Genomic DNA, 275,569 nt, shown 5'->3' with positions numbered 1-275,569 from the left:
ATACATTATTATTATTATTATTATTATTATTAATAATAATAATAATAATAATAATAATAATAATAATAATATGTTACAATAAAATAGCAATAAAATAAAACATTACAACATCTTACAAGGTTTTAAAATAAAAAACACATTATTATTATTATTATTATTATTATTATTAATAATAATAAGTTACAGTAAAATAGTAATAAATAAAACATTACAACATCATACAAGGTTTTAAAATAAAAAATACATTATTATTATTATTAATAATAATAATAATAATAAGTTACAATAAAATAGTAATAAATAAAACATTACAACATCATACAGTGTTTTAAAATGAAAAATACATTATTATTATTATTAATAATAATAAGTTACAATAAAATAGTAATAAATAAAACATTACAACATCATACAAGGTTTTAAAATAAAAAATACATTATTATTATTATTATTATTATTAATAATAATAATAATAAGTTACAATAAAATAGTAATAAATAAAACATTACAACATCATACAATGTTTTAAAATTAAAAATACATTATTATTATTAATAATAATAATAATGTTACAATAAAATAGCGATAAAATAAAACGTTACAATATCGTAATAATACATTTTAATTAATAACACATAATAAATAATAACAATATACTGTAATAAATAATAATAAAAATGTTACATTATCATAACAATACATTTATATAAAAAAAACACACAAGGCCTAAGGAAAATGTATCTGAACTGTTGCTATCAGCGCATAACAGTCAACTGTCAATGCATATGCTATTTTAATGGAAAGCTAATATAAAGACACCGTTCACCTACCGTACTTATACTAGTAATATTTAAAAATGCATTCAATGTTTTTTGCACAAAACATAACAAAATGTTTTCTTCCTTCATACTGTTTTAGGCTCAAAGTGTTTGTTCACCTTTTCAGAAAAAAAATTCAAAGGTGTACCAACACCGTACACCCTCGTCACCCCCTGGTCCCCGCTGGACTTGCCTCCAGGGACGCTGAGTTGGCAGATCCCATGCAGCCTGTCATGGGCCTATTTATCAAAGGCAAACAAGGCATTTGCCTGGGGCGGCATTTTTTAGGGGGGCAGCACTGCTCCTTGGAAGAAGGGACATATACAGCATGGAGAACAGGTGGGATCTGAGAGAGGGTGAGAGCTGCTTGATGATGTATGCAGAACTTGACTGTTGTTCCTGGGGATGTCCAGAGCTGTAATGGTGTCACGGGAGGGGCTGGTGTTGGTCGGTGTCAGGCTCTCTATGCCAGGGAGGAGGATGTCCGGTTTTTGTGTTGCCTAGGGCAGCACAAAATCTAAATACACCACTGCAGCCCATGCAGCGGACAGGGGATCTGAAATCTCTGCTCTTCTCCCACTTCTCTGTGCAGCACTTCCAGGACCTGCATAGTGAATTGCTCTGGCCCATCCCAGAAGCTCTGCACAGAGAAGAGTGGGGATTTAAAATCCCTGGACCGCTGGACTGGCTGCATGGGACCTGGGGGGTGGGGATGGTGTACGGTGGTCGTTTATCTTTTAATTTTTTCAGTGGTGTGAACCAGGGTGGACTGACAACTCATGGGGCCCCCGGACAATAGGGGATCATGGGGCCCCTGTGTCCTCACCCACACTCAAACCACTCCAAAAAAGCCTATGAAAGGTACCAGAGGCATCTCATGGTGCCCCCTACTGACTCCGGGCCCTCGGGCAGTGCCCGAGTGTCTGAATGGTCAGTCCGCCCCTGGAGTGAACTATTACTTTAATGACCACAGATTACAGTTTTTGAGCACAATAATCCCCACTAACCCCCACTAACCCCCTTGTCTACCTACCCTCCTGGGTGCTCTTTGAACAGACACAGCCCGGTTGTCATGTTTCACATGACTGTCATATGCCTTTAAGTGTTCTCTATATTTTGTCTTTGCTCCTCCTTTTCCTTTGGTTTAGTTCATGCTGTATAGATAGCCCCACCCCTTTTCCCAGTAATGCATTTCAGCTCTAGCCTCATGTCATGAAGCAGATCACATTATGATCTTCTGACTTATCCGATGTTCATTGTTGTAAGATTCTCTCAGTTTATGGAATAAACTTCACAAGATCTACAAGGTGTCATCTGGATTGAGTCACTGCCTGTGATATTCAACTAAGATTGGAGTTATCGCTAACTCATCACAACTGTAAGTTACAGAGATCACACTTTCAATGCTTAGATTGGAGAGACAGAACAGTGGTGTTACATGAATAACCAAAGGGGGGGAAGCAGCTAAAAACTGTGTGACGCTATGCATGTCCGTGTTACAGAGCGCCGGGCAGAAGGTGTCAATCAGATGGTCCTAATAGGATGCTTTGACCTGCTGTTAAACATCCAATATACTCCAAAAAGGTACATACATGAAACTCCAACATTCTACACTAAAATACACATCACCTGCCTGAGCTTCTCCCTCTGACATGTTTCACCTATTGGGCTTAGAGACCAATAGGTGAAACATGTCAGGTGACTCTTTAGAGACCAATAAAGAGTGAAACATGTCAGAGGGAGAAGCTCAGGCAGGTCATGTGTCTTTGAAATGGTGATGAATGTATGGTATCTTTTTACAGTATATTGGCTGTTGAGGACAGACCTGTAAGAAGCTGGAATCCTTGAGGTGGAGGGATGCTACTGTAGAGACCCGAATATCATACAATGTCAGTTAGAGGAAGTAAGAGCTATTGTACCCCATCGTTGGTGTCAGTGGGAGACATGGTGTCCCATCATTGGTGTCAGTTGGAGGAATCATGTCCCATCATTGGGGTCAGTGGGAGGAATCAAGTCCCATCATTGATGTCATTTGGAGAAATATTGTCCAATCATTGGTGTCAGTGGGAGGAAGTGTACCCCGTCGTTGGTGTCAGTGAGAGCTATTGTGCCCCATCGTTGGTGTCAGTGGGAGGCATGGTGTCCCATTGTTGGCGTCATTGGGAGGATAGTGCCTGATCTTTGGGTTCAGTGGGAGGAATTGTGTTTCATTGTTGGTGTCATTGGGAGAAATATTGTTCAATCATTTGTGTAAGTGGGAGGAAGTGTGCCCTGTTGTTGGTGTCAGTGAGAGATATTTTGCCCCACCATTGGTGTCAGCGGGAGGCATGGTGTTCCATTGTTGGTGTCAATGGGAGGAATAGTGTCCCATCATTGGGTTCAGTGGGAGGAATCGTGTCTCATCATTGGTGTCATTGGTAGAAATATTGACCAATCATTCATGTCAGTGGGAGGATATGTGCACCATCGTTGGGTTCAGTGGGAGAAATAGTGTCCAATCATTGGTGTCAGTGGAAGTGTTCCCTGTCTTTGGTGTCAGTGAGAGCTATTGTGCCCCATCATTGGTGTCAGTGGGAAGAATAGTGCCCCATCATTGGTGTCATTGGGAAATATAGTATCTGATCTTTGTTGTCAGTGGGAGGAAATATGCCTCGTCGTTGGTTTCAGTGAGTGCTATTGTGCCCCATCATTGGTTTCAGAGGGAGCTATTTTGCCCCATTGTTGGTGTCAATGAGAACTATTCTGCCTCATCGTTGGTGTCAGTGGGAGGAATAGTGCCCCATCAAAGGTTTCATTGGGAGAAATAGTGTTTGATCCTTGGTGTCAGTGGGAGGAAGTGTGCCCCGTTGGTGTCAGTGAGAGCTATTGTGCCCCATCATTGGTGTCAGTGGGAGCTATTTTGACCCATCGTTGGTGTCAGTGGGAGCTATTTTGCCCTATCGTTGGTGTCAGTGGGAGGCATGGTGTCCCATTAATGGTGTCAGTGGGAGGAATAGTGCCCCATCATTGGGTTCAGTGAAAGGAATTGTGCTCCAGTATTGGTGTCAGTGAGAGGAATTGTGTCTCATCATTGGTGTCAGTGAGAGGAATTGTGCCCTGTCGTTGGTGTCAGTGGGAGGAATAGTGCCCTGTCTTTGGTGTCAGTGGGAGAAATAGTGCCCCATCATTGGGTTCAGTGAAAGGAATTGTGCCCCATTATTGGTGTCAGTGAGAGGAATTGTGCCCCATCATTGGTGTCAGTGGGAGGAATAGTGCCCCATCATTGGTGTCAGTGGGAGGAATAGTGCCCCAAAGGCCAGATAAAAGCAAACAAAGGGCATCTAGCTCCTGGCTCCAGTTTGGAGACCACTGCAATATTTAAGTCATTTTTAGGGTCCATTCACACTTATTAATGTACATTGTGCACCTTCTCTATGTGTGGTGCTTTATAAACCGCACTCCAGCACATTGTACTGATCCCAACGCACCACAACTCATATACAGTGGTGAAAATAATTTTTTGATCCCATGCAGATTTTGTAAGTTTACCCACTTACAAAGAAAAGAAGGGTCTATAATTTTTATCATAGGTGTATTTAAATAATAGAGACAGAATATCGACCAAAAATCCAGAAAAACACATGATACAAATGTTATAAATTGAGTTGCAGTTCAATTAGTAAAATAAGTATTTGATCCCCTACCAACCAACAATGATTCTGGCTCCCAATGGCTGACCTGTCAATTTAGAAAGGTGCTCCTAACGACAACTCATTATGTGTATAAAAGACACCTGTTCGTAGAATCTCTTTCTTCCATTCAAACCTCACCATCATGGGCAAAGATCTGTCAAAGGACATCAGGGACAAGATTGTAGACCTGCACAAGGCTGGAATGGGCTACAAGACCATTAGAAAGAAGCTTGGTGGGAAGGAGACAATTGTTGGAGTGATTACTCGCAAATGGAAGAAATACAAAATAACCATCAATCGCCCTTGGTCTGGAGCTCCGTGCAAGATTTTGCCTCATGGGGTAAGGATGATCATGAGAAAAGTGAGAGATCAGCTCATAACTACATGGAAGGAGCTTGTGAATGATCTCAAGGCAGCTATGATCAGAGTCACCATACAAACCATTTGTAACACAATATGCTGCCATGGATTGAAATCTTGCAACGCCCGCAGGGTCCCCCTCCTCAAGAAGGAACATGTACGGGCTCGTCAGAAGTTTGCTAATGAACGTCTAAGTGATTCAGAGAAGGATTGGGAGAAAGTGCTGTGCTCAGATGAAACCAAAATTGAGCTCTTTGACATTAACTCGACTTGCCATGTTTGGAGGAAGAAAAATGCTGACCATGACCCCAAGAACACCATCCCTACAGTCAAACATGGTGGTGGAAACATTATGCTTTGGGGCTGTTTCTCTGCTAAAGGTACAGGCCGACTTTGCCACGTTGGAGGGCCAATGGATGGGGCCATGTAATGTAAAATCTTGGATGAGAACCTTCTTCCAAGAACATTGAAGATGGGTAACGGATGGGTCTTCCAGCATGACAATAACTCAAAACATACCACCAAGGCAACAAAGGAGCGGCTCAAGAAGAAGCACATTAAGGTCCTGGAGTGGCCTAACCAGTCTCCAGACCTTAATCCTATAGAAAATTTATGGAGGTAGCTGAAACATCGAGTTGCCAAACGACAGTCAAGAAACCTCAAGGATTTAGAGATCTGCAAAGAAGAGTGGACCAAAAACCCTCCTGAGATGTGTGCAAAGCTTGAAACCAGCTACAAGAAACGCCTGACCTCTGTGCTTGCCAACAAGGGTTTCTCCACCAAGTACTAAGTCATGTTTTGCTTGGGGATCAAATACTTATTTTACTCACTGACCTGCAACTTAATTTATAACATTTGTATCATGGGGTTTTTTTTGGATTTTTGTTTGTTATTCTGTCTCTATCATTTAAAATAAATCTATGATAAAAATTATAGACCCTTCATTTCTTTGTAATTTACAAAATCTGCAGGGGATCAAATAGTTATTTTCCCCACTGTACCATGCATTGTGGTGTGCTGCTTTTTGAGAAGAGGGTCACATTTCTTCCTCCATTGTGGTACATCGGCAGTACATGTGCCTCCACACACCACACTGCAACGCTTTTGTGTAAACGGGCTCTTAACGATTAAAAAAAAAAAAAATCTGCTACTTTATTATTGAAAAGCTGACAATCGTCTCTACTCAAGCTGTGTCTGTTTTTAGACTGAGGGCAATCAATGGTTATTTTGTATTTCTTCCATTTGCGAATAATCGCTCCAACAGTTGTCTCCTTCTCACCAAGCTTCTTGCTGATGGTCTTGCAGCCCATTCCAGCCTTGTGTAGGTCTACAATCTTGTCCCTGATGTCCTTTGACAGATCTTTGCCCATGATGGTGAGGTTTGAAAGGAAGAAAGAGATTCTGTGGACAGGTGTCTGTTATACACATAATGAGTTGTCCTTAGGAGAACCTTCTTAAATTGACAGGTCAGCCATTGGGAGCCAGAATCATTGTTGGTTGGTAGGGGATCAAATTCTTATTTTACTCACTGAACTGCAACTCAATTTATAAAATTTGTATCGTGTGTTTTTCTGAATTTTTTGGTGGATATTCTGTCTCTATCTTTTAAAATACACCTATGAGAAAAATTATAGACCATTGAAGATGGGTCGCAGATGGGTCTTCCAACATGACAATGACTCAAAACATTACCACCAAGGCAACAAAGGAGTGGCTCAAGAAGAAGCACATTAAGGTCATGGAGTGGCCTAGCCAGTCTCCAGACCTTAATCCTATAGAAAATTTATGGAGGGAGCTGAAACTTCGAGTTGCCAAACGACAGTCAAGAAACCTTAAGGACTTAGATAAGATCTGTACAGAAGAGTGGACCAAATTCCTTCCTGAGATGTGTGCAAACCTTGAAACCAGCTACAAGAAACATCTTACCTCTGTGCTTGCCAACAAAAGTTTCTCCACCAAGTACTAAGTCATGTTTTGCTTGGGGATCAAATACTTATTTTACTTTATAACATTTGTATCATGGGTTTTTTTTGGATTTTTGGTTGTTATTTTGTCTCTATCATTTAAAATACACCTATGATAAAAATTATAGACCATTGAAGATGGGTCGCAGATGGGTCTTTCAACATGACAATGACTCAAAACATTACCACCAAGGCAACAAAGGAGTGGCTCAAGAAGAAGCACATTAAGGTCATGGAGTGGCCTAGCCAGTCTCCAGACCTTAATCCTATAGAAAATATATGGAGGGAGCTGAAACTTCGAGTTGCTCCCTACATAAATTCAAGAAACCTTAAGGATTTAGATAAGATCTGTACAGAAGAGTGGACCAAAATCCTTCCTCAGATGTGTGCAAACCTTGAAACCAGCTACGAGAAACGTCTTACCTCTGTGATTGCCAACAAGGATTTCTCCACCATACAAACCATTTGTAACACAATATGCTGCCATGGATTGAAATCTTGCAACGCCCGCAGGGTCCCCCTCCTCAAGAAGGAACATCTACGGGCCCGTCAGAAGTTTGCTAATGAACGTCTAAGTGATTCAGAGAGGGACTGGGAGAAAGTGCTGTGCTCAGATGAAACCAAAATTGAGCTCTTTGACATTAACTCGACTCGCCATGTTTGGAGGAAGAAAAATGCTGACCATGACCCTAAGAACACCATCCCTACAGTCAAACATGGAGTTGGAAACATTATGCTTTGGGGCTGTTTCTCTGCTAAAGGTACAGGCCGACTTTGCCACGTTGGAGGGCCAATGGACGGGGCCATGTAATGTAAAATCTTGGATGAGAACCTTCTTCCAAGAACATTGAAGATGGGTTACAGATTGGTCTTCCAGCATGACAATAACTCAAAATATACCACCAAGGCAACAAAGGAGTGGCTCAAGAAGAAGCACATTAAGGTCCTGGAGTGGCCTAACCAGTCTCCAGACCTTAATCCTATAGAAAATGTATGGAGGTAGCTGAAACATTGAGTTGCCAAACGACAGTCAAGAAACCTCAAGGATTTAGAGATCTGCAAAGAAGAGTGGACCAAAAACCCTCCTGAGATGTGTGCAAAGCTTGAAACCAGCTACAAGAAACGCCTGACCTCTGTGCTTGCCAACAAGGGTTTCTCCACCAAGTACTAAGTCATGGTTTGCTTGGGGATCAAATACTTATTTTACTTTATAACATTTGTATCATGGGGTTTTTTTTTTTTTTTTTTGGTTGATATTCTGTCTCTATCATTTAAAATACACCTATGATAAAAATTATAGACCCTTCATTTTTTTGTAACTTACAAAATCTCCCTGTACCATGCATTGTGGTGTGCTGCTTTTTGAGAAGAGGGTCACATTTCTTCCTCCGTTGTGGTACATCGGCAGCACATGTGCCTCCACACACCACACTGCAACGCTTTTGTGTAAACGGGTTCTTAAGGATTAAAAAAAAACAATCTGCTACTTTATTATTGAAAAGCTGACAATCGTCTCTACTCAGGCTGTGTCTGTTTTTAGACTTATATAACCGTTGTCGAACTCCACCGTGTTATGTAATGATCACATTCCCTCAGAGAATCGGTACAAATTGCATCACCACTTACATAAAGTCACTGACAATAACCCAATTACTTCCAGCGAAGAGAGTAACCTACTAAGAATGGAAAAGTGACCCACGCCGTTATATAAATACTCCGTGACACAGATACATTGTATAACCGGAGAAAAGTATGTCAGCTCCAATGTTTTCATTTTTTCATACCGCACCGGGAGGAGGAAATTATTATACAGGATTTGCAGCCTCTGATTACTTGTAATGAGAACTGTCCATAATTCAAACATTTTGTTACATTAAAGTGGACCTGTCATTAAAAATCACATTTTTCTTTAACCTCCCTGGAGGTATTCCCGAGTGTAGCTTGGGGTATACATAACTGACCTGATACTCAGATACTACCCTACCCGTGCCCTCCGCTCCTCACAGGACCTCCTGCTCTCTAGCTCCCTGGTCTCCTCCTCCCACGCCCGATTGCAGGACTTCTCCAGGACTTCCCCCATCCTCTGGAACTCCCTACCCCAATCCATCAGACTGTCACCTACCCTCCTCACCTTCAGGCGCACCCTGAAAACCCTCCTCTTCAGGGAAGCCTACCCCAACCTCACCTAACACCCGCCCTCACCTAACAACTAACCTCCTCCACTCCACCCACCACTCCATCCCCCACAGCCATCTCCTCCTGTGCCACCTTCCCCTCCCTCCTAGACTGTAAGCTCGAAAGAGCAGGGCCCTCGAACCCCTCGTGTATTGTATTGTTACTGTCTTGTCTCATGTTCTGTCCTCCTGCTACTGTACAGCGCTGAGCACACCCTTTGGCGCTATATAAATACTGTATAATAATAATAATAATAATAATAATAATAATAAATAATAATAAAGTTTCAGTACCACAAGCGGTAACCCTGAGATACACTCAGGAATACCCTGCAGCGTTGCTCCGGGATCCCTGTTTCACTTACTTTGTCCTGCACTCCCGCGATGTCCCCCCTGCAGTGTCCCCTGTAATGTCCTCCAGCTGATGCCGGCATCCGTCTTCTGGGTTCCGTTCTCTGCGACGTCGGGACGTACGGGGGACGGAACGGCGGGAAATTCAAAAATGTAAAAAAGTGACATTCACTAAATACACTAAAATCACATAGTATAACATTGCTGTTTCAACCCATTTCACATACATTTTGTCCCGAGTGCTTTGTCCGGCGCCCTGCCTGCATTTTTACTGTTCTTTCTGCCTGGAAACTGAGAAACGTCCATGGCGTCCAAAAAGTGTCCCTTTAGGTCAAAAGCGGTTTTATAGCGGCTAGAGAACAGCGATAGTAAATCAGAACCACTTGCAGAATTGAGTGATAATGATTCGTGAGGAAATTCCTCATCAGACACTGAAAACTATTTTGCGACTTTGCTCAGCGATGTGCGAACTTGGCGCTATATTTCACATTTCAGTGTTTTTGGTTTGATTATATTATTGAATTAAATTTATTATTATATTATTATTTTTTATGATTATTTATTATATTCTAATTTATGATTTCGTGTTTCAAATTTTATCATACCCGGAATGTTTACTAGACTCTTGTTTGGACAGATTTCAGTGAGTTATTGCTAAGAATTACAGGCCTACAATAAAAAAAATACATATTTCCATGCAAAAAAATGTACCGCTTTGAGCACAGAAATATGGACATAATCAGATTGCTAGGGAGGCTAAAAATCACGTTCCCAAAAACATGGTATTAATTAACCCCTTGTCACCTGCCCTTTAAAATCTGAATGCCGGAGGGGGGGAGGAAGGAATGGTGATCATGTGATCATTGTCACAGTGGTCACATGATTGGAAGTCAGTTCCACTGGCTACCGATCTTTAGTCCAGACTGAGAATTGTCTTTGACAGCTCGGATTTTGTGCTGGGATCTCACTCACAGCACATAAACCTCAGCTGCCCAGCTGGTTATTAAAGCCCACTCATTTGCAACTGCACATACGTGTTTGGCAGTCGTAAAGAGTGTGACGGGAGTCACTATGGGTCGGGGGGCCCATGGAACACAGCTCACTTTGGAGAGGTGAGGAGACCCCTGTCTCAGCTCCCCATATCCCTCTTATGTGTAAGTCACCCTGTGCCTGTTAGGGGTACAGAGTGATCTGTCCTAATATTGGGGTGGGGGTTGTTGATTGTTTAATGCCATGTGGTTGCATCCCATTGTTCTATTGTGTGTCTTGCTTGGGAGCAAACTATTATGGGATGTATGTGTGTGTGTATTGGCTTGGTGGGGGGGGGGGGGTGTCTCCAGCAGCCCTCCCTCCTGATGGGACTGTCTCTTGTTACTAAATGTAGATTGCCCCGCCCTGTGTTATTATGCAGTGTGGGGGGGTTGTTCCCTTGAATGTATATATCTTGTATCTGTGTTAAAATAAATTAGTCTACCTCCTGGTTTACTTCAAGAGTGGTGGTGTCTAGTCTTGTATGGTCGGCTATGGTGTCTGTGGTCGGTGTTCGGACGGGGAGGCGGTATTCTAACGGAAGTAGCCAAGTGCAGTCGGGGTCCGGTTCTATTACAAAGAGGTTAAAAAATTAATTCATGCTGTAAATAAAAACTGCTTCATATTTGTGATCACATGGGCTCTGGCTACAGAGCATTTTACATCATAAGAGAATGCAGGGCGCTTTCGCTCAGACAGACCCGGTCTGGTAGATGTGCAGAGAATTAAAGTGTATGTACACCCTAACAATGACCTTCTCTTATTTGCTCCCTTTTGGTCTGTTGAAGGTCCCATTGTTTTGTTATATCTGTTCTTTAACTGCTTTCCCTCCACCCTATAGTAGAACTGCTCCTACAGGGCCGCAGGGCTGCGTAAAATCACATATATATATATATATATATATATATATATATATATATATATACATGCACACAATTTGCATCTCCGGGTAGGGGGCGCGTGGGCGCACCGCCCCACCTGTGCTGCCATTGGTGGCTAGGGATCTCAATCACCAGGTCCTGGCTGGAGATTCCCTGCCGGCAGCCAGTGATCGCTGTGTAGGACTGACAGGGGAGACACGTGTGTAAACAACACTGGTCTCTCTCCTGTCAGTAAGGACATGCTGCTGTGTATTTCTCTGCACAGCATGTCTCCCTAGTAAAACACACACAGCACACAGTTAACCCTTTGATCGCCCCAGATGTTAACCCCTTCCTGCCCAGTGCCATTAGTACAGTGTCGGTGCTTTTTATTAGCACTGGTAACTGTATTGGTGTCACTGGGGATGTTAGTGACAGTCAGTCAGATCTCCCCAGTGTCAGAATACCCGTTGCAGTCCCGCAGTCCCGCTATAAGTCGCTGATTGCCACCATTACTAGTATATATAAAAAAAAAAATCCCAGTATCTATACCGCCATTTGTAAACGCTATAACTTTCACTTAAACCAATTAATTTACACATATTGGGGTTTTGTTTTAGCAAAGACATGTCGAAGAATACATTTTAGCCTAAATTTATGAAGAAATTTGATTTTTTTAAATTTTTTTACTGGATGTTTTATAGCTAAATGTCAAAAATATTGTTTTGTGTTTTTAAATTTTCTGTCTTTTTTTGTTTATAGCGCAAAAAATAAATAATGCACAGGCGATCAAATGAAAGTAAGCTCTGTATGTGGGAAAAAAGGACATAAACTTTATTTATGTACAGCGTTGCATGACTGCGCAATTGTCAGTTAAAGTAACGCAGTGCCGTATCGCAAAAAATGACCTGGTCAGGAAGTAAATCCTCTGGAGGGCAAGGGCTTAAAGCGATACTAAAGGTTCAGTGTAAATAAAAAAAAATAACAAACATGTTATACTTTCTTTTTATGTGCAATGGATTTGCAAAGAGCAGTCTAGATCCTCCTCTTCTTGGGTCCCACGCCAGCGCTCTTGGCTCCTCCTACCTGTCAGGTCCCCCCCCATGGGGGCACCCGAGCAGGTGCACTCCTGAGCCACTGCTCCCGGTGTCCATTTACACACGGAGCCACGGCTCGGCCTCGCCCCCTTCTGTCTCTTCATTGTTTCACGGGCTGTGATCAACAGCACACGAGACATTACGGCTCCTGCTGCTGTCTCAGCCAGTGAGGAGGCAGAGACTCAGGACAGCCAAGGTTCTCATGCACATCGCTGGATCGCAATGGGGCACAAGTATTAGGCAGGCTGGGGGGGGGGGGGTGCTGCACAAAAAACCTTGAGCCTTTACAACCACTTTAAGGGCTCTTGCACATGGACGCCTAAAAACGCCACGGTTTTTGGCATTCAGGCGTTTTGTTTTTTTTTACTGAACTAAATGCAGCCCATTGTTCTTAATGAGCTTGTACACACAGTCACATAAATGTGCGCTCAGTAAATCAAATCATTAAACAAAAAAAAAGAAAAAAAAATATATATGCACATATGTCACAACCCCTTGATTAAGAATAGCTAGAATCATTTTTACATGCGTGTACGCCTTTTTTGTGCATAAACGCATGTAGTATACAGCCCATCCTCAAATGTTTTTTATGGGAACATTCTGCCAAGAATGTCTGATGTTCATACATCAGTACTGTGTGCAAGAACCCTAAAGTGGAATTTCACCACCGTATTCAGGATTTCCCACCTTCCTAACTTGAAAGTTCTAACAGCCTACCTTGTATGTTCCTGGCAGAACCTGACAGCACACGTGCGCACATGCTCGGGGTTTTCTGCGCATGCTCACAGCGCCATCAGTTCTGGTACGTGGCCACTTTATTTGCCAGCGACGTTCTATGTGCACACACAGAAAATGCCATGCGTACCCAGGATGTGCATTACACTTCTTCCTTGGACAGATGTGACTTAGCAATCCCAGGAGGTATTGCGGCCTTACAAAAAAAAAACAACACATAAAGGAACACATTTTATTACATTTTTTGCCAGGGAGGGAGGAAGGAGCAAACAAAAAAATGTTGTAAGACGTTACATTCCACTTTATGTCTCTGTTCACATCTATGCAGGTGTGACAGTGTGCATGCGTTTAGGGCAGCCCATTTATTTCAAGGGTTCATGGCCCTTTTTTTTTAATCACGCCACACTAAAATCCATGGTGGTACATCAGTAGCATGCGTTTTGGGCACATGTCAGCACGGTGCATGTGCATACATTTTGGGCAGCCCATTTATTTCAAGGGTGCATGGCCATTTTTTTTTTTTTTTTAAATTACGCCACCCTCGGGGGCGGACTGACAACTCATGGGGCCCCCGGGGCAATAGGGGATCATGGGGCCCCTGTGTCCTTGCCAAACTCAAAAAAGCCTATGATAAAGGTACCAGGGGCATCTCATGGGGCCCCCTACTGACCCCAGGCCCTCGGGCAGTGCCCGAGTTTCCAAATGGTCAGTCCACCCCTGCACCACACTGAACTCCATGGTACATCAGTAGCATGCGTTTTGGGTCATGATTTTTGGGCACATGGCAGCATGGGTGCGATTAAGAATAAGGCTAGGTTCACACCTATGCAGTTTGCGTTTGATCCGTTTCTGCAGTGCGTTTTTGCACATACTTTTTTTTACGTGTTTTTGATCTGATTTGTGGGTTTTTTCCAACTTGTTGCTGGGCTGATTAAAATGCAAAATGCATCAAAAAACGCACTACATGCATTTCTGCAGCATCTCCATTGAAGTTTATTGAACCAAAAACGCAACGTTTTGCATTTAAGGAAATCCCTGACCCCAGGGGCGGACTGACCATTTGGAAACTCGGGCACTGCCCGAGGGCCCGGGGTCAGTAGGAGGCCCGATGAGATGCCCCTGGTACCTTTTTCATACGCTTTTTTGAGTTTGGGCAAAGACACAGGGGCCCCATGATCCCCTATTGCCCAGGGGCCCCATGAGTTGTCAGTCCACCCCTGCCTGACCCTTTGCAAAAAACGCGGAGATGTGAACCTGTCCCATGGGAAATCATGTTAAATAGACTGCTGTACGTTTCTGCAAAACGCAGCGGAAAACGCTTAGGTGTGAACCTAGATGTAATGACTTCAACACGCACCTGCAAAAGGGATGCACTTTTTTTTTGCAATTTTTTTGCATGCAAAATTGCAGGTATTCCCACAACACACAAATTTTCTTCTTTTTTTTTTTCAAGCTATTAACATTTTCAGCAAATACAGAAAATAGCTATTGATCCGTCCGGAAATGCAGAATCCTTGTCACTTCCTTTGAGTGCATTTGATTTCTTTTGTTTTTTTCCCCCCTTTATTACCACCCAGTTATCCTGCAAATAACACGCTTCCTACAGTGGCGACACTCACCCCTCCACTGTATCTATGGAGAGAGCCAAGATGGATGAATCTACAACCATGAGATTAGTAGTTACCAGAATTGGGGCTCATGTACACGCAGGGGCGGACTGACAACTCATGGGGCCCCCGGGCAATAGGGTATCATGGGCCCCTGGGCAATAGGGTACCATGGGGCCCCTGTGTCCTCGCCCACATTCAAACTACACCTAAAAAAGCCTATGAAAGGTACCAGGGGCATCTCATGGGGCCCCCTACTGACCACGGGCCCTTGGCCAGTGCCCAAAAGCCCGAATTGTCAGTCCGCCCCTGTGTATACGGGGTGTTTGTAAAACTCTTCTAAATGCTGGAAAACGTAGGTTAAAAAACTTCAGTTTAGCCGCGATTGTATACCACGTTTATGCACGTTAAGAAGCGCTTTTAAAAGATAACCTCAGGAGACCTTCCCAAATGCCCAGAATGCACTGAAAATTAGTAAAAAATTAACTATTTCAGACATTTTGAGAGAAATAGAGAGAGCAGAAGCAGAGAGAGCAGTATGTGTTGAGATTTCCTGTCTTTTCTGGTTGTATTCACTATGGATCCCATCATAATGCGGCGCGTTCTACCATTTTTTTTTTCATGCGAAACCTGGAACTGACTGCGCTGGTATACTAGGTACATGGAAAACACTTTGAATGCATTTTTGATGAAGAAAAAAAATGCTCTGGACCAGGGGCGGACTGACAACTCATGGGGGCCCCAGGCAATAGGGGATCATGGGGCCCCTGTGTCCTTGCCCAAACTCAAAAAAGCCTATGAAAAAGGTACCAGGGGCATCTCATGGGGCCCCCTACTGACCCTGGGCCCTCGGGCAGTGCTTGAGTTTCCAAATGGTCAGTCCGCCCCTGCTCTGGACATCATCTGGATATGGACCTCTCAAAAAACGCATCCAAACGCTTATAAACGCGGTTAACAGCGTTTACAAGCGTTTGAAACGCCGGTAAAATCTACTCCTGAATGCAATTTTGGTGCGTTCAAGAAAACGATTGTAAACTCCACTGCCTGTAAACAATTGTGTACATGGACACATAGGGAAACATTAGGGAGAGTTCAGGGGCTGCTGAAAAAAAATGCTGAACAGCTCCTGAATATCAGTTTAGCAGTTGCAGTGTACATGAGCCCTTATGATAACACTCTTTTTGCTTCCAGTTCAGCTGATAGAAAGTGATAAGGACACTGTGTTTCTGGCAGGATCAACAGGTATTTTCTGGTCTTGCTGAAAATGTTCTTAACCTAAAAAGGGAAAACTAATGCAGCCACCACCACCACGTCTAAGGGCTGGTATGCTGCAATATATATCCCTTTCAGTGGCAGATTGACAACTCATGGGGCCCCGGGCAATAGGGGATCATGGGGCCCCTGTGTCCTTGCCTAAATTAGAAAAAGCCTATGAAAAGGTACCAGGGGCATCTCATGGGGCCCCCTACTGACCCCGGGCCCTCGGGCAGTGCCCGAGTTTCCAAATGGTCAGTCCGCCCCTGGTCCCTTCTGTTCTGGGGTTTGATTATTATCCTTTCAGCCGCCCATGCAGATCAGTTTGGCGTTCATGCCCCGATGTCTGCCGGCACCACGGCTCCCCTGATCACATAAGCCTCTCTGTTCAGGAGCTGGGGGAGGTGAGGCTTTATAGGGAGCAGACAGTCCTGGCACCGATATACTTTGGAAGAAACAATAGCGATTGAACTAAGTTTTCCAACCTGTCTGACTGCCTAATCCCCCATGAATGGTCATGTGTGGCTGTCTGGTGTCCTCATAGACCTGAGATTGGCTCCCCACCCACCCAAAACTGGCCAAACAGAGAGATTGTCATCTGAGGTCTCTGAGCTCTCTAAAGCCGATATCTAAAAAAACTAAAAAAAAGAAAAAAAAAAAACCTAGTTAAGTATCCATTACAAATAAAGCGCTCGGTTGGAATTAAAAGACCTAATTAGACCGTTCTAGCATTTCTCTTGAAAACAAAAGGCTTTTGTTGCATACATTTGGAAATACACGTGAAGGCACAGTGCCGTGTAAAGATACTTTCATTACAAATCATGAAATGTACTTTTAAATACAACTTGGGAAATGACAGGAATTTGATTCGATTTCAGCCTCTTATAATTCTCAGACAACAGAACTCCGACTGGCAGTGGGAGGGGCGGGACTCTAAGCCAATCAGAAGCAGGGGCGGACTGACCATTTGGAAACTCGGGCACTGCCCGAGGGCCCGGGGTCAGTAGGGGGCCCCATGAGATGCCCCTGGTACCTTTTTCATAGGCTTTTTTGAGTGTGGGCAAGGACACAGGGGCCCCATGATCCCCTATTGCCCGGGGGCCCCATGAGTTGTCAGTCCGCCCCTGATCCTGCCTTGTATCAACGGTTCAGGCTGGTGGAGGTGTAATGTCATGGGGGAGATTTTCTTGGCACTAGCAAGGTGTACCTAACAAAGTGGCTGGTGAGTGTAAATAGTCTCCATACCCCAAAGAGGAAGTTGAAACACGTTGGAAATATCCCACGTCTATGATACACCTCGGACACAGGGGTGTATTTACCACAAGGCACTTGCCTAGGGCGACATTTTTCAGGGGGGCAGCACCTCCTCCCAGAAAAAGAGATGGAAGAAGGGACACGCGCACCATGGGAACCAGGTGGGATCCGACAGAGGCTGCTTGATGGTGTATTTAGAGCCTGACTCTCATTCCCGGGGATGTCTGGAGCTGTGAAGATGAATGTCTTTCTCTGTATCGCTGGGGGGGGGGTAGTGGAAGGTTCTCACCGCTGGGGGGCAGGGGTGTTTTTGGTCAATGTCAGTTTCTCTCCGCGGGAGGGGGAAGGGGGGGGGTGTTAGTCTGTGCCCGTGGAGAAAGGGCAGACTGGTTACTTTGACATTCATATGGTAGGACCATAATTTGGTATAAACAACATGAAAGCATGGATCCATCCTGCCCAGGGGCGGACTGACCATTTGGAAACTCGGGCACTGCCCGAGGGCCCGGGGTCAGTAGGGGGCCCCATGAGATGCCCCTGGTACCTTTTTCATAGGCTTTTTTGAGTTTGGGCAAGGACACAGGGGCCCCATGATCCCCTATTGCCCGGGGGCCCCGTGCGTTGTCAGTCCGCCCCTGATCAGGAGTGCTGCATTTTCATGTGCTGACAAGAAAGGTGCCCTCATCAGTCTGCTGCTGCTCCTTTACTGTCCAATCTTGGGGAGGTGACCAAGCTATACTGCTTTATCCCTTTCGCTGCCACCGACATATGCCATATGTCAGCAGCAAAAGGGGGTTTTACACACCCCAGAATTTGCCTGGAGGGGGGGATAGGTGAAGGTTTGTTAAGATGCATTGTAAAGATAATAATAATAATATTAAATTATGATTGGTTCTGTTTTGGGTTTTTTTCCGGCAAAAAAGCCGTTTGTTTTCTATGCTGAAGTAAGCTGTTTTTGTTTAATTATATATATATATTTTATTCTGTATATATGTAAATATGTTTTTTATTATGTTTGTAAGATTTTTAATAAAAAAAAAAATTTACACAAGTCAGAATTTTACAGAAGATGAGCAGACTGTGTGTAAATCTGATATAGACCAACTGTCATCTGTCGGGCGAAAGTGATTGAGCAGCTGTACAGTTGCCGGATCCTTTCCAACAGTTGCCCTTCCCCTCCGCCATTTTTTCCAGGTTCTCATCGGCAGACCCATCACCGGCATGACGGGTGCCGCTGGGTAGAGGAGAGGGAGATCAGCAAACAAACATTTAGTAGGAAGGGATATCTTCTTGCTAAAGCTGGCCATAGACAGGTAGTTTATTGTTTTTTTTTCAGGCCAGCAGTAGCCAAGGAGCCAAGATGTTGTGTTGCAGTGCTCATATGCTAATGTCAGGTTGAGAACAGAGGTTGCCCATTCCCTCATTGGCCACTAGATGTCCCCATAGTCAGGAGTCAGGGAAGACACAGGAGTCAGTAGGGTTAAGTGCTAAGAGCAGCGCAACTTAGACAAGGGTTAGGGATGCAATAAGTGTTCGATCCAAATGTAAGCTTCAACCTTTATGGGGGAAGCCTGGAGTGCTGGACGGACCACTCATGCACTTTGTGCACTCACATGTTTTTTGGGGGGGGGATGCTGGACCTTTTGTCTCTCCTCTCAAGCCACAACAATGCTGGACTGTTTATAACCTAAACTGAGTGCCACCACCTCATAACCTCTGTATGGGGACATCCCCTGAAATGAAACTTGTGCCCGAGGGGGCAGAGCGGGGTCCATTGGTCTAAGGTCTGAAGCAGTTGTGCAGAGGGTTGTCAACAGGTACCGAAGCCAGGACAGGTTGGTCCACAGGCATACATGAAAAGGAGCGTAGGATACCTCCTGGTTACATTTATTTTCTAATTCCCTCAAGTGTTCTCTAGAACCCATACCTTGTATGTCTTGTTACAAAGACATGTATTTCCTATGCTCCCCAGCTCCATTTAGTAGACATAATCCAGTATTTTATCACTGCTCATGTAGTGCTGCCTCTGTAAGGGCCACTGGATTTTTGGGTCTTCCCTTTCATGCGCAGCCAGGCAACAGGAAATTTTCAGCACTCACTCAGACTTCAAGGACCAGTCCAGGGTGTTTTGTTTTATTTTTTTGTTTATTAGGGGATGAACCTGGATAGGTGAGGCATGGGATGCCCGGAACTCTACTTGAATCCAAACTGAGGACTTGCTAACTTGCTGGCTACTAAAAGTCACCATGCTGTCCTCCCATAGAATTATGGATTAGCAAAAACAGCTCTTAACACTGAATGCAGAGGTAGAAAATGCTGAAGTACCTGGATGTTTCTTAGATCCCCAGGCAAGAGGTATAGGGAGATTTTACTGACTTTTAGTGGCACTAAGCTATCCCTTGGTAGGAAGCTGGCAGGGTATTGCACCATGCTGCTTCTTCTCTTTCAGGCTGTGGTTGTGTAGTGGTTGAAGCTACTCACTCAGTCCCTTTGGTGAACCCTGAAGCTCAAATGACTGCTGCACAGACCTCCTGCTGAACAGGTCCTAACCTTGGCTCCAAGGATGGCTTCAGCTAAGCCTAGCTGAGGCTGAAAGGGGTGTGAGGCTCTGGCTGCTTCTTGCATCTCACTCTCTCATCTGACTCCTTCCTTCTACCCGTGGGCAGAGACCCCGACACAGGGGTCCCCTCCAGGCGACTGCACTTGGTCTTCTGGGCCTTACTTTCCCAAGGATTGGAGGAGAATCCATAATATTCAGTCCCTTCATCCTCTAAGTTCTAGAACCATCTAGCCAGTTCCAGAAGCCAGGGGGAGGTAACAGAGACCCAGCCGTTGGAGCTCTGCCAGCTAACACTAAACCAAATTAACCCGGGCTTCTCTGCCTACAGAGGAGCCCAACTAAGTTTTCCTACACTGTACCCAGAGGGTGCAACATACAACCCCCCCCCCCAAAAAAAAAGGCCCTGTGCCCATGGGCCTAAAAATGGCTCCTGAGTCCAGGAACGAAGGCATCCCATGAAAAAATGGAAGGGAAAAGTGAAAGAGGCAGGACAAAGGGATAACGTGTACAGAAAATATACAAAGATAGTAAATATAAGTACAAAAATATATGAAAATATAGTTGGCTCCAAATAAATATATGTAAAATTAATTTATATCCTAGCTGACAGATCCCTGTCACTAGCTTACTCAATACACAACACTTTAGCAACCGTCCTGTAGAAGGAAAATGTCATTCACATTTGACAGGCAGAAGCACCGCCTCCGAAGACAGGGTCCTCCTTCTGCGTTAATACAGCCTACCGAAGGAGATTTTTGAAAAGCCTATCAATCCCTAACTAAACGGTGGACCACCTATTGGTCAAACATTGACAGGTCACTTCCGTAGAGCCCTAAGGGGACTAGAAAGACACATCCTAATTAGCTAAACTAATATTTTACCCACAATACTCAACAAAATAAGTTTTCTGTTAGCCTCCGGTAACCGTGTTGGGAGTGTGCAGGATGCACGGTGTTCACATTTTGGTACGCATATATACAGCCTCTTGGCAGTAAGGTCTACCCGCCGAGAGGTTGCATATATGCGTACTGACTGTGCCAAGGAGTTAAAGTCCATGTTAAAGACATTTGAGCATTGGAAGGTGGAGCCCCACACTTGCAGCAAGATAATCCAAGCCAACCAACTCCTACCCTCTCCACATAATAACCAGTGACTGAGAGGAGAGGTAGGGTAATCACAACCTCGGTCAAATCCAGAAAGGAAAAGGTGCAGATCAGGATGCAAATAAAGATCTTTAGGGCTGGAATTTACAGCATCAGCCCCCTTTAACAAATTGAGCAGACCCCTTGCTGCTTCTCCTCTTTCAGGCTCTGGGGTGTAGTGGTTGAAGCTACTCAGTCACTTTGGGGAATCCTGAAGCTCAAACGACTTCTGCATAGAAGTCCTGCTGAACAGGTCCCAACCTTGGCTCCAAGAATGGCTTCTGCTAAGCCTAGCTGAGGCTGAAAGGGGTGTGAGGCTCTGGCTGCTTCTAGCCTCTCACTCTCTCATCTGGCTCCTTTCTTCTGCCCTGGGGCAGAGCCCTCTGACAGGTGTCTGGACCCTGGACTATGCTCTCACAAGGTCAGGCTCCAGAACATTTATGGCCAGTATCTTTGCCTTCTGGGCCTTACTCACTCAGGGATTGGAGGAAACTCCATAAATATTCACGCTCAGTCCCCGTCCCTCCTCCCTCTAAGTTCTAGAACCATCTAGCCAGTTTCAGAAGCCAGGGGGAAGTAACAGAGACTCAGACCTAGGAGCTCTGCCAGCTAACTCTAAAACAAATGAATCCCTGCTCCTCTGCCTACAGAGGAGCCCAACCAAATTTCCCTACACTGTAAACAAAGGCTGCTACACTCATAACTAAACATTTTTTAGGAATAGAAAAAATCCTAAAGAAAATTAGTTTTTGCCCAATTTGCACAGAACAAATGTACAATCTGATTTGCTGGACAAATGGCTTTGCATTTTTTTTAAAATTAGACCCCCAAAGTGATGAAAAATTAGAAGAACACTTTTTAGCCAGAGTATAGCATCAAGTCAATTAAACTCCTGGGATATAGATCTGGTCAGTTAAGTAGCAGAGGGGGTTTTAATCAGTTTCAGCTGCTTTGGTGTTAATGAAGTTAAAAACAGGTGTACTAGATGGGCAACAGTGTGCTCGGCCTCATGTGGTGAGAGTATGCAGGCAGTTCCTGGAGGATGAAGGAACTGATACCATTGAATGGCCCCCACGCTCGCCTGACCTAAATCCAATAGAGCACCTCTGGGATATCATGTTTTGGTCCATCCGACGCTGCCAGGTTGCACCTCAGACTGCCCAGGAACCCAGTGATGCCCTGGTCCAGATCTGGGAGGAAATCCCCCAGGATACCATCCGTCGTCTCATTAGGAGCCTCCCCCGACATTGTCAGGCATGTATACAAGCACGTGGGGGCCATACAAACTACCATTTTGAGTTGCTGCATTGAAATTTAAGCAATATGGACTAGCCTGCTGCATCATTTCTTCACTTTGATTTTTGGGGAGTCTTTGAATTCAGTCCTCTATAGGTTGATAATTTTCATTTCCATCAAATGATGGGGCATCCTTACATTCCTAACACATTACCCATTCCATATCAGTATAGATATCCAGCAGGAGATTTTACCCCATTGAGATCTGATGTGTTTTCAAAGTGTTCCTTTAATTGTTTTGAGCAGTGTATGTATCCATGTAGCTATGTCAGGTTTCCAGTGAGCTCCAATAAATTTCTGTTGACAGCTGTCAGTAAGAATTTCCCTTCAGTTTGGAGAGATTTACTAACACCTTCTGTTGTGTCTCTGGGGCAGGAAATTTAAAGGAAACCTACCAGGGGGTCATAGACAGCAAGCAATAAAACCTGACACGGTTGTATCCATTCCCTACTCCATCCAAAGATAATTAAAAAAAGGTTTTTGCTTTGGATATACTCAAGGATAGCAAGGTACACATTTTGGACAGAAAAAACATGACTTCAAGGAGACCATCTATATGAGTTAATCTTCTCTAAAACTGTAGTCAAGGACAGCTTGGTCATGGAATGTCCCAACTTGTGATGGGATATGAAGAGCAGTAATCCACAGATGAGGGCAGCCCTGTGTTTTCTCCTCTCAGCCCTAGAACCATGACATAGCAAAAATGGGCAATTCACAAGCCAGTTGACCTTGGGTAAAAATTAATTGAATTTTGGAATTTGGAGAGAAATCGCTTTAGAGTTATAGGCCATAACAGCAGAAGGAGCTGATCTTTTTAAAGGAATCATTATTTTAGCTGCTGCCCTGACCCTGCAGTAAAGAGGTGAAGTGTATTCAATTGAACCATCCTGAGGTAGTGGTTCAGAAAGCAGGACAGCAACAGGATGTGATGGCAGAATGGCCAAAAAATAAACTCATAATTCAGGGTTCAATCTGTTTTGGCTCACAAGACAGTATAATGCACGTTAGAGTGTCTTCTGGATCAGTGGTCTCCAAAATGTGACCATTGTGACCCCCGGGTTGTCTTTATTGTGGCTTTTTATAGAGCATTATTCCTCCCATTGTATCAAGGCACCTCACCAACCGCTCCACATCTGCCTCCCCCCTCTGCCAATCCCTTCATTGGCTCCCGATTTCCCAACGCATCAAATTCAAACTGCTAACTCTGACCTACAAAGCCATTCACAATGCCGCCCTAAACTACATAACTGACATGATATCCAAATACTACCCTACCCGTGCCCTCCGCTCCTCACAGGACCTCCTACTCTCTAGCTCCCTGGTCTCCTCCTCCCACGCCCGATTGCAGGACTTCTCCAGGACTTCCCCCATCCTCTGGAACTCCCTACCCCAATCCATCAGACTGTCACCTACCCTCCTCACCTTCAGGCGCACCCTGAAAACGCTCCTCTTCAGGGAAGCCTACCCCAACCTCACCTAACATCTGACCTCACCTAACAACTAACCTCCTCCACTCCTCCCACCACTCCATCCCCCACAGCCATTTCCTCCTGTACCACCTTCCCCTCCCTCCTAGATTGTAAGCTCGAAAGAGCAGGGCCCTCGAACCCTTCGTGTATTGTATTGTTACTGTCTTGTCTCATGTTCTGTCCCCCCTGCTACTGTACAGCGCTGAGCATACCCTTTGGCGCTATATAAATACTGTATAATAATAATAATAATATTGCACTCACTGACACCAACAATGGGGCATAATTCCTGCCATTGACACCAACAGTGGGACAATATTCCTCCCACTGACACCAATGAGCGGGCACTATTATTTTCCCTGATACTAACAACTACAGTTATTCCTTCCACTAGTACCAATGATAGGACATTGTTTACTCCCATTGACACCAGGGCACTTTCTAGTCACAATGGCCAGTTCTAGATAATGGCGAGTTCTGACCACTGTCAACAGGTGGAAAAGACTTAGGTCAACTTAGGGGTCCCAAATAGTCTTCGTATCCTATAAACAAAATAATATGGATGGACTGTGGGAAACAGAGCCAAAAAGGAAAGTTGTCCTTTATTGTACAATTGACCCATTTGGCATATTTACATTCTCAAATAATGAAAACCTGAAGTTGTGGAGGCTGTCTAGAAATCCTAAACAGGCTTCTGATTTAAAGTTCCAGGCAAACAGGGAAAGACACAGATAAAATCATTATAAGGAAGTAGTTTTTACCTGCCAGAGGATTTAGATGCCTGTCCATCTAGTCCTGAGATTTACATGGGCCTGGGTTAAAAACTAAATGCTTCCTTCCCCGTTGATTCTAATGTAATTTGCCCAAATAGGTGAAATCCCCTAATTCTCCAAAAACCACTGAGAAGCCTTAACAGCTGTGATCTGTCATCACTGATATTAAGCTGGCTATACACTAGCAGACTTTTGTTCGAAAGTTTTCATTTTAAAAATATTAATTTGATTTTCTAGTGGTAAGTGGGGTCAAATCGACAGTCATTCTCAACCACAGTGATGAGAAATTTTTAAGGAACAGGATGGAAAATTTTCCTCAAAGTCATGAAATGTGATAAGAATCTTCATCAAATGTTTGTACGACTATTCAAATATATGAACGTTTATTTTGAAAATCTACTAGTGTATGGATAGCTTTACCCCCAATATTTCTCCTTAAAGAGACTCTGCTGCCTCTCCTATTCAGGTGACCAAGTCCCTCGAGAGCCTAGTCCCCGATTCACTTATACCTGCCTTTGCTGTGCTCTCCTGCTACTCCTTTGCTTTGTGTGAGCCCTCACCAAATACTCAATTCTTCTGGGTCCGAAGGACCTCCTTCCAGGATGCCATACTCAGGCCTGAGAAGCTACTCTGCCAGTTCCAAATGCCGTCATCTGAGGAGGAGAAGGAGGATAATATGATCAACCCTGCGTAAGCTCCAATTCTATTTGAAATGGAACATTTACAGAGTTTGACACCCGGATCCAACAGAGGATCCGCACAACGGGGAAGTTCAGTTAAGTTGAGTATACATGTATTGTAAGTGAGCTTTTAAAACACAATATTACTTCGCATTGAATGGGGTGAAGTAACAGAATGTGGTCTCCAAACTGTGGCCACTGGGCTGGATACATCCCCTCACTTGTCTTTATTTGGCCCTTGGGGCACTATTCCTCTCACTGGACAATAACAGTGGGGCATATTTCCTGCCACTAACACCAATGATGGAGCACTATTCCTCCAATTAATACCAATTATGGGTACTATTCCTCCAACTAATACCAATGATGGTGCATAATACCAATTATGGGTACTATTCCTCCAACTAATACCAATGATGGTGCATAATACCAATTATGGGTACTATTCCTCCAACTAATACCAATGATGGAGCATAATTCCTCCAACTAATACTAATGATGGGGCACTATTCATCCAACCACTATCAATGATGGGACACTATTCCTCCAACCAATACCAATGATGGGGCACTTTTTCTCCAGTTAATACCAACAATTGAGCACTGTTCATCCAATTAATACCAAGGATGGAGCACTAATCCTCCTACTATTACCAATAATAGGGAACTATTCCTCCAAATAATACCAATGATGGGGTACTATTCTTCCAACTAATACCATTGATGGGCTACTATTCCTTCAACTAATACCAATGATAGAGCATTATTACTCCAACTATTACCAATGATGGGGCACTATTCCTCCACTTATTAACAATGATGGAGCATTACTCCTCTAACTATAACTATTACCAATGATTGAGCACTATTCTTACACCTAAATACCAATGATGGGGCACTATTCTTTCAAGCAATACCAATGATAGGGCACTATTCCTCTAACTATTACCAATGATGGAGCACCGTTCCTCCAATTATTACCAATGATGGAGCACTGTTCCTCCAACTATTACCAATGATGGAGCACTGTTCCTCCATTTATTACCAATGATGGAGCACTGTTCCTCCAACTATTACAAATGATGGGACACTATTCCTCCAACTAATACCAACGATGGGCACTATTCCTCCAACTATTAACAATGATGGGGCACTATTCCTCTAACTAATACCAATGATGGGTCACTATTTCTCCAACTAATACCAATGATGGAGCACTATTCCTCCAACTAATACCATTGATGGGTCACTATTTCTCCAACTATTACCAATGATGGAGCACCATTCCTCCAAATAATACCATTGATGGGTCACTATTTCTCCAACTATTACCATTGATGGAGCACTATTCCTCCAAATAATACCAATTATGGGAACTATTCCTCCAACTAATACCAATGATGGGGCACTATTTCTCCAACGATTACCAATGATGGGGCACTATTCCTCCAACTAATACCAATGAAGGAGCACTATTCCTCTAACTAATACCAATGATGGGGCACTATTACCCCCACTAATACCAATGATGGGGCACTATTACCCCCACTAATACCAATGATGGGGCACTATTACCCCCACTAATACCAATGATGGGGCACTATTCCTCCAACTAATACCAATGAAGGAGCACTATTCCTCCAACTAATACCATTGATGGGTCACTATTTCTCCAACTATTACCAATGATGGGAACTATTCCTCCAAATAATACCAATGATGGGAACTATTTCTCCAAATAATACCAATGATGGGAACTATTCCTCCAACTAATACCAATGATGGGGCACTATTTCTCCAACTAATACCAAGCATGGGGCACTATTCCTCCTTCTATTAACAACAGCCACTCTGTAACTGTTTTACTCCCACTGACTACAAAGTTTGAGGCATTGTTAACCTCCACTGATGCCAGGACATTTTCTACTCCGACTGACCACAATTTGTAAATGTATTTCATGCACCTTTTAAAGGGAAAAATCACGTAAAGAACTATTGTCCAAGCAGCAAACTACAGGCACAGTAATATCTTAATACTTGCAACATGTCCAAGCCGAATTAAAACACTGTGTCAGCCTGCATGCTGTCCAGTAGAGGTCGCTGCATTCTCACGTAACCCCATGAACCAGACACCTCTGCTTCACCAACATTCTCACCATAAAAATGTTCAGTATGCTGATGAAAATATTTGACAAGTTCACATCCCAGATATTTAAGTGACATGTTTGTTGCTGTGTGTGCCTGAAAATGTGGGTGTTGTCAAACCACTACAGTTTTCAGCAGCTGACGCTTCCATAAAATGATTTGACCTAAAAAAAAAAAGAAAAGTAAAAAAAGGATGTAATAAAAGCAGATGCAGTGCTATTTAAAGAGTTACTCAAGACTGCTGATAAAAATATACCAATTATCTTTTAAAGCAGGTCCTAACCCAAGCTAGATGGCATTTAGTTTGCTGAATTAAAAAGTGTGTCATACACAATTGCCAAGTTATACACACACACATATATATATATATATACACACACCATTTGTTACACCTATTTTCATTCTTTATATTTATATATATATATATATATATATATACACATACACCATTTGTTACCTATTTTCATTCTCTTTTCCATCTCAGTGCTGCTGCTCTACATAGTTAGTCTGGCTGATAAAAGACTAAAGTCCATCCAGTTCAACCATAAAAAAAGAAAAGAAAAGTTATAATCCTACACCCACAGTTGATCCAGAAGAAGGCTAAAAACCCAGCAAAGCATGATCCAATTTGCTCCTGCAGGGAAAAAAATTCCTTCCTGATCCCCCGAGAGATATTCCCTGGATCAAATTTACCTATAAATGTTATATCCAGTTATATTCTGTGTATCTAAGAAAGAATCCAGGACTTTACTACAGCAACCCACTGAGCTGGCCAGAACCAATTCTTGAGGAAGTCTATTCCACATTTTCACAGCTCTTACTGTAAAGAAACCTTTCTGTGTTTGGAGATTACATTTCTTTTCCTCCAGACATAAAGGGTGCCCCCTTGTCCTCTGTGATGACCTCAGGGTGAATAGCTCTACACCGAGTTCACTGTATGGACCACTGATGTATTTATACATGGAGATCATATCCCCCCTTATGTATTATACATGGAGATCATATCCCCCCTTATGTATTATACATGGTGATCATATCCCCCCTTATGTATTATACATGGTGATCATATCCCCCCTTATGTATTATACATGGTCATCATATCCCCCCTTATGTATTATACATGGAGATCATATCCCCCCTTATGTATTATACATGGAGATCATATCCCCCCTTATGTATTATACATGGAGATCATATCCCCCCTTATGTATTATACATGGAGATCATATCCCCCCTTATGTATTATACATGGAGATCATATCCCCCCTTATGTATTATACATGGAGATCATATCCCCCCTTATGTATTATACATGGTGATCATATCCCCCCCTTATGTATTATACATGGTCATCATATCCCCCCTTATGTATTATACATGGTGATCATATCCCCCCTTATGTATTATACATGGTGATCATATCCCCCCTTAATCTCCTCTTCTCAAGAGAGAATAAATTCAGTTCCTCTAATCTTTCCTCATAGCTGAGCTCCTCTATGCCTCTTATCAGTTTGGTTGCCCTTCTCTGTACTTTCTCCAGTTCCCCAATGTTCTTTTTGTGAATTGATGCCCAAAACTGAACTGCATATTCCAGATGAGGTCTTACTAATGATTTGTACCGGGGTAATATGATATCTCTCTCTCTGGAGTCTATACCTCTTTTAATACAAGAGAGGATTTTGCTCGCTTTAGAACCCGCAGCTTGGCATTACATGCCATTATTAAGCTTGTGATCTACCAGAACTCCCAGATCCGTCTCCACCATTGATTCCCCCAGTTGTACCCCCCCCAGTATGTATGATGCATGCATATTCTTAGCCCCCAAGTGCAGAACCTTACATTTATCAACATTATACCTCATTTGCACATAGTTGCCCAATTACACAGTACATTGAGGTCGGCTTGTAAGTTGAAGACATCCTGTAAGGACGTTATTCCACGGCACAGCTTGGTGTCATCTGCAAAGACTGAAATGGGATTTATAATCTCAGACCCGATATTGTTTATAAATATATTAAAAAGTAAGGGTCCCAACACTGAACCTTGGGGTACACCACTGACACCCCAGACCATTCAGAGTATGAATCATTAACCACTACTCTCTGAATACCATCTTTTAGTCAGTTTTCTATCCATTTACATACAGATATTTCCAATCCTGTAGACTTTACCTTACACATTAGCCGTGTGTGGGGAACTGTGTCAAACGCTTTTGCAAAATCCAAGTATACCACGTCCACCACCACCCCGTTATCCAAGTATACCACGTCCACCGCCAACCACGTCCACCACCACCACCACTCTGTCCAAGTATACCACGTCCACCGCCACCCCTCTGTCCAAGTATATCACGTCCACCTCCACCCCTCTGTCCAAGTATACCACGTCCACCACCACCCCTCTGTCCAAGTATACCACTTCCACTGCCACCCCTCTGTCCATGTATACCACGTCCACCACCACCCCTCTGTCCAAGTATACCATGTCCACCACTACCCCTCTGTCCAAGTATACCACATCCACCGCCACCCCTCTGTCCATGTATACCACATCCACCACCAACCTCGTCCACCACCACCACTCTGTCCAAGTGTACCACGTGCACCGCCACCCCTACAGCCTGCATCCTTACATTGTCGTGAGAAACCAGATTTTTTTTTTACCAGCAGGACACCTTGAGCATTACACGTGGTTACAGGGTAGTGTAAATGGGACTGCTGTTAGAAACCACGGAGCCCCTTACAGCCAACCTGACAGGGCCCCCTAAAAAAAAAAATGTTTACCATGCTTCAGTTATGAGTGAACACAGTGAGTGATAGGTACCAATCACTCGCTGTGTTCATTCAAGAAAGGAGGCTGGTAAAAGTGACATATATACAGGACCCTTCCCCCACTCTCTATCCTGAGGGATCCTATTGTGTGCTTGCAGCTGGCGGTGGGAAGAAGAGGGGGGCCAGTAGCACTGTGGGGGGGGGGGGCTTGGCAGCAGTGGGAAATGTATGGTACACGGGGAGGGTCATGGGTGTGGCGGGGAGGAAATTACTGGAACCACTCCCCTGTATGGTTCTCTCTGCAGCAGTTAAAGCCAGAGAAAAAGCCAGCTTTCAGCTACTGCAGAGAGAACCATACAGGAGATCATATCCAGTAATTGCCCCCCCTGCCGTGCCGATCACCCTCCCTGCCCACATCTAATTCACCTAGCTGCCTGGGCCCCCCTGCTGTCCTGGGCCCCCTACAGGAGGACTGGTGGTACCCCCTTATCCACAGCCCTGATTGTAAAGTAAAGTTGCTTTGGATTTAACTTCTTTGCCTTATTGAAGAGTTAAAGTGCTTGTAAAGGCTCAAGGTCTTTCTCTTCATGCATTCTATGCATGAAGGTAAAAAAAACCTTCTGTGTGCAGCTCCCCCCCAGCCCCCTTAATACTCACCTAAGCCCCCTCTTGATCCAGCAATGCGCACTGGAGTCTTGGTTATCCCAGGCTCTCCTTGGCTGAGACAGAAGCGGGAGCCATTGGTTCCCATTGCTGTCAACCACAGCCAGTGACCCAATCAGAAGAGAGAGGGGGCGGGGCCGAACCTCGGCTTTGTGTGTGAATGGATACATGGAGCAGCGGGTGCCCCATAGCAAGCTGCTTACTGTGGGGGCACGCAACAGGAGGGAGGGGCCAGGAGGCTGCTCTGTGCAAAACCACTACACAGAGCACGTAAGTATAGACATGTTTGTTACTTTACAAAAAAAAAACGAACTTTTAGTACCACTTTAAACTGCCTGTGGATGGTGCCAAGTTAGCAGGTGACCATACTGTCTGGACAGACTGGGTCTAAGGAGGCATGTCAATGCATAAAGTGCAGCGGATTCACTGAGCGCTGCAGGGGAATACAAGTGTTTGACCCTCCTGGAAATGTCAAATGCCGAAGAAACTGATGGAAGTTGCAGCATTGGAATGGAGGCCAGGTAGGAAACACATACCATAGAGGAGTTTGGTAGCCTGTGTCTCCTTGCAGGGAGCTGCCATTATAAATATTTTAAAGACATGACAGAGCCTCTTTAAATGAGTAAAGGGATTTTATATAGATAGTAAAAGCTGAAAGATTTCTTGTTGGAAAAAAAATCTATAAACACAAAAAAATTAAATGTCATTGACCCAAACTCAAGTAATTTTCAATGAAATGGGTCTGTCTTCCATGGGCTCAGCAAATAATGGGGTTAGAAGCCTATAGATGAATGCTTTTTGCAGAAACGCACTGCAGTCCATTTAACATGGTTTTCTATGGAACACGTTCACATCTATGCTTTTTTTGAGCTGCTGTGTTTTTGGAAAAGGTTGGGGACTTTTTTAGAAGCAAAAAGCAGTGTTTTTGCTACAATAGAGTTCAATGGAGAAGCTGCTGAAATGCATGGTAGTGCATTTTTGCTGTGTTTTGCATTTTTATTCTGTCCAGCAACAAAAAAAATCCACTTTAACAAAAAAAAAAAAAAGAGCTGAACAAAATGCAAAACGTGTTAAAAATGCATCAAAAAAGCGTGTAGAAAACACAAAACGAACAGCAAAAAACACTAGAGAGAGCATTAAACACCAAATGCACATATGTGAAGGGAGCCTTACAAAAAGCCTTGGCACTGCAGTCATTGAAAGACACAAGTAGCCAATGGGTGACTAGGTGCACCTGTACCCATTATAACACCTGGAATGGGCCCTTAGCATTCAGTCCACAGAAGTCTGATAACATCATTTAGAAGACAAATTTCCAAGAGCCTGGATATTGTGCCTAATTTGACAACCACATCAATAAAAGGGATAGGATATTTCATTTATAATGAAGGGTTAGAAGAACTGGGCTTGGTTTATTTGGAAGAACATAAGTTGATTTATGACAATGCATATTAAGGTCCAAGAAAGAAATATGTGCAAAGTAAGCTTGTTGTAGATGGGTGGCGGGGGTCAAAGAAAAAAATGTAAAAATACAATAAAAAACACAATTGAACTTTGGTGGAGGGGGGTTTTAAATGGAACCGACCCCCTTAAAATGACTTACGATTGTATAGCCAGTGGGGCCAAAAGCGTTTTTCTATTCCTCTGATACACAGGAGTGAGTGTGATTTGATTTCTTTCTTCTGAACATCTGTACCTTGTGGGAAGTTCAACATTTTTTTTCATCATAAATCACTAAATAACTATGAAGACCCAACTACTACCTAAGCTGGATCTAGGATCAAATCTACTTTTCGATGTGAGAAACATGCATGCTAATGCCTTCATCATGATAAAGAGAGAGAGGGGGGGGGGGGAGAGAGAGGGAGGGAAGGAGAGAGGGGGAGGGAGAGAGAGGGAGAGAAAAAGAGGGGGGGGAGAGGGGGGAGGGAAGGAGAGATAGAGTGGGAGAGAAAGAGAGAGAGGGGGGAGAGAGAGGGGAGAGAGGGGGGAGGGAAGGAGAGAGGGGGAGGGAGAGAGGGGGGAGAGGGAGGGAGAGAGGGGGGAGAGAAAGAGAGAGAGAGAGGGAGAGAGAGAGAGGGAGAGAAAGATAGAGGGGGGAGAGGAGGGTAGAGAGAGGGAGAGAAAGAGAGAGGGGGAAGAGGGAGAGAGAGGGGGGAGAGGGGGAGAGGGGGGAAGAGAGAGAGAGGGAGAGGGGGAAGAGAAAGATAGAGGGGGGATAGAGAGAGAGAGAAAGAGAGAGGGGGAAGAGGGGGGGGGAGAGATGGGGGTAGAGAGAACGAGAGGGAGAGGGGGGAGGGGGAGTGAGAGGAGAGAGAGAAAGAAAGAGTGAGGAGAGAGAGAGAGAGGAAGGGGGGGAGAGAGAAAGAGAGAGGGGGAGGGGAGAGGGGGCAGGGAGAGAGGAGGAGAGAGAGAAAGGGAGAGGGGGAGGGGGAGGGAGAGAGTGGGGGGGAAAGAGAGAGAGAGAGAAAGAAAGAAAGAAAGAAAGGGGGAAGAGAGAGGGGGCGAAGAGAGAGAGAGAGGGCAGGAGAGAGAGGAGGCAAGAGAGAGAGAAAGAGAGGGAGGGAGAGGGGGGAGAGAGGGGGGGGGGAGGGGAGAGAGAAAGAAAGGGGGAGAGAGAGAGGGGGGGGATAGAGAAAGAAAGGGACAGAGAGAGAGGGGCGGAGAGAGTGGGGGGAGAGAGAGAGGGAGGGAAAGAGAAAGAAAGAAAGAAAGAAAAAGAAAGAGAGAAAAAAGAGGGAGGGAGGGAGAGAGAGAGACGGGGAGAGTAAGACAAAGAGAGAGAGAGAGGAGGAGAAAGAGGGGGGAGAGGGGGAGCGAGAGAGGGGGGAAGAGAGAGGGATGGAGAGGGAGAGAGAGGGAAAGAGAGAGTGAGAGAGAGAGAGAGGAGGGGGGGAGAGAGAGGGGGTGGGAGAGAGAGAGAGAGCGCTAGTTCAGTCCTAGCTAGACCCGCCCTACTTTTACCTACAGTTAGTGCTGGTTCATTGCAGAGACAGGCCTTAGGAAAGTCATTGTCTTCTTACACTTCTGAAGGCTGAAAAAGCATCCCCTGTACTACACGTATTTGAGGTAAAACTGCATTGAACAACTGAAGAGTTGTTTTATCATGGTTATGTGATAGTTTATATTTTTGGGGTTTATTTTCAAGATGTGAAGGGAGATCACACAAACACTTGTACGTAAACTCAAACTGTATATAACATTTAATTAACGGCAGAGATAAATGTAATAATTTTGGAAAAATGTAACAAGAAACTTAGCTATAGTTGCCTTTCGCCAAGGAGTCTCACCCGTGTCTACGGCTTGGCAGATGATCAAACCAGACAAGTGCATGTAGCTGCCCTGGTGAGAGAGTAACTTATTCCAGTATTGGCTATGGTTTATAGAAGAATAATTAGTAGTAAGGATCAATCGTAACCCCTGGAAAGTCATATTACCTTTTAAGGAAGATAGCACACATTCATGAAGGGGCTTGGTCAGTTGGTCATTAATAACATTCTTGTAGTATTAGGTCAGTTTAGGTAAAATCATTCTCCATCAAGAGTTAAATTGCCTGTGGATTCCACCAAATCAGCAAGTGGCCATACTGTCTGTACAAACCAGGACTAAGTATGTCATTGTATGTAAGTCATTGTATGTATGTCATATGAAACAGAACAATCACTGGTGGGGAGGAGCTAAAGAAAGGCTTCCTTCTGCCTGCAGCAGACTAATGACACCGTCTTAACATAGGCAAAATGACCGGAGTGGAGGCCAAGGATTGATATTTAATGATAAAAGGTTTTAGGGGTATTTTTTTAAGTATACTGTTGCTGTATATTGTAATGCATTATTTATTTAATTTATTTATTACAGGTACTTGTATAGCGGCATCAATGTACGCAGTGCTTTACATATTTATTACACATTCACATCACATGTATTAGGAATTGATCCAGTTTTGCCAAGTTACTGACAGGTCCGCAATAAGGATTATAGCATTCCAGTTTCATTCTGTTTATAAGAGTAGCTGATGGTTGTATTTAGTATATTTGGCATGGCCGGATCAAAGGGGGTACTACACCCACATTTCATTTGTGCCCCCCTAGGCCGGCCACCCCATGGACATCGTGCCTGGCAACTGAGCTCCTCTCCCCCATACCCGCACTCAGGACAAGAGGAGGGCAGGCTGCTGCAGGGAACTAAAGAGAAGAGAGAAGTCACAGTGGATGTGCTGTGGGCTGTGCTGTGGGCTGTGCTCTCCCCCTCCTGTCCTCCATACGGCAGATGACACAGCATCCATAGATCGGACTATACAGGTTTGATTGCCCCATCCACATTTCCTGCTGCCAGGAAAAGGGCGGCCCTTGGAGGACATAGAGGGGGCGGTAATCAGTGTGTGCAGAACAATGTATGGTTCAGGAGCGCTGTTATGACAAGAGAAGTAGAGCACAGCCTGCACCTACTCCCATCTCTGCAGCAATTTCCTGCCTGTAAGTTTTTTTTGGGGGGAGGGGTTGCAGGTGAGGAAATTGTAATGGGATCACAGTGGGGGAAGAGGGTAAGAAACGTTTGTGAATGGGTTGGGATGAGACGTTTGTGGATGAGAGGGGATGAGGGGCTGTTATTGATGGGAAGGGTAATTTGGGAGTGACATTTTTTGCTAGGAGGAGGAATGGGGTATATATGCTAGGAGGGGGTGGGGGGGGGTTTGCTTAATAGGAGAAATGGGGGATTGGATCCCCTGTACACTGCCCTACTGACCTCCTGTCCCCTGCCCTGCTGTCCCCTGTACACTGCCCTGATAATCCACTGTGCACTTCCCTACAAACTAATGGCCTCTGTACAGTGCCCTACAAAGTGCTGACTTTATCCTCTGCCCTACTGACTCCTTTACACTGTCCTATTGACCTTACATCCTCTGCTCCCCCCCCCCAACATTTTTTACTACACCCCCACATCAGACAGGCAAGGCCTGCCCTGATCCTTGGTGTAGGTTTACAGAGGTTTAGAGTCTTTTTCATGCTCTTGTGCATCAGTCTGGTGTATCATCAGACCTGTACTAGTGACTCACATTTTACACGTAACCACTCTTCTTTTCTTTCATGACTCATTGTTGGATAATGAATCACCAAAGGGCCACGCATAATGTTCAATATATGTGATACTTGGGAGGACTTCAGAGACTGCAGACCTGAAAAGGAGGAAATGAGGGTCGGGGAGTGTGGACAGGATCAGGGGCGGACTGACCATTTGGGAACTCGGGCACTGCCCAAGGGCCTTGGGTCAGTAGGGGGCCCCATGAGATGCCCCTGGTACCTTTTTCATAGGCTTTTTTGGGTGTGGTTTGGGTGAGGACACAGGGGCCCCATGATCCCCTATTGCCCGGGAGCCCCATGAGTTGTCAGTCTGCCCCTGGACAGGATACATTGTTGGCTGTGGATGAGCTGCAGGAGACAATACCAAACTGGGAAGAAGTTACATGAGGCTAGTAGAGATCAATGCTATTACCCCAATCAAGGTTCCTAATCAATGATGACGTATGAGGGCTGTACATCATAAACCAAAGGGCCACAGGTTGGGCACTGGGGCCCTACACTGTCCACAATGAAAACGTTGTAGCTGTTAAAGCAGCAAAATCGAGGCAATTTTAATTTTTTCCCATGCAGTGGGGCTGTGCCTGCACTGCATAGGTTAACCGCTCAGTTTGTTCTAAAGGAGAGGACAGTGGAGACATACTTACCTGAACCACCGATCCTCCCCACGCAAGACTGGTCCTTTTGGCAACTAACACCCCCCCCCCCCAATGTCCTACAGTTTTCTAAATGAGCTGTCCTGACGTCAGCACTCCATAGACAGGAACAGTCCACAGCTTACCTGAACCATCGATCCTCCCCACACAAGACCAGTCCTTTTGGCAACTAACACCCCCCCCAATATAACACCCCCCCCCCAATATCCTACAGTTTTCTAAATGAGCTGTCCTGACGTCAGTATTCAATAGACAGGAACAGTCCACAGCTGGACCGTTTTCCGGAGGATTGGCGAGCACGCTCCTTAGACATGAACAGTCCACCGCTGGACCATTTTCCGGAGGATTATTGAGCATGCTCCATAGACAGGAACAGTCCACTGCTGGGCAGTTTTCCGGAGGATTGGAGAGCACGCTCCATAGACAGGAACAGTCCACTGCTGGGCAGTTTTCCGGAGGATTGGCGAGCACGCTCCATAGATATGAACAGTCCACCACTGGACCGTTTTCTGGAGGATTGGCAAGCACGCTCCATAGACAGGAACAGTCCACCGCTTGACCATTTTCCAGAGGATTGGCGAGCACACTCCATAGACAGGAACAGCCCACAGCTAGACTGTTTTCTGGAGGATTGGCGAGCACGCTCCATAGACAGGAACAGTTCACCGCTGGACCATTTTTCGGAGGATTGGCGAGCACGCTCCATAGACAGGAACAGTCCACTGCTGGACCGTTTTCCAGAGGATTGGCGAGTGCGCTTCATAAACAGGAACAGTCCACCGCTGGACCGTTTTCCTGAGGATTGGCGAGCACTCTCCATAGACAGGAACAGTCCACCGCTGGACCGTTTTCCGGAGGATTGGAGAGCACGCTCCATAGACAGGAACAGTTCACCGCTGGACCGTTTTCCGGAGGATTGGCGAGCACGCTCCATAGACATGAACAGTCCACCACTGGACTGTTTTTTGGAGGATTGGCGAGCACGCTCCATGGACAGGAACAGTCCACCGCTGGACCATTTTCTGGAGGATTGCTGAGCACGCTCCATAGACAGGAACAGTCCACTGCTGGGCAGTTTTCCGGAGGATTGGAGAGCACGCTCCATAGACAGGAACAGTCCACTGCTGGGCAGTTTTCCGGAGGATTGGAGAGCACGCTCCATAGATATGAACAGTCCACCACTGGACCGTTTTCTGGAGGATTGGCAAGCACGCTCCATAGACAGGAACAGTCCACCGCTTGACCATTTTCCAGAGGATTGGCGAGCACACTCCATAGACAGGAACAGCCCACAGCTAGACTGTTTTCTGGAGGATTGGCGAGCACGCTCCATAGACAGGAACAGTTCACCGCTGGACCATTTTTCGGAGGATTGGCGAGCACGCTCCATAGACAGGAACAGTCCACTGCTGGACCGTTTTCCGGAGGATTGGCGAGTGCGCTTCATAGACAGGAACAGTCCACCGCTGGACCGTTTTCCTGAGGATTGGCGAGCACTCTCCATAGACAGGAACAGTCCACCGCTGGACCGTTTTCCGGAGGATTGGAGAGCACGCTCCATAGACAGGAACAGTTCACCGCTGGACCGTTTTCCGGAGGATTGGCGAGCACGCTCCATAGACATGAACAGTCCACCACTGGACTGTTTTTTGGAGGATTGGCGAGCACGCTCCATGGACAGGAACAGTCCACCGCTGGACCATTTTCTGGAGGATTGCTGAGCACGCTCCATAGACAGGAACAGTCCACCGCTGGACCGTTTTCCGGAGGATTGGCGAGCATGCTCTACAGACAGGAACAGTCCACTGCTGGACTGTTTTACAGAGGATTGGCGAGCACGCTCCATAGACAGGAACAGTCCACTCCATAGACAGGAACAGTCCACTGCTGGACCATTTTCTGAAGGATAGGTAAGCACGCTCCACAGACAGGAACAGTCCACCACTGGACCATTTTCCGGAGGATTATTGAGCATGCTCCATAGACAGGAACAGTCCACCGCTAGACCATTTTCCGGAGGATTATTGAGCACGCTCCATAGACAGGAACAGTCCACCACTTGACCATATTCTGGAAGATTGGTGAGCACACTCCACAGACAGGAACAGTCCACCACTGGACCATTTTCCGAAGGATTGGTGAGCGTTGTTTTCCGGAGGATTGGAAAGCACGGTTTTCTGGAGGATTGCTGAGTCAGGTGAGTAAGAGCTTTGTCCTCATCCCTAGAAAAAATGAGCAGCTAATACATGCAATGGGGCACAACCCCACTGCATGGTTTAAAAAAAAAATCTTTCTGGAGTTCTGCTTTAAGATATACTTAGCCCTTATGTTAGTAAAAAGATACTTCAGCCCCCTCTTTAGTGGGTCCTCCCTCCCTTCAGTGCTGTCATTCTAGTGCATGTGCAGATGTGCTCAAGGGATCTGCCTGGGCTTTGGATACTGGCAGAGCCCTTTGGTACATCTGCACGTGTGCAGGAGATTTCGAATGCATATATAAAGGTGCTTTGGCAGTGGACTGTTCCTTTGGCATCCTTGCATCCAGGTCTTGATAACATCATGACCAGGGGCGGACTGACCATTTGGAAACTCAGGCACTGCCCGAGGGCCCGGGGTCATTAGGGGGCCCCATGAGATGCCCCTGGTACTTTTTTCATAGGTTTTTTTGTGTTTGGGCAAGGACACAGGGGCACCATGATCCTCTATTGCCCGGGAGCCCCATGAGTTGTCAGTCCACCCCTGCCTGGTACCTTTTTCATAGGTTTTTTTGAGTTTGGGCAAGAACACAGGGGCCCCATGATCCCCTATTTCCTGAGAGCCCCATGAGTTGTCAGTTCGCCCCTGATCATGACATCCTGCAACCACTGAAGCACAGGACAGAAGAGGCTAAGGGCACCTGTCCTACAGCCTGGAGAAAGCCTGCGGGAGTGGAGGATCAGATTGCTTTTCCTGGTCCCCCTAGATCTAATTCAATGTTTACCCCAAAGGGCAGCCCACTGCAAAGGAGCATTTTCCTTTCCCTGGAGATGGGCTTTAAAATGCAGCATGTTTGCATTTTTACACAATGCAACTCACCGCACCACATGTCATCACAAGGGAACATTTTTTCTTTCCCTTGAGTTCAGCTTTAAGGCCTCAAACACATGGCTGCCTAGGGCCATAAGACATCAAATTCAGGCGTAATACCCCACCTGGGAGCCAGAGTTGCTGTGTATATGCGTGTACAGATGTATGACCCTGGATGGAGACTTTCTGCGTACAGGGTCATACATCCATATGCATGTGCATGTTTATGCAACTGATGGTGTATAATTGTATTAGCCGTTTATGCACGCAGCACCCATGGATCCCATGCTGGGAAATATACCCGAATTTTACACAATGCGGCTCCAGGAGGCCATATGCACATTTATGCAGCTCACCGCATCTCGTCAAAGCTTATAATGTGCACAGGCCACATAGATACCAATTGTTTTCTATGTGTCTTGCATTGATCTATGCAGTTCAATGCATATGATGAGAATGAGCCCCAAACTCACAGTCAACCAATAGAATGAAGTGCTCTTATATGGAAATTGAATTGAAAAATCAACATACAGTGGAGAAATGAGAATCTGTAATAGCAAACATGTAATCAGTAGGATGGGGAACTACAAGAAACAAAGAGAATGCTAGTTCTGCCCCGGTTGTCCATTTCAGTTTAATAGACGCTGGCCCTTGTAACACAAGAGGTGTGTTACATTCTGGTTACATATGAGTCTGCATGTAACACTGGTTATAAAACACATCCGTCTGGCCCGGCTCCCTCTCCCGGCATTCTTTGCTCCCTCCGTATCGACTCAGAGTCTCTCTCTTATAACGCCTTTATTTGTATGACCTACATCTCTCAATCCAGGTCAACAGCAACATGTGACACAACTCAGCGCCAACTATCTCCACAGCTGCCAGGAACATAATATACTTTAACTGCCCGTCCCTCTCTTCTATCTGTAAATTAGAGCATGAGCTCTACGGAGCTGCCAGGGACATAATAGATTTTATAATATATACCGAGCTATTGCTAGAATTGTATGTAAGAGAATAGGCTCTATAGAACACACTAAACTATAATGGATCGCTCTTCTCTGGAAAAACTATGAACATATTATACCACAACTGTCTGTTCTAAGTTTGTATGTAGAACATAAGCTCTAGCTGTTAAATCTATTAAAAAAACAGGCATGTAACAAAGTGTAATTGGTCGTCCTAAGTTATATCTGTATGTAGATCATAAGCTCTTTGGAGAACCATGCACATATTATACTGTAGTTGCTTGTCCTAAGTTATATCTGTATGTAGATCATAAGCTCTTTGGAGAACCATGCACATATTATACTGTAATTGCTTGTCCTAAGTTATATTTGTACATGGAGCATAAGTTAAAAAAAAAAAAATAACATATTATACTACAGTTGTCTGTTCTATGTTTTATCAGTATGTAGAACATAAACTCTTTTAACAAACAGGCATGTAATATACTGTAACTGCCCGTCCTAAGTTATATCTGTATGTAGATCATAAGCTCTTTGGAGAACCAAGCACATATTATACTGTAATTGCTTGTCCTAAGTTATATCTGTATGTAGATCATAAGCTCTTTGGAGAACCATGCACATATTATACTGTAATTACTTGCCCTAAGTTATATTTGTACATGGAGCATAAGTTAAAAAAAAATGAACATATTATACTACAGTTGTCTGTTCTATGTTTTATCAGTATGTAGAGCATAAGCTGTTTTAAAAAACAGGCATGTAATATACTGTAACTGCATATCCTATGTTTTACCTGTATGTAGATCAGAAGCTCTTTGGAGAACCAAGCACATGTTATACTGTAATTGCTTGTCCTAAGTTATATCTGTATGTAGATCATAAGCTCTTTGGAGAACCATGCACACATTATACTGTTTCTTGTCCTAAGTTATATCTGTATGTAGATCATATCTTTGGAGAACCATGCACATATTATACTGTATTTGCTTGCCCTAAGTTATATCTGTATGGAGATCATAAGCTCTTTGGAGAACCATGCACATATTATACTGTAATTGCTTGTCCTAAGTTATATTTGTACGTGGAGCATAAGTTAAAAAAAACATGAACATATTATACTACAGTTGTCTGTTCTATGTTTTATCAGTATGTAGAACATAAACTCTTTTAAAAAACAGGTATGTAATATACTGTAACTGCCCGTCCTAAGTTATATCTGTATGTAGATCATAACCTCTTTCAAGAACCAAGCACATATTATACTGTAATTGCATGTCCTAAGTTATATTTGTATGTGGAGCATAAGCTCTTTAAAAAACCATGCACATATTGTACTGTAACTGCTTATCCTATGTTATATCTGTATGTAGATTATAAGCTCTTTGGAGAACCATGCACATATTATACTGTAGTTGCTTGTCCTAAGTTATATCTGTATGTAGATCATATCTTTTGGAGAACCATGCACATATTATATTATAATTGCTTGTCCTAAGTTATATCTGTATGTAGATCATAAGCTCTTTGAAAAACCAAGCACATATTATACTGTAATTGCTTGTCCTAAGTTATATTTGTACGTGGAGCATAAGTAAAAAAAAAATGAACATATTATACTACAGTTGTCTGTTCTAAGTTTTATCTGTATGTAGAACATAAACTCTTTTAAAAAACAGGCATGTAATATACTTTAACTGCGTATCCTATGTTATATCTGTATGTAGATCAGAAGCTCTTTGTATAACCATGCACATATTATACTGTAATTGCTTGTCCTAAGTTATATCTGTATGTGGAGCATAAGTTAAAAAAAACATGAACATATTATACTACAGTTGTCTGTTCTAAGTTATATCTGTATGTAGAGCATAAACGCTTTAAAAAAAACAGGCATATCTGTATATTTAAAAAATGCCCCCAGCCAAGTGTACAATGTATATCTGATATATCTGTATATTGGCATATAAGCTTTACAGTCCACTGCAATGTTCCTTTATTGTATCTCTGTATTCATGCATAAGCCCTACAGTTCACTGTACAATAAGCCTCTGATATATATATATATATATATATATATACATATGTACATACTATATTGCCAAAAGTATTTGGATGCCTTCCTTTACACGCACATGAACTTTAATGGCATCCCAGTCTTACTCCGTAGGGTTCAATATTGAGTTGGCCCCGCCCTTTGCAGCTATAACAGCTTCAACTCTTCTGGGAAGGCTGTCCACAAGGTTTAGGAGGGTGTCTATGGGAAGGTTGGACCATTCTTCCAGTAGAGCATTTGTGAGGTCAGGCACTGATGTTGGATGAGAAGGCCTGGCTCGCAGTCTCCGCTCTAATTCATCCCAAAGGTGTTCTATTGGGTTGAGGTCAGGACTGTGTTGAGGTCAGGACTGTGTTTGGGCCAGTTAAGTTCCTCCACCACAAACTCGCTCATCCATGTCTTTATGGACCTTGCTTTGTGTACTGGAGTGCAGTCATGTAGGAACAGGAAGGGGCGATCCCCAAACTTCTCACAAAGTTGGGAGCATGAAATTGTCCAAAATGCTGACGTCTTAAGAGTTCCCTTCACTGGAACTAGGGGGCCAAGCCCAACCCCTGAAAAACAAACCCCACACCAGAATCCCCCCTCCACCAAACTTTACACTTGGCACAATGCAGTCAGGCAAGTACCGTTCTCCTGGCAACTGCCAAACCCAGACATGTCCATCAGATTTCCAGAGAGAGAAATGTGATTCATCACTCCAGAGAACATGTCTCCACTACTCTAAAGTCCAATGGCAGCATGCTTTACACCACTGCATCCGACGCTTTGCATTGCACTTGGTGATATAAGGCTTGGAAGTTTCTCGGCCATGGAAACCCATTCCATGAAGCTCTCTATGCAATGTTGTTGTGCTAATCTGAAGGCCACATGAAGTTTGGAGGTCTTTAACTATTGACTCTGCAGACAGTCCTACGCACTGTGCGCTTCAGTATGTGCTGACCCCGCTCTGTCATTTTACGTGGCCTACCACTTGGTGGCTGAGTTGCTGTTGTTCCCAGTTGCTTCCACTTTGTTACAATACCACTAACAGTTGACCGTGGAATATTTAGTAGTAATGAAAGTTCACAGATGGACTTATTGCACAGGTGGCAACCTATCACAGTACCACACTTGAAATCACTGAGCTCCTGAGAGCGACCCATTCTTTCACAAATGTTTGTAGAAGCCGTCTGCATGCCTAAGTACTTTATTTTATACACCTGTGGCCATGGAGGTGATTGGAACACCTGAATCCAATGATTTGGAGGGGTGTCCCAATACTTTTGGCAATATAGTGTATGTATATATATTATTATTATTATTATACAGTATTTATATAGCGCCAAAAGTAAATCAGCGATGTACATTATAATGGGAGACAGTACACGAGACAGTACAGTAACAATACAATGCGATTCATGAGGGGTTCGAGGGCCCTGCTCCTTGGAGCTTACAATCTAGGAGGGAGGGGAGAGTGGTACAGGAGGAAATAGCTGTGGGGGATGGAGTGGTGGGAAGAGCGGAGGAGATCAGCAATTAGGTGAGGACTGGGTAGACTTCTCTGAAGAGATGGGTTTTCAGGGTGCGCCTAAAGGTGAGGAGGAAAGGTGACAGTCTGACGGATTGGGGTAGTGAGTTCCAGAGGATGGGGAGGCCCTGGAGAAGTCCTGGAGACGGGCATCGGAGGAGGAGACCAGGGAACTGGAGAGTAGGAGGTCTTGTGAGGAGCGCAGAGTGCATTTTGGGTGGTAGATGGATATCAGGTCGGTGATGTAGTTTGGGGCAGTGTTATGGATAGCTTTATATATATATATATACACACAGTTAGATCCATATATATTTGGACACAGGCACAATTGTTTATTTCCAGTATTTACCAAAACATATTCAAGCTATAGTTATATAATGGATATGAGCTGAAAGGTTTAGGAATTACAGCTCTTAAGAGTAGACATCCCTCCTTTTTCAAGGAACCCAAATTAATTGAACAATTGAATCAAAAGCTGTTTCATGGTCAGGTGTGGGGTACTCCTTCGTTATTTCTTCATCAATTAAGCAGGTAAAAGGTCTATAGCTTATCCTAAGTGTGGTATTTGCATTTGGAATCTATTGCTGTGAACTTACATCATGCGTTCAAAGGAGCTTTCCATGCAAGTGAAACAGGTCATTGTAAGGCTTCAAAAACAAGACAAATCCATCAGAGAGATCGCAGCAACATTAGGAGTGGCCAAATCAACAGTTTGGTACATTCTGAGGAAAGAAGAACACACTGGTGAGGTCAGCAACATAAAAAGGCATGGACGTCCACGGAAGAAAACAGTGGTGGATGACTGCTGGATCCTCTCTTTGGTAAAGAAAAATCCATTCACAACATCCAGACAAGTGAAGGACACTCTCCAGGAGGTGGGGGTATCATTGTTAAAGTCTACAATCAAGAGAAGACTTCATGAGAGCAAATACAAAGGATTCACCACAAGGTGCAAACCATTCATAACCCTGAGGAATAGAAAAGCCAGATGAGACTTTGCCAAAAAAACATTTAAAAAAGCCAGACCAGTTCTGGAAAAGCATTCTTTGGACGGATGAAACTAAGATTATTCTGTACCAGAATGACGGGAAGAAAAAATTGTGGAGAAGGCTTGGAACAGCTCATGATCCAAAGCACAAGTCATGTGTAAAACATTGTGGAGGTGGTGTGATGGCATGGGCATGCATGGCTTCCAGTGGCACCGGGTCATTGGTGTTTATTGATGATGTGACAAAAGACAGAAGCAGCCGGATGAATTCTGCAGTGTTTAGAGATATACTGTCAGCCCAGATTCAGCCAAATGCAGCAACGCTGCACAGTACAGATGGACAATGATCCAAAACACACTGCAAAAGCAACCCAGGAATGAGGAAGGAAAAGAAGTGGAATATTCTGCAATGACTAAGTCAATCACCTCAGCCCAATTGAGCATGAATTTCACTTGCTGAAGGCAAAACTAAAGGCAGAAAGACCCACAAACAAAGAACAACTGAAGACAGCTACAGTTAGAGCCTGGCAAAGCATCAGAAAGGAGGAAACCCAGTCTTTGGTCATGTCCATGGGTTCCAGACTTCAGGCAAAGCATCAGAAAGGAGGAAACCCAGTCTTTGGTAATGTCCATGGGTTCCAGACTTCAGGCAGTCATTGCCAGTAAAGGATTCTCAACAAAATATTAAAAAGTAATATTTTATTTATGATTATATTCATTTGTCCAATTACATTTCAGCCCCTGAAAATGAAGGGAGTATGTATAAAAATGGTTGCAGTTCCTAAAATTTCTACTTGATATTCATGTTCAACCCCTTGAATTAAAGCTGAAAATCTGCACTTCAAATTCATTTGGATTGTTTCATTTTAATTTATACTGGTGGCATAGAGAGGCAAAGTATGAAAATTTTGCCTGTGTCCAAATATATACGGACCTAACCGACTGAGTGTGTGTATATATTTTATTTATATATACATAGATATATACACACAGTATATGCAGTTCTGTGTGGAGAATCTGTTCTTTCTCATACTAGTATCCTACTAGTCTCAGGATTGTCTTTTAGTGATGCAAAGAGAATATTATACTGTTGCATATTTATTGAACTAATTAGCATTTTTACAGATTAAATAATGCCACTCCCTCTAGAAGAAAGGATTTAGTGAATGATGACTGAATGAGGTCTGTGGTGCCAATACAGACAGACACTAAAGTTCACATTCATGAGTCGTAATGCAATGGCTCCACTGCATTGCTAAGTCTAGGTCAGGGCAATTTGAGGAGCTCTCAGGATGCGTCAGGATCAGGGGCGGACTAACAACTCATGGGGCCCCCAGGCAATAGGGGATCATGGGGCCCCTGTGTCCTCGCCCACACCCAAAAAAGCCTATGAAACAGCCAATGAAAGGTACCAGGGGCATCTCATGGGGCCCCCTACTGACCCCGGGCCCTCGGGCAGTGCCAGAGTGCTCGAATGGTCAGTCCGCCCCTGGTCAGGATATTATGTTGGGTACTCTATTTGGTAGGACCATCTTTCCTTTGGAGTCAAATATCTTTGCCAATTTTTCTCCACATTTCTCCCTTTTTTTTTTGTTGTAGCATTTTCTTTTTCCCAACTGATCCCAGAAACATCATGGAATTTAGTTGTTACGAGAGGCACAGCATTTTTCTAATGAGTATAATGACATACAGTACATACGGATCAGCCATAACATTATGACCATTGACAAGTAAAGTGTAAAACATTGATTATCTCGGGTGGGATATATTAAGCAGCAAGTGAAAATGTTGTCCCTGAAGTTGATGTGTTGAAAACAGAAAAAAATGGCAACCGCAACAACCTGAGCGACTTTGACAAGGGCCAAATTGTAATGGCTTGATGACTGGGTAAGAGCAACTCTAAGCCCTGGATCACATATCCGCTTTCCTGCGGGCCGCTTTTTCCACGGGCATGAGAGCCCATTCATTTGAATGGACTCCCGTGTCCCGGGACATGCAGGGAAGAAGTCCCTGCACTTCTTTGGAAACCGCAGCCCACACAGGAACAGGAGTTCCCAGTGTGGTTGCGATTTCCAGTGCGGGCGGCGTGCCATTAGAATTAAAGGCACCCGCCCGCGGGTGGTGCGGGTGGTGCAGCTGCACAGATTTTTGTGCGGATCCGCAGCGGCACCACCCGCACAGATGTGAACCTAGCCTAAAAAACTGCAGCTCTTGTGGAATGTTCCTGGTCTGCAATGGTCAGGAAAGACCAAAAATGATCCAAGGAAGGAAAAGCAACAGTGACAGGGTCATGGGCGGCCAAGGCTCACTGATGCACATGGACAGCGAAGGCTGGCTCAGGTAGTCCAATCCAATAGAAGAGCTACTGTAACTCAAAAGAGTGAAAAAGTTAATACTGGTTCTAAAAGAAAGGTGTCAGAACACACAGTGCATTGCAGTTTGTTGTGTATGTGGCTGTGCAGCACAGACTGGTCAAGGTACCCATGCTGACCCGTGCCCACAGCCAAAAACACCTACAATGGGCATGTGAGCATCAGAACTGGAACACGAAGCAATGGAAGAAGGTGGCCTGGTCTGATGAATCACATTTTCTTTTACGTCGTGTGTGGCCTGTGTTGCTTACCTGGGGACGAGATGATACCAGGATGCAGTATGGGAAGAAGGCAAGCAGGCAGAGGCAGCGTGATGCTTTGTCTGGTGGAGTCCATGCCTGAACAGGTCAGGGCTGTTTTGGTGGCAAAAGGGAGACCTATTCAATATTAGGTGGATGGTCATAATAATCGTATGGTGGGTGGTTAGAATGTTATGACTGATGGGTGTATACCAGGGGCGGACTGACAATTCATGGGGCCCTCGGGCAATAGGGGATCATGGGGCCCCTGTGTCCTTGCCCAAACTGAAAAGCCTATGAAAAAGGTACCAGGGGCATCTCATGGGGCCCCCTACTGACCCCGGGCCCTCGGGCAGTGCCCAAGTTTCCAAATGGTCAATCCGCCCCAGGTGTATACAGTATATTTGTAGTATCCATTTTTTTACCAACTGTTGTAGGTGTCTGAAGGGGCTTGTGCAGAAGGTGTGTACCAGAGCCTTGCCAGCCTTTAGCTCTGAAAAGACTGATGATTAAGGTATGTACATTTTGGTATAACACCTTGTGTGCACCTTGTGTGTTCCTTTTTAGAGTTTTTAAGTGTAAGCTCTAAGATAATTAGAAAAAGGGCTCTGGTGGGAAATAGCTAATCCAAAGTATTAGTGTTGGGTTTGCAAGTTTGAAGATTAGTGTTAGGGTTACAGTTAGGTTTAGTACTAAGGATACAGGAAGGGAAAGTGTGAGAGTTACTATTAGGGAGGGGGGGTAAAGGTTCAAGGTTAGAGTTACACGGAGGGTTAGTGTTAAGGGTAAGATTACACGGAGGGTTAGTGTTAAGGGTAAGATTACACGGAGGGTTAGTGTTAAGGGTAAGATTACAGGGAGGGTTAGTGTTAAGGTAAGATTACAGGGAGGGTTAGTGTTAAGGGTAAGATTACACGGAGGGTTAGTGTTAAGGGTAAGATTACACGGAGGGTTAGTGTTAAGGGTAAGATTACACGGAGGGTTAGTGTTAAGGGTAAGATTACACAGAGGGTTAGTGTTAAGGGTAAGATTACAGGGAGGGTTAGTGTTAAGGGTAAGATTACACGGAGGGTTAGTGTTAAGGGTAAGATTACACGGAGGGTTAGTGTTAAGGGTAAGATTACAGGGAGGGTTAGTGTTAAGGGTAAGATTACACGGAGGGTTAGTGTTAAGGGTAAGATTACACGGAGGGTTAGTGTTAAGGGTAAGATTTCAGGGAGGGTTAGTGTTAAGGGTAAGATTACAGGGAGGGTTAGTGTTAAGGGTAAGATTACAGGGAGGGTTAGTGTTAAGGGTAAGATTACAGGGAGGGTTAGTGTTAAGGGTAAGATTACAGGGAGGGTTAGTGTTAAGGGTAAGATTTCAGGGAGGGTTAGTGTTAAGGGTAACATTACATGGAGGGTTAGTGTGAGGCAAGGGTTAACATTACACGGGGTGGTGTTAGGTTTAGTGTTAGGGATACAGGGAGGGTTAGCGTGAGACAGGTGTGTAAGCGCTTCCACCTTTTCACATCCCAGCTCTGCCCAATGCCCAATTACAGGCTCTCGAAGCCTCAGGTAACACGTATCACAAGAGGAGATGTCAGCACTCGGAATGGCATCCAACAATGGTTATCCTTTATTGCAAAAACATGTAAAACAGCCAACGCGTTTCTTCCGTTGCCATGACTAGTGTTAAGGTTACAGGGATGGTCAGTGTGAAGGATAGTGTTGGGTTTACAGGAAGGGTTAGTTTTAGGGGTATGGGTAGGGTTGGTGTGAAGTATAATGTTGGGGTCACATGTTTAGTGTTAGGGTTACAAGGAAGGTTAGTGTTAAGGTTAGGGTTAGGATTAAAGGGATGATCAGTGTGAAGGATAGTGTTGGGGTTATAAGTAAGGTTAGTGTGAAAGATAGGGTTAAAGTTAGGGATATAGGGAGGCTAGGTGTGAGAGTTAGTGTTAGGGTCACAGTATGAAGGACAGTTTTAGGGTCATAGAGAGGGTTAATTCTAGGGTTACAGAGAAGGTTAGTGCGAAGGACAGTGTTAGGGTCACAAGGCAGGTTAGTGTAAAGGATAGTGATAAGGTCAAAGGGAGGGATAGTGTTAGGGTTACAGGAAGAGTTAGTGCGAATAACAATGTTGTGGTCATGGAGAGGATTAGTGTTAGGGTTACAGGGAGGGTTAGTGTTTGGGATAGAGTTAGGGTTACAGGGAAGTTAGTGTGAAGGAGAGAGTTATGATTACAAGGAGGTTAATGTGAAGGACAGTGTTAGGATTACAAGGAGGTTAATGTGAAGGATAGTGTTAGGGTTACAGGTTTAGTGTTAGTGTTACAAGGAGGTTCAGTGTGAAGTTCAGAGTTAGGATTACAGGGTCATTAATGTGAAGGATAGTGTTAGGGTTACAAGGAAGGTTAGTGTGAAGGAGAGAGGGTTACAGGGAGGTTAGTGTGAAGGATAGTGTTGGGGTTACAGTTTTAGTGTTAGGGTTACAGGGAGGTTAGTGTGAAGGGTAAGATTACACGGAGGGTTAGTGTTAAGGGTAAGATTACACGGAGGGTTAGTGTGAAGGATAGTGTTAGGGTTACAGTTTTAGCGTTAGGGTTACAAGGAGGGTTAGTGTTAAGGTTAATGTTAGGGTTACAAGGAGGGTTAGTGTTAAGGTTAATGTTGGGGTTACAAGTAGGGTTAGTGTTAAGGATAGAGTTAGGGTTACAGGTTCAGTGTTAGGGTTACAGGGGGGTTAGTGTGAAGGATAGTGTTAGGGTTACAGTTTTAGTGTTAGGGTTACAGGGAGGTTAGTGTGAAGGTTAGCGTTGGGGTTACAGTTTTAGTGTTAGGGTTAAAAGGAGGGTTAGTGTGAAGGATAGTGTTAGGGTTACAGTTTTAGTGTTAGGGTTACAAGGAGGGTTAGTGTTAAGGTTAACGTTGGGGTTACAAGGAGGGTTAGTGTGAAGGATAGTGTTAGGGTTACAGTTTTAGTGTTAGGGTTACAGGGAGGTTAGTGTGAAGGTTAACGTTGGGGTTACAAGGAGGGTTAGTGTGAACGATAGTGTTAGGGTTACAGTTTTAGTGTTAGGGTTACAGGGAGGGTTAGTGTGAAGGATAGTGTTAGGGTTACAGTTTTAGTGTTAGGGTTACAAGGAGGGTTAGTGTTAAGGTTAACGTTGGGGTTACAAGGAGGGTTAGTGTGAAGGATAGTGTTAGGGTTACAGTTTTAGGGTTACAGGGAGGTTAGTGTGAAGGTTAACGTTGGGGTTACAGTTTTAGTGTTAGGGTTACAAGGAGGGTTAGTGTTAAGGTTAGTGTTGGGGTTACAGTTTTAGTGTTAGGGTTACAGGGACGTTTAGTGTTAAGGTTAGTGTTAGGGTTACTAGGAGGGTTAGTGTTAAGGTTAGTGTTGGGGTTAGTTTTAGTGTTACATGAAGGTTGGTGTGAAGGACAGTGGAAAGTGTATTTTCACATTAAGAGGGGCAATTGGGAAACACAGTATAACTGCAAACAATGCAAGAAATTAGGTCTGTGAAATCCAAAGTGGCGTGGCAGGTCATGTCTTTTCCCCAAAACCTTTGGTGATAAAAGCGATTCCTCATTCAAGTCCTTGCAGACGTCCTCACCACAATCAGTTGGTTAGGGTCTAGTGACATTGCAGACGCTTCCCTATTTACTGACATCACTAGCTGCCCCCCCCAATTAATAGATTCATTCCCATAGAATAGTCAGGAGGTGCACATTAATGTATACACAGTGCAGCCCAAGTAGCACAAGAGGACGTGTCCGCAGATTAGATTGTAAGCTCCGCAGGGCAGACAGCGGGTTCTATTTTTACCGGCTGGGTTTATCCCTCCATTTGTGTGTCTGCAGCTTCTCTCCTTCTCTCCTCCTTGTCTCTCCTCAGCCCCCATCCTCTGTCAGACACACACAGATTGTGACGTTCGGTTATGCAATGTCTGACCCACTAACACACATTCTCAAAGGGAGAGAGAGAGAGAGAATCAGAGAGAGGGAGAGGAGTGATGCCAGGAAAGTAGAGCACACACACAACAGGAGGAGGAGATACAGAGAAACACGCTCAGAAAACAACAGCAAGCCAAAAGCATCGCACTGACCTGCAGCTGGGACCAGGCAGGTAAGTGACCGCTGGCCTACGCTCTGATCTACCTGTATGGGAGATATAGTGACTGAACTAGAATTGTGTAACTTATATCCTTGAATCCATTTCCATGTGCAAGGCAGGAAGGCGCGCGTTGGCTGTTTGTAGAGCGAGTAGTAGCAGCAGCGGCAGGTGAGTTGTACAATTCATCAAAAGTATTTTGTTCTCAACCGGAGAGACAGACAAAAGGAGCTGTACCCTATTAAAGGGCCAGTCCACCCCAAACTGATATTTCCGTTACCAGTGGAGGTTGCTGTATTCAGTGACCCATTGGCTTTTCCTATGTCTTGGGAAGTCGAAGGCGGTGAGATCTCTGGGCTTTAGGTTGTAAGTTCCCTCTACCCACCGTGGAGTCCCAGTCAGCAATGGGAGTCTCACTTCTCCAGCTGCATTTTATGGGCGCCAATGCTTTAAAAGAAAAACTGGAGGCAGACGACTTTTAGAGCCCTGAAATCTTATCATTTCTATATTTTTTTTAAATTTTACTATAAAGACATCACACTGTTGGTCTGTCCAAGTGAGAACATAATGTTGATGAGGCACCGGCTAACATAGGTCAAACACTTTTTTTTTGCCTTGTGTACAATTAAAAACTCTAAAATTAGCAGAAAAGGAAAAGTCTGTGAAGCATGTGCCAACTCAGATTTGGGCAAAACTGTGCTGGGGTGGGGAGGTAGAGAATCAGATCAAATGGGGCCAGCAGGGTCTTGTAAGTGAGCCAAAGCAAGCTGTGCATCCACTGGTAGAACAAAAAAAGCCCAAAGTTTGGTGTCAGCATGTGTTCCGTGACCTCCTGGCTCCTGGAATTAGTCTAGCAAGGGAACTTACTAGAGGCTGTACCTAGTTCCTGGAATTAATAGGTGCCAAAGCTATGCGACTCTGAGAATTTGTGTAGTTAATGTTTAAAGGTGCAATGAGGTTCTAAGGTGTTGTGACTACTACTACCTTACTTCTGGAATTAGTCCAGTTGGGGATTTTTAGGTGTCGTGACTACCCTACTTCTAAAATTAGTCCAGTGGGGGGTGGGTTCTTAGTGTTGTGACTAGCTTTTTTTCTGGAATTAGTCCAGCAGGGGGATCTTTGATGTTGTGACTGCTCTACTTCAGGAGTAAGTCCAGTGTGTGTGTGTGTGTGTGGGGGGGGGGGTTCTTAAGGGTCATACCTACCTTACATCTAGATTTAGCCCAGTGGGGGAGATTGTTCTTAGGTGTTGAGACCACTCTATTCTCGGAATTAGTACAGTGGGGGGTTCTTGGGTGTTGTGACTACTTTACTTTTGGAATACGCCCAGTGGAGGGTTCTTAGGTGTCATGACTACCATACTTCTGAAATTAGTCCTTTGGTGGGTTCTTAGGTGTCATGGATACCATACTTCTGAAGTTAGTCCAGTGGTGGGTTCTTAGCGTTGTGACTACCTTTTTTTCTGGAATTAGTCCAGTGGGGGGTTCTTGGGCTTTCTGACTGCTTTACTTCTGAATTAAGTCCAGTGTTGAGGTTCTTAGGGGTCATACCTACCTAACGTCTGGATTTAGCCCAGTGGGGGAGATGGTTCTTAGGTGTTGAGACCACTCTATTCTCTGAATTAGTACAGTGGGGGGTTCTTGGTTGTTGTGACTACCTTACTTTTGGAATACGTCCAGTGGAGGGTTCTTAGGTATCATGACTACCATACTTCTGAAGTTAGTCCAGTGGTGGGTTCTTAGCGCTGTGACTGATTTACTTCTGGAATAAGTCCAGTGGGGGGGGTTCTTAGTGATCATACCTACCTTACGTCTGGATTTAGCCCAGTGGGGGGGATGGTTCTTGGGTGTTGAAACCTCCATATTCTCAGGATTAGTCCAGTAGGGGGGTTCTTAGGTGTTGTGACTACCTTACTTCTGGAATACGTCCAGTGGAGGGTTCCTAGGTGTCATGACTACCATACTTCTAGAATTAGTCCAGTACGGGGGTCTTAGATATCTGGAGTCACTTACTTCTGAAATTAGTCCAGTTCGGGATTCTTAGGTGTCTGGAGTACCTTACTTCTGAAGTTAGTCAAGTGGGGATTTTTTAGGGGTTATGACTACCTTACATCTGGAAATAGTCCATTGGGGGGGGGGTTGTTAGACATCGGGACTACCTTACTCCTGGAATTAGTGCAGCTGGGGGTTTTTAGGTGCTCTGACTACCCTACTTCTAGAATTAGTCCAGTGAGGAGATTACAGTTGCCCTAACTACATGCCTTTTGGAATTAATCCAGTGGACCTTACTCCTGGAATTAGTCCAGTTAGGGGTTCTTAGGTGCTCTGACTACCTTTCTCCTGGAATCAGTTCAGTAGGGGGTTCATAGGTGTCCTGACTACCCTACTGCTGGAATTAGTCCAGTGAGGAGTTTACAGTTGCCCTAACTACAAGCCTTTTGGAATAATCTAGTGGTGGGTTCATAGGTGATGTGACTACCTTAGATGTAGAATACGTTCATTGGGGAGTCCTAAGGTGCTTTCAGTACCAGGCTCCAGTAGGAGGCTTTTAAATGCTATGATTATCTAGTTGCCCAGAGAGGAGTGTAATCTGGTGTATGTTGCCCAAAGCAGCCCATAAGTTTTAAATTATTTTTCCTAGACTAAGTTTGAAAATTTAAAGATGGATTTGATTGGTTTTATGGATAACACACCCACTTCTCCTTTCCTAGGCTTTCATACACAATTAACATTACAAACCTTATAATACACGCACTAACACCAAGGTGGGCACCCGGAGTGCAAAAACATATCACTGCAACCTTGGAGGTATGTACCATCTGGAGGTGACAGCATGACCAGCTAACTATTTTAATTCCATGTGGGCTTTCCATCCTATTTGACCTAGGTTCAAAAATAGATAAATGTCCACCAACTTCTCCCAATTCCAGTGATTTTGGTACAAAAGTAAAGTAAAACAAACCCTCCCACAATTTTGACACTTCTGCCATCACAGGTGGTAATCAAATCTATTAGTATATTATCTAAGATCAGTTATGTGACAGGTACCAATCATACGTAAGGTGTACCCAGCTACATAACCATGACATCATTAACAACGGGGGTTATTTATGAGGATAGAGAGCAATGTACAAACAGCAACCTAAAGCAACTAAAGCTGGATGGCTGTTACAATTAATGCATCGGGCACATCTATATATACAGTATAATAATTATGTATGCATTAATAGATGGGTGGATGGGTGGATGGATAGATGGATAGATGGATAGATAGATAGATAGATAGATAGATAGATAGATAGATAGATAGATAGATAGATAGATAGATAGATGGATGGATGGATGGATGGATGGATGGATGGATGGATGGATGGATGGATAGGTAGGTAGGTAGGTAGATAGATAGATAGATAGATAGATAGATAGATAGATAGATAGATAGATAGATAGATAGATAGATAGATAGAGTGATAAAAACAAAATATACCAAATAAAATGTAGCATTTTTTTTTCATTTTATGCAGTAAACAAACTACTGAAGCTGCTAACCTCTCTTTCTGGAAATGCTAGCTGCCTGGCTGCCATGCTGATTCTAACGTTTCAGCACTATTGGAGGCACTGACCCACAGCAAGTATGCAGATTGAGAGTTCGGACTCCAATCTGCCTGCTTGCATTAGGTTAGGACACAAAGCACAGCCAGCCAGAAAACAAGCCTTTTTAGAAGGAGGTCAGTGATGGTTTGTCCCTATATTTCTTTTAATACGGATTTCTTCTAATATCTATTGAAGAATACTAGTTGCAAGTAAAAGCATATATTGCTAACTGCTGGTTTATTTGGAAAATATTCAGATAATATATTTAATATCTACCTCTATAAAACCAAGATATGAATACAATTTTTAAAGATATGTTTAGTATTGAACATACATTATTAATGCTAAATTAAAAAAAAAAAGAAAGATATACATTAATAAATACAAATAAATACATTAATTAAGAAATTAATTTTTTGTAAATAATTTAATGATGTGAATGACATTTTTAAAGGTATTTTTAGTATTGAGCATACATTATTAATGCTAAATTAAAAAAAAAAGAGATATACATTAATAAATACATGAAATAATAAATACATTAAAAAAAAATAATCTAATGATGTGAATGCCATTTTTAAAGGTATTTTTAGTATTGAACATACATTAATAATTCTAAATTTAAAAAAAGTGTGTATATATATATTTATTTATTTCAGGTACTTATATAGCGCCATCAATTTATGCAGCGCTTTACATATATATTGTACATTCACATCAGTCCCTAACCCTCAAGGGGCGTACAATCTAAGGTCCCTAACTCACATTTATACATACACATACTAGGGACAATTTAGACAGGATCCAATTAACCTACCAGCATGTCTTTGGAGTGTGGGAGGAAACCAGAGTACCTGGAGGAAACCCATGCAGGCACAGGGAGAACATGCAAACTCCAGGCCGGTGTTGCTGTGGTTGGGATTTGATTGATATAGATATATAGATAGATAGATAGATAGATAGATAGATAGATAGATAGATAGACTGACTGATAAAAAAAGATATACCAAATAAAATGTAGCATTTCTTTTCTCATTTTATGCAGTAAGCAAACTACTGAAGCTGCTAACCTCTCTTTCTGGAAATGCTAGCTGCCTGGCTGCCATGCTGATTCTAACGTTTCAGCACTATTGGAGGCACTGACCCACAGCAAGTTTGCAGATTGAGAGTTCGGACTGCAATCTGCTTTCTTGCATTGGGTTAGAACACAAAGCACAGCCAGCCAGAAAACAGAAGGAGGTCAATGATGGCTTGACCGTGTATTTCCTTTAATACGGATTTCTTCTAATATCTATTGAAGAATACTAGTTGCATGTAAAAGCATATATTGCAAACTGCTGGTTTATTTGGAATAATCGCTAGGATCCACCAGGCATTCGGAATGACAAAAATGAATTGTTAGATATTAGCAATGGTGGGAATGTGTTCTAGGGGGTCTGCCAGCCTTGTGCGTGGCATGCATGGAGCCAAAGAGTGCGCAGCATTCCATCTGCATGTGAGGCATGTAACATGAGGCATGTACCCACGGCACATATAGGCCAGCTTGGCATGACACATCCACAGTCAGGCTTATATAATAAACTAGAGCAAAGTACTGTAACGCTTAGCAACTTGACTTTAGTTTACAGAAGTCAGGTCCTTGAAATACAGTATGAGCTTTGATTGGTTGGAATAGTTCACTGTACCTCGCACCATAATGCACTGCGCTGGATTGCAGAAAAAAAAAATTGTGACATATCTAACAATTGTGACATTTTGATGCATCTGCAGCCCATTGATCTCAATGGACTGCCTTAACACAAGGCATGTTAGCGCCAGACACCGCACAAATGGACCTCAAAAGAAGCTAAATCAGCATATAAAGAAGAGAAAAATGTTTATAACATGGTGCTTTAACCTATATGGCATGCTATGTTGGGGATCCCCCAACTACAAGAACCCAGGAATGGCCTCCTGTGTGCAACACTTTGCTTCTCCATTGCCAGCTGTCAATTCTCAGTTGCCCTACAAAAGAGAAAACGTGCAAGCATTAGCCAACAGTTCCTGACACTTCCTGAAAATATGACCTACAGGGACAACTATTCACGTGTCTTCATTCAGCACACGTGATGCAGGCTAATAACAGATCTCTCTCTTTCTCTTTCTCTCTCTCACCCCCACCTTAATTGACAAATCCTTACCAGTCCTCTCTCTCCTGATCCCGTCAGCATTACAAAACCTGTGTAATTCCTCAAAGATTTACCTATCTGATGTAGGTGGGGAGTAATTACACAGCTGAGCTGTGCGCTCATTATTATGTAAACTCTACACATACTTATACTGAAGTAATAATCACATTATCTGCCGTTACTGAACTTCATTAGTGGTATACTAGCTTGTGCGCCTAAGCTGGTCACCAGTTTTTTTTTAGAAAATGTTTGTTTTCGGGAACTTGTTAAATTTTTTTTTAATAGGTCAAATTGACAACTGTCCTCTACTGGTGTAAGATGGGAAAAAAATTTTGTGCATTTGCCCTGAGGGCCAATCGTGTGAGAGAGGAGGTCATTCTGGATGCTCGTTCCGAGTCTTTAATGGCAGAATCCACTTTTGCCCTGCGGGCTGATCATGTGGGAAAGAAGGTTATTGTGGTTTCTAGTTCTAGGTCATAAATGGCAGAAGGAACTTTTGCCTCGAGAGACTCCCTTTCTTGTCATTTTGAACAGGTGTCCCTATTGGAAGATTTTTCCTTCTCCTCCTGCAGTGGTGACAACTGTAAAAAGTTTGGATTTCCCACTGCGTTCTGTTTGCAGTGGGGATTCAGAAATCAATAAAAATCTGGCAGAGGTTCTAGCCCCCTCTTTTGCCTCGAGAGACTCCCTTTCTTGTCATTGGAACAGGTGTCCCTATTGGAAGATTTTTCCTTGCCCTCCTGCAGTAGTGACAACTGTAAAAATTTTGGATTTCCCACTGCGTTCTGTTCGCAGTGGGGATTCAGAAATCAATAAAAATCTGGCAGAGGTTCTAGCCCCCTCTTTTGCCTCGAGAGACTCCCTTTCTTGTCATTGGAACAGGTGTCCCTATTGGAAGATTTTTCCTTCCCCTCCTGCAGTGGTGACAACTGTAAAAAGTTTGGATTTCCCACTGCGTTCTTTTCGCAGTGGGGATACAGAAACCAATAAAAATCTGGCAGAGGTTCTAGCCCCCTCTCTGCTCCATCCAAAACTTAAACTTGAGCAGTGGTCTATGTTTCCTAGGGCAGTGATTTCCTTTAGCAAATTAGAAAGTTTGAAGGATCTGGGGAGTCACTGAAGTTTATACAAGCTTCACTATTAGGTGTTCCTTTTGCACTGTGTACATAATTGGTGTTCCTCGCCAGGAGACGATGACCTCCCCATCCATTTGTGTTTTGCTAAAGGTAAAAATTAACCTAAGAAAAGATACTTGCCCTTGTGCCTTTGCCCCGAGGGTCAATTGTGTGAGAGAGGAGGTCATTCTGGATGCTAGCTCCACTTTTGCCCTGAGGGCTGATCATGTGGGAAAGAAGGTTATTCTGTTTCTAGTTCTGGGTCAAAAATGGCAGAAGGAACCTTTCTCTCGAGAGACTATTGTGCGGGAGAGAAAGTGATTCAGGGTCCTAAACAGGCACAAGGGACTTTTGCCCTAAGGGCTAATCATGTGGCAGAGAAGGTGATTTTGGGTCATTGTTCCAGGTCTGAAGCAGGCAGAAGGGACTTTTTCCCTGAGGGCCAATTGTGTAGGAGAGAAGGTGACTCTGGGTGCTAGTACCATTATTATACCGGTAGAAGAGACTTTGATGAAGTCTTTGACATTGGATAGGTGGTTGGTGTTTGGTAATGGACAGATCTATAACATAACTTGACACAGTAGGTACTAAGTGAATGGATCATCTATAGCTCTTCTGGATCCAAATATACTATATTTATGGTAAAAGAAAAACACCAGAAGAGTCACCAGTCACAGTACAGCAAGGTGGTGCCCAATGAGTGGTGACTCTTGTTCACCATTCAAAGACCCAAGGACCCTTGTTGCCTTTCGGAGTTTAGAGTTGTATAGGGTTCTATGAGGGCTTGACTCTATTCCCACCATCCAAGAAACCTCTGCTTGGAGAGTAGACTTCCTCCTAAAGCATTATGATAAAACCCCCTTATAAAGGGAATATCAACACTATATAAAGGGATATAATCAAATATGTCCTATTTTTTAAAATTCATTTGCAGGAACAGTTATGGGAGAGAAGGTGATTCTGGGTCATTGTTCCAGGTCTAATGCAGGCAGAACTAACAAAATTCTAACAGTGAGATTTTTCGTGCAAACAGTCATATAAAAATCTACCATATTTAGCTAGAAAAGCAATGTAGAAAGAGGTCGTGATCCAGATCATCCAACTAGATTTTATTATTATAGGCTGGCCAAATATGGGAAGATTTTTCAGAAGGGTTGATAAAGACTTTTTCTCTGAGGGCGAATTGTGTAGGAGAGGAGGTGACTCTGGGTGTTAGTTCCATTATTATACAGGTAGAAGGGACTTTGAAGGGACCTCTGCTAGGGTTGAGAAGGATTCAATTATAAATTCTTTACTGATGACCACCAAATACTACTGAATACCTCCAAATATTTGAGCTTTAGATTGTAGCAGATATTTTTTTAGAATGGAATATTTTAGAAATGGGCTAACTACTGTATGTTACTATAACATAGTCCGGAAGTAGGTTGTTGCTTGCTTTCTTTAGATGCATGTGAATTCTGGAGGAAAGATTGGTTGCTAGAGGTAGGAACACATCTCAGAAATGGGTACTAGGATGAGTTCTAGGCCATCTTTCTTAGGCCATTTTATTTCACATGTATTGCTGTGAGGGTGTGTCACACAAGAATGTGAGAAGGATATGGTGCATTCTTGTCATAATGCTAAAGGCAACAAAAATATTAGGTAACTCAGTTTGCATTGTTCTTGAACGGCTGTCTATAAAACATGAAGCACAGCTCTGCCTTTCAGGAAGATTTGGTAATGAAACACAAGGCAACACAATGGTATATACCCATGTCCAAGCTGTTCTACTCTTTAAACCATTCATGCAGTTCATGGGTTCCCATTCAACAGAGAGGTGGGTGACACTCCAGTTCATCCACATTAAGCCCATTCGCTGTCTCATGGTTCCATGTGCTAAACTACCAAAGACGAGTTATCTACACTATACTATTCTGCTACCACTTGATGTACTTGAGAAGCCCTGTTCGCCAAAGGTCAACTCCAGTATTTCTTCCACATCTAACAACTCCCCCCATCTTTGAATCCTTGAAGATTCTTCCATAGAGATGAGAGACCATCATAACATATGTGTCCCTTTGCCAAGATTTCCCTTTAATTCTTGTCCCTGAGGCACAGCAGGACATGAAAAGAAATCCCCACAAAGTGAGGGAAAAACTCTCTTGTCATTGGAACAGGTGTCCCTATTGGAAGATTTTTCCTTCCCCTCCTGCAGTGGCAACAACTGTAAAAAGTTTGGATTTCCCACTGCTTTCTTTTCACAGTGGGTATACAGAAACCAATAAAAATCTGGCAGAGGTTCTAGCCCCCTCTCTGCTCCATCCAAAACTTAAACTTGAGCAGTGGTCTATGTTTCCTAGGGCAGTGATTTCCTTTAGCAAATTAGAAAGTTTGAAGGATCTGGGGAGTCACTGAAGTTTATACAAGCTTCACTATTAGGTGTTCCTTTTGCACTGTGTACATAATTGGTGTTCCTCGCCAGGAGATGATGACCTCCCCATCCATTTCTGTTTTGCTAAAGTTAAAATTAACCTAAGAAAAGATACTTGCCCTTGTGCATTTGCCCTGAGGGTCAATTGTGTGAGAGAGGAGGTCATTCTGGATGCTAGCTCCACTTTTGCAATGAGGGCTGATCATGTGGGAAAGAAGGTAATTCTGGTTTCTACTTCTGGGTCATAAATGGCAGAAGGAACTTTTGCCTTGAGAGACTATTATGCGGGAGAGAAAGTGATTCAGGGTCCTAAACAGGCACAAGGGACTTTTGCCCTAAGGGCCAATCATGTGGTAGAGAAGGTGATTCTGGGTCATTGTTCCAGGTCTGAAGCAGGCAGAAGGGACTTTTTCCCTGAGGGCCAATTGTGTAGGAGAGAAGGTGACTCTGGGTGCCAGTACCATTATTATACAGGTAGAAGGGACTTTGAAGAAGTCTTTGACATTGGATAGGTGGTTGGTGTTTGGTAAGGGACAGATCTATAACATAACTTGACACAGTAGGTACTAAGTGAATGGATCATCTATAGCTCTTCTGGATCCAAATATACTATATTTATGGTAAAAGAAAAACACCAGAAGAGTCACCAGTCACAGTACAGCAAGGTGGTGCCCAATGAGTGGTGACTCTTGTTCACCATTCAAAGACCCAAGGACCTTTGTTGCCTTTCAGAGTTTAGAGTTGTATAGGCTTCTATGAGGGCTTGACTTTATTCCCACCATCCAAGAAACCTCAGCTTGGATAGTAGATTTCCACCTAAAGCATTAGAATAAAACCCCCTCATAAAGGGAATATCAACACTATATAAAGGGATATAATCAAATATGTCCTACTTTTTAAAATTTATTTGCAGGAAAGGATGTGGGATTTTCAAGAAGACTGTGGTATATCCTGCACTGGATCTTTAGAAGTCTCTTGTACTGAAGTTTTCAGGCCAGGGCAGGTTCACTTTAGCTGTAAAACTGAAGGGTAAAAATTAAAAGCAGGAACCCCAGGGTACCCACAGCTACCTCTGTCAGTAATCAGTTCTCCTTCTTTGTGTCTGGGAGTCCCCAGGTCCAAGATAACGCCATCATTAACACCTCGACTTCAGCTCTAGCTTATCACACATATCTTGAGAACACCTGAACAGCCTATACTGGCTCATTCATTGGTTTGTGAGTAGGAGGACTTGTCTTTAATTGTCAAACATTACTTTTTACATTTTCAAGAATGTTTGCCTCCTGACTCCTGTGATTGTCTCGCTGTAGAAGTCTGCACAGAACTTAAAATCTACTTACAGGCATCTCCTGCAGTAGGAGTTTAATGGTTAGCGAGATATTGTCGAAGAGCTTGCACACGTACAAGGATGCCAGGTCTGCAGATGTTATTAAAGCACCAAGACTGATCTTGTCCATTTGAAGGCAGACCTTTTCACTCCAGCAGTCATAGCATGCAAAACTTTTCAGAACAATTTAACAAAACTGTACTTTCACTTTAAAGTATCAAGCACACAGGTCTATAAACATGAGCCTGGATGGTGTGTGCCAGCGTGCGGGTATCTGCTGTACCTATGCAGTGCAAAGTGCAGTAGTAATGTTTAGAGTACACTGACTCATGGCAGCCAATCGGCTTTCTGCCAACAACTCAGCTAAAAATGCATTCTCATTGGCTGCAAAGTTACTGAACTTTGCTCGTCACCTTATCAATTAAGAAGGCATTGGTAGATGGGTCACTGGCATTGTACAGTCCTGTGTGCCAGATGGCGACCAGATTGCATTACATTTTGAAAATTTTACTTCTGATTCTACTGTTAATATAATTTTTCCCATGGGTTTGGGTGGGCACAGACATTTGTATAATGTAAAGCCATGCCCCTTTTATAAAAATAAATATTTAAAGAATACCCATGGTGCTAGCTTATCTTGTATACCCCTTCATTGCCTGTAACCCTTAATATAAATACAATTACAAAATATAAAAGTTTAGTATGACTTATCACTTGCAGGGCACCAGGGCTCATGTACACAGCCGCGAAAAACTCCTCCACATGGACCATAACCTACACTATTGGAGTACAAGAGCCACCTGTGCCCTAACAATAGAGGATGCTAGACTTCAATAGTCTCCTGAATGGAGAATGTTAGGCTGCCTAGCTAACAAGGATACCTGGTGATAATAGCCCCTTGGTGTCCTAGCAATGGAGGACGCTAGGTAGCAATAGTTGTCTGCATTCTAGCAAGGGAGGACACTAGGCGGCATTAGCCACCTAATAATGCTAGGCTACCTAATAGCCACCAAAGGATGCTATGTGACGTTAGTTACCTGTATCCTAGCAACAATAGCTGCCTACACCCTAGCAACGGAGAACAGTAGGCATCAATAACCTCCTGCGTCCTAGCAACAAAGGCACACTAGGCAGGTTACACCAGCAATTTCCAGAGACAAACATTTCCAGGGACAACTAGTGCGTTTGACATTTTCACCATTACCAGTAAGCCTACTTATTCTTGGCATGAAAAAGGATGCAGGTTTTTTTTTACATTGCTGAATACCTGGCAAGGCATGGGTCTGCAATGGTGAAAGGGACTCTAGTAGTATAGGATGTCTGATGCCTGGCATTATTGCCTCTGGCTGAGAGTCCAAAGTGGACTAGGTTAACCAAGTCTCTGGCTTACGGTGCAAAACAGTGCAAGGAGTAAAGCACTGCTCACAACCACCAATCAGAATCCATCGTGTACTGATACTGATAAAGTCAGTTCTAATAGAATTCCATGGGTTACCACAATTTTCACTACTTTCTGCATCAGCTTGTATGCCTTTGGCAGTGAACTGGTTCCAGTTATTACACATTGCTGGCAATCAAGCACTGGCTGGGTTCTTTGCAGACCTATGGCAATAAATGGGTGTCAGTTACCGCATATTAACTCCAAAAATAGAATGTATAAGGTAGCAAGTCTCTACTGGTACGGGGCACCTCCCCCTGGTACTACCTGGATATTCATTATTGTTTCTTTCATGGATGTGTTTGTTGTGGTTCAGATCAGATAGTCTCTGGGTATCTGTTACTGCACTTTGCTCAGAGCCTTTTGGTGGTTCGGTGCATACAACTTCTTTTGCACATTTCCGAGGGCTTGGCACTGAATGGGTTTCATGGTATTGTAGGGTACATAGTCTCTGCCATTGAATATGTGTTAGTTATTGCATGCTTTCAAAAGCCTGGCACTAAATGGGTTCAAGATGTTGCAGGGTACAAAGTCTCTACCATGAAATGCATGCTCGTTATTACGTGATTTGAAAGCCTAGCACTAAATGGGTTCATGATGTTGCAGGGTACAGAGTCTCTACTATGAAATATATACTCATTATTACATGATTTGAAAGCCTGGCATTAAATGGGTTTATGATTTTGCAGGGTACAGAGTCTCTACTATGAAATATATACTCATTATTGCGTGATTTGAAAGCCTGGCATTAAATGGGTTCATGATTTTGCAGGACACAAAGTTTCTACCATGAAATGCTTGCTCGTTATTGCGTGATTTGAAAGCCCGGCACTGAATGGGTTTGTGGTGGTGAAGGGTACATAATCCCTGGCACATGAACATATATTTGTTATTTCGTGTTTTCGAAAGCCTGGCATTAAATGGGTTCATGATTTTGCAGGGTACAAAGTCCCTACCATGAAATGCATGCTTGTTATTACGTGATTTGAAAGCCTGGCACTGAATAGGTTCATGATGTTGCAGGGTACAGAGTCTCTACCATGAAATGTATACTCGTTATTGCGTGATTTGAAAGCCTGGCATTAAATGGGTTCATGATGTTGCAGGGCACAAAGTCTCTACCATGAAATGCATGCTCGTTATTGCGTGATTGGAAAGCCTGGCACTGAATAGGTTCATGATGTTGCAGGGTACAGAGTCTCTACCATGAAATGTATGCTCGTTATTGCGTGATTTGAAAGCCTGGCATTAAATAGGTTCATGATGTTGCAGGGCACAAAGTCTCTACCATGAAATATATGCTCGTTATTGCGTGATTTGAAAGCCTGGCACTGAATAGGTTCATGATTTTGCAGAGTACAAAGTCTCTACCATGGAATGCATGCTTGTTATTACGTGATTCTGAAAGCCTGGCACTGAATGGGTTTGTGGTGGTAAAGGGTACATAATCCCTGGCACATGAACATATATTTGTTATTAGGTGTTTTCGAAAGCCTGGCACTGAATGGGTTTGCGGCAAAGAACAGGTCTCTGGCGGCACAGGGCACTTGGTCCCTGGCAGAGTGCCCTCAGGTCTGTTTACGAAATCCTGACCTAGTTTTCATGCCTTGCGCTGGTTGGTCACATGGCAGGGAGATTATTCACGTGGACTATACAAGGAGGGAGGGTGGAGGGAACAGGGTGTGTACACACATACTAACACACTGACACACATATGTGGACAAGACAAGGGTAAACTTCCAGCATTATGTCTGGGGGGTAGATTATAGAACACCTATTGTCCCAGTAACCCTTCCCCTGCCGCTTTATAAGCATGACCTGAAAAACCGACAGCCCAGCGGAAGTCACAAATCCCACTGACAGCTCTTGAAAAGAACAGCTGAAATCACTGCACATCTTAAAGGAGTTTTCAAACGGAACCCTTTAGCTGTTATTACGATTGCACTCTGAAACAGAGGGAGTGCCCCATTCTATTGGCTGCATGCTCCCTGTTCTTTCATACCTGCAAATAATTTTTGTCCTCCAGATCAAATGATGCTTCATTGTTTGCAACTGCTCTAGATGTTCAGCTGTGAATTGATTTTCTCAACTGACATAAGTCCACCACCTAAACATAAAATGAGCCCTCATTCACACATGAGCGATTTGAAGCATTTTTCCAAACGCGCTTCAGCTCTCAACACCAGATTTCAATGTTGTGCCCATTCACATCATGTGCTGTTGCTCAACTCTCAGAAAACGTACAGTTGCTTCTTTGGGGCATGTTGGATGGTTTTGGTCCCAATAGGACCTAAAAACCACATTTAACATGTAGTTTTGTGCCCAACAACCATCTCCTTCTCCTAGTACCTAGCTTTCAACAAAGCACCCAAGCCTGAAAGCACGTGAAAGATGCACAAAAGCAAACAAAATAAACACTTATACTCAAGTATCCAGGCTAAGCCCAAATAAACTTTCAAATAAAATCAACCAAATATATTTCAAACGCATCAAAACAAATGGTGTTCAAAGTCTTATGGTATGTTTTCTTTTGAAATCAAATTCTGAGTAGGAAACTCTGTCTACTGCCAGCATGCTGTAGAGAAGAACCCTTGTTTTCCGTGTGGAAGCAGTGGTCTCACTACAAAGGTTTGACCAAGGGCGGACTGACCATTTGGAAACTCGGGCACTGCCCGAGGGCCCGGGGTCAGTAGGGGGCCCCATGAGATGCCCCTGGTACCTTTTTCATAGGCTTTTTTGAGTTTGGGCAAGGACACAGGAGCCCCATGATCCCCTATCGCCCAGGGGCCCCATGAGTTGTCAGTCGGCCCCTGGGTCTGACACATACCTCTGCCAAACTATAGCTTGGCAATTAGCAAATCTAATGCTCCCTGGTAGTAGTTAGTCACATTCAACTGGACTTGTTCTGAACTCATAACTCCAACTAGCTGTACCATGACCTAGACCAGCCCTTCTCAACCTTTTCAACACATTGCAAATAACCTTCCAGTCTCAGGGAACACCTGCTAAAAATGACTATCTACAACCATGATACATTAGTGTGATGGTCAGTGGGAAAAATGCTCCTTATACTTGTGGTCATTGGGAAGAAATCCCCCTTACAGATAGCTAAAAAGATCAATGATGTCAGTGGGAACTTATCTATGAGGCAGAAATAGCTCACTGAACCCCTAGCAACCTCTGGAGGAACCCTAGTTGAGAAACCCCTACCTAGATGAATGAGAAGCTTCACAGACTCCTGCTGATTGGGGAATTATAGCTTGGACTCACAAGGAGGTATGGCAGGCATCTGCAGAGAGACCACTCTGTTACTAGTTCTGTAGGTCAGAAGTCCATAAGAATCTCTTACAGTTGCTTTATTTAACAGCTTCAGGTATTACCAGTTATAAAATGAATAAAGAACCTGCACATGGACTTGGGAGACACCTGTCTGTCTAAATGTATGTTTGAGTATATATAGTTCTGTGTGTAATAGGATAACAGATTACAAAACACGGGTAATTGAGGTAATTACCATTTAAAGTAAACCAGGTTAAACGTGAGTCCATTCCATGCCAAACTACAGGGTCATATTATGTAAGTTTGTTGGGGGCGGGGTTCCAAAATACCACTTTCCTAAATGTCTTATTTTTTTCTATCCTCTCTAGGCGTGTCCAGGAGAGCAAAACCTGCCAGAGAGGGAAGCAGAGAATTATTACCTGACAAAGGAGAGAGAGAGGAACTTCTCCTCGTTCAAAAACAAATCCAAGAACAGCAGAGATCTGACATATTAATCCAAGAAATCGTGGGAGTTTGTATTGCGGCGGCTGATCTGGTAGAGGAAGAAAGAGTTCAAGAATAAGATGCTTAAACTGCTTGGTGAACCCAAACAAGAAGAAAGTGGTCCTAGTTTTCAACTCAAGGGACGCTGCTTCACCTAAATTCTTCTTAACAGAACCCTATTGCTGTTCTATAGCTACCCACAGTAAAGAATTGGACTAGCAGTGATCTTGAGGAAGACCTCAGTGAACATGGAATCTCCATTGGCCGACTACTCACAAAGCATGGAGCAGCAGCATTCACGGGGAAGAACTCCAAGTGGCCAAAATGGATCAGCAGCTGGCCGTCGCAAGCGGGAGTTTATTTCTGATGAAAAGAAGGATGCCAGTTACTGGGAGAAGAGAAGGAAAAACAATGAGGCAGCCAAGAGATCACGGGAAAAGAGACGCTTCCATGACCTAGTGCTGGAAGGGAGGGTGGCAGCACTGGATGAGGAAAATGGACGCTTGAGGAATGAATTATTCCAGCTGAAACTGCGATATGGACTAATTTCAACTGCTTCATTCATCGAGGCCAGCCACGGACTTGGCAACCACAAAAATGAAGATGACGGACCTTTGCTGTGTAACACCAGGAATACATCCTATACATCCCCGTACTTAGCCATGAACTCAGACTCCTCAGAGGCAGACAGTGGAGGGGGTGCGGCCATGGACAGTTACTCCCCACATGGTTCACTGTCTGATCTCTCTGATCAGTCTTCCCAGGATAGCCCAGTGTCAGCCACCTACGATGAGGGGAGAGCCATGGAAAATGACTTTGCCAATTTGTGCCCAATGGAAAACAACGAATCCACAAGATTAGCAGTGCCACGTGGGGGAGTGATACTGTACCGAGTTGGCGGGCTTACCGTTGACCCCCAGCAAAGGCACATTGTGGCTACAGACATGGAATCACTGAAACACCAGGCTTCTGAGTACAGTGCCCCACTGCCACGCTCCTCCATTTTTGCACATGCGGACAGTTTACAAACTGCTTACCAACACATGGAGAAGTCCCCTGGGGTTCAAACCTCCTCAGACCTTTTGTCTCCCAAATCCCCCCAGTCAGGGTACCAGAGTGAGGACAGTGGTAGTGACGAGGGGGGATCCATCTGCTGCCCGTTGGAGTGCCCAACCTATCAGGAGCCAGTGTGTGGCGTCAAACTCCCCCACAAACTGAGGCTGAAGTGTCGAACACATGGACATGAGGGGTGGAGGCCAGATAATGGTCAAGGAGTTGAGGTGCAGAATTAATTTTCAGCCGATATTCTGCAAACCAGTTAATGAAGCCAAAAAAAGACCTGGCCACCATTCCCACCTATCAATATCTGCAGGTGCCACTATGTGACTGTTGCTTTAAAGACTTATGGCTGATCCCTTTACTACTGTTACACTGCTGAAAGCCAGGGGGGCATAGTGTTAGAGCCAAGGGGACTGGCAGTATTTCTGTATATATGTTTGTTATGTGTATAGTTCAATAAACTTGTATAAACCTATATTAAGTTCATAGCTTGTGTGTGTTAAGGTCCTAAGATGCCCTATACCAAAGTGTGGTTATATAATGTAATAGGATGAGCTATAAGCTGATGTGGGAAGGGTAAAGGGAGGGGTCAGGACACAGATTAAAGCAAGATGGATACACAGCACTGCCTATGCAGAATTATTAAGAGAAACCTGGAAATGTTTTTTTAAAAAGGTTAGTACACACAAATGTGATTTTCATTAGCGGTAGAACCTGGAGTTGCTCCCTGGGTTTAACTCTTTAAGACTCTGGTTTCAGGATCTGCTTGTCAGGTTAATAGCTCTGCTCCTATCTACCTTGAAGAGCTGGGGGGTCACTCCAACCTTTGAACCAAAATAAATTATAAGTTCATGAATAGCTGCAGTTACCATGCAAGTCCCAGATCACAAGCACCAATCTTACCCACAGACTGCCCAAGAGGTATAAGGAGCTGTCATGGTGGTTAAACTGTCCGACATCTACCAAAAACTGAACTATGACTTTTTGGGTGTACTGAACCTTTTAAAACACAGAGCTCTATAACATGCTAATTATGAGCAGTTAACAATCCTAACTCCTTTTCTTTGCCATAGGAGGTCCAATGTTATCTAGTGCCAGGGCTGTGTTAATAGTTTATTTTTATAAATTGACAATATGTAAAGTAAATGAGCAGAAGAGAAATCCAAATCCAATCAATATTTGGTGTGACCACCCTTTGCCTTCAACACAGCATTAATTCTAGGTGCACTTACACACGGTATTTGAAGGAACTCGGCAGGTAGGTTGTTCCAAACATCTCAGAGAACTTAGCACACATCTTTTGTGGATGTAGGCTGCCTCAAATCCTTCTGTCTCTTCATGTCATCCCAGACAGACTCCATGATGATGAGATCAGTTCTTTGTGGGGGCCAAACCATCACTTCTAGGACTCCTTGTTCTTCTTTACACTTAAGATAGATCTTAATGACAATGGCTGTTGTTGTCCTGCTGGAGAATAAATTTGGGGTCAATCACACACCTTCCTGATGGTGTGGCGTGATGGCTTTAGCTCTTAGCATAGAAGACCAAATCTACAATTCCATTTGCAGAAATGCAACCCCAAACTTGCAAGGAACCTCCACCATGCTTCACTGTTGCCGACATTATTGTACCACTCTCCATCCCTTCGTGAACAAACTGCCTCCTGCTACATCCAAATATTTCAAACTTTGACTCATCTGTGCAGAACACCTGCTGCCATTTTTCTGCACCCCATTCCCTATGTTTTCATTTATAGTTGAGTTGCTTAGTCTTGTTTCCATGTCCGATGCACAAAAATATAGGAACTTTGGGGGTGCTCAGAAAAATGGTAGCAGGTGCTATGGACTGATGAGTCAGAATTTGAAATATTATGTTCAGGCTTAAAAAAAAATATATATATATATATATATATATATATATATATATATATATATATATATATTTTCTAAAATGGAAGTTCCCATTGCTGATGTCTCCTTTTGAAAATGCTAGTGCCCCGGCTCTCATGCTGATCTAATGGCTTCATTATTTTCTGAGTTATGATTCAGTGGTTCAGCACGACAGTCAGGCAGACAGGAAGTCAGCAATGGCGGCTTAGATGTTTTTCAATTTAAAAATTAGTTTTTGGGCCTTTGAATATTTGTAAAATATAGAATGTGGCCCTTGTACTGAAAAGTTTGGAGACCCCTGTGCTGAACATACTAAATGCCTGGCTGTCTCTGGCTTCAAAATTTCAAATTTCAAATTTTATAAGTCACTGACCTAGAACAAGCATGCAGATCAGAGAGAGTGAAGTTAGCACAACTTCAGACTTGATGAAGGTAAGTGGTTCATAATATTGAAACCATAGGGATCATCATAACAGCCAGTTAACTAGAATTTTTTAGAAATAGACGTCAACAGTGGCATTCTCCATATTCTCTCAGGTTTCCGGAATATAGGCCTGATAGTGCTTAGCGGAGGCTATGCAGCCTCTGATTCGGGGCTGTTTCAGTGAATGGAGGTGGCAGACACTCTGCAGGTGGCTATACAGAAATGGATGTTACTCAGCCTCTGAATATGCGACTCCTATGGTGAATGGAGGTGTTATTTGGCTCTGCAGATGGTCACAGAGGAGGTAAGGTTACATAACTTCTAATTTGGGGTTGTTTTAGTGAACAGAGGTGGCATATAGCTCTGCAGATTGGTGCTGCTCACAGTGTACCAGCCTCTGCACCTGAAATCCATATCCTGGCATCACCGAGGGCTCCGCAACAATGACATTTGTTCTCTTTAGGTGCCCCGAGCATTTTGTAAATTTCCTTTCTTGGTGTCTTTATATAAATCATCTGGCTGAGTCTGCCAGCACTGGGGTTTGAGCGTTAGTAGGTCAGGTAGAAGTGGGTCAGATTCCTGTCCAGCTGGCAGGGGGCCCGGAATACAGAGCCAGGAGCAGGCAACGCCCAGTATACACAAAAGAGAACAGAGAGGGAGACGTCTCGGAGAAAGGTATACAGGATACCATCAGGAAAATGATCCTGGAGGATTACACTGAACACAGGAAGACCAAATCCTGAGGAATTATTAGAGAGCACCCAGATACACATTGGCCCACTGGCCTGGGAGACACCATTGCCTGCAATATGTCACTGGCACTGCCTTACCATCTGATATAACCCTGCAAATGCTGCACCACTGCACAACAATCGTACGCATTGCACACATTTAAATGGCGGTGCCCCCATAGATTTGCATAAGTTGTAGTCAGTGGTGGTAATGCCCACAAAGCATGGCATTCTCTCTGTGGCATGTGTATAGCCCTGAGCAGCTGCATGGCTTTGTTCAGGCAGGCTATTGGGTGGCGGTAAAAATGCAGCTCAACAGCCTAGTTTTACTATCCCCTAGATGCATGTGTTAACAAGCCCTTGAGCTTTTAAAAAAGTGTTGCAAATATGCCACAGAGTGCTCTGGATTTTTAAAGGCAGGAGCCTTTAAACTGCCTTTCTCTAATTGAAACTCTTGTAGTGCTACCCTCTTGTGAACAGCTGAGTTTTTGGGTCCCCCTAAACTATGCACATTCAGGCAACATGAATTTTCCAAACTTTCATCCAAAGTCAGTAAACAGTCCATGAGCTTGGTTTTTGTTGTTTTATTAAGGGTTAACAACTTGAACGGGGTCTAGGGGTATATGGGATACCCAATGGAACTGAACAACGTGGAGGACAACTTCTTGGATGAAAATGGGAAGAATTCAGCAAAAATCACAAAAGAACACCCAGTTGTCTTGGTCCATGTTGGAACCAATGACAAAATACATGGAAGGTGGAGGCTCCTTAAGAATCAATCTAAAGAACTAGGCTGCAAGTCGAAGGGAAGGACCTCCAAGGTGATATTCTCTGAAATATTACCTGTGCCATGCGCAACTCAGAAAAGACAGGGGAGATTAGAGATCTAAATGCATGGCTAAAGACCTGGGGGAAGAGGGAAGGATTTGGGTTTCTAGAGCACTGGGGTGACTTTTCATTGGGGTGCAACCTATATGCTAGAGATGGTCTGCACCTAAATTGAAAGGGGTCTGTTGTGCTGGGGGAGAGGTTTATGGGGAGGCTGGAGGAGTATTTAAACTAGGATCGAGGGGGGAGGAAGAATTAGATTGTAATGGGGTAGACAGATCAGACAGGGGTCAGTACTTCTTGGTGAGTGGAATGGGGAAAGATGGGGGAAGGGCTATGGCAGATGATAAGAAGGTTCCCATGTTACAAACAACCATTGGAAGTGGTACCATTTGTATGAAAATACAAAATATGGAAAATACGTGTTCACAAGGTGTTAATGAATTAAAGTGTTTCTTCACCAATGCCAGAAGTCTGCCAAGCAAAATAGATGAGTTGGAAGCTTTGGTGCATGAAGAGAACTATGATTTAATTGGTATTGCTGAATCTTGGCTTCATTCTTCACATGACTGGGCCATTAATATTCCTGGCTATATTCTCTTTCGGAGAGACAGGGTAAAAAGGAAAGGTGGTGGTGTCTGTCTCTATGTGAGAAGTGATCACAGAGCGTGTGTGGAAGAGGACCTAGTTGATGGATGAGGCTGAAGAATTATGGGTGGAACTCCACATGGGGGTGCGTACTACAAAGGTAATCATTGGAGTTTGATATAGGCCTCCCAGTGTTAATGAGGAGGTGGAGACTCTGTTCCTTGCAGAGATCGAAAGGGCTGCAAGGGCTGGGACAATGATAATAATTGGGGATTTTAACTACCCGGAAATTGACTGGAGTAATGGTACGGCGGGAACAATTAAAGGGCAAAAATGTGTAAACCTACTACAGGACAATATTATGGTACAGTTCATAGAGGCCCCAACTAGGAATGATGCTCTGCTGGACCTGGTAATCTCACACCATGCAGAGCTTATTACGAATGTCCATATAAAAGAACATCTGGGTAGCAGTGACCATAACATGATTTCATTTATTGTTAGCTGTAAACGGTGAACATATGCGGGAAAAATATAAACGCTCAATTTTAAGAGAGCTGAGAGCTGCTCTCTAAGACGTAGACTTGGAGGGAATATTGGCATCGATGAACACAACACAGAAATGGGAGCTCTTCAGAAAGACTGTATGTGAACACACTGCAAAATATCTTCCCATGGGCAACATGTTTAACCACTTGCCAACCACGCTATAGCCGAATGACGGCTACAGCGCGGTTGTCCAGTTCTGGAAGGGCGTTATTTGACGTCCTCTCAGAAATTGCTTTAGGGCACGCACCTGGCGATTTCGTGATCACTGTGTCCCAGGGACACAGCTGATCACGTGATGTGGTAAAAGGCCAATCACAGCGGCCTTTTACCACGTGATCAGCCATGTCCAATGACACAGCAGATCACCGGTAAATGCAGTTGCCAGTTATTGGCTGCACTTTCCTCACGCTGTCACAGTGTGAGGAAAGTACTACCGATAACCAGAAATTGTCAGAGGACGGATCGGCACCTATCATCAGGGCTCTGATGATCAGTGCCCAGCAGTGCCACCCACCAGTGTCGCCCACCTGTGCCCAGCAGTGCTGCCCACAAGTGCCCAGCAGTGCCACCTCCTGTGCCCATCAGTGCCTAGTAGTGCCACCCACCAGTGCCCAGCAGTGCCACCCACCAGTGCCCAGCAGTGCCACTCATCAGTGCTGCCCAGCAGTGCCACTCATCAGTGCTGCCCAGCAGTGCCACCCACCAGTGCCCAGCAGTGCCACCCACCAGTGCCCAGCAGTGCCACTCATCAGTGCTGCCCAGCAGTGCCACCCATCAGTGCCCAGCATTGCCACCCACCAGTGCCCATCAGTGCTGCCTATCAATGCCCATCATTGTTGCATATCAGTGCAGCCTCATCAGTGCCGTCTCATCAGTGCCAGCTCATAGTGCCACCTATCAGTGCCCATCAGTGCTGCTTATCTGTGCCACCTCATCAGTGCTGCCTATCAGTGCCCATCAGTGCCGCCTATCAGTTCCCATCAGTGCTGCCTATCACTGCAGCCTCATCAACACACATCACTGAAGGAGAAAAATTACCTGTTTGCAACATTTTATAATAGCTGAAAGCTTAAAATTGGCCTGGGCAGGAAGGGGGTATAACTGCCCGGTAGGCAAGTAAAATCAAACCTATGTGGCTTACGGCCAAAGTTAAAAAAGCTATAGATAATAAGAAAAGAGCTTTATTAAATATAAAAATGAAAGAATGCTATCATCGTTTACACATTACAAAGAATATAACAGAATATGCAAAAAGGAAAGCATGTAGGCCCTTTACAAAATAATCTAGAGTGGGTGACTGGGGACAAAGAGAAGGCCAATGTATGAAATCCCTTCTTCAGCTCTGTGTATACAAAGGAGCATGGGGGAGCTCTTGTCCATAATGGGCATGGTATTGACACAGCCCCAGATGATCCACATTGGCTCACAATTGATATGATCCAGAAATATTTAGAAAGAATAAAGATGAATAAAGCACCTGAATCTAATGGCGTACACCCACGAGTCCTTAAAGAATTGAGCTCTGTCATTTCAAAGCCATTTTTTCAAATTTGTAGGGACTCTTTAATGACTGGCATAGTACCACTGGATTGGCGTAATTATAAACCTGTTAGTTTAATTTATATAGCTGGGAAGATACTGGAGAGAAGGGGCGGACTGACCATTTGGAAACCTGGGCATTTTCCGAGGGCCCGGGGTCAGTAGGGGGCCCCATGAGATGCCCCTGGTACCTTTTTCATAGGCTTTTTTGAGTTTGGGCAGGGACACAGGGGCCCCATGATCCCCTACTGCCCGGGGGCCCCATGAGTTGTCAATCCACCCCTGCTGGAGAGTTTAATAAAAGACCACATAGATGAGTTCTTGCTGGAAAAAAATATTTTACGCAACAGACAGCGTGGATTCATGAAAGACAGAAGTTGTCAAACAAATCTGATTTCTTTTTATGAGGAGGTGAGCAAAACCTTGGACAGAGGGGTGGCAGTGGACGTGGTATACTTGGACAGAGTGGTGGTGGTGGTGGATGTGGTATACTTGGACAGAGGGGTGGCGGTGGACGTGGTATACTTGGACAGAGTGGTGGTGGACATGGTTGGCGGTGGACGTGGTATATTTGGACAGAGGGGTGGCGTTGGATGTGGTACATTTGGATTTTGCAAAAGCGTTTGACACAGTTTCCCACACACGGCTAATGTGTAAGGTAAAGTCTTAGAAAAAATCCGTATGTAAATGGATAGAAAACTGGCTAAAAGATGGTATTCAGAGAGTAGTGGTTAATGATCCATACTCTGAATGGTCTAGGGGTGTCAGTGGTGTACCCCAGGGTTCAGTGTTGGGACCCTTACTTTTTAAAATATTTATAAACAATATCAGGTCTGAGATTATAAATCCCATTTCAGTCTTTGCAGATGACACCAAGCTGTGCCGTGGAATAACGTCCTTACAGGATGTCTCCAATTTACAAGCCGACCTCAATGTACTGTGTAATTGGGCAACTATGTGCAAATGAGGTATAATGTTGATAAATGTAAGGTTCTGCACTTAGGGGCTAAGAATATGCATGCATCATACATACTAGGGGGGGTACAACTGGGGGAATCAATGGTGGAGAAGGATCTGGGGGTTCTGGTAGATCACAAGCTTAATAATGGCATGCAATGCCAAGCTGCGGGTTCTAAAGCGAGCAAAATCCTCTCTTGTATTAAAAGAGGTATAGACTCCAGAGAGAGAGATATCATTTCCCCCGCTACAAATCATTAGTAAGACCTCATCTGGAATATGCAGTTCAGTTTTGGGCACCAATTCACAAAAAGAACATTGGGGAACTGGAGAAAGTACAGAGAAGGGCAACCAAACTGATAAGAGGCATGGAGGAGCTCAGCTATGAGGAAAGATTAGAGGAACTGAATGTATTCTCTCTTGAGAAGAGGAGATTAAGGGGGGATATGATCACCATGTATAATACATAAGGGGGGATATGATCACCATGTATAATACATAAGGGGGGATATGATCTCCATGTATAATACATAAGGGGGGATATGATCTCCATGTATAATACATAAGGGGGGATATGATCTCCATGTATAATACATAAGGGGGGATATGATCTCCATGTATAATACATAAGGGGGATATGATCTCCATGTATAATACATAAGTGGGGATATGATCACCATGTATAATACATATCGGGGGATATGATCTCCATGTATAATACATAAGGGGGGATATGATCTCCATGTATAATACATAAGGGGGAATGATCTCCATGTATAATACATAAGGGGGGATATGATCTCCATGTATAATACATAAGGGGGGATATGATCTCCATGTATAATACATAAGGGGGATATGATCTCCATGTATAATACATAAGGGGGATATGATCTCAATGTATAATACATAAGGGGGATATGATCTCCACGTATAATACATAAGGGGGGATATGATCCCCATGTATAATACATAAGGGGGGATATGATCTCCATGTATAATACATAAGGGGGGATATGATCTCCATGTATAATACATAAGGGGGGATATGATCTCCATGTATTAATACATCAGTGGTTCATATAGTGAACTCGGTGTAGAGTTATTCACCCCGAGGTCATCACAGAGGACAAGGGGGCACTCTTTACATCTGGAGGAAAAGTAATTTAATCCTCAAAAACGGAAAGGTTTCTTCACAGTGAGAGCTGTGAAAATGTGGAATAAACTCCCTCAAGAGTTGGTTCTGGCCAGCTCAGTGGATTGCTTTAAAAAAGTCCTGGATTCTTTCTTGGATACACAGAATATAACTGAATACTAACATTTATAAGTAAAGTTGATCCAGGGAATATCCAGTTGCCTCTTGGGGGATCAGGAATTAATTTTTTCCCCTGCAGGAGCAAATTGCATCATGCCTTGCTGGGTTTCTTTTTTGCCTTCCTCTGGATCAACTGTGGGTGTAGGAATATAACTTTTTTTTTTATGGTTGAATTGGATGGACGCTTGTCTTTTTTTCAGCCAGACTAACTATGTAACCATGTAACAAATGAATCCTCACTCTCTACTCCTTTAGGAGTGGCACTACCCCTCTGAAAGATTAGCACACAGTCTTTGCAAGGAGCATTGGGCCCTTAAATGAACCTCCTCAGAGCCCAGATGAAAAACTCCTCTTCCACTTGACTTTCTTGAGAGTATACCAGGGCAATGGATTCTGAGACACACAAAAAATGTAGTTCCAGGGAGAACTAGTTGAGTATTGCAGCTGACTGCCCTTTACCTTCTTTGGCCCAGGGGGTATAGAAGTACTCACACTGTCCTGTTCCTGTAGCTTTAAAGGTTGAATCTGCTTTCAGGTCTTAAGCTGGGCTGGCTCCTTCCCTGCTGAGAAGCTGTTTTTTCCCGGTAGACTGTGGGACAGTGGAGGTCCTTCTGTCCAACTTCAGCCTGTAGGCAGACCCCCCCCCCCCCCCTCCAGGCTCCACACCAACAGAAGTTCCTCACTCCATCTTCCACCTGTCTCCACTGCTAGCATGGCTCTCTCATATTTATCAGCTAGTTTGCCTCACTACCAGAGCCTCCTCTCTGGGATTGGACAGACTTCCATAAATATATAGATTGAAATCTCCAACATTTCGCCCCTTTGGCTTCTGGATGCTTCCATGGACCTCCAGAACCAGGTGGAGAAGATAAAGTCCCAACCTTCCAAGCCATCCAGTCTAACCTCACACTGAACCTACAGTAATTCAGGCTCACCCACTACCATGCACCAAAAATAAATGTACCTTACATTAGCAACACCTCGTGGGCACTACATTCTGTACAGCCCATCAGGACATAGCAGGCAGAGGATAGAAAGAGGAGAGGGTTACTACTTTGATCATTCAGGTAAGTGAGAACATTTCAGCTTGAGATACAGAGCTCTGTAAACAATGGGCTTTTACAGTCAACTAGTTAAACATAGTCTGGTAAACATGTAAGAAAAGAGCTTCACTCCCTGGCTGGATATGTAAGTATGAAATATTCACCTAATCAAAAAATGAAAATAATTTAAGCATTCTTTCTTTTTAGTAAATAAAAAATATACAAAACACTATAATCCACAGAACCCATTCAGACCCCATCATGTACAGTACTGGTCTGATTTAACACAGTGAATTCCTATTGGTTGCACTTTCAGATTTAACATTCAAGTGACTCTGTCAGAAGAGAAGGATGGGGGCTGCCATTTCAGATCACCTGAAGAAAACACCAGTTGCCTGGTTGTATCTAACTTCAGCAATCTTGAGTCACATCCATGGAACACGCATTCTGGAAATGAGAGTGAGAAAGTGTGAGAGTTCCTTATCTCTGTACTCGTTTCATGTCAGTGACCCAGAAGCCACAGCTTCTGCGGGAAAGTCAGGGAACTAGCATTCTCAAAAGGAAAGTTCAGAAATGGCAGCCTTCAAAGTTGTCACATGACAGAGTCCCTTTAAGAGACTTTATTGGCTCAGAAAGCAACAAATCCAAAGCTTTGGCAGGAAAACCAGGGAACTAGCATTCTCAAAAGAAGAATTTAGCAATGGCAGCCTCCATGATTATCACATAACAGAGTCCTTTTAAGGGACTCCGTTGGTTCAAAAAGCAATCAAGTCAAAGCTTCTGCAAGAAAACCAGGAAACTAGCATCCTCAGCAATGGCAGCCTCTGTGATTCTCACATGACAGAGCCCCTTTAATAGACTCTACTGGGTCTTATATACTGGACACATATACTTTATTGGCTCAGAAAGCAATGAAGCCAAAGCCTTGGCGGTTAAATCAGGGAACTGTCAGGGAACAAGCATTCTCAAAAGGAGAGGTCAGCAATGGCAGCCTACATATTGTCAAATAATTGAGTCCCTTTAAGAAACTTTATTGGCTCAGAAAGCAATGAAGCCAAATATTTACAGGACAACCAGGGAACTAGCATTTTCAAAAGAAGAGTTCATCAGTAGCAGCCTCCATGATTCCCACATGACAAAGTCCCTTTAAGGGACACCATTGGCTTAGAAAGCAATGAAGACAAATCTTCTACAGGAATACCAGGGTACTAGCATTCTCAAAAGAAGGGTTTAACAATGGCAGCCTACATAGTCGTCATATAACTGAATCACTTTAAGAGACTTTATTGGCTCAAAAAGCAATGAATCCAAAACGTCTACAGAAAAACCAGGGAACTAGTATTTTCAAAAGAATAGTTCAGCAGTAGCAGCCTCCATGATTCCCACATGGCAGAATCCCTTTAAGGGACACCATTGGCTTAGAAAGCAATGAAGACAAAGCTTCTACAGGAAAACCAGGGAACTAGCACTCTCAAAAGAATGGTTTAACAATGGCAGCCTACATAGTTGTCAAATAATTGAGCACCTTTAAGAGACTTTATTGGCTCAAAAAGCAATGAATCCAAAACGTCTACAGGAAAACCAGGGAACTAGCATTTTCAAAAGAAGAGTTCAGCAGTAGCAGCCTCCATGATTCTCACATAACAGAGTCCCTTTAAGGGACTCTATTAGCTCAGAAAGCAATGAAGCCGAAGATTCTGCAGAAAAACCAGGGAACTAGCATTCTCAGCAATGACAGCCTCTGCGATTCTCACATGACAGTGCCCCTTTGAGAGACTCTATTGGGTCCCATATACTGGACACATATACTTTATTGGCTCAGAAAGCAATGAAGCCAAAGCCTTGGCAGTTAAACCAGGGAGCTAGCAGGGAACTAGCATTCTCAAAAGAAGAGGTCAGCAATGGCAGCTTACATAGTTGTCAAATAACTGAGTCACTTTAAGAGACTTTATTGACTCAAAAAGCAATGAAGCCAAAGCTTCTAAAGGAAAACCAGGGAACTAGCATTTTCTAAAGAAGAGTTCAGCAGTAGCAGCCTCCATGATTCTCACATGACAGAGTCCCTTTAAGAGACACTATTGGCTCAGACAGCAATGAAGACAAAGCTTCTACAGGAAAACCCGATTACTAGCATTCTCAAAAGAAAGATTTAACAATGGCAGCCTCCATGATTATCACATAACAGAGTCCCTTTAAGGGACTCTATTGGCTCAGAAAGCAATGAAGCCGAAGCTTCTGCAGAAAAACCAGGGAACTAGCATTCTCAGCAATGATAACCTCTGTGATTCTCACATGACAGAGCCCCTTTAAGAGACTCTATTGGGTCCCATATACTGGACACATATACTTTATTGATTCAGAAAGCAATGAAGCCAAAGCCTTGGCAGTTAAACCAGGGAACTAGCAGGGAACTAGCATTCTCAAAAGAAGAGGTCAGTAATGGCAGCTTACATAGTTGTCAAATAACTGAGTCACTTTAAAAGACTTTATTGACTCAAAAAGCAATGAATCCAAAGCTTCTAAAGGAAAACCAAGGAACTAGCATTTTCAAAAGAAAGATTTAACAATGGCAGCCTCCATGATTATCACATAACAGAATCCCTTTAAGGGACTCTATTGGCTCAGAAAGCAATGAAGCTGAAGCTTCTGCAGAAAAACCAGGGAACTAGCATTTTCTAAAGAAACGTTCAGCAGTAGCAGCCTCCATGATTCTCACATGACAGAGTCCCTTTAAGAGACACTATTGGCTCAGACAGCAATGAAGACAAAGCTTCTACAGGAAAACCCGATTACTAGGATTCTCAAAAGAAAGATTTAACAATGGCAGCCTCCATGATTATCACATAACAGAGTCCCTTTAAGGGACTCTATTGGCTCAGAAAGCAATGAAGCCGAAACGTCTGCAGAAAAACCAGGGAACTAGCATTCTCAGCAATGGCAGCCTCCATGGTTCTTACATGACAGAGCCCCTTTAAGAGACTCTATTGGGTCCCATATACTGGACACATATACTTTATTGGCTCAGAAAGCAATGAAGCCAAAGCTTCTAAAGGAAAACCAGGGAACTAGCATTTTCAAAAGAAAGATTTAACAATTGCAGCCTCCATGATTATCACATAACAGAGTCCCTTTAAGAGACACTATTGGCTCAGACAGCAATGAAGACAAAGCTTCTACAAGAAAAAACGATTACTAGCATTCTCAAAAGAAAGATTTAACAATTGCAGCCTCCATGATTCTCACATGACAGAGTCCCTTAAAGAGACTCTATTGGCTCAGAAAGCAATGAAGCCGAAACTTCTGCAGAAAAACCAGGAAACTAGCATTCTCAGCAATGGCAGCCTCCATGGTTCTTACATGACAGAGCCCCTTTAAGAGACTCTATTGGGTTCCATATACTGGAACAGATCAATACCACAGCCAGGGTATTGTTGTTTTTGGAGCCCCTGTCCAGACATTGGCACGATTTGCCCTGTAAGGGGCTTAATGGTTGACGCAACTGATAAGCCACTTACATGGTGAAATGTGTTAAAGGAAAGCACCAGTCTGGAGATGGACTATCTGCCATAATAAACTGCCAAGCAGAAGAACAGATTGTGTGATTTTATCGTTCTCTTAGAGTTGGCGATCCGTTGTAGCGCCCAGTGCGTATTTTTGAGTTACGCAACGCGCCTTTGTAGCGACGAGATCTATGTGGAGGCTTCCAGTCCTGTGCAGAAGACTCAATGGAATCGGTCAGCTCTATAGAAATATTGGAAGAGAAAGAATAATGTATACAAATATGGCTTTGTCTTCTCTCCAGTTAACCTACTTCTGTGCAATATGTGTCCTGCCCCTCCGCAGTCCAGTTATGTAACCGCGTTACACAATCCACCCCTCCGGGCAGCACAGCCAGTACACAGCACTGCCGAGATCATTACAGACAAGAACACTGAGCGCCGGCAACCAGAAACATCGAGACGGATTCCTGAGAATTGCTTCACAGATAAACAACAATACAAAAGCACTGTCGTCATAAACATGCCCTAATGATCGAGGGAACAGAGGTATTAGATAGTCAGGGGGGAGAAGAAGAGGGTTTTCATGTTCTGCAGGGCTGACACCATGACTAGAGCTATACGCCATATGCAGGGGCGGACTGACCATTTGGAAACTCGGGCACTGCCCGAGGGCCCGGGGTCAGTAGGGGGCCCCATGAGATGCCCCTGGTACCTTTTTCATAGACTTTTTTGAGTTTGGGCAAGGACACAGGGGCCCCATGATCCCCTATTGCCCAGGGGCCCCATGATCCCCTATTGCCCGGGGGCCCCATGAGTTGTCAGTCTGCCCCTGGCCATATGCTAGTAGAACTTTGTCCAAAATTGTTAATTTTAGGAACATTCATTCGATTTTCCAGTGGTTAATGGGGTCAAATCGATATTCATTATTTTTTACCAAGCAGGATGGAAATTTTTCTAACTTCTAGCAGCGAATGTAGTTTTCATTCAGGTATGTCCACTGATTCATCAAATGTTAAAAGCACAAAATCAAAATGACAAAATCGAATGTTAAAAGCAAAATTTTGCAGTAATTTCTAACAACATTCGTCAAGGCATCGAAAGTACTAAGAATTTTGTATACAAATGTTCAAACGAATTGTGTACGAATGCTTGTTCGAGAATCCACTAATGAAGCCCTTCTCAACCAGGGTACCTTGAGGTTTCTTCAGGGGTGCCTTGAGGTTTCTTCAGGGGTGCCTTGGCAAAATGTGTAGAGATTGCCCAAAACTTGCATACAAGCCAGCGAGTGGAACAAGCCTGCCTTTTAGTTACACAAAGCCACATTTTTTCATTGCGCACCATTATGACCTTCTAGCCGCCAGCATCCTGACAACCAATTACATCATCAGTTGATAAGGAGGATGTCAGCTGCCTGCACAGCATCCTAGTTTGACCCTCCCCTGCCCCTCTCCATCAGCACTGGGGTCACATTAGCTCAGTGATGGAGAAAAACTGAGGGAGAGGAGAAACACTGGAATACTAGTCAGTACCAGTGTGCAAAGGAGTATTTGCTGTGGAAGAATAAATCCCCTCTAATGTTGGGTGTCCTACATGTGTGGATGTTGCTGTGTTATACAAAACTATTAGAATAGTTTTTCACATTTTAGAATGGGGTGCCTCAAGACTGTCCATAATTTTAAAGGGTGCCTTGACTGAAAAAAGGTTGAGAAACACTGCACTAATGTATGGCCAGCCTATAATTCAGCCCTGAGTGGTTGAATACCCTTGTTCAGAAAGGTAATTGGGGAGTGGTAAAACAGCAGCTCAAGGAATATAAAGGTCTAAAGGCAATTGGCTTCTGCTGTGCACTAGTTTAGACTAGGTAGCTTTAGGCTGGAATTCTACAGCCTTGTTTACAGAGCTCAGTAGCTCAAGCGCACATTTACCCAGCTATTTGCCTTTAGACCTTTATATTCCTTCTCTCTAATTGAAACTCTGCACAGCCCATCAGGACATAGCAGGCAGAGGGCAGAAAGAGGAGGGGTGACTACTTTGATTATTCAGTTATCTGGGTAAATGTGAGCTTGAGCTACTGAGCTCTGTAAACAAGGCTGTAGAATTCCAGCCTAAAGCTAACTAGTCTTAAAAATGTTCTAGTTTTCATCAGTTTACTGATCTCATAAGACTTAAGGCAAATTTCCTTGTCTGTGTGTTGGGATTGTGTTAAGCAAGGCTGCCCAGAGCATCTCAATACATATGGGGCCTAAATTGACACTCTTTTCACCTAAGTTAGGTCTCGTTTACACAGTGGTTGGGGGACGGTAAAAACAGGCAGCTGAGCCACATTTTTTTTTACCACCACTCAAGTTGAAAAGGCAGTAGTACGGGGGTATACAAATGTCACAGCCAGGTGAAAATTGTCCCACTGTTGCGTTCAGCAGGCAGTACTGCTCACCGAATGCGACCTATTCAGGGGAATGAGGACGCGCTGCAAAACGCCCTGCAACAGTGCTGGGGTGGTGTGGTTAAAACAGACAGTGAGGAGGCAACACAACGACTCCTCGCCTCCTGGAAAATAACCATTGAAAAGCGATTCACAGTAAAGGAGCCCTTAATGGCAAATTCTGGTTCAAAAATATGCCCTTAAATCTACACTCTTTACCTATCTATCCATGTTAATGATACATTACAATCAAAACTGAAAATTAAACTGCATGTGTATATCCTGGGATATGTAGTTCCACCACAAATCTGAAACCACAGCTCAGTCTGCTCAGGGACTACATTCCCCACAAGTCCCAGTAACTCCCGGCAGGATCTAGCCACACCCAGCGTTCACAGCAGTCTACACCCTTTCCTCTGTGTTCCCCGAGTGGTGGGTGGGCTTGACCAGGCTTAACCAATGGAGGGGATGTATGGAGTTGGGGTGCACAAAAAGGTGGTGGAGGGGCTGCATAATGGAGGGGATGTATGAAGTTGGGGTGCACAAAAAGGCGGTGGAGGGGCTGGGGGTGCATAATGGAGGGGATGTATGGAGTTGGGGTGCACAAAAAGGCGGTGAAGGGGCTGGGGGTGCATAACGGAGGGGATATATGGAGTTGGGGTGCACAAAAAGGCGGTGGAGGGGCTGGGGGGGCATAACGGAGGGGATGTATGGAGTTGGGGTGCACAAAAAGGCGGTGGAGGGGCTGGGGGTGCATAATGTAGGGGATCTATGGAGTTGGGGGTGCACAAAAAGGCGGCGGAGCCGTTGGGGGTGCATAACGTAGGGGATGTATGGAGTTGGGGTGCACAAAAAGGCAATGGAGGGGCTGGGGGTGCATAATGGAGGGGATGTATGGAGTTGGCGTGCACAAAAAGGTGGTGGAGGGGCAGGGGTGCATAATGGAGGGGATGTATGGAATTGGGGTGCACAAAAAGGCGGTGGAGGGGCTGGGGGTGCAAAGTTTTTTCTTCGTTTTTGTTATAAAATTTAATAAATAAGTGATTTTTCTCCTTTACTGATGTGCACTAATGAGGCTGCACTGATGGGCACTGATAGGTGGCATTGATGGGCACTGATGAGGAGGCACTGGTAGGTGGCACTGATGGGCATTGGCAGGCATCACTGATGGGCACTGAAAGGCAGCACTCATATATGGCACTGATAGGCGGCACTGACTGGCACTGTTAGGCGGCACTGATAGGCAGCACTGACAAGCACTGATAGGCGGCACTGATACACACTTATAGGTGGCACTGACTGGCACTGATAGGTGGCACTGACTGGCATTGATAGGTGGCACTGACTGCCACTGATGGGTGACACTGAAAGGCAGCTCAGATGGGCACTGATATGTGGCATTGATGGGCACTGGTAGGCACTGGTAGGCGGCATTTATGAGCACTGACATGTGGCATTGATGGACACTGACAGGTGGCACTGCTGGGGCTACACAGATCATCAGGGCACACCGATCATCAGTGCTCTGATGATCAGTGTAGATGTCCCCTCTGAGGGATCCCGATTACCGGCTCTCCTCTGTCAGTGTGACAGCTCGTGAGGAGAGGACCGCCGATAACCGGCATTTCCCTGTTTACATGCGATCAGCTGTGATTGGACACAGCTGATCACATGACCGAGCCGACATCTTCGGCTCTTTCCGTTGATCTGTGATACACTGTGTCCGAGGGACACAGCACACCGCCGAACGCCGCGCATGCGCAGTGAGAATGGGAGGACGTCATATGATGTCCTCCCAGAACGGGAGAACCGCCTTGCGCCCGTCATTGTACCATATGGCGGGCGGGAGGTGGTTAATATTATTTATACTATGATTTGACAATATAATATTTTAGTATTTACAGCGCTACACCATTTGTTCAAAATCATTTTTTCAGCTCATTTCCTTCGGGTGTTAGCAGCTACTTCATCCCTTGTGAGGATATTTGGCAGCGCAGGCGTCCATCCCCAAATAATTGATAACCCTCCATGACTGTATCCAAAAGGAAACAAGAAAGGTTTTGCCCTAAGTTCCACTTTGACCCCTTCACGCCGGCCGCACGCAAATGTGCGGCCTCCCGGCGTCTGGGCCTAGACGCCAAGCGGCCGCACATTTGCGTTCATGTAACAAAAAACATATGTGCTGAGAGCACGCGCCCTGCGCGCTCCCAGCACACATGTGTGGTACTCACGGAAAGGTCCTGATCTGCTCTTTCGATTGGGACCTTTCCCGATCATGTGACCGGCCGTGACGTCACGGCGGCCACATGACACTAAGCCCCGCCCACCTCCCAGCGCAGGAACTCCTCTTCACGCCGGGACGGGGTTAACCTCTTGCCGCAGAAGTAACGCATATGTGCGTCGGCAAAGAGGGTGGGCTTTAACACCCATATGCGGCACAATTGCGTCTACGGGCATCAGAGCTTTCTGTGCTGCGAGGCAAAGACAGATGTTGATTCGCACTAATGATTGGGACCGAATCGCAATTGCGTGACCGCTGTGACAACCAATCACAAGCAGCCGATCCTTGTACCGGGAGTACAGAGCACCAGGAAGGGGTTAAAGCTTGGAGTGGATGAAGCGCGCACACGGGACGTGTCGTATGTTAGATACCAATTATAATCCAGCACAGGGAGTAGGGATCTGAGGTGATTATTCCGCCCTGCGGAGCTGACGCTCACAAGGAAGTGGATTCATCCGCCTCCTCTAGCTAGTTAGGTCACAACTGTGCTAAAACAATAATGATTCTGATTATTCAGAGATCGGAGCTTAGCGGGATATTAATAACCTCCTCGCCCTCGCACTGACGGAGCCAGACACACGTGAGACCGCGCCTCGTGAGCCTGGGAGCACCGAACGCCTACTAACTGACTGACCTGTATAGGAGAGAGCGCCAGGGCCAGACAGGCTGAGAACAGATTAGGGGGGATCAGAGAGCCGCCGGGAGGAGGGGGGGTCCGGGATAACAAACCAACATGTTCTACCACTCTGCCCGCTGGGAGAATGACGCGGTGCTCCGGGTTCCGGGATAAAACCAGACTTTGTCTTTGTATACGTTCACCCGACAAATATTACATCGCAGTGTGCGAGAATGATGACGATTCCTTCCGCCCAGGGGCAATAGGGGATCATGGGGCCCCTGCAGGGGCAGACTGACAACTCATGATGCCCCCGGAGAATAGGGGATCATGGGGCCCCTGCAGGGGCAGACTGACAACTCATGGTGTCCCTGGGCAATAGGGGATCATGGGATGCCCCTGCAGGGGCGGACTGACAACTCACGGTGCTCCCGGGCAATAGGGGATCATGGGGCCCCTGCAGGGGCGGACTGACAACTCATGGTGCCCCCGGGCAATAGGGGATCATGGGGCCCCTGCAGGGGCGGACTGACAACTCATGGTGCCCCCGGACAATAGGGGATCATGGGGCCCCTGCAGGGGCGGACTGACAACTCATGGTGCTCCTGGGCAATAGGGGATCATGGGGCCCCTGCAGGGGCGGACTGACAACTCATGGGGCCCCTGGGCAATAGGGGATCATGGGGCCCCTGCAGGGGCGGACTGACAACTCATGGGGCCCCCGGGCAATAGAGGATCATGGGGCACCTGCAGGGGCGGACTGACAACTCATGGGGCCCCCGGGCAATAGGGGATCATGGGGCCCCTGCAGGGGCGGACTGACAACTCATGGTGCCCCCGGGTAATAGGGGATCATGGGGCCCCTGCAGGGGCGGACTGACAACTCATGGGGCCCCTGGGCAATAGGGGATCATGGGGCCCTTGCAGGGGAGGACTGACAACTCATGGGGCCCCCGGGCAATATTGGATCATGGGGCCCCTGTGTCCTCGACCACACTCAAAAAAGCCTATGAAAAAGGTACCAAGGGCATCTCATGGGGTACTGACCCCGGGCCCTCGAGCAGTGCCCAAGTTTCCAAATGGTCAGTCTGCCCCTGCTTCCGCCAGCAAAATGGTGTACTGCTACCAAGACCCCCCCCCTCCCCTCCCCCCACATTTATGTTATAACGCACACATCGGAATGTGCGCAAATGTCATCAGAGGCAGAGACTCCTCCCATCTTTTCTGTACAACGCCCACCCTGTATATTGTACACATATTCCGGGAAGGAAAAAAATCACTCCCTCCCTCACATCAGAGTCCCCCTTTAACATCAGAAGCTCCCCCATCACATCTGAGCCCCCCTGCTTCTATTAAAGACCCCCTTTTCACATCACATCTCCCTTTCAAATCATGAACCCCCCATCACCACAATACCCCCCATTTCAAGTCGCAATCTCCCCTTTCACAGAGCAAATCAGAGTCCAATTTCACATCAGAGCACCCTCCCCCCCATTCACATCAGCGCTCCCCCTTCACATCAGAGCACCCCCCCATTCACATCAGAGCCCCCCCTTCACATTAGAGCTCCCCCTTCACATTAGAGCTCCCCCTTCACATCAGAGCCCCCCCTTCACATCAGAGCTCCCCCTTCACATCAGAGCACCCCCCCCCATTCAGATCAGAGCCCCCCCTTCACATCAGAGCTCCCCCTTCACATCAGAGCACCCCCCCCCCCCATTCAGATAAAAGCTCCTCCTTCATATCATATTCTTCATTTCAGATCAGAGTTCCACCTTTACATCAGAGCCCCCCCCCCCCAATTCACATCAGAGCTCCCCTTTCATATCATATACCTCATTTCAAATCAGAGTCCCACATTTCACATCAGAATTCTCCACCTTCACATCAGAGCACACACCCCCTATTCACATCAGAGCTTCCCCTTCACATCAGAGCCCCCCCCCCCCCATTCACATCAGAGCTCCTCCTTCATATCATATTCTTCATTTCAGATCAGAGTTCCACCTTTCACATCAGAATTATCCCTTTTCAAATCAGAGCCACCCCTTCACATCAGAGCCCCCCCCCCCATTCACATCAGAGCCCCCCCTTCACATCAGAACACCTCCCCCCTTCACATTAGAGCCCCCCTTTATATTAGAGCCCCCCATTCACCTGAGAGCTCCCCCTTCATATCATATACTCCATTTCAATCAGAGTACCCCTTTCACATCATAGCCCACCCCCTTCACTCATCACATCAGAGCCCCCCCATCACATCAGAGTCCCCCTTTCACATTAGATCAGATCTCTTTTTCGAATCAGATATCCTCCCCCCCTCCCCCTATCACAACATGTCAAATCACAGTCCCTCACATCAGAGCCCCTCTCCCCTTTACATCAGAGTCCCCATTTTAAATCAGAGTCCCCCTTCACAACAGAGCTTCCTTCACATCGGATTTACCAATTGAAATAAGAGTCCCCCCATCACATCAGAGCCCCCACCCCTTCCATTACAGTCCACTTTTCACATCAAATCTCCCATTTCAATCAGATTACCCCCCCCCCCCCCCCATTACAACAGAATCCCCTTTTCAAGTCAGAGTCCTGTCTTTCACATCGAAAGTCCCCCCTTTCTTATCAGAGCTCCCCCTTCACATCAGACAAACAAAACAACAACAAAGAACATCCCATACCACTCCTACCATGGTGTCGGAAAGGTCTTTTTTTTCCCATATCTCTCCCTGGTGATGTAGATGCTTCCCATTGGCTGCAAGAAGGGACTATCTGTGGGGCCACAATGTCACAACCTGAGGGGAGGCGACGGGACCAGTAGAAAGTCATGGCTGCAGGTCACTGGTCTGCACAGGGCCACAGGACGACGGATTCAGGAGAGAAAAAACGTTTTTTTTATTATTTATTAAATTTCGAATGGGTGGGATGGATTGAAGGGGATAGATTTTTTTTTTCCTGGAGGTGGGCTTTAAAGGAGAGAACCATGGAAGATGCCATTGCTGCTAGTTGCCTGGCTGTCATGTTGACCCAGGGGCGTCCCTAGGCCGGTGTGGGGGGTGCGTGCCGCACGGGGTGACACCGGACCCCCTCAATGAAAAGGTAAGTTGTAAAGCAAGCCGACGATCCCCGCAGGATGGATCGGATCTGCGGATTGAGCATAATGGATCGGAGTCTGATCCATTATGCTCCCCAATCCGCAGATCCAAACTATCCTGCGGGGATCGTCAACATGCAACCTATACTGGGTGACACCGGACTCACTCTGCGAAAAAGGTAAGTTGTACAGCAAGTCAATGATCCCCGCAGGATGGTTTGGATCTGCGGATTGGGGAGCATAATGGATCAGACTACGATCCATTATGCTCAATCCGCAGATCTGATCCATTCTGCGGGGATCGTCGGAGGGGGTGTCACCAAGTGTTATCGCACCGGGTGACACCAACTCTAGGGACGCCCCTGTGCTGACCCGCTGCCCTGGAACAAGCAGGCAAATCCAGAGTTCTGACTTCACTCATACTTGTTCCAGGCCAGCAACTCAGAAAGTATTGAAGTCGGTCAGTCATCACCATGCCCAGGCTACTAGCCCAACAATGGAGGCTGCTGTGTGTCCAACACGAAAGGTTCACATTAAAGTCATATTAAACCAGGGGCGGACTGACAACTCATGGGGCCCCCGGGCAGTAGGGGATTATGGGGCCCCTGTGTCCTTGCCCAAACTCAAAAAAGCCTATGAAAAAAGTACTAGGGGCAGCTCACGGTGCCCCCTACTGACCCCGGGCCCTCGGGCAGTGCCAGAGTTTCCAAATGGTCAGTCCGCCCCTGTATTAAACCATCATTTTCGTCAACCTGTTCCCACCCGCCATATGCATATATGTAACAGCTGGGCCGGTGGGCTTTAAAGAGGGATTAAAATACACTTTTTTGTATTAAGCGCACTGCGCATGCGCAAGTGATGTCATTGGCCATCTATAGACATCTACATCTCCCTAATGGCATAACTTTTGAAGATTTAGAGGATGCTGAGAAGTAATACATAATATTTGCTTCAATATGGGGAAAGCAAAAACTTTAAGCTTATTACCGCTTTAAGGGCCAGTTCACACTGCGTGCGTTTCAGTTGCTTTTTTTCTGCATCCAAAACACTTAGAAAGTAGGTGATATGGCTGTCAGTGTCATAGGTCACATCAGTGCTTGAAGTTCTAGTGCATTCTAGTGCAGGGGCAGAAAAAAAAGTAAAACAGGTTACATTTTTCCTGCACAGAACTGTACTGGAATGCGGTAAAACGCACCGGAACGCACCAAAAAACGCACCAGTAGACACAGATACAAAACCTCCTGCGTTCGGGGACCCAGATCAATAGAGGGCCGATAAACCAATATAAAGTATGATATATGGAAGTTCCTCCAGGACCGATCAAAGGTTGTGCGGCTCTGACACGAAGCTGGGGAAGCTCGATACAAACTGTAGCAAAGAACAAAAAAAACTGAGCGCACCAAGCTTGCACATTACCTCAGTAAGCAATTAGTAGATTTATTCATATAGAAATATACTCACAAGAGTAGCAATAGAAAAGGCATAGAAAATCCCAAAAATGAGTCCCTGAATTGGGAGACACGTGCAAATCCCATCAGGAGGGGAGACTCGCAGGATGAACTGACGCGTTTCGAAGGGGAGGGGTCCCTTCTTCATCAGAGCACCAAAAACGCACTGGAACGCACATGTCAATATTTAAATTGAAGAAAAAAAGGGGAAAAAATGAACTGGAAAGCATCAAAAATGCACCACAATGCAACAAAAACGCATCAAAAATGCACTGGAATGCGTCAAAAATGCGAATGCAGAAACATATTCGGAACGCATCTGGACTGCGTTTCTATAGTGTGAACCAGCCCTAATGCCAAGCCAAGGGAAACGAGGGCAGCTCATGATGCATACTTATCTATCCATGCCTATGTTCCAATTTTAGCTGATGCCATGACCACTGCGCCAGGTTTCCCGTTTCAGGGTGACTTTCTCTACAGTTGTGTCTCCCTACCAGGGGCAGACTAACAACTCATGGGGCCCCTGGGCAATAGGGGATCATGGGGCCCCTGTGTCCTCGCCCACACTCAAACCACACCCAAAAAAGCCCATGAAAGGTACCAGGGGCTCTCATGGGGCCCCCTACTGGCCCTGGGCCCTTGGGCAGTGCCGGAGTTCCCAAATGGTCAGTCTTCCCACGCTCCCTACACTCTGTGCATCAATAGAAACACACAGATCTGTAGGCTAAGAAGACACGGCACTCCTATCCTATCTCTAACCTATCTCTTCAGGGAAACCTATCCTGCCCTCAGCTAATAATGGAATCTTCTACTCAGGGGCGGACTGACAACTCATAGGGGATCATGGGGCCCCTGTGTCCTTGCCCAAACTCAAAAAAGCCTATGAAAAAGGTACCAGGGGCATCTCATGGGGCCCCCTACTTACCCCGGGCCCTCGGGGAGTGCCCACGTTTCCAAATGGTCAGTCCACCCCTGCTTCTACTCTTCCAACCAGTCCATCCCCCACAGTTACTACCTTTTGTACCACTAGCCCCTCCCTCTTATATTGTAAGCTCCAAGGATCAGGCCCTCCTATCCCTCTTGTATTGAACTGTACTGTTGCTGTATTGTCTCCCATTATATTGTAAAGAGCTGAGCAAACTGTTGGCTCTATATAAATCCTGTATAATAATAATAATAGCGCCTCTGTCATCCCTCTTCCTCCCCCCTCCCTTCTCCAAACTAACAAACTGGCTCCACTGTTGACTCTTTCCTGTGAACACTGCAAGTTCAGGGAAGCAGCACCAAGAGAGCAGGAGCCATTAAACGTTGTAAACTGCACATGCTGGGGTATAAATTCTTACCAAATCATTTACTGGGAAATGTTTATTTTATTGTGCTCAGTGTACTAAACTAAAAAATGCTGCGGGTTTAATGTTACTTTATGTTACTAAAATGGGTCATGTTGTCAGGATGAAGAAATGAAAACAGAATGTATTTACAGGAAGATGTGAGCCATAGAAGTGTCGATCCCTGGGGCAATGTGCAGTTATTACACAATTCTTGGCCGGCGTCCAGCCCAGCGAACACGAGACCTGGAGGTCACCTGTAGCAGGTAACTTGCCCAGCCGGTATGGGAAACGTGGTGCCAGCAGAGTACAGGAATACCACAGCTTCCTTCTCACAATCCTCCGCAGAACACCCACAGCTAGTGAAATACCTGGACGGTGAGCTGGGCGGGCGGCTTGAAGGAGCTTTGCATGGCAGGGATGTCGCAAAATATAAAAGAAACTGATCTATCCGGCATGTGTAGCTGTTCCATCTCACAGTGACGACAATCGCATGATATGTATTCCATTTTTCAGGGATAATAATTCTACTTTGAAGGGAAGTTCCACCCCAGTATTACTCAAAAGCACAATACTGTTCAAGTTTCTGCTGTCAGACGCGCGGCACGGTTGTGTGTGCATGTCGCAGGTACGGCAGCCCATTCATTTGAATACGCTGTTCTGTCCGCAAGAAACATGGGGAAAGATTTATTTTTATTTATTACAGCGTCATCAATTTACGCCGCGCTTTACATATGTATTGTACATTCACACCAGTCCCTGACCCTCAATAAAAAGACAATACCTTTTAACCAGTTGCCGACCGCAGGTAGCAAAATGACGGCTGCACTGTGGCCGGCCAGTTCTGGGAGGGCGTCATATGACGTCCTCCCAGAATGTGCTCTCCTGCGTGCCCCCGGCAATCTCTGTGATAGCTGTGTCCTACGGACACAGCTGATCACGTGATGGGGTAAAAGGCCAATCACAGCGGCCTTTTACCATGTGATCAGCTGTGTCCAGTGACATGCTGATCACGGAAATGCAAATGCCGGTTCTCGGCTGCACTTTCCTCTCGCTGTCAGAGCGTGAGGAAAGTACTGCCGAGAACCGGCAGTTGTCAGAGCAGGGATCGGCACTGATCATCAGGGCACTGATGATCGGTGCCCAGCAGTGCCACCCACCAGCTCTGCCCACCTGTGTCCTGCAGTGCCACACACCTGTGCCCAGCAGTGCCCACCAGTGCCACCCACCTGTGCCACCCAGCAGTGCCACCCACCTGTGCCCAGCAGTGCCACCCACCTGTGCCCATCAGTGCCACCCACCAGCTCCGCCCACCTGTGCCCAGCAGTGCCACCCACCTGTGCCACCCAGCAGTGCCACCCACCTGTGCCCACCAGTGCCACCCACCTGTGCCCACCAGTGCCACCCACCTGTGCCCATCAGTGCAGTCCAGCAGTGCCGCCAGTCAGTGCCCAGCAGTTGTGCCAGTCAGTGCCCAGCAGTTGCTCCAGTCAGTTCACAGCAGTGACGCCAGTCAGTGCACAGCAGTGCCGCCAGTCAGTGCTGACTATCAGTACCCATCATCAGCACTGCCTATCAGTGCCACCTATCAGTGCCGCCTATCCATGCCACCTCAATATTGAGGCCAATCAGTGCCACCTATCAGTGCCCTTCAGTGCTGCCTATCAGTGCCCATCAGTGCCGCCTATCAGTTCCCACCTCTGCTGCCTCATCAACGCACATCAGTGAAGGAGAATTTACCTAGAAATTACCTGTTTGCAAAATTTTATAATAGAAACAAAGAAATTTTTGTTTTTCAAATTTTTTGCACTTTTTTAGTTTATAGCAAAAAAAATAAAACACCCAGCGACGAGTAAATACCACCAAAATAAAGCTCTATTTATGAGAAAAAAAATTATAAAAATTTCATATGGGTACAATCTTGCATGACCGCGCAATTGTCATTCAAAGTGCGACAGCGCTGAAAACTGAAAGCTGGCCTGGGCAGGAAGGGGGTATAAGTGCCCGGTGGGCAAGTGGTTAATAACTACCAGTAACCCTAACTGGGCCAATGGCTTAGAAATGGAAAAGAATGGAAGAGAATACCTTTTATTGGCTGACCATAGCTGGAATGGATCAAGAGTCAGAGGCAACCTATTAATGGCTAGCCATAGTGTAAAATGTAGCTGCTTTTTTGGGGTCTATTCTCTTGAAAGTTGACTATTTATTATTTATTTCAGGTACTTATATAGTGCTGTCAATTTACACAGCGCTTTACATATATATTGTACATTCACATCAGTCCCCAACCCTCAAGGAGCGTACAGTCTAAGGTCCCTAACTCACATTCATACATACACATACTAGGGACAATTTATACAGGAGCCAATTCACCTACCAGCATGTCTTTGGATTGTGGGATGAAACTGGAGTACCCGGAGGAAACCCATGCAGGCACAGGGAGAACATGCAAACTTCAGACTGGTGGTCCCATGGTTGGGATTTGAACCAATGACCCGAGTACTGCCAGACAGAAGTGCTAACCATTTAGCCACTGTGATTTCCTCAATCCTTTCACACCTAATCAGATGATGCTGGGGCACCATACGGTTTGGCATGTGCAAAATTGCACCATGGATGCCCAGGGCTGTGGATAAGGGGGTACCACCATTCCTCATGTACTGGGCCCAGGCCAGCAGGGGGTCCAGGCAGCTGAGTGAATTGGATGTGGACAGAGAGGGTGAGAAGAATGGTGGGGGGGCAATTACTGGAACCGCATGAAAATGTGCAGCCTTCTGCAGATGTGCGGTGGCACACTCCAGGGGCGTATTTACCACAAGGCATTTGCCTAGGGCGGCATTTTTTCAGGGGGGCAGCGCCACCCCCCAAAAGAAGAGATGGAAGAAAGGACACACACAGCATGGGCACCAGGTGGGATCTGAGAGAGGCTGCTTGATGGTGTACGCAGAGCCTGACTCTTGTTTCCGGGGATGTCCGGAGCTGTGAAGCTGAGTGTCTTCTCTCTCCCAGGGTGGATGGGGGGGTTGCCAGTGTGTATGGGGTGGTGGTAGTGGAAGGCTCTCTCCGGTGGGGTGTTTTCGGTCAATGTCAGGCTCTTATCATGGGGGAGGAGGTCTCTTCATGGGGGGGGAGCCGAAACCTAAATACACGACTGGCACACCCATTCATCTGGCAAACGAATGTGCATTCGCACCTCCCAAAATCCCGTACCATGCGGTTTGGTGCATCATAATGTTAACAATCATGCCTGAACCATTTTATATGCACATAAGACAGCCCATTGAAACTAATAGGCTGCCCTAAAACGCATGGGCAAAAAATACGCACATGCTTGGATGAACCTACTGGTGTGAATGAGCCCTTCGAGAATATGCAAAGGTCGGGCAGAGCATAGATGTGTGTCTGGAGGCCGAGCTGAGATTTCCGGTTTCAGAGGATAACACAAACATATTTACAGCAAAGTAGCAATCAACTGCCTAATAAATCCTTTTCTATCTGATTGGGACAATCCTGGACTGGTATATCCTTCATCGTTTCTGATAAAAGCCAGTGTCAGATCTGTAGGTGTGTGGCAGCCCAGTTGCCGGCGTGGTGATGAGATCTAGGTAAAGAAGAGATCGCATTGTGCGTTTTCCATTTCTCTGGCCGTTTTCCAAACACGTGACGGTAAAAGTCATCCAGAGCTGCTCTTCTCCAAGGCTTCCTGAGCACGCAAAGAACTGCCATTGTTTCCGCTGGAAATGAGGACAGTCGCTGACATTAGGTACGCTCCGTGTAAGAACAGAAATCAGCCTTCGCTCTCACTTGGAGCGCTGCAGCTAGAGCAGTGTTTCTCAACTCCAGTCCTCATGGACCCCCAACAGGTCATGTTTTCAGGATTTCCCTCAGATGAAACAGCTGTGGTAATTACTAAGGCAGTGAAACTGATCAAATCACCTGTGCAAAATAATGGAAATCCTGAAAACATGACCTGTTGGGGGTCCATAAGGACTGGAGTTGAGAAACACTGAGCTAGAGGAAGCGGGGGCTAAAGTGGAACTCTGGGCCAATTCAAAGATGTCATATTTGATGTGCTCTGTCAGCAGCAGATTTTGTTTTTCTGAGTCTGCCTTCTAACCTAGTTTTATAACCTGACGATCCTGCCTGCAAGTCTGTTGTTTTTCAACTTCCTTGAAAGCGGAACTAAAGTCTGCTGAATACTCACCAGGGGCAGACTGACCATTTGGAAACTCGGGCACTGCCTGAGGGCCCGGGGTCAGTAGGGGGCCCCATGAGATGCCCCTGCTACCTTTTTCATAGGCTTTTTTGAGTTTGGGCAAGGACACAGGGGCCCCTTGATCCCCTATTGCCTGTGGGCCCCATGACTTGTCAGTCCGCCCCTGATACTCACCTAGACCTTTCAATGACGCAACTGTCATTTTCTCCCTGGGCTTCTCCTGGATACTTTGGCTTTGTGATTGGCCAGCGGGGAATGACATGACTCCGACGCATGTACACAGAGGTTATTTAGTGTGGAACCTCCGCAGAGTGCCGGGAATGTCCGCTGAGCCACACATGTGGAGCTCCGTGTACGTTCAATAGAAGGTTGTAAGAGGCAGCTACATTTTTTTTATTGCAGAAGAGACATAGTAATTCTGCAATAAAAACACATTTTTAAAAACCTCTGTGCAACCCCCCAAATGTGAAGACTCCTCAAATACAAATTTGCTGAAAATACTACTCTGAATTCACTCGGTTCACACTACTTCGACTTGAAAGTCGCACGACTTACAGTGCGACTTTGCCAGGCGACTTCCTGGAGACTTGAGTACTACTTTGATGCGACTTTGAAGCAACTTTCAGGGAATGCCTGGGTAATCTTCCTGTAATCCAGAAAACCAATATTAACGCAGCGCAAAAATTTATAAAAATAATAAATAGTATCAATAAAAATAATATTAATAAAAAAAAATTTAATCATCAGTGAAAAATTGATAAAAAAAATATCAACAGTGAAATAAATATATATATATATAAATATAAATATATATAAATATATATATATATATATATATGTGTGTGTAAAAAAAAGTCCACTGTCCCGAATCAATGATGAAGAAAAAGTGCTCCAATCAAAGAAACGATGCCAAAGGAAAGCCAACATGCCCACACCATCCGTGACTTCCGGTATGGCCCACACTCACCAAATTAAATGGACTCCTAGCTGATACGGCTTACGAGTCAAACAAGCTTTTGAGGTAAGATCAGGGGTGGACTGACAACTCATGGGGCCCCCGGACAATAGGGGACCATGGGGCCCCTGTGTCCTTGCCCACACTCAAACTACACCCAAAAAAGCCTATGAAAGGTACCAGGGGCATCTCATGGGGCCCCCTACTGACCCCGGGCCCTCGGGCAGTGCCCGAGTGCTTGAATGGTCAGTCCGCCCCTGGGTAAGATGTATCCTCCAAAATGAATCCCAATCAGGGAAAAAGATTCTTGCTTGACAATTTGAGCACACACACCCAACAATAGCAGGAGGCAGAGAGGTCCTGATTAAATCTCGGGCAAAGCACAGCAGAGCAAACGCAATTATTTTTCTACAGAGCCACGTCACAGCACCCCGATATTCTGTAGTCCTAACTCTACAAATTTTGATGTTGGATCCAAATCACATCAATATAGAGGAGGATCCGACTTGGAGGCGACTTCCATTAAAGTCTATGGGCACAAGCCGGATAGAAGTCGCCTTGAAGTATGACAGGAAACTTTTCTAAAGTGGACAGCACAGTGGCTAAATGGTTACCACTTCCGCCTGGCAGTACTTGGGTCATTGGTTCAAATCCCAGCCACGGCACCACCTGCCTGGAGTTTGCATGTTCTCCCTGTTTCTTCCGGTTTCCTCCTACACTCCAAAGACATGCTGGTAGGTTAATTGGCTCCTCTCTAAATTGTCCCTAGTATGTGTATGTATGAATGTGAGTTAGGGACCTTAGATTGTACACCCCTTGAGGGTTAGGGACTGATGTGAATGTACAATATATATGTAAATTGACAGTGTTATATAAATACCTGATATAAATAAATAGTCAACTTTCAAGAGAATAGACCCCAAAAAAGCTGCTATGGTTTACACTATGGCTAGTCATTAATAGGTTGCCTTTGACTCTTGTGATGTGAATGTACAATATATATGTAAAGCACTGCATAAATTGACAGCACTATATAAGTACCTGAAATAAATAAATAGAGTCACAGCAACTACAGAAGTGCTAATTAAGACAGCTCTCATTGACTAACATGGGATTTCAATGTCATGCGACTTGGGGTCTCACAAGTTGGATCCCAAGTCGCAGCAGTGTGAACCGAGCCACATTGTTGCAAATCACTAGACTGTGTTCGCACATCAAACAATAAATAATTATCTTAAAAAGTGCTGAACAGCATTCCTGTAATATAAATCATCCATACCTCAAATAAATGTGATAAATACTATAAATATCCTAATATTGTGATATATATACACACACCATTGCCAAAAGTATTGGCCCCGCCCTCCAAATCATTGGATTTAGGTGTTCCAATCCCCTCCATGGCCACAGGTGTATACAATCATCACCTAGGCATGCAGACTGCTTCTACAAACATTGGTGAAAGAATGGGTCGCTCTCAGGAGCTCAGTGACTCCAAGCGTGGTCCCGTGATAGGTTGTCACCTGTGCAATAAGTCCATCCGTGACATTTCCTGGCTACTAAATATTCCACGGTCAACTGTTAGTGGTATTATAATTATAATAAAGTGGAAGCAACTGGGAACAACAGCAACTCAGCCACGAAGTTCTAGGCCACGAAACATGACAGAGCAAGGTCAGCGCATGCTGAAGCGCACAGTGCAAAGAAATCGCCAACTGTCTGCAGAGTCAATAGCTAAAGACCTCCAAACTTCATGTGACCTTCAAACTAGCACAACAACAGTGTGTAGAGAGCTTCATGGAATGGGTTTCCATGGCCGAGCAGCTGCATCCAAGCCTTACATCACCAAGTGCAATGCAAAGCGTCGGATGCTGTAGTGTAAAGCACGCCGCCACTGGACTCTAGAGCAGTGGAGACGTGTTCTCTGGAGTGACCAATCACGCTTCTCTGTCTGGCAATCTGATGGACGTGTCTGGGTTTGGCAGTTAACAGGAGAATGGTACTTGCCTGACTGCATTGTGCCAAGTGTAAAGTTTGGTGGAGGGGGGATTATGGTGTGGGGTTGTTTTTCAGGGGTTGGGCTTGGCCCCTTAGTTCTAGTAAAGGGAACTCTTAAGGCGTCAGCATACCAAGACATTTTGGACAATTTCATGCTCCCAACTTTGTGGGAACAATTTGGGGATGGCCCCTTCCTGTTCCAACATGACTGCACACCAGTGCACAAAGCAAGGTCCATAAAGACATGGATGAGCGAGTTTGGGATGGAGGAACTTGACTGGTCTGCACCGCAACCCGATAGAACACCTTTGGGATAAATTGGAGTGGAGACTCTGAGCCAGGCCTCCTCCCCCGACATCAGTGCCTGACCTCACAAATGTGCTTCTGGAAGAATGGTCAAACCTTCCCATAGACACCCTCCTAAACCTTGTGGACGGCCTTCCCAGAAGAGTTGAAGCTGTTATAGCTGCAAAGGGCGGGGCCAACTCAATATTGAACCCTACGGACTAAGTCTGGGATGCCAATAAAGTGTGTGTAAAGGCAGGCGTCCTCCATACTTTCAGCAATATAGTGTATATATATATATATATATATATATATACACAGTATATATACTCAACCATTAAATATACATATAAACGCTTATCAAATATTTGCAATGTTCAAATGAAAAACCACACATAAATAGTTCAAAAGTCCATAAGTGTGGCAGTGAAAAGGTTCCACTACCACTGGGACATTGTAAATGTATTACATTACATTATACTGATGGCACTATATAAATCCTGAATTATAATAATAATCACACCATTTGTATATTCAAAACAGTTCCATGACTATCAATGCAAAAATTCCACGTCCATCAATGTCACTACTCTTCAGTAAATACCATCACCAGTCATTCTCCACGTTCACCTTAGTGCTTAGACCTAATACAGATCACTGAGCACTTTCCCATTTGAAGGGTCTTATTGACCACTCTAGGTATTTCCTCCGGATTCCTTCTCCACTATTGCCAATGATGTATGATCACCCAAGCAAGCGTTCCACCATCAATACTGCTCAGAAGGAATAGAAAACTGCAAATCATGTTTGATCACTTTTAAATCACCACTACATATTTATTAAAACTCACTAAAATACCCTTACAATATTAGTGCACTAATCCTTGGTAGTGCACCACCTTAAAAACTAATTATTATATATATATGTACATATCTCCTTAAGGGTAATACCAAAGCATCACCATTCACTTGTCTCCAGGCAGGTCTTTTCTTATGGTGCAATTACATCACTAAGCTCCGTCCCAACGTGTTTCGTCACTTTCCTGACTTCTTCTCTTGAATGCCCACAGGATGACATCACTCATTCATCCCAGCACACTAGATCTATACTGAAAATGTAAACTAAGCTGACATTGTATGTGTTTTCTGCAATGAAGAGCCTACCTGTTATCAACTCTTTTTAACTTTAGTTCTTTAAGAAGTGTTAACTGGAGTTCAGCTTTAATTTGCTAGTCATTTATGTACAGTCCATGTTAACCTACTAGTACATCTAGGACTACCCTCTCCACGGGATGACAATGATGCTGTCCAAGGGTGTCTTTATGGCTATGCCATAGATACAGTGGAGGATCAGGTGTAGCCACCCCAAGACAGGAAGTATGTTACTGTCCAGAATTCCTGGTGAAAGAAAATGTTGCACTGCCCCCTATGGAGCTGCTAGATTTTGGGTCCCCCTATTTCCTGCACAGCCAGGCAACACGCATTTCTGGTAAAGACACATAGTCAAGAAACCAGTCCATGGGCTTGTTTTTGTTGTTTCATGTACGGGAAAACAACTTGGATAGGGATTAGGGGATATGGGATGCCCAACTTGACTAGAAAGAACAGTTTTAGGACAAACTTCCTGCATTTATGTACAAGAAAAATGGATCCTTGAAGTTACTCCAACCGGAGTGGTATCAGTCCTTTTAGGGATCAGTAGCAATGTTTCTTCAAGGAGCACTAGGTCCCCTTGTGTGAACTCTCACGAAGTCCCAATACTTGGTAAGAAAATGCTAGCCCACCTGGCTTCTTTGGATAAGTGTCCCAGAGCATGGGATTAGGTTAGCTACCGTGAAAGCATGCTGGATATTGCATCTGGCAGCCTTCTCCCTTATAGGCCCTGGGGGTGTAGAGGTCCTCACTCTCTCCCTTGTATCCTGCTGCTTAGGACAAGGCTGCTTGGTTCAGGCCTTTTAGCTGTGCTAATCTTCCCATGCTGGGCAGGGTGCCTCCTGGATAGGACTTGTAGTTAAATTCCCTATTTCTAGCTTCTTCTTCTCCTTCCTTCCTCCTCAGCTCCAGCCTGGAGGCAGAGCCCCCTCTCTTCCCTGGGGTCCTCTCCCAGGCCTCACAAACTTCAGCACTCCATCTGCCACCCGATCACCAGACTCCCCTGCTTACTAGGCTCTCTCGTATTTATGGGCCCATCTACCACACTGCCAGGCCTCCTGCCTGGGATTGTTTAGACTCCCAGGAATATGCAGATCTTGGTCTCCACCCCTCCGCCCACTAGTTTCTAGAAAATTCCATGGACCTCCAGAACCAGGAGGAGGCGATAGAAACCGAACCTGCAGAGCACTCCTGATTGATCTAAGCTTGACCCCCACAGACAAGCTCACTTCAGTTACCTCTCTACCACCGATAGAGGGTTCTACCAAAAAGAAAAAAAAAGAATAAACAAAGAAAGCGAATGCACCACCACATCTTAAGACTGGTAAGCTGCAATATATTAAATTTTTTGCTCTAGGGTTTCAATACATTTTGACTTTCACTATCGCAGGCTATAATTCCTTTGCCAGAACTGTACCCTCACAGATGCACTGAGTTTCCAATGCACTTGAGGTTAAGGGCCCGGCCGTACTACCTTACAGGCACGCCTTTACCACAAAGACTGGGTGATCTAAAATACAAAGCCTGTGGCAGGTTCAAAGTTCACAAACATTTCTGCTTTGCACTGTGGTTGCATGCCTGTAGCTCAGTGTTTTCTTTCAAGTAGACGTTTCGGTATCTTTATAGTCTACGTGAATAAAGTCCTGATGTGTCACAGCAACAGTATCATTAGAATCGTTAGGAAAAGCTCCTCGTTTAGTCATTCAGAAACCATCCCTGACCTTCAGTTCAGTGACTTTGCCCAGGCTTAGACAATGCTATCACTCTGCTGCAGGCAAGAGGAAGGATTTCCTCAGTCTCCTGTTCGTTGATCAGACTGCGACAATGTAACTTTGTAGCAAGTCATGAGGTGAGAGGTTACAGCAAGGGGCTGATCTGTAGAACTGTAAAGACACTAGATTTACATGAGTGTGACATCTCTGAGCCAGAATCCCTGTCCGGGAAGTAGACAGTGACCCTGGATGATGTGCAGTGCATCCAGAAAGTATTCACAGCACTTAACTTTTGCCACATTTTGTTATATTACAGCCTTATTCCAAAATGGATTCAATTAATTTTTTTCCTCAACGTTCTACAACCAATACCCCATAATGAAAACGTGAAAGAAGTTTGTTTTGAAATCTTTGCAAGTTATTAAAAAGAAAAAAACCCCAAGTACATAAGTATTCACAGCCTTTGCTCAATACCTTGATGAAGCCCCTTTAGCACCATTACAGCCTCAAGTTGTTTTGTGTATGATGCTACAAGCTTGGCACACCTATTTTTGGGCAATTTCTCCCATTCTTCTTTGCAGTACCTCTCAAGCTCCATCAGGTTGGATGGGGAGCGTCGGTGCACAGCCATTTTCAGATCTCTCCAGAGATGTTCAATCTGGTTCAAGTGTTGGCTCTGGCTGGGCTACTCCAGGACATTCACAGAGTTGGCCCGTGGCCACTCCTTTCTTATGGGGGCTGTGTGCTTAGGGTCGCTGTCCTGTTGAAAGATGAACCGACGCCCCAGTCTAAGGTCCAGAGCGCTCTGGAACAGGTCTTCATCAAGGATGTCTCTGTACATTGCTGCATTCATCTTTCCTTCGATCCTGACTAGTCTCCCAGTTCCTGCCGCTGAAAAACATCCCCACAGCATGATGCTGCCACCACCATGCTACACTGTAGGGAAGGTATAGGCCACGTGGTAAGCGGTGCTTGGTTTCCTCCAGACATGACGCTTGGCATTCAGGCCAAAGAGTTCAATTTTCAAGAGTTCAATGTTCAATCAGACCAGAGAGTTTTGTTTCTCATGGTCTGAGAGTCTCTCAGGTACCTTTTGGCAAAGTTCAGGCGGGCTGCCATTTGCCTTTTACCGAGAAGTGTCCTCCTTCTGGCCACTCTACCATACAGGTCTGATTGGTGGAGTGCTGCAGAGATGGTTGTTTCTCTGGAAGGTTCTCCTCTCTCCACAGAGAAATGCTGGAGCTCTTTCAGAGTGACCATTGGGTGTTTGGTTACTTCCCTGGCTAAGGCCCTTCTCCTCGATCACTCGATCACTCATTTTGGCCGGGCGGCCCGCTCTAGGAAGATTCCTGGTGGTTCCAAACTTCTTCTATTTACAGATGATGGAGGCCACTGTGCTCATTGGGACCTTCAATGCTGCAGACATCTTTCTGTACCCTTCCCTAGATCTGTGCCTTGATACAATCCTGCCTCAGAGGTCTACGGACAATTCCTTGGACTTCATGGCTTAGTTTGTGCTCTGATATGCACTGTTACCTGTGGGACCTTATATAGACAGGTATGCCTTTCCTAATCATGTCCAATCAACTAAATTTCCTGCAGGTGGACTCCAATCAAGTTGTGGAAACATCTGAAGGATGATCAGCGGGAACAGGATGCACCAGAGCTCAATTTTGAGTGTCATGGCAAAGGCTGTGAATACTTATGTACATGTGTTTTTTTTTCGTTTTTTATTCTTAAAAAATTGCAAAGATTTCAAAACAAACTTTTCACGTCATTATGAGGTATTGTTTTTAGAATATTGAGGAAAAATATGAATTTAATCCATTATGGAATAAGGCTGTAGCATAACAAAATGTGGCAAAAGTTAATCGCTGTGAATACTTTCTGGATGCTCTGTATGAATAATCTGGAGAGAAAAGCAAATTGCATTGTTGTTGTACTTCGTGAATTCTGTGAGAACTCATGCGTCCATGCACTTAGCAAGAAAATACACTCACCGGCCACTTTATTATATACACCTTTCCAGTATTGGGTTGGACCCCCTTTTGTCTTCAGAACGGCCTTAATTCTTCATGGCATAGATTCAACAAGGTGTTGGAAACATTCCTCAGAAATTTTGGTCCACATTGACATGAATTACTGTTGCCTTTCTATCATCTGGAACCAGCCTGCCCATTCTCCTCTGACATCAACTAGGGCATTTTCATCCACACAACTGCCGCTCACTGGATATTTTCTCTTTTTTGGCCCATTCTCTGTAAACCCTACAGATGGTTGAGTGTGAAAATCCCAGTAGATCAGCAACCCCTAAAATACTCTGACCAGCCTGCCTGGCACCAATAACCACACCATGTTCAAAGTCACTTAAATCACCTTTCTTCCCCATTCTGAACTTCAGCAAGTTGTCTTCACCACATCTAGATGCCAAAATGCTTTGAGTTGCTGCCATGTGATTGGCTGATTAGCAATTTGTGTTACCAAGCAATTGAACAGGTGTACCTAATAAAGTGGCTGGTGAGTGTATATATATATATACACTCATGAGGATCTGGAGATGCCGACCATTCCCCACGACCAACCCTGAGAGCCCCGTAACACAGCACTTTGATTGGCTATGCCAATATCCAATATATATGCAGTATATAAAGAACATTTACATAACTGTCCTCTTATAATAGCAGATTTATCCCTGTTGAAGAAAAGGATTACTTCCAGATAAATCCACAAGAGAACATGCCCTAACCTGACACTGTGCAGAATATAGGTCTGTGGATCATAAGACGGCAGCACAGTAAGGCCGGTCTTGTTCTGAGCTGAAGGTTGTTGCATCAGTGATGGACGTTGAATAACCTCAGGCCTCGCCGCCTCTCTCTCTCTCTCTCTCGTTCTTTTTCTCTCTCGGAGAGGCACACGTGAGGAAAAGTCTCATGTGCTGGAAGACTTGAAACACTCAGTAACACCCTGACCTGCTTATTACAAGACAAGCACACAAGGAACATGCCCCAAGGCAGACAACAGCACAAGGGAGGAGGGGGAAGGCCAGGACACAGACAAAGATGATTAGCTGGGGAGACAAATAAGAAGGAGGGAGAGAAGAGACATGGGAGCTTGTGAATGTGTTGGAGACATGGCAGATAAATGACATGAAGTCATATTGAAAAGCTGGGTCTGACCAATAGGATGAAGCGGTTAGGGGGTCTTTGCCCCCCTCCTCCTGTCTCTGCCAATTTTGTTTTCAAATGCGGTCTGACACTTAAGGTGCCTACAGGCTTAGATAACGTTCGCCCATTCTGGCAGTTTGTAGGCTCCTCCACGACCCTGCCTGACGCTCCCTGGCCAAGTCCGCTGGAGGGAAGACTGACTGGCCAAAATAGATTTTAGAAGCTGATCACCATTGTTTCCCTGAAGACTGCCAGAAGTCACAATTCCCCCTCTTCCATAGGCATGAACATGGAGGTTTAACCTATATTCTTCGAAGGGAATTTTTCTCAATGTCTGTAGGCAGCTAAAGGTGAACCTATGCTTTGCTCATTCACTTTACTTCATCTTACCCAGCTGCATATACTCATCATTCCATTTTACTAACAGAAATGGAGAGAAATACCCATTACTTATAGGAAAAGAGGAACATATGAGTGGCTCCCCTTTCTGGCAACACTGGTGCTTGTAAATTGGCCACCTAAGCACCCGATATTGCCACATTGAGGGGGAGGAGGAGGTTACCATTTCCTATCATTCTTGATGGTTGAACAGAGGCAGGTTCATGAAGAGAATGCAGATATAGAGAGTGGGAGTTACTCCATAAGGTCAAAACATCCATAAATGATTAACAATAACACCCCAATATGGTGTGTCCAGTGAAGGATACTATTATACAACAGCATGCAAAGACTTTCTCAATAATTGTGCTCATCCAATCTTTTGACAACAGTTTGGAGGAAGGTCTTTTCTCTTCCACCATGACTGTGCCCCAAGTGTTCAAAGTCAGCTCCATAAAGACATGGTTTGAAGAGTCTGGTGTGGAGGACCTAAAGTGGCCTGTACAGAGCCTTGACCTCAACTCTACTGAACACCTTTGGAATGAACCATTGGCAGAATTACCCTCACTACCTGTTTGGAGTAAAGAGTAACATTTTGGATGTCCTATTACTTACTGCACTGGAGATAATGGCCCCCAAAACAGAAAGGATTAATCTACAGCGGGAACCTTACTCTTGATTCTAAGTTGTAGCAACACTTCCATACTATATTCAAAACTAAAAAAGAAACAACCCAAAGACACACGTGTTTCTTTAACAGCCTTTCCCCTTCTCTTGTCTGATCTCTGGACCTCTACAAAAGTTTACCTAACAAAATAACCCTTGTGGTTGGCTTCTTTTAATGTGGGCACTGATTAAGCAAAGCTTTCAGTAGGCTCCTGGGTAGGACTGAAGCATATAGCTGTTAGAGGATGTTAGAGCTTTAGGGCACAGGATATCGTATGTACTCTCCAGCACCTCAGGAAATACACAGCCAAAGGGAAGCCAAGGGAACCAGGACAGCGACAACCAAAGGAAATGTTTCAGGGGTGCAGCCCTCCTCAGACGGGGAGATCAGCCACTAGATAGAGAATAAACAGGTGGCGCACACACCTAGTGCATTATCCAAGGTTTATTGAAAGGTATAAAGAATAAAAACATACTCACAGACGAAGCATGTATCTAAAAAGCATTTGCATAATGAAGATGGTCACAACGGCAAGCAAGGTGTTCCAACTGTCAGTGCGGTCAAATTGCTGATGCGTTTCGGGGACGAGTCCCTTTACTCAGAGCTACTGACCAGCCTCTGGTGCAGATGTGTAGTGGATGGATGAAGGGAGCCTTGCTGGTGATGCCTCTGGTCACTGATCCAAACACCACCAGCATCACCAGCAAGGCTCCCATCATCCATCTACTACACATCTGCACCAGAGGCTGGTCAGTAGCTCTGAGGAAAGGGATTCGTCCCCGAAACGCATCAGCCATTTGACCGTACTGACAGTTGGAACACCTAACTTTAGGGCACCCCCTGGGTACCAGGCAAGGGGTCTGGCAGTCATTTTTCTAGATTTTCTGGAGTATGTAAGGCTCAACGGAAGCAGATTTAAAAGAGAAGGGGGTCAACAAAAGTTGTGAGGAATTCTCCCCAGAACAGGCCATTCCTGTAGGTTGGGCATCATGGCCTACTGTAGTTGGAACCTGTTTTGGGCAAAAGACTTCACTGAATGCTATAAGTTACCTAAAGCAGCAGAATGGCCAATATTTTGAAAAGGGATCTTGTAGTCTGCGATGGTGAGTACCCTGACCTATATATTTTGTTTGGAAACCCTATTCAAGTCACTTTCCTGGGAAGCCTCTGTAAAAAGGAACTAATACTGTATATTGGCTAATGAGATTAATGGAGTGAAGTTGTTGGAAGGCAAACAAAACTGACAAGGCGTTGTGTGTCAGCATGAGCTGGAATAGGAGAGTGAGATGGTCAAGTAAGTAAGGCGATTGGTATACTGGCATAGTCTGTCTGTATAGGGAGTTCTGGAGTAATTGGTGCCTGTCTTGTGATTTAACAAAGGAAGCCGGGGTGCTGAGCGTTCTTCTTTCAGCCTGGTCTCTTGGCAGAATGAGAGACTGTACTTTGGAAACTCACATAAGTGAGGATGCTTGAAACTAGCAACAGCCCTTTCAGCCTCTCTGAAAAGCACTTTTTAGAGGTCAGTTGACAGGCGGCTGGGAGGTCATATGTCGCCTCCTCACAGCCTAATTTAACCCCCAAAAGCCTGCACCACCATGCTGCAGCCATGTGCAATGCACGAGGTTACAGTGTGGTTGCAGTGTGGCCCCATTTACTTGAATTGGTCACATTCGGCAGGCAGTGCCAACATTTGTACTACCCCCTTCAGCGGCTGTGTTGGCTTAAAGGTTCAGAGGTCACTGTCATGGAGTATGATTTCTACACCCAGAGGGCATGGGAACAACTGGACCCCAGCTGGCTGTCCCTCAGAGCAGCCAATAATATGCCTATCCTGGTTGAAGGCATCACCTGAGTGAGGGTTAAAATCAAGGGCCAGGTGGGGGAGTGGGTGGGAGTAGTGGTGACCCATGCCCAGTTAATCCAGCAGTACCCCTTGTGCTGGGCATTGATTGTACTGAATGTCTTGGACTTACCCCACTTGCTAGCTAAATATGAACACTCAAGCAGGCGTGCCTGGGGCTGCGGCCTGAATGCGGTGTGGCTCAGAGTGATCCAGGCCTATGAAGCCCAATGGAGGGCAGCCCTAAAAACAACCTGAGCAAGTGGGGGTGGTCCATACTCCCCCCAAGCAAAAATTTCTCCTGGTGCCCCTGCAAGAATTGGTCTAATTACTCCCTGTCGGGGCCCACAAGAAACTGGAGGGAGCCATCGTGAAGGTTGAACCCATTAAGGACTTTGTGGCCCAAGTAGAATGACTAATGGGCACAAAATTCACAAGGGAAAAGTCTTGGTGCAGTTCATCAATCTGGGAACAACTCCAATAGCCGTCCCCCATCACGCCACCATTGAGGATCTCTACATCTCACTGCATCTCAGAAGCTCAACCTGGAGTGGAAGTGGTGTGCGCCCCCTTACAGGTGGCTATGACATCATTTGATGGGACCCAATGCAAGCTACTGCTGGAACAGCTAAATATACCCTTTTAAGACTTCCCTATGCCGCAACAGAGACTATTCCATCACTTGCTGGAGAAACATTTGCAAGTCTTTGCCATCAGCCCAGAAGACTACGAGTTCACCAAAGCCCGAAGCAATCAACCATCCAATTTACATAGGGGAAGTCTGCAATTTTGTATGGACTGTCACAAACGTAATGCCTGTACCCATGGAGATGCCTACACACTGCCTTGGGTAGAGGAGTAGTTGATGGCCCTTGGACAAGCCAAGTTCCTTTCCACTCTGGATCTGGCTAGCAGTTACTGGCAAGTCCTTGTTAGGGTCCAGAACCGAGAAAACACTGCCTTTATCACACCATTGGACCTAATCGAATTTAACTGAATGCCGTTTGGCCTAAGCAACGTGCCCAGCACCATCCAAAGCTTAATGGAAGGATGCCTAGGAGAATGTAACTTTGATACCATGCTAGTCTACCTGGACCATATCATTATCCTCTCTGAGACATTTGAAAATCACATCAAGCATCTGGACTGGGTGTTAGTGAAAAATACCCAAAGTACCAGCCGCAGTTAGAGCCCAAGTGGGAGCGTACCCCATATCGGGTGGTGGGGCAGCCTTTCCCACCTACCACAATGCACAAAGAGGTCTCGGAGGGGCCCAACCCTGTGAAGAAGTGACTTCATCATAACATGTTAAGGCCCTGTGTGCTGAGTACTGGTCCAAAAAGCCTGCCAAATATCGAGAGGCGTTCATTTCCGTGGATTTCCCACTGATGCTTGAGGCCCCTGCTGAGTGGTTCCTGCCTCCGGTTGTGCCCGAGCCTCTGGCTCCCATCGACTCAGAGACTGACAACTCTGGTACCAGAAGTATAGAAAATTCAGCAACTCCATCCGATACAGCAAAGTGTTCTGATGCATCTGAGAGCACAGCATAGGGCCCAGGTGAGGAGAGAGTTGGGGAAACATGCGACCCCTTGCCACATGCGGCCCTCGAGTCACAACCTGAAGATGAATACTTGCCAAGTGACTCTGCTGAGAACTAGACATGTGCAAAACAAAAAAAATTATTTAGTTTTGTTTTTTGTCATTATTCTATTCTTTTATTTTCTAATCTATTTGCATTAAAATGTGTTCGAAATTTGAATTTCGGAAGACTGTAATATGCTTTCTATTTTATTCTATTCTCTTGTTCTATTCTATTTTATTCTAATATTATTATTAATATTATAATACAGGATTTATATGGCGCCAACAGTTTGCTCAGCACTTTACAATATAACGGGAGACAATACAGCAAGAATATATTCTATTTTAATCTATTCTAGTCAAATTCAAATTTATTCTATTCGAATTTCGGAAGATGGTTTTATCATTCTATTCTATTGTTTTTTTTCTACCCTATTCTTTTATTTTCTATTCTATGTCCTTATTTTCTATTCTATTCTATTCTGTTTTATTCTGTTCTATTCCCTTATTTTCTATTCTATTTTATTCTGTTCTATTTTACTCTATCCTTTTCTATTTTATTGTATTCTATTCCCTTATTTTCTATTCTATTTTATTCTATTCTGTTTTACTCTATTCTTTTCTATTATTTTATTTTCTGTTCTATTCTTTTCTATTCTATGTTTTTATTTGCTGTTCTTTTCTAGTCTATTCTTTTCTATTCTATTCCTTTATTTTCTATTTTATTCTATTCATGTTTTCAAATTCGATTTCGTGTTCAAATTCCATTTGAAATCCGGACATAGTTTTGTTTCGTTATTTTGGATTTGTTTAAATTCATTACTATTGTAATTTGGAAATTCGGATACATCCAAATCTCCAAATAATGAAAAATTTGTCCGAATTCATTGCCTGGTCCAAAATGGTCCAGTTGCTCCAAAACACAGGCAACGTTCTGCAATATATGTTATTTGAACTTATTTATTGTTCCGTCTTAACCATGCTTCCTTTTGCACCTTTTCTGTTGTTCTTACTGTGTTGTCATGCCGAGGACATCATCTGTCAAAGAGTAGGGGAGTGTAGACAGGTGTAGTCTGCTCCCTTCACTGTAGGTGGCATTCAACCAGACTGGTACTGCAGAGGTAGAGTCAGGAGAAACCTGGTTTCTCTATGGTTTCTGAGTCCCCAGTGTCCCGGTTGGCTGTGCTGTATCCAGACGAGCCCTGGGGGTCATCTTGGGTCAACAGAGTCTTTTTAGGTCCCTGCTCCCATGTTTTGGCGTACATTTTGTGAAGTGGATAGAAGACAGTAAAAGCACCTGCCTGTCAGAGGAAGTGATAGTGGTAGGGAGAGGTTCCTGATGAGGAGGGACAGTCTAGGGACACATCATCCTAATTAGGAAGCCTCCCCATAGGGACCAGACCGGCCAGGCCGCATTCTGCCCTCTGAGACAGACGCTGTTGGTGCATCTGAACCTGCTGTGTATTCAAGTCACTTGAAACTGTTTCCCTTGTGTGGCGCTCTCCCGCTGGGCTGTCTATTGACTTGAGCCTTTCCTTGAATACAAGTTCTCGTTCCTGCATCCAGCCTCTAAGTGATCACTCCACCGTACCACGCTGTACCTTCCCACGTGTGCACAGGAGGACCAAGAGAAACAACCTATGGACTGAAGAGGTTGTCCTGGGGAAAGTGAGCTCAATCTTGGAGCCGGTACCTGTGTTGTGTTTAGGGAACAGCTATGGGCTGAGTTTTAGGCCTTCTGTATCTGGGTAAGTCTTGAGCATTGTCATCCCAGCTGACTTTCATCCATCTCTACACCTCAGATTGTAGCAAGGGTGAAGAAAGACATCATCACTTTCTGAGAGATCCTAAGGCTTTCTACTGTATGTACCTCGTGGGTGTTGAGCCCCGGTGCATGAAGCTCCACCATTTAGAGGCAGGTGGAAGGCACAAGAACACAACCTGGCCCCGCTGACATCAGCTTGTAAAACTCATTGTAAAGGCCACCAGCAATGGGGCTGAACGGTGCTCACGTGCCTTCCACCCGCACCTAAATGCTGGAGTTTCATGCACCGGGGCTAGACGCCCAGCGGGCATCCTTGGTATTTCACACCCATAAATAATCATTTGATGGAATTGCTTTGCACCAAGACGTTTATGCTCTCCACATGACCACGCATGGTTCTTCACACATTCTTCCAGATATCATCTGATGTGTTTTTATGGGCCGTGTGCTGAATTCCATGGTGCTAGGAGACAAACAGTTATCCTTTTGTCTGCATTAGATGAGGAACCAACGTCATCTACAAACCGCAACAAATACGAAAATTCCTTGTTTTTATTGTAAAGTAAAATAACATATGAGTATGACACAAGCCGTTGGTGTCACTGATCTCTCTGTTCCAATCTGCTACTGCTAAACTTTGAGAGAAAAAAATGTAAAAACCACAGCCACAGTATTCTGCAAAATGCCCATCTCCCGCTCACGTGATTGGTTCACAGCCTTTCCCAAACGTTGGCTTAGAGTTTGAAACTTTTTTTTTTGCATTTAGCCAGATTCCTCCATCCACACAAACAATTCGGATGGAGGAATCCCACCTCCCGGTATGTCTAGGTTCACACCTATGGGTTTTCCGTTGCCTTTTGCAAAATGCACAGCAGTCCATTTAACACGCTTTTCCTATGGGACAGGTTCACATCTCCGTGTTTTCACCCGGTGCTGTTTTTTGGAAAGGGTCAGGGACGTTTTTAAACATTTTTAAATGTTGCGTTTTTGGTTCAATAGATTTCAAAGAAGATGCTGCAGAAATGCATGTAGTGCATTCTTAATGCATTTATTACATGTTTTTGATGCATTTTTAATGCATTTTATTCTGCCAAGCAACAAGTTGGGGAAAAAAAACTCAAAACGCATCAAAAGCACGTCAAAACGCATGTGCGAAAATGCACCGCAGTAACGGATCAAATGCAAACTGCATAGGTGTGAACCTAGCCTAAGACAGCACCCGTCATAGTCAAAATATACTGATCAGTGGCTGCAGCTGATTGGCTGCAGCTGCTGATCGAGAAAAAACTTCCAACATGTCCTTTTGACATAAATTGATCAAAATGACAGTTGCACACTAAAATCCAACTGGTCCCTGTTTGCCCAACCGAACTTCGATCAGTTTATGGCCAGCCTGATCACGTGGATACAGTAAAGGAAGAACCACTTAGCATTCAGAGTGGGGGGCAATACACTCAATTGCAGCGGAACTACACTGTATCTGAGCACCACAACTAAAAAAGCTATTTCATTCATTTTTCATTCAAAGCTAACTCCCCCATCTATCCGTGTCTCCATGCTTTATTTTGTTTAGAAGTCACTTTGTCAAACACCCCCTGGCATTTCTAGCCATGGCCATCTTGGATAAGGGAAAATGATTCATGTAGCATGTACTTCCTGGAATCCATCTGCCCTTAGCTCAGGCATGCAGGCAGGGTGTGCTTAGCTGAGAAAGTCCCCCCTCCTCTCCTGAAGACTCCTGGGATGTATGACATCATTTGCCTAGACATGGAAACCAGGAAGCAACTGAAGAAATGTAAGAAAACAGTTAAAAAAGTAAATAAGATATACTGTCCTATCCATTTACTAATACCAGCAGCATAACCCACATGGAAGAAAAATATATTTGAAATATATTTGAAAAACATTCTTCCCAAATTAATTGACATATATTTGAAATGCTACAATTATGGCCGTATTCAATATATATATATATATATATATATATACTGTATATATATATATATATATATATTCTGCATGTTGAAATGTTTTTTTATTACAAAATATATGAAAAATATTTTTTAAAATACATTTCAAATATACTGTATGTCTTTAAAAATACAACTCTACATTTTTGGAATGCATTTACAAATATATGCAAAAAATATATGTTAGAATGACTTTTTTATATGTTAAAAAGAATCTGAAGAATATATTGTTAAAAAATATATTTTTGAATTTATTTGAATGGACTCCCGTGCCCCGTGAAACGCATGGAAGAAGTCCCTGCACTGAAAACACAGCCCACACGGGAACCTCGGTTCCCAGTACGGTTGCGTTTTCCAGGGCGGACGGCGTGCTATTAGAACTAATGGCACCCGCCCGCGGGTCCACATTTCTTGGTGCAGCGGCACCACCAGCACAGATATGAACCTAACCTTAAGACCTTCGGCAATTTTTTTAGCTGCTTGCCTGCACATTATGATTTAATGATTATAACAGTCTGTAGAGAAGTTAGCGCAGAATGAGTAACCCCCGGTTCACATCTATGCGGCCGGGCAGGCCATGATTTGCACAGGCACAAGAGCCCATTCATTTGAATGGACTCTGGTGCCTGTGACACCCAGGCAGGGGCGGAATGACAACTCATGGGGCCCCTGGGCAATAGGGGATCATGGGGCCCCTGTGTCCTTGGCCAAACTCAATAAAGCCTATGAAAAAGGTGCCAGGGGCATCCCATGGGGCCCCCTACTGACCCCGATCCCTCGGGCAGTGTCCGAGTTTCCAAATGGTCAATCCACCCCTGCACCCAGGGAAGAAGTCCCTGCACTTCTGAAAATGCAGCCCGCACGAGATCCTCGGTTCCCAGTACGGTTGCGTTTCCCAGTGCGGGCGGCGTGCCATTTGAACTAATAGCACCCACCTGCGGGTCCGCATTCCTCTGTGCGGGTGGTGCGGCTACACAGATTTTCATGCGGATCCGCAGCGGCACCACCCGCACAGATGTGAACCTAGCCTTAATCACTTAACATGCAGGAATTCTATATTCCAGATGAATAAACCTACGATTGGGTTACAAAGGCGTTTGTGGTGCCCCTGTGCTGTGTGCCGCTCATGCCCGATGGGCGCTTACCCCCCGCTCTCCTGAATGCCATTTTCCTGGCAGGACAAAAGCAGCGTTAAATAACGCGCCTAAGGTCGCAATTTTTGGAAACTCAGGGGATTTCAGTTGCATTTTGGCGCATCAGGCACCTGGGTGTGAATTAATTTAATAATATTGTATTCTGCCCATTGTAATGAATTGGCGCTGAATTAAACGCACCTAGCGTTAACACGCATTTAGCCGCATTTACGCACCAAAAAATATAGTTTTTTTTCAGCCAAAATGCTGCTGCTCCTGAACACGCTGGCAGTGTTTTTTTTTTTCTTCCTGCCTTTAAATGCCTGTAAATGTCTTGTGCATGGACACACAGGATAACAGTGAGGGGCGTTTAGAGGCAGGAAAAGGACATTAAACTCTCCTGAAAGTGGCGTTTTTAATGCCCGGGGTGCATGAAGCCTTAGAAAAGGCCTGTTCAGCAGGAGAGTATCCACACAAACAATGTTAAATGCTGACAACCCAGGACTAGTTTTAGCCTTTTTTTACAATTCTGCTTATGTTTAGGCTTTGTAGAAATAATTGCAGATTATTGGCTGTCTGCTTGGAAATGATTTCAGGAAAATAGAACAATGAAGTACTGCCACCTGCTGGACAATGATAAAACAGCAGCTCTGTGTAATCATGGTATCCTATAGTAGTAGTCATAGATTAACCCCTTCAATACCGGGCACTTACACCCCCTTCCTGCCCACCAGGCACTTACACCCCCTTCCTGCCCGCCACGCACTTCTACCCCTTTCCTATCCGCCAGGCACTTACACCCCCTTCCTGCCCGCCAGGCATTTACACCCCCTTCCTGCCCGCCAGGCACTTACACCCCCTTCCTGCCCGCCAGGCACTTCTACCCCTTTCCTGCCCGCCAGGCACTTCTACCCCTTTCCTCGCCGCCAGGCACTTCTACCCCCTTCCTGCCCGCCAGGCACTTCTACCCCCTTCCGGCCCACCAGGCACTTACACTCCCTTCCTGCCCGCCAGGCACTTACACCCCCTTCCTGCCCACCAGGCACTTCTACCCCCTTCCTGCCCACCAGTCACTTACACCCCCTTCCTGCCCGCCAGACACTTACACCCCCTTCCTGCCCGCCAGGCACTTCTACACCCTTCCTGCCCGCCAGGCACTTACATCCCCTTCCTGCCCGCCAGGCACTTCTACCCCCTTCCTGCCCGCCAGGCACTTTTACGCCCTTCCTGCCTGTCAGGCACATACACCCCCCTCCTGCCCGCCAGGCACTTCTACCCCCTTCCTGCCCTCCAGGCACTTCTACCCACTTCCTGCCCACCAGGCACTTCTACCCCTTCCTGCCCACCAGGCACTTCTACCCCTTCCTGCCCACCAGGCACTTCTACCCCCTTCCTGCCCACCAGGCACTTACACCCCCTTCCTGCCCACCAGGCACTTACCCCTTCCTGCCCACAAGGCACTTGTAGCCCCTTCCTGCCCAGGCCAATTTTCAGCTTTCAGCGCTGTCGCACTTTGAATGACAATTGCGCGGTCATGCAACACTGTACCCATATGAAATTTTTAGCATTTTTTACACAAATAGAGCTTTCTTTTGGTGCTATTTAATCCCCGCTGAGTTATTTTTTTTTTTGCTAAATAAAACAAAAAAAACCTGAAACTTTTGAAAAAAAAACACTTTTCTTCGTTTCTGTTATAACATTTTGCAAATAAATAAAATTTCTTCATACATTTAGGTCAAAATGTATTCTGCTACATTTCTTTGGTGAAAATAACAATAATAATTGAATTTGTATTTTTTTTTCAAATGTTTCTATTTTTTTGTTTTATTAAATTTTTTCCTTTTTTTCCTATTTTGTTTTTCAGCACACTGTGACCAAAGCAATACAATGTTACCATAGTAACACTGAACTACTCTGGGCAAGTGATCAGGATTTTTTTTTAACACGTTGATTGCTAATACCGATGTATTTCATTGATATTTGCAATCATTGCTACTGAATGACACTGATTTAGTCAGCCTTTTGTTATGATTAGCTGTGATTGGGCAAAGTTGATCACATGATACAGATGGGCTGTGATTGGCCCTGCCTGTATCATGTGACTGCCTTGACCAGTCACAGCTAACAACATAATTGTATACAATGGATGACATGACAGGAAGCCAACCATTGTATACAATTGACATGTGATCTGCTATGATTGGTCACAGCGGTCACATGACACTGGCAACGGGCCGGTGTTATGTCATCGGCTGTGTCCCGTAGGCACAGCCAGTGATAGATCGCATCACTGCGTGGCCCCACAGCCGTGTGAGCGGCTTGTTTTGACATAACGTCATATGACTCCCAGTCACAACGGCGAGTGTCCCGCCCGGACGTCAATCTGCTATAGGGCGGGCGGGAAGGTGTGAAAGCAGTATTGAACCCAAAAGCAAATATTTATTATATTGCAGCGTACCAATTCTTAGATGCGATGGCTGCATTCGTTTCCTATTGTGGGCTTTCTTCTATTTTCATTTGGTGATCCAACTAGTAAGTCTGTTGTTTTTCAAAAATACAAACTTTCTTTGCAGTTACAGGGATGAGACAAACCATTTCACACTGGCAGGGGGTGCTTAAAATGATCAGCTTTTATTTATGTAAAACCTTTATTCCAAAAGGAAAAAACTGTTTTCTGTAACTGATTACAAAGTATGAGCTGGAGTTTAGCTTCAATTTGTTAGTGTATTTAAATCTGCTAGTACTTCTAACACTCCCCTGCCCCAGGTTGACAATGCTGCTGTCCAAAGTTGCCCCCCTGTGGTCCTTCATCCAGAGTGGTGTCTGTATAAAACAGGAGGTGTGTTACTGTCCAGATCATTAGGTGAAAACAGAGGGGAAAAAGCCTAAAAAAGAAAACTAATGCAGCCACCACAACGAATGAATGGTAAGCAGGGGCGGACTGACCATTTGGAAACTCGGGCACTGCCCGAGGGCCCGGGGTCAGTAGGGGGCCCCATGAGATGCCCCTGGTACCTTTTTCATAGGCTTTTTTGAGTTTGGGCAAGGACACAGGGGCCCCATGATCCCCTATTGCCCGGGGGCCCCATGAGTTGTTAGTCCGCCCCTGATGGTAAGCTGCAATATATGACATTTTTCGTTTTGGGTTTATTACTGCTTTAACTTGCACAGTAATGTTGATGGTTCATAGCAACTCATGGGGCCCCCGGGCAATAGGGGATCATGGGGCCCCTGTGTCCTCACCCACACCCAAAAAAGCCTATGAAAAAGGTACCAGGGGCATCTCATGGGGCCCCCTACTGACCCCGGGCCCTCAGGCAGTGCCCGAGTTCCCAAATGGTCAGTCTGCTCCTGGTTCATAGCTTCTCCAAGATACTTCTTTAGGTTTAGAACTGAAGTAGTGGCTTGGATGAGCCCCAACATATCTTCAACATTATGTTACAAGTCCAGTTACATGTGACTAACTACTAGCAGCTATACCATGACCTGGATTGATGAGAACCTTCACAGACATATGACTTACTGTAGAAGAAATTGTATGTTCTCCCTGTGCCTGCGTGGGTTTCCTCCAGGTACTCCGGTTTCCTCCAACACACCAAAGACCAGGGGTGGACTGACCATTCGAGCACTTGGGCACTGCCCAAGGGCCGGGGTCAGTAGGGGGCCCCATGAAATGCCGCTGGTACCTTTTTCATAGGCTTTTTTGAGTTTGGGCAAGGACACAGGGGTGTATACTGACGGCACTATATAAGTACCTGCAGGGGCGGACTGACAACTCATGGGGCCCCCGGGCAATAGGGGATCATGGGGCCCCTGTGTCCTTGCCCAAACTCAAAAAAGCCTATTATAAAAGGTACCGGGGGCATCTCATGGGGCCCCCTACTGACCCCGGGCCCTCGGGCAGTGCCCGAGTTTCCAATTGGTCAGTCCGCCCCTGAGTATCTGAATAAAATAATAAGTAGTCAACTTTCAAGAGAATAGACCCAAAAAAGCGTCTACGGTTTACACTATGGCTAGCCATTAATAGGTTGCCTCTGACTCTTGATCCATTCTAGCTATGGTCAGCCAATAAAAGGTTTTCTCTTCCATTCTTTCCCATTTCCAAGCCATTGGCCCAGTTAGGGTTACTGGTAGTTGTTAAAAGGTATTGTCTGTTTATTGGTTTGTTCAAAACTAATCGTAGAAAGTAATGTTTTACCTAGAAGTTGATGCTTTGAATGCGAGGTGGCATCAAAAAGTTTCGAGGCTAGTTTTCTAACACGCCAACAGATGTCGGCACGAGGCTGCACACACAGTCGCAGGGAGCACCGACCATCATAAGTCAGTGTTGTCCCGTTTACATTAGGAGCTGTGCAGCTGGTGTTATTCTTACCACGTGCTTACCACGTCTGCTATTTCATCATGAATAGCAAGTTAGAACAAAGAACAAACGTGAACAATCGTGGGGCTTCTGTTACCCCGCTGACACCAATGCCTGGTAAGCAGGAGGGGGGAATTATTATTTCCACTTGCTCTGACAAAGTGGTATTAATTATTCCCAATTACTACTAATGCAGGGCATTTTTTACTCTCTGACCTCTAATAAGGGGACATTTTTTGCTCCCACTAACCACTGTTGTAGGGGCATGTTTTACTCCTATTGACTGCTGACACTGAATCATTTTTTTTTACTTTCTCAGAGGCAGGGACGTTATTTAAACCTACTGACCACTGTCAGTGTATTTAGTATTTCTGTTGGCCACTAACATAGAACCATTTTTTACTTCCACTCACCATTAACATACAGTAAAGCCATTTTTTTGCTCCACTGACCTCCGGTGCCGCGGTGATGGCACCTTGGTGTAAAATGATTGGGGACCCCTGCTCATGGCATTCAACATATATACTTATCTATGTAGCACCCCTCTAGATACCCAGGGGCAGTTATTTTATTTTTAAAGGCTGGCTAGTGAGTCAGTCAGGTCATTTTAGGTCAGGGCTGAGGGCTCTGCAGATCAGTTCCCTGATACCTCCCCCTGCTCTAGAGACTTCAGAAGATTCTATAAGGCAGTGGGTGGGGGTGAGGAGGGGCTGATCTACATAATTCAGGGATCCTGACCAATCCCCAACAGGATACTTGGCATGGGGTCAGGACAGCCCTTAAGTATGATGAAGCCTGCTCAGCAGCAGAAGAGTTTGTTTGGAAGCAGGGGCGGACTGACCATTTGGAAACTTGGGCACTGCCCGAGGGCCCGGGGTCAGTAGGGGGCCCCATGAGATGTCCCTGGTACCTTTTTCTTGGGGTTTTTTGAGTTTGGGCAAGGACACAGGATCCCCATGATCCCCTATTGCCCGGGGGCCCCATGAGTTGTCAGTCTGCCCCTGGTTGGAAGATGGATTGAAAGGCTGGATGCAGGAGTCTGGGAGGGGGCCCAGTGAGAACAGGCCTACCTCCAGGCAGGATCTGGAAAGAAGGATTGCTTGACCTCCCCGGTCGCCAGTGAGAGAAACACCTGTAGAGCCAGGGAAGGAGCCAGCCCAGCAGGAGGTCTAAAGGCAGATTCCAACCCAACCAGCCTGCAAGCAAGGAACAGTGAGTAATCCTACACCTCTTGGGCTAGATAAGGGGAGAGGGCATTCTGGAGGGAAACCTGACTAGCCCCATCTGGGACTGTGCATTTAAAGCAACATATCCTGGGACCTCTTGCTCAAGGATTCCCTCAGTACAGCTGGATGAGAAGAGGATTCATCTGGATTCTGGGCTGGTACACCAGGAAAGGCTGGATAGCTCTCCAAGAAGAGATCTGCTGTATAGAGACTTGTACATAGTTGTTAAGGAGGTGTCCTCATGTTCACAGATCCTTGGGCATCCCATACACCCCTCAACCCCATACAAGTTCAATACCCCTTAATAAAACATAAAAAACAAGCTCAAGGACTGTTTACTGTCTCCAGTGTGCAAGGTCTGAAGAAAATGTGTGTTGCCTGGAAGTTATAATATATAGAAAACAGTTGGGTTTTTTTCTTCTAGTTTGTGTTGTGTAATGCTCTAGTATATCTAAATTCAAGAACACAAATTAAATATATTCCAGTCTACCAGTCCTTAGACAAAGCATTGAACCTGTTGATTCTTCTAGAAATGCAGTATCCTTGTCACTTCATGATAAATGAACAGGAAGCAAACACAATCTTATCTTTCTTCTGTAAGGCTCCTTTCAAATTTTTGTGACCCATCTTCTGCAAGTAGGGCAGCCCATTCATTTCAATGGGCTGCCCTACCTTCAGAAACACGTGGAAAAAGTCCCTGGCCCTTTTCAAATTTGTGCTGCAAAGAACCACATGATGCTGCGGCACCTTGCAATTTTGCACACATGATCATGCAAGCGCTTTGCCAATGCGTGGGGGTACCATTATGAATTAATGCCACCCTTCCATGTCTGCTAAGGAGCAGCGCATTTTGCCTGCGGGTGAAGAACGCACTTGATTTTGCAAGGGTTCCCAACAAGTAATGATGTGAACCTACCCGAAATAACAGATCCCATTAACTCCCAACAAATGAAGGGAAGAAGACATGTTTGAAGTCCAATCTGGGTGGTGATCATGGCTCCTTCCATAGATAAAGTGGAGGGGTGAGTGTTGCCATCCTAGTATAGGAATATCTATCTATCTATCTATCTATCTATCTATCTATCTATCTATCTATCTATCTATCTATCTATCTATCTATTGATCATTCCTCTATCTTTCATCTATCTATCTATCTATCTATCTATTGATCATTCCTCTATCTTTCATCTATCTATCTAATATCTATCTATCTTTAATGTATCTATTCATCTGGGATAACGTATGACAAGGTCTATCTTTTCCTCTTGCTTGTATAACGTTTCTTGGTAAATATGTAACATTTGTACATTTTGTGTTACGATTTATTTGAAATGAGAAAAGCAAAAAGCAAAATGCTTCTGTTATTTAAGGATAGAGGGGCACAGCTTTATTGATTAAAAAAATACACAAAAGTAAATAAAAAGAAAAAAAAAACAATAGTTCACAAACTAACCTCTGCAGCGCCAACCGTGAACAGGGATAGCTGGTCGGCGTCTGACAGAATTAAATTTGACCATAAATCTTCTTGCATAGAAATAGTGGAGCCCCATAGACAATATATTTATATATTTATATAGATCTATATATATATATAGTGTGTCCAGATAAATATATTTCATTATGTATAGACGTATGTTTCTATATGTAGGTAAGACAAGGCAATGCAAGACATCACCGGACGTGGCACAGGCTGATGACATCATAGGCTGGGGTGAGATGTCACAGATCTGGAGGTTTTGCAGCACAGAATAAGGTCTTGAAGGGGGGAAAAGGGTAATGGTGGTGGCAGTGATGTCATGCAGGGGAGCGTGTTGTAATCCTGCAGATCATTACTTTGTTGACCCTCCCCTTCTAATAGTTCTGTTCAAGTGAAAACTTTAGGTAGCCATTTTGCTACCTGAAAGAGAAATATTCACTATTAGGTTTATAAAAGAGTCTGATTGCTAAAGTAAAACTGTGGCCAGGTTAAGGACATTTTATTCTTAACATGTTGTAAATGTGCTTACAGCAAGCTATCACTGACCTCTATAGCTGCAGTCACTGTGGAGAAATTCACCTACAACATTCGTAAATAAAGCTGTGAGAAATATTTAAGAGGACTCTCAGCACTTTGCTCTCTCACCTCTCCCTGTATACATGCTCTGTGCATACATTAGAGCAGTGGTCTCCAAACTGCGACCCAGGGGCCGGGTGTGGCCCTTTTCACCAACTGACAGCAATGATGGGGCACCATTCCCCCTACTGACATCATCATTGGGGCACTGTTCTTCTCATCGACGCCAACAATGGGGCACTGTTGCTCAAATTATAACCAGCGATGGCCACTGGCCACAGTCTGGCCTTCCTACAGCGTGAGGGTCAGTAAACTGGCCCTTGGCTTATAAAGTTTGGAGACCCCTGCATTAGAGATTAGAAGGCTGGCAGGCTGCCGAGTCACTGCTGGCAGGGGAAGCGGAGAAACCATGTAAAAGTAAAACTGTAAAGCTTCAGCTGCAAACTGTGAGGATGAATTAGTCTGCATTTACACCTGCGCATTCCAGGAACTCACACAGAAAACGTACATTCCTAGAATGCGCAAAAAAGGTGCATCAACCTTGCAGTGCCATAAATTGTTAGTGGCACCCCAAATGCCGCCATCAAATGCGCATGTTTGGACTGCCCTATGCTGCTGCATGAAAAACATGCAAAAAAAAATGTGTTTGTGAAACGTGAAGTGTGAATGGGGCCTTACTTATGAGAAGCTGCAGGTACAGAGGTCAGTGAGGGCTTGATTTAAACAGCGGAATGCTCATAGCCTGGCCACAGCTGCAGGGTTACTTATGAAGGAATTATATTTGTCCCCTTTTCAGATTTTATTAGAGCCTGACACTTTAGCTTGAGGGTCAGAAAAGTTCACCTGAAATTTGACAGTCTGTACATTGTCATATGCGTAGGCCCAGATATTGTCTTCAACGCTTATCATATCATGTCTTCATATCAATTTTAACCACTTCATGTCCGGACACTTTCACTCCCTTCCTGTCCAGGCCAATTTTCAGCTTTCAGAGCTACCACAGTTTGAATGACAATTGCGCGGTCATGCAACACTGTACCCATATGAATTTTTTAGCATTTTTTTGCGACAGATAAAACTTTATTTTGGTGGTATTTATTCACCACTGGGATTTTTTTTTATGTAAATGAAAGTCCAAATTTTGAAATATGTTTTTCTTATAAAATTTTGCAAATAAGATTTCATCACAAATCTTGGCCAAAATTTATTTATCTTTTTAGTAAAAAAAAACTTAAATTAGTTTATAACCAAAAATTATAATTTTTAAACTTTTTTTTTTTTTTTTACAGTTTTATTTTATTTTTTTTTACATACTGTCACCATAGTGACACTGTACTAGTGGGGGGTGATGAAGATTTTATTTTTTTTACACTGCTTTTATACCCATAAAGGCTGTAAAAGCAATCATTTCTCCTTCTCTGGCTGCTCTCCTTTAAAAGCCCCCTATGTTTGTGGGACAGGTGGACCAGCTTTCATAAACCACATTTCAACAAACTCTTAACATGTTTCACTCCATCTGGAGCTTATTGGTAGTCTGTGAATAATCTCTGGATGGAGTGGTGGTATTTATTCACCACTGGGATCTTTATTTTTTTGCTATATAAATGAAAAAGTCCAAACATTTTAAAAAAAAAGTGTTTTTCTTGCAAAAGTTTGCAAATAAATAATCTTTCTTCATAAATCTTGGCCAAAATGTATTCATCTATCTTTTTAGTAAAAAAAAACCAACTCAAATTAGTTTATAACCAAAAATTTAAATGTTTCTAAATTTTTTTTACATTTTTATTGTATTTTTTTGATTATTTATGTTTTTTTTTAACATACCCTCACCCTAGCAGTACAGTGGTGCCATAGTGACTCTGTACTACTTGTGGGGGGGGTGATGAAGATTTTTTTTTCTTTTTTTACACTGATTGTTTTTACACCCATAAAGGCTGTAAAAGCAATCATTTCTCCTTCTCTCTGGCTGCATTCTTGCAGCCATTGAGAACTACTGTGTGAGCTGTGCTTGTCACATGGTACAAGGCTGTTGTGAATAGCCTTGTACCATGTGACCTCTGTGATCATTCACAGATTTCACACGTAGTAAGCAATGATGTCAGGGAGTGACATCTTGCTTACTACTGTTCCTGTGATCACTGATTGGCCAGTCAGTGATCACATGATCGGGACCTCACACAGAGGTCCCATACAGTGATCAGTGTCCTCAACAGCGGGCACTGGATCGCGGTGCCGCGCGCTCCCAGGGAGCGTGCACAGGCAGTGAAGGTGGGAGCCGTTTATAAACGGCCATCCACTTTGTCACTGCTCCTGTGCAGCCATTTATGTACATATGCCGGACAGGAAGTGGTTAAGAGCTCTGATGGAAGCAGTGTCATCACTGATTGGCCAATAACAGAGATCCCGTACAGTGACTGGTGTTCTGCTGTGTCCGGAGGATACAGCGGGCACCAGATCGCGCACAGGCAGTGAATGTGGAGGCCATGTATAAAAGGCCACCTGCTCCTGCACTGCTCCCATCCAGCCCATGTACATAAATGGCCGGACGGGAGCAGTGCAGGAGTGGGTGGCCCGTTATACACAGCCTCCACATTCACTGCCTGTGCGCGATCTGGTGCCCGCTGTATCCTCTGGTTAAGTGGTTAAAAAAGAATAATGCAATCCATAGTTAAGAATAATGCAAAAAACCTCATATGTAGCTTTGTTATTTGTCTCTGTTATGCAATCTCAGGAGCTGGAAGACAGTATTTAAGGTCAAGCAATTAACAAGACAGCAGCTCCGACATTCAAGTTGAAGTATCAGGCTCAGACAACGTAAATAGAACTTTGATTTAAGATTGAATATTCAAATTCTTCCACAAGCCAAATTGTGACTGGTTCCCTCAAACAGTATGAAGCCTATCAAGTATGCCACAGCTATGTCAACAGTTCCTGTTTAAATGGTTAGACTTCATATCCTTGGGTTGACAAAATGGCTGTCGCCACCATGCACATACCACTTCTTTTCCTCCTGCCCAGTCCGGCCAAACGTCCTCCAGTTATTTCTTTAGATTCTAGCACTAAGTATGTGTGTGTGTGCAGTAACTTTTTTTCCCCGACTAATAAACAATTAAGGCACGGCACAAACACACAGATACACAGACGCACACACACACATTGGACACACACATACACGCCAGTGTGGCCCCTCGCTTCTCTTTAAGAGACTGCAGGGGATGGGGAGCGATAAGGCTCATTGCAAAAAAATCCCATGGTGGCAACTATCAAGTCCAGCCCCACTTTTTCTTTTGCTCCCTCATGCATTAGAGGGCTAGGCCGCAGCTATGATATCAACATTGTGATTCTGACCCTTTCACACCCTGACATTCTAGAATTGTTTGTTTAAGAGGGGTGCTGACTCCTAACTGTGGTGGCTGTCTGAGAACTTGGAGACTTCAGTGGTGCACAGGTCCCGCTCTTGCCATCGCTCTGGACTCCGCTAACAGGAACAGCTAGAGGAGACTGCTTATGTTGTTCTAGACTGGTGACCTTAAGAGAAGTCCCTGAGGTCTCTTTAGTCTGTTTGCTGTCCACTATGCCGCTCCCAGCAACAGATCTGGACAATCTCGTCTGGTCATTTTCTGCTCCACCGTTAGTAGGCTTATTAGGTAAGGAAGAAGGGGTGATTGATACCTGATTGGTGTCAGGCTTGCTGATCTTGTCGTGACTTGGAGGAAGTGAGTTTTTTTTGGCCTGGTCGCTCAGAATTCTGCTGATGCTACCATCCGAAGCAGCAGTTGGTAATTTGGCTTTTTTTTTTTCCTCGCTATTGTTATAAGTGCTTGGATGATCGGCTGCGCCCTTCGCCTTGTCGCTGGCTGTCCCTGAAAGCCCGCCAGTTACTGAGGGGTTCTCAGTAGGACTTTTAAAACCAGCTTCGGGAGAAGTTACTTTGTTGGCAGATACCGGAGGAGTGGTGACCACGGTCTTGTCACTCTCCGTTCTGCTAACCTTGTTTACAGGTAACTGAGTATTGCTTGTTGAATGATGAAGTTCTGTCTTGCTAGACTGGCTCTGGTTGGCTGCTGTTTTATGTACTTCGGCTCCGCTTATTTCAGTTTGCATTTTTGTTTTATTGTTGTCTGCTTTATTTACCAAACTATTATCTGACATAGTAGCAGCTTGGGGTGCCTGTATGCTTCCCGCATTGCTTATTTGTATGCTTACTGGGGAATGGGGTTTCACAGTAGCTAAAGTAGGAACAGCAATTTTGGATTCTATTACAGCAACTCCATTTCCTTTAGTGTTTTCCATGGTGGGCACTGTGGTAGTGAAAGTTTTTGTTAGTTCAGATTTCACATCACTGCTCCTCATGGGCGGTACATTATTATCCTGGGGAGCTGGGGGCTTCTCACCATTTACGATGGAGGTAGAATCCTTTAACTGGTTGGTTTTCACTTCATTTATTCTAACAGGGTGGGAGGAAGCAGCCTGGAAGGTCTCTGAGAGCTTGGCACTTGGCAGAGAAAGGGAAGGACATTTTGAACCATTAGTATTTGATTTTTCATCCTTTATACTGAAGGGTGAGTCGCCTTTAGGGGCTTCTGGTTTCTTCTCTTCAGTTGGCTGAGAAGAAGACCTAATAGCTTTAGTGTCAGTTGTCTTCGCTGGAGTAACTTCTTTGTTTTTGTCTTTTGTAGCATGGGAGTGATCGGAGTGGAGATGTTGGAGGGAACTGGTGGTATATTTCACAGGGTCAGGTTCAACAGTCTTAGACTTAATTATATGTGAACTTGCCTGAGAAGCCTGGGAGTCCTTGTGGTTGGAGGGGCTACTTTTTATAGTACTTTTACCCACTGTAGTCAACTCTTCGACCACTTCTAAATACCAGCGTTCCCTCATGGTCCCACTCTCTTCCTCGTCATCCTCTCCTTTTTCTCCCTTTTTTCCTTCAGCTTCCCCGATGCCTTCTTCACCTTCCCCCCGTCTACCTTCATGTTCCTGCACAGGACTTAGCGTTTTGACTTGGCATCTTCCCGTCATGGCATGAGAAGGCTCACCTTGGGTTGTTAGAGCAGCTGTCACAGTGGAAGGGGGTTCCTGGGGTGAAAACGAGGTGGGAGTTCGAACAACGGTGCCTATCTTTCCTACTACTTGAACTTTCCCTTCAACACCTTTGTGCCCCTCAACCTGTTGTGATATTCCCATTCCAATATCACTTTCCAGCCTTTCCAAACTATCAACTAACAGGTCTCCCGCACATAAGCTCCGAGGAGATTCCTGTCGGCCTACTCTTCTGACTGGTTGAGATCTTCCCCCCATGCTTTCTCCCATTTCTCCCTCTGGTGTTCCACCTCCTGGCTCTTGTTTTCTTGGTGATCCGCCACTTCCCCCTCCACCCAACTTCTCTGCAGACTGCACTCTCTTCAGGAGAGGGGAACGTGGGGGCTCTGCACTTTTTGGACGTGGACGGGAAACAGGAGGGGAGGGGTGTAACTTTGGAGGGAAGCTCTGAGTGGTCAGGCTGCTACCTACACTGTGGCCAGGAAGAAGAGGAGGTGAGGCAGCTGTAGTAGGTGAAGGTGTATGAGCCAGGGGGGATAAGGGCATGTTACCAGCAGACTTGCATCTTGCAGAACGATATTGGCGGTGCAGTTTTGGGGACAAACCATGAAGTGTGCTTGGGCGAATGTGAGGAGAGGGAGGTGCAGGTGAGGAGGATGAGGAGGATGTTGGAGCACAGGACGTTGAGGACGATGGAGGAGGAGGGGCTGGGGAGTTGGGAGTGCTGGAAGAAGGAGAACTGCCTTGAGAAGAAGCTCCTGAAACAAGAACAAGAGAGAGGAAATATTAATAATCTGAATAACAAACTCATCCTGAAGCTTGTTTTAATTCTAGACAGCCTGCTGCTCTTTGATTCACCCCTACCATTCTGTAAAATATTTCTCCCAAGCAGAAAGAACATTCTAATCTTATATTAGACAAGAACATCAGGTTGTAAGCAAGAACACCATGACCCAGCAAAAAAAAGAAAGTGCATCAAACTGTAGGGAGACACAGGAATTTCAGAATTACATTCCCCCAACCCCCAAAAAAGGTTTTGGTTCTGGATGACTGCTGGTGGGATGAGTCAGTGTTGGATTCCATAGCCACTATCTGTTCTTGACTTTCAAGGGCACTGCAAGAGTTGTAACATTTGTCCCTACACATTTATTTATTTATTTATTTTAACTGCATCGTCTTCTTTTCACAAGAGATATTTGTTTTGCATCATGTGCTGTTTTTTATTGCTCTGAAATAGAATTAAAAATAAAATACCGCACAGTATTAATGTTCCTGGATATTTTTGGGAAAGGTTGACAGCTATGACCTTCTTCTGTTTCTCAGGAACTTCCAACAATCCAATTTCTGTACCAAAGTTTTTGTCTCTGTCCTCCACGGTGAACCACTGTTGTTTGTGTTTGATGTTAAGCAAAAAAAATCCCTATATAAGGAATCTTACTCATTTTGCAACAACAGAACACACCAAGGATTATTTTAGACACACCAAATACTGTCCTTACGCTTGCAGCGCTGTGAAACTCCAGAGGTATAGTTGGAAGTAACAGTAGAAAATCGTGCCCTTACCAGCGGTGATAAATCTCTAATGTAAACCGATGCATAGTAAGGGGAAGCCCAGTGCTGAGACCTGACTTAAATGAGTTCAGGACTTCCTCTGTAAACTTTGAAGATTAATTGCTCCACAGTGCCTGCAGCTACAGAAGTCATTTAAGGCTTGTTGTAGGCCTCATGCACACAGGATGTTTTAAAAACACTGCTCCTCTTGGCAGCAGCGTTTTGGAAGAAAAGCTGCTTGGTAAACTACTCCTGCATGCATTGGCAGTGGGGTTTTTTTACAGCTCCTAAAAGCCCCTGCCATTAAAAGCTTCTAAAAGTCTATGTGTGCATGGACACATAGGATAACATGGAGGGGCATTTGGAAGCTGTAAAAAAAAATGCTGGGTGCCCCTAAAAGTGGCTGCAAAAATGTCCTGTGTGCATGAGGCCGTACTATTTAGGAATATTGAAATAGTGAAATGTCTATAGCCTGGCTCCAGTTCTACTTTAAATATGTAAGAAGCCTTTGAGCGCACTGTCCAACAACCATGCACAAAAAATAATATCTGTTTGGGTATGCTAAACCTTTAAAGTACCATTAACCTCTTCACGCCGAGCGCACACAAATGTGCGGCCTCTCGGCGTCTGGGCTTTGATGCTGAGCGGCCTCACATTTGTATGCATTTAAAAAAACATATGTGCTGAGAGAATGTGCCTTGCGCGCTCCCAGCACACATGTCCGGTACTCAAGGAAAGGTCCCGATCTCCTCTTGTGATCGGGACCTTTCCCGATCATGTGACCACTATGACAGCGAATCACAGTGGTCACATGACCCTAAACCTCCACCCACCTCCCGGCTTCTAAAACCCTTAAAGGGCCTGGAGGCGCTGGTGCCAAGGGGTTAATTATGACATGGTTTTAGTTTTGGTAAAAACCTACCAAAAACATTTGCAAATAATAATGTAATGCTCATATGTATTTGTACACCACATAATACTAATGCCATTTGCCACAATTGCCCAATGCAGGCAAAAATCAAAGATGATTCAAAAAAACCTTGCTTTAGCCTGTTCACACCAATGTGCTGTGTTGAAATGACCCAGGTATCATTTTAATGCAGCATGTCGCATGGTATCAAATGTGGACACATTGCACACCAACCCATGTGCATTTTAACATGTGGGTTGGTGAGAATCTGACCCAAATGGAATTCTTACCTCTCCCTAATTTTTTTTCTTTTCATTGCATGTAAGAGAGATCACCTAGATGATGCAGTGCTGTATTCCTTCTTCTCACAATGTACGAGGGGCGTTCACGTCAAACCAGGACTTTTAATTTTACAGGTATTAAAAGGGATGCTAGCATGGCGGTACTACACGCAGTAACAAATGGTAAGTGTGTCCTATTACTGATATGGGCTAATCCAGAGACCGTTAATCAAGATGGCAGACAACAGTGGAACAGCTTGTGGTGATGAAGGTTGAATGAAGACATGAAACCCGCAGATACAGTGGGGCAAAAAAGTATTTAGTCAGCCACCAATTGTGCAAGTTCTCCCACTTAAAAAGATGAGAGAGGCCTGTAATTGGCATCATAGGTAGACCTCAACTATGAGAGACAAAATGAGAAAACAAATCTAGACAATCACATTGGCTGATTTGGAAAGAATTTATTTGCAAATTATGGTGGAAAATAAGTATTTGGTCACCTACAAACAAGCAAGATTTCTGGCTCTCACAGACCGGTACCTTCTTCTTTAAGAGGCTCCTCTGTCCTGCACTCATTACCTGTATCAATGGCACCTGTTTGAACTTGTTATCAGTATCAAAGACACCTGTCCACAACCTCAAACAGTCACACTCCAAACTCCACTATGGTGAAGACCAAAGAGCTGTCGAAGGACACCAGAAACAAAATTGTAGACCTGCACCAGGCTGGGAAGACTGAATCTGCAATAGGCAAGCAGCTTGGTGTGAACAAATCAACTGTGGGAGCAATAATTAGAAAATGAAAGACATACAAGACCACTGATAATCTCCCTCGATCTGGGGCTCCACGCAAGATCTCACCCCGTGGGGTCAAAATGATCACAAGAACGGTGAGCAAAAATCCCAGGACCACACGGGGGGACCTAGTGAATGACCTGCAGAGAGCTGGGACCAACGTAACAAAGGCTACCATCAGTAACACACTACACCGCCAGGGATTCAGATCCTGCAGTGCCAGACGTGTCCTCCTGCTTAAGCCAGTACATGTCCGGGCCCGTCTGAAGTTTGCTAGAGAGCATTTGGATGATCCAGAAGAGGATTGGGAGAATGTCATATGGTCAGATGAAACCAAAATAGAACTGTTTGGTAGAAACACAACTTGTCATGTTTGGAGGAGAGAGAATGCTGCGTTGCATCCAAAGAACACCATACCTACTGTGAAGCATGGGGGTGGCAACATCATGCTTTGGGGCTGTTTCTTCACAAAGGGATCAGGACGACTGATCCATGTACAGGACAGAATGAATGGGGCCATGTATCGTGAGATTTTGAGTGCAAACCTCCTTCCATCAGCAAGGGCATTGAAGATGAAACGTGGCTGGGTCTTCCAACATGACAATGATCCCAAACATACCGCCCGGGCAACGAAGGAGTGGCTTCATAAGAAGCATTTCAAGGTCCTGGAGTGGCCTAGCCAGTCTCCAGATCTCAACCCTATAAAAAACCTTTGGAGGGAGTTGAAAGTCCTTGTTGCCCAGCGACAGCCCCAAAACACCACTGCTGTAGAGGAGATCTGCATGGAGGAATGGGCCAACATACCAGCAACAGTGTGTGCCAACCTTGTGAAGACTTACAGGAAACGTCTGACCTCTGTCATTGCCAACAAAGGATATATAACAAAGTATTGAGATGAACTTTTGATATTGACCAAATACTTATTTTCCACCATAATTTTCAAATAAATTCTTTCCAAATCAGCCAATGTGATTGTCTGGATTTTTTTTCTCATTTTGTCTCTCATAGTTGAGGTCTACCTATGATGCCAATTACAGGCCTCTCTCATCTTTTTAAGTGGGAGAACTTGCACAATTGGTGGCTGACTAAATACTTTTTTGCCCCACTGTATCTACAGACGACTTCAAGCAGAGTAGGTTGCTGCGACACTCAGCCGCAGTAAGACATCTGAATGGTGTAAACATTTCAAAGATGGCAGTACATCCACCAGTGATGATCCCGGCCATGGTGGTTCCCAGCCCACAGCAGTCATTCCTGTGAATATTCAGCACATAGAATGGCTGATCATGGATAATCGATGCATAATCTGTCTTGAAATTGCCCAAAAGATGAATCTTTCTGTGGTCAGCATTTCAGCACTGGTGACAAGGTGAAGCAAGCTGTCCTAGGATGGTCCAGGTGTACTGACAAATCTTTCTATGCCGAAGCTTTCCAGGCATTAGTAAAACACTGCGATCAGTGTATAATTACAGCAGGGGAGTATGTATAAAAATAAATGCAGTTTCCACTCCTTGCAATTTGTTCTTTTATTATATAAACTCAAAAGTCCCAGTTTGACTTGAACACCCCTCTGCTGACTTGCAGGAAACAATGCACTCCCTGTGTAGTTAGTTTATCTCAACAATTGTTAAGAAGGTAGACAAAATGGTTGTAAATTGAGTGTTTGCTCATCCCCCATAATAACAGTTTGAACTGAATTGCATTATTATTAAAGTTGAATTGCACAAAGCTTCTTTCTGCAATGTTTGGAAGGCAAGTGAAATCTATAGGTTGCACTCACATTTTTGGTCAAAGTTTTGTAGACACCTCAACATCACACCTGTATGAGCTTGTTGGACATCCCATTCCAAAACCATTGACATTAATAAGCAGTTGGTTTGCTCTTTGTGGCTATAACAACCTCCATTCTGGTAAAGCATTTCAATGTCTGTGGGAAATTGTGCTCATTCAGAAGAAGAGTATTTGTGTGGTCAAGTACTGATGTTGGACAAGAAGGCCTAGCTCACGTTCAGTGTTCCATTTTATCCCAAAGATGCTCAGTAGAGTTTAGATCAGGGCTCTGTGCAGACCACTCAAGTTTCTCCCCAACAAACTCACCAAACCATGTCTTTATGAAGCTGCCTATGTACGCAGGTTGCAGACATGCTGGAGCAGAAAAGGGTCGTCCCCAAACTGGTTCCACAAAGTTGACAGCGCACAAATTATTTTCATATACTGTTGCATTAATAGTACTCTTAACTGGAAACTGCTGAACGCAATCATTTGGAGGGGTGTCCACATACCTGAGGCCATTTAGTGTATCTGCAGTGTCCTGCACTGAAAACACTGGAGTAAATTCTCCAATCTCCATGCATTTTACTTGCTGTGTGCATGTGTTTGCTTCCTGCATTCTGCCTCATTTAAAGTGGTTGTAAACCCTTCCATATACCCAGTGAAATGACTGGCCTCAGCTCTGAAAAGCAGGAGGCAGGGAGCTGAAGTTACACTCAGTGAGGAGAGCTCTGAGACCTGATTGGAGGGAAGAGAAACACCCTTCTTCACACAGCACACAGGAACAGAGCTGAGGCTGTCAATCACAGGCTGTGCCCTCCCCTGTCATCTTTTTTCTCTTGGTGTCAGGAAAACACATTAGAAGCGACTTGTGCTCATAGAAGAGGAATGAGGCAGCAGACAGAAATTACAGTTACTGCTCTGAACTGAGACAAGCAAACACTATAGAGGGATATGCTTTGTTCATATTTCATGTCTGAGGTTTACAACCACTTTAAGTCTTGTAGTCAACCACACAGACTTCATCAGCTTCTAACTCAGTTCAAGTGCTAGGACATGTGCAGTAGAGGGCAAGTTGCTGGGAGAATTTGCTGCAGAATTTAGTGAAGGACAGAGCAGTTCTCATACCATTTACCATAAGGAGCGTGGCTGCCTAGGACAGCAGGGTAAGAAAAGGAAGCAGCACAGTCCAACATTTTAATTATCTGGCTGATTCATGGACTCTTGATGGAGAATTCTTAATCAAACTTTAAAGGAAAGCTGTGCTGCCATTGCTGACCATCCCCTGAAAATGTTAGTTCTGTGGCTGTTTCTGGGTTCAAAATTGACATGGAACAAGCATAAAGGTCAGGAAAATTACAGTGAAGCCAGAACTCCAGATGGGCATTCTTGTTTCAGGTCTGTAACTCAGAAGGCATTGGAGCCACTAGATAAGCATGCCAGCCACGTACCTAGTATTTTCAGAAAGAGAATATCCTTGGTTCCTATGGGTTTCTTTAAAGGAGATGCATGTGCTGGTTAGAAAAGTTGCAAAAGTCTCTAATCACTCCTTATAGGGGATCCGCAGTCATACTGGCCATCTTTTTTTTCAAGGCAGCTTGTAATAGACCCCATCTGAAGATAAAAACTGCAATGGCCATCTAGCAACCTAGCACTGTCATGAAGGAACCAGCTCTGCACAGACCTGGTAGTGGTAAGACTTCACTGGCTCAATACAGCCATGGCAGTGGTGAGCACAGCTTTGTCTTCACCATTGCTAAAACTGCTTCACAGCATTACTAAAACTGCTCCAGCCCTGTATTGACCTGGCAGGGACAAGTCTGCACCAGCTCAATACACACACCTTAGAGATCAGGCATTGTTAAGACTGTGTGGGTCCTGTACAGACCTGGCAGTAGCAAGTCTACACTGGTCCAATACAGACCTTCCAGTGCCAAGCCTTCACCAACCTCGTACAGACCTGACAGTGCCAAGACTTCACCAACCTCATACAGATCTTACAGTGCCAAGACTTCACCAACCTCATACAGACCTTCCAGTGCCAAGACTTCACCAACCTCGTACAGACCTGACAGTGCCAAGACTTTACCAACCTCGTACAGACCTTACAGTGCCAAAACTGGACCGGCCCCAGATTGACTTAGAAGTGCTATGTCTGCATCTGCCCCATACAGATCTAGCAGTGCTAAAACTGCAGCACATCTGTACAGACCTGGCTTGGCAAAGATTGAACTGACCCTGTACAGACCTGGCATTGCCAAGACTGCTCTGGCCTCATGCCAAACATGACATTGCTAGAAATGCTCCAGCACTGTACAAATCTGGCATTGCTAAGCAGCAATTCCACAAAATGAGGTACACATTTATATTTCCTATTTTACAACACACATTTATAGACTTTTCATCCCTACCTAGGTATGCAGAGTCCATTGATCGATAGCTGTGGGTTGGAGAGCGAGCTGAGAAGCTGTGAGTGGGAGATCCTGGCAGACTGTCACTAGAGGATAGAGAACGGCTGAGAGAGGAAAGAGAGCGGCTGGTGTGCAGCAGATTGGACTGCTTGGTGATCTTACGAAAGAGAGAGCTGCGCTTCTTACTGTTAGGGGAAGAGCAAGACAGGAAAGAAAAAGAGAAAGGATGGAAAAGGAGCAGAGGACCCTTCAATGATAATCATATGCTTGTATGATTTTCCTGTTGTCCTAAGCGGAGTGGATTTACCCTTCTCTCTGCCCATCTGCCAATCATTCCATTCACACCCATCCCTTGTCTCATTTCGTACGCATTCCATAACCCTTCTGTCTCCTTTCATGCAATGCCAAAAGTTCTGCACTGTCAGCTGCTCATCTGCTACCTTCTATGCCACCCTTGTTACAAAGACAATGCTAGGAAGGAAGGCAATGCCATTTTGTGAAGGTTTCAGTGTATTTTGGAATAACGCCTCCTTAACCAAGGCCCTCCATACAGCTGAACTTTAGATAGACAATTAAAAACACAGTTGAAGTAGCTCTAAACTCAAAATGTTTTTTCCCTTAATGCACTCCCTACCCACCCCCTCCCTAAAAATGTTCTACCCACCCCCTCCCTAAAAACCTACCTGACTCTTCTCGACGATCCAGCGCTGTCCCAGCTGCAGCACCGTTCTCCCCTCTTCCTGCTCTTACAGGTGAACCAGGCAGCAGCAGGAGTCATAGGCTCCTACTGCTGTCAGTCAAGCTCCTGCATGGTGAGTTATGGGGGCATGGCTTAGTGGTGTTGTGTGTGTCTATGGACACTCACAGACGAACTCAGGAGAGCACCAACAAGGGTGCCCCTTAGAACAGGCCTGCTGAGGGGGCACCTGAAGGAAGAAGGAGCGGAGAGCACCAGCAGCAGCCTCCAGAAGTTAAGGTAAGGGACTGCTCAGTGCAATACTATTGCACAGAGCAGGTAAATATAAAATCTTTTTATTGTACATTAAAAAATATACCATTTACAATCTCATTAAAAGGAATTTCATTCTGGGCAGCACGTTTTATGATTTTCCGCCACTTTCAGTCCCAGTGACAACAATAACGAGAGGAAATTACATTCATAATTGACCTTTTTTTTAATATGTGGCAGGGGGTCCACCCTAAATATGGCATGTAAAAATACATTGAAACCTTCACCGGGAGATCTTCCCCTAGACAACTCCTTACGGTAGACCTTCATTGACCCACATAGCCCCCTACACTTTCCCCAGCTTACCTCTCCTGTCCTTCTCTTCCCATGCTCCTCTTGCTTCTTCTGGCCATCTTGGACCGGTAGCTGCTTCTCCTGGCTGGACCGGTTCTGATTGATGTGTTCTCAAAAGGCGTTGTGGTGACAAGGACCTTGTTACCGCTCTGTGGAAAGATGGTGAGCAGTCATGTGTAATGTAGTATGAGCTGAAGGACCTTTCTCTTTACTTCACCAAGGAGGAACAAAATGTCTCACCTTCAGAATTAGTTCCACCACCTCGGTGTGAACTAAGCCGTGAACTGGCTCGCCATTAACATGGGTGATGAGGTCTCCAGCACAGAGCCCTGCCTCATGGGCAGGACCACCTTCTTCAACATGCTATGGGAAACAAGGCAGAGTTACGTGAGAAAGATACCAGGGAAATCAGAGATGGAGGATTTCTCCCAAGACTGAAATTTCAACAAAGAGTGCTACCTAGCTATGCAAAATATTTGTGGGACAGGCATGTAGAAATAGAAAATCTATAGAGCTGTGATGATGTCACAGGAAATAATAAAATCTGACCGTCGCTACAAGATCAAGATAATAGACACAAATGGTGCTGTGACATGTTCTAGAGGGGGAGAGGGAGGTTTGAGGGTAAATTTGGATAATGCTTGGACATACCCTTTAAGTCTATGTTTGACCTCCTACTTGTCTGTTTCAATACCTTGAAAGGCAGAAGACACTCAGCTCCCCAGTCCAACATTAATTAGATCCTAGGCAAATACTGACTTTCTAAATTTTGGTATTTGCATATGGCTAGGCACAAACTCAAGCAGGTCGCTCTGAGACAGAAAATTGCATTATTGTGGGGAGTGTGAAGGTGCACCCCATACCAGGAAATAACAGTTCTTTTAGAAAGCTGGAGAGACAGATCAGGGAGCTGACTGTGATTATAAAAAGATCATATGGCACCAGAAACCAGGCATTTGCTTTCATCTGCTAATTCAAAGATATGACAGTGGTTGGTATCAGGGGCGGACTAACCATTTGGAAACTCGGGCACTGCCCGAAGGCCCTGGGTCAGTAGGGGGCCCCATGAGATGCCCCTGGTACCTTTTTCATAGGCTTTTTTGAGTTTGGGCAAGGACACAGGGGCCCTGTGATCCCCTACTGCCCGGGGGCCCCATGAGTTATCAGTCCGCCCCTGGTTGGTGTGCTAATCACTGCACTTTATTTCTCTCACAAATATTTTTTACAGATTCTACCCTGTTTCTTTAGTTCAGTTCAGTTCAGTTCATGCATTTTCCTGCCTGAGTTGTGTGCTTTAATAAAAAGTCGTATAGGAAACCTATTGGTGTGCCCTATAAAAAAGCGCATTCAAACTGCCGCAAGGGTTAACTGCTTGTTTATGTTTTGGGGACTTGGTAAAGCACTTTTACTTACCGGATCCTATGCTTCTGCAGGCTCCTTTGTGCTTCTAGAATGGTCCCCACAACACCTTCTCCCCCGTGATCTAGTGGTCTAAGGGCCTTTGACATCATCAAGATTGATGCAGGGACCATCAAGACTGATTGCTGGAGTATGGGGGAGCACTGTCTATCGGGGGAGCATAGTGTAGGCAGGAGCAGTCCATATCCTCCACTGTAGGTTGCGCTAAGCTGAAGCGGCAATACAGAAGGGGAAGGAAGTCATGGGGAATTTCGTTTCTCTATGATTTCCTATTCTCACCTGTGAGCAGCTGTCTGATTGGATGCTGAGTCACTGGTGACCTCTGGGGCCATCTTGGGTGAGGGCAGGGCTTATTTAGGCCCCTGGCTCCCAGATTTGACATGCATTTTTCAAGTGCCTAGAGTAGGGACAGGTTTCCCACCAGTAAGGGACAGACCTTAGCAGCAAGGACAGGTTCCGGAGGAGTAGGCAAAGTGCAGGGACTATGCCTACCTCCTTGGAGAAGCTTCCCAGTTGGGTCAGACTGGCCAGGCAGCACTTCCACTCCTCATTACAGATGCTGTCAGAAGCTACAGAATCAGGGCTGTGAATTTTTTATGTGGTTCCGGATGGCTGTGCTCACCCGCCGGGCCTAGTTGTACCTTGTTGGAACGTTTACAAACAATTAACCTCCGCCTTTGTGTGTTCTCTGTTGCTGATATGCCACATTGTACCCTGCTCAGAAGAGGATCGGGTAAGCAACTGCTTTTAAATCCTCTAGACCAGGGGTGTCAAACTGGCGGCCCTCCAGCTGTTGCAAAACTACAAGTCCCATCATGCCTCTGACTTTGGGAGCCATGCTTGTAACTGTCAATCTTGCAATGCCTCATGGGACTTGTAGTTTGGCAACAGCTGTAGGGCCGCCAGTTTGACACCCGTGCACTAGACATAAATAAGCAGCTAACCCTTACAATGTAGACAACGTCCCACTGCAAGGGAGAGTTTTTAGGTTTTCTGGAGTTGGGCTATAAAATATTGCATCATTAGTACTGCAATGTGAACATTTCCATTGGAAATGGGTGGCAGTTCAGATGTGCCTTCTGGCTTTGGAGATGTACCATCAGCTGCCTTCAAGTCACTCACCCAGACAATGTGCTGAACACTGTACACATCACTCTCCCCCATATAGACTCGTATAGCCCTGAGCGTGAAGCCATATTTCTTCCCTGACCGCTGAATAGTGATGGGGGAGCGCAGGCTGCTGACAGCGGGGGTGTAGTCACGGCTGGGTGAGGAGTCCCGGGATGAAGGATTGGATGACAATGACCGGGGAGACATTGGACTGACCAGAGGAGAGCTGCTGTGCTGTTCCACTGTATTGGAGAGATAGAAATCAACTGTAAGCATCATACTTTACATATAGACAATATATATTTATATGATTTATAACCATGATCACTGGCTGCTGATGCTACTATTGCCCTGCAGAGAGCTGAGACACAGGAATCGCAGTGGGCTCTCTGACATGACGGCTGTGATTGACAGCGTGGCTTCACCTTCACTATACTATTCAGGGGGGAAGATAGGGGAATAATTATGTGTTTGGGGCAGACGGGTGTTTATGTTCACTGACTTTGTATCGGTTAGTTGCTTATAAACTGAATACGTCATATTTAGCAGCAGCTTCTACAAGCATGGGCAATGAAATACGTTCTTAGTCACCACCAAATATTCACAGCCCAACAGAACTGGACTTTTCATGAGCTTCATAAGTATGGATTTGGTAGTTCTAATCCACATGTAAAGAGCCACTGTAAGGCCACATCAGAAGTATGAATTGAAGAGTAGAAATGCACAACCCAAATGGCTGAGGCTCAGAAGGCTGGAATAGTAAGAGTGGTGGAATTCTGTTATAAATAATATTAAATACGGGAATTTACAAAGGCGTATATATACAAGCAGCTGCTAACATGTCACCTTTATCTCCCTAAGGCAGGGGCATAAATAAAAACCAATGTCATATATTTTAGTGTGACACTACAATACACCTCCCTCTTTTCTTTTTCAAGTGTCCAAAGAACTTTTTACAAATTAAATTATTATTATTATACAGGATTTATATAGCGCCAACAGTTTGCGCAGCGCTTTACAAAATGAAGGTAGACATTACAGTTACAATACAATTTGGTACAAGAGGAAATAGAAATATGTAAGAAGCCGCTTACTATTGGGGCACTTGTGTGTTCTCGCTCCTGAGCCGGATCTGTGTCTCCATAAGACATACAGTGTGTGGCTCAGCCCCGCTCCTTCCCCACTGGCTGTCTAAGCAAATGAGGGAGGGAGAGAGCAGAAAGAGGCTCTGTTCTTGTGCACATCACTGGACTGAGAACGCACTCAGATAAGTATTTAGGGGGGGCTGCGAGCGGAGTTCCACTCACTCTGTAAAAAAAAAAAAAGCAGCTACAAAAACTGTAGCTGCTGACTTTTAAAAAACAGCCACTCACCTGTCTCACGATCCTTCGGTGCCCCCGCCGCAGCTTGTTTCGCGGGCCGTCCTGTATTCCAGGCGCCAGCATCTTCAGTGTGGGCACCTGGCTGCGACAGCTTGCGGCTTCACAGCCGGGCGCCCACTGCGCATGCGCGAGTAGCGCTGCGCTTCATGAATGGCCCCGTCGTCTTCTGGGACCTGTCACGTGTCCCACAAGACTATGGGGAGCGAGGGGGGGAGGACAACTAGGCGATTGCAGCGGAAGTGGGAGCGGATACCTGTCAAATTCGGGTACCCACTGCCAAACCTTAATAGGGAGCGGGGTACCAATCTTTAAAGCTTCCCCTTTTGGGTGGAACTCCGCTTTAAGGTAAAAAAAACCTTCTGCCTTTAGAACCACGTAAGGTATCCAGCAATATTTCCACACCAGTCTGCTGAATGGATGATGAAGGAGAAGCAGCACACTGAGAAGATCCTGTCTGTGCCCTCCTGTAACCAGACCGACGACACTGTGCAAAGCAATAGAGCCAAACAGCATCGCCCGCCCCCCCCCTTCCCACTTCAATTCTGAGTGTTGTGGTACAGAAGACTATAGAAAGCTAATATAATGAAACATTTAAGGTAGTGGTAAAATCTCTTTTTAATATTACATTTAATTTTTTTTTAATTTTCTAAGGCATAACTGCAATAAGAGAGAATAAGTTCAGCTTTAAATTGAAACTCGTTTTTCACAACAATAAAAAAGAACTGTTCCTGATGAAAAATCGATTATCTGACTGCTCGTCCCTAATATGAATATACACAAAAATATCCCCCTATGGGACTTTAATGCAGCAAACATATCCTCACACATATACCCAAAAAAAAATCTTTTTTAGTCATACACTTTATTGTACAAAAAAATGTTGGTAAAAGGTACATTGCCTTTAAAAACACTGGCTTTGATAACTATTGCAGGGATATATTCCCTTACAGTTGCAACTATACAACATTCCAAAAATAATCTCCACGCGTTTCGATCATTCCACTTTTAGATCTTCTTCAGGGGGCATAAGTACAAAAAGGATCTAAGGGAATTAAACAATCAATATTGATCAAAGCAGTCGTAAAATACTGACATCCAAGATGAGACTGCATAGTCCAAAATTTAATGGTGACTGTAAACCGTCGGAAGGGCAAGGGTGGTCAAATATCCATCTCGTAATACTGATGGCAGAGGAGGAAAGTCAAATCACCTTCCATATCCCTCATATATGGGACGAGGCCAATGACCACAATGAACTAGAATATTCCTCGTTCTATGATAAAGATGTCACAAATCCCAATGGGCCAAAGGCTGTGTCCAGGTATCTTATCAAACTATCCAAGTGTAGCATGGGGGACCACCTTCAATAAGGAGAGCCAGCAATGTTTTATTAATATTTTTGAAAAGAACTGTGAGCAAGAAAGACTACTGCTTGGCATCAGGATGCACAAGGTGTGTGATGGTCATGCAATTCTGAGGTTACTCAGGTTTAGGAAGAATGATAATATGATGATTAAAAGTCTGAGGAACAGGAATTTAACAAGCCGGAAGTGGATCATACTATCATTCATCATCTTTGGGTGGCTTTACCCTTCAAAATGATATAGTAACCTCGTAATGCATATATAATATAACATATATATATATATATATATATATATATATATATATATAGGGTGGGTTTTAACGCACATATGTGTCCATGGATGGCCGGGGTTTCTGAGTTGACAGTGCGCTCACCGCATGATCCCAACATTGTGACCCAGCTGTCAAACACAGCTCCCAGAATCCAATATTGATTGGGAGGTTGCGGGACAGGCTCCCAATCATGTGACCACTGTGACAGCCACTCACAGCGGCCACATGATTGGGCAGGCCTTCCTGTCCACTGAGCATTGAGACAAATTTAAAGGGATGCCAGGGCTGGTTGGAAAGGGGTTAAAATGCACAGACTGTAAACACACACATTGGGGGTTATTTATTAAAACCAAAATCTGCTGCAGCTCTGCATAGAAACCAATCAGCTTCCAGGTTTTATTGTCAAAGCTTAATTGAGCAAGCTGACGTTAGGAGCTGATTGGCTCCCATGCACAGCTGAACCACATTCTGAGTGCTCCACTTTTAGTAAATCTCCCCCACACTAAAGGTATCACATAAAAACAAATATGTAAAAATATGCAAAGGGTTTTTGAGTGTTGAGTGGCACCTGTAGGAATCATCACAGACAGTGCAGTGGTGGAAGCCGACTTTATGACCTTCCCCCCGGTTCTCCTCCGGTCACTATCCCCAGACAGATGCTGATGACGAGCTCTACGCAGAACAAGGTCATTGGTGGCACGAGGGGAGGATTCTGCGTCCTGGTGCCCCTGAGATTCAGACGACTTGTCCACTAGATTATGGAGGAAGTAAGTTAAATTGTGTACACCAAATTGCTTGCAGATCATGTTTGAGCACAGTCTCAATCACCAAAGTGGGTAAGGTAAAAAGAAAAAATATTGAGAATACTTTGACAAATACATTTTGCTATGTGGATGAGATGACATGCTGAGTACAGAAGAATGTACTACAAAGGAAGTATAAAGTACTGTATATGGGAACCCTTACCTTGAAAAACAACCCATTCAGTTTAAAAAAGTAATGCAAGGCAAAATATTTGTATATACAGTGTGTATATGCACTATATATATATATATATATATATATATATACCCTTTCTTTATACGTGATCACATGACAATGATAATGACCTATGTCCTATAGCTGCATAAAGGGCTTGGAAACAAATGGAGAAACAGAAAAAGGGCGCACCGACCTAGTGCATTATCGTTTAAAATATTTATTGAAGAAACAAAGTAAGTATCATACTTACAATAGACATAAAAACACAGGCATGTCAAACTGAATTTGGCTCTGAGGAAGAGGTTGTGTCCTCGAAACACATTAGCCAGTTGGTCATCCAGGGTTCCATCGTATGGACTCAGATGTTGTTTGGATCATACATCTTGTTCAGTTTGACATGCATGTGTTTTTATGTCCATTGTGAGTATGATACTTAGTTTGTTTCTTCAATAAATATTTTAAACGATAATGCACTAGGTCGGTGCACCCTTTTTCTGTTTCTCCATTTGCATCTAGTGTATTTGGACCACCCCGGTCTGTAGAGGGCAGCAAGCAGTGCATATTCCAGAAAATTCCAGAACATTCCTATTGGGTCTACTGAGTCCTTTCCTAGCGCAGGAGAAAAGTGTTTGTTGTGTTGGATAAAGGGCTTGGAAAGCTGGGGGTGAAGACTGCAGAGAACCATGTCAGCAGAAGGCAGAGAAACAGCAGTATACCGATCTGTCCAGTTAAGAGCTACAGTATGTAGGGGGGGCGTGTCAGCACAAGTCTGACCATTGGAGGACAGACACAGGCTATTCTCCCAAGTTGAATGCAAAGAACAAAACTGATCCTGCTGGGATGGATGCGCTTCCATGCCCTGGTGTGGTCAGTTTGAAATAGGAAAGCATGGGGAATGCAAATAGTACAGGATGATACATTTTCATACAAGTACATGGTAATACAGACAAATATCAGGAATATGAACTGTTGGGGTAACATACACTTTGAGAAGGGATGTTGGTACAATATTTCAGGGCTCCTCTGTGTTCCTGTGGAGCTTCCTTCAGCTGTATGTTGTATGTATTTCTATGTTGGCCCAAGGATACATTCATATGGGTGTTTAGCCATGCTCTATCCAGGGCCAAGAATTTACTGATTCCTATGGATGGGATTGACAGCTGTGTGCAGATTGCTATGGCCACCAAGACTGTATAGTGCTATGACCGACATCATCAGCCATAGATATTTGTGATTGTGCACACAGCCGGCCATAACCTGCAGTGATTGTGGCTGGACGCACTTTGCCCTAAGCTTCAGTACCACTTGGTGCACCGTCCATCCACAGCAGCTTTCAGCCTCTTTGACAATTCCACTCTCATGTCATGACACCAGTGGGGACTCACCTGGTTCAAGCTCTCCCAGGGGGATTTTACTTTGGCCGTGCTGAGTTCCACTGCTGCCCTTCACCCTGCTCTCTCCTTCCCCTTCCAGAGGGGCCACGAAACGTGCGGTGTCCACTAGAGCAGAGAATCGGCGCCTCGCAGCTAATGGGGGACTGGAGTCAGCATCAACTGAGTCTGAAAAATGTTTCCTGCAACAAGATGCCTCATCTGTAACATTTAGGCCAAACCGGGCAGCTTCTAATGAACTGATTTTTTTTACACTGACCGTAATCCAAGCAAGGAAATAGGGGAACCCACTTACATCTCAGGAGATACAGTCCTCCAGCAGCGATCTCTCAGGGTCACACCTCCAAGAGTCTCCCTCTTGCTTGTCCTTTCAGATCTCTCTTGCTTGTTGCTGTCTTGGGGTGTAGAGGGGGCCTTCTGCTCTAGCTGGGAAAGCTGTTCCATGCTGCTGTATACCTGTGCATCATTTGAAAAATGGGGACACAATTCAGAATAGCAACTCTAAATGGGTAAAATGGGTAAACAGACATGACAAGGGTAGAATATACCCTTGTCAATATTTTTGACTTTTTGCTATAAAAAGTGTCCAGTAAAAAAAAATTGAAAAATCAAATCTCGTCATAAATTTAGGCCAAAATGTATTCTGCTCCATGTCTTTATTAAAAAAAATCTCAATACGTGTAAATGAATTGGTTCATATGAAAGATATAGCGTCTACAAATGATGGTCAGGGGCGGACTGACAACTCATGGGGCCCCCAGGCAATAGGGGATCAGGGGGCTCCTGTGTCCTTGCCCAAAGGTTCATTTGCTCCTGTGTAAATTGTCCCTAGTATGTGTATGTATGAATGTGAGTTAGGGACCTTAGATTGTACACCCCTTGAGGGTTGGGGACTGATGTGAATGTACAATATATATGTAAAGCGCTGCGTAAATTGACGGCACTATATAAGTACCTGCAGGGGTGGACTGACAACTCATGGGGCCCCCAGGCAATAGGGGATCAGGGGGCCCCTGTGTCCTTGCCCAAACTTAAAAAAGCCTATGAAAAAGGTACCAGGGGCATCTCATGGGGTCCCCAGGGAATAGGGGATCAGGGGGCCCCTGTGTCCTCGCCCAAACTCAAAAAAGCCTATGAAAAAGGTACCAGGAGCATCTCATGGAGCCCCCTACTGACCCCGGGCCCTCGGGCAATGCCCAAGTTTCCAAATGGTCAGTCCGCCCCTGATGGTGGTATATATACTGGAATTTTTTTTTTTTTATACTAGTAATGGTGGCGATCAGTGACTTATAGCGGGACTCCAGCGGGCATTCTGACACTGAACTGAACTGACTAACTGCCACTGACATCCCAATGACACTAATACAGTGATCAGTGCTAATAAAAAGCACCAACACTATACTAATGACGCTGGGCAGGAAGGGTTAACTGTGTGTTTTATTTATATGTAGCTACAAGGATGATGAATAGTCTGTTTATACTGTATATGATTACTGACACAGAGTGGTCATGAATTGGATACATTGTTGCTGAATGTGGCTTAAACAATACAAAGCCATGTTTCATGGCAGCTGATGCTGGATACATTGTTATGAATGTGCATTGCCCTTGAGCTGTGTTCAAGAAGGAATTCAGAGTATATTATGGGTAAGAAACAGATTGCAGTGTATGGATACCTCAGTCAAAGCGAACTAATATTGATTGTGGATTTTGCCCTATACCCTACAACCTTGGGGGAGATTTACTAAAACTGGTGCACACAGAAGCTGGTTCAGGTCTGCCTAGTAACCAATCAGCTTCCAGGTTTTATTGTCAAAGCTTAATTGAATAAGCTGAAGTTAGAAGCTGATTGGCTACCATGCTCACCCAGTATACACATATTGGTGATGCCATGGCTGTGTCTTTTTTAATGTGAAATTGTTGCATGGATATTTACAAGACTAAAATGAAAATCATGGACGGGGTTGATACAATAAAGAAGAAGGAACTGGCAGTTTTTGGATCTGATTACACCTCTGTTTTTTTTAGATTTAAGTGGCAACATTCTTCTTTTCTGCATTAATGTGTTTACATATTATTGGGTAAAGACGCTCCCTATCATATGCTCTGTGAGTTGCATTTGTTTTGAATGGCATTAATATTTAATAAAGTCATTTGTATTATTTGTGCATGTATTTTGTCTGCAAACTGTGGCCTGGGGGTCGAATGTGGCCCTTTCCTTCCTTTTATCTGGCACCTGAGACATTATTTCCTGCAACCTAGTTATATAGTTATATATAGTTAGTCTGGCTGAAAAAAGACAAAAAGTCCATCCATCCATTCAACCATAAAACAAAGTCATAATCCTATACCAACAGTTGATCGAGAGGAAGGCAAAAAACACAGCAAAGCATGATCGAATTTGCTCCTGCAGGGGAAAAAAACCCTTCCTGATCCCCTGAAAGGCAATTGGATATTCCCTGGATCAACTTTACCTATAAATGTTATATCCAGTTATATTCTGTGTATCCAAGAAAGAATCCAGGACTTTTTTAAAGCAATCCACTGAGCTGGCCAGAACCAACTTTAGAGGGAGTCTATTCCACATTTTCACAGCTCATACTGTGAAGAAACCTTTCTGTATTTGGAGATTAAATACATAATATCCCCCCTTATGTATTATACATGGAGATCATATCCCCCCCTTATGTATTATACATGGAGATCATATCCCCCCTTATGTATTATACATGGAGATCATATCCCCCCTTATGTATTATACATGGAGATCATATCCCCCTTATGTATTATACATGGAGATCATATCCCCTCTTATGTATTATACATGGAGATCATATCCCCCCTTATGTAGTATATATGGAGATCATATCCCCCTTATGTATTATACATGGAGATCATATCCCCCCCCTTATGTATTATACATGGAGATCATATCCCCCCTTATGTATTATACATGGAGATCATATCCCCCTTATGTATTATACATGGAGATCATATCCCCCCTTATGTATTATACATGGAGATCATATCCCCATTATGTATTATACATGGAGATCATATCCCCTCTTATGTATTATACATGGAGATCATATCCCCCCTTATGTATTATACATGGTGATCATATCCCCCCTTATGTATTATACACGGAGATCATATCCCCCCTTATGTATTATACACGGAGATCATATCCCCCCCTTATGTATTATACATGGAGATCATATCCCCTCTTATGTATTATACATGGAGATCATATCCCCCCTTATGTATTATACATGGTGATCATATGCCCCCTTATGTATTATACATGGAGATCATATCCCCCCCTTATGTATTATACATGGAGATCATATCCCCCCTTATGTATTATACACGAAGATCATATCCCCCCCTTAAGTGTTATACAAGGATATCATATCCCCTCTTATGTATTATACATGGTGATCATATCCCCCCTTATGTATTATACATGGAGATCATATCCCCCTTATGTATTATACATGGAGATCATATCCCCCCTTATGTATTATACATGGAGATCATATCCCCCTTATGTATTATACAAGGAGATCATATCCCCCTTATGTATTATACATGGAGATCATATCCCCCTTATGTATTATACATGGAGATCATATCCCCCCTTATGTATTATACATGGAGATCATATCCCCCTTTATGTATTATACATGGTGATCATATCCCCCCTTATGTATTATACATGAAGATCATACCCCCCTTATGTATTATACATGGAGATCATATCCCCCCTTATGTATTATACATGGAGATCATATCCCCCCTTATGTATTATACATGGAGATCATATCCCCCCTTATGTATTATACATGGTGATCATATCCCCACTTATGTATTATACATGAAGATCATCCCCCCCTTATGTATTATACATGGAGATCATATCCCCCCTTATGTATTATACATGGAGATCATATCCTCCCTTATGTATTATACATGGTGATCATATCCCCCCTTATGTATTATACATGAAGATCATATCCCCCCTTATGTATTATACATGGAGATCATATCCCCTCTTATGTATTATACATGGAGATCATATCCCCCCTTATGTATTATACATGGTGATCACATCCCCCTTATGTATTATACATGGTGATCATATCCCCCTTTATGTATTATACATGGAGATCATATCCCCCCCTTTATGTATTATACATGGTGATCATATCCCCCCTTATGTATTATACATGGAGATCATATCCCCCTTATGTATTATACATGGAGATTGTATCCCCCCTTATGTATTATACATGGTGATCATATCCCCCCTTATATATTATACATGGAGATCATATCCCCCCTTAATCTCCTCTTCTCAAGAGAGAATAAATTCAGTTCCTCTAATCTTTCCTCATAGCTGAGCTCCTCCATGCCTCGTATCAGTTTGGTTGCCCTTCTCTGTACTTTCTCCAGTCCCCCAATGTTCTTTTTGTGAATTGGAGCCCAAAACTGAACTGCATATTCCAGATGAGGTCTTACTAATGATTTGTACCGGGGGAAATGATATCTCTCTGGAGTCTATACCTTTTTTAATACAAGAGAGGATTTTGCTCGCTTTAGAACCCGCAGCTTGGCATTACATGCCATTATTAAGCTTGTGATCTACCAGAACTCCCAGATAATTTTGGCACCCACAATAGGACAATTCTTACCACTGATACCAATGATGGGACACTATTACTCCGACTAACACCAACAATGGGACAGTATTCATCCCACTGTCACTATTAATGGGGCACTTTTCCTCCAACTGAAACCAACTATGGGACACTATTCCTGCCATTGATATCCACGAAGGGACACTATTAGTCCCCTTAATACCAATGATGGGGCATTGTTTACTCCCACTAATGAAAGGACATTTTCTTCTCTCACTGGCCACAGTCCGGTCCCTCTAAAGTTTGAAGAACAGTAAACTTACCCTTTGTTTAGAAGGAATGGAGACCCCATCATAGACCATTTTAATATATAGTATACATTTGGGTGGATTTACTAACGGCAAATAAACTGTGCACTTTGCAAGTGCAGTTGCTCCTGAACTTACTAAATGAGGGGAAGCTCAGCTGACTTATCATCCAATCACACGCAGGCAAAAAAGCTTTTTTTCCCCATTTTTCTTGCATGTGATTGGATATTCTTTGCAAAGTGAGGCTTCACCTCATTTACTAAGCTCTGGAGCAACTGCACAGTCTATTTGCCTTTAGTAAACCCACCTCATAGATACTCCTTTAGGAGGGTTGTGTCATTTTTTTCACATGGTTCTGAGCTATGGTGACTGTGTAAGGAGAGGTTTTCACTTCTTTAGTATGAAAAAAATTAAGTCATATTTGTTTTTATTTACCAATCATGAATACCCGAGCCAGTATAGGCTAGTTTGTTTTCTGGCCTGTTTTTATTACCTTTCTGTAATATAATGCACAGGATTCAGTCTGGGAGGGATGGTCAGAGGCAGGGGCGGACTGACCATTTGGAAATTTGGGCACTGCCCGAGGGCCCGGGGTCAGTAGGGGGCCCCATGAGATGCCCCGGTACCTTTTTCATAGGCTTTTTTGAGTTTGGGCAAGGACACAGGGGCCCCTTGATTCCCTATTGCCCAGGGGCCCCATGAGTTGTCAGTCCACCCCTGGTCAGAGGTATTGATCGAATCCAGGCTATACTATTTTACATAATACTGCCAGTCTAACACTGGGGGCTTGCTAACAAGAGGAGGGAACAGAGTGATGATCTCATCAGTGTACTTCATTTTCCAGTCAACATCTTATTACTAAACTCTCAATGACAGGGGAGCCTGGATCAAAAGACAAGCTGAACAGAACTGTAAATCCTTTGGTATAGTCAGCTTTAAAGGAAACCTGTAGTGAGGATGTACAGGGGCTGTAGTAGCTCCCTAGCTGTTATCCTGATCCAATAGCTTAGGTACTTTACAAGTTACTGAATGGGAACAAGCATGCAGATAAGGACCTCTGACTTTTCCATCCAGCATGCTTGTTCCAGGTTTCCTTGTTTCCTCCTTGTTTCTATTTTCCTTGTTTCCTCCTTGTTTCTATTTCTATGAGTGTAAGTGTGTTTTAAAGAGAGGTACATATGGCCCAAACCTTAAGAAGGGATAGGACAAGGTAAGCCTGGCTTCAGGGTTTTTATCTAGTAGGCCATTCCTGCTTATGGTAACCCCCACCCCCTGTCAGAATCTGAAGATCGCTCAAAAAAAAGGGGACTGCCTTTCAACATGGAGGAAGCACATCCCAAAACACTTGTTAAATGCATTGCAAGGCCATCTCATCCCCAGTACCATGACTTGTTCACATTGAATTATTACAGCAAAACAAGTTGTTTTAAGGTAAGAGAGTAAAGTACTCTGACATCATCAATAAACAGTACTCTGCACATCTACACAGCTGGAGATACGGAACCTATGGAATATTGCTGGGCTTACCTTACTGAACCGTGGAGTGCAGGATGAGAACTGACGAATCTCTACAGAGTCCTCATCATTTGTATCATCTTCATCGTAAGAGTTAATATGCTGATAACGATCTGATCGAGCTAAAGAGACACATAAATATTAAAGAAGCGTAAAGTAATGTCTTTATCCTCATCTCCTGAGTGTCTTATTCCCCCTGTAATATCTTATTACGGTAACCCGGCTCCCGAGTGTCTTATTCCCCTGTAATATCTTATTACAGTAACCCGGCTCCCGAGTGTCTTATTACCCTGTAATATCTTATTACAGTAACCCGGCTCCCGAGTGTCTTATTACCCCGTAATATCTTATTACAGTAACCCGGCTCCCGAGTGTCTTATTCCCCTGTAATATCTTATTACAGTAACCCGGCTCCCGAGTGTCTTATTACCCTGTAATATCTTATTACGGTAACCCGGCTCCCGAGTGTCTTATTACCCCTGTAATATCTTATTATAGTAACCCGGCTCCTGAGTGTCTTATTCCCCCGTAATATCTTATTACAGTAACCCGGCTCCCGAGTGTCTTATTACCCTGTAATATCTTATTACAGTAACCCGGCTCCCGAGTGTCTTATTACCCCTGTAATATCTTATTACAGTAACCCGGCTCCCGGGTGTCTTATTCCCCCTGTAATATCTTATTACAGTAACCCGGCTCCTGAGTGTCTTATTCCCCCTGTAATATCTTATTACAGTAACCCGGCTCCCGAGTGTCTTATTACCCTGTAATATCTTATTACAGTAACCCGGCTCCCGAGTGTCTTATTACCCTGTAATAACTTATTACAGTAACCCGGCTCCTGAGTGTCTTATTACCCTGTAATATCTTATTACAGTAACCCGGCTCCCGAGTGTCTTATTCCCCCTGTAATATCTTATTACGGTAACCCGGCTCCCGAGTGTCTTATTACCCTGTAATATCTTATTACAGTAACCCGGCTCCCGGGTGTCTTATTCCCCCTGTAATATCTTATTACAGTAACCCGGCTCCCGAGTGTCTTATTACCCCTGTAATATCTTATTACAGTAACCCGGCTCCCGGGTGTCTTATTCCCCCTGTAATATCTTATTACAGTAACCCGGCTCCCGAGTGTCTTATTCCCCCTGTAATATCTTATTACAGTAACCCGGCTCCCGGGTGTCTTATTCCCCCTGTAATATCTTATTACAGTAACCCGGCTCCCGGGTGTCTTATTCCCCCTGTAATATCTTATTACAGTAACCCGGCTCCCGAGTGTCTTATTACCCCTGTAATATCTTATTACAGTAACCCGGCTCCCGGGTGTCTTATTCCCCCTGTAATATCTTATTACAGTAACCCGGCTCCCGAGTGTCTTATTCCCCCTGTAATATCTTATTACGGTAACCCGGCTCCCGAGTGTCTTATTACCCTGTAATATCTTATTACAGTAACCCGGCTCCCGGGTGTCTTATTCCCCCTGTAATATCTTATTACAGTAACCCGGCTCCCGAGTGTCTTATTACCCCTGTAATATCTTATTACAGTAACCCGGCTCCCGGGTGTCTTATTCCCCCTGTAATATCTTATTACAGTAACCCGGCTCCCGAGTGTCTTATTACCCCTGTAATATCTTATTACAGTAACCCGGCTCCCGAGTGTCTTATTACCCCTGTAATATCTTATTACAGTAACCCGGCTCCCGGGTGTCTTATTCCCCCTGTAATATCTTATTACAGTAACCCGGCTCCTGAGTGTCTTATTCCCCCTGTAATATCTTATTACAGTAACCCGGCTCCCGAGTGTCTTATTACCCTGTAATATCTTATTACAGTAACCCGGCTCCCGAGTGTCTTATTACCCTGTAATAACTTATTACAGTAACCCGGCTCCTGAGTGTCTTATTACCCTGTAATATCTTATTACAGTAACCCGGCTCCCGAGTGTCTTATTCCCCCTGTAATATCTTATTACGGTAACCCGGCTCCCGAGTGTCTTATTACCCTGTAATATCTTATTACAGTAACCCGGCTCCCGGGTGTCTTATTCCCCCTGTAATATCTTATTACGGTAACCCGTCTCCTGAGTGTCTTATTACCCTGTAATATCTTATTACAGTAACCCGGCTCCCGAGTGTCTTATTCCCCCTGTAATATCTTATTACAGTAACCCGGCTCCCGAGTGTCTTATTCCCCCTGTAATATCTTATTACGGTAACTCGGCTCCCGAGTGTCTTATTACCCTGTAATATCCTATTACGGTAACCCGGCTCCCGAGTGTCTTATTCCCCCTGTAATATCTTATTACGGTAACCCGGCTCCCGAGTGTCTTATTCCCCCTGTAATATATTATTACGGTAACCCGGCTCCCGAGTGTCTTATTACCCTGTAATATCTTATTACAGTAACCCGGCTCCCGAGTGTCTTATTACCCTGTAATATATTATTACGGTAACCCGGCTCCCGAGTGTCTTATTCCCCTGTAATATCTTATTACAGTAACCCGGCTCCCGAGTGTCTTATTACCCTGTAATATATTATTACGGTAACCCGGCTCCCGAGTGTCTTATTCCCCTGTAATATCTTATTACGGTAACCCGGCTCCCGAGTGTCTTATTCCCCCTGTAATATCTTATTACAGTAACCCGGCTCCCGAGTGTCTTATTCCCCCTGTAATATCTTATTACAGTAACCCGGCTCCCGAGTGTCTTATTACCCTGTAATATCTTATTACGGTAACCCGGCTCCCGAGTGTCTTATTCCCCCCGTAATATCTTATTACAGTAACCCGGCTCCCGAATGTCTTATTACCCCTGTAATATCTTATTACGGTAACCCGGCTCCCGAGTGTCTTATTCCCCCTGTAATATCTTATTACGGTAACCCGGCTCCCGAGTGTCTTATTCCCCCTGTAATATCTTATTACAGTAACCCGGCTCCCGAGTGTCTTATTACCCTGTAATATCTTATTACAGTAACCCGGCTCCCGAGTGTCTTATTCCCCTTGTAATATCTTATTACAGTAACCCAACGCCTGAGTGTATCACCTGTTTCTTTACCCTCCTTTCTTGCTATTATGAACTGTTTTTTTCATACTCACTGTCAAAGTAGCTTGTATCATCTTCAGCCTCCAGATGAGGTATAAATTCAGCTTTTTGTCTCAGTAACCCATTCCAATCCAAATCTGTGAAAAATTTGTGTGCTTTGACCTCAATAGCGCTCCCTGCGATAACAAAATGACAGGAAATCACATAAAACACATACATTGTTTGCGATCATAATATATTTCTTTTACACTTTATGCATAAATGGATCCCTGCACCTCCACCATGACCTTATTAACAATCATACTCTATAACCATAGGGCTTCATCTAGTACTGCAATAAAGAAATGTATGGCCAAAATTTGTTGGCCATACTTCTCTTCAGGATCACAGGTGTACACTTATTTTTGTCCTCCTGTGACCCAGAGTCAGCTGTTAGGGCACTATTGCCTGCTATCAGCTGGAAGAGGCAGCACAGGAAGGATCCCGACAATATGAAACAAGATAGAGAGATAGATACACAGCATATACAGATAGATAGATAGATAGATAGATAGATAGATAGATAGATAGATAGATAGATAGATAGATAGATAGATAGATAGATAGATAATATGAGAAATAAAGTTTGAAATGTTCTGAACTCTCTCATCACTTTCATGCCAAATGGCACTAAAAAAGCATTCTGCATATCCCAGTGCCTGTCAAGCAGGTTATTGTTTGGCCATTTAAACATGTTTGGGACAAACATAGATCTATATTCAGCAAAAAAAGGTTAAAAAACAAAAGAAAGAAAGAAAAACAAGAAAAAATTAAAAAAGAGCACTTGGTCTATTTCTGTTGCAGCTCTTCTAGGTTTCGATGTTTATTAACCTCCCTAGCGGTCTGATTATGTCCATATTTCTGTGCTGAAAGCGGTACATTTTTTGCATGGAAATATGTAGTTTTTTTTTATTGTAGGCCTGTAATTCTTAGGAATAACTCACTGAAATCTGTCCGAACAAGAGTCTAGTAAACATCCCGGGTATGATAAAATTTTAAACACGAAATAATAAATTATAATATAATAAATAATCATAAAAAATAATAATATCATAATAATAAATTTAATTTAATAATGTAATCAAACCAAAAACACTGAAATTTGTATTAGAGCGTCAAGTTCGCACATCACTGAGCAAAGTCGCAGAATCGTTTTCAGTGTCTGATGACGAATTTCCCCACGAATCATTATCACTCAATTCTGCAAGTGGTTCTGATTTACTATCACTGTTCTCTAGCTGTTCTAAAACCGCTTTTGACCTAAAGGGACGCTTTTTGGACGCCATGGACTTTTCTCAGTTTCCAGGCAGAAAGAACAGTAAAAATGCAGGCAGGGCGCCGGACAAAGCACTCGGGACAAAATGTATGTGAAATGGTTTGATACAATAATGTTATACTGTGTGATTTTAGTGTATTAGTGAATGTCACTTTTTAAAATTTTTAAATTTCCCGCTGGTTCCATCCCCATACGTCCTGACGCTCGCAGGGACCAGAACCCGGAAGACGGATGCCGGCATCGGCCAAAGGAGAGGGCCCGGGGATGTTGCAGTGGGGACATCGCGGGAGCGCAGGACAAGGTAAGTCATCGAGGGAATCCCAGAGCAACGCTGCAGGGTAATCCCGAGTGTAGCTCGGGGTTACCGCTTTTGATACTGATATCGGGAATACCACCAGGGAGGTTAAAGCAATCATGTGTCCAGTCTATCGACATTATAGATATATAGTATCTACATATTCTTAACAAGCAGTAAAAAGAGCTTTCAAAACAAGCCTTCACTTTTCCTCAATAGGAGGGGGCATGAGCATTTGCCCAACCGATTTTCAGCATAAATGGCCTCTAAAGCTGGCCATAAAGATAGAAAATGTCAGACAGTGCCTGATGCCCCAGCCGAAATTTGAACCATGGGTGGCCATGCTGGCACCACTCAGCCAGGCATCCCTCAAGCTGAAAATCATATGAGCTGGGGAGTAAATTGCTGGCCGAACAGTGACTGCAGCCAATCAGATACAGGCACTGTTCAGGTATTCTCAATGTTGCATGTGCTGGCTTTCAGAATACAATGGCTGGCAGGGGATATTCATTGTTTTCACACAGTTTAATGTGGATGGGGGAATCCATAGAAAACTAAGAGTGCATGGTCTCTAAGTTCCAGAGGGTCTTTGGACAGTTGCCCAGTTTGCACAAGTTGCAAGTCCAACTCATTGACATTTAGTGAACCAAGTATTAGTACTGATAAATCAACTGGGACAGCTGAAGATGACTAACACATTTGTGCTCTATTACTGTTAATATTCATTTGTTCGGTGCAGGGGCAGACTGACAACTCGTGGGGCCCCTGGGCAATAGGGGATCATGGGGCCCCTGTGTCCTTGCCCAAACTCAAAAAAGCCTATGAAAAAGGTACCAGGGGCATCTCATGGGGCCCCCTACTGACCCTGGGCCCTTGAGCAGTGCCCAAGTTTCCAAATGGTCGGTCCGCCCCTGATTCAGTGTGGCTACTAGAAAAATGAGTTAGATAAATCTTTCTGTTGGAATGTGGAGTGCAAGCCCATTCACTAGGAACTTTGACCCAATATGTCTAACCTGTGCCCAGTCTGAGCAAGGGGTCTGTCTGCAGGAGGCTAGAAATAAGATTTTGGGCATCATTTGGAAGTGCTTCCTCCCCCTCTGGCCAGACTATGTCATCTGGAAGAGAATAAACAAGGTGAATTAACATGAGAAGAGCATGACATAAATATTAATTATCACATTTTTTGGGAAATCAAACAAGTTTAACTGCTAGTCCATCAAACCCCTAATTTTGCAAATTCTGAAATGTTGACCAAATCTGCCAGACTACATTCAGAACTATGACAGCCTTGCATTATAACAACTCAAAAAAATTACCATTTTTCAGACAGGGACAGCAGAGAAATGCACAGATGAGATAGCTAAACATATGAAAGACAGGAGGATAAGATATACTCACCACTGATCACCTGACCAAACAGCTCTTCAGGGGTGTCACCAAAAAAAGGGACACAGCCCACTAGGAACTCATACAGTATAATGCCCATAGCCCACCAATCCACTGGCTTTCCATAGCCCTGTCGCAGGATTACCTCTGGAGCAATGTATTCTGGGGTCCCACAAACCTGGGATACAAGAAAAAATATGTTCCTCTAGTTATTGCCTTTCTATTATAAAACAGACTTTGTGAAAAGTCTTTCCCAGCCATAACGTCTGACCTTCCAACCACAGGGTGTCACAGACAGGAGGAGCTATATGGCATGGAGTCTGTCCCTCCCACCACAGGGTGACACAGACAGGAGGAGCTATATGGCATGGAGTCTGTCCCTCCCACCACAGGGTGAAACAGACAGGAGGAGCTATATGGCATTGAGTCTGTCCCTCCCACTACAGAGTGACACAGACAGGAGGAGCTATATGGCATGGAGTCTGTCCCTCCCACTACAGGGTGACACAGACAGGAGGAGCTATATGGCATGGAGTCTGTCCCTCCCACCACAGGGTGACGCAGACAGGAGGAGCTATATGGCATGGAGTCTGTCCCTCCCACCACAGGGTGAAACAGACAGGAGGAGCTATATGGCATTGAGTCTGTCCCTCCCACCACAGGGTGACGCAGACAGGAGGAGCTATATGGCATGGAGACTGTCCCTCCCACCACAGGGTGACGCAGACAGGAGGAGCTATATGACATTGGGTCTGTCCCTCCCACCACAGGGTGACACAGACAGGAGGAGCTATATGGCATTGAGTTTGTCCCTCCCACCAGAGGGTGAAACAGAAAGGAGGAGCTATATGGCATGGAGTCTGTCCCTCCCACCACAGGGTGAAACAGACAGGAGGAGCTATATGGCATGGAGTCTGTCCCTCCCACCACAGGGTGAAACAGACAGGAGGAGCTATATGGCATGGAGTCTGTCCCTCCCACCACAGGGTAACACCACCCAGGATGAGCTATGTGTATCATGGACTTTGTCCCTTCTACCACAGGGTGACATAGACAATTTAAAGTAACCCTTTATTATCACCTGTTTGTCCAGGAATTCTCTGGCCTCACTCTCGATATGTCCTTCATATAAATTGGTGGTGAGATTCATAAGCCCCATTTTGGATAAGCCAAAATCAGTTAGTTTTACATGACCCATGGAAGTAATCAAAAGACTGAAGTAAGAAAAAAGAACAGAGACAGAAAGGAGTAAAGATACATTTAGTCAGACATTAACAGAGAAAGACACGGACTATGCATACTAATATATACCAGTGTGGAAGGAAAACATTTCAGTGTTGGCCTCAACCATTGGGCCTGATCTATGGAGAGGGTCCAGCCTTGTATACATGTCTTTCTTTACTCACTGCACCAACAGAAACATTATACACTGTGTATGAGCTAGAAGATGCTTTTATACTCACAACTATATTAGACTGTGTGAGCACTGAAGGTGTATAGTAGGTACCAGGGGCGGACTGACAACTCATGGGGCCCCCGGGCAATAGGGGATCATGGGGCCCCTGTGTCCTTGCCCAAGCTCAAAGAAGCCTATGAAAAAGGTACCAGGGGCATCTCATGGGGCCCCCTACTGACCCCGGGCCCTCGGGCAGTGCCTGAGTTTCCAAATGGTCAGTCCGCCCCTGGTAGGTACTATACATGTATGTGTATATAGTAGGTGGTACTTACTCTTCACATTTTTAATAGAGGCAACTGGAGTTTTGCAACACCTTTGCTATATTCATGACTATAAAAGCACTTTGATGCAGTTGTATTGCAAGGCAGGGTGGTGTGAGTTCTTTGCCCAAAGTACAGCAAGCCAAAGAGTGCTCTATAAGTGTAGGCAAGGGGCACGTGACCCAGACCAGAGATGCCACCTTTGCACATTAACACTATAGGAGATCTCGGTAAAGCCAAAATGTACTTTGTCTGCAAGTGTGCGGATTGCAATTCTGCAGAAACACCTTCATGGTAGTATGTGCCTGCCCTCTGTATACCCCTGAAGAGCAGAGGGAAGCTCTTGTAGGCTCCTCCTTAGCTCAGATGTGTCACATGACACAAAGGCGAGGGAAGTTGGGAGGGCTTCCCCTTGTTTTGCACCAGGCTCCACTCTGATTCTAAAGTCTGATACATTTTTTTGCACGGAGGGAAAGTGGAATATCTTTGCAGAGAGAAGATTTTTTCTGGGGAAGGGTGGCAGAATTGGCGCTGGGAGACATGACCACATATTGTCACATTTACCCATCTGTTGCTCACATTATTGCACAGGTGATGTCTGCAAGCACAGCCTAGGGGTGGCCCCTGATGGTGGTCAAACCTTCTGTCTTCTAGAGGCAGCACAGTTAATCACAAAGAAGTATACAGAGAACAACTGGTCACAGAGGGGAGGGTGCTGTGCCCTTCAATTAGAGAGGGAGGGTGCTGTGCCTTTCAATCAGAGGAGAGGGTGCTGTGCCCTTCAATCAGAGGGGAGGGTGCTGTGCTTTTCAATCAGAGGGGAGGGTGCTGTGCCTTTCAATCAGAGAGGGAGAGTGCTGTGCCCTTCAATCAGAAGGGAGGGTGCTGTGCCCTCCAATCAGAGGGGAGGGTGCTGTGCCCTTCAATCAAAGAGGGAGGGTGCTGTACCCTTCAATCAGAAGGGAGGGTGCTGTGTCCTTAAACCACACAGGGAGGGTGCTGTGCCCTTTAATCAGAAGGGAAGGTGCTGTGCCCTTCAACCAGACAGGGATGGTGCTGTGCTCTTCAATCAGAGAGGGAGGGTGCTGTGCCTTTCAATCAGAGGGGAGGGTGCTGTGCCCTTCAATCAGAGAGGGAGGGTGCTGTGCCCTTCAATCAGAGAGGGAGGGTGCTGTGCCCTTCAATCAGAGAGGGAGGGTGCTGTGCCCTTCAATCAGAGGGGAGGGTGCTGTGCCCTTCAACTAGAGAGGGAAGGTGCTGTGCCCTTCAATCAGAGGAGAGGGTGCTGTGCCCTTCAATTAGGGGGGAGGGTGCTGTGCTCTTCAAACAGAGGGGAGGGTGCTGTGCCCTTCAATCAGAGAGGGAGGGTGCTGTGCCCTTCAATCAGAGAGGGAGAATGCTGTGCCCTTCAATCAGAGAGGGAGGGTGCTGTGCTCTTCAAACAGAGGGGAGGGTGCTGTGCCCTTCAATCAGAGAGGGAGGGTGCTGTGCCCTTCAATCAGAGAGGGAGGGTGCTGTGCCCTTCAATCAGGGGGGAGGGTGCTGTGCCCTTCAATCAGAGAGGGAAGGTGCTGTGCCCTTCAATCAGAGAGGGAGGGTGCTGTGCCCTTCAATCAGGGGGGAGGGTGCTGTGCCCTTCAATCAGAGAGGGAAGGTGCTGTGCCCTTCAATCAGAGAGGGAGGGTGCTGTGCCCTTCAATCAGGGGGGAGGGTGCTGTGCCCTTCAATCAGAGAGGGAAGGTGCTGTGCCCTTCAATCAGAGAGGGAGGGTGCTGTGCCCTTCAATCAGGGGGGAGGGTGCTGTGCCCTTCAATCAGAGAGGGAATGTGCTGTGCCCTTCAATCAGAGAGGGAGGGTGCTGTGCTCTTCAATGAACTTAGACAAAAAGATTTTATGATGAGTACAAAAATTCCATTTTTACAACGGTTGCCTAATTGTTGCCTGCATATGTTATATGATTGCCCATTTGTACCCTTTGTATTGTCACCTCTGCCACTTATTTTCCTACATATCATCAACTCACTATTGTTTAGAGGACCATATTAATATAATCAATTCCCTAGAAGGCCTGTCATTCAAACCACCCCATTACTTTCCCCATGCTTTGTTCAGTTCGCTAAGTATGCCTCTATTAAACCCTTACACGTGAGTGGGGAGGGTGTTAAAAAAAATACTGGGGTATCAAATATGTTAAATTTGCTGCTGCTTGTATGTACTCAGTTATGCTACATGTCTGGTCCTCACTTGTCAGGTTTCAGATCTCGGTGAACTATCCCATAATTGTGCAGGTACTCCAAAGCCAATACAGTCTCAGCGAAATATAGCCGTGCCATCTCCAGTGGAAGGGCACCAATGTGCTTCAGAAGCGTGGCACAGTCGCCCCCTGCCGAGGACAGAACACAGCATCAGTAAGAGTACAGTAAAACACTTCATGCAGAATTTATACAATCACTTCTTCAGTGGCATATTGGGATCAGGAGGAAAACTTGTAGCTTTTAGGAAACAAACTGCAAAGGAGGCAGGCTGGGATTCGAAATACTTCATAAAGGACTGATACTTAAACATAAAGCCTAGATTATTTTAAAGTGCTATTTAAAGTGCTATTCCTTTTGCCATCCCATAGAACAGTTTCCATGCACAGAGGCAGCTGTAAGCTCTTTATTGCTCCCTCTCTTATGGCACAGTACCTGCACAGCAGCTGCGGATCACTCTTTTATGTTTATAAGCTTTTTTTTATTGATTTATTTATTTCACACACACCCATATATATATATATTTATTTCAGGTACTTATATAGCGCCGTCAATTTACGCAGCACTTTACATATATATATTGTACATTCACATCAGTCCCTAACCCTCAAGGGGCGTACAATCTAAGGTCCCTAACTTACATTCATTCATACACATACTAGGGACAATTTAGACAGGAGCCAACTCCTTATTTTATTATATTCATCTGTCTATAAAATGGGGTTACAAAGGGAAGTAAGCATGTGCATCTGGTGGGGCAGTACAAAAGTGCCGGCCTACCCTTGGGGTAGGCCGGCAAGTTGAACTGGATAGTTCTACCTTTTTGGAAATTTTTCACATAGTGACAGCCCCCCATGTTCACTGTTTAAAAAGCCAGTTATAGACCTGGGCAGGTGATCAGTTTTTTCTTTGTATGCTTGTAGGTTCAGTGGGTGCACTGGACTCCCTAGCTGCCGTTGTGCAACATGCTGGGTGTCAGGTGCGCTCCCATAACCTTTTTAATGAAGGGTGGGGCTCCCCTCATGTTTATCTGCCCTTGTTTCTATCCATTTAAATGCATGTGCCTCCACTGTGAGGACTCTTTAGACTTGTAGAGTTAGGACCACAGATACTCAGGGTGCCGTGACGCGGCTCTGTGGCTTACGTATGTATTTGCAAATGTGTACTAACTAAACCCCTGTTTTTAAACGCATGTTTCCAGACAGGTTAATTTGGTTTTTGATAGTTGGCTAACTGGCTGACAGTTTGAACTGGCTTTTCTTATCCCCCTTTGTTGATAAGATGTACATATCCTTGTTCCTTGCCAATAATAGCCGCTATTAGATTGGGGTAGGCCGGCAAGTTGAACTGGATAGTTCTACCTTTTTGGAAATTTTTCACATAGTGACAGCCCCCCATGTTCACTGTTTAAAAAGCCAGTTATAGACCTGGGCAGGTGATCAGTTTTTTCTCAGTACAAAAGTGAGCCTGTTACTTTGCTCTACATAGCCAAATCATTAGGTTGCTGAGCTGCTGAGTTCTGTAGATGCCAGGCTTCTTTTTGACATAAGGAAAAACCTATGCAAATACGTCTAAAGATCCATTGGCTCAAAAGAAGAATACAAGATATGAATGTGCAATATTTTATTTTAACCTGATTCCAGGCCTGTTACCCCGTCCTACGTCCTTCGAAGTACCCAAAAATGTTTTTTTAATTAAACCTGATACATACCTCTTACCAATGATGCCACCAAGACTGACTCTTCTTTCTTGGGTGACAGCAAGGGGGCAGGCATTCCTCCAGGACTGAACAGCACTCACGTAATGACATGTAAATGCCGCTCAGTCCTGGAGTACTGTGATCCCAGCCCTGGGGGGAGTGTAAACAACAAGATGGCCATGGGGCAGCAGAGTGGCTAAATGGTTAGCACTTCTGTACTAGCGGTGCTAGGGTCATTGGTTCAAATCCCAACCATGGCATCACCCACCTGGAGTTTGCATGTTCTCCCTGTGCCTGCATGGGTTTCCTCCCACACTCCAAAGACATGCTGGGAGGTTAATTGGTTCCTGTCTAAACTGGCCCTAATATGTGTATATATGAATGTGAGTTAGGGACCTTAGACCTTAGATTGTACACCCCTTGAGGGTTAGGGACTGATGTGAATGTACAATATATATGTAAAGCACTGCATAAATTGACAGCACCAGGGGTGGACTGACAACTCATGGGGCCCCCAGGCAATAGGGGATCATGGGGCCCCCCGTGTCCTTGCCCAAACTCAAAAAAGCCTATGAAAAAGGTACCAAGGGCATCTCATGGGGCCCCCTACTGACCCCGGGCCCTTGGGCAGTGCCTGAGTTTCCAAATGGTCAGTCCGCCCCTGGACAGCACTATGGTGTCCTTTTATGAAACAGAGATCAGCGGCGATCCTGAGGATCGTTGCCGATCTCCGATCATTTGTGGTTTAGGAAACAGAGATGATCAGTGGAGAACATATTCTCCGCTGATCATCTCAGCACACAGATGGCCAGTATATGAAGGAGTGATGTCAGCCCTTCACTGGCAATCTGTGTTCTCCGTGCAGATTCTCCAGCCCAAGCTGGAGAATCGGAGGAACCGGAGGTGTTTGACTGATCTCTTACTGTAATCTCGTGAGATTATAGTAAAATCAGCCGTTTTCCAGCGTTTGTAGATTGTTCTCCCTTCGTTCCGAGAACTGATCTACACCGCTTCATAAAAGGCATTCACAGGAGAACTGTGTTCTCCGAGAATGCCGGAGAACTCAGCAGCAGTCATTTACCACTGCTTGATAAGAGGACACCTATATAAGTATCTGAAATAAATAAATAAATAGTACACAAAAAAAAACCAGAATGACAGTGTGTTTGTAGGCAGGTATAGTTCAGCCTCCCTGCAAAGGAGGTGCTGTTACGGCAGCTGCCATGCAGAGAGGATGGAGAATAGGAGGAACTCTTGTTCCTCTGAGGCTTCCATAGGCTTCATCAGAGGAGCAGTCATCCAATTGAATGCTACTGTGCTGGATGACATCTTCAGACATCTTTAGTGAAGGCAGTGCTAAAAAATAGCACTGTCCCACTGAAGTTGGCATGCATTTTGTGAAGTGGCTAGATCAGGGATAGGAACTGTTGGTGAGGGACAGTGTGACTAGTATAGGGAGAGTTTCTGATGGAGTAGGGAATGCACGTCTGAACCACCAGCTAGGAATGCCTGCTACCTATCTGCCTATCGGAGCATGGAGAAGGAATGTGCACTATTTTTTTTATACAAGAGGGGGAACATAAAAAGTGAAAGTAACAATCTTCGAGTTCTACTTTAAAATAAAAATAAAAAAGATTTTAATGCTGTATTTTTGTTAGCCCTGACCAGCAGGGGCAGACTGACAACTCATGGGGCCCCCGGGCAATAGGGGATCATGGGGCCCCTGTGTCCTTGCCCAAACCTAAAAAAGCCTATGAAAAAGGTACCAGGGGCATCTCATGGGGCCCCCTACTGACCCTGGGCCCTCGGGCAGTGCCCGAGTTTCCAAATGGTCAGTCCGCCCCTGCTGACCAGCATTAATAAATAAAGAAAGTATCAAAACATCTTAAAGCACACCAATTTTTGGAATTTAGATCGACATTAAAGTGGTTGTAAACTTCAGACATGAAATAAGAACAAAGCATATCCCACTATAGTGCGTAGTTGTTCTAGTTAAGAGCACTAAGTGTCATTTCTCTCTGCTGCTACATTCTTCTGCTATCAGCATGAATCACTTCTGACAAGTTTTCCTGACTCCAAGAGAAAAATGGTGACATGGGAGGGACCTCCAGCTGATTGAAAGCCTCAGATCTGTTCCTGTGACTGTGTGAAGGGGGGTGTCCCTTCCCTCCAATCAGCTCTCCTTACTGAGCGCTTTAGAATGTAACTTCAGCTCCCCGCCCCTTTTTTTCTGAAATCTGCACTTTGAACAGATGTAGAGGATAGAAGACTGCAAATAAACAGGTACAACGTATGTAGGAGGATTTTTTTTTCATCTATGTGTATCATCTGAGGCCAGGCACTTCAGTGGATATATGTAAGGTATGTAAGGGTTTACAATCACTTAAAAGATCTCCAGGTGCTGCTATTACCTGACATTTCCAAGAGTGTGGGATGCCAAACGGAACTGTGATTCCCTCCAATAGGAATGTAGGAAGATCACTGGGTATATGTAAGGGTTTACAACCACTTTAACAACTGAATAAAGCATTTTGGAGGGAAGGGGTTTAAGCATTTTATTTAACTGTACACATACTGTATATCTTGAGCCTCACCTTCCACATACTCCATGACCATACAGAGATGCCGGCGGGTCTGAAAGGAGCAGAACATGCTGACCACAAAAGGGTTCTGTGCAAAAGTCAGGATGTCCCTCTCTACAAAGGCCTGATGGACTTGGTTCCTCAGGAGAAGGTTCTGCTTGTTGATTTTCTTCATAGCAAACCTCTGTCGGGTCTCCCGGTGTCGTACCAAATATACAGCCCTGTGGTGAAGGGGACCAGCCAACAATAACACCTTTTTTTTTGACAATTTCATTAATTAGCCCTTCAAATACATTCTGTATATTGCATATATACTGTGACAGTACATTGAACAATGATTTAGGCAAATGTGGCATGAAAATAGCATATTCTAATCTGCTTCCATAGATATTAGGATAGGCCTTGTCAATGCACTTTCTCACAATTTCTAGAACAGGTTCTTAGTGGGAGGTACTTAAATAATAATCAAAGGGTCAGCCCCAGTGTGTGCAAACTAAACCCCCTGTTTTTATTTGAACTGTTAGGGTCAATTTGGTTTGTTGCAGGCTGGCTGGTAAGTGAGCTGGGAATTTTTGTTAATTTCTAACAAGACCAGAGGACATGGAGGTTGGTACCTTCTTCCTCTTTACACTTTCACTGCCTCAGGATAGAGTGTTTTCAGCAGAGCTGGGATGCAGAACCAGCAAATGAGGAATTTATAGCCCAACTCTTGGTATTTGCTTGCAATGGAGGAATAATGGGCAAGTAACAGCAGTTTTTAATGGGATCCCATGCTGTGGGAAATATGGTACTTGACATTGCTGACCTACTGAAAATGTTAGATCCCTGGATGTCATGCTGGTGTTTTAGCTTTGATGAGTTCCGGAGAAGTGCCAGGCTCAGACCAGTGAGTAAAACTAAATACCGGTAAGAATGGAGGAGGATAGCCTTGACCTGGATATAACATTTCCTGCAAAAGCCCGTTTGTGGCTAATGCCTTTGAGCGAGGAAGCCATTTTATGATCTGGGCATATAGGCACAAAACAGATTGTTTCAGCTCACAAACTGGCTGTCTTCTCAGTGTCTTTTTCAAAATACTAGGCATTTATATACTTATAGAGGCATTCTACAAAAATTAAGATGCTGACCACATTATGTTGAACCATTAAGACTGCAAATGTTCTAGTACAGATTGGAAAATGAAAGCTAAAACCTGATTGGTTGCTATACAAAAGACCTCCACTTCTTTTTGATTTCATGTTTGATATGCTAAGCACTCATTAAGCATGGAAACTTAGTTGTCGGTAAATAGTGGCCCCCAAACCCTATGCAAAGCCTATTGTTCGTGTTCTTTTTCGACTGCAAAAGTGTTGCATTTGACGAGGAACACTCACCCATAGGCACCATTACTGATCAGCTTAATGGTTTCAAAGTCGCTCTCCTCTGGCGGTCTTATGTGCTTTGAGACTGCACCTACTTTTCCCTGAAACAAGGGTCACAGAGAAATCTAAGGTAAATTTAAGGTAGGTTGAGATATAATATATACAAGAAAAGACAGAATGCAGAATTAACACCTTTTCCATGTAAAGAAAAATACAAATCTAAAATAAAACCATCTGCAGGCAAAACCTGGTATCGTCATCCAAGCATCCAAGTGCTCTGGAAATATACATCAATGGTCAGATCACGTCAACCAGGTAATGCTAACAATAGAAGAGCAAGCGTCTTGTGATGCTTAGTAAGCAGAAACTCTTTTGTTCTTAGTATTGTATAGTGAGGTCTCTGCTGCAGTATCCTTTTAAATCATGAATTATAAAGCTAATGGACATCAGTCTCACCTCCCCGATGTCCTCACTGTCTGGTGTGTGCGTCTCCACGCTGACTGGCTCCTCAGCAGCCACAACCTCTGTGCAAATAAAGCAGCAAATTAATAGTAAGGCTTTTCTTCTCATTACAACAGTAGCAATCCAATAGATCCAAATTCAGACATGGACCATGATGCCTCACAGCTTGTGATGTCAGCGCTGTTGTGGAAAGTTATGGCACATTACCAGTCTTTCTGTTTTATGACCCACTCATTTATTAGTATTGGAGAGTAGACTGGTAAGTGAACAAAATGGACCAGCAATCAGAGAAAACGAGTTGCCAGTTTAAATGTTGGCCTCCACAAGTCCGCTCCCAATTTGTCTCCTCCAAAACTTTATATCCCCAACTGTTAGTTAAAGGCTAAGGCTTCATAATCTCTGGTATGGAATCCTGAAGGAGATAAAGACACCAGTAGACCTAGGAATATTTGGAGAATATAGCTTAGGCCCCATTCTAATTTAGCATGAAGCACACTAAGGCAGAGGCATATCTACCGCAAGGCAAATGAGGCGTTTGTCCTTGGGCGGCTTTTTTCAGGGGGACTGTCACCACCCCCAGGCCAGTGGTATCCATGGGTGCAGGGTGTTCACTGAACGCAGGCCTCTGACATACACTGCATCCATGGATGATACTGTCAGGTACTACAGCTGCAGCAGGGGTTAAGTGTCCCCGCATATAGTGTCCCCTCTGCTGTCCCTGCCCCCCTCCCGTGCTATCCCCACCTGCGACCTGAGCCCCTATAATGTCTCAAGACTGGTGTTCGTCTGCCACCACCTGTGCTTGATCTGTTCTGGGTAGATGGCTATTTAGGGGCTTTGCCCTCAGAAGTCAATGCTGGTTTTAGTTTGTTCTAACTGTGGCTCTTTGGCATCATTTATTCTGATCCTATAGCCTGATCTGTATTGACTTTTCTTTTTATTCTGTTTGTTTGAATATGTATCCTGTTGCTCCCAGTTCCAACTCAGTTCCTGGCTGTCTGCTGTATACTGACTTATCTGACATTTGTCCTGTTGCAAGTCTATCTGTACATTCACCTAACTTAAGTGCATTTCAAGGAGAGCTGGCAATGTGGTATGCTCGTTTGTGTGTTCTGACCCTGTACCTGCTGTTCTGAGGGTCCCCACTGTTCCCTATGTTTCTTTTCTTGCTCTGCTCTGTATTTCTCTCATGCTCATAACGTTTCTTGGCTCCAAAACCGCTAGACATAAGCGGAAGGCCCCAGGGGCCCAGGCACCACCCTAGTCTACTTGGAATCTAGGAGCAGCTTACCTGGGAAAGGGTCCCTCGTGAGTCCCAGCTGACGAAGGATATATTGGGGTATGTCTGTCTTCAGATTGCCCTCCTTCACCTGGTCCTCAGCCGCCTCCAGTAAATGATAAAACTCCTCAGGGTTAAACTCCTAAAACAAAAATATTAGTCAACTTGACCCAAACAGAAAGATAGTCTATTTGCACTCTTTGCATGCCCCTATGTTCTTCTGCAATTTTTTCTTACACTTTAAAAACATACTGGTAGGGGAACTGCCTTCTGTAGGAGCATAAGTAAAAACATTCTCCACTATATACTGTCTGCCAGACATCTGTTTGTACAAAGTCAAAAAGATCCAAGGCACACGGTGTGCACCTGCGTAGATCTTTCTAGTCATCCATGGGGCAGTTGGGGGGCTTAGGGTTATAAAGATGTTCTTAACTCAAACCTGTTTATGTTGTAGAACTCTCCATGATCCTGTATGCTGGACCAAAGAGGGCATGGTTTTAAGAAAACGAGAGACAGGACATTGACTTTTGGTCAAGTTTTTGGCTTAGTGATAATGACTGTTCTGGTAACAAAATATAAAGTAGGGTATGTATACATTAGCCCCAGTTTGGCTTTTGTTTCTAAAAAAAAAAAACTACCCACCAGGCACTCTAGAAGACGTGCTGGCCGAGAGATAATAATGAGAAGATTCTTCATCAACTGGGCGATGAAAGCCACCTCTGATCCTTCAGATCGTTCCACGGCCTGCAGAAGAGACGCATGGTTACACAATAGTTTACTCACTTCAAAAATCTTATATGACTGATGATTTTTTTGACAGCTAGCAAGAGAGGCCACAATAATAAATGAGCTGTAATGATAGAGCAAACCAGCATGGTGAACAAATGACTTTATGGTGCCAACCCAGCCCAGTCTAGCCCTTTGTCTCTGATAATTACATCCAGTAGCAATTTGTCCAAGTTATCCTGCAGCTGGTAGAAGTAGGTACTGGTGATCATGCCCTCAGTGCTCCGGGTCAGGCAATCCCTGGCCAGCTCCACAATCTGGTGGTGGATGAAATTAAGGACCCCATCTGCCAGTGGTAGAACATTCTCTGGAGAGAAGTTGGAGATGAACACCCGGAGTCGATCCTCCATCTGTGCCGTGGCCTGAGAAGACCAAAGATGATCATTTAATTAGGTAGCAATGACTGAGTGGAGAAGACATTTAATCAAGGATACAGTTAGGTCCACAGACATAACAGTGATACAGAAATTCTTCTGGAAGATGGCTATGTAATGAAGCAACATCCTTACCTTAGGGAACCTCTCCTTATAGACATGATTCATCATCACTATTTCATTGTCATAAGATGAGGGTGACCGGCCAGGGCTGTAAAAGAATGGACAAGGTCTTCAATAATTCGTCAGTGTTTCCCTGAACTGAATTCCCATTGAATTAATAACTATGCTCCCTCACACAGTAAAAGTGTGCTTACATTCGCAGTGTATGGCCCATTGTTTTCTAAGCCAAGAGATATCTACTTCCAAATTGAATTAAATGGAAGATGTCATTGTGTAGGTGTGCTTATAAACCCCTCATGTTATTTTTCCAACTGTCTTTTGATTTTCAAACTCCAGACAAATGCTTTTTTGTTTTGTTTGTTTTGGACATAGTGGGGAAGGATTAGAATCTCTATTACAATTTTTTTTCTTATAGAATGAAAAGTGGGGAGGACTTCTGCAAGGTTTTTTTGTTGCTGCTGTCCACATAGTGGATATTTTCTCTCTTTTTCTTTCTCTGTGCTATTGTGGGACAGAGGATCATCAAAACAGAAAGTAAGAGTGAATCTTCATTGGAGATTCCAATAAAAATCTAAAAGGAATGATAATTTTTCTCCACTCCAAAAACTAAAAAGTAAAGTTTAGTTGGAGTTTCACCTTAATAATAAATATGGACAACACCCACTGAAACGCCCATATCTGTTATAATATACCATTGTTAGAGCCAGGGATGGAGGTTAACAATGCCAGATAAGCAGTAAGACTCAAAGATAGAGAAAGCATTTTAGATATTCTTTCATTGCTGACATTTTGCAGTGAATCTGCATTATGTAAACCCAAAAACACAATTACCCGAACCAACAATAACCAAATTCTACTCATAGTGAGTGAAGCCAAACGTGTCAGAGATTGGCACACTTCTGGGCAATTCAACTGATAAGTATAGTGCATTGAATCTTATATAGAGAGCTCCCTCCTTTATCTAACAGTCTGATGAATTGCTAATGAGCAAAATAAAGACAGGTCTTGGATCAGATTGGAAAACCAGTGCCATAGGAATACGGTACATATAATTCTCAGTCCTGATTCTTCACCTTGCGTTAACCTGTCATCACAATAAGTCATCTGACATTCTTATATTGATGAGCATCAGATAACACTGTATCTTTTTTTTTTCTACTGAAAGGTGGAATGAGGTGCAAAAACTTATAAGAATCAATCAGAAATATGTTCGCTCACACTAATGAAGACCAGTTAGTCATTGGCTTCTGGATTACAAAAACATTTCTCCTGTATGTATGGAAATTTAAACGCAAACTGTATGCTTTGTTAATTGAAAATGCTTAAAAGAAGGAAGAACTGTTCCTGGTGTCATACCAAAATTCTCCCTGTCTCTGTTCCATATAGTAGAGTATAAAAGTGATAATCTGGTTGGCTATAGGATGTCATTGTCCTTCAAAGGAACACAGTTTTCTCTAAGACTTCTTCAATAAAAATTCAGAAACTCAAAGCAACCACCCAGATTTTTTATTTCATATACAGTACAGTGAAATCTGATTGGCTGTTTATTGGTAGCTAACATTGAAGCTTTGCACTGCCATATTAAGAAAAGGAGTAGATGGATCCTAGCAGAGCACCTGAGTGTTTCTAGCTGTACTCAGGACAGCTCAAATGGAAGCTGGAGTGGCCCTCCTACGTGCTGCCTTTAGAGTTCATTGAAATCTATGATCAGTGATTCCAAAACTTTTCCTAGAACTCATCTGGACAAGATCTGATTCAGACTGTATTCATCACACGCAGCAATTTAAAATAATAAACCACAGATGCGTACTTTGGGTGTTTTCTCATAGGATTCAATGATCCTTGAAGCTAACAAGTGAAAGGACCATCTGGGCCAGAAGCAAATAAGCTTGAAAGGGCCATTGACTGGACACAGACTGATAGGAATTCAGAGCAGAATAACATCCCTAAACCTCCAACTGACCTCAGGCTTCGAGACCGTGGTCTCACTGCAGGGGACCTTCGACCCCCATCATCATCAGGGATGCTCTCAGTGCTGCCAAAATGTTTGGAGAGGAAGTGAAGTTCATCCAAGGTGGGTTGGAAGGGAAGCTGGTGCAGACGTTCCTGAGATGAGGAGGAGGACTTCAAAGAAGACAGAAGAAGAAAATAAGGAACCAAGAGTAATAGTTATTATTATTATTATACAGGATTTATATAGCACCAATAGTTTGCTCAGTGCTTTACAATATAACGGGAGACAATACAGCAACAATACAGTTCAATACAAGAGGTGTTAGGAAGGCCCTGCTCCTTGGAGCTTACAATCTAAGAGTAAAGGCCCAACTTCCCTACAAAATGATTGTGTGGTGATTGGATCCTTCCAATGCAATCTGATGTCAATTGGTAAGTTTAGACTGCCATTGCCTTTCTGAAAATAGAAGCTGTTTGGCTGTCAGGAGGATCCTTTGGCTCCATTGTTCTTTGAGTCTCAGATTGAGCACAAGCGGGCAGATTAGGATCCCTGGCTGTTATTTCTTTCACCGCAGGTGCTCTTTAATAGTTGAAAGAGTGCTTTTGGTTGGTTTTCATGTCCTGTCAACATATTTCCGTACCTCTGGTTCCTGGAACTGCAACGCATCTGCACCTGGCACTGCAACACATCTGCAGTAGTTGGAAAAACAGGCTCTGTCAAATGGCAGGGTATGTGTTCAGAAGAGCTACCTACTGGCTGCCTCTACCTGGATGTCACCTATTGAAGTGGCCATGTACCACACTGCTGAAGCTGTGCTTGTGTGCCAGGAACCAAAGTTGCAACGGAGGTGTAAATGTGAGCATAAGGTTAGTATTTAAGCCCACTTTAAAAGGATTTATTACTTACTGACACAGTGGAGCTTGGGGTATTCGTTCCATATCCTGATGATGGGAGGGAGGCAAGGGACCAACGACGGCCATCTGTCCGGCTAAAAAAGTAAGAGCATTTACCCATGTATTACTGAGAGACAGCAAACCTAGAGTATATTAGGAGACACGATGCTTAATTATAGCAAAAGAGATAAACATATCCACCAGAACTTAAATCTGAACTCCAGGCAAACAGTTAAACACAAAGCTGAAATGCATTAACATACAGTTGTGTCCAAAATTATTCAACCCCCAATGCTGTAAAGGGGTTTAGGGACTATAGTGTACATTTGGAATTGTATTCAGAATCAAATCCTACAAGGACGTTGTAACTACCCAAATGCAACTAAAATGACATCAATTGTTTATGTAATACAGTAGTAAATGGTTCTTATGTGGTTTCTTCATTGCCACAATTATTCAACCCCTTAAAGACTACCACTCTGAAGAACAGAGGTTCATACAGGTGCTTTCCATCAGGTATTGAAAACACCTGTGGATGTCACCGAGCAGCAATCAAGCATAATAAGCACCAATTAGGCAGCTTTAAAATGACTGTGATACTCAGCTCCTTCTAGACATTTACTGGTGTGGTTACAAACATGGTGAAGGCAAGAGAATGGTCCAGGAAGACAAGAGAAGAGGTGATTTCTCTTCACAGGAAGGGCAATGGCTATAAGAAGATTGCAAAGATGTTAAACATACCAAGAGACACCTTAGGAAGCATCATTCGCAAATTCAAGGCAAAGGGCACTGTTGAAACGCTACCTGGTCGTGGCAGAAAGAAGATGCTGACTTCGACTGCTGTGCGCTACCTGAAGCGTAGAGTGGAGAGAAGTCCCCGTGTGACTGCTGAGGAACTGAGAAAAGATTTGTCAGATGTGGGTACAGAAGTTTCAGCCCAGACAATAAGACGCACACTGCGTAATGAAGGCCTCCGTGCCAGAACTCCCAGGCGTACCCCCTTGCTGTCTCCAAAGAATAAGAAGAGTCGACTGCAGTATGCCAAAAGCCATGTGGACAAACCACAAAAGTTGTGGGATAGTGTTCTGTGGACTGATGAAACAAAATTAGAACTGTTTGGGCCCATGGATCAACGCTATGTTTGGAGGAGGAAGAACAAGGCCTATGATGAAAAGAACACCTTGCCTACTGTGAAGCATGGTGGAGGGTCAATCATGCTTTGGGGCTGTTTTGCTTCTGCAGGTACAGGGAAGCTTCAGCGTGTGCAAGGTACCATGAATTCTCTTCAGTACCAGGAGATATTGGATGGAAACGTGATGCAGTCCGTCACACACCTGAGGCTTGGGAGACGTTGGACCTTTCAACAGGACAATGATCCCAAGCATACCTCCAAGTCCACTAGAGCATGGTTGCAGAGGAAAGGCTGGAACATTTTGGAGTGGCCATCGCAGTCACCAGACTTAAATCCGATTGAGAACCTCTGGTGGGACTTAAAGAAAGCAGTTGCAGTGCGCAAGCCTAAGAATGTGACTGAACTGGAGGCCTTTGCCCATGAAGAATGGGCGAAGATACCCGTAGATCGCTGCAAGACACTTGTGTCAAGCTATGCTTCACGTTTAAAAGCTGTTATAACTGTAAAAGGATGCTGTACTAAGTACTAAGATTGAATGTCACTTGGGGGTTGAATAAAACTGATAATGCTGTGAGCACAGAAAAGACATTTGTGGTTATTTCATTATAACTGTTATGTTATATTTGTCTGACCTACAAGTGCCTCTTTAATGTAAATGTAAGCAAGATGACTGAATGATCAAAAGCAATGTCAAACTGGCCAAAACACTCAATTTCAGTGGGGGTTGAATAATTTTGGACACAACTGTAAACTGCACCAAAGGATTTATAATTCTGATAAAGTGATTCTGAACACACACTGTGTAATTTACAATGTCCCTTCTATTTCTGTATATGGATGATGGCACTGTAATTATTTTAATTAAAAAAAAAAACATTAAAATGCCTCTTTCCTAATCTATATACAGCTGGTACATGACTCAGCTCTTTCCCAGCCTGTCTTCAGGGAAACATAAGCAGGAGGAGCTTCTAGTCCTCTGTTGCTGGTCACATGTTCAAAATAAGAAAACAACCTTTAGAATACAGAGTAAAAATAAACAATTAATACCAATAAAATGTCGTATTATTTGTGGGAATAACATGGTGTGGTCGGATTTCTGCCAGTCGCACACTATGACACGCCCCTCCAGCGTGTGTCTTAGAATAACAGGTAGGTGAAGCCTCCATCAATATACATGTAATATCCCACTCCCATTGTGTTTAGCTGGTTAGTGGGCATGGAGTAGGAGGGAGAGAGTGGTCTGTCATTTACCAGTGCGTACTTTATAGTCACATGAGCGGTTCAGATGTGATAGGGAGGAAATGCTCATAGAAACTCACTGAAAACTGAGCATGTGCAGAGCTGCCAACACTGTTCTATAAAATCTCTAGCTGCATTGTGGAGTCAGACTGAAGGGGGAGATAGAGAACAGCCGGGTCAACCAGTTTTTTTGCAGAATACAGAAAACAAATCTCATAGTGACTGAGTGAGCACGGAATACAGCATTTATTGATAGTTTTTTATGATGTGGATTTAGTGACACTTTAAGCCAGTCTTGTGATCCAGACATCCCGGCCAGACAGCATAGTAACATGGATGACCTAAACGTTCTTCTCTCATTAAAGCCCAATAAGAGTCTTATACTATTTTATACCTCTTTATTCTCCAACCCCCCCCCCCCCCCACTATGTTACCACCCCACAGTACAAGTGTCCCCATCCAGACTTGTGTTGCAGACAAGGGGAAGGGTTATGTTTACCCATATATGTTACTGAGTACTGATAACTGAGAGCACTTGGTCTAATTCTGGTGCTTACTGGACTGCACAATTACAAAAACAGATGTAATAGAAAAATCAGGATAGTTACTACAATTGCTTTCTGACAGGTTGGTCTCAGACCCTCTGCCTACTGATTGGACAATAAAGGAGGCTCACCACACTGTTTGGGGCATCTGTCTGCTCATTTTATCTCCCCTCTGAGTCCTGCCAGCAAGCTCACAGTGTTAAATAAAAGGCACTGTGCAATAAAGTAAAGCCATGAAGTTTCCCAACCCTAGCCCTCCCTCTCCTAATCTACGGTCTGCTCTGCAGGGGATAACAGAAAGACACTATACAGATGGATGCACATACTTAAAGGCGGTATATTTAAAATACATTTCATGTCCTTTTACCTAACACATAACTGCATTAAACTGGGATGTTATATTGTCTGCCGGAGCAGGGGCGGACTGACCATTTGGAAACTCGGGCACTGCCCGAGGGCCTGGGGTCAGTAGGGGGCTCCATGAGATGCCCCTGGTACCTTTTTCATAGGCTTTTTTGAGTTTGGGCAAGGACACAGGGGCCCCATGATCCCCTATTGCCTGGGGGCCCCATGAGTTGTCAGTCGCCCCTGTGCCGGAGTTCAGCTTTATTTAAATCATTACAACCTGCATGCTCTGTACCCCCTGGGGCTGTTGTGATCTGCCCTGTGCATGACTGCCAATTACAATAAAAATAGTGTGTGATTGATTTCAGCAACGGAAAGTGAGAAAAGACAAAGATACAGCAAACTGAATAAGTATAAAAAGTAGAGAGGTACTTGGAGGAAGGGAAGTCTCTCCTAGAGACGGGAGAGGAGTAATTTGCTTCTACCTGGCATTCACATAGTTACCCCCCCTTCTTGTCTGTTCCCCTTCTTTTTTTTTTTTCTACCACCCCCTCACCCCTTTCTCTATGCTGTGTCTTGTTTCTTATGCAGGCTATAGACGGCTCGATATTTTTTCGAACGATAAACGAAAAATCGGTCGTTCGTTAAACCAACGTTACCACCAACGATTACAAAAATCGGCCGACCAAGTCATAAAGTTCACCCAGTATAACAGCCAAATCTTCTGTTCCTTCCAGGTCACGGCTCATGCGCATATTTTTTTTCGTTAAAACGATTGTACGTTTTGGCCATCATTGCTGTGAAAATCGGTCGTTTTCCACTAATTTTCCAACATGACCGATAACTCAAAAGTGCAAAAAACCCGATAACCGGCCGACCAATTAACCTACTAACAGTGCGAAAATCGGCCGATTTAATCTTTCGGATGAAAAATCGGCCGATTTTCGAACCATCTATGGCTGGCATTACTCATGTTCCTCTCGATTCTTTTTTCTCTACCTTTTTTACATCTTCTACATATGAGTAATTACAATGGACAGGGGAGTGGTGGTCCCTTTGTGAGTTCTGGGTTACATTTCTGATTTTGAAATGTATTTTTCCTGTATTCTTTTGAATTCTGTACACACTTGAATTGCTATTGATGCTTTTCCTATGTATTTTTTTTGCCTGTACTGATATACTGTATGGTCACTTTTCTACTGACATAAATAAAGAATTTGAAAAAAAAAGGACAGTAATCCGTCTAAATAAAAGCATTTCCATAGTTTCTAATTACAGGATTGTCCATTGAAACTGTTAAGGCACTGCATTGTGCAAAGTAATCAAATTCTGAATGGATCCTAGCAGGGCCAGTGCAAGGATTGTTGTCTACACAGGCATTGGTGCATTTTGCTGTACAACTTCCCAACCCACCACCACCACCACCGTCCTCCCACCACCCCCCTCCACTCCACAATGCAACCCCCTCCCATCCCCAGCATACACTTTATTTGCGAACTATTAAACTAATCTGCATTTAAGATGAGTGTGACCGATGTGTGTGTAATGAGGGGGTGGGTTTATTCACTCCCCACATCCCCTCACTGTCTACAGCCACTCTGGAACCTCCTTCATGTTGCAGCTGTAATGTGATGGGGCGTAGCGTGAAGAACGTCATACAGCATTGAAAATTTGAGCTGTGTTGAACTGCCACTAAATGGCAGTGTGTAATGAGGGGGAGGGGTTATGCATTCCCTACTTCCTCTCACTAGGCAAACTAAAATTCCCAAGCTGTGCCCAGTGGAAGAGAGGGAGCAGTGTTAGGAAATGGAAGACAGGTATTTTAAAAATCCAAAATTCCTAGCAAGTGGCTGGGGATTGGGATTTTACCATCCCCATCCTAGAGCTCTAAGGCAGATGCCTAAGCAACCTTATGCTGGCACCGACCCTGGATCCTAGTGCTCTCCTTCCCTTTCTCAGTGAGAGTGCTGTTGGGCTGTATTGTCAGCTCAGTACAGGAAGTTAGGAGCTGCTTGCATTTCTGGCAGGATCATCAGGTATTTTTCAGTACTTGCAGCGGTTTTAAAGAGACAAAACATAGGGAAACGTATATGTTCTGAGCACCGTGGAAACTACAAAGATATTGAGTAATAGTGTACAGGTTTTTTTAGGGTTCTTCACACATTTGGTACCAGCTGGATCTGAAACACAATTCTTTTCCTCCCTGAGATACTAAAGACGTGGTAAGTGTAACTCCTAAAAGCTCCTTCTACTTCACTATAGCGTTGTCCACATATTTGAAGCTTAGGCACTTAGTCATGTGACTAGGGTTGTCAAATCTGAACTCTGCTTATGCCCATAGGTAAAAATCATATGCATAAGTCCCTACACATGTAGTCAGCACTGAAATGATACTGGAAACATGGTAAGTGGAACTTGTAAAAGCTCCTCCTACTTCAGTTTAGCTTTGGACACATGTTTGATAGTCCACTCTAGGCACTTGGAGATGTGATCTTTAAGGGTAGGGCAGCCAGATCTTATCTCTGCTTGTACCCACAGGTAAAGATCCTATGCTTAGGCCTCTACACATGTGGTCAGCACTGAACGGAGGTTCTTTCAATATTTGATACCAACTGGATTGTATACACAATTTTTTTCCTCTCTGAGATCCTGGAAACATGGTAAGTGGAACTTGTAAAAGCTCCTCCTACTTCAGTTTAGCTTTAGCCACATGTTTGATAGTCACTTGATGATGTGATCTTAAAGAGTAGGGCTGTCAGATCTGATCTCTGCTTGTACCCACAGGTAAAGATCCTATGCTTAGGCCTCTACACATGTGGTCAGCACTGAACGGAGGTTCTTCCAATATTTGATACCAACTGGATTGTATACACAATTTTTTTCCTCTCTGAGATCCTGGAAACATGGTAAGTGGAACTTGTAAAAGCTCCTCCTACTTCAGTTTAGCTTTAGCCACATGTTTGATAGTCACTTGATGATGTGATCTTAAAGAGTAGGGCTGCCAGATCCGATCTCTTCTTGTATCCACAAGTAAAGATCCTATGCTTAGGCCTCTACACATGTGGTCAGCATTGAAAGAAGGTTCTTCGCATAATTTTTACCACCTGGATTGTATACACAATTCATTTCCTCTCTGAGATCCTGGAAACATGGTAGAGTAGAACTTGTAAAAGTTTTTCCTACTTCAGTTTAGCTTTGGCCACGTCTTTGATAGTCACTTGGTGATGTGATCTTAAAGAGTAGGGCTGCCAGATCTGATCTCTGCTTGTACCCACAGGTAAAGATCCTATGCTTAGGCCTCTACACATGTGGTCAGCACTGAAAGGAGGTTCTTCCAATATTTTCTACCAGCTGGATTGTATACACAATTTTTTTCCTCTCTGAGATCCTGGAAACATGGTAAGTGGAACTTGTAAAAGCTCCTCCTACTTCAGTTTAGCTTTGGCCACATGTTTGATAGTCACTTGGTGATGTGATCTTAAAGAGTAGGGCTGCCAGATCTGATCTCTTCTTGTATCCACAGGTAAAGATCCTATGCTTAGGCCTCTACACATGTGGTCAGCATTGAAAGAAGGTTCTTCGCATATTTGTTACCACCTGGATTGTATACACAATTCTTTTCCTGGAAAAGAGATACTGAAACTCGTAAAAGTTCCTCCTACATCCCTTTAGCCTTGACCACATGTATGAAAGCCTAGACAACACAACAAACACTTTACTCCTGCGCTAGGAAAGGACTCAGTAGACCCAATAGGAATGTTCTGGAATTTTCTGGAATATGCACTGCTTGCTGCCCTCAACAGACCGGGGTGGTCCGAATACACTGGATACAAATGGAGAAACAGAAAAAGGGGCGCACCGACCTAGTGCAAGGTTGGCTCTGAGGAAGAGGTTGTGTCCTCGAAACACGTTAGCCAGTTGGTCATCCAGGGTTCCATCATATGGACTCAGATGTTGTTTGGATCATACATCTTGTTCAGTTTGACATGCCTGTGTTATTATGTCAATTGTGAGTATGATACCTATTTTTGTTTCTTTAATAAATGAAAGCCTAGACATTTGGCCATTGGCCATGTGATCTTAAAGGGTAGGGCTGCCAGATCTGAACTCTGCTCGTACCCAGAAATAAAGGTAATATGCTCAGGCCTCCTAATGTTGCCACTTCCCTTTAAAGCCGAACACATATTAATTACACAGGTTCTGAGACTAATTGAATACAAATAAGGCACTAAGTGAGTTTAATTACCACCTTAGTAAGTCTCAGAACCTGTGTAATTGATATGTGTTCGGTCTTAAAGAGATGAGGTGGCAACCCTAAGACCTTCACATATGTGGTCAGAACTGAAAGGAGGTTGGGACAGCACTTCTTTCCAGGAAAGGTATTTTAACCCATTCATTACGTTTTATGCATACACAGCAAAGATCACACAAAAAGTAAAATTTAAAACAAATTGTCCGTTTGGCAGTCAACCATGGCAATGTGCAAAGAAACAGTGTGATATTGGATTGTAAGCAGTAACCAACAAAGACTTCCTACTCATTATTTGCTGTTATGTTCCTTATCATGAATAATTTATGTATGCTTACTGCTCACCCTACTCTAAAATGACATAAAATACAATCACATTATATAAATAAAAGATATTATTAATCATATTTAATATTAATGCTGTGTATACAACATTAGGTTAGCAGATGCCCCATCTGCAATCCCTATTCTCTTAAAGATAGTTTAATACTGTATTATCCATCTGATTATGTGTAATCTCAAGTGGTTAAATCTTTTCCTTCTCTCTTTCTTAATTCACAGACCAATCCATGTAGACCCAGCCATAGAGCGCCCTTGTGTCTTTATCAGTGACCTAAAGGTGAACAACTGTCCAGTGAGTTGACTATATGAACTATTTATGCATAGCCACCTCTTCTCAAGGGGAAAACATTTCATTTAATCTTTCCTTTATCCAAGCTCCTTGTTGCCCATCATTTGTTTAATTGTTCTTCTCAGCAGTCTTTTTAGTTTCACAGCATCCTTTCTGTAAATTGGTGTCTAAACATGAACTGCATACCAGGGGCGGACTGACAACTCAATAGGGGTTCATGGGGCCCCTGTGTCCTTGCCCAAACTCAAAAAATCCTATGAAAAAGGTACCAGGGGCATCTCATGGCGCCCCCTACTGACCCCAGGCCCTCGGGCAGTGCCCGTGTTTCTAAATGGTCAGTCCGCCCCTGCTGCATACTCAAGATGAAGGCTTTCTAATGCTTAGTACAGGGGCAAGGTCATGTCTCCCTCTCTAGAGTCTATACCTCTGTTAATACAAGAAAGTATCTTGCTGCTTTAACCACTTGCTTACCGGGCACTTTCACTCCCTTCCTGCCCAGACCAATTTTTAGCTTTCATCACTGTCGCACTTTCAATGACAGTTGAGCGGTCATGCAACACTGTACCCAGGGCCCCCTCCACCAAAAAACAAAAAAACAAAACACAGTTATGAATGAACACGGTGAGTGATCAGTAAGAATCACTCATTGTGTTCATTTGGGGGGAAGGGGGTGGTAAATGTGACATATTAACCAGACCCTTCCCTCACTTGCCTTCCTGAAGGATCCTTTTATATGCTTTCTGCTACCGGTGGGAAGAAGAGGAGGAAAGCCAGCAGCACTGTAAGGGTGGGAGCACACAGGGGGGCCCTGGTCAGCAGGGAGAAATGTTTGGTGCACAGGGAGGGTGATGGATGCAGTGGGGGGGCAATTACTGGAACTGATCCCCTGTATGACTCTCTCTGCAGCAGCTGAAAGTCAGAAGAAGAGAGAGTCAAAGAGAATACAGGGGATCAGTTATAGTAATTGCCCCCCTTAATGCTGATCACCTTTCCTGACCACGTCTGATTTATCTCCATCTGCCTGGGCCCCCCTGCTGGCCTGGGCCCCATACAAGAGGACTAGTGGTACCCCTTTATCCACGGCCCTGACTGTACCCATTTGAAATGTTTATCATTTTTTTCACACAAATAGAGCTTTCTTTTGGTGGTATTTAATCACCACTGGTTTTATTTTTTGCTAAACAAACAAAAAAGACATAAAATTAAAAAAAAAAAGTTTCTTTGTTTTTATTATAAAATTTTGCAAACAGGTAAATTTTCTTCTTCACTGATGTGCAATGAGGCTGCGCCGATAGATAGCACTGATGGGCTCTGATAGGCAGCACTGATGGGAACTGATGAGGCGACACTGATAGGCAGCACTGATAGGCTGCACTGATGAGGCAGCATTGATGAGGAGGCACTGATGAGGCTCCAATGATATCTGGCACTGATAGGTGGCAATGATGGGTACTGATAGGCAGCACTGATAGGCTGCACTGATGAGGCAGCATTGATGAGGAGGCTCTGATGAAGCTGCAATGATATGCGGCACTGATAGGTGGCCATGATGGGTACTGATAGGCAGCACTGATAGGCTGAACTGATGAGGAGGCACTGATGAAGCTGCAATGATATGCGGCACTGATAGGTGGCAATGATAGGTACTGATAGGCAGCACTGATGTGCACTAATAGGCAGTGCTGAAGGGCACTGATAGGTGGCACTGACAGGCACAGCCTGGCAGCACTGCTGGGCACAGCTCAGCACCCATCACGTAGGGCATCAGTGTGTGCAGGTCAGTACCCAGGAAAGAAAATCACATGCTCCACATAATGAGAAAACTGTAAGATTTTAATTAAAAGACTAACATTGCACTCACAAGGAAAGAGAAATAAACTCAGCACTGTTTAAAATAATCACACACCCGCAAAGATCACATAATTTCCAGCAGGCGTGATGATGACACAACGAGCTCCGTCCTACGCGTTTCGTCTTAGATTACATCTTCTGGGGCTTCCAAGTGATACAGCAATTCAGCACATTTTATAAAGGACTATTAGCTGTTTTAAATCTCATTGTCAGGGCTCCCAGGTATGACCAGAGGTGTGTGACTGATGCAGGGAAACGCAGACTTCAGATATGTGATAAACAATACAATTTATTAACACTAACAATACAAACATAAATGCAGTGCAATACTAAAACATAACACAGTGCAAACAAACCAAACCAACCACCCACAGATAACAGTATATACAAGCAAGCGTCGTTAGGCAGGCCGGGTCAATATCAATGGGCAGGTAGGTACAGGGGGAGCAAGCAGAGAATGGTCGGGGTCACAGGCCAGGTTCAGCAGGTAGCAAGCAGCGTAGTACAGAGGGTCAGACAGAAGGATGGTCAGGGTCACAAGCCAGGATCAGAGCAGGAGAAGTCAGCAAAGGAACAGAAACAGGATGCAGGACAGATACAGAGCCCAGGACAAACACAACACCAAGGCAGAGTCTGCAAGTCTGGCCATCCCTTAAATACCCCAGTATCATCAGTTCCAGGTGTTAGCTGGCTGAAAGGTTGAGTCTCTGATTGCTGGGAGCACCCGCTGGCCAGCCCTGGTACTGCAGATCAAAAGGCAGGTGAGTCCCACCATTGCTGGCCAGTCCATTCCTAACACTCATAGTGTACTGGCAACTCTTACATTTATATCTTTACTTATTTTTTTGTGTTTTTCCACAAGCACAGTAACTTTTTTGCATAAGCCACTAAAGAACCAAGACACTCACGGTATTTTTTAGGAGACACTGACTTATAGATAACTTCTCTTATTTCTGAGGACCTAAGGATGAGATCAATCATTTGGTACGAGTACTTTATTCGCTTTTATTTTGTCTAATTGCTTGAGGACCATATCTATGCTGAGCCATTGTCATGTATTTCAAATTCTGTTAATACTATTCCCATTTTGTACATCAGCAACACCACTTTCCTTGGTTTCTTAAAAAAAAAAAAAGTAATTGAAGATATTTAACAGGTTTGAACTCTCTTTTTCCCAATAAAATGAGCAATAAAAGAGTTTTTTGCTTCACTAAAATATTGCTGAAAACCTGGAAACTTTTTGGCAAAATGCATTGGAGTCAATAGCAGGGGCGGACTGACCATTTGGAAACTGCCCGAGGGCCCGGGGTCAGTATGAGGCCCCATGAGATGCCCCGGTACCTTTTTCATAGAGTTTTTTGAGTTTGGCCAAGGACACAGGGGCCCCATGATCCCCTATTGCCCGGGGTCCCCATGAGTTGTCAGTCCACCCCTGGTCAATAGGGAAGGTGAAATTGGCAAATCCTGCAAACAGAGGTTTATGTATAATTCCAGCAGGTGGTGTGTTAAATCTTTGCTTTCTTGAGCTCTGGGTGTTGCTGCTATCTGAAGTGTGGGATAGCATGTCCGTCTCTGGGCACTGTGGCTCTTCCTACTGGCCGCTATGTCACAACAGAGCACAATTAGGATGTGGAGGCTATTGGAGAGAATCACAGTTCCATTTGGCACACCCTTGGACATACCAGGTAATAGCAGCACCTGGAGATCTTTTAACTAATTGTAAACCCTTACATATATCCACTGCAGTGACTAGCCTCAGTTGATACACAGAGATGAAAAAAAAAAATCTTCCTACATAGGTTGTACCTGTTTATCTGCAGCCCTCTCTTCATCAGTTCAAAGTCTACACAGCATTGCTGAGCTGCAGAAGGCAGGGGACAGGGATCAAATGTCACATACTGCACAGCGTTGAGAACTAGGTGTAATCTGAGACCTGAGTGTATAGAATGGACAAATCCCCTCTACACAGTCTTACAGGGAAACATGCACAGCTGAGAGTATCATTCACCTGTTGTGTATAGGAGAGGAGGCAGGGGACATCTCCTGGGATTGTCTGGTGTCAGTATAGACCAGTGGTCTCCAAACTGTGGCCCAGGGGCTGGATATGGCCCTTTGCTTGCCTTTATTATTTATTTATATCAGGTACTTATATAGCGCTGTCAATTTACGCAGCACTTTACATATATATTGTACATTCACATCAGTCCCTAACCCTCAAGGGGTGTACAATCTAAAGTCCCTAACTCACATGCATATACCAGGGCAAATTTGGACAGGAATCAATTCACCTACCAGCATGTCTTTGGAGTGTGGGAGGAAACCCACGCAAGCATAGGGAGAACATGCAAACTCCATGCAGGAGGTGCTATGGTTGGGAATTGAACCCATGACCCATTTACTGCAAGGCAGATGTGCTAACCACTAAGCCACTGTGCCGCCCATATCAGGCTCTTGGGGCACTATTCCATCCACTGATACAAGGCATTATTCCTTCTAATGACACCAACAATGTGGTATAATTACTGTTACTGATACCAACAACAGGCGCTATTCCTCCCAATGACACCAATCATGTTGTTTATTTTGAATATTAGTAAACCCTTTTTTCAATTGTTGTTTTCTAAAAAAAAGATCAAAGTGGCCTTTGAGTTTTATTTTAAATATTCTTTTCCAATTGTTTATGGCATTTTTAACAATAGACGTAAACCAAATAGGTTTTGTTTTTAGCCTTTTCAATGTATTGCCCAGGGGATTAAATATTGCAATGTGATGTGTTTACATGGCATCAATTTTAAGCACTACCGTGGAATCCATTTTAAACACAACCATTTTTGTTCTGTGCCTTTTAAAGGAGCATTTTTGTCTTTTGATTATGTTTTAGTTGTCAACAGCTTATCGTCCTATGAATGGTGCTACCTAGACTTTGCCTGATATGAACATTTGTAATAAGCTCTGCAATGCTTGATATTTCAAGAGGAGCATCATCTCTAGCTGAAACGTCTTAGAAAAGGCCCATAAAAGTGTCTTATAATACGTTTTTAAATTTCCCTTTTCCCTTTTTACTGTTCCAGTGGTACCATTTCACCAGTCAGTTTCAGGGTAGTTACAGTAGAATTCCAGGTTAAACCCTAACTAGGCTTAAAAATATTCTCTCCCCCCTCCTAACACCTATGCTGATTAACCTGTGTAAGAAAGATGTACATACCTATCTATTTTCAGCCTGCTCTGGTCCGGTCACATGATCCAGCTCCCCTGTGTCATTCAGAGGCGCGCCAACAATGGATGGCACATAGGAGCCTATGGGGGGGGGGTCACCGCTCCCCGAGTTCCCAGCCATTGTCAAGCACTCTGGGAATGACTGAACCATAGCTGGCTGAAAATAGGTAAGTATACACATATTAAATAACACATAGATCCTGACGAAGCTGAGTAAGATATGCCCATCGGTGAAACGTGTTGACGTCACACGTCAGTGACGTCACGGCTGGCCAAGCACATCAGCTTTACGCACCCGGTGGGGACACGGAGCACCACGCTAACTCTTGGTACTGACCAACCACCATGTGTTCTCTCTAGGAAGTGGGGCCTAGTTATCGGAGGTCCTGACATGGCGGCTGCCTCCGGGACTCTGAGTATGGACTCGAGCAACTAAGGGAAGGTCATGCTGTCTCCATCTGATGGAGTAAGTTGTGACACTTTTGCTCACACCTAGCGGATAACTGGACATAGATGGAGGCAGGGCTCTGCCATTAGTAGTCCTTATGACGGCTGCCTCACGGACTTCCTACCAGTCACTTTTCATCTCAGGGCAGTGACTTTATTTTACTTCCAGCTGGCAGCGAACTGCTATTTTGTCTACGTTCTGTTGATATAACGTTCATCTGTAAAACGTTCCTACATGCAATATCCATTGCCCTGTGTGGGCTTATAAATCACCACCGCACATTATATTTGGAGGCTGTGTCTTCTGGTCTCAAGAATTGGCCTATGGGCTACATACTACCTGGATTGCATCAAATGCCTCATTCATCACCACTTTGATACAGGCATTTATATGTGGAATGTATCCAGTTACATGGTCATTGTGTTTAATTCCTTACTGTATATCTTCCCTAGTTGGGCTTCTATTTCCATGCTAATAGAGGTTACACCTTTATAATTTTGATGATTGGTCTACAGAAATATTGCATTCTCTTCATTATATATGTATCCCCACCATGGTGGTGCACCCCAATGTGTCTTTGCTGTATGTACAAAAGACCTTTGAGTCGTTGTCTCTGCAGCATAGTACAATTTATGGCCTAGCCACGATGTCTCTCTTTTTTATTTTTTGTTTTAAGGTTGTCTTTTGTATTGTCTTATATTGAGGTGATGGTTACCAGCAGTCTTTACTCAATTGTCTCAAATTGCTATTTTGCTGATAAAAGCATATTTTGATAATTAATTTGAGTATCGCATTGTCCTTCATGTAACCGCTTCTTCTTGTGAATTCTCTGTTCACATTATTTTTTCTGCAAGTATACATATATTAGTCAGCATGGTTGCTGGAAGGAGGGAGGAAGCATTAATAAGACTAATTAGGTTTAGCCTAATGAAAGTTTTTTGCATACACACCTCTTTTCCCATCTTCTGACTGGTCACATGACGTCCCAGGGTCTCTTCCTCTCCTCCCTGGGTGATATTTGCAGCCTATTGGTCGGTAAATTTTACCATTTGCAGCATTTTGTTATATCTGTTAAATAGGTACATAAAAATACCTGCCTATGCTGTCCTGTGTGCTCTGCAGTGTTATGTAGAGCCCTCTGGTGTAGTGTAGTTAGAGACTTGTTAGAAGCCTGGGTGTGAGTCAGTAAGTTTACTTTAGGTCAGACTGGAGGGCTCTACGGTCAGGAATCTGGTACCTCCCCCTTGTTCTAGAAGCTTTTAGAAGACGTTTGTAGAAGTTAGTGGGTGGAAGCCAGAAGGTACTGATCTACATATTGATGGGATTCTGGCCAATCCCCAAGCAGGAGGCCTGCCTAGGTGACCTCATCAGCCCATAAATATGAGAGCGCCTGGCCAGCAGGGGAGTCGGGTGGAAGATGGAGTACTGAGGTGTGCTGCTGTGTAGCCTGGGAGGGGACCCCGAAGAAGGGGGGTTCTGCATCCAGGCTGGAAGGATGGGAGAAGGAAGTTGACAGAGGGAGCTCCATTGCCCTGCAGTCCACTTGAAGAAGGCCAGTCTGTTACCCTGGAAAGAAATTAGCCCAGCTAAAATCCTGAAACAGTTTATCCAAAGCTACAGGACATAAGGACAGTGTGAGTACCTCTACACCCATGGGGGCCTATAGGGGAGAGGGCTGCTAGAAGCCATACTCAACCAGTTCTCCCTGAGACAGTGCTGCAAGTCTGCAAGTCTAGGATCTCTTGCTCTGGGATACTCTTCAAAGACAGCCAGGTGGATGGGCAGTTTCTAGCTGGGGTCTGAAGAGGTTCACATAGAGCATGAGTGCTAAACCTGTGGCCCTCCAGCTGTTGCAGAACTACATGTCCCATGAGGCTTTGCAAGGCTGATAGTTACAAGCATGACTCCCAAAGGCAGAGGCATGATGGGACTTGTAGTTCCGCAGCAGCTGGAGGACCACAGGTTGTGCGCCCATGATATAGAGATGTTACTGATCCGTCAAGAAGGGAGTAAAAAGTCCAGGATCCATCATTTTGTACAGAATGTAGGAAGGTTGTCCTCAGAGTTATTGTTTCAAGTCAAATTGGGCATCCCATATACCCCTAGATCAGGGGTGTCAAACTGGCGGCCCTCCAGCTGTTGGGAAACTACAAGTTCCCCCATGCCTCTAACTTTGGGAGTCATGCTTGTAACTGCCAATCTTGCAATGCCTCATGGGACTTGTAGTTTGGCAACAGCTGGAGGGCCACCAATTTGACACTTGTACCCTATCCAAGTTGTTTTCCCCAAATAAAACAAGAAAAACCAGCCCATGGACTCCTTATTGACTCTGAATGGTTCTTGGAAAATGTGTGCTGCCCAGTTGTGCAGGGATAAGGGGGACCCAAAACCAATGGCTCTCAAGGGGGTAGCGCTACAGTTATCTTGTACAATATTATCAGCCACACCTAGCTCACTTTTTAAAACTAAAGAACACCACTCTATGTAATGAGGATGAGGAGAGAAGGAATTGTTTTATAGTCCTTCCACTCACAGGGTGACAGCACTGCTCCTCCATAGATACAGTGCAGTGAGTGTTGAATCTCACCCAAATGTGTTATTGGAAGAACCACTAGGTGAAAAACAAAGGAAGAATATCCAGAAAAAAAGAAAAGTAGCATAATCACCACCTATGGACTGGTATGCTGAAATACAGTATATTAGATTTTGTTCTTGGGCTTATTATGCTGATATTTTATCACATTCGGGTATAATGCGGATCTAAGGATATTAGATCATATATTCACAATAGTTATTATGAATACAAAGGAAAATAAAACAGCAAGACGCCAAGGTATATATAATGCACACACATTTGTCGTGAATATTTACTCAGTATCCACATGGAGTTCATGGACTCCAAACCATAGTTGTCCTTGGATTTGTAGCTTGTTTGGTACATTGGCATTTTTTTTTTTTAAGTCAGCTGCAAAAAGGTAGATGTGAATGGTATTTTACCTGCGTGATGATGCAAAGGAGAAATGAGCAGCGGCACTAGGAGAGAAATTGCGAGGGCTGTCCATAGGGCTTCCGCCTAAATGTAAAAAAAAGACAAAGAAGGTTAAAGTAAGTCAATTAATGCCTCATGCACAAGGACCTACGAATAAAAGACACTGTTTTTTCTGCCAGAATTTGGCAGAAAAAAATGCCTCCAATGTTACAATATGTATGCGTGTTTATGCATGTATTTATGTGTGTATGGAATTTGAGGATAAATGCATTCTACTGGCCATTGGAATACATGTACACACATACGTGCACGTTTATGCATGTTTTGATATGTTCATACATATTCTTTCAGCTCAAAAGCTTTTCGCAGAACTCGCCTTTGGTGCATTTTTTTTTCTGCCTGTACATGCTCCTCTTCCAATATGCCTGTAAACGCCTATGTGCAGGGCTGCTGTTAGAAACCACGGGGCCCCATACAGTAACCCTGACAGGGCCCCCTTCTCCAATAAAAAAAGACAGTTTACTATGCTTCAGTTATGAATGAACACAGTGAGTGATGGGTACTGATCACTCATTGTGTTCATACAGGAAAGGAAGGGGCCGGTAACTGGACACTTCCTCCATTCTCCACCCTGAAGGATCCTATTGCGGCTTGCAGTGTATTGCAGTGTGCTTGCAGCTGCTGGTGGGAAGGAGAGGAGGGAAGCCAGCAGCTTTGCAAGGGTGTGGGGCCTAGGCAGCAGGGGAAATATATTGTGCACAGGGAGGGTGATGGGTGTGGCTGGGGGGGGGGCAATTTGTGGAGCCGATCTCCTGTATGGCTCTCTCTACTGCAGCTGAAAGCCAGCGGGAGAGGAGAAGAAGCCATCTATCAACTGGCTGTAATTGCCCCCCGCTGTGCCAAACATCCTCCATGCCCACCTCCTATTTACCCAGCTGCCTGGGTCCCCCTGCTGGCCTGGGCCCCGTACAGGAGGACTGGTGGTGCCCCCTTATCCACGGCCCTGCCTATGTGTGCATGGTCGCATAAGCTAACATAGAGGTTCTTTACATGCATAAAAAAAAAACGTAGAATGCATGTATAAGGGGTGTTTTTTTTTTTTTTTGCTCCATGTGCATGAGGCCTAACAGTGAAAAAAGAAAAACTATAGCAGTATTTACAATGGACACCAATGCTGGGACAATGTGCTCTGGCACCCAAGGGACACCCAGCACCAGGGGCGGACTGCCCATTTGGAAACTCGGGCACTGCCCGACGGCCCAGAGTCAGTAGGGGGCCCCATGAGATGCCCCTGGTACCTTTTTCATAGGCTTTTTTGAGTTTGGGCAAGAACACAGGGGCCCCATGATCCCCTATTGCCCGGGGGGCCCCATGAGTTGTCAGTCCGCCCCTGCCCAGCACCCTTTAGTGCTAGATAAAAACACAAATCTAAAATAACAATAAATCTAGGGGAAGGCAATGAGGGTACATAAAAAATAATGATTATCCAGAATTTTAACTACAATTTTTAGGGTTTTTAATTAGGGGTAACAACAAATTCTTCAACTTTTTACAAAAACTTGTTTCTGGTAAAATATATTTTTTTAAGTTGTTGCTTCAAAACACAGATGAATGTGGATTTACAACAGTCATTTACAACAAAGGTTGTTTTTTTTAAAAATCTGCAAAAAAATACTAAGACAAAAAGGAATTGACTAATTATGGTTAACTAATGGATAAACAATGGGATAAAATGTTTTTTTAAAAAAAAAAAAAGTTTTGTAATGTTAAGGGCTGAGCTACGAGTTTGAAATTTACATTTTAGTAATGAGTTACATCGATTACTAATTGCGATAAGGCAACACACCAAAATGTCCCGAAAATCCGACATGACACAAGATTTTTAACAATGCACTGCAATGCACTATTTTGTGTTGCGATGTGTTGCGGTGCTCCGCAAAGTAAGTGCGTCGCCTTAATGTGCTGGGGTGCCATTCAAAATAAATGGCTACGCAAAGCATCAACACGCGTACCGCGCATTGCCATTTCATTACCGCAACTTCAAGATAGAAAAGGGCCCTTACAAAAAGGAAAACATTTGATAAAGAACTTTTACATGTAAAACAATCAAAAATATATGCCCTTAAAGAATTATTATTATTATTACACAGTATTTATAAAGCGCCAACAGTTTGCTCAGCGCTGTACATTACAATGGGAGACAGTACATGCGACAGAACAATACCAATACAATGCAATACACGAGGGGTTCGAGGGCCCTGCTCCTTGGAGCTTACAATCTAGGAGGGAGGGGAGAGTGGTACAGGAGGAGATAGCTGTGGGGGATGGAGTGGTAGGAAGAGTGGAGGAGGTCGGCAATTAGCAGGGGGTGGGGTAGGCTTCCCTGAAGAGGTGGGTTTTCAGGGTGCGCCTAAAGGAGAGGAGAGTAGGTGATAGTCTGATGGACTGGGGTAGGGAGTTCCAGAGGATGGGTGACGCCCTGGAGAAGTCCTGGAGGTGGGCATGGGAGGAGGAGACCAGGGAACTAGAGAGAAGGAGGTCTTGTGAGGAGCGGAGTGTGGTACTTGGATATTAGGTCGGTGATGTAGTTCGGGGCAGTATGGTGGACAGCTTTGTACGTCAGCGTTAGGATTTTGAATTTGATCCGTTGCGCAATCGGAAGCCAGTGGAGGGATTGGCAGAGGGGGGTGGCGGAAACGGAGCAGTTGGTAAGGTGAATGAGTCTGGCAGCCGTATTCAGGATCTCCTGAAGCGGGGATAGCCAGCGGCGAGGCAGGCCAGTGAGGAGGGAGTTGCAGTAGTCGAGTCGTGATATGATGAGGGAGTGGATGAGCTGTTTAGTGGTTTCTGGGGTTAGGAACGTGCGGATTTTGGCGATGTTGCGGAGGTGGAGTCTGCATGAGTTTGTTAAAGATTGGACTTGGGGCTGGAAGGATAGGTTGGAGTCCAGAATGACACCAAGTACTCTGGCCTGCGGGGCGGGTTTGATGGTGGCATTGTTGGATGTGATAGAGAAGTCAATGGGGGGTGGTGTCCGGGCTGGGGGGAAGACTAGGAGCTCGGTTTTGGAGAGGTTCAGTTTAAGGAAGTGGAGCGACATCCAATCTGATATGTCGTTCAGTAGGCTTGTGATTCGGGCAGAGACTGAGGGGGTGAGGCGAGGGGTCGACAGATAGATTTAACATTATATAATGTAAACATTATATAATTTAGTCATAGACGTATTGTCAGGGTAAAGTGAACCTTCACTCCAAAACACCCCTTTGTCCCATTGTATTCCTCCTGCTTCCATAAAAGTGACAATTTATTTTGTATTTATGGTCCACCCTGTCCCTGTCTCAATTCTTGCCTAGGTGAAAATGACATCAGCCGCTACTGCAGTTTTCTAGGATATCCATATCAGATATCTCATTAAGCATTGGCTGAGGCATCATAGCCCTGCAGGAGGAAGGATTTAGTGACGTCATCATGGGACAGCTGCAAGAACAACCCACCTCCCAATGACATTACAGAGGAAAATGGTGGCATGGGATCTACTGTGCAGCAGTGGAGCGGGGCTCAGCACTTCATTTGCTGGTCTCATGAGCATATTTATTACACACAACCCAGCATAAATGATAAGATGAGATAAAAAAATATTAAAGCGGGAGAAGGGGGTGCAATTCCTTTGAATTTGGTCGGCACATCTAGAATTAAATGACCTCTGGTTGTTGAGAGGTTAAACAATGGCTATCTCTAGAAGTCATCATTCTCAGGGAGGGTGCCTGGCTGCAGTGGCCAGATAGAAGATCCATAACTCACCACTATAAGGACAATCAAGGGAGGTCACCTACTTCGTGAACAATGTGCCTGATCAAAATCTGGAACACAGCTTGGTGTGACAGATGACGACCTTGACGAACCCAGTTAGAGGCTTTTAATCTTGCACAATAAATTTCGACCCTGTTTTTTTTTTCTTACTGCTCTATGCAGTTTTGTGGCTAGACTTAACAGGGGATTTTTGCTGTGTTACTGGCCCTGATCCACTATACAAGCTGTTACTGGCCCGTGGTCCACTGTACAAGCTGTTACTGGCCCCTGGTCCACTATACAAGCTGTTACTGGCCCCTGGTCCACTATACAAGCTGTTACTGGCCCCTGGTCCACTATACAAGCTGTTACTGACCTCTGGTCCACTATACAAGCTGTTACTGACCCCTGGTCCACTATACAAGGTGTTACTGGCCCCTGCTCCACTGTAAAAGGTGTTACTGGCCCCTGCTCCACTATACAAGATGTTACTGGCCCCTTGTCCACTATACTAGCTGTTACTGGCCCGTGGTCCACTATACAAGGTGTTACTGGCCCCTGGTCCACTACACAAGCTGTTACTGGCCCCTAGTCCACTATACAAGGTGTTACTGGCCCCTGGTCCACTATACAAGCTGGTACCGGCCCGTGGTCCACTATACAAGCTGTTACTGGCTCGTGGTCCACTATATAAGCTGTTACTGGCCTCTGGTCCACTATACAAGGTGTTACTGGCCCCTGGTCCACTATACAAGGTGTTACTGGCCCCTGGTCTACTATACAAGGTGTTACTGGTCCCTGCTCAACTGTAAAAGGTGTTACAGGCCCCTGCTCCACTATACAAGATGTTACTGGCCCCTTGTCCACTATACTAGCTGTTACTGGCCCGTGGTCCACTATACGAGCTGTTACTGGCCTCTGGTCCACTATACAAGGTTTTACTGGTCCCTGCTCAACTGTAAAAGGTGTTACTGGCCCCTGCTCCACTATACAAGATGTTACTGGCCCCTGCTCCACTATACAAGATGTTACTGGCCCCTGGTCCACTATACAAGCTGTAACTGGCCCATGGCCCACTATACAAGGTGTTCCTGGCCCCTGGTTCACTATAAAAGGTGTTACTGGCCCCTGCTCCACTATACAAGATTTTACTGGCCCCTGGTCCACTCTGAAGGTATATGAATTATTGGGTTCAGTTGTTTCTGGTAAAGGATACTGTTGATACTACAGCATACAAAGACATTTGCCAACCATGCGGATACAGTTGAGGGAAGGTCCTTTTCTCTTTTAGCAGGACTGTGATTTTGTACACTACCAGTCATGGTTTGATAAGTTTGTTGTGGAGGAACTCAAGTGGACCTCAACCCTACCATTGGAATGAACTGAAATGCCGATCGTGAGCCAGGTCTTCTGCTTCATCATTAGTACATGACCTCACAAATGCCTAATTGGCCGAATGGGGACTAATTCCCACAGACACTCCCCAAAATACTGTAGAAAGTCTTCCCAGAAGAATGGAAGCTCATATAGCCAGCTCCATAATAATATCCATGGTTTTGAAGTGGCATGTCCAACAAGCTCATGTAGGTGTGATGGCCAGGTGTCCACAAACCATTTGCCCATATGGTGTATATGTTGAAAGATAGAGGGGCAGAGTTTGGTTTTGCTGTTTCTGCACACAGTAAAGAAATTGGACATTACACTATTGCAATAAATACCAGAGTGTAACTAAATTTTAAAACAGCCTTTCTCAACATACAGAGAACCCTTGAAATAACCATTGGCTCCCGCTGCAGTCAATCACAGTCAGTGAGCCACTGAGAAGAAAGAGGGGGCGAGGCCGAGCCATGTTTCTGGGTGCGAATGGACACATGGAGCAGTGGCTTGGTAATGTGCCTGCTCGGGTGCCCCCAAAGCAAGCTGCTTGCTATGGGGGCACCCTACATGAGGCAGGGGCCAGGAGTGCCAGGGGTCCTGGAGGGACCTGAGAAGAGGAGGATCCCTGCTTCTTGTAAAACCACTACGCACAGCAGGTAAGTATAGACATGTTTGTTATTTAAAAAATAAATATTTTATATTATAGACATATAATATATATATGCCTTTAGTACCACTTTAAGAGCTCTGATGGGAGCAGTGGGCTGGCTCTTGGGAGGAGGTATGCATATACAATAATGCCTTGATGGATTGATGTCAGTCTGGAGCACCATTTGGACACTGCCCGAGGGCCCGGGGTCAGTAGGGGGCCCCATGAGATGCCCCTGGTACCTTTTTCATAGGCTTTTTTGAGTTTGGGCAAGGACACAGGGGCCCCATGATCCCTTATTGCCGGGGGCCCCATGAGTTGTCAGTCCGCCCCTGGTCTGGAGGAGTGGGCATTCCTAGACAGGCTGTATTTGCATGCAGAATCACTTAGGTAATGCCACATGCAGGGGCGGACTGACAACTCATGGGGCCCCCGGGCAATAGGGGATCATGGGGCCCCTGTGTCCTTGCCCAAACTCAAAAAAGCCTATGAAAAAGGTACCAGGGGCATCTCATGGGGCCCCCTACTGACCCCGGGCCCTCGGGCGGTGCCCGAGTTTTCAAATGGTCAGTCCGCCGCTGGCCACATGTGATACTGAACTTCCATAACTTAAAGTAAAATCCAGTTAATCAAAGGGGCAGGCCAGGGACAGTCAGGCTGGGGAGAAGCTAGATGATGCTGGACGTCCTCCAACCAGGAAATGAAGCAGGTTTTATTTGACTTGCTTCAGCTTTTAGCCCCGGTTCACACTGAATGCAACTTTAAAATCGCACGACTTCGCTTGAAGTTGCGCGATTTCAAAGCTGCAGATCAGTGCTCTTTGTACCTCCGATATCACTGCAGCTTGCGACTTCATTTAACAGAAGTCAACGCAGGTTGCAATGAAATCGGAAAAAAGCAGTGCAGGAACTATATTTCAAATCACGCTACTTCAAATCACACTGATTAAAATAGTGCCATAGAAAGACTTTAGATGCAACTTCAGGTGCGATTTGTAAATCATGTCGCATTTGAAGTAGCACTGGTGTGAACCAGAGCTGAAGGCACACTGTGAGCATGCTGCGATATCAGAGTTAGTCATTTCAGTACAGGAGAGGAGTCTGAACAATTGTGCGTTTTGAAGGGAAGGATGGAGTCTGTCTTTCGTTGGCCTTTCTGATAGGGATGCACCAATATATTGGCGGCCGAAATGTATCGGCCGAAAATAGTGTTAGCAGCATTTTGCCAATAGGAAAAAAGCTGCCGATAATGGCTGCTGAAAAACACGCGATTTTACCTGCGATTTTACCTGCGATTTTACCTGCGATTTTACTACATTTAGTCTAAGTTCATACCTATGCAGGTTGCGTTTGAGGGATTTCTGCATTTCGGTGCGTTTTGCGTTTTTGCACTTGTGTTTTTGCCATGTTTTTGATGGGGTTTTTTTTCTTGTTGCTAGGCAGATTTAAAACACAAAACGCATCACTAACGCAATACGTTTTTCTGCCGTGTTCTCAACGAAGTCTATAGAACCAAAAATGCAACGTTTTGCATTCAAAAAAGTCCCTGACCCTTTGCAAAAACCGCACCGGGTAAAAACGCAGAGATGTAAACCTGTCCCATAGGAAATCATGTTAAACGGACTGTTCTGCGTTTCTGCAAAACGCGGCAGAAGATGCATAGGTGTGAGCCTAGGGATAGTGTGCGTTTTTCTACGGTCATGTGACTCAAAAAATGCATCAAAAATGCAATACATGTGCATTTTTTTGTGCTAATTTGCGGCATTTTCAATGCATTTCAGGCCTGGATCACACCAATGCAGTTTACAATTTGTCTGTTTTGCAGTGATTTTTATATGCATTTTGCTTTTTAAAAATTGTTTTTTTTGGGCAACTTGTTGCTGGGCAGATTAAAAACACAAAATGCAATGTCAATGTGTGAAGAACGCACTACATGTGTTTTCTGCAGCGTCTCCACTGAAGTCTATTCAGCACAGTGGCTAAATGGTTAGCACTTTCTCCTGGCAGTACTCGGGTTGTTGGTTTGAATCCCAACCACAGCACCACCTGCCTGGAGTTTGCATGTTCTCCCTGTGCCTGCGTGGGTTTCCTCCCACACTCCAAAGACATGCTGGTAGGTGAATTGGCTCCTGTCTAAATTGTCCCTAGTATGTGTATGTATGAATATGAGTTAGGGACCTTAGATTGTACGCCCCTTGAGGGTTAGGGACTGATGTGAATGTACAATATATATGTAATAATAATAATTAAACCAAAAACGTGACATTTTCCATTTAAAAAAAGTCTCCGACCCTTTCCAAAAAACGCAGCAGTACAAAACAGCATAGATGCGAATGTCTCTCAAAGGAAACCATGTTAAATGGACTGTAGTGCGTTTCTGCAAAAAGCACTAAAAAAACGCATCGGTGTGAACCAGGCCTCAATGGCGAGGTGCAGTTTTTTTTTTTGACTGACCAAATAGACACCAAAAATGCAGCAAACATGATTTTTCACACCGCAAGGGAAGTGAAACGGACCAGTGCGAAGACATACATTAAATTTAAAGGGATGCATTTTTCTTGCGCTTTTTTTTTTAAATGCAAAAGCTCTTCGAAAACTGCTCAGTGTGAAAGCAGCCTATTGGCCAAAAAGGTGCTGAAAATAAATTCCTATTTATTTAAATTCATGATAATTATTAAAAAGTTGAATATAATACAATTATATATTAAAAATATATTTTCGGTGTCTATTTCGGTTTTCGGCCAAGTGCATCCTGACATTTCAGTTTTGGATTCAGTCCAGAATTTTCATTTCGGCGCACCGCTACTTTCTTACCTATGTGGCCCGGCAGAGGAGAATGCGGCCGGGGGAGCGTCGGAGAGCTGCTGCTTGTCAGGATCAGGCTCTTCCTGTTGCTGCTTCTGCAACTGCAAGACACAAAGACAAGATGCAGATTGGAATATGCATGTCATCTAGGAGGACAGGTACACTTTATTCTGTACAGAAAGAGAGACCACATCTGATGAGACCACATCTGATGGACAGACACCGCCTGGAGATCAGTGCAGACAGCGAGTCTGGAATCCAAGACAAGGAGGCTCAGCTGGCAGATAAGAGAGGCAGCGTGACACCTCTAGGGAGAGGCTGTACATGTACAGACACACATGTGCTACACGGAACATACAGCCCCAGACAGACGCTCCTGAATAATAGATGATGTATGTACTGCTTGCCTACTCTATTACGCCTGACATACTTTCTCTAATAGAGTGTCAGCTCTGAAGAACAGGATCTGAAGCCCTATCACTTGATTTTAACCTATTGTGATCTTTTTTTCTGTTTTTTGATCTATTTATATTTGTCCCTTTTATATAGTAAATGACAAATATTTTACATTCCTGCATTCAATGCATGATATCCTGTTCATTTCTATGTGGCTAGTTCACACAGTTTTGGTGACCCCCCCCTCTGAAGATGTGTGTGTGCACGATACGCGTCAGGAGGAGTCACATCACGCCGTGACGTCAACGTGGAGCTCCGGCGGCCATCTTTGAAACCGGACGGTTAGTCCTGTTTGCTCACTGAATGTGTTTACCTACCTATTGATGCATCAATTTGTAACTTTACTTGTCACATTAAAATTTACTTCAACTACCTACTACACTATGGGCATATCCTTGTTCCAACCCCCCGGGGGTGCTTTCTAACTTTCAGATACATTGGCTCAGGATGAACCTTTACACCCATAGAGGAAATCTCCTACCCAGGGAGCAATACCAGTTTTAACCCCTTAAAGGGGAACTCTGGTGGACGTGGATCACCTGTAAAGCCCCAAGGATCCTGTCTGATGACCTACCATCCCTTAGATCAGTGGTTCTCAACCTGTGGGTCGCGCCCCCTTTGGGGGTCGAACGACCCTTTCACAGTGGTCCCCTAAGACCATCAGAAAACACATATTTCCGATGTGTAGAGAGCAGCTACTGTGTAGAAAGCAGCTACTCTGTTGAAAGCAGCAGTATTGGAGGTAAAACGACACTTCATGAATTATAATTACTGGGTAAATAATTTTATGGTTGGGGGTCACCACAACATGAGGAACTGTATTAAAGGGTCACGGCATTAGGAAGGTTGAGAACCACTGCCTTAGAGGGAAGACCACCCAGTTCCTGACTCCCCTTGATGACATCTGGAATATTGATATAAGGTGCATTTTTTATGCGCGTCCAGTGAGTGCGCATTACTTACACTACTATTGCACGGACACTGGTTCCAGATTTACTAGAGCACAAGAGTCACCTTTTTGAACTGTCTCACTCACTATTTGAACTGGTCTAATTTTATTCCATTTTATGAATTTTTTATGCATTTATATTGGAAACATATCTATTTATTTATTGACTTATTGTTATTTAACTTCTTAGCGCTGCACCTCCCTTTTTACAGTCTATTATATAAGGTGTTATTGGTTACCTTTGTGCATAGCAGCTTTCCATATATATTTTAGGGCACTCGCAAATTTTTTACATAGTTCACACTTATGCATGGCCAGGGGCGGACTGAGAACTCATGGGGCCCCCAGGCAATAGGGGATCATGGGGCCCCTGTGTCCTTGCCCAAACTCAAAAAAGCCTATGAATAAGGTACCAGGGGCATCTCATGGGGCCCGCTACTGACCCCGGGCCCTCGGGCAGTGCCCGAGTTTTCAAATGGTCAGTCCGCCCCTGTGCATGGCAGATTGGCTACCATTTAAAATACAGGGTATGCTAGATGGCAGGCGGTGCCACTAAAATGAACGATAACGGCACTGAAATCAACCTATCATTCCATTTTAAGCTGAAGTTTAATCTGCTTATATTTGTGTCTTCCCTGGTTCCTTCCTCACCCTCATCAATATGAGAAAGACATTTTGAAATTAAAACTTTCCATTTTCAATTTCAATTTTAGACCCGGTGATGTAATCACTGGGTCTCTATGCTTCTTTATGGAATGCAGGCAGATCATGGCTGGTGGGAAAGCTGTACATAGCTTGCTGAAATCATCACAGCACGCCCTCATCAGTATTTTTCTCAAGAGCCAAGTTTTAGGGTCCATGTACACTGCAGATCCTAAACTGACATTCAGGAGCTGTTCAGCATTTTTTTCAGCAGCCCCTGAGCTCTCCCTAATGTTTTCCTATGTGTCTATGTACACAGAGTCGTTTCCAGGCAGTTGAGTTTACAGTCGTTTTTTTGAATGCACCAAACTTGCGTTCAGGAGTAGATTTTACCGGCGTGCCAAACGCTTGTAAAAGCAGTTAACCGCGTTTATAAGAGTTTGCGTTTAGAATCGTTTTTTAACTGTTCCATGTCCAGATGCTGTCCAGAGCCTTTTTTCATCATCAGAAATGCATGCAAAGCATTTTCCATGTATTCAATTGGACCCGGTACACCAGTGCAGTCAGTTCCAGGTTTTGCATGAAGGAAATAATGGCAGAACGTGCCGCATTATGCTCATGATGGGATCCATAGTGAATACAACCAGAAAAGACAGGTCATGCCAACACATACTGCTCTCTCTGCTTCTGCTCTCTCTATTTCTCTCAAAATTTATGAAATAGTTAATGTTTTACTATTTTTCAGTGCATTCTGGGCATTTGGAAGGTCTCCTGAGGTTATCTTTTAAAAACGCTTCTTAACGCAAATGCGCATAAACACGGTATGCAAACGCGGCTAAACTGACATTTTTTAAGCTACGTTTTCCAGCAGTCAGTTTCCATTGTTCAGAAGAGTTTTCCAAACGCCCCGTGTACATGAGCCCTTAACCCCTTCACGCCGGCCGCACGCAAATGTGCGGCCTCCCGGCATCTGGGCCTAGACGCCGAGTGGCCGCACATTTGCGTTCATGTAGCAAAAAACATATGTGCTGAGAGCGCGCGTCCTGCGCGCTCCCAGCACACATGTGAGGTACTCACGGAAAGGTCCCGATCCATTCTTTCGATCGGGACCTTTCCTGATCATGTGACCGGCTGTGACGTGACGTCACGGAGGCCACATGACACTAAGCCACGCCCTGTCCCGCCCAACTCCCGTTGCAGGAACTCCTCTTCATGCCGGGACGATCCGGCGTGAAGGGGTTAAACTCCTATGCCCTGGTCAATACAAGTCCTCCTTCCAGACTTAGTGGCGGCCATGCACAACACAGTAGATGCATGTGGTGCTGATCTAGGTTTGCAACCTCTGATCCGTTAAAGTACGCAGATATTTAATAAATCTTGAAAATCTCTGTGCAGTTGATCACCAGTGGGTCAGTTTTATCTGGAAACAAGGAAAGAAAAAACTTCCAGCTAGCATGCCTGGCATCACTTTGTTGGTTAAGTCAATGAGAAGTTGGAGATGAGATGGTTCCTGGCTGTGCCGGCGCATTACCTAGCCATAGAAAAACCGAAGTGTATTGATAGATACTAGCAGAAATGTGCCCGTTCCAGGACAGGCAAGGGTGCAAAATGTGCAAGTGAGTGCTGACTAGGAACAGTATGTGCAGGAGAGAAATCCAAACTCTATGACAGGACAGTATGTGCAGGAGAAGAGTGTTGATGGTATGATGAAACTGTGTGTGCAGGAGAGGAGTAGGGAGGGTATGACAGAGGACAATATGTGCAAGAGAGGAGTGTTGAGAGTATGACAGAGGGCAATATGTGCAAGAGAGGAGAGTGGAGGGTATGACAGAGGGAAATATGTGCAAGAGAGGAGTTTGGAGGGTATGACAGAGGACAATATATGTAAGAGAGGAGTGTGGAGGGTATGACAGAGGACAATATATGTAAGAGAGGAGTGTGGAGGGTATGACAGTGGGCAATATGTGCAAGAGAGGAGTGAAGAGCGTATGACAGAGGGCAATATTTGCAAGAGAGGAGTGTGGAGGGTATGACAGAGGGCAATATGTGCAAGAGAGGAGTTTGGAGGGTATGACAGAGGGCAATATGTGTAAGAGGAGTGTGGAGGGTATGACAGAGGGCAATATGTGCAAGAGAGGAGTGTGGAGGGTATAACAGAGGGCAATATGTGTAAGAGGAGTGTGGAGGGTATGACAGAGGGCAATATGTGCAAGAGAGGAGTGTGGAGGGTATAACAGAAGGCAATATGTGCAAGAGAGGAGTTCGGAGGGTATGACAGAGAGCAATATGTGCTAAGAGGAGTGCGGAGGATATGACAGAGGGCAATATGTGCTAAGAGGAGTGCGGAGGATATGACAGAGGACAATATGTGTAAGAGAGGAGTGAAGAGGGTATGACAGAGAGCAATATGTGTAAGAGAGGAGTACAGAGGGTATGACAGAGGGCAATATGTGTAAGAGAGGAGTACAGAGGGTATGACAGAGGGCAATATGTGTAAGAGAGGAGTACAGAGGGTATGACGGAGGGCAATATGTGTAAGAGAGGAGTGAAGAGGGTATGACAGAGGGCAATATGTGTAAGCAAAGAGTGAAGAGGGTATGACAGAGGGCAATATGTGCTAAGAGGAGTGAAGAGGGTATGACAGAGGGCAATATGTGCTAGAGAGGAGTGCGAAGGGTATGACAGAGGGCAATATGTATAAGAGAGGAGTACAGAGGGTATGACAGAGGGCAATATGTGTAAGCAAGGAGTGAAGAGGGTATGACAGAGGGCAATATGTGCTAGAGAGGAGTGCGAAGGGTATGACAGAGGGCAATATGTATAAGAGAGGAGTACAGAGGGTATGACAGAGGGCAATATGTGTAAGCAAGGAGTGAAGAGGGTATGACAGAGGGCAATATGTGCTAGAGAGGAGTGCGAAGGGTATGACAGAGGGCAATATGTATAAGAGAGGAGTACAGAGGGTATGACAGAGGGCAATATGTGTAAGCAAGGAGTGAAGAGGGTATGACAGAGGGCAATATGTGCTAGAGAGGAGTGCGAAGGGTATGACAGAGGGCAATATGTATAAGAGAGGAGTACAGAGGGTATGACAGAGGGCAATATGTGTAAGCAAGGAGTGAAGAGGCTATGACAGAGGGCAATATGTGCAAGAGAGGAGTGCGGAGGGTATAACAGAGGGCAATATTTGCAAGAGAGGAGTGTGGAGGGTATGAGAGAGAGCAATATGTTCAAGAGAGGAGTGTTGAGGGTATAACAGAGGGCAATATGTGCAAGAGAGGAGTGTGGAGGGTATGACAGAGGGCAATATGTGCAAGAGAGGAGTGTGGAGGGTATGACAGTGGTCAGAATGTGTAGAAAAGTAGCGCAGAGGGTATGACAAAGGGCAATATGTTCAACAGAGAAGTGCTGCAGATATGACAGTGGGCAGTATATGCAGGACAAGAGTGCAGAGGAAATTTGAGAGGGGAATATGTGCAGGAGAAGAGTGTGGAGGGTATGTCAGGGGGTATTGTATGAAGAAGAGGAATACAGAGAGTATGACAGGGAGGAATATGTGTAGGAAAATAGTACAGCAAGTATTACACAGAGGACAGTATTTGCAGGACAGGGGTGCATAGGGTATGACAGTAGGGAGTATATGCAGGATGGGAGTGTGGACGGTATTACAATGGGCGGTATGTGTAGGAGAGGAGTGCATATGATATGACAGGGGACAGTATGTACAGGAGAGGAGTGTGGATGGTATGACAGTGGGAAGTTTATGCAGAACAGGATTGCAGTGGGTATTACAGAGGGTAATATGAGCAGGAGGGTATGTCAGAGGGCATTATGTGTAGCAGGGGTGTGCAGGAGGCATGACAGGGAGGAGTATTTTCAGGAGAAGAGTGCAGGGGGTGTGAAAGAGTGCAGAATCTACAATAGCGGTGTACAGGGGGTATGACAGTGGTCAATATGTTCAGGAGGGGATTACTGAGGGTATAACAGTGGTCAAAATCTACAGGAGAGGAGTACGAAGGGTATGACAGTGGTCAGTGTGTTCAGGAGAGGAGTATGAAGGGTATGACAGTGGTCAGTGTGTTCAGGAGAGGAGTATGAAGGGTATGACAGTGGTCAATGTGTTCAGGAGAGGAGTATGAAGGGTATGACAGTGGTCAGTGTGTTCAGGAGAGGAGTACGAAGGGTATGACAGTGGTCAGTATGTTCAGGAGAGGAGTGCAGAGGGTATGGCAGTGGTCAGTATGCGAGTGAGGCCAGTTGATGGGTACCCAAGAAGAAGTAAAGTCACACAGGCCAAGGAAAATGGCACCGTTATTATTTGGTTAATTAGAGGTAACAAACATGTGAAAGACAGCAGTAAGGTGCTTACTCAACAGTCCCAAACAATATGGCATTAGAACCTACATACTACAGTTGTAGATACTACAGGCAACTCGAGTACAACAGTTCTCAGCAACGCTGACTTCAACACAGTCTCAGCACTTGAGATGACACTTTAATAATGCTTCTGGTCCTGCAGCAGTATCTAAGTGAAGAGGGTGGCTGATAGGCAGAGCAGCAGTGTAGTCCCCAGATAGCAGAGCAAAAATTGGTATCCCTACTCTGTCCCTCCTAGTCAAGAACGTCTCCCTAGCACTAAATACACTGTCCATAACCAGCTGGGATCCTCTCCCCACTCTTTCCACTTTGGAAATGCATGCCAACTGCAGTGGGGCAGTGCTATTTATTAGCATTGCCCTCACTAAAGATGGCCATGGGGGTCAACCAGGGTTGCAGCGTGCAAATGGGCAGCTGCTCCCCTAATGACACCTACGGAGGTTTCAAAGGAACAAAACTCCTCACAACCTCCATTCTCATTGCATAGAGGACAGCTAAACAATGCCACCTACAGAGGAGGATAAACTGTACCTGCCTACAAGTATGTGCAGGAGAAGAGTGTGGAGGGTATGACATGGGGCAGTATATGCAGGAGAGGAGTGTGGAGGGTATGACATGGGACAGTATATGCAGGAGAGGAGTGTGGAGGGTATGACATGGGGCGGTATATGCAGGAGAAGAGTGTGGAGGGTATGACATGGGGCAGTATATGAAGGAAAAGAGTGTGGAGGGTATGACATGGGGCAGTATATGCAGGAGAGGAGTGTGGAGGGTATGACATGGGGCAGTATATGAAGGAGAAGAGTGTGGAGGGTATGACATGGGGCAGTATATGCAGGAGAGGAGTGTGGAGGGTATGACATGGGGCAGTATATGCAGGAGAAGAGTGCGGAGGATATGACATGGGGCAGTATAAGCAGGAGAGGAGTGTGGAGGGTACGACATGGGGCAGTATATGTAGGAGAGGAGTGTGGAGGGTACGACATGGGGCAGTATATGCAGGAGAAGAGTGTGGAGGATATGACATGGGGCAGTATATGCAGGAGAGGAGTGTGGAGGGTACGACATGGGGCAGTATATGATGGAGAAGAGTGTGGAGGGTATGACATGGGAGAGTATATGAAGGAGAAGAGTGTGGAGGGTATGACATGGGGTAGTATATGCAGGAGAGGAGAGTGGAGGGTACGACATGGGGCAGTATATGATGGAGAAGAGTGTGGAGGGTATTGCATGGGAGAGTATATGAAGGAGAAGAGTGTGGAGGGTATGACATGGGGTAGTATATGCAGGAGAGGAGTGTGGAGGGTACGACATGGGGCAGTATATGATGGAGAAGAGTGTGGAGGGTATGACATGGGAGAGTATATGAAGGAGAAGAGTGTGGAGGGTATGACATGGGGTAGTATATGCAGGAGAAGAGTGTGGAGGGTATGACATGGGGCAGTATATGAAGGAGAAGAGTGTGGAGGGTATGACATGGGGCAGTATATGCAGGAGAAGAGTGTGAAGGGTATGACATGGGGCAGTATATGATGGAGAAGAGTGTGGAGGGTATGACATGGGGCAGTATATGATGGAGAAGAGTGTGGAGGGTATGACATGGGGCAGTATATGCAGGAGAAGAGTGTGAAGGGTATGACATGGGGCAGTATATGATGGAGAAGAGTGTGGAGGGTATGACATGGGGCAGTATATGCAGGAGAGGAGTGTGGAGGGTATGACATGGGGCAGTATATGCAGGAGAGGAGTGTGGAGGGTATGACATGGGGCAGTATATGCAGGAGAAGAGTGTGGAGGGTATGACATGGAGCAGTATATGCAGGAGAAGAGTGTGGAGGGTATGACATGGGACAGTATATGAAGGAGAAGAGTGTGGAGGGTATGACATGGGGCAGTATATGAAGGAGAGGAGTGTGGAGGGTATGACATGGGGCAGTATATGCAGGACAAGAGTGTGGAGGGTATGACATGGGGCAGTATATGCAGAAGAAGAGTGCGGAGGGTATGATATGGGGCAGTATATGATGGAGAAGAGTGCGGAGGGTATGACAGTGGGAAGTATATGTTCATTTTTAACCACTACTTTTCATAATGGCTTTTCAAATGCAATACTTTAGTGGTTTAGCGAGATATATCACCTCTGTAAATTACAACAGTACATTTTATCTACACTGTACATCAGAGCCAGAAGAGGGACAAAGGGATTGGTTCTAAATGAGAGACAGTTGGGACCAGGGGCGGACTGACAACTCATGGGGCCCCCGGGCAATAGGGGATCATGGGGCCCCTGTGTCCTTGCCCAAACTCAAAAAAGCCTATGAAAAAGGTACCAGGGGCATCTCATGGGGCCCCCTACTGACCCCGGGCCCTCAGGCAGTACCCGAGTTTCCAAATGGTCAGTCCACCCCTGGTTGGGAGCCATGCCTAAAAGTATGAAATGACCAAACAGGCAGACTAAAGCCTCGTACACATGATGAGAGTTTTGCATACTAGTCTCATATCAAAAACAAATAGGTTACTAGAGTTATGAAAATTCTTGTAAGACAGAATACAACTTCCTGCGATGATGTCATGTATTATATTGTAATGTATTCTTTTGTTTCTGAGCATGCACGGTTTTGGTCACTTGATTTTTTACAAATACTATACTGATTAAATATAAATAATTTGTTCTGTTATCATACATGAAAAATCTTTGTGCTTGTCCCTTTCTGATAATTTTGCATGAACTGTCGTGATCGGCTCTCGAAAAATGTGTACCAATGATCAGATTATCGGACGATCACTCCAAAAGCCATATTTTTCATCCGATATTCCCATCATGTGTATTAGGCTTAAAGGATAAGTTTACCTTTCGAACAAAAATAATAAATGCAGTTTTTTTGCAGGTAAAAAAAATGTGCATTTATTATTTTTGTCAAAAGGAACCTGGAAAGAATTGCACCAGTGATTAGTAGATTGCTGGTGCCATGCAGGTCTCCTGCAGACCTGTCAGAATATCTGCTTGCTGTACGGGATGTACAGTCAAGCAGATATACTGACAGGAAGCTTCATTGAAATACCACGGCGCTCCACAGCACTGTGGTAGTTCATTGAAAACTACAAGCCCACAGCTGATAGGGCTATCGGGACTTGTAGGCACTCATTCACAGAACTCTGTGAATGAGTGACGCGGCCGTGTGCATGGAGTTCCGCACAGCCGCACTGTTTTCATGTCTGACAGATAGTATGGGGAAACTTCTCCCCGTATTACCTGTCAGAGGAAGGGGAGGCGGCGGGCACGGCTGCGGCTATGGGAACATGTTACATGTTCCACCCTAAAAACAGGTGGAGCATGTAACATGTTCCAAAGGTGAACTTATCCTTTAAGTGACAATCTAACCTCCATAGAAGGCACCCAATACCGTTAATCGCAGTCTGGATAATTATTGTTCCCCTTGATAAGAAGCCAGGATGGGTCTCCAATGCTTCCCCCTTCTACTGACAAACTCCACTTCAGAATGCTACCTCCAGTGGCGGACTGACAACTCATGGGGCGACCGGGCAATAGGGGATCATGGGGCCCCTGTGTCTTCGCCCACACCCAAAAAAGCCTATGAAAAAGCCAAAGAAAGGCACCAGGGGAATCTCATGGGGCCCCCTACTGACCCCGGGCCCTTGAACAGTGCCCGAGTGCTCGAATGGTCAGTCCGCCCCTGGCTACCCCTGAGGGCAATTGGATTGTGCATACAGAAATGACCAACCTATTGGGTGTATTGGCAGCCTTACAAATATCCCCAAAACCTCTCAACGGACAAACCTACAGTCATGGCCAAAAATATTGGGACCCCTGCAATTCTGTTAGATAATGTACCACTTTACCCAGTACATTTTTACAATTACAAATGTTTAGGCATTATCGAGTTTCTTTCTTTTGTTTGTATTGGTATGACACAAAAAAGTGGAGAAACAAAAAGCCAAATCTGACCCATTCTGCCTGCGCAAACCCCCAAAAATTATAATTGCAACAATTTTCTGGGCGAAGTGGTTCATTATCTGACAGAAAAGCAATATTTTGGCCATGACTGTACATTAATGTCTGAAACAACATACCTCGCTACCTACAATAAATCGGTGACGATTTATTTTAATGTGTGAATCCCGCAAAATGAGTCTCTACCTTGTAGGAATTACTCAGGAAAGACGGGAGGTTGGGTAATGAACCCCCTTAGGCAACAGAAGTTTATTGGCCACAGTGAAAGGTTGCTGGATGTCACAGCATTTGGAGGTGCTAAGAGTCCTTCATCCAGGGGCGGACTGACCATTTGGAAACTCCGGCACTGCCCGAGGGCCCGGGGTCATTAGGGGGCCCCATGAGATGCCCCTGGTACCTTTTTCATAGGCTTTTTTGAGTTTGGGCAAGGGCACAGGGGCCCCATGATCCCCTATTGCCCGGGGGCTCCATGAGTTGTCAGTCCGCCCCTGGTCAATAGGGAAGGTGAAATTGGCTTTTAAACTGACCCTGTCACTGGGGATGTCAAAATAAAACAAAGGCCCCATGAGTTGTCAGTTGCCTTCATCATATATACTGCATGTGGGAGGAAAGACCTAAGGGTCTATTACAGGACCAACACTATATGGCAGTCTGATATTTTATGGATCACCCAGAGCATGAAGAAAACAATGCTAAAAAGCTCAGATTTGAACCAAGAATACTAAAAAGAAGCTGAAACTGTAAATGGCATTTTAGTAAAGGTCCACCACACCCTCCCCAGCATCTAGGGTTAACAAAAGCAGACCTTTAATCAGATGTTCCATTTCAGCAGCCCCATACCGCAAACCTCCCGCAGTGCTTATATCCTTTTCCTCTGAACCGGCTGAGCTCAGATTTGCACCAGTGCTAGCCTGCAGCAGAGACTTTTAATGGGCTGCCTGTGCATTAGCTTCCAGACTATCAAAGACGACCCATTTTGGTAGATGCTGAAATTTCAGGTTTGGGTAGATGCTTGAGTGTTTAACCCCCTGACAGTTTCCTTTTTGTCTTGTGGGGACTCTATTAGTGAGATCTCTGAAAGTCATTTCTGCATCTGTACATCTTCTGTGGCCATTGCAAAGGGTTTGCATTCCAGTTTACATTCATTTAATTTAATTTCCCGCTCCATCTGCTGGTGGTTCAGCGAGCTTAAAGTGATACTACAATTGGAAACTCTCCACCTCCAACATTTGCTCTCCTCAACACCTAGTGTGATGGTGGACCTACACATTTTCCGATCCATCTCTTTCAACCAGAATAATCTATCTATAGTCAACAACCCATTAGATTGATAGGACACATGCATAGAAGTGGATTTTGATCGATAGATATGACTGTAACATATGATCATAAGTCATTGATCGCATTTCTCTTTCCACCATGTAATGTCATAAATCTGATCAAAATAAATAACATTGTATTTATGAACAAACTATCCCAATGCTGCTGACCAATGAAAAGCAATCAATAACTTTCCACCCTGGCCGATCCACTCAGTTTGATTGAAACTGAGTCTAAATCATTTGGAAGGTAAGTTATAGATTTTTTTTTTTTGCAAATTCGATCTTTTTTTTCAAATCACGTACAAAACTGAAGCGTGTAAGGCCACCATTGAAGGTTGGTCCAACCAAAAATTTTACTTCAGCTGTAGGCAGGGGCGGACTGACAACTCATGGGGCCCCCGGGCAATAGGGGATCATGGGGCCCCTGTGCCCTTACCCAAACTCAAAAAAGACTATGAAAAAGGTACCAGGGGCATCTCATGGGGCCCCCTACTGACCCCAGGCCCTTGGGCAGTGCCCGAGTTTCCAAATGGTCAGTCCGTCCCTGGCTGTAGGTAGATCCTGGTTGGCTTAGTCACCCCATGGCTTCTTTTGTCTTTTATTCTCTATCTGCAAGATCTCCCTGCTGGAATTACCCTCTCATGTTCCTGCACACCTGAGTGTTTTATGTGTTCCCGCCCACCTTTTCTTTGTGTTTCATTCTCCATAATATAAAATGAATAAAAATTTAGCACCAAGATCTCACCAATAGAGCTCCTGAGAGATGCGTGACATTTCCAGGTGGTTTCACTTTTTGACATCTTCCAAGCTATAACAATATAGCTGCACTGGCCCCTTAATACATATTTTTATTTGATTTTGGAAGCAAGGTTTTTAAAGAAAAACTAGCTTTTCAGGTCTGAAGAAGGAAAAAGAGCCTGAGTTCTGTGAGCTCCAGACAACAAACTAGCCATTACACACAATACAGTTCCATCAAGCATTAAGCCTCCCATCCCTCTGGTACGCCTGCTGTGATGGAATTCTCAGCATTCACTCTGAGTGTTGCTGAAGTTCCCATCCAAAAAAAGATCTGCACAGCTTTTTGATGTTAAACCTGGCATACCTTGTGCTGGAGGCTTTTGCATAGCAACCAGTTCAATAACAAGCAATCATTTTTTTAGAGCATGTTAGAGCTGATGTTTCATAGCTTGCTTTGGCAAATAACCTCTCTTCCATTTGCTCCAATTTTCCATGCAAATTATTCCTGCTGAATTGAAAAAGAAGCCAAGATGCCTCCTGCTCCATGGTGCCCTAGGCGTCGGTCTCATCTGCATACATTATATATACAGGGCTGAAGTCATTGTGTTAAACTCTGGAGGCTAGAATCCCATTTACCAAGATACAGAACATGTTCTTTAGGCTGGCCTTAGATGGGACATTGTTCTAGGGGAGATGTCTGCCCTGACTCTCCTGTGACAATAGGGTAGGGCTGATTAGTTGAGCAAGTTGGAAAACCATTGTTAGTAGTAATCATACTTTTGACAATTTAAGGAATTGTTTTTACATCAAAGATGAACCCATAAACAGTGCATTTCTCATGTGAACATTGTGGTGGGGGCAATTAATGTCAGAAAGATATTGAATAATCTTTATATGACAAACAGGTATGTTTTAGCTACTCAAGGGCAAGAGGTGGCAGTTGATAGCTTTAGCTATGTCTAGCTAATTAGGCAACAGTCTCCTGTCTACAGGCCCCACACATGAATGTCAGCCAACCTATTCCACAATGAAGTATTGATCAAGTTGAGAACTTGTCCTTATCTCTAGTCTACATCCCAGTGATAAGTGGTGCTGACAGCATTTACCAGCATCACTCTCCTCTCCATTGACTAAACAGGATCGCTCAGCCAAGCCGAATGTCCCTGTTTAGGAGTACATAGCCTGGTTCCCCATCAATTTTATCCTTGTAGGTCTGTCTGCATGCCCTTGTTGGTCTATTTTCATGCCCTCATCACACATGTCCTTGTAGTTCTATCATCATACCTTCATCACACATGCTCTCGTAGGTCTATATCCATGCCCTCATCACACATGCCCTTGTAGGTCTATCATCATGCCTTCACCACTCAAGCCTTTGTAGGTCTATCTTTATACCTTCATCATACATGCCCTCGTAGGACTATCTTCAGGCCCCCATCACACATGACTTCATAGGGCTATCTTCATGACCTCATCACACACGTCCTCGTAGGTCTATCTTCTTACCTTCATCACACATGCCTTTGTAGGTCTATTTTCATACCTTCATCACACATGCCCTTGTAGGTCTATCGCCATACCTTCATCACACATGCCTTTGTAGGTCTATCTTCATACCTTCATCACACACGTCCTCGTAGGTCTATCTTCTTACCTTCATCACACATGCCTTTGTAGGTCTATTTTCATACCTTCATCACAAATGCCCTTGTAGGTCTATCGCCATACCTTCATCACACATGCCTTTGTAGGTCTATCTTCATACCTTCATCACACATGCCTTTATAGGTCTATCTTCATACCTTCATCACACATGCCCTTGTAGGTCTATCTTCATGCCCTCCTCACATATGCCCATCGTAGGTCTATCTTCATGTGCTCATCATACATGCCCTCAAAAGTCTATCTTCATGCTCTCATCACACATGCTTTCCTAGGTCTATCTTCATGCCCTCATCACACATGCCCTCATAGGTCCTCTTTTTATTTATGCCTGCACAGACTCTTGAATAATCCATTTTCCCAGAGTTGGAAATTAAAATGTTCATCTTACTAAAGGGGGGACTATATTCTACTTGTTCTGGAGAAGCCAAGGAAGAAGGATGAAATAAATAGGCCAAGCTATAGATAGATAGACAGGATAGATAACTAGACAGGTGAATAGAAAAGGAATATGTGGAGCTAGAAAGAAAGAAAGACAGATAGATAGATAGATAGATAGATAGATAGATAGATAGATAGATAGATAGTAGGGCACAGATCATACAGCAATGTCATCACACACCTGCTCACAGACAACATCCGCTGCAGCTAATAAAATTAAATCCCCATATTTGGAAGGTGCACATAGCAGACCTTACTATCCCATCTTGTCTGCCCTTCTCTTTAATCAGCAATGTTACCTCTTGGTGCGCCTGAACATGGCTGGAGGTGGTAGGTGACCTCGGCCAGGTGAGAAGGGGGGCTTTCAGTGATGAAGGGGTTGTCAGAAGGTGATCAGAGAAACTCCAGGAAGGACATGGTCATTTGCGAAGACTGGAAAGGGACCAGTTGGGTGTTGAGGAAAGGACGATGACAGGACAAAATAAAGGAACCACAGGAGAAGTGAGATGGGAAGAGAGTGTAGAAGGTTAGAGAGCAGGACAATAGAGGAGATAGAGAACAGAGGGACCAAGGGACAAAGATGGACAGAGATAGATGGACAAAGAAAATAGGACAGGAGAAAGAGCCGGGCACCGATGTGATGTATAGGTAGACAGCGAAGAAGGTGACAAGGAATGAGAGATGGAAAGAGGGAGGGCAGCAGGAGGAGGGATTGGTAAAAAGGCAGAGGGGAGAAAGGAGGGGAAGACAAAGGCAGAGCTTGGGAGACAGTAGAGGGAGAGATGCTGGAGATCCAGGGGGAGAGGAGACAGGGAAGGATGACAAGAATATTATGAGGGGAAAGGAAGCAGCAAAAAGAACTGCAGACAGGAGGGGGCGAGCAGACGAAGAAATTGAACCAGTGAGAGACTGCTTCTGTGTCCTTTATTGCTCAGCATGAGTGTGCATCTGCCTGTGTGTGACACGTCAACTACACGTGTGTGGATGACGATAACTGGCTCTGTCAGTTAGCGCGCATCTATAAGTGTGTAGATGTGTGTCACTGCACATGTACATTAAGATGCCCAGAAAGCATTAGGTAACTGTCATCCAATCATGCCGGTTTTGGCAGAATCAGGTGATAATCAGGCGACCTACGGGTACTGTCAGCAGACAACCCCAGGAAATAGATCCTAGGGATAATAGACTATGGCGAATACTGTATATCCTCAAATCCACCTGTACACATGACACACTCTGTATCCACACGGTTCTATATCCACCTATGTTCATTAAAAGCTATCTTTAGACAGAAGCCCTGTACCCCCATATTCATCTATGTAATTCCCATATCTGGCTTTAAACCTCGTAAGCTTTGTATAACAAATCTGCTGTAGACATAAAATATGTACACCTTTATATCCACCTCTAGCAATTATATGCTTTGTACCCCGTTTCCACCTTTTAGATCTAAAAATAATCTTTTTTATCCTATATTAACCTCTAGCCTAGAAGACCTATGTGCCCCGTATCCATCCTTATACCCAGAAAACTCTTTTTTTCCCAAATGTATTTCTCTGCTTCATAAGCCTTGAGCACCCCGTATCTACTTTAGATGTACTCAGATCTGTACAGTCATATCTATTTCTAAACACAATGAAAGCTCTCTGTTCTAAAATCTACATCTAGACACTCTTTTCCCTCATATCTGTCTCTAGATATGAAAAGCTCTGTACCCCATATCCACATCTAGACATGATTATGTCTACATCCTATGTACACCTCTAGATATTATAAGCTCCGTACTCTATATCCACCTCTAGACATGATTAGCTCTACATCCCCTGTCCACTTCTAGACATGATAAGCTCTACATCCCCTGTCCACTTGTAGACATGATTAGCTCTACATCCCCTGTCCACTTCTAGACATGATTAGCCCTACATCCCATGTCCAGCTCTAGACATGATTAGCTCTACATCCCCTGTCCACTTCTAGACATGATTAGCTCTACATCCCATGTCCACCTCTAGACATGGTTTACTCTACATCCCATGTTCACCTCTAGATATTATAAGCTCTGTACTCTATATCCACCTCTAGACATGATTAGCTCTACATGCTATATCCACCTCTAGACATGATTAGCTCTACATCCCCTATCCACTTCTAGACATGATTAGCCCTACATCATATGTTCACCTCCAGACATGATTAGCTCTACATCCCCTGTCCACTTCTAGACATGATTAGCTCTACATCCAATGTCCACCTCTAAATATTATAAGCTCCGTACTCTATATCCACCTCTAGACATGATTAGCTCTACATCCTATGTTCACCTCTAGACATGATTAGCCCTACATCCTATGTTCACCTCTAGACATGATTAGCTCTACATCCCATGTTCACCTCTAGACATGATTAGCTCTACATCCCATGTCCACCTCTAGACATGATTAACTCTACATCCCCTGTCCACCTTTAGACATGATTAGCTCTACATCCCATTTCCACCTCTAGATATTATAAGCTCTGTTACTCTGTATCCACCTCTAGACATGATTAGCTTTACATCCTATGTCCACCTGTAGATATTATAAGATCTGTATTCTATATCCACCCACTAGACATGATTAGCTCTATATATTATGTCAAACTCCAGACTTGATTAGCTCTACATCTTATGGTCACCTCTAGACATTATAAGATCTGTACTCTATATCCACCTCTAGACATGATTAGCTCTACATCCTATATCCACTTATAGACATGAGTAGCTCTACATCCTATGTCCACCTCTAGATATTATAAGCTCTGTTACTCTATATCCACCGCTAGACATGATAAGCTAGGGGTCTCCAAACATTTTAAACAAAGGGCCAGTATACTGTCCTTCAGACTTTAAGAGGGCCGGATTAGGACCAGTGAAGATAGAAAATGTCCTGGACCCAGCATCACTGAGAAGAAACATGGTCTCAGGTTGTTAGTCAGTAGGAGGAGGAATAGTGCCCCACCATTGGTATAAGTGGGAAAAATAGTACACCATCATTGGTTTCATGGGAAGAAGTACTGCCCCATTGTTGATCTCAGTGGGTCAGATAAAGGTTAGCAAAGGGCCACATCTGGCCCTCGGGCTGCAGTTTGAAGACCCCTGTGATAAGCTGTATTACCCATATATTATTTATTTCAGGTACTTATATAGTGCTGTCAATTTATGCAGCGCTTTACATATATATATTGTACATTCACATCAGTCCCTAACCCTCAAGGGGTGTACAATCTAAAGTCCCTAACTCACATTCATACATACACATACTAGTACCAATTAACCTACTGGCATGTCTTTGGTATTAGGGAGGAAACTGGAGTACCTGGAGGAAACCCACGCAGGCACAGGGAGAACATGCAAACTCCAGGCAGGTGGTGCTGTGGTTATGATTTGAATCAACGACCCTAGTACTGCCAGGTGGAAGTGCTAACTATTTAGCCGCTGTGCTGCCCCCTAGACATGACAGACTCTGTATTCTGATATACACCAGTAAACAGGATAAGCTCTGTACCCTATATCCACTTCTAGACATGATAAGACAAGATATCCCTATACAGTATATACTCTTGACATTATAGGCTCTGCATGCTCCTTGATTGTAAGCTCCAAGGATCAGGGCCCTCCTATCCCTCTTGTATTGAACTGTATTGTCTCCCGTTATATTGTAAAGTGCTGAGCAAACTGTTGGCACTATATAAATCCTGTATAATAATAATAATAGGCTCTGCATGCTCATATCTATGTCTAAGTTAAATAAGTTCCAAACCCTCATAGCCACCTCTAGACAAAGTAATCTCTGTACCCCATATGCACCTCTAGACAAAGTAATCTCTGTACCCCATATCCACCTCTAGACAAAGTAATCTCTGTACCCCATATGCACCTCTAGACAAAGTAATCTCTGTACCCCATATCCACCTCTAGACAAAGTAATCTCTGTACCCCATATCCACCTCTAGACAAAGTAATCTCTGTACCCCATATGCACCTCTAGACAAAGTAATCTCTGTACCCCATATGCACCTCTAGACAAAGTAATCTCTGTACCCCATATCCACCTCTAGACAAAGTAATCTCTGTACCCCATATCCACCTCTAGACAAAGTAATCTCTGTACCCCATATCCACCTCTAGACAAAGTAATCTCTGTACCCCATATCCACCTCTAGACAAAGTAATCTCTGTACCCCATATCCACCTCTAGACAAAGTAATCTCTGTACCCCATATCCACCTCTAGACAAAGTAATCTCTGTACCCCATATCCACACAGACATGATACGCTCTGTAGTTCATATAAACTCTAGACATTATAGGCTCTGCAGCATCATATCCATCTGTAGACACACTGGGGTTGATTTACTGAAGGCAAATAGACTGTTTCACAGGGACAATGTCCGCTTCTTCGGGGAGAGCTAATACAGGGTTCTGTCATGAATGCACAACTTCAAAACAGTCTGGACCAGAGGAGCAGAACCGCAACCACTACATGGTGAGGGGACCCAAACACACCTTATATGATATATAGATTTAAGATGAGACATATGGTATATGCCCCTTCAATAGGTTAAAAAGGAAATTGTGGATCCCAAAGGCTAAGAACAGCCAGCTTGGCTCTGTGTGGTCTTTCTCTCTGGGGTTATGGATGTTGTTTGTCCATTCCAGTACTTGCCAGGACAGTCAGTCCACAATTTACCTTTTTAACCTACATATACTATCTGTCTCATCTTAAATCTATATATCATATAAGGTGTGTTTGGGTCCCCTTACCATGTAGTGGTTGCTGTTCTGCTCCTCTGGCCCAGATTGTTTTGCAGTTATGCATTCATGACAGGGCCCTGTATTAGTTCTCTGTGAAGAAGCAGGCATTGTCCCTGTGAAACGTGTTGGAGATATCTGTATGAACATGACCACCTGGGTTTATGCCCACTTGCAAAATACAAACTATATTTACTGCAGTTCTTTGTGACACCTATGCTGTTTGAATGCTATGTTTTAAATACCTTTTAAATGTTTTGTATAATAAACATGTAATTTTTATACATTTTGGTGTGGTACCTTCAAAGTCCTAGTAGTGTGAAATGGTAGGGTTTTTCTTCCTTTTTTTTTTTAGTGTCAAATCCACACACCCTCTAATCTGTATTCTGATATCTACATTTACACCTTAAGATATGATAATCTCTGTACCCCATAGACATAATAAATGCAGCATTCCCATATTCACCTTTAGACAAGCTAGTTTCTGTACCCTATACTGCATCTATTCTAGATAGTATAAGCTCTGCACTCCATATCCACCTCGAGACACAATAAGCTCCAAATCCTCTTATCTACCTCTAGACATGATAAAGTCTGTACCCTATATATACGGGTAGATATGATAAGCTCTGTACCGTATATACAGCACCCCTCTAGACATGATAAAGTCTGTACCTTATATATACGGGTAGATATGATAAGCTCTGTATCATGTCTAGAGGGGTGCTGTATATACGGTACAGAGCTTATCATATCTACCCGTATATATAGGGTACAGACTTTATCATGTCTAGAGGGGTGCTGTATATACGATAAAGTCTGTACCCTATATGTACGGGTAGATATGATAAGCTCTGTACCGTATATACAGTACCCCTCTAGACATGATAAAGTCTGTACCCTATATATACAGGTAGATATGATAAGCTCTGTACCGTGTATACAGCACCCCTCTAGACGCTCTGTACCGTGTATACAGCACCCCTCTAGACATGATAAAGTCTGTACCCTATATACACGGGTAGATATGATAAGTTCTGTACCGTATATACAGCACCCCTCTAGACATGATAAAGTCTGTACCCTATATATACGGGTAGATATGATAAGCTCTGTACCATATATACAGCACCCCTCTAGACATGATAAAGTCTGTACCCTATATACACGGGTAGATATGATAAGCTCTGTACCATATATACAGTACCCCTCTAGACATGATAAGTTCTGTATCCTATACCCACTTCTACATATGATGAGCTCTGTTCACTTTATCCACCTCTAGACATGCTAAACTTCACCCAAAAATGGAAGTTACACTTTTTGGCTTCCCCCTCCTCTAACACTTTTGGACATAATTTTATTTTTTTTTGGGGGGGGAGAGGGGAGCGGGTACCTGGTTTTGACATGCACCTGCCCCCACTTCCGTTTGGATTGCCTAGGCAATTCAATGGGAAATTGGCCCACCCCTACCCACAGCTTTCTGGGACATGTCACAGATTTCAAAAAGCTGTGGAAAAATTCACAAAGCGCAGCGCAGCTTGCACATTCACAGTAGTAAACATGCCGGGGACCCAAAGGTAAGTGTCCTTATATTAAAAAGTCAGCAGATACAGTATTTGTAGCGGCTGACTTTTAATTTTTTGGGGGGGACACTGAAGATCCTATTTCAGCTTTGTACTCTATATCCACCTCTAGACATAATAAACTTTGCACCACATAACCAACTATAGACATTGTAGAGTCCCTGCCCTGGCTTGCGTATAGCCCTGCTGTAGTTAGCTGAGCCGCAATTTACTTTTTAGGTCTGATCAAGTTTACACATAAAACTGGTGGTTGATGCCTACTTCAGGAAGAATGTTCCAGAAATAGTGTGGGAGAATCAGTCACTGGATTATGAATAGCTATTGAACCTTATCCAATCCCTGGGAGGTTGGCCCAGAAGGTGTGGTTGGGGAGAAGACAAACATTTGGGAGGATCTGATCTCTTTCCCTGAGGCTTTCCCCTGGGAGGGGGCCTGTGTGTGTGTTCCAAGAAATTACTGCTGCTAGTCCTCAGCATATGTTATGGGCTGAGGGCCTGAAGGAAGCCTTGCTTAAAGGAAAGTGACCTGTAGAGACTTGGCTGGAGAGTTTGGTAACTTTTGCCTGTAGCTCCAGGTGTGGAAGTACTTCTTGAGGAAGAGATGACAGAGATTGTTTCTTAAGGACTGCGACTGCTCTCATAGGGTCTCAGATACAGTATACTGGTTGTCCCCTCTTCTTCAACATTATTTTTGAGGCTGCTACTATAGGACCTAATACTGCTGGAGGAGGAGGGGAGAAAACCCAGATCTGTATGTTTGAGGGACCTTGGACAATCCCCTAGCAGGGGGCTGGGCATAGTGACCAGGGTAACCCTCAAATATGACAGAGCCTGGGGAGATAAGGGGGTCGGGTGGAAGATGGACTGAGAGTAGGCTGGAGTGTGGAGCCTGGGAGTTGGCCCCAGGGAAGGAAGTCTACCTACAGGCTGGTTGCTGGACAGGAGAATCTCCACTACCTAAAGTTTCCTATGGAGGACATCCTGAGCAGCAGGGAAGGAGCCAGCCCAGCGAAAGGCCTGAAAACAGCTACCAACCCACCACGCTGACAGGACAGGACAGTGTGAGTGCTCCTACACGGGATAAGGAAAGAGGGCGGTGAGGTGCAAAACTCAACTAGTTTTCATCTGGGACTACTACATTGTTAGCTCTTGAGTTCCCTTGCCCAGGGATACCCTCAGTGCAGATGGGTAAAGAGGAGGAATCATACAGGGTCTGAGGAGGTACACAGACGGAGCATTAGTGCTTCTTAATAGAGACTGTTGCTGATCCACATTTTTGTACATAGTTGCTGAGGAGTTTTCCTTGAGTTCTACAGTTCCTTTGGCATCCCATATACACCTAGACCCCATCCAGGTTTTTAACCCCTAATAAAAACCATAGTTCAAGGACTGTTTTACTGACTCTGAAAGTACAAGTGTAGAAAATACATGTTGCCTGGATGTGCAAAGCTTAGTGGGGCCCAATAAAATTCAGAGGCCCCTAAGGGGGTAGTGCTACATACTTTTAAAAAAACTTTTTAAGTGGGGTACACACTATGAGAATATCGGAAGAAAAATTCCATACGAGGACCGATCGTTTGATTTTCGTACAATGTGTACACAACTTTTGATATCCGATTCAGACTTTCCAAACAAAAATTTCCGGGGAGACAAACAAAAATTTTTCTCCTACATCAACAGAGCTAACGATTTTCATTTAATTTGTATTGTTTTCATATGAGAAAAAAAGGATATGAAAGACTGCGACTGATCGGAAAAAATAAACGACAATAATCTATGCTATAACATTTTTAAATTGAACAAAGAAAAAGTCTTTGTCCTTCAAGTATTTTTGTACATATAGTACCATCCTCCAGTTCGTCTTGCTGTGAAACATTGAGGAAAACCAGATGATCATTCGCCCAATTTTCTTGTAGTGTGTACCAGGCCTTAAACGTGATAGGAACGATCCATCTCTAGATGTGATAAGCTATATGTTGGCATAACTATCGCTAGACATAACAAGCTCGGTATATTATTATAATACAGGATTTATATAGCGCCAACAGTCTGCTCAGCACTTTACAATATAACGGGAGACAATACAGCAACAATACAGTTCAATACAAGAGGGAAAGGAGGGCCTGATCCTTGGAGCTTACAATCTAGGATACTGCATATCCATCTCTAGACATGATAAGCTTAGTATTTTCTTTATCAATGTAAGCTACCCAAGATGTATCTCAAGTCAAGTTCCAACTTTTCCATCTCTAAATGCTTTAGGCTCTGTACACCCAATATATGTTCTTTATTTCCAAATCCATCTACAGACAGCTAGAACTGGACAAATACTAGAAGACAGCAGGATCTTTTTAAAAAGCCAGGTAGTGTGCAGCCACAGAGAACAGAAGGATAGACTATGAAATGTAAATATTTAAACAGAAATGGGATGCGCTACCTCCTCAAATTGTGAAAACATAAGCTCTAAAAGAAACATGCAGTGTCAGTCCAAAATAAAAAATAGCAAAAAAGTGAAATAATATCAGTCCAACCCAACATATGTTGTGCTATCATCCAGCAATATTCAACGCCGTACTTGAATTGTGGCCCCACTCCCTGCTCACCTTGATATAATAGGCCAAACATGCGTTTAGAAGGACTATGTAGCCTCCAAATTTCTGATCCATAAAGTGTTCCTTCCACGTGCTATATCTTCATTGGACCTTTGGCTCCAAACCCGTGCACAATAAAACAAAAACATACCGTAGTGCAACACTGTTTTTCTAAATTACTAATTATACGCACTCAGATATGCACTCACATTAAAGAAAAAAATGTGCTCCAAAATGCAATAACCAATTGTTTGCATTACTCCAACGTACCAACTAAATCGTAGTGTTTCCCATCACCGAATAGGTGCACCATATATTCACCTTCTTCCTTGACCCATCAAATAGGTCATACACACTTAGGGATACTAAACAACTTCTGCTGATCCACTGCTGGTCTTTAGTGGCTATTTCCTTGACTGTCCCTTTAAGGGAGCTATGATCAGAAAGGAAAAGAACAGATCGTAGAGCAACCCCATAAAACATACATTGCTTTATTTAGGTAAAAATAAACTTACCAGGGTATTAAACAAATAACATGACCATAGCCATCAATCAAAATGGTTCCTCACACCGTTCGTGCCGGTTTGCTCATGACCGGAAGTGACGTCACCAGGCTCCACCCTATGCGTTGCGTCACAGATTGCGTGACTTCTTCAGGGTAGGGTGCCCTTGTTGTTTCATCAGCATACTGACACAAGGGGCAGACAGACAGACCGACCGACCGACTGCTCACTTGTCCCCCATAGCAGCCTCCCTGGAAGTCAATATACCTTGCAAGTAAAGAACAAACAAATAGGGCAAACATGCTTTTAGAAGGACTATGTAGCCTCCAAATTTCTGATCCATAAAGTGTTCCTTTCACGTGTTATATCTTCATTGGACCTTTGGCTCCAAACCCGTACACAATAAAACAAAAATATACCGTAGTGCAACACGGGCTACTTACTTTGAAGAAGTCCCGTGAGCTGTGATGCAACGCGTCGGACGGAGCCTGGTGACGTCACTTCCAGTCATGCACAAACCTGCTTGAGCGATGTGAGGAACCATTTAGATTGATGGCTACAGTCATCCTATTTGTTTAATACCCTTGTGAGTTTATTTTTACCTAAATAAAGCAATGTATGTTTTATGGAGTTGCACTATGATCTGTTCTTTTCCTTTCTGATAATATACCACATAATCCCACTGGACATCCTGGAGTTTGTTCCCTTAAAGGGCCAGAGTCAAGGAAATAACCACTGAAGAGCAGCAGTGCATCAGCAGAAGTTGTTTAGTATCCCTAAGCGTGTATGACCTCAAGGTCAAAGAAGAAGGTGAGTATATGGTGCACCTATTCGGTGATGGGAAACACTACCATTTAGTCAGCACGGCGGAGTAATGCAAACAATTGATTATTACACTTTGGAGCACATTTTTTCTTTAATGTGAGTGCATATCTGAGTGCGTATAATTTGTATTTTTTTAAAAAAACAGTGTTGCACTATGGTGTATTTTTGTTTTATTTTGCACGGGTTTGGAGCCAAAGGTCCAATAAAGACATAGCATGTGGAAGGAACATTTTATGGATCAGAAATTTAGAGGCTACATAGTCCTTCTAAAAGCATGTTTGGCCTATTATAATTTATAGGTCAGAATTCAAGGTGAGCAAGGAGTGGGGCCACAATTCCAGTACGGCGTTGAATATTGCTGCATGATAGCACAACATATGTTGGATTGGATTGATATTATTTCACATTTTTGCTATTTTTTTTTTTGTGGACTGACACTGCATGTTTCTTTTAGAGCTTATGTTTCCACAAATTGAGGAGGTAGCGCATCACATTTCTGTTTAAATATTTAATTGGAGTGTGAGTACACTAGATCAGTGAGTGCAGCAATCTCCTCCTTCCTTTATTGCATTTGGGGTATAGCAGCGCACAAGCCTTTACTATTTGTAAAATGTAAATATTACTTACCCACTGCTCTTCCTGGGCAGGGGCAGATCCTGTGAAAAAAAAAAAGCTATTAAGACAAAAAATCCAACTAATAGGAATAAAACAAGAAAATCATTATCAATCATGTAATGGCCATAAAACAGCGGTTGTCAGCTTTTGTGGTATGGGGGCCCTTAACTGAGACACCTGACTTTTCCAAACTAACATACATTGAGGGGGATTTACTAAAACTGGAGCACTCAGAATCTGGTGCAGCAGTGCATAGTAGCCAATCAGCTTCTAACTTCAGCTTGCTCAATTAAAGCAGAGTTCTAGTTGAATTTAAAAAAATAAAAGTCAGCAGCAACAAAAACTGTAGCTGCTGACTTTTAAAATACAGACACTTACCTGTCCCTCGGTCCAGCGGTGTCCTCACCATGGCTGGTTTCACCGGCCGTCTTCTCTCCCTGGCGCCGGCATCTTCAGTGTGGGCACCCGGCTGTGACAGCTTGTGGCTTCACAGCCAGGGCCCACTGTGCATGCGCAAGAAGGGCTGCGCTTTGTGAATGGTCTCATAGTCTTCTGGGACCTGTCATGTGTCCCGGAAGATTTTGGGGAGGGTGGGGGTCTTCCACTTCCGATTGCCTTAGGCGATCACACTGGAAGTGGGAGCGGGTAATGTCAAAATTCAGGTCCCCCCCCCCCCCGCTCCCCAAAGGTGCCAATCCTTAACAGGGAGCAGGGGAAAAAGCCTTAAAGTGGAAATTCCCCTTTTGGCTCTGCTTTAAGCTTTGACAATAAAATCTGGAAGCTGATTGGTTACTATGCACAGTTGCACCAAGTTTTTGTAAATCCCCTCCATAATGTTCAGCATATAAAAAGCTACAGAGGATGGTCAGAGACTGCAAACATACTAGATGAATGATGGTCAGAGACTGCAGCAGTAGGCTTGGATGAAGACTGGAGACATGCTGCAGGAGACAATCAGAGACATGCTGCAGGAGACAATCAGAGACTGGAGATATGCTGCAGGAGACAATCAGAGACTGGGGACATGCTGCAGGAGACAATCAGAGACTGGAGATATGCTGCAGGAGACAATCAGAGACTGGGGACATGCTGCAGGAGACAATCAGAGACTGGAGATATGCTGCAGGAGACAATCAGAGACTGGGGACATGCTGCAGGAGACAATCAGAGACTGGGGACATGCTGCAGGAGACAATCAGAGACTTGAGACATGCTGCAGGAGACAATCAAGAGACTGGAGACATGCTGCAGGACAATCAAAGACTGGGGACATGCTGCAGGACAATCAAAGACTGGGGACATGCTGCAGGAGACAATTAGAGACTGGGGACATGCTGCAGGAGACAATCAGAGACTGGGGACATGTTTCATGTGGTTAATAGAGATTACTGATAGTAGGATCAACTTTACCTATAAATGTTCTATCCAGTTATATTCTGTGTATCTAAGAAACAATCCAGGCCTTTCCTACAGCAATCCACTGTGCTGGCCAGCACCAACTCTTGAGGGAGTCTATTCCACATTTTTACAGCTCTTACTGTGAAGAAACCTTTCCGTGTTTGGAGATTACATTTCTTTTCCTCTAAACATAAAGAGTGCCCCCTTGTCCTCTGTGATGACCTCAGAGTGAATAACTCTACACCGAGTTCACTATATGAACCACTGATGTATTTATACATGGAGATCATATCCCCCCTTATGTATTATACATGGAGATCATATCCCCCTTATGTATTATACATGGAGATCATATCCCCCCCTTATGTATTATACATGGAGATCATATCCCCCCTTATGTATTATACATGGTGATCATATCCCCCTTATGTATTATACATGGAGATCATATCCCCCCTTATGTATTATACATGGAGATCATATCCCCCCTTATGTATTATACATGGAGATCATATCCCCCCCTTATGTATTATACATGGAGATCATATCCCCCCTTATGTATTATACATGGAGATCATATCCCCCTTATGTATTATACATGGAGATCATATCCCCCCTTATGTATTATACATGGAGATCATATCCCCCCTTATGTATTATACATGGAGATCATATCCCCCTTATGTATTATACATGGAGATCATATCCCCCCTTATGTATTATACATGGAGATCATATCCCCCTTATGTATTATACATGGAGATCATATCCCCCCATATGTATTATACATGGAGATCATATCCCCCCTTATGTATTATACATGGTGATCATCCCCCCTTATGTATTATACATGGAGATCATATCCCCCTTATGTATTATACATGGAGATTATATCCCCCCCTTATGTATTATACATGGAGATCATATCCCCCCTTATGTATTATACATGGAGATCATATCCCCCCCTTATGTATTATACATGGAGATCATATCCCCCCTTATGTATTATACATGGAGATCATATCCCCCTTATGTATTATACATGGAGATCATATCCCTCCTTATGTATTATACATGGAGATCATATCCCCCCTTATGTATTATACATGGAGATCATATCCCCTGTTATGTATTATACATGGAGATCATATCCCCCCTTATGTATTATACATGGAGATCATATCCCCCTTATGTATTATACATGGAGATTGTATCCCCCCTTATGTATTATACATGGAGTTCATATCCCCCCTTATGTATTATACATGGAGATCATATCCCCCCCTTATGTATTATACATGGAGATTGTATCCCCCCTTATGTATTATACATGGAGTTCATATCCCCCCTTATGTATTATACATGGAGATCATATCCCCCCTTATGTATTATACATGGAGATCATATCCCCCCCTTATGTATTATACATGGAGATCATATCCCCCCTTATGTATTATACATGGTGATCATATCCCGCTTAATCTCCTCTTCTCAAGAGAGAATAAATTCAGTTCCTCTAATCTTTCCTCACAGCTGAGCTCCTCTATGCCTCGTATCAGTTTGGTTGCCCTTCTCTGTACTTTACTATGTGTACAGACCTGTCTGGCTATAATGTTAAGAATTGTGGTCGGTGGCCAAGTGGCAGTAAAACCACAGCTGCCTGTTTTTACCACCTGTCCCCCTTTCCCCAGCCACCCATGTGAAAGAACCCTTCAGACATCTCCCACAACCACCTCTAAACTTTTATTCTCCAACCTCCCTTCCAGGGCACAATCTAGTCTGATTGGTGGCTTTTAGGCAATACTGAGAGTTCTTATTTCACACACAAATGAGATCAGCTCTTCATATCAGAAAAAGGGGAAGCTGATTGGCTATTGCAGGTGTCGCAGGCCGTTCCTTCATGCGTGGTCATGGGAGGTAGCGGTTGTGGTGTCTGTGTACACGCTGCGCACACTCCCCTGTAATTCTCGGCTCAATTCCCTTACCTCCCTGCATTGGAGCTCAGTTACTACGGAGACCAGACGGCAACCAGGAAAATGCTGATATACTCTGGAGGAAGACGCAGGCCCGGCGCACAGCACAACGAATCAGGACCATGTTGCCATGTTACGTGTCATAACATCTGGAAAACGCAGATCCTGTGTATCTGCTGTACAAGCAGCCGCCTATCAGGATCGGCCCACACCAGGATCGCATTAGTAAACAGCTTATACTACATAGAAAAAGGAAACTCGGTTTTTACATACTTTTTTTTTACCAGTATTCCTTAACCCCTCGCCTACCGGGCACCTCTACCCCCTTCCTGCCCAGGACAATTTCCAGCTTTCAGTGCTGTCACACTTTGAATGACAATTGCGCGGTCATGCAACACTGTACCCATATTTAATTTTTATTATTTTTGTGAGACAGATAGAGCTTTATTTTTGTGGTATTTATCACCTCAGGGTTTTTTAATTTTTGCTAAACAAACCCAAAACCACTGAAAATTTTGAAAAAAAAAACGTTTTTTCTTAGTTTTTGTTAGAAAATGTTGTAGATAAGTGATTTTTTTCCTTCACTGATGTGCGCTAATGAGGCTGCAGTGATGGGCACTGATAGACTGCATTGGTGGACACTGATAGGTGGCACAGATGGGCACTGATAGGCCGCATTGGTGGACAATGGTAGGTGGCACTGATGGGTACTGATGAGGAGGCACTGGTAGGTTGCACAAATAGGCACTGATAGGTGGCACTGATGGGTACTGATGAGGAGGCACTGGTAGCTGGCACAGATGGGCACTGATAGGCCACATTGGTGGACACTGGTAGGTGGCACTGATGGTTACTGATGATGAGGCACTGGTAGGTGGCACAGATGGGTATTGACAGGCATCACTGATGGGCACTGAAAGGCAGCACTCATATATGGCACTGATAGGCGGCACTGACTGGCACTGATAGGAGGCACTGATGCGCATTGATAAGCGGCACTGACTGGCACTGATTTGCAGCACTGATAGGTAGCACTGACTGGCATTGATAGGTAACACTGAAAGACAGCTCAGATGGGCACTGATATGTGGCATTGATGTGCACTGGTAGACACTGATATGTGGCATTGATGTGGCACTGATGGACACTGACAGGTGGCACTGCTGGGGCTCCACAGATCATCAGTGCCCTGATGATCAGTGTAGATGTCCCGTCTGAGTAAAGCCGATTACCGGCTCTCCTCTCCTCTGTCAGTGTGACAGCTCGTGAGGAGAGAAATGCCGATAACCGGCATTTCCCTATTTACATGCGATCAGCTGTGATTGGACACAGCTGATCACATGACCGAGCCGACATCTTCGGCTCTTTCCGTGATTGGTGATCCGCTGTGTCCGAGGGACACAGCGCATCACCGATCGCCACGCTGCGCAGTCCCAGAGCCGTGCATGTGTGGTTAGACCGGGAGGGCGTCATATGACTTCCTCCCAGAACGAGAGAACCGCCTTGCGCCCGTCATTACCTTATATGGCGGCAGGAGGCGGTTAAAACCGATGTAAACTCAACACACCTAAATCTCATGTTATTAGAATTCAGAAATAGTTCAGCAATATTTTTAAACCTGCAGCTTTCATTAAACACTTCCAGTCCGGACACTGTCACCCCCTTCCAGTCCAGGCCAATTTTCAGCTTTCAGCGCTATCACACTTTGAATGACAATTGCGCGGTCATGCAACACTGTACCCATATGAATTTTTTAGCATTTTTTTGAGACAGATAAAGCTTTATTTTGGTGGTATTTATTCACCGCTGGGATTTTTATTTTTTTTGCTATATAAATGAAAACGTCCAAAAATTTTGAAAAAAAGTGTTTTTCTTATACAATTTTGCAAATAAATAATCTTTCTTCATAAATCTTGGCCAAAATGTATTCAGTTATCTTTTTAGTAAAAATAAATAACCCAAATTAGTTTATAACCAAAAATTATAATTTTTCTAAAATATTTTTTTACATTTTTATTTAATTTTTTTATATTATTCTTTGTTTTTTTAACATACTGTCACCCTAGCAGTACAGTGTCACCATTTCTCCTTCTCTCTGGGTGCATTTTTGCAGCCATTGAAAAATACTGTGAAAGCTGTGATTGGTCACAGCTTGTCACATGGTACAAGGCTGTTGTGAATTGCCTTGTACCATGTGACCTCTGTGATCATTCAAAGATTTCACACTTAGTAAGCAATGGTGTCAGAAGTGACATCTTGCTTACTACTGTTCATGTGATCACTGATTGGCCAATCAGTGATCACATGATCGGGACCTCACACAAAGGTCCCGTACAGCGATCAGTGTTCCACTGTGTCCGGAGGACACAGCAGGCACCGGACCGCGGTGCTGCATGCTCCCAGGGAGCGCGCACAAGCCAAAATGGCGGGCATCGTTTATGAACGGCAACCCGCCCCTGCACTGCCACGGCAAGTGGTTAAATATAATATTTGGTGATCCTACCGTGAAGGCCGTTGATCATACACTTCCTGTTATAGGGTGACAACACTCTGTCCCTGTCATTCAGGTTTGCTCCTGCGTTGTCACCCTGTCACGCGGGTTTCCTATTGAAATTAAAATATTGAGAGAGAGGCTCAATGTCACTATAAGCCCACAGTGTTGCAGGACTAGGCGCTCCTTGTTTTGTGGTTTTTGAACTCTCATCACCTATTGTGGCACCAGTCATGCACCCCTTTCCATGTGTATTTCTGTATAATATGCACATGTAGCACTACCCCCTTAGGCGTCACTAGAGATTTGGGTCCCCCTATAGTCCTGCACAGCCAGGCAACACGTATTCCCTTGCAGTCTTGCACTCCAGAGACAGTAAACAGTCCTTGAACTTGGTTTTTTGGATTTTTTTAGGGGATTGGAACTTGGATGGGGATTAGGGATACATGTGATGCACAAGGAACTGTTAGACTGAGGACAACTTCCTGGAACTATGTACAAGTGCTCAGAAGGATTTTCCATCTTGGAGAGCTCTCCAGCCTCTCCTGGTGTACCACCCCAAACCCCAGATAGTCCTCTTCTATCCAGCTGTCTGGAGGAGTCCCTGGACTAAGGGGATCTAGAGGCTGCAGCTTCGAAGCACAGTCCAGCTGGGGGCTAGTTAGGTTTCCCACCCAAATGCCCTCTCCCCTATTCCAGGTCAGGGCGTGTGGAAGTACTTGCTGTCCCTCTTCTGCAAGTTGAAAGTCGGTAGCTGCCTTCAGGTTTTCTGCTGGGCTGGCTCCTTCCTTAGCTCCAAAAATGGTCCTCTCTCAGAAGGTTCAGCTTACCTCTTTCAAGTCCCTCCTGGAAGCAGTTCTCTTCGTTGGGCCCCCTTCCAAGCTCCACACTCCAGCTCCTGCTCTCACATCTTCCTCCCGAACTCTCCTGCTACTGAGCAGACTCAATCACTTTTAAGGGCTATCGTGACACCATGCCAAGGCTCCTGCTTGGGGATCGCTCAGGATCCCTTAAGGGTGCAGACCAAGAGTGCAGACCAGCTTCTCCTCACCCCCACCCACTGAGTTCTAGAGACTTCTCCAAGTCTCTAGATCAAGGGGAGGTATCAGGCAACTGATCTGCAGAGCCTATCAGCCCTGACCAAAATTTTACCCCCCTTTGGCTATTTCTCCTGGCTCCTATTCAGCCTCCTCTCTAGCAAAATAATTAACTAGCTCACCCTAACTAACCAGTAGGGTTCTACACACAAAACACAGATTCTTTGTAGCAAAGGACTTTGAAAGGCATATAGAATATCACTGGCACCACATCCATACTTCTAGAAAAACTTTAAAATGTATTATACAAATATTAAAGACATGTAACACCATATCCAACACTTTAACCAAGGCTTCACATATGTTTTCCACATGACTAGATAATTAAGGACAAGATTCTACATGTCAGCTCAACACGTTTCGAATGATCATATATCTTTCTCAGGAGCACATGGGAATGAGATCCATGAGGTTGAACCTGGTCTTTTAAAAACAATTTATGTATATATCTGCTAGAGAGTAGTCACTGTGGATGATTCCCAAAGGAGCTAGGAGGAGTGACAAAAGACTGAAGACCACCCAGCCCAGGGGCGGACTGACCATTTGGAAACTCGGGCACTGCCCGAGGGCCCGGGGGCAGTAGGAGGCCCCATGAGATGCCCCTAGTACCTTTTTCATAGGCTTTTTTGAGTTTGGGCAAGGACACAGGGGCCCCATGATCCCCTATTGCCCGGGGGCCCTATGAGTTGTCAGTCCGCCCCTGACCCAGCCCTTATACAAGGAACACCATAAAAAGCCACCAGGCCCAAAAGTATCAATTTTAGGGGAGACAGCTCACAAATATTCATATATAAAAATCCAGACCCCAAAATGTTACCAGTCACATGTCACTTATAGTGATCTGGCCTAGATCTCCAACAGTCCCCAGCAGGGACTCGATCATGCACTTCTGTTATAGGGTGACAACACTCTGTCCCTGCCTCTTAGGTTTGCTCCTGCACCCTGTCACATGGGTTTGCTATTGAGATAGGCGGAAATTGTGGGCAGAATCAGGCGACTTTGTCCACATTTCCAAATCACAGCAAAACGCTCAGCACGCATTAGGGTGCCATAATTCCTAATGGCACCCCAAATGTGTGTCGTTTTTGTCGTGCGACAAAAACGCATCAACGTTGCTCACAAAAAAGATACAAGAGCTTCTTTGGCACTTTTTTGAAGTGAAGCCTTTCAAATGAACGGTGCTGCTCCAAAACTGCGGAAGAGAGCTTGCAAAAAAGAAGCATGAAAAATGAGACGCTTGAGCATGGCTAGATGTGAACAGGGCCTTAATGTATTCATTTACTTTGAAATGCTTGCCAGCATTATGGAAGATTTGAGATAGAGCTGCCGAACCATCATTTCTGCTCCCTCTCTGTCCTTACCCATAATCCTCTGGCATTGTAACCGTGCTGTACCAAAGGCCACTCATCTCTTTATTCATTACGCCCCAGGGAAGAGCAGCCAAAACTTCATCACGCTAGTGCCAGTTAGAAACTTAAAATGCACTTAAAATTTTGCAGCCCAAAATACTAGATAAAAGATGACTCTCTGACTTTTTGTATTTATACCCAGTAGAGATAATATCATTGGACAAGGGAATGGCAGGTGATGGAAAGTTAGGCCCCAGTAATAAAAAACAGCTAAATCAGAGAGATGTACAGAAGTGGTTTTCTGGCTAATAAAGGTGTCTGCTCTTAGGCAGCCTTGTTACTGAAAGTGTCATTTTTGTCACATAATTACGTCCTGCTAGATCAGCCTTTCTCAACCAGGGTGCCCAGGCTTCTTCAGGGGTGCCTTGAGGCTTCTTCAGGGGTGCCTTGGCAAAATTTCTAATAATTGACCAAAACATATATACAAGCCAGTGGGTGGAACAAGCCTGCCTTTTATTTACACAAAGTCGCAGGTTTTCATTGTGCATCATTTATGGCCTTCTTGCCGCCAGTGTCCTGGCAACCAATGACATCATCAATTGATAAGGAGGATGTCAGTTGCCTGCACAGCATCCTAGTTTGACCTTCCCTTGCCGCTCTCCCTCATTGCTGGGGTCACATTAGCTCAGTGATGGAGAAAAACTGAGGGAGAAGAGAAACATTGGAATACTAGTCAGTACCAGTGTGCAGAAGTGTATTTGATTTGGAAGAATAAATCCCCTCTAATGTTGGGTGTGCTACATGTGTGGAAGTTGCTGCATTATATAAAACTATTAGAATAGCTTTTCACTTTTTAAAATGGGGTGCCCTTTTAAAATTATGGACAGTCCCGAAGCACCCTTTAAAACTATGGACAGTCTTGAGGCACCCCATTCTAAAATGAGGTGCCTCAAGACTGTCCATAATTTTAAAGGGTGCCTCAGGACTGTCCATAATTTTAAAGGGTGCCTTGACTGAAAAAAGTTTGAGAAACTCTGTGCTAGATCACATCAGGCAGGTCCGACATCAGTCAGACAACTCATGGGCCCCCGGGCAATAGGGGATCATGGGGCCCCTGTGTCCTCGCCCACACTCAAATCACACCCAAAAAAGCCTACGAAAGGTACCAGGGACATCTCATGGGGCCCTCTACTGACCCCAGGCCCTCGGGCAGTGCCCGGGTTCCCCAATGGTCAGTCCGCCCCTGTGCACAACATTACAGATAAGTGTCTATACTGTTCAAAATCCTGCTCTGCACATGCTCAGTTGCTCTCTATTCTCGGCACTGTGCCTAAAATAAGAGCCATAGAGGCCATTCCGTTGACAAGCTTAAACTGTTACTAAACCCACAACAGTACAATCAGTCTGTATATGCAGTAAAGCATGCTTGTTATACTCACTGTGGAACCTCAAGGGTTAATCCTCTGCATTGTGTAAAAAGGCTGTTTAAACCTGTCTCCTCTGATCCTCCCCTTCTTCTATTGTCCCCAATCCATCTGCTTATAGTACAGAACCCTAAGAAGCACACTGCACATGCTCAGTTTGGTGTGTATTGCTAGAGAGGTTTTTTTTTTTTAGGAGGGTGCATGCGACCAGCACAGGGCCAATCAGCACTGTCCAGACAGAGGGTCAGGGGCCATGCAGACTCATAGGACAGTCAGAAGAGAATGAAAACTCCTCCTACAAGATTAACCAGTGCTCTGCTGGACACAAGAAGTCACAAGACTGTTATATACTGACGATGAGAAAAGTTATTTAGCAGTTTATATTTACTACAATAATTGCATTGATATCCTGAAGAAGTCACGTGTTATAGTGACGTAACGCGTAGATACGCTAGTGGGAGGAGCTTTTGACGATCGACGGCTTGACATCACATCCGGCGCGGGCACCATCTTGGTGCTTCGTTTCCCGACATACAGTACACCCTTTGAGTGGTGTGAAGGCCTGTTTGCTTGCAGCTTTATGTAAGTAGGTTTTTCTTTTATCTGGAATCTAATACAAAGGTTTTACAATATATGAGTCTCTCTTGCCTTACTGGTGACCATGTTGGAGAGCCATATACCGGAGAGTCACTACCGGTACCATCTACCATTCATGATATAGTCAAGAGGAGGGAGTTCCACCATCACTGTCGGAGGGATCCATCTTTTATCCGGAGGGACACTCAACATATTACCCAACATATTACCCAAGGCTCATTGGTCTCCCCGGACCCTGCATTCACTATATCTGGTCTCCCCCGGACCCTGCATTCACTGTATCTGGTCTTCCCAGACCCTGCATTCACTATATCTGGTCTCCCCAGACCTGGCATTCACGATATCCAATCTCCCACAGTCCACAGAACATGGAAATGCAATTATTTTAGTAAATATAAACTGCTAAATACCTTTTCTCATCAGTAATATATAGGAGCCTTGTGACTTCTATAAGTGTCCAGCAGAGCACTGGTTAAAGCTTGTAGGAGGAGTTTCATTCTGCTCTAGAAGGATGCAGAACCCCTGGCCTCTGTCTGGACAATGCTGACTGGCACTGTGCTGATCACATGCATTGTCCCAAGAAAATAAAAACAACCTCTCTTGCAATGCACACCAAACTGAGCATGTGCAGAGTGACTCCACACAATGTGTCTTATCAGGAGATAAGAGGGGGACATTGGAAGAAGGGGAGGATCTGAGAGGTCAGGATCAAATAGCATTTTTAAACAATGCAGAGGATTAACCCCTGAGGTCCCACAGTGAGTATAACAAGCATGCTTTACTGCATATAAAGACTGATTTTACACTTTAAGAGTCTAAAAAGGTAGCAGATAAGAGTTCATTGTTAGGGTTTATATACATTTTAACTTGCCCTGATAAGGATGAGTTAGAGATGAGAGGAATATTGGATACAGTAGCTGTGGCCCTGCCAACTGTCTGTTTACATATCAGTAATACATTGCAGAGCCCTGTAGCCCCTGGCCCACCCCTTTCATTCATTGGATCATTTTATTTAATCGCGGATGGTCAGCATCCCATAGGGGCCTTACCTAGAACAGCCTTCCTATGAATGCCCACTCCTCCAGACTGACATCCAACCATCAAGGCATTCTAATATTTGTATAACTCCCCCCAGGAGCCAGCCCATTGCTGTACTCAGGGCAGCTTTTGAAAGGTGTACTGATGTTGTACAGCACCCTGCTGGCCCCTCCAACCAGCAATCTGCATTGCAAAGAGAAACACAGAGATACAGTGCTGACACTATTGGCTCCAAAATGAGGTATGCAATTTAAAAAAAAGGTTTTCTTTGACAATTTTCCTTGTCAACTCGTAATGAGGGTGGTAAGGAGGAATCAGGAAAAGCAAAATATAAGCAGATAAACTTCAGTTATAAAGCGGTTGTAAAGGTAGAAGGTTTTTTACCATTCTATCCATTAAGGCAAAAACCATCTTTGTCCAGCTCTCCTCCTACCCCAGCTCCCCCCCCCCCCCCCATATACTTACCTGAGCCTGATCTCAATCCAGGTCTGTGCTCGAGAGCAGTGGCTCTCTCTGCTCTCTCTCTCCTCACTGGACATGGAGGCAGCAGCAGAAGTCATTGGCTCCTGCTGCTGTCAATCACAGCCTGTGCAGAGAGATCAAGGAGTGGGGTCGAGCCGCACTGTGTGTGTCTATGAATACACAAAGGACAGCTCAGGATCGAGCCCACTTGAGTGCTTGCTATGGGGGCACATGGCAGGAGGAGAAGCCAGGAGCACCAGAGGGGGACCCCAGAAGAGGAGGATTGGGGGCTATGTGCAAAACCATTACACAGAGCAGGTAAGTATGACATGTTTATTAGTATTTTATTTTTTATTTAGGTTTACAATCACTTTAAGGAGTGTACAGTGCAGCATGGTCAAACTCTGGTATTTGTTGTCCGATGCAGTCATATTTCAGCACCCTTCTTAATGCAGGCCATAGATTTTGGATAACAAAATCGGCCGATATTTGTACCGTTAGTGGGGAAAAATGTTGGCCGTTTTTCTTAATTTTAAGATATTTTGAAAATCGGCCATGCTGGAAAATCCTGGGACGATATGTCAGATCGGCCGATTTTCGCGGCCGATAAATTGACAATAAATTGACTATGAAGAAAAAGAAGTAATAGAAGAAATAGATTTTGCAGGAGAAGAAGAAATAGAATATCAAGAAGAAGAATAGAAGAAAGAGGAGAAGATGAAATAGATTTTGCAGAAGAAGACGGAGAAGATAAAAAGTTGCAACATTGTATCTATTTGTATGCATTTGGGATACAGATGTTTCTATTCAAGTACAAATAGATACAATGTTGTTTCTCTTCTTCTTCTTCTGCATAATCTATTTCTTCTGTCAAATATAATAGTGGATCTCTATGCAGGGACACCGCTATTATATTAATTGACGGCCGTAGACGGAACTAAAACCCGCCACCTTTTTTTTTCATTAGTGGCAACGTTGGCCGTCTGAACGACCGATTTACGATTTAAAAAAAAAAAAAAAAGGCCGATTTTTCCCACATCTATGGCCTGCATAAATCTACTGCAGGAAAGTGGAAGCTGTTAGTACTATGTCTGTCTAAAGCCAGCCATACACGGGTCGAATTCCAAAAGAATTTTCTTTCGAAAATCTTTTCAAAGAATTTTCGTTCGAATTTTGCACCATTAGTGGGTCACAGAAACGGCCGATTTTCCTGTGGCCATTGAATTTTAGTGATCAGGCATGTTGGAAATTTTTTTAAAAACAAACAAATTTCGAAACAATGATGGAAGAATCGGGCAAGAAATATAAAGCTGTGACCTGGAAAGAAAAGAAAATTCTTGGCCACGAAAATTCTTTTCTGTAGCAACATGAGGAGAAATTGAAGGCTTGGTTGGCTGAATTTCAAAATCAATGGTGGCACCATTGGGTTACAAAATGCACAAAATTTCCGATTTTCTAAAGAAAATTAGTTCAGAATTCGACCCGTGTATGGCCTGCATAAGGGCTTGTTCAAATGTGCAACAGTGTCTGCCACGCCTCTGAAAGGCTAGGTTCACATATGTGCGGGTGGTGCCGCTGCGGATCCACACAAAAATTTGTGCCGCCGCACCACCCACAAGAATGTGGACCTGCGGGCAGGTGCCATTGATTCTAAGAAGGAGAAGGATCTGGGAGTTCTGGTAGATCACAAGTTTAATAATGGCATGCAATACCAAGCTGCGGGTTCTAAAGCGAGCAAAATCCTCTCTTGTATTAATAGAGGTATAGACTCCAGAGAGAGAGATATCATTTCCCCCGGTACAAATCATTAGTAAGACCTCATCTGGAATATGCAGTTCAGTTTTTGGCACCAATTCACAGAAAAAACATTGGGGAACTGGAGAAAGTACAGAGAAGGGCAACCAAACTGATACAAGGCATGGAGGAGATCAGCTATGAGGAAAGATTAGAGGAACTGAATTTATTCTCTCTTGAGAAGAGGAGATTAAGGGGGGATATGATCTCCATGTATAATACATAAGGGGGATATGATCTCCATGTATAATACATAAGGGGGGATATGATCACCATGTATAATACATAAGGGGGATATGATCACCATGTATAATACATAAGGGGGATATGATCTCCATGTATAATACATAAGGGGGGATATGATCTCCATGTATAATACATAAGGGGGGATATGATCTCCATGTATAATACATAAGGGGGATATGATCACCATGTATAATACATAAGGGGGGATATGATCTCCATGTATAATACATAAGGGGGATATGATCTCCATGTATAATACATAAGGGGGGATATGATCTCCATGTATAATACATAAGGGGGGATATGATCACCATGTATAATACATAAGGGGGATATGATCTCCATGTATAATACATAGGGGGGACATGATCTCCATGTATAATACATAAGGGGGGATATGATCTCCATGTATAATACATAAGGGGGGATATGATCTCCATGTATAATACATAAGGGGGGATATGATCTCCATGTATAATACATAAGGGGGATATGATCACCATGTATAATACATAAGGGGGGGATATGATCTCCATGTATAATACATAAGGGGGGATATGATCACCATGTATAATACATAAGGGGGGATATGCCCTCCATGTATAATACATAAGGGGGGATATGATCTCCGTGTATAATACATAAGGGGGGATATGATCACCTTGTATAATACCTAAGGGGGGATATGATCTCCGTGTATAATACCTAAGGGGGGATATGATCTCCATGTATAATACCTAAGGGGGGATATGATCTCCATGTATAATACATAAGGGGGGATATGATCTCCATGTATAATACATAAGGGGGGATATGATCACCATGTATAATACATAAGGGGGGATATGATCTCCATGTATAATACATAAGGGGGGATATGATCTCCATGTATAATACATAAGGGGGGATATGATCTCCATGTATAATACATAAGGGGGGGTATGATCTCCATGTATAATACATAAGGGGGGATATGATCTCCATGTATAATACATAAGGGGGATATGATCTCCATGTATAATACATAAGGGGGATCTGATCTCCATGTATAATACATAAGGGGGATATGATCACCATGTATAATACATAAGGGGGGGTATGATCACCATGTATAATACATAAGGGGGGGATATGATCTCCATGTATAATACATAAGGGGGGATATGATCTCCATGTATAATACATAAGGGGCATATGATCTCCATGTATAATACATAAGGGGGGATATGATCTCCATGTATAATACATAAGGGGGGGTATGATCTCCATGTATAATACATAAGGGGGGATATGATCTCCATGTATAATACATAAGGGGGATATGATCTCCATGTATAATACATAAGGGGGATATGATCTCCATGTATAATACATAAGGGGGATATGATCTCCATGTATAATACATAAGGGGGGATATGATATCCATGTATAATACATAAGGGGGGATATGATCTTCATGTATAATACATAAGGGGGATATGATCTCCATGTATAATACATAAGGGGGGATATGATCTCCATGTATAAAACATAAGGGGGGTATGAGCTCCATGTATAATACATAAGGGGGGATATGATCTCCATGTATAATACATAAGGGGGATATGATCTCCATGTATAATACATAAGGGGGATATGATCTCCATGTATAATACATAAGGGGGGATATGATCTCCATGTATAATACATAAGGGGGATATGATCTCCATGTATAATACATAAGGGGGATATGATCACCATGTATAATACATAAGGGGGGATATGATCTCCATGTATAATACATAAGGGGGATATGATCTCCATGTATAATACATAAGGGGGGATATGATCTCCATGTATAATACATAAGGGGGGATATGATCACCATGTATAATACATAAGGGGGATATGATCTCCATGTATAAATACATAAGGGGGGGATATGATCAACATGTATAATACATAAGGGGGATATGATCTCCATGTATAATACATAAGGGGGGTATGATCTCCATGTATAATACATAAGGGGGGATATGATCTCCATGTATAATACATAAGGGGGATATGATCTCCATGTATAATACATAAGGGGGGATATGATCACCATGTATAATACATAAGGGGGGGATATGATCACCATGTATAATACATAAGGGGGGATATGATCTCCATGTATAATACATAAGGGGGGATATGATCTCCATGTATAAATACATCAGTGGTTCATATAGTGAACTCGGTGTAGAGTTATTCACCCTGAGGTCATCACAGAGGACAAGGGGGCACTCTTTACGTCTGGAGGAAAATAAATTCAATCTCCAAACACAGAAAGGTTTCTTCACAGTAAGAGCTGTGAAAATGTGGAATAGACTCCCTCAAGAGTTGGTTCTGGCCAGCTCAGTGGATTGCTTCAAAAAAGTCCTGGATTCTTTCTTAGATACACAGAATATAACTGGATACTAATATTTATAGGTAAAGTTGATCCAGGGAATATCCAATTGCCTCTCGGGGGATCATGAAGGAATTTTTTTTTGGCTAAATAATATACTAACATATTTATTGAATACACAGCACAAGGAGTCCCTAATCTCGTATCAACCAATCATATTCTATATTTTACTCTCTGGCTTCAGTTTAGTAAATTGTGACGGGTGTGTATGGGCTCGTCTGGCCCTTATGCTGTTAATTGAATAAAGTATGCTTTAGTGATAGAGCACAATACAGAATCTACCTCCCTTCTTCATTCCCGTCATCATGTGTACTACTATAATCCAGGTGCACTTAAAAGCAGACATCTGCAGAATTGCTTTATGACACATTTCCAGTTTTTCATTCACGTTTTTAAACACGAGACTCATTGAGATGCGCAGACAATACGGGCGCAGCTAATTAGCCACAATACAGACACCTCTTTTGGATATTTCCTGGTAAACTGAGCTGGCTGGGGTAGGACAGAAACAAATAAAATTTGGCAGACGGCTGAGAGTAAAGCACAGAAACAGCGAGACCCATTGCTACCTGTATATCAAATAAGAGACAATGCTAATATCTGTTCATCTAAAGTCTGTGATGACATTAATTAAACCAAATTTATTCCTAGATTTCAGGATGATAGGTTTTATCTCTCGTTGGTCTCATGCTTTTCTATCTCCATCCCTGCATGACCATAACGAAAGGGGTCACTGTGTAACAAATGGATCCCTCATAATTATTTTATTCTGCATTATCAACAAAAAAAGGCACAGAATTATTATTTGGCTTAGCAATGACCAGTGAATTTGGTGGAGTTTTAAGGGTGACAGGTCCTCTTTTACAGATCATGGCTCTTGGTACCAGAGTAAGATTGTAGGACCTCTTTGGTGCCTATGTTGAGTCTGGGGTGTCATGTAGTTTTTACCCTCTATGGAGCCCATCTCCTTCCAAGTTGTAGGCAGGGGCGGACTGACAACTCATGGGGCCCACTGACAACTCATGGGGCCCCCGGGCAATAGGGGATCATGGGGCCTCTGTGTCCTTTCCCAAACTCAAAAAAGCCTATGAAAAAGGTACCAGGGGCATCTCATGGGGCCCCCTACTGATCCCAGGCCCTCGGGCAGTGCCCGAGTTTCCAAATGGTCAGTCCGCCCCTGGTTTTAGGTATAAAAGAGTGGAAGGGGTGGAGTCTGGGAGGAGTTGTAGTTAATGGTCATATTACAACAGAAGCATGTACCGAGGGTGGATAGTGTCTAGACCAGGGGTTTCAAACTCAATTTCAATAGCATTAGGGTTGCCTTCAAAGGAGTATGCTACATACAGAGTGCAGGGTTCAGTGGTGCGCTATATACAGGGTGCAGGGTTCAGGAGTATGCTACATACAGGGTGCAGGGTTCAGGAGTACGCTACATACAGAGTGCAAGGTTCAGGAGTACGCTAAATACAGAGTGCAAGGTTCAGGAGTATGCTACATACAGAGTGCAAGGTTCAGGGGTGCGCTACATACAGAGTGCAGGGTTCAGGGGTACGCTACATACAAGGTGCAGGGTTCGGGAGTGCATTTCATACAGAGTGCAGGATTCAGGAGTACGCTACATACAGAGTGCAGGGTTCAGGGGTGCGCTACATACAGAGTGCAGGGTTCAGTGGTGCGCTATATACAGGGTGCAGGGTTCAGGAGTATGCTGCATACAGGGTGCAGGGTTCAGGGGTGCGCTACATACAGAGTGCAGGGTTCAGGGGTGCGCTACATACAGAGGGCAGGGTTCAGTGGTGCGCTATATACAGGGTGCAGGGTTCAGGAGTATGCTACATACAGGGTGCAGGGTTCAGGGGTGCGCTACATACAGAGTGCAGGGTTCAGGGGTGCGCTACATACAGAGTGCAGGGTTCAGGAGTATGCTAAATACAGACTGCAGGGTTCAGGAGTATGCTACATACAGAGTTCAGGGTTCAGGCGTGTGCTACATACAGAGTGCAGGTTCAAGAGTATGCTACATACAGAGTGCAGGGTTCAGGAGTATGCTACATACAGAGTGCAGGGTTCAGGGGTGCGCTACATACAGAGTGCAGAATTTAGGAGTACATGTTGTGCAGTGTTCAGGACTGCACTGTATACAGACTGCAGAGTTCAGGGATGTGATATGCACAGAGTGCAGGGTTCAGCTATTTACATAGTACCGCGGTAGTTTATTGAGCCTTCCTGTCAGTGTCTGCTTGCCCATACAGGATGTACGAGCAAGTACCGTATTTTTCGCCGTATAAGACGCACTTTTTCTTCCCCAAAACTGGGGGGGAAATGTCAGTGCGTCTTATAAGGCGAATATGGAGCGGCCAGTCCGGTATTTCCACCGCGGCCGTGTCAGAATACCGGGCCGGCCGCTCAGCTCTGCAGCGGGACCTTACCTGTTCCTCTATCCAGTGGCGTGCTGTCTTCCCGGCTTCTGTAGTGTGGGCACTGGGCATGACAGCCGGGTGCCCAGTGCGCATGCGCGAGAAGCGGTGCGCTTTGTGAATGGTAAGGCAGTACCTGGGACACATGACAGATCCCAGAAGCCGCCGGACCAATCACAAAGCGCAAGTGCTTCTCGCTCATGCGCACTGGGCACCCGGCTGTCATGCCAAGCGCCATTACAGAAGCCGGGAAGACAGCGCGTGGCTGGATTGAGGAACAGGTAAGATCGGGTACCTGTCAAATTCAGGTACCCGCTCCCCACCTCCCCAAAGGTCAGCAGTCATCTGTGCTGTCCGCAGTCTCTGGTCATCCCTGTGCTGTCCGCAGTCTCTGGTCATCCCTGTGCTGTCCGCAGTCTCTGGTCATCCCTGTGCTGTCCGCAGTCTCTGGTCATCCCTGTGCTGTCTGCAGTCTATGGTCATCCCTGTGCTGTCTGCAGTCTATGGTCATCCCTGTACTGTCTGCAGTCTCTGGTCATCCCTGTGCTGTCCGCAGTCTCTGGTCATCTCCTGTACTGTGTCTGCAGTCCATTAGTTCAGAATTTTTTTTTTCCTGTTTTCTGCCTCTAAAACCTAGGTGCGTCTTATGGGCAGGTGCGTCTTATACAGCGATAAATACAGTAGATATACTGACAGGTCAGGGAGTGACCTGCATGGCACCAGTGATCTGCTGATCACTGGGGCAATGCTTTAGAGGCTCCAGAAAAAAAAATAATAAATGCACATTTTCTACCTGCAACCTATCCTTTAGCCCTCATGCACACTGGATGTTTTGATAATGCTGGTAAAGTTAGCTGTGTAAAGTCACGTTAAAAACGTGAGTTTTTCAGCCTCTTTTAACATTTTTGCATTAGCATTTAGCGGCGTTTTTGCTGTGATTAACGGTGTTTAGCAGTTTTTGCCATGATTAGTGTTTTTCTGTTTGCATTTTGTAGTGTTTTTTGGTCATAAATTGTCCAAAAATGCTGGTTTGCACCATTTTGCCGCATTTTTCAGCGTTAGAGCTTTTTTACAGCTAAAAAACCCACTAGTCCTTGTTTTTTTTTCCAGCCAAAAAACGTTGATTACAGTCTATGTGTGTATGGACACATAGGAAAACATGCCGGGGATGGACACACAGGATAACATGCCGGGGATGGACACGTAGGATAACATGCCAGGGATGGACACATAGGATAACACCCCGGGGATGGACACGTAGGATAACACGCCGGGGATGGACACGTAGGAGAACATGCCGGGGATGGACATGTAGGATAACGTGCTGGGGATAGACACGTAGGATAACATGCCTGGGATGGACACGTAGGATAACACGCCGGGGATGGACACGTAGGATAACATGCCGGGGATGGACACGTAGGATAACACGCCGGGGATGGACACGTAGGATAACACGCCGAGGATGGACACGTAGGATAACACGCCGAGGATGGACACGTAGGATAACACGCCGGGGATGGACACATAGGATAACATGCCGGGGATGGACACGTAGGATAACACGCCGAGGATGGACACGTAGGATAACACGCCGGGGATGGACACGTAGGATAACACGCCGGGGATGGACACGTAGGATAACATGCCGGGGATGTACACGTAGGATAACATGCTGGGGGGGGGTTTACTAGCTGTAGAAAAAAACATCAAAAGCCAAAAAGAGCCGCTGCAAAAACGTCAAGTATGCATGAGGACTCAAATGCTTGTTTTGGTTTTTAAATCAGTTTCTGTTTCACTGTGGACCTTGTGGAATCCAGGTTCAGGCCTTACATAAGACCTTGACTTCTGCCCAAGTTGGCAGAAAGCCACACTTCCCAATAGTGATTGTCAAAGCCCTAGAACTGGGAGAGGATGCCACCAAGTGCATTTTTTGGGCAGAAGAGGTTCCTGTGTATCGCCTGAGCCTTGTCTATGTGTCCTATTCACATCATAATGCTGCCCTGGGGTGTGTTTCACAAAAATGCCGCTTGTCTGCTTTTTATGCATTGCAACACACGGCACTGCATATACTGCAGTGCGTCATTTTGTGACACTTCAATAAAGTAATAACAAGGGATCAGTGCAATGCGTTTACAACACAGCGCACTGCCCTTACACGTGTGCACACCAGTGTACACAGGTTATATGGAATATACCTTCTGTGGGCTGATGTGAATGAGCCTTGAAAGTCCACTAATAAGGTCAGGTGTGCAGGGCAGAGTCCTGAGCTGCAGTGCTGAGTAAGGACCTGCAGATGGTGAAGGTTGAAGGCTGATTATTACATCCGTAGAAATGGAGAGATGTTTGTGCTCAAATCCAAATAGCCTACATATATATATATATATATATATATATATATATATATATATCAGATATTGTGCTAAAGGGGTGTGACCACCGAAAATTCTAGATTAACCCTCTGCATACTGATATATACCCTTACATATTTCTAGAAAACTTTTGCATAAAAATAGGGATTCTTGGTTTGCATATATTGCAATACATATTCAAGTTGGCCAACTTTGTCAGTATGATCCCTCTCTGGACCAATCCCTACTGTACTAAATGCCAGCATTTTAATCTTTAACCCTAGGTTCACATCTGTGCGGGTGGTGCCACTGCGGATCCGTAGGGAAATCCGTGCAGCCGCACCACCCGCACCACCCGCACAGAGAATTGCAGACCCGTGGGCGGGTGCCATTAGTTCCAATGGCTCGCCGCCAGCACTGGGAAACGCAACCGTACCGGGAACCGAGGTTCCCATGTGGGCTGTGTTTTCCAAAGTAGTGTAGGGACTTCATTCCCTGCGTGTCACAGGCACGGGAGTCCATTCAAATGAATGGCCTCTCGTGCCCGAGCAAAACGCGGCCCGTACGGTCGCATAGGTGTGAACTGGGGGTCAATGAGTCCCAACCAGGAGCGGACTGACAACTCATGGGGCCCCCGGGCAATAGGGGATCATGGGGCCCCTGTGTCCTTGCCCAAACTCAAAAAAGCCTATGAAAAAGGTACCAGGGGCATCTCATGGGGCCCCCTACTGACCCCGGGCCCTCGGGCAGTGCCCGAGTTTCCAAATGGTCAGTCCGCCCCTGGTCCCAACTACCTCTACACTTTAAACCAGTGGTGGGCAACTTCGGCCCTCCAGCTGTCATGTCCCATGTCCATGTCCCATGAGGCATTGAAAGGCTGACAGTTGCATCATGACTTGCAGAGGCATGATGGGACTTGTAGTTCCACAACAGCTGGAGGGTGACAGTTTGCCCAACCCTGCTTTAAAACCCTCTGAGGCCAGAATCAACCCTTGTCTGGATCACTACATTACCTTCATGCATAGGAGTGATTAATGTTCATACGGCACTGATTGAAAAATATCTTCTCTCTACTCAATGGGGTTGATTTACTAAAGGCAAATAGACTGTGCACTTTGCAAGCGCTGTTGCACTCTGCAAGTGCAGATGTTCCAGAGCTTAGTAATGAGGGGAAGTTCTGCTAACTTCCATAATCCAATCATGTGCAACAAAAATGCTGTTTTTTAAAAAAAGTTCCTTGCATGCAATTGGGTATTCTTTCCAAATTGATGCTTCGCCTCATTTACTTAGTTCTGCAGCAACTGCACAATCTATTTGCCTTTAGTAAATACACCTCGATGACTAAAGGCAACTAAAGACAAGCAGACTGTGCACTCTGCAAAATGCAGTTGCTCCAGAGCTTAGTGAATGAGGTGAAGCCAGGGGCGGACTGACCATTTGGAAACTTGGGCACTGCCCGAGGGCCCGGGGTCAGTAGGTGGCCCCATGAGATGCCCCTGGTACCTTTTTCATAGGCTTTTTTGAGTTTGGGCAAGGACACAGGGGCCCCATGATCCCCTTTTGCCAGTCTGCCCCTGGGTGAAGCTTCACAAGAATACCCAATCACATGCAAGGAAAATTAACAAAACAGCATTTGCTGGTAAACTGAGCTGGCTGGGGTAAGACAAAACAAATAAAATTTGGCAGACGGCTGAGTAACACACAGAAACAGCGAGACCCATTGCTACCTGTATATCAAATAAGAGACAATGCTAATATCCGTTCATCTAAAGTCTGTGATGACATTAATTAAACCAAATTTATTCCTAGATTTCAGGTTGATAGGTTTTATCTCTTGTTGGTCTCATACTTTTCCGTCTCCATCCCTGCATGACCATAACGAAAGGGGTCACTGTGTAACAAATGGATCCCTCATACTTTTTTTATTCACATTATAAAAAAAAGGCACAGAGTTATTATTTGGCTTAGCAGTGACCAGTGAATTTGGTGGAGTTTTAAGGATGACAGGTCCTCTTTTACAGTTAATGGCTCTTGGTACCAGAGTAAGCTTGTAGGACCTCTTTGGTGTTTATGTTGGGTCTGGGGTGTCATGTAGTTTTTCCCCTCTATGGAGCCCATCTCCTTCCAAGGTATAAAAGAGAGGAAGGGGTGTAGTCTTGGAGGAGATGTAGTTAACGGCAGGGGCGGACTGACCATTTGGAAACTCGGGCACTGTCCGAGGGCCCGGGGTCAGTAGGGGGCCCCATGAGATGCCCCAGGTACCTTTTTCATAGGCTTTTTTGGGCAAGGACACAGGGGCCCCATGATCCCCTATTGCCCAGGGGCCCCGAGAGTTGTCAGTCCGCCCCTGGTTAACGGTCATATTATAACGGAACCATGTACCGAGGGTGGATAGTGTCTAGACCAGGGGTGCCAAACTCAATTTCATCAGCATAAGGGTTGCCTTCAAAGGGCTGGTTGTATCTGTAAGTCTAGGTATGCAGATACGCACTGGAGCAACTGCCCTTGCAAAGTGCACAATCTATTTGCCTCCAGTAAATCTCCCCCATTGTGTATTTGCTCAAAGTTAACATTAATAACACCCTATTTTTGAGGCACAAGTACAGACTTACATTATTGTTCCAACATCTGCAGTAATACTGTCTCCCGGGCTTATTACTCCACAGATAGGATCAAGTATCTTGGCTACAAGCCTTAACGCCAAAGTGGAAAACACAGCCATCAATTCCATATACCATGGTGCCTTCTACTGAGTGCCCAGGGTCAGTAGGGGGCCCCATGAGATGCCCCAGGTACCTTTTTCATAGGCTTTTTTGAGTTTGGGCAAGGACACAGGGGCCCCATGATCCCCTATTGCCCAGGGGCCCCGTGAGTTGTCAGTCTGCCCCTGGTTAACGGTCATATTATAACAGAAGCATGTACCGAGGGTGAATAGTGTCTAGACCAGGGGTGCCAAACTCAATTTCATCAGCATAAGGGTTGCCTTCAAAGGGCTGGTTGTATCTGTAAGTCTAGGTATGCATATATTCACTGGAGCAACTGCTCTTGCAAAGTGCACAATCTATTTACCTCCAGTAAATCTCCCCCAATGTGTATTTGCTCAAAGTTAACATTAATAACACCCTATTTTTGAGGTGCAAGGACAGACTTACATTATGGTTCCAACATCTGCAGTAATACTGTCTCCCGGGCTTATTACTCCACATATAGGATCCAGTATCTTGGCTACAAGCCTTAACTCCAAAGTGGAAAACACAGCCATCAATTCCATATACCATGGTGCCTTCTAATCCACCAACTGCTCAGGAGCCCACCAAGACACAACCTTCCACTCCGTAGTTCACTGTAACCACACTCGCCGGTGAGCTTCTTGGTTGGGGAAATCCACCAATCAGGAAGACAATGGGCCACCAGGGTAAGGACATCCTCTTAAGGATTTCCGTACATCTCCTATTGGTTATTAAAAAGACTGTATATAACATGTTAAACCATCAAGGCGGCTCACTTGTGTGGTACCATTTGTACTGTATGAAGTTGATTTAAAAGCCAATAAGGTTCCTCCATTCACATTCTAATCTTCAGAAGAAAACTGACAGATGGTTCCTGCATGGCTGGTTTTTGTAAGTGAGGTCTAAGGAGAGCAGGTAGCTGACTGCGTAATTCAGATAATGGCTGAATCGCATTTCATCTGTGTTAATACATAACCCTCATGGGTTATTCCTCTCTTGTAAAGGAAAGCCAGCAATCTCCACAGAGTCATCATTTCTTAGTTATCGTCATCTCCAAGACAACTCTTTTTTTTCTACAAGTGACTAGAGAGATTAAGCTGGCAGCCTGTGCAGTGTGCACAAATTTGCCAATGATTTCTCTTCCTTGCCAGTTTTCTCAACAGCAATTATGCACCAAAAAGCTCAAACCAATTTACCCTGCTCCAAGGAGCTCCCACTGCAGGGCTGTAGTGTTCCAACTCTATACTTCATAATCATGAGAACACAGCCTATCCATTCACTAGAGACCAGTGACATCACTGAGACCTTCATATTCATGAGAACACAGCCTATCCATTCACTAGAGACCGGTGACATCACTGAGACCTTCATATTCATGAGAACACAGCCTATCCATTCACTAGAGACCAGTGACATCACTGAGACCTTCATATTCATGAGAACACAGATTATCCATTCACTAGAGACCAGTGACATCACTGAGACCTTCATATTCATGAGAAAATAGCCTATCCATTCACTAGAGACCAGTGACATCACAGAGACCTTCATAATAATGAGAACACAGTCTATCCATTCACTAAAGACCAGTGACATCACTGAGACCTTCATGTTCATAAGAACACAGCCTATCCATTCACTAGAGACCAGTGACATCACTGAGACCTTCATAATAATAACAAAGCCTATCCATTCACTAGAGACCAGTGACATCACCGAGACCTTCATGTTCATGAGAACACAGCCTATCTATTCACTAGAGACCAGTGACATCACCGAGACATTCAAAATAATGAGAACACAGCCTATCCATTCACTAGAGACCAGCGATATCACTGAGACCTTCATACTCATGAGAACACAGCCTATCCATTCACTAGAGAGCAGTGACATCACTGAGACCTTCATATTCATGAGAATGCAGCCTATCCATTCACTACAGACCAGTGACATCACTGAGACCTTCATATTCTTGAGAACGCAGCCTATCCATTCGCTAGAGACCAGTGATATCACTGAGACCTTCATATTCATGAGAACGCAGCCTATCCATTCGCTAGAGACCAGCGACATCACTGAGACTTTCATAATAATGAGAACACAGCCTATCCATTCGCTAGAGACCAGCGACATCACTGAGACCTTCATAATAATGAGAACACAGCCTATCCATTCGCTAGAGATCAGCGATATCACTGAGACCTTCATAATAATGAGAACACAGCCTATCCATTCAATAGAGACCGGTGACATCACACAGACCTTCATAATAATGAGAACACAGGCTATCCATTCACTAGAGACCAGTGACATCACTGAGACCTTCATGTTCATGAGAACACAGCCTATCCATTCACTAGAGACCAGTGACATCACCAAGACCTTCATGTTCATGAGAACACAGCCTATCCATTCACTAGAGACCAGTGACATCACTGAGACCTTCATAATAATGAGAACAAAGCCTATCCATTCACTACAGACCAGTGACATCACCGAGACCTTCATAGTCATGAGAACACAGCCTATGCATTCACTAGAGACCAGTGACATCACCGAGACCTTCATATTCATGAGAACACAGCCTATCCATTCACTAGAGACCAGTGACATCACTGAGACCTTCAAAATAATGAGAACATAAACTATCCATTCACTAGAGACCAGTGACATCACCGAGACCTTCATATTCATGAGAACATAAACTATCCATTCACTAGAGACCAGTGACATCACTGAGACCTTTATATTCATGAGAACGCAGCCTATCCATTCGCTAGAGACCAGTGATATCACTGAGACCTTCATATTCATGAGAACGCAGCCTATCCATTCGCTAGAGACCAGCGACATCACTGAGACCTTCATAATAATGAGAACACAGCCTATCCATTCGCTAGAGACCAGAGACATCACTGAGACCTTCATAATAATGAGAACACAGCCTATCCATTCGCTAGAGATCAGCGACATCACTGAGACTTTCATAATAATGAGAACACAGCCTATCCATTCAATAGAGACCGGTGACATCACAGAGACCTTCATAATAATGAGAACACAGGCTATCCATTCACTAGAGACCAGTGACATCACTGAGACCTTCATGTTCATGAGAACACAGCCTATCCATTCACTAGAGACCAGTGACATCACCAAGACCTTCATGTTCATGAGAACACAGCCTATCCATTCACTAGAGACCAGTGACATCACTGAGACCTTCATAATAATGAGAACAAAGCCTATCCATTCACTAGAGACCAGTGACATCACCAAGACCTTCATAGTCATGAGAACACAGCCTATGCATTCATTAGAGACCAGTGACATCACTGAGACCTTCATAATAATGAGAACATAAACTATCCATTCACTAGAGACCAGTGACATCACCGAGACCTTCATAGTCATGAGAACACAGCCTATCCATTCACTAGAGACCAGTGACATCACCGAGACCTTCATATTCATGAGAACATAAACTATCCATTCACTAGAGACCAGTGACATCACTGAGACCTTTATATTCATGAGAACACAGCCTATCCATTCACTAGAGACCAGTGACATCACCGAGACCTTCATAGTCATGAGAACACAGCCTATCCATTCACTAGAGACCAATGACATCACTGAGACCTTCATAATAATGAGAACATAAACTATCCATTCACTAGAGACCAGTGACATCACTGAGACCTTTATATTCATGAGAACACAGCCTATCCATTCACTAGAGACCGGTGACATCACTGAGACCTTCATATTCATGAGAACACAGCCTATCCATTCACTAGAGACCGGTGATATCACTGAGACCTTCATATTCATGAGAACACAGCCTATCCATTCACTAGAGACCAGTGACATCACCGAGACCTTCATATTCATGAGAACACAGCCTATCCATTCACTAGAGACCGGTGATATTACCGAGACCTTCATATTCATGAGAACACAGCCTATCCATTCACTAGAGACCGGTGACATCACTGAGACCTTCACATTCATGAGAACACAGCCTATCCATTCACTAGAGACCAGTGATATCACCGAGACCTTCATATTCATGACAGCACAGCCTATCCATTCACTAGAGACCAGTGATATCACCGAGACCTTCATATTCATGACAGCACAGCCTATCCATTCACTAGAGACCAGTGATATCACTGAGACCCTTCATATTCATGAGAACACAGCCTATCCCTTCCCTAGAGACCAGTGAAATCACTGAGACCATCATATTCCTGAGAACACAGCCTATCCCTTCACTAGAGACCAGTGGCATCACTGAGACCGTCATATTTCAGAGAACACAGCCTATCCATTCACTAGAGACCAGTGACATCACCGAGGCCTTCATATTCATGAGAACACAGCCTATCCATTCACTAGAGACCAGTGACATCACTGAGACCGTCATATTTCAGAGAACACAGCCTATCCATTCACTAGAGACCAGTGACATCACAAACTGGAGAAAATTGGAGGAAAAGCAGTTAAAATTACTTAATTTTAGCACAAATATGGTGCCAGATCATGGAAGTTGTAGATTTTGAGTGGCAGTATACATAAGTGCACTATAAACTCTCACGACCTTTTTTCTCAAACACCATAGACTGCAGTATGGTGATCATTACAGAGATCACATGGAGCGATTGGAGAACACGGAGAAAGTGCAGGTGGATACAAGGATGAGTATTTTGGTCATGTCTAGTCTTCAGATTTAACTGTGTTTTCCTAGAGTTTCGCTTTAAAGTAAATCTGGTTCATTCAAGGAAAAGCCAGCAGGTTCACTTTAATCCCCCCCTTCTTAGCAGCACATACTCAGCCTTTCTTAACTCCCTACTGTTCCATTCCAGCCCTAGGAGTGTGAAGAAGAAGCCCTGAGCTAGCTCCATCTTGCTCCAGTTGGAGATTACATGGCACCAAGGACTCTCCCCACCCCAATGTGACTCCAATGGGCCAATCAGAAAAGACCAAAGCCGTCATCTTGGGTGAGTTACATGTTCCTCCATACTTTGAAGTCCTGGGTAATTTCTTTTATTCCAGCATCTCCATAGAGAAGCAGGGGAGTGAAATAAAAGTGAGTATTGCGTGTACTACTAGGAGATTAAAGAGATTTATATTAGAAAACAGTAGAAATTTACACCAGCATGCATACATAATACCAGGGGCGGACTGACCATTTGGAAACTCGGGCACTGCCCAAGGGCCCGGGGTCAGTAGGGGGCCCCATGAGATGCTAAGAAAGTTATTAAAGAGGTTATTAAATACATTAACGTGTCACCCAATGTATGGTCTCCATTCAGTAGCCAAAAGAGGCATACAAAAAAGGAGGGTTGTGAAAAGAGATTCACAGAAAAGCGGCTACATAATGAACAGAACGTGACACTAAGGGAATAATTTCCAAAAATTATGCTTTATTACACACAAATTAATATGACATATGGGCATTTGCCCTGGTTTACCATCACCTCAGTATGAGACAATACACACAGACCTAAAACCATTTAAAATGACACAAAAACCGGTCTAAATGTATGTGTAGCAGGGAAAATGGCTACATGAGTCTAGTGTCCCTGCAACACAAACACACAGGTGAACACTTCCCTAGGGAGGTGTATCCAAAAATTATGCCATGGGCATACCATAATAGAGGATATAAGGGATTAAACAGTAACCATAATGGCAAATCCCTATCAAAAAATCCAAAAAATTATGCTGTAAATATATATCTCACATGTATGCAATGGAGCAAGCACAATATGCGTCAAAAAGGAGAGTAGCAGGCCTCAGGCCTGTATGAAGGAAGACATAAATGTCAAATATATTGTACAATACATTCCTGTGCCGGCACAAGTGGTTGGGGCCCATTCATCTGTAATATAGATAGCTGTTTCCTAGAGCTCTTGGATGGAAATATGCCCCATTTATTTCCAGGATGGAAGAAAAGATGCACACAGCAGCACTCTGCTTGAAATGGTTTCTTCACCACTACATGTGGACTATACACCACTTTTTGTAGGAAAAAACAAGACACATCCCAAAGACTCTTCTGCCTGTTGAAATATATATGGTATATCTTGTTTCCTATACAAAGCACCATGATGTCCCCATCCTGTAGTGAAACAAACAATATGTGGGAAGTCACTGACAGAGCTCACACTCTATAGAAGATATATAGGTCATATAGATCACAGAGGACCATATATCTAATGTCCTGCAACAATCCACTCACCACCTGTGCTATGGATAACGGGAATGAAAGAGAAATCCTTCATAGGTACTGCCATACAGGGCCAAGGCGGCCAAGGAACCACCGCTGACATCCGCCGATATACCGCGGGTTCCAGCCCCTTCTCGGCGCTTGTGTTGCTTAGGCTTGCCTCATGGCTTGTAAAGATGGCTTCCTCCTTATGGGTCAGCGTGCGTTCCACCTAGTGCGCATGACCGGAAGTGACGTATCTGACGTATGACGTCAACGCGTTTCGCCGATGGGCGTATCTCACTCAGCTTCGTCAGGACCAATGAAACAACCGCATTTCAATTTCCTATTTATAGTGGGTAAAGACCCACCCATTTATGCAAAAAGCCAACCTGCAGTTATTCCTAATGGAAGAAAGAAAGGGCTAAATACTTAGCACAGCTGCTGGTCATTATTGAATAAAATTAAAAAACAGATATCCGGAGACAACAGAGAGGGGAGAGACTTTAGCAATTTTGACGATATACATATTGATCAAAAAATCATGAATTAAATATATTCGTCAACTAAAGCACCCATCACACTCTAACCAGAAGGTGGCGATATTAATCAGAGAATCAACAAGTCTATCCACTGAATCAAATTATCAGAGAAACCCCTCTGAATTACCATAATATACCACAAGATGGCAATATAACCTGAAAATTCTCATTAAGGGTCACTTCAACAGAAATACCCCAATTTTTAAATATCCATTCTATGGTATAATTATTATTAAAGAAAAAAGGTACAAAGAAAGAAGTTAGCTCAAAATACCGTCCTGATACATATGGTTTGGAGCTATATTTAAACTCATAACTTGAGATCTTCCATATTGTTTTAGTTGTTTCCATATACATACATACTTTTTAAGGATTTAAGTGACATATTAGTGAAAACAAAAATCCCACAAATTAACCACCACATGGCAATAATAAAGTACATGGCTCTAGCTATTTTTCCAAAAATACTTGGAGATCACATTCCACATTTAACCCCTTAGGGTGCAATGTATCAAGTTTATATATCCAATATTTTTCTTTTTTAAGCAGTTCTCTGTCAAAATCACCTCTCCTCTGTGGAAAGTGCAGTGCATAGAAACCTTTCACTTTCGTACCATCCAGTTTACCTCCATGATATTTAACGTAATGTTGGGCAAGATTACTATCAGGTTCATTAGATCTAATATCTCTAAGATGTTCACCTATTCGTACTTTAAGTTGTCTTTTGGTCTTACCTACATACATCTTTTTACAAGGACAGGTTAAGATGTATAATACTCTTACTGTAGAGCAATTTATGAGACTCTGAATTTTATAATGAGTATTATTTCCTGAATCATGAAAGGAATCCGTACGATCCACATATTTGCAAATTTGACATTTTCCACATTTAAACATCCCTTTAGTACGTGATTTTAACCATGTTGTTTGTTTTAATGGTTGATAATCTGAGTGAATGAGAAGATCACCAAGATTTGGTGCTCTTCTCGCTACCATCTGGGGGCGTTCGCCTACAATCTTACTCAGTCTGGGGCATTGAGTCAAAATCTTCCAATGTTTTTCTAATATCAATTTTACATCTTGCCATTGGGCTCCAAATTGGGTTATCATTCTAACAGGTTGATCACTCAACTTGGCCTTCACATCCTTTTTAGAGGATAGTAAATCCTCGCGATCAGTTTGATATGCCCGTCTCCGAGCATTTCTAATTTGGGAATGGGAATATCCTCTTTCCCTAAATCTTCTATAGAGGTCCTGGGCCTCCATCCTAAAGTCATTGATATTTGAACAATTTCTCCGGCATCTCAAAAACTGTCCCACTGGAATCCCTGAAATCAGTGAACGCGGATGATAACTTCTTGCCTCTAATAGGGTGTTGGCGGCAGTGGGTTTTCTATATGTCTTTGTAAGAAGTCTTCCATTTTCAACTCTAATCTCCAGATCTAGGAAAGAGATACATCTTTCATCAAATATATATGTAAGTCCAATGTTAAAGGAGTTCTGATTGAGCTCTCCCAAAAACAATTTTAATTCCTCAGATGTTCCTCGCCATACAAGGAACACATCATCTATATATCTTAACCAGATCTGGACATTTGCAAGAAATCTTGATGATCTGAATACAACCCGCTCCTCCCAAAACCCTAAATGGAGACATGCATAGGCCGGAGCCCACGGTGCTCCCATACTGGTACCCCTAGTCTGTTGCATACATGTGAGATATATATTTACAGCATAATTTTTTGGATTTTTTGATAGGGATTTGCCATTATGGTTACTGTTTAATCCCTTATATCCTCTATTATGGTATGCCCATGGCATAATTTTTGGATACACCTCCCTAGGGAAGTGTTCACCTGTGTGTTTGTGTTGCAGGGACACTAGACTCATGTAGCCATTTTCCCTGCTACACATACATTTAGACCGGTTTTTGTGTCATTTTAAATGGTTTTAGGTCTGTGTGTATTGTCTCATACTGAGGTGATGGTAAACCAGGGCAAATGCCCATATGTCATATTAATTTGTGTGTAATAAAGCATAATTTTTGGAAATTATTCCCTTAGTGTCACGTTCTGTTCATTATGTAGCCGCTTTTCTGTGAATCTCTTTTCACAACCCTCCTTTTTTGTAGGCCCCATGAGATGCCCCTGGTACCTTTTTCATAGGTTTTTTTGAGTTTGGGCAAGGACACAGGAGACCCATGATCCCCTATTGCCCGGGGGCCGCATGAGTTGCCAGTCCACCCCTGCATAATACTTACCTTCCAACTTTTTGAGACAGGAACAAGGGACACCTATTGGCAAAAGTACGTAGGCATAGGACACACCCCATGCCACGCCCCCTTAAAGGAGGATTATACCCAAAACCCCACTATTTTTACCACTATTACTATTCCTTTATACTGGCTTCTGAAATTTACCAATGCAGAAATTTAGAAACTGGATGAATGGTTTAGCATTGTGAAACACTCTCTGAAGATAGCGCATTTTATGTATAATGAAATAGATCAGATCAAAATGAGGAAGAAAGAGTGACTTTGTTCCAAATCAGGGACAGTCCCTTGAAATGTATTTATTTATTTCAGGTACTTATATAGCACAGACTTTAGATGAACGGATATTAGCATTGTCTCTTATTTGATATACAGGTAGCAATGGGTCTCGCTGTTTCTGTGTGTTACTCAGCCGTCTGCCAAATTTTATTTGTTTTGTCTTACCCCAGCCAGCTCAGTTTACCAGCAAATGCTGTTTTGTTAATTTTCCTTGCATGTGATTGGGTATTCTTGTGAAGCTTCACCCAGGGGCGGACTGGCAAAAGGGGATCATGGGGCCCCTGTGTCCTTGCCCAAACTCAAAAAAGCCTATGAAAAAGGTACCAGGGGCATCTCATGGGGCCCCCTACTGACCCCGGGCCCTCGGGCAGTGCCCAAGTTTCCAAATGGTCAGTCCGCCCCTGGCTTCACCTCATTCACTAAGCTCTGGAGCAACTGCATTTTGCAGAGTGCACAGTCTACTTGTCTTTAGTTGCCTTTAGTCATCGAGGTGTATTTACTAAAGGCAAATAGATTGTGCAGTTGCTGCAGAACTAAGTAAATGAGGCGAAGCATCAATTTGGAAAGAATACCCAATTGCATGCAAGGAACTTTTTTTAAAAAACAGCATTTTTGTTGCACATGATTGGATTATGGAAGTTAGCAGAACTTCCCCTCATTACTAAGCTCTGGAACATCTGCACTTGCAGAGTGCAACAGCCCTTGCAAAGTGCACAGTCTATTTGCCTTTAGTAAATCAACCCCATTGAGTAGAGAGAAGATATTTTTCAATCAGTGCCGTATGAACATTAATCACTCCTATGCATGAAGGTAATGTAGTGATCCAGACAAGGGTTGATTCTGGCCTCAGAGGGTTTTAAAGCAGGGTTGGGCAAACTGTCACCCTCCAGCTGTTGTGGAACTACAAGTCCCATCATGCCTCTGCAAGTCATGATGCAACTGTCAGCCTTTCAATGCCTCATGGGACATGGACATGGGACATGACAGCTGGAGGGCCGAAGTTGCCCACCACTGGTTTAAAGTGTAGAGGTAGTTGGGACCAGGGGCGGACTGACCATTTGGAAACTCGGGCACTGCCCGAGGGCCCGGGGTCAGTAGGGGGCCCCATGAGATGCCCCTGGTACCTTTTTCATAGGTTTTTTTGAGTTTGGGCAAGGACACAGGGGCCCCATGATCCCCTATTGCCCGGGGGCCCCATGAGTTGCCAGTCCACCCCTGCATAATACTTACCTTCCAACTTTTTGAGACAGGAACAAGGGACACCTATTGGCAAAAGTACGTAGGCATAGGACACACCCCATGCCACGCCCCCTTAAAGGAGGATTATACCCAAAACCCCACTATTTTTACCACTATTACTATTCCTTTATACTGGCTTCTGAAATTTACCAATGCAGAAATTTAGAAACTGGATGAATGGTTTAGCATTGTGAAACACTCTCTGAAGATAGCGCATTTTATGTATAATGAAATAGATCAGATCAAAATGAGGAAGAAAGAGAGACTTTGTTCCAAATCAGGGACAGTCCCTTGAAATGTATTTATTTATTTCAGGTACTTATATAGCACCATCCATTTATGCAGCACTTTACATATATATTGTACATTCACATCAGTCCCTAACCCTCAAGGGGCATACAATCTAAGGTCCCTAACTTACATTCATACATACACATACTAGGGACAATTTAGACAGGAGCCAATTAACCTACCAGCATGTCTTTGGAGTGTGGGAGGAAACAGGAGTACTCGGAGGAAACCCACACAGGCACAGGGAGAACATGCAAACTCCAGGCAGGTGGTGCCGTGGCTGGGATTTGAACTGACAACCCTAGTACTGCCAGACGGAAGTGCTAACCATTTAGCCACTGTGCTGCCACTCAGGGACAGTCCTTTGAAATCAGGGACAGTTGGGAACTATCATAATAATAGGTGCACACAGACCAGCCATTCAGAGCACCTCAGGGATTTTCATAATAAATACTGATGAAAAGTACAGCCATGCTCAACAGTTCCCATACCTATCAATTAAACAAATTTCATGAATCAGTATGGCACATGTTAGCATTGCCAATTCACTTTTTTTTAAGAATATTTACTCTTTCTTGCCCTGCTTCTCCTAAGTTTTTGCATTTGACCCAAAGCCTAGCCAGACAGGATCACACGGTCTCTGTGTTAGCCTGTTAACATGTCTAAAAGCATGCAGTGAGATAGGAGGCTCAGCGACGCACAACCTCTTTGCTGACCTGCTAAGCAGGAAGCTGAACCTGCAAATGTAATAGGCAATATGGCTGCCTTCCTGAAGTCTCCCTTGGACCCCTTATTTTAAAACCACTCTATACATACTATTTTTCCCTAGGTATTCAGGCCGGACCAGGTCCAGACCCAGGAGGCCAGTCCATGAGCTTGAGCTCACAGGAAATGAGATGGATGATGATGGTGTCATTCAACCTGAAAGTCAAGCGCCACTCGATATCTATTGGTGACAGTAGCAGGGACAAGGTAAATGTTGCAGCTTTTGTTTATTTTTTTAAAGCTGCAGGGTAGAATAAAAAACAAAAAAAAAATTAAAATTTATTTTTTTATCTCAGCTGTTTTCTCAAATCTATATTTTCAGCAAAAAATACACTTTAAATTATTTTTACACACTCAGGTTGAACTGGATGGATAGGTGTCTTTATTCAGTTTTACCAACTATATAACTACATAATAATTTTAGTGCACACAAACACAATAAAATTCCCCAATTTTTTGTAAAATATAGAAAATATGGAACTCAGTTGAGTACATAGATACCAAAGATGTGAAGACTTCAATCAGATCTTCAAAACGTAAATACCTTTTACAAAACAGGTACTTACCAGCCCATGGTGTCCAGCGCTGTCACTGCAACCAAACATTTTCAGCGCCGTCTTCGGTCCCACGCCACCACCACCTTGGATTCAGGAGCTGATCAGTCACAACTGGCTCCCAACTGCACGTGCGCAAGCTGTGCAGATTGTAAGAGACTGTCCCAAAACCTTCTTGGAGGTATGACGTATCCCAGGAAGCTGCAGGCAGAAGGGGAGGGCATACCCAACAATGTCATCCTCACCTAGGCAAGGAATAAGGAAGTGAGGGATAGTTGGCTTTTTTTTTCCTGCAAACCCGCGGTGCAATGGCATTCTGACCACCTAGCTAAAAAGCATGGAGGACCTCTCTCCTCATGATCAGCCAAAGCCGACCCCTGACCAATGGTGAGAAGCGCTACCGAAGAGAGACCCCCAAGACAGATGATGGAGGAACGGAACAACCACACATCCAACAATGTCATCCTCACCTAGGCAAGGAATAAGGAAGTGAGGTATAGTTGGCTTTTTTTACTGCAAGCCGGCGGTGCAATGTGCTTAAAACTAAACCTCGAAAAGAATGTAAAGAAAGCATGCAAACAAGCACACTAGGGTGTGTCATATAGACGCTTCCCAAAAAGGAAGGACCCTCCCTTAACCCTCCTGGGTATGAGGCTCCTGAAAGGTGCAAGGCACTCTGACCACCTAGCTAAAAAGCATGGAGGACCTCTCAACTCATGATCAGCCAAAGCCGACCACTGACCAATGGTGAGAAGCGCTACCGAAGAGAGACCCCCAAGACAGAGGAGGGAGGAACCGAACAACCACACATCCTTCCCCTAGATTTCAGGGTAGGCCTGAAGACCCACACCCTACAAACCTGTGTGTGAAAAAAACACAAAAATAGGTGTGGTGACACATATGAAGAAAAAAGTGCCAGAGTACAACACAATAGCTAGCCCCTGTAGCCTGGCAACAAAGAATTGCCCTGGTCTTGGCCATTTGGTGGCATGCCCGAGTACTATGTCACACAGAGGGGTTTTACATCCTTAGAGATACTCTGGGACCCATGGGTCATCACTTCTAGGGGTGCTTGACTCCGCAGGCTCTCTGGATTCCCAGCCATCAGCCAGACCACATGGCAATGCTCAAATCTGGAGGCACTGGGCCTCTTGGAGTCTTCCACACCAGGGGGCACCTAATTTGGTTTCTTTCCCACAAGGAAGATCCCTCAGGACCCCCGTCATACTAGCAGGAATACAATAAAGCCAGCCATACCAGCCAAAAGGCCAAAATGATGGCAGAACACCCCTACTGGACACTAAGAACAGATACTACACTTGACCTTAGCCAAAAGGCCAAGGTACTTGCTACCCCCCCCCCAAAGAAAAAATAGCTTCCAAAAGTATTAAAGGGAGAAGGGAGGGCCTGGAATGAACAATTCACAAAGGGAGAGGTCTGCTTTAATATCGGCTGCGGTTACAAAACCTTTACTGCTCATCTGTATCTCCCTCTATAGCTAAAGGAAAATTGCAGCAGCCCCTTTAAATAACTGCCTCAGGGCATGCTGGAACTTTTAGTATCACAATGACTGGTGATTCTATGCTATCCTGTCTCATTTAATTCAACCCCTTAAAGCAATTATTTAATCAATACCTTGACCGCAGCTCCCATCCATAATGCAGCGCAGCCTTTTTAGCGCACAGCATAAATATTTTCTACAGCCATAAGCTCATACAGCACTGGCAACGTCACAAAGCCGAGGAAATTGGATTGACACCAGTCTGAGCAATCTGCAGAAAGCATGCTGACCGTTTCTGAGAGCAAGACTGCAACACCCACAATGCATTGCAAATGACCGTCCACAGGCCAGGCACCTAAAATCGACTACCAAGAAATCTCATTAAAGCACACAGAACAAAATATTTAGCTAATCAGAAAAATCATGCAATTCCTTTCTTTTTTTTTTAATAAAACATACGCTTGGTTGGTTTTCTTTTTTTTCTTTCTTTTTTGAATGTCTTCCAAAGGAACCCATATCTACTATTTCTACATCATTTTACACTGATCTGATTGGTTCCAATAATTTACTACACTTTGCTTCCTACATCCTTGTTCTCTGGAATGAATAAGACAGGCTACCGTTACCCATAATTCATTGCAAGCACACTGGGGGGGGGAGGCAGCTACGTACACAGCACCACAAGCGCTGTGACACGAGGAAAAGATGAAAACAGATGTCACCAAAATGCTTTGCAAAGCCAGAAATAAGAACTACGGGGCCCATAATGCACAGCAGCATCACTGCCAGGCACGGGTCATGATGCAGGGGTTGCCTAGCAACAGATACAGGATGAAAAGATGTACCGTATTCATGGAACTGATACAAGTATTCGTGAAATCTTGGCTTGTATATCAACGGCAAGGGAAGAAATCTGTGTTACTTTTATTTTACTGCCATAGGGAAACAAGGGGGGGGATTCTCGTTGGTGCTCACCCCTTCCATTCTCATACAGAAGGCCCGCTGCGATATATGCAACTGTAGGCAGACGTTATGTCCAGTTATAGTGGGGAGAGAAATTTGGAGTAGCAGGCAGGGCTAAAGACAAGATAATTAGGGAACATGGGAAGAGGTGTATGAAGAGTAAGCGGGAGCTATAGGGAGAGTGATATGAAGTTATAGAGAGTTTACCACCTTGCGTATCCAGCACCAGGGGCTCAGGAGCAGGGCATAATGCACAGGTCACTGCACAAAACACAACCAAAAATTACCCCCCCCCGTCAGTACAAATATTTCCCTCTTCCAAACCAACAGCCCCAGTCTCCCTCCAGCCTTGAATCTATCCTCCCAGCACACCACCTCAGTACAGAACCCCCTTCCCAGTTTATCCCCCCAGTACAGACCCCTCCCCCCATACAGACACCTCCCAATACAAACACCCCCCACTGTACAGACACCCCCATGTACAGACAGTGCTAGTACAGATCCACCCCCAGAATGAACCCCCTCAGTACAGACATTCCGCAGTACAGACCCCCTCAGTAGAGATCCCCCCAGTACAGACTCCCCCCTCTAGTACAGACCATTCAGTATAGACTCCTCCCAATACAGACATCTTCAGTACAGATCCTCCCAGTATAGACACTCCCTAGTACAGACCCCTCAGTACAGATACCCCCCAATACAGACCCATCTCAGTACAGACCCCTCCCCCATACAGACACCCCCAATGTACAGACACCCCCCCACTGTACAGACACTCCCAATACAGACACCCCCCAGTACAAACCCCCCACTGTACAGACACCCCCATGTACAGACACTGCTAGTACAGATCCACCCCTCAGAATGAACCCCCTCAGTACAGACATTCTGCAGTACAGACCCCCTCAGTAGAGATCCCCCCAGTACAGACTTCCCCCTCTAGTACAGACCCTTCAGTATAGACCCCTCCCAATACAGACATCTTCAGTACAGATCCTCCCAGTATAGACACTCCCTAGTACAGACCCCTCAGTACAGATACCTCCCCAATACAGACCCATCCCAGTATAGACCCCTCCCAGCTCAGACACCTTCAGTACAGATCCTCCCAGTATAGACACTCCCTAGTACAGACCCCTCAGTACAGATACCACCCAAATACAGACCCATTCCAGTACAGACACCTCCCAATACAGATACCCCCAATGTACAGACACCTCCCAATACAGACACCCCCCAGTACAAACCCCCCACTGAACAGACACCCCCATGTACAGACACTGCTAGTACAGATCCACCCCCAGAATGAACCCCCTCAGTACAGACATTCCGCAGTACAGACCCCCTCAGTAGAGATCCCCCAGTACAGACTCCCCCCTCTAGTACAGATCCTTCAGTATAGACCCCTCCCAATACAGACATCTTCAGTACAGATCCTCCCAGTATAGACACTCCCTAGTACAGACCCCTCAGTACAGATACCCCCCCAATACAGACCCATCCCAGTACAGACCCCTCCCCCATACAGACACCCCCAATGTACAGACACCCCCCACTGTACAGACACTCCCAATACAGACACCCCCCAGTACAAACCCCCCACTGTACAGACACCCCCATGTACAGACACTGCTAGTACAGATCCACCCCTCAGAATGAACCCCCTCAGTACAGACATTCTGCAGTACAGACCCCCTCAGTAGAGATCCCCCCAGTACAGACTTCCCCCTCTAGTACAGACCCTTCAGTATAGACCCCTCCCAATACAGACATCTTTAGTACAGATCCTCCCAGTATAGACACTCCCTAGTACAGACCCCTCAGTACAGATACCCCCCCAATACAGACCCATCCCAGTATAGACCCCTCCCAGCTCAGACACCTTCAGTACAGATCCTCCCAGTATAGACACTCCCTAGTACAGACCCCTCAGTACAGATACCCTCCCAATACAGACCCATTCCAGTACAGACACCTCCCAATACAGATACCCCCAATGTACAGACACCGCCCACTGTACAGACACCTCCCAATACAGACACCCCCCAGTACAAACCCCCCACTGAACAGACACCCCCATGTACAGACACTGCTAGTACAGATCCACCCCCAGAATGAACCCCCTCAGTACAGACATTCCGCAGTACAGACCCCCTCAGTAGAGATCCCCCCAGTACAGACTCCCTCCTCTAGTACAGATCCTTCAGTATAGACCCCTCCCAATACAGACATCTTCAGTACAGATCCTCCCAGTATAGACACTCCCTAGTACAGACCCCTCAGTACAGATACCCCCCCAATACAGACCCATCCCAGTATAGACCCCTCCCAGTTTGGACACCTTCAGTACAGATCCTCCCAGTATAGACACTCCCTAGTACAGACCCCTCAGTACAGATACCCTCCCAATACAGACCCATCTCAGTACAGACCCCTCCCCCATACAGACACCCCCAATGTACAGACACCCCCCACTGTACAGACACTCCCAATACAGACACCCCTCAGTACAAACCCCCCACTGTACAGACACCCCCATGTACAGACACTGCTAGTACAGATCCACCCCCCAGAATGAACCCCCTTAGTACAGACATTCCTCAGTACAGACCCCCTCAGTAGAGATCCCCCCAGTACAGACTCCCACCTCTAGTACAGACCCTTCAGTATAGACCCCTCCCAATACAGACATCTTCAGTACAGATCCTCCCAGTATAGACACTCCCTAGTACAGACCCCTCAGTACAGATACCCCCCCAATACAGACCCATCCCAGTATAGACCCCTCCCAGTTCAGACACCTTCAGTATACATCCCTCCAGTAAGTATAGACACCTTCAGTACAGACCCCCCCCCCAGTACAGACCCTTCACAATATAGACCCCTCCCAGTACAGACACCCTCAGTATAATTCCCCTCCAGTATAGACCCCCCAGTGCACCAGTAGAGGCACTCCTCAGTACAGACCCCTTCAGTATAATTTCCCTCCAGTATAGACCCCCCTGTACACTAGTACAGGCACTCCCCAGCACAGACCCCCTCAGTACAAACACTCCCCAGTACAGACTCCACCGAGCACAGGCCCTCCTTCAGTGCAGATCTCCCTACCAAAGACAGCGGCAGTTCAGTGTGAGGGGAAGCCCTCCGCTCACACTGGCGTCAAGTGACTATAGCTGAAGAGAAGCCTTCCCTTGGCTTTGAACTGCAGTTGTCAAACAAGCAGAAGCAGCGCTGTAGTGCTAGTATTTCTACATGGTGCAACACAAGAAAAAAAAAAGTTGGGTGGCCAGCCAGCACCCACACAATGCTGGTAAACCTGTGCAGACCGCAACCCCTTATTGTACTATAGAGCAGGAGGTATTATAGGCATAATATAGAGAGCATAGAAAGGATGACAGCACCAAAAACGTAACTCAGGAAAAAAAATAATTTTTTCTTAACCACATGGCAATCAACAAAAGTCAACACATTTCGGTGCTCAAAACTACCCCTTTGTAAGGGCTTGGGTGCTGGCAGTGTATTTGGAATGCTTTAACAAGTGGTAGATAATTGCTTGACTTTTTAACATGATTTTGTCTAAATAAAAACTACTATTCATGTATGGAGAAAGAAGATTTAACCTCCTTGTACAGAAAGGTTTCTTCACTAAGAGCTGTGGAAATTTGGAATAGACTCCCTCCGGAACTACAATGCTCAAAAAAATTAAAGGAACACTTTGAAAACACATCAGATCTCAATGGGGAAAAATCTCCTTCTGGATATCTATACTGATATGGACTGTGTAATGTGTTGGGAATGTAAGGATGCCCCATCGTTTCATGGAAATTAAAATGATCAACCTACAGAGGACTGGATTCAAAGACACCCCGAAAATCAAAGTGAAAAAATGCAGCAGGCTAGTCCATTTTGCTGAAATTTCATTGCAGCAACTCCAAATAGTACTCATACGCATACAATCACCACAAGAAGCCGGGCATTGTCCTGCACCAGGAGGAACCCAGGACCCACTGCACCAGCGTAGGGTCTGACAATGGGTCCAAGGATTTCATCCCGATACCTAATGGCAGTCAGGGTGCCATTGTCTACCCTGTAGAGGTCTTTGCTACACTCCATGGATATGCCTCCTCAGTCCATCACTGACCCAACACCAAAAAAGTCATGCTGAACGATGTTACAGGCAACATAACGTTCTCCACGGCTTCTCCAGACCCTTTCACGTCTGTCACATGTGCTCAGGGTGAACCTGCTCTCATCTGTGGCACAGGGCACCAGTGGCGGACCTGCCAACTCTGGTGTTCAATTGCAAATGCCAATCGAGCTCTATGGTGCCGGGCAGTAAGCATAGGGACCACTAGAGGACATCGGGCCCTCAGGCCACCCTCATGAAGTCTGTTTCTGCCTGTTTCCTGGAATCTCCTCCATGTTCTTGAGACTGTGATGGGAGACACAGCAAACCTTTTGGCAATGGCACGTATTGGTGTGCCATCCTGGAGGAGTTGGACTGCCTGTGCAACCTCTGTAGGGTCCAGGTATCGCCTCATGCTACCAGTAGTGACACTGACCCTAACCAAATGCAAAACTAGTGAAAAACAGTCAGAAAAGATGAGTAGGGAAAAAATTTCAGTAGCCTCCACCAGTAAAACCAGTCCTGTTTTAAGGGTCATCTCACTGTTGCCCATCTAGTGCACCTGTTGTTAATTTCATTAACTCCAAAGCAGCTGAAACTGATTAACAACCCCCTCTGCTACTTAAGTGACCAGATCAATATCTCAGGAATTTAATTGACTTGATGCTATACTCTGATTAAGAAGTGTGCCTTTAATTTTTTTGAGCAGTGTAGTTGAGCTGGATGCATCCCTAAATGCACAAAATATAACTGTATATTAACATTTATTTGTAATAACACCAGGGATTGTTGATTCCGGGAATATCTGATTGCCTTCTGGGGGATCAGGAAGGAAGTTTTTCCTTGCTAGAGCAAACTGGATCAAGTATTATAGAATTGTATGTATTACTGAAGCACCTGAAAAGTCCATTTAAAGAAAATAATTTTTTTAAGCCCCTTCAAAATTGTACTGGACAACTGCAAATCAATAATGATAGCAACAGATCCTGGTCGCCAAACTGGGCTTGTCATTTTGGTGACCTAAATCTGATGCTATCCGTATAGATTTTCAGCTGTCTAGTACAATTCTGAATACACTACCTGCACACAGGCCCTGATGAAAAGGGAGTTTTGAGCCTCTGAAATGAATTTGGTTTGTTGATTAACAAGTGGTGAAAGACAACATTCTTACTAGACTAAATCAAGCTTTTTGGTGCTCTCATCCTTTGAATGCTCTACAGACCTTTTTAGGGACTCCATGTGATACAACGGTTTACTCTCCTCTGACTTGGCTAACATCTAACCTCCTGGCAGTACTGACCATTATCTTCCTTGAACTCAACATGTCAGAAGATGGATATCATCTTGTTCTAGTTGCGGTGGACCACTTTAACAGATTTGCAGTGGCAAGTACTGACCCATGATCAGACCGCCACTTCTGCCTTCCTTATGGATGTCTGCAGAAGATACATTCAGAGTAAGGACCCTATGCTTAAAGTGATTTTTTCAAGGAATGGTGCCCTCACTAGGCACTGAGAAGTCATACTCTGCACTGTACTATCCACAATATAATGGGCATGTGAGAGGTCCAATCACACCCTGATAACCTGCTGAAAGGCCTAGCTCATGAGAAAAAAAGGAAATGGACCTATTAATTGGCTGAATTGCCTAGTAATACAACCATGCATTTTGTGATAAGTTATTTACCTTGTTATGTTTTTCTGTACTCTTGAGGGGCCCACAGGCCTCTGAGCTACAGTCCCCACAGAAGAAATGGAGCACACACCAACTTGGATTTGAAAATAGAAACAACATCTATCTAAAGTCCAAAAGTTCATTAAAGATTGGTCATGGGTGACAAGGAGAGTCAGAAGCGTCAGACATTGACCTACAACCTGGGGACTAGTCTGACGCAAATATGCACACCAGAAAGAAGAAGCGCAAATACAAAGGAAGAAGTCTATGGAGTTGTCCTACAACAGCCTATTCCAGGTATGACAGTCTATGATATCCATAGAGAAGGTACTCAAGTAAAACAAGGCCCCTACACCGTAAGCTGCTCAAGCCTGTCAGGAACCACAGAAGGGCCCATGGGTTTTTCTTCAAACAACCTGTCCACGTTTATGAGCCACAAGTACATCTTGTTCAGTGGTAGCTACCTGCTCCTCTTTCATCATGACCTCAAAGACAACCAGGAAAAGCCGTGGATCCTAAAAAATGTTGTACGGCCCACTGGTCACACATCTCAGGTCCATGCTTCTGCTGTGAAGCCCCCTGACCCATCATCCGCTAATGCACCTAAATGCAGAGACATGTTGCCTCTTGTCCTAAAATCTGGGGCCAAGACTCAACCACTGAGGTGCTCCCAGAGACCTAATTTCAGTAAACCTATTGAACACTTTGTGCTGGATGACTTTAGTCTGAAAACCTGCCAGGGACAGTGGGTTCAAGTGGGGTTGAGTGTAGCATAGTGCCATTTTCCCTACCACTGTCTAGCATTGGCAGCAGTTATAGCCAGTGTAAGACATCATACATACAGGCACTTGGCCCGTCAGTGTAAAATCCTGTCTTTTTGGGCACCAGGGTAGCAGAGGTACAGCTTCCAGCCCCACTACCAGTAACCTGTCAAAAGCTGTACCAAGCAGTACTGGCGTTTAGGGCTGCATGCCTTCAGGGACGTATGCCCCAAATGCAGAATTCCGGTCAGCGGGACTGGACGCTGCACCCATACCTCCTGGGTGCCCAAAAATTCCAGGGTTTGATGCCAAACCACCCGTGTGCATGTATCCTCATATGTATTGGGAGTAGTAAAAGGCAGTGGGATGAGGGTGCCTCAGCGGCTGTGTATTTTTGTCGCTGTGATAACGGGAAGTCAGTGCTTTGAACCAAAACAAAGTCAAGGCCTCCAAACTGTGTGTAACAAATCTCATAGGATCCCGACTTACTGAAGATAGTAGGACAACGTTTCTTTGCACAAGCAGCTAGACGCAATATTACCAGTTAAAAGTAGATGAAAACCCAATCACTAAAATCTTATATAAGTTATAATAAAGTAATATCAAAAGTCATTATTAATACTTTCAAATTAACATTCCATGAAAATAATACATGGAACTCTCATCGCGAAGGGGTCCTCATGCAGGCACATCCTGGTATAGAACAACAACACTCTCCCAACTGTTTACACTCTCTGCCAATTGACACTACAAGTGACCATGCCAATGCAGATCACAAAAGCATGGTCCACTGTTGTCACCATCAGGATACCCGCCCTAAGAAATGCCATGCAGATTGGGTGCATGTAAATGAGAAGTGGCTGCAAGGGGCTGTAGCATATCAGCAGCACTGAGATGAAACAAAGGATGAAAAAAGTTGAAAACATTGTTTTATTGAAAATGGCAACTGTTTATGATACACGCTGCTTTAGCAAACTAAATTTAATTCATTTTGGGTTTACGTACCCTTTAAACAGGCCTTGCTCAACCAGGGCTCCATGGAGCCCTAGGGATCCTTCAGAGGCTGCTAGGGGTTTCTTGAGCAAAGAGCAGTTTTTGCCGTCCAAATAATACATAACCACTGACACCAATGCTCTTTTTAGAGCTCTGTGAGGGGAGATTTTTCTCACTGACCACCAATCCAAGGAGCATTCTTCCCACTGACTAGCAATGTAAGAAATGTTCTTCCCATTAACCACCAATGTAATTGACATTCTTCCCACTAACCATTAATGCAATAGACATTCTTCCCACTGACCACCATTGTAAGAAGCATTCTTCCCACTGACTAGCAATGTAAGAAGCATTCTTCCCACTGACCACCAATCCAAAGAGTATTCTTCTCACTGACCACCAATCCAAAGAGCATTCTTCTCACTGACCACCAATCCAAAGAACATTCTTCCCACTGACCACCAATCCAAAGAGCATTCTTCCCACTGACCACCAATCCAAAGAGCATTCTTCCCACTGACCACCAATCCAAAGAGCATTCTTCCCACTGACCACGAATCCAAGGAGCATTCTTCCCACTGACCACGAATCCAAGAAGCATTCTTCCTGCTGATCACCAATGTAAGGGGGCATTGTTCCTGCTGACCAGAAATGTAAGGGAGCATTGTTCCCGCTGACCCCCAGTGTAAGGGGGCATTGTTCCTGCTGACCACCAATGTAAGGGAGGATTGTTCCCGCTGACCCCCAGTGTAAGGGGGCATTGTTCCTGCTGACCACCAATGTAAGGGAGCATTGTTCCCGCTGACCACCAATGTAAGGGGGCGTTGTTCCTGCTGACCACCAATGTAAGGGAGCATTGTTCCCGCTGACCCCCAGTGTAAGGGGGCATTGTTCCTGCTGACCACCATTGTAAGGGAGCATTGTTCCCGCTGACCACCAATGTAAGGGGGCATTGTTCCGCTGACCATTAATGTAAGGGGGCATTGTTCCTGCTGAACACCAATTTAAGAGGTAATTCTTCCCTCTGACCACCAATGTAGGGAGCATTCTTCCTGCTGACCACCAATGTAAGGGGGCATTCTTCCCACTTACATTGACCACCAACGTAATGGTTATTCTTCTCACTGACCACCAATGTAAGGGGGCATTGTTCCCTCTGACCACCAATTTAAGGTGTAATTTTTCCCTCTGACCACCAATATTAGGGAGCATTCTTCCTGTTGACCACCAATGTAAGGGGGCATTCTCACTGACCACCAATGTAATAGGGCATTCTCACTGACCACCAATGTAATAGGGCATTCTTACTGACCACCAAGGTAAGGGGGCATTGTTCCCGCTGAGCACCAATTTTAGGGGTCATTTTTCCCTCTGACCACCAATGTAATGGGTATTCTTCTCACTGACAACCAATGTAAGGGGGCATTGTTACCTCTGACCACCAATTTAAGGAGTAATTTTTCCCTCTTACCACCAATATTAGGGAGCATTCTTCCTGCTGACCACCAATGTAAGGGGGCATTCTTCTCACTGACCACCAATGTAATAGGGCATTCTCACTGACCACCAATGTAAGGGGGCATTGTTCTCGCTGACCACCAATTTAAGGGGTCATTTTTCCCTCTGACAACCAATGTAAGGGGGCATTCTTTCCGCTGACCACCAATGTAAGGGGGCATTCTTCCCGCTAACAACCAATGTAAGGGACATTCTTCATGCTGACCACGAATGTAAGGGGGCATTCTTCCCACTGACTACCAACGTAAGAAAGTATTCTTCCCATTGACCACTAATATAAGGGAACATTTTTTTCCCACTGACCACTAATGTAAGGAACATTTTCCTTACTGACCACCAATATAAGAAGGTATTCTTCCCACTGACCACCAATATAAGAAGGTATTCTTCCCACTGACCACCAATATAAGAAGGTATTCTTCCCACTGACCACCAATATAAGAAGGTATTCTTCCCACTGACCACCAATATAAGAGGGCATTCTTCCCACTGACCACCAGCGCAAGGCACTTTCTTTCCCACTGGCCAATGGTTACTAATGGGTGCAAACAAATGTCCCCTGAGATGTAGATATAGTTATTTTTTGGCAGGGGTTCCCGGAGATCTTAAAATTATTTCAAGGGTTCCTCCATGTTAAAAAGGTTGAGAACGGCTTCTTCAAACTATACATTTGTTTACATGCCCCCTTTTAATAAAGCAATGCAGATAGGACTGACAATGTGTCAACTGCAGTAGCCTATGGGAACCAATGAGATTTTAATCAACAGAAGTCAGTCCAATAAAACAAAGCATTATGATTGGCTGACTGGGTGCTATGGGCTCCTGCAGTTCATCTTAGAACTTACAGTATCAAACTGGAGCAATGTTAGGAGTCATCATAGCATATGGAAGGGTTGAACGGGGAGTAACCCATAGAAAACATAAAGGCAGAATATGGGAGCAGGAGGGCAGCTGTTGCCCGTAGGAACTAGTCAGATACCGTCCATCAAACGACAGCGGCAGCATGGAGCAGTTCCCATAGCAACCAGACTACACATTTCCCTTTTCCAAGGCATGGTTGCTATGGACGACAGCTCCACTTTTGCACCAGCTTTCCTACATCGGCGTGGAGCAATAAAGGGTGTGATGGGGGGGGGGGAAACGTTACGTGGAGTAACGGGAGGAGATGCAGAGATGGGCTAGGTTGCTACAGAAGGTGCATAGGGCTTCCGCTGTATAAACAGTGACAGCAGAATGGGAGAGAAGGGAGGAAGTGGGGATCTTATAGAGAGCCATGAGACAAGAATGATGGTCAGCAGTTGTATGAGAAGATCCAGGACAGGGGTGGCACAGACAAGATGAGCACAGGGCACCCTGGTGGTGGGGGGGACCAGGGCACAGCAGAGGTGGCACCGTACCTGCAGCCTCCTGCGTCTGATGATGGCAGAGTCATCCATGTCATATGGAGAGTGCAGAACACAGAGGATCAGACAGGGAGGAGGAGAGAGAGAGAGAGAGAGAGAGAGAGGGAGGCGATGAGGAGGAGGAGGAGGGAGGCTGCACACAGCTACACTTTAATACATCAACACAAAGGCTCAGCTACCTTTTACTAGCACACAGGGAGGAGGGGGAGGACGGCCGACCAAACCCACAGGGCCATTACCGGAATACAGGGCAGGTAAAAGACTATGGCGGGGAGGCTGCACAATGGACAACATCCAGCCGTACCCTTCGAGGAAGAGGAAGATCGACAGGACAGCTGATGGGAGGATGCACGAAGAGGCCACCAATTTACCAGTCAATAGGCTCAACTGGCAAAGCTTTAAACACAAGGATAAAGATCCTTATTTTTAGCCATTTGACTGCCATTTTCCAGTCTCAACGGACGCAAGTGAAAATAACTGTTATTTCTTTTGGAAAAATAAGGATCTTTATCTTGGTGGGTTTTTTTTTTTTTGCTTTGTGGGTTGAGTCTAGTATTTGCCGTAAATGTCGGCCTGCAAGCCTTACACACTTAGGCTGGCCATAGATTATCCCATTTTCTTGTACAATTTTCCTTTAGATTCACCAAAACCATATACACTCACCGGCCACTTTATTAGGTACACCTTGGTAGTGCCAAGAAAATATCCCCCACGCCATGACACCACCACCACCAGCCTGAACCATTCATAGAAGGCAGGATGGATCCATGGATTTATGCCAAATTCTGACCCCACCATCTGAATGTCGCAGTCTGCCCATTCCCCTCTGACCTCTGATATCAACGAGGCATTTTTGTCTACACAATTGGATATTTTCTCTTTTTTCGGACCATTCTCTGTAAGCCTTAGAGCAGGGGCGGACTGACAACTCATGGGGCCCCCGGGCAATAGGAAATCATGGGGCCCCTGTGTCCTTGCCCACACTCAAACCACACCCAAAAAAGCCTATGAAAGGTACCAGGGGCATCTCATGGGGCCCCCTACTGACCCCGGGCTCTCGGGCAGTGCTCAGGTGCCCGAATGGTCAGTCTGCCCTTGCCTTAGGGATGGTTGTTTGTGAAAATCCCAGTAGAGCAGTAGTTTCTGAAATACTCAGACCAGCCCATCTGGCACCAACCACCATGCCACGTTCAAAGTCACTTAAATCCCCTTCCTTCCCCATTCTGATGCTCAATTTGAACTTCAAAAAGTCGTCTTCATCATCTCTACATGTCTAAATGCATTGAGTTGCTGCCATGTGATTAGCTGAATAGCAATTTTTGTTACCAAGCAATTGGAACAATTTGTATACAATCAGGCAGGCCCTTGCACTACATAGTTGAAGTTAAATACAAAGAAAATTGAACAAGAAAATTGTAAAATGTATAGCTAGCTTTAGAACCTTCAGATATAGTATGTGTATATATCAGGGGAAGGCAACCTGAAAGCCGCAGGACTACAAGTTCCATCATGCCTCTGCAAGTCATAGCTGTAACTGTCAGTTTTGTAATCTTTACAATGCCTCATGGGAAATGTAGTTCCACAACAACTAGAGAGCCGCAGGTTGCCTACCCCTGGTATATATGAATGTGATTTGAGCTGGCCATACATTATACAATTTTCTTATTCAATTTCCTTTAGATTTCCTCTAAACCACAGGTATCAAACACAAATGGCCCGCAGGCCAAATACGGCCCTCCAGGCCATTTCATGTGGCCCTTGCACCTCTCCTGCAGGTACCCCATTGTCTCTTCCCCCACCTTGTCTTAGCAGTTGGCAGCAGAGAGGAGAATAGAACTCTGCCAAATCCTGCACCTCTCAGTGCAGCTGCAGCACCCCCTCATCTCTGCCTCCCCTGGTCTCAGCATGCAGCAGACTCTGGTAACTGACTCCACTCCTCCTCTGGTCCTCCTCCAGACCCTGCACTGTGTGCTTTCCAGCTCTGCCCCCAAAGGGGGTGCACGGTGATGTTAGGGAGGGTGTGGGTTTCTTGATATCTGATGTAATCAGGGGTGGGGTGCTCTGGACATCTAGTCTTACAGATACAACCGGCCCTTTGAGGGCCACCATAATACTGATACGGCCCTCGATGAAATGGAGTTTGACATCCCTGCTCTAAACTATATAATATAAGGGCCTGACTGATTGCATACAAATTGAAAGTGTTTAAGTTTGACCTCATATTATATAATTTTGGTAAATCTGAAGGAAAATTATACAAAAAAATTGGATAATGTATGGCCAGCTTTGGGGACCTTGGATTGTACGCTCCTTGAGGGACTGATGTGAATGTACAGTATGTATGTAAAGTGCTGTGTAAATTGACAGCACTATATAAGTACCTGTAATAAATAAATACATATAGGC

General features: G+C 44.4%; 2 protein-coding genes across 3 annotated transcripts; one reads left to right on the top strand and one right to left on the bottom strand.

Annotated features, from left to right (window-relative positions):
• Positions 1–51,551: 51,551 nt before the first annotated feature.
• LOC149452893 (nuclear factor interleukin-3-regulated protein-like) lies at positions 51,552–69,041 on the top strand. Its single transcript, XM_089688824.1, has 2 exons — positions 51,552–51,706; positions 67,393–69,041. Exon 2 carries the CDS (start codon positions 67,756–67,758, stop codon positions 68,797–68,799), a length of 1,044 nt encoding a protein of 347 aa, XP_089544950.1. The 5' UTR covers positions 51,552–51,706; positions 67,393–67,755; the 3' UTR covers positions 68,800–69,041.
• A 57,130-nt stretch (positions 69,042–126,171) lies between these two features.
• On the bottom strand, positions 126,172–273,242 carry MAST1 (microtubule associated serine/threonine kinase 1). Of its 2 annotated transcripts, XM_089688822.1 has the most exons (27): positions 273,158–273,242; positions 224,284–224,312; positions 198,814–198,905; positions 190,194–190,269; positions 173,554–173,635; positions 172,657–172,817; positions 170,706–170,781; positions 170,349–170,558; positions 170,053–170,154; positions 169,423–169,552; positions 168,126–168,193; positions 167,682–167,770; positions 166,321–166,529; positions 162,020–162,158; positions 159,141–159,273; positions 158,072–158,237; positions 157,687–157,788; positions 155,117–155,239; positions 152,030–152,139; positions 145,850–146,010; positions 145,549–145,736; positions 143,751–143,933; positions 140,175–140,404; positions 137,874–137,996; positions 137,646–137,782; positions 136,331–136,515; positions 126,172–129,370 (listed from the first exon to the last, which is right to left on the bottom strand). In XM_089688822.1, exons 1-27 carry the CDS (start codon positions 273,194–273,196, stop codon positions 126,951–126,953), a joined length of 5,763 nt encoding a protein of 1,920 aa, XP_089544948.1. In that variant the 5' UTR covers positions 273,197–273,242; the 3' UTR covers positions 126,172–126,950. The 2 variants fall into 2 exon arrangements, with proteins under 2 accessions (XP_089544948.1, XP_089544949.1); XM_089688823.1 differs by lacking the exons at positions 224,284–224,312; positions 273,158–273,242 and adding an exon at positions 213,664–214,206.
• Between the last annotated feature and the right edge of the window lie 2,327 nt (positions 273,243–275,569).

This window comes from Staurois parvus, unplaced genomic scaffold (genome assembly GCF_062004578.1).
Source record: "Staurois parvus isolate SC_StPar_1 unplaced genomic scaffold, SC_StPar_1.0 ptg000456l, whole genome shotgun sequence".
NCBI classification, from domain to species: Eukaryota; Metazoa; Chordata; class Amphibia; order Anura; family Ranidae; genus Staurois; species Staurois parvus.
The sequence above is the reverse complement of the archived record's forward strand: the minus strand, read 5'-3'. Positions and strand labels throughout refer to the sequence as shown.

What these genes read in the sequence shown, in the direction of transcription:
- MAST1 (XM_089688822.1), bottom strand. Translation starts at nt 273,196, where the DNA reads ATGGATGACTCTGCCATCATCAGACGCAGGAGGCTGCAG. An exon ending in CCCCAAGCTCCACTGTGTCA is followed by an intron (nt 172,818 to 173,553) that starts GTAAGTAATAAA and finishes TCTTCTTTGAAG; the next exon opens with TCCTCCTCCTCATCTCAGGA. An exon ending in CGAGATCTGAAACCTGACAA is followed by an intron (nt 159,274 to 162,019) that starts GTGAGGACCAGA and finishes TTCTTACTTCAG; the next exon opens with TCTTTTGATTACTTCCATGG.
- LOC149452893 (XM_089688824.1), top strand. Translation starts at nt 67,756, where the DNA reads ATGGAATCTCCATTGGCCGACTACTCACAAAGCATGGAGCAGCAGCAT.